Here is a 288,358-nt window from a genome sequence, read left to right on the forward strand (position 1 = left end):
AGACGGAGATAAAATGTAAAATACCTGAAGGTAATGATCCAGTATTTCCCAAGTTGTACTTTCACAGAAATTATGTTGAACGTTGCATTGTTTATGCAACAGACTTGCTTAGAGGAGCTACATTTGCTATCACACATACATGCTAATAATGCAAAATTAGAGAAAAAAAGAAATCCAGCTCTAATGTGGACTCACCAATGTGAGTAATGGCAGGTGTGCATCTGTCCTCTGCTAGGGTGCCTGATTCGGAAAGCCTTTACCTCTGGAGTTAATCACAGCATGCTACATTACAGGAGAATTCAGCCCAATGTATATGCAGCAGTCTTATTCCATTGAACAGTCAACTCGATCCTATTCAGTTAAAAATCACACAACACCAGGTTATGGTCCAACAGGTTTAATTGGAAGCACACTAGCTTTCGGAGCGACACTCCTTCATCAGGTGATTGTGGAGGGCTCGATCGTAACACAGAATTTATAGCAATAATTTGCAGTGTGATGTAACTGAAATTATACATTGAAAAATTGATTGTCTGTTAAGCCTTTCATCTGTTAGAATACAGTGTTAGAATACAGAATACAGTTTCACTTCTTTCATGTGTAAAACACAAAACCCTTCTTTTTAAAGTTGCATTCTCGGGTTAGCTGCTAACAATGGTGATAGCTAGACAATATGTTGAAGGTGTTGGCCCCCCTGTGTTCTCTGTCTATGACCTGATATTTAGATTGATTCTAATCTAATAAGCGAGGTAACAGTGTTTTACATAAATTCATGCAGTTTTTGAGCTCAGAGTTCTACATGAATGTATGCAGTTTTTGAGCAAAGTGCAATGTAGCTCTGCAATAAAAATTCACCCCACAAAATATATGTGTGCATGTGGGTCTTTGTCTGTCTGGGGTGGGGGTTGTGAGTGTGAGAAAGTATGTGTGTGTATAGTGGGTGCAGAGTGTCTCAAGTCTGCGAGGGGGTGCATGTGTGATATAAGGGTGTGTGTGGGTGTCTGTGTATACCTGTGTCCGTGTGTATGTGAGAGTGTGTGTGTGTAGGAATATCTGTGTGTATGTGTAGTGCAATGGTGATCACCTGTAATAGGTTGAGGCCGTCCCTATGGGTACCGGGACCTTGGGTTCATGTCATGTCTTTTCAATGTATAATTTCAGTTACATCACACTGCAAATTTTTGCTATAAATTCTGTGTTACGATCAAACCCTCCATAATCACCTGATGAAGGAGCGTCGCTCCGAAAGCTAGTGTGCTTCCAATTAAACCTGTTGGACTATAACCTGGCGTTGTGTGATTTTTAACTGTGTACACCCAGTCCAACACCGGCATCTACAAAGCGATCGTATTCCACCTTTCGTTCTCCATAGCCTTGCATTTCTTTCTTTCAAGTATGTTTTTAAATCCCTTTGAACAAAGCTATTGAAACTTTATCCATCACATTATCAAGCAGTACATTCAAAATTCTAAATATTCATAAAAAGCTTCTTTCCTCATGTACGCTCTTGCTTCATAAAACACTTTACATTTGTGTCCTCCAGTATATCAGCCTTAAGCCACTGGAAACAGTTTCTCTTTATATACCTTATTTAAACTCTGCAAATCTCCATTTTTCCTGTTCTATAAGATCATTAGTTTATTCACTGTAATCCCTGAAACAATTCTGATAAATCTACATTTAATTGAATTGTCTCTTACAATCTAATAAGGTAAAACAATTTTAAACCAGCTGTATTTCAATGAATTGTTTTTTCTTTTCATTTTAGTACAGAACAAGCCAACACAACTTTTTTTGCTTTTGAAAACGTGATGGGTTAGGTGAGTGAAGGTCTGAAGTGTTTTGAGTACACCAAGACTGACAGGCCATTGGATAAGAATAAGTATAACGCAGGTCTCAGCTTAAAAACAAAACAAAATGAATAAAAATAAACCTATCAAACCCTAAGTACACCAATATCAGCTCACCTCAGAAGCAAGTAGAGAATACTGGAGAAACCAACAAGTCTGGTAGCATCTGTTGAGAAAGAAACAGTTAACGTTTTGAATCTCGTACGACTCAAAACATTAACTCGGTTTCTCTTTCCATGGATGCAGTCAGAGCTGCCGAGTTTCTCTGGCATTCTCTGGTTGTTTCAGATTTCCAAGATCCACAGTATATTGCTTTCAGTTCACTTCAGGTTGTGCTGCATCTAAACTTTTGTGCATAAATTTGAATGACTGCATCACTGGTATAAAGTAAGGAAATTTGCATAAGGTTAGCTTTTGAATGGAGTGTGAACCATTGTGAATGAGCAGCAAAAAAAGTTTTTTTAGATTAGATTATCTACGGTGTGGAAACAGGCCCTTTGGCCCAACCAGTCCACACTGACCCTCCGAAGAGTAACCCACCCAGACCCATTTCGCTCTGACTAATGCACCTAACATTAAGGGTAATTTAGCATGACCAACTCACCTGACCTCACATCTTTGGACTGTGAGAGGAAACCAGAACACCCAGAGGAAACCCACACAGACAGGGGGAAGAATATGCAAACTCCGCACAGCCAATTGCCCGAGGCTAGAATCAAACCTGGGTCCCTGGTGCTGTGAGTCAGCAGTGCTAACCATTGAGCCACTGCATGCCCTATCACAAATGTAAAGTAGTTTGTGAAGCAAGAGGGGACATGAAGAAAGAACCTTTTTATGAGTATTTAGAATTTTGAATGCAAAGCTTGATAATGTGATGGATACAGTTTCAATAACTGTGTTCAAAAGGGAGTTAAAAAGTTCCAGGAGATTTGTGCAAAATGTCACAAATGATAAAGAAATTTTGAGTGTCTCTTCTTCTGAGACCATCCTTCAGGACAGAGGATGACTTTCTTTTGCTGTAGAGTTGTGGGTCCTGACGTATTAAACAGTCCAACACTGGATCTACATACCTGGCTGTATTGTGGCTTGTGATGTTTGATGAGGTGGATGGGTGAGATGCTCAGGCTTCTGCACATTGTTTGCACTTAACCTGGATCTGGACTTGTCAAAGACACTCAAAGTGGTTGGCATCTTTTGCACAGGCTTCTTCTCTGGTTTGGGAGCCCATGGGCAAGAGATTCCCGTCAGTCAGTGATGATATTGTAATTTTCAGGGACACTTTGAGGAAATTCTCTATATGTTCCTTCTTCTCTCCTGGTAAATGCTTGCTGTGACAAAGCTTGGAGCAGACAACTTGTTCTATGAGTCTTGTATCTTGCAAAAGATGTGGCCCACACAATGCAGCTGATTAACCATAAGTATTGCCTCAAACCTGGGGACATCATCCTAAATGAGGTCACTGATATTGGAGCATCTACCCTGCCATTGAATTTGCAGAAGCATCAGTGATGAAATTTCTGCAAGGATTTGAAGTGTCTATTGGACATTATCCATGTCTACGATGCATTCAGACAGTTCCTCAAAGTGTGTGATAGTAGACAATGGATCGGTTGAAAGGAGTAACCTTTTGTTCTTTGTCATAAATTGGATTTAGTTGAAAGCCTTCACGATGATATGTGCTCTTTTGGTCAAGTTCATCATTTTGTTTGGTTTCATCAGTCAGTGGCATTGCAGCTGTGCAGTATTGCCAATCTCTGTTCTAAATAGTTATACTGTCTGGACTAATTGTATTAGAGAGTATACCAATGGTTTCAGATGTTGGTTCAATCATAGTGTTCTGAAAGTCTTGAAGATTTTTCCATTAGTAAGATCAAGTAAACATGTTTTTAAGAAGAGTGAAAATTGGTAGTTTCTTATATATTAGTATTTTTTGTGACACTAAAGGTGTCTTCTTTAACTTTTTGTCTGTCAGTAAAATTGTGTGCTAATAGTTTTATAGAATAAAAGAGTGTGTAATTTGTTCTGCTTGTGATTTGTTGTGAAGACCTGAAACAAATCAGGACCCTGAATAGTAATATATGTAGCTTCCAGTGTGTCACGCTAAAAGCCTGAATAACGTTGTAAATTGATTATCAGCATAATTCATAGCACACTTTGGACTGCATTTGATAAATAATCCTGTCATGTTAACACATATCATATTGGACTCTGCTTTTTGAGTTTTGCAAATGTAGGTGTGTTGGATACAGTCAGTACATGGCCTATTGCAAACAACTGTTTGATGCAATTCATCAGACTTGGGACTTATGGCCTAAATGTCTAGAATCACACTGGCATGGAAATTCAAATATCTCATTACTCATATGTGTGAAAGGCAGAACATCTTTTTGGTTTGATGACTGCATCCTGGTATAAGCAATTCTTTAAAAAATTTATTCATTTGGTAGGATGTGAGCATCACTGGTTGGCCAGCATTTGTTGCCTATCCATAGTTACCATTGACAAGGTAATGGTGAGCTGCCTTCTTGAACGGCTGCAGTCCACGTGCTGTGGGTTGACCCAGAATGCCATTAGGGAGGGAATTCAACCAGTCAAGCGATACTGAAGAAACAGCGATATATTTCCAAGTCAGGATGGTTGTTGGCTTGGAGGGAACTTGAAGGTAGTGGTGTTCCTGTTTATCTGCTGCCCTTGTCCTTCCAGATGGAAGTGGTTGTGGGATTGGAAGATACTGTCTGAGGATCTTTGCTGAATTTCTGCAGTGCATTTTGTGGATAGGACACACTGCTGCTACTGAGCGTTGGTGGTAGAAGGAGTGAATGCTTGCGGATGTAATGCCAATCAAGTAGGCTATTTTGTCCTGGATGATGTCAAGCTCCTTGAGTGTAATTGAGGCTGCACTCATCCAGGCAAGTGGGGAATATTCCATCACACTCCTGACTTGTGCCTTGTAGATGGTGGACAGGCTTTGGGAAATCAAGATGTGAGTTACTTACTGCAGTATTTCTAGCCTCTGTCCAGCTTTTGTAGCAACTGTGTTTATATGGTGAGTCCAATTGAGTTTCTGATCAGTGATAACGCCCAGGATGTTGATAGTGAGGATTCAGTGATGGTAACACCATTGAATGTCAAGGGCCAGTGGTTAGATTGCCTCATTGGTAATGGTCATAGCCTGGCATTTGTGTGGTGTGAATGTTACTTGCCTCTTGTCAGCCCATGCCTGGATATTGTCCAGAAATTATATTCATGTTGTTAATGCACAGGAGCAGCATGAAGCAACAATCATTCCCTGGTGCTCAGACTTTTGAGATACCTTATCCTTTCAGGGTTATCTGAAGTAAATTGAGATATCTTACAAGACCAAAAGATTATTCATGAGTTTGCACAATGTATGATTAGGTCAAGGTAACCATTATCTAGCAGGATGGCTTAATGTGCCTTATTTCAGCATCAAGCTTTCATGATGAACAAATGGTGCATACCCATTTACCAGGTTGTTTATAAAATGTCATGTAGAACTGTAGGAATCCCAGCACACACATTAACCAGTGAAGGTAGGCTCACATAGTCAGAGGTAAAGAGACCCAGCTAATTTCTCAAGTAGGATGTCCAGGAAAGGGAGTTCATTTGACTGCATTATTTCAAAGCTTTTTAACTACCGAATCAAGCTTTTAATGATGATTTCTAATGATAAAACATGTACATATTCAGAAGTATATTGATTTGATTTGTGTTTCAGTTTTTCACCCAAGAACTTTGCCTGAATGCACTTTCATCTTTCCTTTATGGCAATGAACTTATTTTTTGTAAAGATCTTCCACATCTTTACAAGCGTTTTAATATTTCTTTTCTTCTCATTCTGATTTAAAATTTAAATATTGACTGTCTTTAAAGCTAGTCCAGTTGAGTGTTGCTGTTAGCTGATACTGTTGCATGAGCTGACTGGATCTGTGCTCCTATTTTTAAGCTGCGAAATTCTTAGAGGTGCCTACTTGTTTCTCTAATTATTTTGTTCTCGCTGGATGTCTAGTTAATGGTTTCTAGAACTGCTAGAGGTAGAGCACACCACATAATAGATGCCTGCAAGCTGGTAACTGGTTCTACCTTCCTCGACTCGATTTGTTGCAGCCAACTTTTGTTCTAATAATAGTCTGTGGGATTTAAGAGTATTAATTGGTGATGGAATAACCACAATCAGTCTTTGGCAGAAAAGTCACGTCCTTGAGTTACATATTAAATAAATAGTGAGATAACAAGTTACATCAACTCAAAATTGTTTAACTACATTAACTCTAAGTAGGAGAAATTGTTCTATTCTCAGACATTGTAGTTACAACTATGGTAATTGACTCTAGTCTGTAGAATTAACCACTGAAAAACCTAGAACCAACTACTTATAAGTAACTAGATCCTCCCAGAGACAGTGACTTATATATCAGTGTGTGGAGCTATTCCAAAACAACCAAGTTAACCCTTTCAGTCCAAATGTGTTAAGACCATAAGACAATAAGATATAGGAGTGGCAGTAAGGCCATTCGGCTCATCGAGTCCACTCCACCATTCAATCATGGCTGATGGGCATTTCAACTCCACTTACCAGCATTCTCCCCATAGCCCTTAATTCCTTGTGACATCAGGAATTCATCAATCTCTGCCTTGAAGACATTTAGCGTCCCGGCCTCCACTGCACTCTACGGCAATGAATTCCACAGGCCCACCACTCTCTGGCTGAAGAAATGTCTCCGCATTTCTGTTCTGAATTGACCCCCTCTAATTTTAAGGCTGTGTCCACGTGTCCTAGTCTCCTCACCTAATGGAAACAATTTCCTAGCGTCCACTATTTCCAAGCCATGTATTATCTTGTAAGTTTCTATTAAATCCCCCCTTAATCTTCTAAACTCCAATGAATACAATCCCAGGATCCTCAGCCGTTCTTATACAGCTGCAATTCCTAAGCTTGCTGCATGTTCCAGTGAAGCTTAAGGAATAGCATGAGTTTAGCTTCTTTACTTCTGATTAGTTACGTTAAGGTCATCTGGAGTCAACTTGAAGTTCACAAATTTCTGACCATGAACTCTGTTTCCCAGTTTGATTCTGTCTGTTTGTCAGTCTGAATCTTGTTAATATGTTTGATTTTTCAGCAAACAATAACTGATTATCCCAACACTTAATCTGATCAACCTGCCTGCATAAAAATAGAAGAAAGCCTTTAAACCCTCCAGTTTTAAATATCACATGAGGCTAGAATTCTTTTTATTAAGATGGTGTGATGAAGCTGTATCCACTTTGCACTGAAAGACCTCATTGTGTATGGGCTGTGGTAAACTTAGTAACATGAAATCATAAATATAATGTAGAGGTCAACTAACATCCAAACTATCTTCAGTATTAACTGTTATACATTCCAGAATATGCAGTAGAAGTGAAAAGGTTAACTAACTGTGGGCTATCCTCAGCCAACACCCCAAAATGAAGCAGCAGTGGTATGTACATTCTGCAACAGACACTTGTTTTTTGCTTTTATGGCAGCTTTTACATGTGTATTAGTGGAAAGTGAGCAACACGAAGAAATGAAGAACCATAACAGGAGTAGATGATTTACTCGTATGCAGGGAGTTGGCAGCAGAACACAATAGAAATCCAAGTAAAGATCTCCCCGTCAGGGAATTGAACTCCGGTCTCCCACGTGACAGGCAGGAATACTAACCACGAAACTAACAAGGGAAAGGCTGTGCTTTTCCAGCACCACTCTAAACCAGCAGAACACAATACAGCAAACTGGACAAGGCTGAAAAAAAGAGGAGAAACTGAGCACTGCAGGTGCTGGAGATCAGAGTCAAGAATGTACTGGCGGTAAAGCACAGCAGGTCAGGCAGCATCCAAGGAGTATGAGAATCGACATTTCGGGCATAAGCCCTTCGTCAGGCTGAAAAGAGGCGACGATAACAGCAAGTGAGAATTGCTCATTTGTGTAGAACAGGTTTGATTTCTTTATGTATAGGAAATCGACTTGTTGTGATCATTTGAGTCTCAATTTTTGTATAAATGACATGTTTCAACATTTAGGACATTAATCTAACCTCCTTCCACAATGCTAGAAATCCGCAGGATAGAATATATGTCTTCAATAGAATACTTGAGTCTTTAAAGTTTTGAAAGGCTGTGATTGGATGTTCTATTGTCGTGTAGTTTTTTAATGCCCACATTCGAGAATGAGAGTTCAGGACAGAGCAGTCAAGTAGAAGCCAAGATCAAGAACAATCTTCAGGCTTCGGCTTCTTTAACACAACACATTATGACAATAGATTGTAATCAGAAACATATCAGGCTTACATTGTTGAAAGACTATTCCATAAACTCTCAAATAAAAGCAAACTACTGTGGAAGTGGAGATTTGAAATAAAAATAAAGTTCTGGAGAAACTCAGCAGGTCTGTCTACATCTGTAAGGATAGAAAAGGATTAACATTTTGAGTCCAATAGGACTCTTCTTCCGAACTCTCTTCTGTAGAATCATTTGAGTAAAAAATGAGGTCTGCAGATGCTGGAGATCACAGCTGCAAATGTGTTGCTGGTCAAAGCACAGCAGGTTAGGCAGCATCTCAGGAATAGAGAATTCGACGTTTCGAGCATAAGCCCTTCATCAGGAATGACGAAACGTCGAATTCTCTATTCTGTAGAATCATTTGACTTGAAACATTAACTCTGTTTCTCTCATCAGTTTTGCTACCAAGCCTGCTGAGTTTCTCTTGCACTTTGCTTTATACATAATGCCAGTTGGTCTATTCTACATCCTTCTCTGCTTACTCTTTTATTTCCAGTCACCCCACTCTCATGGTGCTAGTAAGGAACAACTCCAGAACATTATCACATGATTGCTCCAGGATTCTAAAGTGCTTACACAACAAATGCTATTGAGATTACTGTGTGAACTTCACACCATTACAATTCAAAACACATGGAAAGAAAATAAAGGCAAATTTAAAGGAATAAAGCATGCACAAAGTTTTGAAAAACTTTCTAGTTCAACCACTGTGGTCGAAAAGAATTGCTTGAAGTATACAAAACACTAAACAGCAATTGGATTATCTGTTTAAAGGGATTATATGAGATGCTATATAATATCGCACGGACAGAGAAGGGCACTCTTCTTTGACACCTTTATGACACCCAACACAGCTCCTGGAAAGGAAACTGAAGGAACTGCATGTACTGGAAATCAGAAATAAAACCAGAAAATGCTGGGAAACATTCAGAAGATCTGGCAGCATCTGTAGACAGAAATCAGAGTTAATGTTTTGGAACCAGTGACAAATTCTTAAGAAGGGGCACTTGATCCAAAATGTTAATTGTGGTGATTTCTCTCCACAGATGCTGCCAGACCTGCTGAGTTTCTCCAGAAATTTCTGTTTTTGTTTCTGGAAAAGCTGGCTGTGTCTTAAGATGTTACTACCTTTCTGAATCAGTGTATTACAACAGACATTTTTCAACTGGATTTACAGAAGACATTTGCTAAAATATATTACAATGGCTTACTCCAAGAGCTAGAATCCCAGTCTGATCTGATCAGTGGGAAGATACTGCAGTGGATTAAGAACTGGCTTCGTATTCATTGACAGAAATTTATTGACAGCTGTGAATTTCACAGAATGTATCATTGCTGTTTCTGAAGGATTGCTGTTTCCGAATGATTGCTCTTACTGACTTTATTCTACTCTTTATATTAATTACCTGCACTGAGATGTGAATGGCATGATCTGCAGTACTACAGATGAGACGAAGATTTGAGCAAGTGTTTTGTACAACCACATGCAGATCTTGGGTGTATTGTGCAAATGGTATTTAACTTGGTGGAGTTCAAAGTAGGCACGTAGACAGAACCAATATTTAGCACCTGTACACTTTTGAAGGAATAGAACTGGAGTCCACAGGAAAAGAAAAAGATCTTGGGTATCGTACTTTATAATTCACTAAAGGACTTGATAAACTCAGGAAAACTTTGGTAAAACAAATAGGCTACTGTTTACTTTCATATTTCATGTACAAGGACAAAATGCAACAGGCCAAGATTTTGATTGTCATCATGGAGGAGCAGTGAGTCTAGGTTTGGTTCCTGTGTTGATTATAATGAGGCTTGAGTAATTATCTATTGTTTAAAACATCACTGAGAGGATTAGGGGGCTGGATTTTACATACTTTAGAGAAGGAAATGTTGGAACTTTGTGAAGGCAAGGACAGACTTTGACTGGAAAACCTATAGGAGACTTCCTATAACCTCTTTTTAAGAAGGCCCAACAGCATATTTTGCCACTCAGACACTTGATAGCCCACTGAATCTATCTCCCAGTATCAAGAACTCGTATTCCTCAACATTCTATCTGCTGAGAGTTACAAGCTCTTTAATACCCAGTAACACCATTCAGGAGGCTGCAGCTTCTGCCAGTATGATACCCATCCAAAGTCTCAGATGGAGATAGGGTCCAGGAAAAGGCAAATGATCATGGTTAGGAAGTCAGCATCAAGTGGCACACCCCATCCCTTGATGCTAGGACCCTTGCTATGATGAGACATCCCCTCACTCAGAGGCCACAAGTAAAAACGTGACAAGCTTTGCTTGTTTTGCATCTTGCTAAAGATGAACTGCTCAGATGGGCATTCAGGGTCATGAATTAATCAGATTAGAGACAGATGTCCCCACCCACCACTTTCATGCCCAATTCAATGCCCCTTGATACCAAACTAGCCATGTGGGATGTTACAAAGGTCTGCCCATGGACTAGGTGTGATATGTTTGAGGTTGTAAGGTAGATATGGCACTAGGCTTTGTGTACACTGACAAATTATTTCAATTAGATTGGGAGGAATGAGGTGTTATGTTCATAAATTATGCAAAGAAAGAAGTTAGCTCCTAATCAGTTCTTTTCTCAAGATACTATACATAGATCCAAGTTGTCATTTATCCGATGAATGCTGCTTTTTACCTTAAAGACAGCTGGACTAGAATTACATCACATGAGAGATCAAAATATATAGTGTATGTTATCATCAATTTGCCCTTCTGGAATATGAGCACAGGAGTTAGCAACAAGAGTAGGCCATTAGGCCCATGAAACTTGCCCTGCTGGTTAATGAGATCATGACAGATCTGATTATCTGATTTGAACTTGACATTCCAAACTACCCCCAAAACCATCTCATCCCCTTGCTTACTGAGAATCTATCCAGTTCTATCATAAAAATATTCAAAGAATAATTTCAATCTCAGAAGAGAATCAGAGAGAAATTTACTCAATTTATTTTCCCTAATTAAGCAATATTTCTGAACTGATTTCATTCTCTTTCTCAGGCTTTGTGGAATCAAGTAAGCAAAGAACCTCTTGACTTTATGGAACAGGTTAGATGGACAATCTTGTCTTTTCCTGTACCATACTTGTATACATTCATATTTAAGGGCGTTCACGATGGAGCTGGATGCTAGATTGTACCGAGTTGAAGTGCTGGAGAGGGACATTTAACAGGCTGAACAAACCTTTATCATCTTTGGCTTTCTCTAATTTTTAAAACCACTACAGGGAAATCAGAATCATGTTTACAGAAAGAATGGGTATGTGGCACAGCAGATAACCAGCCTGATTTTGATTTCCCTGATAAAAATGATCATTCTGTAAATGGTGTAAACACTAAATGGAACTGGAGAAAACATACATAATTCAGCATCACTAGAAACATGTTTGCATTCATGGACAACAGTTTGGGAAGAACTAAGTGAAATGATTGCATTTACTATGTTTCCAAGAAAGTGGATGGAGACCATCAGCCAGAGCGATGGGTAAAATTAATGTGGTGTCATACTAGGTAGTTGTCCTCCCAGGAAACCAACAAGATAGTGGTGGTTAATGGAGAAATAGTTAAAAATTAATTTTTCAGATGCAAAGGCTAGTGAATGAAAGGCAAGAACAAGCATCATTTATCTAAGTGGAAACAAAGAGACAAGAAAAAGGGCCAATTTGTTGAACAAATTGATGATCAGATAAGAGAGATATGCTTGGCAAAGTATTAAAAAGGTCAATCCACAGGTGATTTGAGCAGTCAAGGTTCCTGCCTTCAGGCACGGGCTACATCAGTATTCTAATACAGGGTAAGGCTGTCAATACTTTACTCTCATTTGTTTAAAAAGCATCCCCTTTAATCTGCTATTATATCTGTACTCCTTGGGACTACATGTTGTCTATGTTTAAAGATTTGCATTTAACCTGTATTTCCAATATCTTACTATACTGTATACTTTTCAGCCATATTAAATCCAGTAGAAACATATACACATTTTAAAAATACCCGAACTCTAACCTTTAAGACAAACGAGGCTGCTCTAAACAGAATTACAAAATGGCTATAGCACAGGAGACCATTTTGCATTTTGGATCTCTGCATTATCTCTGAGAGAACAATTTATCTAATCTCACTTTTTCCTCATAATCTCCACCCCCCCCCCCCCTCCCCTCCCAACCATCATCATCGAGTGAGATGCTTATCCAATCCTCTTTAAAAAGCCAGGAATGAATCTCTGTGTCACTCTTTCAGCCAATGCATTTCAAATTTTCCAATTTGTCTCAGCTGATTCTTGACCTTTCTGTCAATGCTGACATTTAAATTATCCTTTCCCCCAATAAGAACATTGAATTATTTCAGATCAACAGATCCAATTGGGATTTTTCCAAAGGGGAAATCAACCCTCTCTAGACCTCTCAGGACTTTGAAAACTTCAATTAAACCTCATTTCATCCTTCTCCTCCCTAAGGAGAGCAACCCAGCTTCTCCAATCCAAAGATGGAACTGAAGTCCCTCATCACCAGAACAAATATGATTTTTTTCATTGTCTCTAAAGCCTTCACTCCCTTTCTCATGTATAAGATAAGAATACAGTTGAAATTGAGCCAATGCTTTATAAAGGTTCATTATAAACATGCTTGCTTTTGTAGTCTGACTACTTACAAATCTTTGGATTGCGTGTGCCTCTTTCATACTTTTTCAACCTGTCTCGCCAGCTTCAATGATTTACACTTTATATAATGATGTGGATGAAGGGGCAGAAGGTATCATTTCTAAATTTACTGATGAGAAAAAGAAAGATAGGAAAGTAAGTTGTGGAAAGGACATAAGCAGGTCACAAAAGGGATATCGAGAGGTTAAGTGAATGGGCAAATTGAGAAAAATATGAAATTGTCCATTTTGTCAGGGACAACAAATACGCATTCTATAAATTATGAGTGATTGCAAAACACTGAGAAGTAATTAATAATGTTCAGAATTGTTATTGTTTATTGTGAGGGAAATCAAAAATGAAAAGAGGGCTGTTATGCCTCATTGTGTATAGGAGCACATATGAAGTACTCTGAACAGTACTGATTCTCTTTCTTTAAGCAAGGTACAAATATTTTGGAAGCTGTTCAAAGAAGGTTTACTAGACTAATACAGGAATGAGGTGGATATCTTGAGGAAAGATTGGATAGGCTAGGCTTGGATCTGCTGGATTTGAAAAGGGAAAGTGGTAACTTGATTGAAATATATGAGATAATGAGGGGTCTTGACAGTGTGGATGTGGAGAGGATGTTTCTTTTTGTAGGAGAATCTACAACTGGAGACACAGTTTAAAAATAAGTGATTCCCTATTTAAGGCAAAGCAGAAAAGAAGGAGGTGCACAATGGGTCAGGAGTCAGTCTTGGTGACCTGGAAAGAGGTTGCCCAATTCCTGAGGCAGACTGACCAGAAATTTGCCTGGGGACTCTGAAACTTTTCAAAGTTTAAAAACAAAGATTAAAACAGTAAACTTCCCTTCTGCTCTCACTCCTTCACTCTTTATGCCCCATCTGAGCCAAACCATATCCAACCCCAGGCCCCGTGACCCCACACCAAACAATCCATGTACCAGTTTGCCCTCTGCTATCCAATGCCAATCAACCCATTTTACTGTCCCTTCCACCCTAATTGTCTCAAATCATATCCACGACCCTTCATAACCTTTAAACCATGCCAATTAAGATTCCACCACCCCCATCACTCTTTCCCCTTTTCTGTATATGCCAACTCACCCATTCTCCAACATGAGCATTAACCAGGAAGCATCCTGGCAACGTTTCTGTTGATGAAGTCACTAAGAAAAAAAAAGGAAACTCTCATTAACACAAAAAATTCAATATATCAAACAAATCCTTTATAAATAAAATATAACTTTCAGTCAACTAACATTTCCATTCAATAAGCAGATGCAGCTGTCCAGCAATACTCAATAGGAGCCCTGTTGTTAAAATGATTGGGAAAACGGTCATGCAGCACAAATTCTTTAATGATTTTAAAGAAATAGGTACTCTCAAATACATACCATTACTTTTTAAAGTAAAAAAATCAATCTTTTTTGAATAGTTTCTTGCCAATTTTTCACGTTTTGATGAGGTTATTCACTTTTTAGGAACAAGCCTGTTTTTGCAATCTCAGAATGTGTCTTTGGACCAGATTCAAAAGGGTACATTATATCTCTTAAAGGAAGTTTATAAAACTTTCTTCCAACATTCTCCCAATGCCTAAACAATGCTGCCCACCCTTTATCCATCCCTCATAGCCTTTCACACCCTAATGCAAACTTGGTGCCTAAGTGCATCCAAATATTCACCAGTTTTGAAGAGATCATACCAGACTCAAAATGTTACCTTTGTTTCTTGCTCCACATATGCTGCCAGACCTGGTGAGTTTCTCCAGCATTCTCTGTGTTTGTTTCAGATTTCCAGAATCTGCAGTATTTTGCTTTTATTCACCAAGGCTCTTTGGATAGCAGCCTGTGACCTCTGCCATCTAGAAGAACAAAGGCAGCAGATACATGGTAATACTATGGCAATACTTAATAAAAATCTGCAAATTCTCCTCTAAACCACCCACTATCTTGAATTGGAACTGTGTTGTTTCTTCTTTTACTGTTATTGGGTCAAAATCTTGGAACACCGTTTGTGTTGTATGACTCTATAAGCACCTTGGGTGTCCCTATATCCTAAGTACAACAGCCATTCAAGGCATATCACTACCAGTTTCTCAGGGACAATAAATGCTAGCCGAGCCACCCATGAATGAATTGAAAATAAAACTTCTCAAATACCAAGGTGGTTGTGAGAAAAGAAAAGGTTCTATTAATTAAATTAGTACATTGAAGAATACACTACATTTGAGAAAAGCACTCTGGTTCATAAATTAATTTTGAGGTTTTTAGACACTTCCACAGATCTCAACAGGTTGGATAGCTCAGAGAACTTTTATTCACATTAAAACATGTTTAAATACTTGGTTTGTAGACAATCTTCCCCACAGCTAACAGATAAGTCTTCACCTCTGATAGGATCCATGCCTCCCACCCTAAGGTAGGCTGGGACTGTATCCACAGGGTTACCCTATCTACTCAAATGCACAGAGAAAAATTACATTCTTACCTGGTCTAATCGACTAATCCAGATTTCAGACACTGGAGACGCTAAAATCCAGCTTCAGAGGAGGCAGCTGGTCATTTAAAAACGGCCCTAAACCTTGTCCCTGTGAAAATTAGATGCATGTTTGACAGCACATTTTCCGCAATTAAGATGTTCTCCATCCTGGCAAAAATCAGGCGCCAAATCATGAGTTACAAAACTGATTGCAAATACTGTGTGTGAAGTTACTCTTAGAAGGTTGGATTGAGGTATTGCTACCCTTGCCCTGAAGGCACTTATCTGTTCCAGTGAAATGTCTAAATCAGTTGATGACAGGTGACTATCCAAGGTGGTTTCCTCCCCAAGTATTGGGAACTAGATTGCAAGCTGTGACTCTGGCTTTCAGATTGCCTTTGTAAGTAAATTTGGGATGGCCAGTGCTGTGGATTCCTATGCTCAGCTGGCTATGGAGCACTGTCTTTGGAGTCCATGAATCTTCAATGTGAACAACATGACTGACCACATTCTTTCATTGCCAGATACATAACACTTCGCAAGAATCTCAGTGTTAACATTCTATCCAGCCGATTTGATGTTGAAAATAGACACAGTATGAGAATGGCATGCTTCTATTTAGTTGCTTTGTTGAAATGCTGATAGATTGTCCAAGTCATGTATCCATAAAAACATGATACAAGAACCACTGTCTGGTGGACTTTAGGTGATAGTTGATTTATTCAACCAGTGCAGTGCTATTAGAGTCATAGAGATGTACAGCATGGAAACAGACCCTTCGGTCCAACCCGTCCATGCCGACCAGATATCCCAATCCAATCTAGTCCCACCTGCTAGCACCCGGCCACTATTGATGTGGATACTCTAAGGATTGCATAATGTTTATACTGAATGGAGAGGTGCATTGTTTATAGTGACTGATATAAGCTATTACCTTCTTAAGACTTCTGAGGGTAGGACAAAGTGGTCAACAAGCAAATTTACACTGTCCAGACTATATGCTATAAAAAAAGTCATCCATGAACACGAGTTTACTCACTATCTGTTCATTAATCTTCTAGCCAGCTTTGAGCCTACAGAAGTTTAAATGTTTCCTGTATGTTCTGATGATACTGCAGGAATTGCAATTATATGTAATCAGCTAAATAGTAAATTCTAAAAGTACCATCTGCATCCAACAGGAAGCTTGGGATTGCAGAGTTTAACAATATGGTGGATTTCATAGAACATATGGTTACTTTGAGTGCTCATTCTCCAGGAATGATTTGAAGAATTGTTACAGTCTCATGATTTCCTAAGCTTATGCATTTTCTTTTCTTACAAAGTCAAGCTTGAAGTTTTGGAGGTGGCTATTTGTGAATGTATCTAATTAAACCTAAAATGCATTATAACTGTTTATAAAGGACACCAGTTAGTTATACATGTGCACCACATATTACCATGCCCCAACTTTCCCTGGGTCTGATTTGGAAAATAATGAGCACCATCCTGGGTTATTTTCCTCCAGGTTTTCTGCAGCCAATTCATTATGAAAGCTGATGACACAATTCTGCACATAAAGAAACTAGAAAATTATGGAAATACACTTCAGGTGAGCGAATACCAGTATAGAGGCAAAGAAACAATTTATGGTCTGACAAAGGGCTTACACACAAAGCTGTTATAATATTTTCTTCCCCCTTTACAGATGCTGACACAGACTTTGAACATGCTTTTCCTTATAATTTACTTCAAACTTCTAACATTTATAGATTTGTTTCCTTATCTTCAGAACAGTAAACAAAAATTGTGGATGGTTTTTAACCATTAAGTGCAAAGCAAGTTGTGAGTACACTCATTCTAATTTCTGAAATCATTTAAATATTGGCAAACATATTTTCATAAAACAACTAGAAAAACTCCCATAAATGGAATAGTTATGCACATTATACAGGTTGAACCATAACAAATACTGTATACGCCCATTTAACAATGTCTGAGCCATCAATGCTAGGATATCCTTTGAAACCCAAGTACTTAAATACACCTTGTTGGCATAAATGGTTTTTGTAAGCTGAACATTCAGAACATGCAGCCCATTTGCTCACAGTCCTGTTACTCTGGTCCCTGACATGTCCATTGGTTGTGAGAATTTCAGCCCCAGTTGTCAGTCAGAACAAAACCACATGTTTATGTGTATAAATATATTTGTCATTTCAAAATCAGCACTATGCTATTGTTTAGCCATAACTTCAAAGCCATCAAGGATTAAATAAAAGTGCTCAACAAGGATGCCAAAATGAAAGAGAAGTGCTTTAATTCAGCATTATAGACCTACATTAGTGTAAATAAATTCAGCACTTACATATCTACAAAATAGGAGCAGAAGTAGTCCATTTGGCCCTTCAAGTTTATTGTGGTATTTAATATAATTTTTATCTACACAATAACTCTTGACATCCCAGCCCAATAAAATCTACCCACTTCCTCATTAAAAATTATCAATGAATGCATACCTTTACTGCCTATTAAAGCAGAGAGTACTCCTCATCAGTATCTTAAGAGTGACACCAAATTTTAAAGTTAAAAAATCACAGAACACCAGGTTTTTGATGAAGGGCTTATGCCCGAAATGTCAATTCTCCTGCTCCTCAGATGCTGCCTGACCTGTTCTTTTCCAGATTCTAGACTAGAGCAGTTCTAGAAAAACACAGCAGTTCAGGCAGCATCCGAGGAGCAGGAAAATCTATGTTTCGGGCAAAAGCCCTTCATCAGGAATAGAGCTCTATTTTCTAGCACTCTAGACTAGAATCCGGTTTCCAGCTTCTTCAGCCCTTGATTTTATCTTGCTGTCCTTTTCCAGCGCCACACTCTCAACACCAGATTACAGTCCAACAGGCTTATTTGGAAGCACCGGCTTTCGAAGTGCTGCTTCTTTATCAGGTACTGATGCTTCCAAAAACACCTGTTGGACTAGAACCTGGTGTTGTGTGATTTTTAACCTTGTCCACCCCAATCCAACACCAGCTCCCCCAAATCATGACCAAATTTTAAAGCAGTGTCCTCTAGTTCTGGGCTCACTACAAAAGGAAAATTCCTGTCCACATCCACTTGTCAAGAGTATTCAGGATCTTATACACTTCAATCAGTTCATCCTTTAGTATCCAAAACTGGAATGGAGCCCAGCCTGTCCAACCATCTAATAAGCAGCCCCCTCGTTCCATGACCAACTTCCAATAAAGTTATATCCTTCCTTGGGTAAAGAGACTAAAACTGCTCATGTTGCAAGATGTGGTCTCATCAAAACCCTGTATAAACTAAAACATATAAAAAGGCAGGAATTTTTTTTATTCATAGCACATTACTCAACTGACACTAATAAAACAGTCCGGCAAGCAGAAATCCATAATTTAACTTTTATATATTAACCAATGCCAGGTGAAAATATAAAGTTGTAAAATTGTGGGCCATAAAAGTTAGAAAAAAGTGGCTATGAACTTCAGCATGAAATGATGATTTACAGTGTCCTTGGAAATTGTTGTTTGAGAATGGACAGATAGCTTTGCACAATGTGTAATTACCCATTTTGGCTTATTTTATGTACACAACAAAATCCAAATGACATTTTGCTTGTATTGTTTTAGTTTAGACCAACAAAAGATTTGTAAGCCAGACTGTCTCACACGGACAGAACTTTTTCACAAGGCAGGATTTCCCACCATGCCATTCTATACATCAGCAGGGAATGCATCTCCACCAATAAAAGACGGTCTTGCAGACATTTGGCTGAAAACAGGGCTTCTGCCTCTCAGTCAAGTGTAAGCCTTGCCTCAGAGACCTGCTGGTTAATCTGATTGGCCAACACTCTAGTTCTGATATGGAAAGGAGATGCCTAAAAAGGGTAACTTGGTGGCCTTCACCACTCCTCCTAAACTCCATCCAGCCTCAAAACTGAGAACAGTAGTTAGTCATTAAGGACCTCAGTTGTGGCAAGGTCAGCTGAGCTAGCCTGTATCTTGCCCATTCTATCGTAATAGTGTGGATAGGTTGGAGTGAGAGATATCTGGAACTTTTCCTGGAAATGTTGACATGAAATACAAATAAAGTAAAACCCGATGAAGGGCTTATGCTCGAAACGTCGAATTCTCTATTCCTGAGATGCTGCCTGGCCTGCTGTGCTTTGACCAGCAACACATTTTCAGATGAAATACAAATATATAAGCAAAAAGGTTGGCACATAATTTTCACTTTATTTTTAAAACTACCATTGTAGCATTCTTAAGAGTATTACCAAAGGCTTCATCATTAAATAGTTTAGAATAAATATGGAACAATGTTCATGTATTTTATTTAAGAGATGAAACTGACAGTACAATACTAGTAATATATTGTGTAATACAGTCTTTTTCTACAAATTTTGTCTATTCTTTTACTTTAACTAGTTATGACAAAAATTTCCAGACTGTAGAAGTGCAATACACACCACTTATGAATGAAAAGCTGCTAAATGGGGCATTTCATCAGTGCAGAACTGTGCATCTACAAAGCTTCAAAATCATGTCCATTTGGATGAATATTTTCAGGGTGCATGACTCTGCCCATAAAGAGGATAGTACCTAGAACGGAAGAGGGATAGGTCAGGCGTAGGTTATAAGGTAGTTACAGTTATCCAGTTAATTTAATTTTTTCTAATAATGCATAGCTCTGGATTAATTTTATGATAGTACGTTAATTCCTAGACTGACAAACTAACAATTTGCTTGTTTTCACAATTTTTGGCAGTTTATATTTAGGACTGTGCATTATTCATAATACAGAAAGATATATTTATTATGTAATATTAGCAGTACAAAATGTGCCATTGATTTTTGGTAGCGATTTTAAAGAAGATTTGTAGCTCAGGTTGAGGACAAGTATGTAAGTTAGCGCACTGAGCTGCAAGTTATTTTTCAGACATTTTGTCACCATACTAGGTAACATCATCAGTGAGAGTCTCCAGTGAAGTGCTGGTGGTATGTCCCACCTCTTTATGTATAGGTCTTGGTTTCTTCAGGTGGGTGACGTAATTTCCAGTTTTTTTTCCAAGGAAAAGTAGATGGGATCTAAGTCAATGTGTTCATTGATGGAGTTCTGGTTAGAATGCCATGCCCCTAAGAATTCTCATGCGTATCTTTGTTTCGCTTGTCCTAGGATGTGTGTGTTGTCCCAGTCAAAGTGGTGTCCTTCCATGTCTGCATGTATTGAAACTAGTGATCATGGGTCATGTTTTTTGGTGGCTAGTTGATGTTCATGTATCCTGGTGGCAAGTTTCCTGTTTATTGTCTGATGTAGTGCTTTTTTTTTTAAACAGTTCTTGCATGTTATTTTGTAAATTAAGTTAGTTTTGCTGGTAGTATTTAATGGATCCTTTAGGTTCATTAGTCGTTGTTTAAGTGTGTTGGTAGGTTTGTAGGATACCATGATGCCAAGGGGTCTGAGTAGTCTGAAAGTCATTGATCTTTGCTGTTAGTGCGGATACATTGGTATTAGGAAATTACCTGTCCTTTGATTTCTGATCAGAAAGAAAAATGGATGATCAGCAATGATCTGAGGAGTAAGGACCATCATTCTGCTAACAGCGATCATTTCTGCAAAGAACAAGTACAAGCTAATTAGTTCCAGTGGAAATTAGCTGGTTTTGCATTCCTATTTTGGATTTGCCAATCCAAAGATGGGTTAGTAAATGAGGTGGAAAATGTTTAATCCAAATGTATGAAACTACCACAGCAACATTCGATCTAGTTCTTTTTAGAATAAATGACTGCATCTGAACAAATAACCATCAGTATATTTGTGACAGCTGTTAACTGCATGTCATGGGCCAAAAGATAAGTCACACAAGTACAGATTCCACCACAGAACACCGTAGTATATCAAAGGCAACAAAATAACTTGCATAATGATAAATTAGTCAGCATATTCATTACCAGTTCAATTCTTGATAATCAATAAAATAAACTACAACTAGATTAATCTTCATTTGAAACTGCTTCAAGAATAGTGTTTCAAGATGCCTAGGAAAATTGTGTATAAAAGGGAATAATTATCTCAGTTGTGGGAAGTAACCAAAGATATGGAGTAGAATCTTTGGTCTCATGGGTTGTGAGCTTGGGGGTGGTAACAGCATGTAATTAGGTCAGATGGTTGCACACCCAAATCCCACTGGTTTCTCACCTCCGCCTTGTTTTGGGTAATAAGGTGCATGGCTAACCAACCCGTCCCATCATCATTCAAGGCCCTTAGGTGACCAACTAATAGTCTGCTGAGAACAAAATGCCAGCCCTTGCTTCCTACAATCCCCAGCTTGTGAAGTCCCACCCCACTACCCATTTATGGCCTAGATCTTCAATGATTATGGGGTTCTGTTTAGGGGGTGGGAGAGGGAGCCCCTGACTGGCTGGAAGCTCTCACTAGTTGGAAAATATGCCCTCAGAATCACAATTTCAGAGGAAGGCCCCTTGGTGGTTTGGCAACTCGGAAAAAAAGCAATGCAAGTCTCTCACATGTTGTAGAAGGGTGTAACTGGATAATTAATGGTGCATTAAGCTACCTCATTATGAGTGTAATAAGCTACGGACAAAGGAAGCAGAACAGCTTTAAATAAGACTTAATGTTGAGGTGTCCCTCATTGTCTCAGCAACAATATCTATCATAGCAATGTAATTTGTACTTCATCACTATCATGCAACAAACTAGATCTTGCTTCAGACAAGAGTCTCTTCTTGATACATTACCAAGTGGCTTTTGACCATCACATTAGACCAACTGGCCCTGTCGATCATCGCCAGGAAAAAAACAACAGTGGCAGCAAGTTTACTCAATGTTTCGGTTACCATGTTCAGCTATGGTGACGATCCACCTTGCAACATTTTGGTGCCTCAGCCAGCAGGCTAGACTCTTAATATAACAAGATTCTGCCCATGACAAAAAGATGCGCTTTAAGCCTAAAATATTTAGGAACAGAATACCAAATGTATCTGGCTAAGCTGAGTCCAATGTTCTGCTGGTGATGTTAGGAGAAAGTGGAAAGGAAGAGACTGGAGATGTACAGAGGGGATTGGAGGAAAAACTAGAAAAGCAAAGATTTGGTGCTGCAGTACACAAAGCGCTTAGTGTTTTGGATGAGTTAGTGTTCAATGTTTTGCCATTCTTATATTTCATTAATGTTTCAATATTACACATTTAGATACAAATATTTCAGGCAGGCTCGTACATGCATCTTAGTCAAGATTTCCTTCCTCTATCCCTTAGTTGATTATTGCTAAAAGCCATGCCACACTTTCTTACAAAGCAAAACATCAGAAGTTGGAAATATGAAATATGTTGAAATCCTCAAATACTGATGTAGAGTTACAACTGAAATGTTAATTCTTACTTTCTCACATTTGTTGCTTTGTTCAGTGTATCACAGAGTTAACGAATACTAGTCAATGGATTACTATTAATCTTTAGTTTAATTGTGGTTGGGGGACCAATTACCTTCTGGTTATTGTCCCAATATTTGTTGAAATAGGTTGCTGTTTCCTTGCTGATCTCATAGCTCTGACAGTTAAACTTCAGCCCAACATCTCAAAATCCTTTCATTTAACTTTGAAAACAATCCCAGTCATTGAGACATTAGCGACCTTTAAAAATGGCAAGCAGAGGATTGGATCTGCAGTTTGAGTGGAGGGCAGCGGGGGAAGGGACATTGGGGGTGGGATATTAGATTAGATTGCTTAGATTACAGTGTGGAAACAGGTCCTTTGGCCCAGCAAGTCTACACCGACCTGCCGAAGTGCAACCCACGCAGACCCATTTACCCCTTTACCTAACACTACGGGCGATTTAGCATGGCCAATTCACCTAACCTGCACATTTTTGGACTGTGGGAGGAAACCAGAGCACCCGGAGGAAACCCACACAGACACGGGGAGAATGTCTGTGTGGAGTTTGCACAGACAAACTGAGGTGGGAATTGAACCCGGGTCTCTGGCGCTGTGAGGCAGCAGTGCTAACCACTGTGCCACCGTGCCACCCATGTGCCACCGATATGAGTTCCCAAATGAGAAAATCCAAATTCAATGAGGACAATTCAACTCAAGTTTAAGTAATTTTGCTGAAACATCTTCCTCAACTTGTGGTACAGGAGTTGTGAATCTTTAGTGGTTGTTAATGTTCTTAAGGGCAAATAGAGCATGTAATATTGTAAGGCTGTCATTTTTTAAAAAAATTGGCTAACCACTTCAAAATTGAAAAATATTGTCTGCAAGTGTCTGTTAGAGTTGAAAAAATGTTCTAATAATTTTAGTTGTGGTTTATTGATAATAAATACAGTTCATTAAGGGATTAACAACTTCCACATTTTAATCATAACGTGCATTGCAAGATCAAAATTTGATTGATGGCACAAAAAGGTTATTAAAGGATTAGATGCCTTTGACGTAGGATTAAGAAAAGGTTTTTATAAGAGACTAAGGAGTATTCAAATGTATGGAACAGAATGAGTGTGTTTGCAGTTTATGGTGAAAGTTGTAATAAATATATAAATTTATTTCATTTCATCTCACAATGGCTCGAGAGACTAGATCAGTGGGCATGCAAGTACAAGGACAAAAGTGTGTAACAGGGGAAAGGGAAGGAAGTCAGAGAGAATGGGTGCGACGGTTACAGGAGGCATGAGTTGAACTGGAGGGTATAAGGCGCCACTGTGGAGTGGATGGCTGATGATGGGATGTTGATGAAATGAGGGGGTTACTGGACTTACTATTTATCAAAACAATTGGGACGGAGTTCCTGAGAACCAAAATGTCTTTAAAAAGAGCTTGTTCGGGAGATCCTGTGTCTGGAGCACTTGGCCTCTCCACAATTCCACATGAGCACCCAGCCCTCCCCTGGCCTGAAATCATATTAATTGGAGCACTGTTTCCTGAGGATGATATGCCAATCTAGTCATCTTGGGTGCAAATGTAGGCGGCACGGTGACACAGTGGTTAGCACTGCTGCCTCACAGCGCCTGAGACCCAGGTTCAATTCCCGACTCAGGCGACTGACTGTGTGGAGTTTGCACGTTCTCCCCGTGTCTGCGTGGGTTTCCTCCGGTTTCCTCCCACAGTCCAAAGATGTGCGGGTCAGGTGAATTGGCCATGCTAAATTGCCCGTAGTGTTAGGTAAGGGGTAAATGTAGGGGCATGGGTGGGTTGCGCTTCGGCGGGTCGGTGTGGACTTGTTGGGCCGAAGGGCCTGTTTCCACACTGTAAGTAATCTAATCTAATCTAATCTAATCTAATCTAAAAAAAAGAGTCTGGTCCTATATTATTATATTAGTTTGTAAGCTTGTGTTTACATGATGTAATTTCTTAATAAACTCTATCGTTACCCATTCTTATAGGATAGGTATTCCTAGGTCTACACTAATACACACGGATTACTTGGGCACAGCAAAGACCAGAAAATACGACAAAACAATGCACACTGTCAATGTCTGTAAATTAATCAACTCAATACTCCTTCCTTTCACCTCAGTATTGTTTTATAATTAAAATTTATACGTAATTAAGAAAACCAATGTGTTAATACGCTATTTTTCTTTAACATTTAAATAAAAATTTTAATGGTCAATTACCACAGTTTATGATGTCTCAGAAATATGGAATGGCAGTTCAAGTCATTTTAGATTTAAAAGTTTAATATATTCTGAATGTTTGAATGAATGTACAGTTACAATGATATCATTGCCATTCATTAGATAATAGGTGCATTGCAAGTGGAGGTGAGGTTTAGGTACAACAAAGTATACTAAGCTGCATATGTAGGACAGTTTTACTTTAAGCTAAATTAGGATTTTAAATATTGTTCAGAAACTATAATTTATAAACTTCAAGAGATAAAAATTAATCAAGGGCACTGGCGCAAGATGAGCAATATCATGCTTGCTGCCTATTATACCCAAAATCTGATAATCAGATCCATTAATGGCAATGGAACAGAACACAAGGTAATCCTAAATGCCCATTTTCCACCAATGCTGGAGACAAAATTCTGTTCCATAATATCTATAAATATAATGAATAAAGATATTACACACTGGCACAGGGGACACAGAAGTAAATCAAAATGTGACAAGAAACCAGAGTTTTGATTCAAAGAATGTTAAATATGTGAGACTCAATATTTATGAGCTTTACACAGCACAATACCTGAGGCTGCAGCTGCTTCGGAACCTTCTTCAGTCACTTCAATAAAAGATGTATGGATAGCTTTGGAAATATGCAAGTCCTTCTTTTCTGTAGTTTGGAAGAGAAAATGCTACATTTCACAAGCCAAGGAAACCACAAACATTGAAGTACATCTGTAAAATTGTACTACAACACTAAAGTAAAATACTGCAGATGTTGGGTGTCTGAAATAAAACACAAAAAAAAAATACTGCAAATGCTTAGGTCAGGTAGCATCAGTGGAGAGAAGGAAAGTTAACATTTCTGATCAAAAGCTACAGTAAAGGAAGAAAGATGGGCATGTAATAAATGCTGAGCCAGTGGACAAATGCCTACACAGATCACACAGCTTACTTGCTTTTCCTTATTCCATTCCACAGAGACATCCGCTGAATAATTCCAATTGTTCTACCCTCAATCAAAATGAATCCCGATAGCAAATTTAGTGAATTCACACTACTTTAATCATTATTGCACTTAGACCAATACAGAATGATGCTGGATTACAGAGTGACAGTGGAGAGCTCAGAATAAAGTAGATCAATCAGTGGACTGATTGCACTAAAGATGACTGTTTAGTACAACTTGATCCCATATGTGCATGCTAATCTTTATTTGACTGTAAAATAATTAATAAGTAAAGGGCAATTGATTTTATATTAATCGAAAGCTCCAAGTTACTGTGGATGCTGGAAATCTGAAATAAAAACAGATAATGCTGGAGAAACTCAGTAGATCAGGCAGCATCAGTGCAGAGAGAAACACAGTTAATATTTTGAGTCAAGTATGACTATTCTTCAGAGGCTGTCTGTGGTAATTCTTCAAGCTGCTTGACTGCTTTGTTTTCTTGATGATATCACCACTGCTGGACATCAGACATCCTCCTATGTTAATGTTGGAATGAAAGTGGGAAAAAAAAAAGTGGAATCCATATTGCAGAAATTGTTTTGCTTTTTGTGGGCAGCTTCCTTTGATGTCAACAGCAAAGTCATTTAATTCCTCATGGGCCAGGATTCACTTCTGTGATAGGGAAGTTGGAGGAAATTAATTCTGGTGATTAGAGGCAGAACACTAGAAATCAGACACAGCAATAAGTGTGAAGAGAGAAAACTCTATATACAGGGGGATGGGGGGGGGGGGGGGGGGGATGCAAAAGGATAGTGCATTGGGTTACTGTGGGGCACATAGTACTATCAATCAATACCCTGGCTTCAACAGAGGGACCGTGCAGCAAGATGGTTGGCAGTAACTAAGCCATAGGGTTGGGGCTCAGGGGTCAGACTGGCAGACAAAATCATTCAGAGGTGTGTCGGAATGTGTTGAAGTCCAGTACAGATGGGCTCGACAGGAAATGCAAGGGAGAAAGGAACTTAGGGACTCGGAGGTGAGGGATGCCTTAATTACCAAGTAGAACCAGCAATTCACTGTGCCAAGCATATCTTGTATTGCCTTCTATCCTCCTCTAAATTGAAATTAGGCAATGGAATTAGAAAGATGATGCAACCACACTCTGTACAGGTGGAATAAGTGGGTTTTCTTCCCGGTCCTCGCAGGTAGATTTTACTTATGAGCAACGTGTGGCCCTTCAAGCGGAAACAGTGTTAACCAGACACTGACAGTACTGACACAGAAATTGTCCTTGACCATTGGTGTAACCTTGCAGTGAATGCAGTGTCCAAGCGTGTAGAGTAAAAGTTCTGGTCACAAGCAATCTTGACCATGTCACTGCTCACTGCAGATTGAAGATGGTCATCTCTGCCAAGTAGAAGTAATTACAGGCGATTTTAAAAGTGACAACTGTTGCTGCAGAACACAATCCAAGATCTCACAGGCTGCACAAGGGCATCAAACTGATTTCCTCTCAACTTGAACTCTAAGTATTCACCAACATGCTCTTTAATGCAACTCTGCCGTTCTTAGGTGGTGTGAGCAGTCGGGTTGGAGGAACAGGAGATCGGGAATCCCACAGCTTTAACACTGTCCTACCGTATTTGCTGGGCTGCATCCATTAAAACAATGTCCCCATGTTAAAAGGTCCAAGTAGAAGCATTTCATGTTTTGCTGAACTGGGGACTATGCTAAACTGTCATTTGTGAGTGATGTAATTACTGACTGAGGATCTCATCTATTTCTGATAATTCCCACATTGGGTTATTGGAGTCATGACCAATGGATCCAGCCAGAACAGTTTTGTTGTTGCTATTACTGTGTTGCAATGAAGGCACAGTGAATTTGAAGAGTAACAAATGTGTGGGAGAGTCAGACGGCTCAGGCCTAGCAGTAACCTCTGGTAGCTGCCACACAGCCTTCATGTGAAGAAGTCACAACAGAAGGAATATGAAGGTCCCTGCAGAATGCACAGGAGACCCAGAGGCTATCAACATTAATGCCATTCCAGATGTGTGAGGCACTTTGTTTGCACATACTGCAGATGTCCTGGGATACTGTCACTATGATAACTGTTAGAGCAAGACCTGTATCCTGAAAGGATGAATGGCCATCTTATCCCAGTTCTATCAAGGTGAAAGCTGTGCTAATCTTTTATGCAACTGGCTGCTTCCAATGATCCACAAGGCACACCTGTGCGACCTCTCAACCCTTGACCAAACATATCAAGGTTGTTACAATGCAATTGGGTGCCAAATCACACCTTGACCCTGTGACAAGTTCAGTGCTGCAGCCCAGGGAGTAGGCTTTGCCAGCATAGTGCCCTATACCTGGGGAAAACCAGTTATAGACTGTGCACGCTGACTTTATCCACAGAAAATGGTTCCATTTCATCAATTAACAAGTCATTTATGATCATCAGTAACACATTTGAGAACACCATCCCAGGTATCCTGGGAGCCGCCACGCTGCCTATTTTTGAGAATTCCCATATTCGTGCTGAATGTCTTACAAGGATAGTTACTAGGAGATAAGGTCTACCCCCTGTAACTATGGCCGGTGAGTGTTACACGACTCCATAACGGAGGCTGAACATAGATACAATGAAGCTAATTCTTCCACCAGGGCTGTCAGGGAATAGACAATAGGATATTTGAAGAGGGGATTCTGATGCTCAGATAGGTCTGGGAGGGAGTCTTGCAAAATAGTCTAGACAGAGTGCACCACATAATCCTAGCATGCAGTACCGTATCAAACTAGAGTAGATAATGACGGGATGTGATGGATGCTGAAGACCTGCGAGAGTGACAGCAAAATGGAGGTCAATCATGACAGAGTGCTGCAAGGTGAGGTACAAGCCAGACAGGAGGTAACTGACACCTGGTTCTGATAAATGTGAGCTGGGTGCAGTGGTTGTTAATTTACTACTGTAAAAGGCAAGCAGCCAGTCTGTTCCCAGAAGCAAACATAGCTTATCCTTGCTCACTTTGTTTCTTTGATGTTAGTGAATGGAAAATAAATATTCTGAACCATATGAATGCTCTCCACTATGAACATTTGGACATTGAACGACGAGATGATGTTATGCCTCACTGGGAGACACTGAAAGAGTAGCCCTCTCAGTCAGGATTTAAGATGGGATAACCTATTAGCCTGGTTCTTATAGCTGCAGTGACTATTGATCAGACAGTGAATGATGAAAAAATAGTTTTACATTGACAGACGTGCACTTGTATTTGAAACATGTGTGTTCCTTTCTTATTGCTCTCTGTGAAGTGCAGCTCTTGGCTCAATACTTGACTTGGTGGGTGCCTCGGCTTTAAAAATGGTGCATGTACAGAGAATCTTAGAATGTGCCAGCAGTGATAAATAATCATATCAATAATAAGTGGAAGATAACAAGGCGGGGTGCCACAGAATCATGGTGTACGGCCAATGAGGTGAGCTGTAGAGAATAGCATGAGAAGACCTGCTAGTGTCCACAGAGCTAAACTTTTTCATGAAACTCAATGAAAAGGACACAACTAAGTCCTGGTCAAATTCAACCTTTAGCGTTCATATCAATATCATTAGTGTGCCAAAAAATATCTACACCACTGAGTATTTGATTATCTGCACATTAGAAAAATTTAATTACCAAATGTCACAATCCAATTTTGGTACTTTACTTGCAGAGATTTGTTCAAAAGGATGGCCTGAGACCAGAGTATTGTCATGTCTATCCAGTACAGTACTGATATCAAACTACTTAGAGAAAGAGTGGGCCTCTCCCATTTCAGGTTAGTCGACATGGAGTAAATAAATTCCATGTGTGCATTGAGGTGAAATAAGTCTTGATCACTTGGTGCTCGGATTTCTTTTGAAACTTGGCAAGTGCCATTTGTGTTTGTCTGAGTGAAGTGTGACAGTGCATATTTGCTGAAGAGCAGCAGAGTACAACTGACTGAATAGACAGCATCATCTAATAGCAACATGTCACTCACACAGAAAAATACGTATATCAGTTATCCTTAAAATTAAAATGCAGTGATCTGTAACGTGTAATTTTGTGCAGGAGTGCTAGACTTCCAGGTAACAGCACTTTGTAACTTTTTTTCTAACCCAAAATTCAAGAATAGACATGATTAAAAGTTGGAGAAAGTAGGATTTGAACAACCCTGGTTCTCTCTCTCTCTCTCTCTCTCGCCTCTTTTTGACCAAGTTGTAACCGACTGCCAAATTAGGTCATCTGCTCCTGTGTGTCTGGACCATGTTCATCCTTCATTTCAATATCCTCAGTGCACCCTGACAGCACCTGAAATATAAACCCTACACATTGGGATAAAATTAAGGTGGAGCTGAACAACCAGACAAGACAACCAGAGTTGAAAATGAGACTTGCTCTGATTGACTAGAAACAGGAAACAGTGTTCGAGCCATTAGGGGGTATAGATTTTAGAAGGATATTTGAAGGTCACCATGATAATGTTTAAATGCTGACTAATCCACATTTATCTTATAAACAGAAAAGTTAAAAACAAAAACATTTCTCAAAGACACCAGTCTTTATTTCCCAAGTGCCACAAACTTGATACCATTGCACTATTTACCTTCAGAAGGAGGGTCACTGGACCTGAAACGTTAACTCTACTCTCTCTCCACAAATGCTGTCAGACCTGTTGAGTTTTTCCAAGCAGTTTCTGATTTTTATTTCTTAAAAAAACTCATTCCTTAAATTTCATCAATTCACCCTAAAGACCAGTGCTGAAGGAAAGGGCGACCCATCTACAGCATTAGAAGAAGGTTTCAAAGACTTGTTACCTCAGCTAGATTTAAACAGAATTTTATATGCATTGTAACAAGCTAATAAGAAATCTTTAAATGAGAAGAACTTTACTTACCAGTCATTGCTGAGAGGTCAGCCTCAACACCAAACATTTCGGAGATCCCCAGGCCAGCAAGAACTTCCTTCAAATCAATATTCTGTGTCATTTTGAATCTAGCAACATAATTTTATTTGCATTGAAACAAGAATGAAAACAAGCAGGTTGGAATTACTTGGAAGTATTTCTTTTGCTTTAATTTTAAATGATATATCAATATTTATAAAAGGAGAAAAGGTTTCTTCTGTGGAGTTTCAAATGATTAATAATCTCATTTTTGTAAAGCAAAACCAATTGTTGCTGCTATATGCTGAATATGTTCCCCTTACACTAATTCCAAAATAATGATTTTAATAAAACTTGTTTAAAACACAAGAGTTAGCACAAGTGGCCTTCTCAACTGTACAAGAATATTTTCTTGTTTGATATGTGGTTGTATCTATTGCAGAGGGGAAAACTTTACCTTCTTTTGGGAAATAAGGCACAGTGAGTGACTGAGGTGTCAGTGGGGGAACACTTTGGGGCCAGTGACCATAATTCTGTTATTTTTAAAATATTTATGGAAAAGGATAGACCTGATCTAAATGTTAAAGTTCTATATTGTAATAAGGCTAATTTTGACATTATTAAAAGGAAGAACTTTCAAAACGTTGATTGGGAGAGGCTGTTTGCAGGTAAAGGGATGGTTGGAAAGTGGGAGGTTTTCAAAAATGAGATAACAAGGGTACAGAGGCAGTACGTTTCTGTTAGTGTGAAGGGCAAGGTTGGTTGGTGTAGAGAATGCTGGATGACTAGAGAAACTGAGGCTCTGGTCAAGAAAAAGGAGACATATGACAGGCTGGGATCGAGTGAAGCCCTCAAAGTATAAAGGCAGTAGGAGTGCGCTTAAAAGGGAAATCAGGAGTGCAAAAAGGGGACATGAGGTAGCTTTGGCAAATAAGGTTAAAGAGAATCTAAGGAGATTTTACAAATACATTAAGGACAAAACAGTAACTAGTGACAGAATAGGGCTCCATAAAAATCAACAAAACTGTCTATGTGTGGACATGCAGGAGATGGCTGAGATACTAAACAAGTATTTCCTGTCAGTATTTACGGTGGAAAATATATGGAATCTAAAGAACTTAGAGGAATGAATAGTAACATCTGGAGAAGTGCCCATATTACACAGAAGGTAGTGCTTAAAATGTATAAAAGGTGGATGAATCTCTGAGACCTTTTCAGCAAAATCCCAGAACTTTATGGGAAGCCAGGGAAGTGATTGCTGAGCCCCTTGCAGAGATTTTGTATCATCAATAGCCACAGTTGAGGTGTTGGAAGACTGGAGGGTGGCTAATGTGGTGCCACTGTTTAAGAGAGGTGGTAAGGAAAAGCCAGAGAACTTTACATCGGTGAACCTGATGTCAGTGATGAGCAAGTTATTAGAAGGGATTCTGAGGGCCAGGATTTACATGCATTTAGAAAGGCAAGAACCGATTAGGGATAGTCAATATGGTTTTGTGTGCGGGAAATTGTCTCTCATCTTTTGAAGAAGTAACCAAGAAGGTTGATAAGGGCGGAATGGTAGATGCTGCCTTACTGAAGTCCAAATAGACATTCGATAAGATTCAGCATGGTAGACTGGTTAGAAGGTTAGATCAAATGGAATCCAGGGAGAGCTAGTCATTTGGATACAGAATTGGCTCGAAGGTGGCGGAGGAGGATTGTCTTTATGTTTGGAAGCCTGTGACCAGTGGTGGATCGGTGCTGGGTCCTCTGCTTTTTGTTATTATATAAATGATTTGGATGCAAATATAGGAGAAATCATTATTAAGTTTGCATCTTACACCAAAATTAGTGGAGTAGTGGACAGTGAAGATCATCTCAGATTCCAAGGGACCTTGATCAGGTGCACTGATGAGTGGCAGATAGAGTTTAATTTAGATAAATGGAAGGTGCTGGATTTGCTAAGGTCAATCAGGGCAGGCTTTATACACTTAACTGTAAGGTCCTGGAGAGTGTTGCTGAACAAAGAGAGCTTGGGGTGTAGTTTCATAGTTCCTTTGAAAGTTGAGTTTCAGGTAGACAGAATAGTGAAGGAGTTGCTTGGTACGTTTGCCTTTCTTATCCTGTGCATTGAGGAGAGGAATTGGGATGTCATGTTGCAGCTGTACAGGATATGAGTTGAGTCACTTTTGGAATACTGTGTTCCATTCTGGTCTCCCTGCTTTAGTAAAGATGTTGTAAAACTTGAATGGGTTCAGGAAAGATTTTCAAGGATGTTACTAGGTTTGGAAGGTTTTAGCTATGGAGAGACGCTGAATAGGCCAGGGCTATTTTCCCTGGAACATAGGAGGCTGAGGGGTGATCTTGTTGAGGTTTATAAAATCAGGAGGGCCATGTATAGGGTGAATAACCGAAGTCTTTTTCCCAAGGTAGGGGAGCCCAAAACTAGAGGGCATAAATTTAAGGTGAGAGGGGTAAGATTTAAAAGAGACCTAAGGAACAATTTTTTTTTCAGACAGAGGGTGGTGCTTGTACGGAATAAGCTGCCAAATGAAGTGGTAGAGGGTGGTACAATTACAACATTTAAAAGGCATCCGAATGGGTTTATGAATAGGAATGCTTTCGAGGGATAGAGGCCAAAGGCTGGCAAGTGAGACTAGATTTATTTAGAATACCTGGTTAGCAAGGACAAGTTGGACAAAAGAGTCTGTTTTCATGTTGTAATTCTCTATGATTTTATGACTTTGCTATTCTGCTTAAGAACGTTCATAGAGGTGTGCAAAATCCATACTGACTGGAGTTACAAAGATGCTTTATTCTGAATATTGTTTTGAAGTTTTAAGTTTTGAAGATCGTGCAGAATACATTTATTTCAAGTTTGGTGCAAATATCTGGAGTTGTTTCTTGAAAAGAGAGGTCAGCAAACTCCACATCGCAATTTTAAAAAAAAAACTTCTGAGAATTCACATGCCTGCGTTGTACAGCTTGCTAGCGCTGGTCTGAACAGTGATTGGAGTGGACCTTGTTTTACATGGTTCAGTTGGAGGCAAGCCTGTTAAGAACCAGCTAATTTGGAAGAGAGCTTGCTTAGAACAAGGTTCCTAGCTAATATCTCTCACGTCTGCAAAGAAAACCTTCCTGTTGAGTTCATAAGTACTCAGTAGAAACTGAGATTCTCAAAGTGAAGAATATAACATTATGTGTTATGTATATGCTGCAAAAAAAAACCCAAATGGACTTTTCAAATTAAATATTGTTATCTACAATCACTGAATTTTCCCCAAATGCATATGTTACTTTCTAATATCAAAATTACTTATCATATTGTAGAAATGAAAATAGGCATCATTCCCCAAACAAGAAAATTCCTCCAACCTTGGCAAATATACTTCAACCTTCTGCTTCTTTACTGAGCTTGCCCATTCATTAATTAGTTGGGTTTTGATAAATGGTTCCAAGGTAGCCAGCTGTACTTCTTGTCTTGGAAGAACAATCATCATACTCATCTCGTCACCAATGTAAGGCATTTCTAAAACTTGATACACTCCTCCTGCCTCATTTGAGCCATCACTGAATTCACCTTAAAAAAAAAGTTGTATTTATAAAGATAGTACAACCTTGGGATGTCACAAAATGCTTTACAGCCAAAGAAGTATTTTTTGATGTGTAGTCTCCGTTGCAATGTTGGGTACACAGCAGCCAACACTGACACAGCAAACCTCCACAAACCACACCGAGATGATGACCAGTTAATTGGCTTTCATGTCATTGGTTGAAGTACAAGTACAAGGGATACCTTCAAATTCTTTATGGAAATAATGAAATGGGAACGTGCATTCAAATAAGGACAGAGGTGAAGTTTTTTTTTAAATAGCAGCTATTTGAACAATGTTTCTTCTAATAAATCAGCATTCCCAAGCTTTACAGGGCAGGTCTAATATTCATGGTCAAATCTTTGGAGTTGGCATTGAATTCATTAGCTTCTGATTTAGAAGTGAACTCGCTGTGCCCCAGCTGACACTACACATTGGAGTAGAATTATAAATGATGATATATCAAGTGAGTATATTGGCTTTCAGCATGTCTCTGTGCACTGCTGAATGCTTTAGTTAAAATATCTCGGCTATTGTGTAGTTATAACAGAGAATATCAACTGATTGTTTCCTTAGCCTTTTTGAGCACAAAGGAATACTGTTCTGGAACAAGTTTAACCTTTATTTCAAATGCCACGTCAAATGAATGAAAAGGTCAATTTTAATTAACTGTGTAAAGAAGCGAAATATTTGCAAACCATAATTGAAATCTCCTTGTTGGTACATCATAGCTATCTGGATTTCGCTTTCATCATCTTTGGTAAACTGAAATGTGCGTGTATTCTCTCCTCTGAATTCAGACTTCCAGTTTCCTTTAAAGTAAATTGCATTAACAAGAACTAGACGAGTTAAAGCATCCAAGTCCTTTGGCGATAAAAGGTTTGGTATCTTATCTGAGCAACAAGAAAAGAAAATATGCAAGTACGTTATTTCACAGAGATACAAATCACACAGGGATTTATATAATCAGCAAAATTCACTACATACTAAGCAGAATTATTCATGAGCAGGTTGTGAATGTAGCTACTGTCAGCATTCAATAGCAAACATACACACCTCTCTCCTTCGTGCATGGGATTATAATTAATAGAGATTGATAATAAGGATCTAAAAGGAGGAAATTACTTACAGTCTGGAGCAGATAGATTACTGAATTGAGCAAACATATATCTGTTGAACTGTGAGGTGATTCATTTTGGGAAGGCAGATGGGAATAATGCACTAAACAGTAAATAAGTAAAACAAGAGAATGCCTTTTGAGTCAGTCACACAAATCTTGAAATGATTGGGTGAAGATAAACTGCAACAAAGAGTGTCTTTTTTTTTAATAATGGAAATGCTCATGATAATGCCTATATCCATAAGCAGTATCAAAATGTTTGGAATGTTGTACTGGATTGGGAGCACTACATTAGGTAAGCATGCAGAAAAGATTTATTTAATATTGACTAAAGAAACTGGCATTTTATCCAAGAAGAAGGAACAATGTTTGAGGTGTAATTTCATCGAATGGATCAAAATTATGTAAATTATGTTATACTTTTAAGAGATAAAAAGAAAAGAATTATTTTCATTGGTCAATGCTGCAGAGAGCATAATGTCATAAGTGCCACTAAAAAAAGATATTAGAAGATCTATATCAAGCAATGGGATCCTAGGATATAAAATGCTTTCCTAGAAACAGTAGTACTTGCAGCATCTAAAAATCTTTCATAAGGAAAAATGAACTCTCAATAGAAAAAAATTATAAAAATGAAGATTTCAAAAGGAAGAATTGGAAAGAGACAGGAAGGCAGCAATAGCTAATTTTTGTGCACCATATATTGTGTAACATTCCCCAAAGAGCTTCATAGGTTTTTGAGAAACAAAATGTGTCATTTACCAAAGTAAAGAGATTTTATGGCAGATGATGAAAAGTTTGATGTAATCTTTACAAAAAAAATTATTCACGAGATGCAAGCTTTGCTGGCCCAGCAGATATTTATTGCCCATCCTTAGATACATTTGAGAATACAAGTGAGCTGCCTACTTAAACCGTTGCAGTCCATTTGCTATAGGTATATCCACAGAGCTGTCAGCAAGGGAGTTCCAGGATTTTCACCCAGCGACACTGAAGGATGAGCGATATATTTCCAAGCCTGGATGGCAAGTGTCTTGGATGGAAACTTGTCGGTTCTGGTGTTCTAGATAGTGGCGGTTGCAAATTTTGAGTCATCGTGAATTTTTGTAGTGTATCTGATAGGTAGTAACAGCAGTGTGTACCGAGTGCTGGTTGAGGGAGTGAATGCTTGTGGCTGTGGTGCTAAAACAGCAGGCTTTATCCCACATGGTGGCAAGCTTCTTGAATATTATCAGAGCTGCACAACTAAACAAGTAGGGAATATTCCATCAAACATCTGAGTTGTACATTGCAGATGGTAGACAGGCATGGGGAGTCAAGAGGCAAGTTGCTAACTTCAGGATTCCAAGCTTTTGATCTGCTCTTGTAATCACAGTATTTATATCACTAGTCCAGTTCAATTTCTGGTCAATGGTAATCCCCAAGATGTTGATCGTAGAGTATTCAGTGATGTTCAAGGGGAAATTGTTAAATTCTCTGTCACTGTATGGCATGAATGTGACTTGCTATTTCTCAGGAGAAAGTGACGACTGCAGATGCTGGAGGTCAGAGTTGAAGAGTGTGGTGCTGGAAAAGCACAGCCAGTCAGGCAGCATCTAAAAAGCAGGGAAGTTGATGTTTTGGGCATAAGCCCTTCATCAGGAATCTGACGACGGGCTTATGCCCGAAACGTCGACTCTCCTGCTTCTTGGATGCTGCCTGACCGGCTGTGCTTTTCCAGCACCACACTCTTACTATTTCTCAGCCCAAACCTAGATTTTATTCAGAAGTTTCTGCATATGGATAAGAACTGTTTCATTGTCTAAAGAGTCACAAATGGTGCTGAACATTCTGCAACTATCAGCTAACATCCCCATTCTGACCTTATGACAATGCATTGCTGAAGCAGCTGAAGGTGGTTGGGCAGAGGATACTAGCCTCAGGAAATCCTGCAGAGGTATTCTGGAGCAGAGGTGACTGACCCCGAGCAACAACAATCATTTCTTTATGCTAGGTATGATTGTATGCAGCAAAGACATTTTCTCCAGATTCCCATTGACACATTTTTCTTGGGCTCATTCTGATGTCACACTCAGTCAAATGAAGCCTCAATGTCAAGGGTACTTGATCTTGTCTAACCTCTGGAATTCAGCTCTTTTGTTTGTGTTTAAACCAAGGTTGTAATGAGGTCAGCAGCAGACTACCTTGGATAACACAAACTGAGCATCCGTGAGCATGTTGTTATTGCACTGTAACTGCTGCTTGCTAGCACTGTTGATTACCCCTTCTATGACTTTACTGATGATCAAGAATAGACTGATGGGGTGGAAATTGGCTGGATTGGATTTGTACAAGGAGCATGGAGAGGTGAAGGGAAGGAATTCCAAAGCATATGGCGTCGGTAACTGAAGGCATGGTCATCAAAGCTGCAGCAATTAAAATTATGGATGCTCAAACCTCTTGGATATACTGTGTCCTCTTGAGCAACCCTAATTTTAATTGCTGCAGCTTTGATGACCATGCCTTCAGTTACCAATACCAAACAGCATGGAAACAGACCCTTCCACTTAGCTCATCCATGCCAACCTGGTATCCTAAACTGAACTAGTTTGATTTGCATGCATTTGGCCCATATTCTTCTAAACCTTTCCTATTTATGCACCTGTCCAAACATCTTTTAAAATGTTGTAATTGTACCTGCCTCATTCACTTCATCATTCCATACACTTGGGTCCCTTTTAAATCTTTCCCCTCTCACTTTAAACTTATGCCCTCTAGTTTTGGACTCCCCTACCCTGGGAAAAAGATCTTGGCTCTATAAGGCCTTGAGTTGAAAAATGTGGTGCTGGAAAAACACAGCAGACCAGGCAGCATTCGAGGAGCAGGAGAATCGACGTTTCGGGCATAATCCCTTCTTCAGGAATGAGACTGGTGTGCCAAGCAGGCAGAGATAAAAGGTACGGGGGGAGGGGCGCTGGGAATACAATAGGTGGAAGGAGGTGAGGGTGAGGGTGATAGGCCGGAGAGGGGGTGAGGGCAAAGATTGCAGGTGAAGAGGGCGGTGTTGAATCCGAGGGCTGGGACTGAGATAAGGGGGGGGGGGGGGGGGGAAAGAGAGGAATGAGGAAGCTGGAGAAATCTACATTCATCCCATGTGGTTGGAGGGTTCCTAGGCGGACGATGAGGCACTCTTCCTCCAGGCATCGTGTGGCCAGGGTCTGGTGATGGAGGAGGCCAAGGAGCTGCATGTCATTGGTGGAGTGGGAGGGGAGCTAAAGTGTTCAGCCATGGGGCAGTTGGGTTGGTTGGTGCGGATGTCCCAGAGGTGTTCTCTGAAATGTTCTGCAAGTAGGCGGCCTGTCTCCCCAATGTAGAGGAGACCACACCGGGTGCAGCAGATACAGTAAATAATGTGTGTGGAGGTGCAGATGAACTTGCGACGGATATGGAAGGATCCATTGGGGCCTTGGAGGAAGGTGAGGGGGGTGGGGGGTGGGGAGAAGGTATGGGCGCAGGTTTTGCACTTTTTGCGGTTGCAGGGGAAGGTGCCGGGAGTGGAGGTTGGGTTGGTGGGGGGTATGGACCTGACGAGGGAGTCGTGGAGGGAGTGGTCTATCCTGAATGCTGATAGGGGTGGAGAGGAAAATATATCCCTGCTGGTGGGGTCTGTCTGGAGGTGGCGGAAATGACGGACAGACATTACAACAAACCGGTGTTTTTCCAGCACCACATTTTTCAACTCTGGTACTCCAGCATCTGCAGTCCTCACTTTCCCCTCCTCTATAAGGCCTTGGCATAGCCTCCAATACTCCAGGGGAATAAATGTCCAGCCTCTCCCTATAACTCTGTCCTCCAGTCTGAACATTAACCTTGTAAATATTTTCTGTACCCTTTCTAGTTTAACAACATCTTTACTATAGCACAACAAACAGAATTGTATGCCTCGTCAATGTCTCCTACAGCTGCAACATGACATCCCAACTGCTATACTCAACGCTCTATCCAATGAAGGCAAGCATGCCAACCGACCACTTCATCATCCTGTCTACATGCAATTCCACTTTCGAGGAATTACGAATCTGCACCCCTAAGTTCCTGTGTTCAAGAACACTCCCCAGGGCTCTACCATCAACTGCATAAGTCCTACCCTGATTTGCTCATATCAAAATGCAACACCTCACATTTACCCAAATTAAACTCCATCTGCCTTTTCGCCATCTATGGGATCAAAATCTCGCTGTGCTCTTAAATAACCTTCTTCACAGCCCACTATACCAGTAAAACCCCACAATATGGCAAGGTCAAAAAGAGTGACTGTAAATATTGGTTAAAAAAAAAGTCAAGGAAAGAACAAGAGGAAAGTATTTTTCTAGAAGAGAAAGTGTGATAAGTTGAGATGGAAGGTGAAATTTTAAAGGAGGAGAAGTTGCTTGATGCACAGCCTGATGGAAGAAAGCAGTCAAGGTATCTCAATGAAAAAAACTTGGTACTGTGGATGGTGGGGAAAAATGAGTAGTGAGAGTAGAACATGGTGAGAAGTTGTCACAGGAATAAGAGGATAAACCGGGATGTCATTTAGTCATAAAAGCCACTCCATTAACAAAATGGTCTTGGAAAAATAAATAATGTATTGACAGGTGGCCAGGCTTCAAATTAGGGGGAAAGTGTCATCACTTCCTCTATTAGGTTTCCGTTAAAGCCATGATGCTGATGTCATTACCCACAAGTAGTAACTGGTTGGCAAGAGCATTGTTCACAAACAAAATGGGCATTCTCGATCAAGATGAGGAGAGGGATTTTTAAAATTAATTTATGGAATATAGACAATGTTGTCTAAGCCAACATTTATTGCCAATTCCTAACTGCTCAGGAGAAAATGATGGTGAGCTGCCTTCTTGAATCACTGCAGTACTTGGGTATAGGGACATCTACTAACGCTGTTAGAGAGTTCTGGGATTTTGACCTAGTGGTGAAAGATGATTAATTCCCAAATGTAAAAAGCCCTATGGACCAGACGCAACAGTAGGAAGGGGAGGGTGGACAAGAAAGATATTGTCAAGATTTGTGCCTGGGAGAATGCCAGACATGAATTTCAGTCAAAAAGTAGAGATGGGACAGTCGCAGTTGTTGTACATAACAAAGCTGCACTGAATGCCTTGGTGAACCTTTAAAAGAACACCAAAAGAAACACAAAAGGAAAGTTGTAAAAATATCTAAAACAAATGCAGGCCTGGGACAACAGAATAGAATGAAGTGGATAATTCTTCAACAGAATCATTGCAAGCACAATAGGCTGAATATGTTTCCTCTTTGTGGCACATTCTAATTCTGTGCAATAGTACAGTTCAAAAACATAGGCATTTCTACTAATATTGTCCAAATTGACAATACTTACTATTGGTTTGATTCTGCACCCACTCATTGATGTGATCAGCCACAAAAGAAGGTTGGCTGAAGTCAGCACTTTCAACACTGGCACCGAAATATTTTTTAAGCTTTTGAAGGAACTTGTCACTCAGTTGGAATCCTTTCTCCACAAACAACGAGTTGACAAGCTTCATTACATACTGCTGGCTGTCTGCTTTCATGGACTGAGATAGATCCCGCAACAAGTCAAATTCCTCGCCTGATTAAAACAGAAATCAGCAATGTTACAAAATACATACTCCTGAATAATGCTCTGCAATGTTGCCTTCATTGTATGAATAATGAAAATTAAATATTTAATGTCCTATAACCTAAAAGGGCAAGATACATCAGAATACTTCAGATATTGTCCATATGTACAATATTTGTACCAGCGGTAACTAAGTTAGACTTATCATGTTATGGCTTCTTTGGAAGGTTCAAGATCTACCATTTGGCTGATGAAAACTTGATCTCCGATTAAATGAATATTTTTGAATACAGATCCAGGTGTTTTACCTTAAGGAGTACTTTCCAAAAGGCAGACATTGGGTGATGCTTCAAGACCACGAAGTCAAAGTGAACTAATATGGATTACAGGATTTGTTAAAACTAGGAACTTAAATCAACCAAAAACATTCGTTGTATAATTCAAATTTAAGAATATACCACAGACTTACTGAACAAAATTAGTTTACTAAATAAAGACAATATATACCTTTTTGCAAGTAATGGTAGCCCATGACGTGTTGAATTTGCTCAAGAGTAGTACTCCCAGCACCAAGTTCAACCATTCCTAAGGCATTAGCAATGCTAAACGGGGAGTAAAAAATGTTGCCATCTTTTTCCAGTGACCGCAAATAATGGTACATTTTCACAGAAAAGTCAGCAGTGATACCATCCCTGACGCCTGCATCGACCATAACATACTTCACAATCGACATGGTCAGGAATCCCAGCAAAGATGCCATTTTTGAATTAATTTACAAATCTATGGGAATAGGAATTGCAAATTAGTACTGCAAAATGCTCATGAAAATATTGTACTACAAGAATTTTAAAAAAAGATGCAATATTGCCTATAAAGTTGAAACATTAGAATTAGAATGAATAACATTTCAATATAATCTCCTTTATAAGTAAGAAATTATTAGAATATTGTATTCTATGCAACCAAAGATACTGGAGAAGCACAAAGGTACCAGCATTAGACATCAGGTCCAAAGCACAGTTAAAGAAAACAAGAACAGCTCTGGATACTATTCAGCTATGGCTATCAGAATTATGCTAGGGAATGGCAGAGAAAATAAATTGTTGCATTGTCTTATATCTCAGAAATATCCCAAAGTACATCAGTGCAACAAATTAATTTGGAGTGCTGTTATGGAGATACAAAAGAGAACAAACAATTTTGCAGCAATGTCTGCCAATTTGACTGGACATTAGCAGGCCTTCTATGTTGGAAGCTGTTGGTCTAATTTAAAACTTTAAAATTTACTTTTATGCTTATTTCCAGCTACACCTAGCTACCATTTGAAAATCACTGCAGTTTCGATAAATGCAACCCAAAGGATTGTTTGTGTTTAATTATCACCACTGTTTGTCATTTGATTCTGGCCCCTCACTGTCCTTTCTTTCCTTTTTCAACTCACCACCCTTTTCACACCAACGCTAAAGTCTTAAGTCAAACATCTTGCATTTATCAATAACATGGTACTCTGTATCAAACAATGATTCATTTCAGTCACCTTCTGCACCTTCATGGCATCAGTTTGCAATTTTGCTGTGCAAATCATCCATCTAACAAAATTAAACACCCTTGTCTTGGTTTGCAAACTCCCTCCCCATTTTCAGGTAATTTACTTTTGTAACCTTCCCCAATCTCAACATGTACACATGGATCCAATCCCACTATCAGAAAAGCTATCAGTCATCATTCCTCTATTTTCAAGATGTTTTCCCCAAAACCTTGCTACTTCTCTAAGAACCTCTGTAAGGTCACAGTTTGACCATCTTGCATGATTTTTACTACCTGCAGGCAAATCCTCTTCCCTCCAGTAAAGGTGTTCTATAAATGTTAGCTGTTTCAACTTACATTTGTCTCTGGAGACAAGAAAACCCTGAAACGTAGGTTGTACAGATGCATTTTTTGTGTTTTATTTATCACTTGACCATCAAATTTAAAACCAATTACTTGGTTAATTAACTCGTTGCATGTTGTGGAATCTTCCAAAGTATAAATTGGCTGTCATGCTTCAATATTTGAACAGTTTAAATGATGATTTAACACTATAATGCTGACTACATTTCAAGAAGTACACTTAATTGACAGTAATAAGTTCTCATACCCCATTATTTATTGATAACTATTGCTTTCATTAATCCTCCAATCAATCAGTTAAATGGATGAATGTAAGCTATCTCCTGTTCAAGCCACATTTAATGCTATCTATTTCTTAATTTTTTTTAATGCAAAACATCATTAGAACCCATTTTACAAGCTAACTGAAAACTACATTGGGTGGTAACACTGCAACACATCAGAAAATAGGGTAATTTAATTTCAAAGCCAAATAAACTCAATAATATTCTAGCTTCTTGTCAATATGACTCTCTGGTTTTACTTTATAAAAAGGATGCACGCTATTGCTTTTGCATTCAAGTACCACAAAATAAATTCAAAAAGATTTTATTAGAGTAAAAGAAAGTTACATTAATACAAGTCCTAAATTTGAACAGTGTCTAATCACACATTCAAAGTCTGACTTTTTGCATCATTTTTATTCAAAAGTATAAATTAGCTATACTGATGCTGTAAAATTCCAAGGAAACCAAAGCTTTATATGGTATATACATATTGTATTCCAAGTTGTGATGAAAAACTATCTGCTATAGCATGGATCAAACATACAGGTTTCTATGTCGCATCCATGAAGCAGAATTCACAACTGAGAGATGAAAGGAAACACTTTAACAAAGACATTGGTGTTGTTTGCATAAATATAACTTGTTACTTATTGAACAGGGACAGAAACAATTTATCAAATTAGTCATTTATCCCCTGTTTCATTGCATCGATTTAGAATTAGACCTGTACGGGGTCCCCGATTATTTGAACCTGATGTGGAGGTGCTGGTGTTGAAACAAAGTTAAAAATCACACAACACCAGGTTGTAGTCTAACAGGTCTATTTGGAAACACTAGTTTTCAGAGTGCTGCTCCTTCATCAGGTAACTAGTGCAGCAGTATCATAAGACAGAATTTATAGCAAAAGATTATAATGTCATGCAATTGAAATGATATATTGAACAAATCTAGATTGCTGTTAAGTCTTTCATCTTTTAGAATGGGTTGCAGATTTTGGTTCATTAATATTTAAGTCCCAGAATTTCTTTTAAGTCACATTCTCGAAATAACTTAAGGTTATATATAAATAAATGTGACATCTCAGCTCAGACAATGTGTTAAAAGGTGTGAGAGTAGAGTCTGTCTGTAGCCCAATCTTGAGCCAATCTGGTTCTGGTTCCAAACTAGGAATTTATAAAATGATACATGGATTGACTACCTGCATTGAGCAAAAATAGAATCTCTCTCCAATTACAATGCTGCAAATGCAAATTCACCCAAAGATGTAGATGTAGATGTGTGTGTGTGTTTGTGTGTGCGCGTGCAAGGGGGAGAGAGAGAGAGAGCGCAAGCATTTGAGTGCGCAAGAAAGAGAGTGTGCATTAGTGTGTGCATGCTTGGTAGAGTGTGTGCATGAGTGTGATGGAGTAGAAGCCTATGAGAGGGTGTATGCGTAGGTAAGAGTGTGGGGGGTGTATGTGTGTGAGTACGAGAGAGAATGTGTGTATGAAAAAGGGTCTGCATGGGTGCGCGAGTATGTAAGAGTGCATGTGAGTGTATAGTGTAGTGGGGATATGAGCCCAAGTTCCCAGTTGAGGCCATCCTCATGGGTATTGAACTTGGCTATCAGCCTCTGCTCAACCACTCTGCGTTGTTGCCTGTCCCAAAGTCTGCCTTGAAGGATGGCCACCCAAAGATCTGAGGCTGAATGAATCTGACCGCTGAAGTGTTCCCCGATTGTTGTGTGGTGTCATAGCATCTGCTCAGTCTCGCCAATATACCATGCCTCAGGTATCCTTGCCTGCAGAGTATGAGATAGGCAATGTTGACCATTTTCAAAGATAATGTTTTGCAGGCTGCGAAGAACATGGTGTAGTTTCTCCACTCCAAGAAGTACTGAACAACAAAGGGTACCCTATTGATTACATCCCATGTCGGTCTCCTGAGGAGGTCATTATGGTTTCTCGTTGTGGCACATCAGAACTAGCGTTTGATGAGTTGAGCATTCTACCGTGTTCTTATGAGGCCATCCTTCAGCTTGACGTTGAGTGTGTGTGTGTATGTGAAGGAAACACAATGCTGCAACTAGACTTTGAATGACAAGACAAGAATGTCCTTAATAACTGGAAATTTACATCTCATTCATAACCAAACTTACCTCATTTACATGCAGTTTTCCAATATCTTACATTCATTGCGACGGAGCCATCACTTGCCTTGCCTATTGCACTTTGCTGCCCTCTTGATGGGATGACACTGCAGACAAGCCAAGGTTGCTTGTCTTCCATGTAATGGCATGCAGGGGAGAAGGCAGTGGCGCTGTACTCTGCCCAGAGAGGGAGAACTGAATGCCACATCATGTTGTTCAGTGTTTCTGCAATAGGTCTTGACATCAGTAACTTCTGCACTCTGGTTAACAGCAGCAAGACTTGTTTTAAGAGATAAAACTACAGATCTATGGGCCAAAGTACATTTATGCAAATATAATAATGAATTTCTAAGGTGTCCTGCAGGCAGGAGTTTATGTCGAAATTTCTATGGAGTTTATTTGCTCATGTCAAAACATTAGAAACTGAGATAAAACTGAAAACACAGTACAACTGATTAATACTGAATAGCCTGTGGATTTCTGCATTTTCCCCAGAAATACTTGCTCTTACTTTGTCTGATAAAAGGAAAGAGCAGAGACATAGTCATTGAGAAAACTAATTCGTCATTTCGAACAATCCACTGTCACATTTTCTAATGTGAATTAGGACATTTGGAAAATCTGCAGTTCTGCTCCTTCCCTAAAATTTGGCACCTCACCAAATCACTCTGCTCTTTAAAGCTTCTTACAACCCACATCTTCAATGACACTTTGGGTCATCCCTCCTCCCAACCCGTCTGTCTCAGGATATGATTTTTCTAATTACATTTCAATGTGCATCTTGAGACACTTTCTGCCTTAAAATGAATCATAATGCTGTAATTTTATATTTAGTTCATCTTGAAGAGATATTTTTTGAAAACCTTTGATCAGTATGACCAGGTATATTATCCACTAAAAGTGCTCAGCTTTCCAGATATCATGTCTTTGCCCTGACTGACACTGGTCAATTGATTCTTTTGGCTGTTGCCTGTCAGCCATTAGCGCTGAACAGGGAATGCTGAAATTTACTTTACTTAAGGTGGATCCTTAGCATATTCTCTAATTACCAGGGTCTGTTTGATCTTCCTGAAACATGCCCAGTGTTGATTCTGTGCAAACCCTCATTTCCAATGCCTACCTTTGTTTTCAGTGTTTTCTTATCCAGATCTAAAAACCATAGCTACATTCAGTTTTGATAAAGCCTAAATTCAGATGGGACATCAGTGGTCTTCTAATTCATGCCAAGGGATTTGATGGTCATCTTTCTGATGCTCCCTGGCTTTTACAAATGCTGTCAATGTATGTGGAATTTTTAGCCTTTTTCTTCATTGGGAAATTCAATGACGCAGCCACTTTTCTTTCCTTCCCTGTTCTGGTTTTGACTATGGCCCAGACGTTCCTGAATAAGTGTTTTTCTGTCGTATTGAAATAGCCCGTGGGGACAGCTCTGCAGTTTTCACAGCCAATTTGAAACTGACCTGATGCTCTCATGAACCACTATCAGCCAGTTCGCAAATCCTGTCTTCACTGTACAGCCAGTGCTATTGTATTGTGATTTTATCTCTTGGGATTTCAAAGTAAATGCAGCTTTTATAATGAACCAAATCCTGTCTGAAGCATTTCCAATGGTCTTCAAATATGCCTTGCTACTTTCACATAATCTAAGCAAAGCCATGGCAGAGATGTATGTTACGTTTTTGTGTTCACTTACAAACACATACCAGGCTTGGTAAATGGACTTAGTTCTGTTCATTTCAAAGTCAATTGCAGTCTTATTGAGACAGACAGACCAGTTCAACAAGTTCATAACTATTGTTACAGGAAAACAAAGCTTGACTCATTGACATTACATGCTGTAAGTTAGATTGAAATGGGTTAGATCAGGGTACTTTCTTGGTTCATGCAGTTAAATATAGTGGATGTCCAAGGAAACATGGGGGTTCAGATCCACAGATCATTAAAATCCCATAAACAGGTGCAGAAAATAATCAATAAAGTTAATCGAGTGCTGATCATTAGATCTAGAGGACTGAAGTTGTGCTGTCGGTATACAAACCCTTGTTAGCCCCACTTGGAGTACTGTAACCAGATCTGGACAACACCTCAGGAAACGTATACAGAGGAACCTTGGTTATCTGAAGGAGAAAGCGAGGACTGCAGATGCTGGAGATCAGAGTTGAAAATGTGTTGCTGGAAAAGCGCAGCAGGTCAGGCAGCATCCAAGGAACAGGAGAATTGACGTTTCGGGCATAAGCCCTTCTTCAGGAAGGACACAGGTAGGGAGTGTTTCGTTCGGTTAATCAAATGCAGGATAACATTGTTAGCCAAGATTGGAACCTTGCGACCTTGTTCAGATAATCCGAAATTCAGTTAATCAAATGCCAGATAATCGAGGTTCCTCTATATTGGCTTTGTACAGAGTCTGATGCAGGTTTACAAGAATAATATCTGGACTGCAAGAATTCAGTTAAAAACAGGGATCATACAAATTATGCCTTTTTTTCTAGAACTTAAGGTTTATTGGCTGATACGCTCAAATTCTTCAAAATAACAAACAGAAAAAGACACAGTAGATAGATAAACTATTTCCACTAGTTGTATATTCTATACCTGGGGGAGTTAAGGGTTAGGGTTGGGAGGTGGCATAGTCTGAGATTTAGGGCCAGACACTTCAGAAGAGATGTTACGATGCATTTTAAACACAGAGGGGCATAGAGGTTTGTAATTCTCTTCCAGAGATGGCAGTGGATGCTGGATCTGTTGTTGATTTTAAACTGAAGATAGATACATTTTGTTTAGCAAAGATATTAAGGAATTTGGGCCAAAGGCAGGTATATGGACTGAGGCTACAGATCAGCCATAATCTCAATGAATGGTAGAATAGGTGCAAGAGGCAGAATTACCTATTCCTGTTCTATGGTTGTTAATAGCCATTGTCAATGTACCAGTTATAGTACTTGCTCATTACTGTATATCCTCAGCATAATAAATGCAAATTGTTGCACTCAATAAAATTACTACCTGTTTATTACCAAGTATATCATTTTTATTGCTGGAGTACTCATTCTGACTCAACTCAAAAATTAAAAAAAGAATTTATTTTAAAAAATAAGTGTCACTTTAAATGCTCTCCCTGCTACACTGCATTAAAATAAAAAGATTCCTCATTCTGCAGTTAGTAAATTAGTTAGTTAGTAAGTTTGCAGATGACGCCAAAATTGGACGTGTAGTGGACAGCAAAGAAGGTTACTTCAGATTATAATGGGATCTGGACCAGATGGGCCAATGGGCTGAGAAGTGGCAGATGGAGTTTAATTCAGATAAATGTGAGGTACTGCATTTTGGAAAAGCAAATTTTAGCAGCACTTATACACTTAATGCTAAGGTCCTAGGGAGTGTTGCTGAACAAAGAGACCTCAGAGTGCAAGTTCATAGCTCCTTGAAAATGGAGTTGCAAGTAGATAGGATAGTGAAGAAGGTGTTTGGTATGCATTCATTTATTGGTCAGAATATTGAGTACAGGAGTTGGAAGGCCATGTTGCTGCTGTACGGGACATTGGTTAGGCCACTGTTGGAATATTGCATGCAATTTTGGTCTCGTTCCTATCGGAAAGATGTTGTGAAACTTGAAAGGGTTCAGCAAAGATTTACAAGGATGTTGCCAGGGTTGGAGGATTTGATCTATAGGGAGAGGCTGAATAGGCTGGGGCTGTTTTCCCTGGACGTCAGGGGATGAGGGGTGACTTTATAGAGGTTTACAAAATTATGAGTGGCATGGATAGGATAAATAGACAAAATCTTTTTCCTAGGACGGGGGAGGGCATTGATTTAGGGTAAGAGGGGAAAGATATCAAGAGGCCTAAGGGGCAACTTTTTCACGCAGAGGGTGATACATATATAAATAAGCTGTCTGAGGAAGTGGTAGAGACTAGTACAAGGTGGGAACCAATACAATTGCGACATTTGAAAGGCATTTGGATGGGTATATGAATAGGAAGGGTTTGGAGGGATGTGGGCTGGGTGCTGGCAGGTGGGACTAGGTTGGGTTGGGATACCTGGTCGGCATGGACAGTTTGGACCAATGGGTCTGTTTCTGTGATGTACATCTCTATGACTCTATGATTCTATGCAGCTTTTCTCGCTTTGGATTTGGACAAACAACACAGACTGATCTACCCAACTTAATCGTTCTTAGGACTTCAAAATTCTGTAGCTACTTCATTGTCAGTTTTTGTTTCATGCTTCAATCATAAGTTTTAAAATTCATGCACAGGACCATTTAAACATTATGTTCTAACTTATCATATTTTCTATCCTTCATAATGGTTTTAACAATGCCAGAATAACACGCACTAAAATTGTACAATTAGGCAACCAACTAATAACATACATGCTAATAGCACAAAAATAGTAATTAAATTAGTCTTATGCAATTTAATTATTTAAAATAAATAAAGTATGAAAAACAATATTTTCTTGGCTAGAAAACAAGAAAAAAACGCGATGAATTGGACATTAACATCAGCTTCATTGCATTTTAATGGCTATTACACAATTACTTTCAGATAATGATTTGTCTGCTTTGGTCTTTCCACTCTGAGTCATAAACATTGAAGAGTTTTGTTATCTAAAGTTTTGGTTACAGGCAAATACACAATCAACAGATCGCTGCCCTTAGTAATCCACATGATTGCTTACAAAGTGGATAAGTATACAGTGTTTGTATTCAAATAATTGGTTGCTCACTCTCAAATCGATCAAAATATCAGACTACAGTGTGATCTAAGACCCTAATCAGCTATTCGTTTTCTTTACAAATAACTGCCTGAATAAAATTTGAATTTAGTTTAATTATTTATAAAATTAATTATATTACTTAAAGTGAAAAGATTGACAATGATAGAATTTCAGTGGTAAATTAAAGACTGCATTCTGTTAAAGATATACTTGACAGCAGATCATAAGAGCATGGTCAGAACCATATTTATGATTAGAGTGGTGTTGGATGCTGCCTGAACTGCTGCGCTAATCTAGAATCTGGTTTCCAGCATCTGCAGTCATTGTTTTTACCTAGAACCATATTTATGACTAATCAAGCTATACGAAAGATGGCAAATCTGCAGTGTGACGAGCATTCTAGATAATAAGGCAATTGTTTCCTTCTGAATGATACAATATTGCAGGATGTCAGATTCAATGTCTTAAACTTCTGGGATAGAAGAGAAGTATCAATCCAAGACAAGGTAGTTAAACTGTGAAATGGGAGCAACAAACAAAGCCAAATTGCTTAATGCTGAAAATGAATACAAAAGAACTGCACAAACAATAACTTAAAGATAAAATCATGATTTCTACCATACAGTGAATATAAAACTTGATTCATGTGGACAAAAAAAACAATTAATTCCAGATATTTAAAACAACTTCATCAAGTATTTCAAAATAACATTTTGAAGAGATGCAAAAAAAATAACCTAAGTACATTACCAGCAAAACCATTCAGTACCTTAACATAAAGAGAAAATGCTGGAAAAATCTCAGCAGGTCTGGCAGCATCTGTAAGGAGAGAAAAGACCTGATGTTTCGAGTCTAACTGACCCTTTGGCAAAGCTGTGACAAAGGGTCAGTTAGACTCGAAACATCAGCTCTTTTCTCTCCTTACAGATACTGCCAGACCTACAGAGATTTTGCAGCATTTTCTCTTTTGGTTTCAGATTCCAGCATCCGCAGTAATTTGCTTTTATCCAGTACCTTAACATACAACAATTATGGCAACGTGTGTCGATAGTTCTGCAAAATAAAAGATAAAATATTGCAACGTTTCGCTGGTATTCACATCTCACAATGCATTTTGCTGTTATATCAGACATTTTATCCAGCTCGCATTTTTTTTCGCCTAATTGGCTTATTACTTAGTTATACAATCTGTCTTTTGCGAATTAATTCACCAAAAATGATACAAATGGATTAAGCAGGGAACAAGCTGGAGCTTGCCTTGTGGGTAAGTCAGAGACAGTACATCGCGACCGATGGTATGACTATCCTAGAGCCGGGCGGTGCCGACACACGGGACTTGTCAATAACCTACAATAGTGAGACTAACGCTTCCAAGTCAGGCAGCTCCAGCTGCACTTACAAATAACTTTACAGAAGCATCGCCTTCACCTCTCACCCCTGAGGACGGGGTTAGATTTTCACTCCACTCAAACAAGACACGGAGCTGCCACTCTTGCTTTTTATGCGCTTAACAAAGTGTCAAAACCTCGCTTGTGACATTTTCTCTTATCACATCAAAAGTAGCTCGCAAGGACAATGCAGACCTGTATTTTTGAGTTTTCCAAAAAAATAATACCACAGAGGAAGTTGCATGAAACGAAACACTGGATGCAGATTCCCACAGACCACACTACTCTGCAGATTACAGCAGACCCTCTGCGCTCTGGAGGTGCTACATGAAGCCTCAAGCTGAAGTCCCTGCCCTCTACGGCACTGCCCCACCCCCTCGCGCCGTCCTGAGCAGTTATTGGCCGGTTGGACATCAATCAGGAGCATTTCGATGACGTTGCATCACAACGCTCCCTGGCTCTTGTAGTTCTTCGGACGTCCGGGCGCAGGCGCATTCACCGTGCAGGACTACAACCCCCGGCAGCCCCAGCGGTGACTGACCGAGGCGCAAGAGGGGTTTCCGGTGGAGCCGTTGCCGACGCTGCGCTTCCCCCTTGTCGGTGCCGGAGGTGAGAGGAGTCGGGAGGCAGTGCAGCGAGCGAGTCAGTCGCCGAGAGGCCGGACCTCGGGGAGGTGGTGGCTGTGGCCGTGGTGTGTTTAACCCTCCCCCGCCCCCCGATGCTTGTGGGTGAGTCCCTGTCACCGTCCGTGTTACTGGTTCCGAGGCCTGGTCCCTGGCGGCAGTGTCGTGACCACCCCCCCCTCCCCGGTGAGTGGGGAAGGTATCCGCCCAGCCCAGACTGGGCCACGGGCCTAGGGGCTGCCCGGTTACCCTCCCTCACCCCTTCCCCCTCAGGGCAGCCAACAATCCGCGGGGTACGGCTCGGTTTTATGTGCGAACCGATCAATCTGGGAGGGTTTGCATCGGCTTTAAATGGAGAGGCAACTTGCGGAAGTGTGTGCCTGCCCGGAATGTGTATGAGCAAACCTGGGTGTGTGCAGGATCTCGGTGAGCATTGACCAGCCCTTCATGCGTGTAAACTCACCGCTGCCCTTTAACGCGCGGGCAGGCAGGCGATCGAAGCCTTTAGTCTTCTGAGGTCTTACATTTTTAAGTAAGTTACGGGCGAATGTTACCCCCTGGAGTTCTTAAGTTTGCATTAGGCGCAGTACGCCGGCTCTAAAGGGATATGCGACAATTGGCGAATGTGACCCCTTCAAAATTTCAGATGCGTTCGTACGGTTTCTTTTCATTCTGGAAACCGAATGTAATTTTTGGGCAGCAACTCGATCTGCAGGTTTGCCGGCCAGTAGGATACTTTCTTGTCGGTTTTGGATAAAATCCTCGAAAAGTTTCTACTGCATTATAATGGTGGATATTGTGCTAAGGCTAAATAGATTTCTAGTCCATTTTTTGATCAGTGATTAGGCCTCTAAATTTGGAATAATTTCTTTTATATCCTTGTAATTAACACCCGCTGTAGTGTTATTTTCACAACTTTTATGATATTTTACTTGAAAAGCATCTTTGTACTTCACAGTTAAACTGAACATCTGGATATAAATGCTGATGTTGGAAGTCATGATCAAAACCTTAGTCAGTCATTTGGTTTAATGAAGAGAGAAAGTGGAGGTATTTAGGACTTTGATTTCATTGTGGTCTCCTGAAGATTGCTTGTATTCTTTTGTACAATATGAATGTGCAGAAAATCCATTGGGAAGGATTAGCTTCATACGGTATATTTTTTCTAATAACTGAAGAGGCTAATCTGTGAGGCTGTTTCTGTGACAGGCTGTCCTCATGAATGGGTGTAATATCTTATTGTGGGCTGCTGTGTTTTGGTGTTGATGCTTGCTGCCAAGCTGCTACAGCTGTCAATTGACATGATGGCACATGCCAGCCTATAGGTAGTGCTGCTCCAGTAGCTGCTTTCCTTATGTGTGTATTATATTAAGTTCTGTATTGACTGATAGATTGTCATCATGACAGGCTTGACACACAAACATACATACAAAATTTGAGCAGGAACAGTCATTCAGCCCTTTGACGCTCACAGAAGATGTTACCTAGTATGGTGATGAAACATCTGAAAATGAACCTTCCAGCTCAGCAAGCATACCTACATCTAGAACCTCAACCTGAGCTACAAATCTTCTCAAAACTCACTAGCCAATCTTGTATTCTTGAACTGTGATCCCTGATTCTGGACTTCCTGTTGTTGGACGCATTCTTCTTGCATTTACCCTGCCTAGTCTTGTCAGAATTTTCTAGGTTTCTAGATATCCTCCTTACCCTTTTAAATTCCAGTGAACATGGTCCTAACAATCCAGTTTTCCTCCTTATGTTAGTCCTGCTATCCAAGAAATCAGGGGAAAGTGAGGGCTGCAGATGCTGGAGATCAGAGTTGAAGAGTGTGGTGTTGGAAAAGCACAGCTAGTCAGGCAGCAGGAGAGCTGCAGGAGAATCGATGTTTTGGGCATAAGCCCTCATTCCAAGGAATCAGTCTTGTAAACCCACGTTTTGCTACCTCCATAGCCAAAACATCTTTCCTCAGCTAGAGACCAAAATTGCACATAGTACTCTAGTTGTGTCTCACCAGGGCCATGTTCAACTAGGCAAGATATTCCTGCTCCTGTACTCAAATCCCCTTGCTATGAGGGCCAACATACCAATTTGCCACTTTCACTGCCTGCTGGATCTGATACTTAATTTTAGCAGCTGATGTACAGGGACACCCTCTTTGCACCTGCTACTTTCTCAATCTAATGGCATTCGGATAATCTGAATTATCAAAGTGAATCACCACACATTAATCTATATTTGCTGTGCATTTGTCCACTCACTAAAATCTCACTGAAGCATCTCTGCAATCTCCTCACAGTTTACTCTTCCATCCAGCTTTTTTGTTTGTAAAACTTTAAGATATTACATTTTGTTCCCTCCATCTAAATCGTTAATGTATTTTGTGAAAAGCTGAGGAGCTAGCACTAATCTCTGCAGTACCCCCACTAGTCCCTGCCTGCATTTGGAAACCTTGATGTGGAGGTACCAGTGTTGGACTGGGGTGGACAAAGTAAGAAGTCACACGATATCTAGTTTAGTCCAACAGGTTTATTTGAAATCACAATTTCGGAGTGCTGCTCCTTCATCAGGTGAAGTGTGACTTCTGACTTTACATTCGGAAAAGAATCATTTATTGCGACACTTCGTTTCCTGTCTGCTAAACAGTTTTCTATCCACGTTAGTACACTACCTCTAATACTTTAAATTTACATGTTATCTGGGACCTTATTCAAAGCCTTCTGAGTGTCCAAGTATACCAACTGAATACCTTTTATCCGCTCTACGAGTTACATCCTCTCCAAATTCCAGTAGATTTGTGAAACGTGAATTCCCTTTCATAAATCTATGCTAATTCTATTCAATTTTGGCACTGTTTTCCAAGTGGTCTGCTGTTAAATCTTTTATAATGGATTCTAGTATTTTCCCCAGTACTAATGTCAGGCTAACTAGTGTATAGAATCATCGAGTTTTACAGCATAATTCCCTATGTTCTCTCTGCCTTTTTTAATCAATGTGGTTTCATTTGGCTATCTTCAAATCCACAAGAACTGCTGCACAATAATGGTTACCAATTAATCCAAAGTTTCTAGGGCCATGTTCTTAAGTACTGTGCAATGTAGATTAGAAGGCCCTGGGAATTTATCCACCTTTAGTCATTCAAATTTCCCCAACACTATTTCTGTGCTAATGCTGATTTTCTTCAGTTCCTGTTTTTCACCAGACCTCTGCATTCCCTAGCATTTTTAAACGTTATTTTAAAATAACGTCCTCCTCTGTATTCATTTTGTGTATAATTTTTGTTTCCCATTTTAACTTTCCCTGTTTCTGACTGTAAAAGCTTATATTTGTCTAAACTTACCTGCGTCAATAGAAACATTTATAATCAGTTTCTACATTCCTCGCAAGCCTACTCTCGTACTTTATTTTCCCTCTCTTTAGTGCTTACCATGGTGATATCTAGTGTGGTTAAGGATGAAAATATGACTTCCTGTCCTATAGCCACCTTTTTTTTTAAAAGGTTGTAATAAGGGCGTACCAGTTACATGAATGGGACAATTCCGGAGTCTCTCTCGCTCAAGTTTCTATCAGAGTGACTAATGCAGTATCATCAATTCAGAGGAGTTCACTCATCAAGTGGTGCCCTGGTTTTGTTTGTGTGTAGGTAACCTCAACCCATATCTCCAAGGAAGGCAAAGAAGGAACAGCTACCAATAGTGGGACACAGAGAACAGGGTGCACATAAACCAAAGTCAGAAGTCTTCATGAACAGCCTGCATTTATAGACTGATTTTAATGTGGTAAAACTTGCCTGGAGGACAATAGGAAAGGGGAGAGTTTCAAGGCTGCTGGTTAGGGAGAGGGACAGTGGGATGATAATATGAAGGGATGTGAAGATGAATACCTGAATTTATTTCAATACTCAGTTACTGGAGCAAAATTAAGATCAAGAATGTTCTGATAGCATGTGTGATGCAGGATAGAATATGGAATATGGAACCCTAATGAGCTCAACCATATAGAGAATGGAAAATGTCCTGGACTGCATTAAAACTGTTGAACTAAGAGACAGCAGAGTCATGGTTTGGCTGAGGTAGGAGTTATGGTGCATTATGTTGTGGAGCTGGATGCAGATGCTTTGTGTTCTAGAGAGAAAGGAGTACTGGGATCTATGCTTTGCTTTTAGTTGATTAGGGCATGAGGTGAGTGGTCCAATGGCCTGAGACATTGGTGGAGTGATGAAACTTATGACGAATATTGTGTGGTTTCAGATCTGATGTGTTCTGCTTATTGATGACTGCATCTGTCAGTGTACATTTCCCATAAAAATACAACCATATTAATGTTCTGTGAATAGTCCAGTATTTTCATAATATCCTTACAAAATCAAAATGTTACTGACCATTGACGTTTAACGGGATGGTTAGATTTTGCAGTTTTTCAGACCACTACGCTTTTGCTCTACTTTTTACCCACCACACAATCCATTTGTGTATGCAGTAACTTAAGTTTTTTTTAGTTAACATAATTATGCTAACTCCATACAAAGATCTGCTTCAATTCCATTTTGATTAATTGGAAAGAAACTGAAAGATAAAGTAATTTTTATTAATCCAAATGTTCAGCTATGGGTTAGTTTATAGTTTGCCTGGAGTTAAAGCAGGTTTTAATCTTCCGAATGTTTCTTGGGTAACTTTTCGGATCAGTAAATTGGAACTCTCCACAAACTCTAACTAAAAGTTAGAGAGATGTTTTTGTGGCGTTCCAAATCCTGCGTGATTGTCCATCGGAACTTGAATTCCTTGCAAGGTCTGATGTGCATTTGTCAAGAGCTTGTCCAATCTCCCACTATCTGAAGACTGAAAGATCTGTACCATTGACTACAGAGGAAACTTGATTATCTGAATATCAGATTATCTGAAGGAGATCCTGAGGTCCAGATAGAAACATTACATCAAAGATGTGTTTCCAGCAGTGATCATGTCAATTGTTTACAGTGGTTAAACAGGCACCGTCTCACCGTCTTCAAATGACTGACCTCCCGCCCTCTCTCTCCCCACACTTTTTCCCTGGAGTTCTACAGAGGGGTGTACCCTTCAACTCTTCTTCCCCCCCCCCCTCCCCCGGCCGAAATAATCTTTTCAACATTGTCCTATACAGGGAAAACATGGAACCTATCAAAAATTTGCAGTAAAAAAGTTGTATGTGAGGCTGTGGATGTGTGTCTGTGTGCGCTATTTGGAGACTTACCCCACAAAGACAGCTGCAGCAGCAGCAGTCTTGTTGGTGTGCAGTCCAGCTGACCCAGAGAAGGGCCGAGGGTGGGCGCGGGGGGGGCGGTAGGGGTGGGGCTATATTGAGGGCGGGGGCTCACGTGCTTTGTGGTGGGGGCGGGTTTGGATAAGGTTGGGGGCGGGGTTGGATAAGGTTGGGGATTAGGGGCAGGGGCTCACATGCTGTGTGCTGCTGCACTCTCCTGAATAGGGAGCAGACTCTAAAACTCCGAGACCCAGAGAAAAGGCATTTAATCGATTTTCCAAATAATCGATTATCCAAACGAAATAGTGCCCGGCCATCGCGTTCGGATAATCGAGTTTCCACTGTATATGGACTTTGTTTTGTTTTTGAGAGATTTGACTAATATAGGTGATGTGCGGGCCTGAGTTATGCATGTCCTTGAATTTTGACGTAAATTAAAAATGTCTATAAGCAGCAAACCCCGTTCCCTAGTCTGGCCAAAGATTGAGGGTGCAGCAGCCTATCATCAAACTTGGCATCCTGTTTAACTCTGAGATAAATTTTGATTTGTGTCTTCTCTATCACCACATCTAACATTAAATGACTTGTGTGTCTACCCAGTTTCAGATGACTTGCTGCTAAACCCCTGTTTGTAGACAATAGACAACAGGTGCAGGAGTAGGCCATTCTGCCCTTCGAGCCTGCACCACCATTCAATATGATCATGGCTGAGCATGGCTGATCCTCCTTAATCAGTATCCTGTTCCTGCCTTATCTCCATAACCCTTGATTCCACTATCCTTGAGAGCTCTATCCAACTCTTTCTTAAATGAATCCAGAGACTGGGCCTCCACTGCCCTCTGGGGCCGAGCATTCCACACAGCCACCTCTCTCTGGGTGAAGACGTTTCTACTCATCTGTCCTAAATGGTCTACCCCGTATTTTTTAAGCTGTGTCCTCTGGTTCGGCACTCAGCCATCAGCGGAAACATGTTTCCTGTCTCCAGAGTGTCCAATCCTTTAATAATCTTCTATGTCTCAATCAGATCCCCTCTCACTCTTCTAAATGCAAGGGTATATAAGCCCAGTCGCTCCAGTCTTTCAGCGTAAGGTATTCCCGCCATTCCAGGAATTGACCTCGTGAACCTACGCTGCACTTCCTCAATAGCCAAAATATCATTCCTCAAATTTGGAGACCAGAACTGCACACAATACTCCAGGTGTGGTCTCACCAGGGCCCTGTACAGCTCCAGAAGAGCCTCTTTGCTTCTACACTCAATCCCTCTTGTTATGAAGGCCAGCATGCTATTAGCCTTCTTCACTACCTGCTGTATCTGCATGCTTACCTTCATTGACTGGTGTACAAGAACACCCAGATCTCTTTGTACTGCCCCTTTACCGAAATTGATTCCATTTAGGTAGTAATCTGCCTTCCTGTTTTTGCCACCAAAGTGGATAACCATACATTTATCCGCATTAAACTGCATCTACCATGCATCTGACCACTTACCTAACCTGTCCAGGTCACCCTGTCATCTCCTAACATCCTCCTCACATTTCACCCTGCCACCCAGCTTAGTATCATCAGCAAATTTGCGAATGTTATTACTAATACCATCTTCTATATCATTAATATATATTGTAAAAAGCTGCAGTCCCAGCATTGATCCCTGCAGTACTCTGCTGGTCACTGCCTGCCATTCCGAAATGGAGCCGTTTATCACTACTCTTTGTTTCCTGTCAGCCAACCAACTTTCAATCCAAGTTAGTACTTTGCCCCCAATACCAAGTACCCTAAGTTTGCTCACTAACCTCCTATGTGGGATTTTATCAAAAGCTTTCTGAAAGTCCAGGTACACTACATCTACTGGATCTCCCTCGTCCATCTTCAGAGTTACATCCTCAAAAAAATTCCAGAAGATTAGTCAAGCATGATTTCCCCTTCATAAATCATGCTGACTCTGACCTAACCTGTTACTACTATCCAGATGTGTCAAAATTTCATCCTTTATAATAGACTCCAGCATATTTCCCACCACTGAGGTCAGACTAACTGGTCTATAATTTCCTGCTTTCTCTCTCCCACCTTTCTTAAAAAGTGGTACAACGTTAGCCACCCTCCAATCAGCAGGAACTGATCCCGAATCTATCGAATTCTGGAAAATAATCACCAACGCATCCACGATTTCTCGAGCCACCTCCTTCAGTACCCTGGGATGTAGACTATCAGGCCCCGGGGACTTATCAACCTTCAGACCTAACAGTCTCTCCAACACCAATTCCTGGCAAGTATAAATTCCCTTAAGTTCAGGTCCTTTAGCCACTGTTACCTCAGGGAGATTGCTTGTGTCTTCCCCAGTGAACACAGATCTGAAGTACCAATTCAATTCTTCTGCCATTTTTGTTCCCCGTAATATATTCCCCTGTTTCTGTCTTCAAGGGCCCAATTTTAGTCTTAACCATTTTTTTGCCTTTCACGTATCTAAAAAAGCTTTTACTATCCTCCTTTATATTTTTGGCCAGTTTACCTTCGCACCTCATTTTTTTCTCTGCGTATTTCCTTCTTCGTAATCCTCTTCTTTAAAAGCTTCCCAGTCTTCCGTTTTCCCACTTATCTTTGCTATGTTATACTTTTTCTCTTTTAACTTTATACGTTTCTTAATTTTCCTCGTCAGCCACGGCATCCCATGCATCCTCCTCGGATCGATCTTCCTTTTTGGAATGAACTGATCCTGCATCTTCTGCCTTATACACAGAAATATCTGCCATTGTTCCTCCACTGTCATCCCTGCTAAGGTATTGCACCATTGAACTTTGGCCAGCTCCTCCCTCATAGCTCCACAGTTCCCTTTATTCAACAGAAATATTGTCACTTCCGATTGTACCCTCTCAAATTGCAGATTGAAGCTTATTGTATTATGGTCACTACTTCCCAATGGCTCTTTCATTTTGAGGTCCCTGATCAATTCTGTTTGTTGCACAATACCAGATCCAGAATTGCCTTCTCCCTGGTAGGTTCCAGCACCAGCTGTTCTAAGAATCCATCTCAAAGGCACTCCATAAAGTCTCTTTCTTGAGGTCCAATACCATCCTGATTCTCCCAGTCTACCTGCATGTTGAAATCCCCCATAACAACTGTAGCAACATCTTTGCAACAGGCCAATTTCATCTCCTGATTCAACTTACATCCGACATCTAGACTACTGTTTGGGGGCCTGTAGATAACTCCCAAGAGGGTCTTTTTACCCTTAGAATTTCTCAGCTCTATCCACACTGACTCTACATCCCCCGATTCTAGGTCCCCCCTCGCAAGGGACTGAATATCATCCCTTACCAACATGGCCACCCCACCCCCTCTGCCCGTCAATCTGTCCTTACAATAGCACGTGTAGCCTTGAATATTCATTTCCCAAGCCCTGTCCACTTGAAGCCACGTCTCAGTTATCCCCACAATATCGTATCTGCCAATTTCCAAAAGAGCCTCAAGCTCATCCATCTTATTTCTAATGCTTCGTGTATTCATATATAGTATTTTTAATTTGTTAGTATCTCAGTTTGACATTGTAATTTAATGACTTGCTTCTCTCACTTTTCAAAAATTCTTATGGACGTTGCTGGTAGGCCAGCATTTATTGTCTATGTTTAAGAAAGTCAGTGTATGGGGATACTCCTTCTGTCCTCCTCCCCTGTGACCTTCAGAAGCTTCTCCAGCAATTTTATTTCAGATCCCCAGCATCTGCAGTTCTTTTAGTGATATGCTGCAGTCTGCCTGTCTTGGGCTGAGACATCTTGTGAATTTTGTGTGGTGCTGGAGAAACACAGCAACAGCATCCGAGAAGCAGGAGAATTGACGTTTTGGACATAAGCCCGATGAATGCGCGAAACGTCAATTCTGCTGCTTCTCAGATGCTGCCTGACTGGCTGTGCTTTTGCAGCACCACAGTCTTCGACTCTGACCTCCGGCATCTGCAGTCCTCACTTTCTCCTTCTTGTGAATATTGTCTTTAATGTTTTATCGCTTGTTACAGGTGATCTGCTTAGAGACTATGTGTGACTTTCTCAGGTATCCTTTTGATTTTTGTTGTATGCTGAGTTTTTTTTTAAAAAGATCCTTATGAATTATCCATTCATAAACTGGAATGTCAATCTTAGGCCAAGCTTTGGAAGAATATGCCAAGTGTTTCATGCTGCATTCTGAGATTTGTAATCGCGCTGCTTGGGTTTTATTGTTAATGGTAAAGGTATAGCACTTGCTATTCATTTATGCATAAGTTTATCTGCAATATCTATGGGCTTTTATGTTGTCAGAACAGTACTGCATTCTTTAGAGGAGCTCTATTTAAGCAAGGCAAGTAACAGTGTGCTTTTCTGCAACCAATCAGATTTAAGGTTCCTATCTGAGTCATAGGGAAGTACGAATTTAGAGCAATAACTCAATGCCAAGTCACCTTCATGAAATTGAAATAAAGGCCAAGTGAACTTAGAGATACAAGTAAAGAAAATTTGTTCAACCTATTTTTAAAATAAACTAAATTTGATAAAATGAAATCCAACACTTGACAGAATTAATCTTCTGTACCAGAAAAGTTATTTGGCATCCATTAAAATTGATCACATCATTAAAATTTCACTTGTACCTGAATTGAAAGAGCTGAAAATGTGTTGCTGGAAAAGCGCAACAAGTCAGGCAGCATCCAAGGAACAGAAGAGTAGACATTTCGGGCATAAGCCCTTCTTCAGGAATCCTGAAACGTCGAATCTCCTGTTTTTTGGATGCTGCCTGACCTGCTGCGCTTTTCCAGCAACACATTTTCAGCTCTGATCTCCAGCATCTGCAGACCTCACTTTCTCCCTGAATTGAAAGAGCCAAATTTTTTCTATTATGTCTATGTCGGGAGTGTATTTGAAAGCTGAGACTCTTGGTGATGCAGCAAATCCGGTGGAGAGCAGGTTAAATCATAAGTAAAGCTTATTGATTTTCTGCTTAAGATTGTGTGTGGGTACTAGAAATTTTTAATACCTTGAGCATCAGTTGTCTTGTTTGCAAAATCTAGGTGTTTTCTGCAAATGCAAATAGAAATTTTGTTCAGATAGTTTAAAGAAGATAGTTTATGTTGTCAAAAAGTTGCTCGATTAAATCACCACACAAAACTCATTGCTCAATAAGTGCTCAAATATTTGCTAATTTGTTGCTCATGGGGCACGTGTCACTTGATTTAGATTACTTACAGTGTGGAAACAGGCCCTTCGGCCCAACAAGTCCACACCGACCCGCCAAAGTGCAACCCACCCATACCCCTACATTTGCCCTTTACCTAACACTACGGGCAATTTAGCATGGCCAATTCACCTGACCCGCACATCTTTGGACTGTGGGAGGAAACCGGAGCACCCGGAGGAAACCCACGCAGACACTGGGAGAACGTGAACCCGCGTCTCTTTCTCTGTGAGGCAGCAGTGCTAACCACTGTGCCGCCCACAAATGTTGCAATGTTTTCTGAAACCTGGATTTGAATCCTGCTCAAAGTGACAATATTTATTTTATTTGGTTATAAGAGTTCTGTGCATTTAAAAAACATGCCACAATTTCTCCTTTATGCTTGTGGTGTGCCAAATAGAATTGCTCCTAATTTGGATAAACTGCTACCCAAGTTAAATATCCACTGGTGTTATGGAGATAAAGATTTCACAACTGCCTTAAATTTTCTAGAGGTTGAAACAACTGGGATATAAAATGCGTTTTGTATTGCAAATCATGTTGTATATGGCTTTTAATATCTGACTTAATTGGTTGTGACATGCTTTGGAATATTGAGCAGGTAAAATTTGCTAAAATCTTTCTTTACTAACAAGTTAATTTATTTTAACACCTATGGAGTAATCAATTTTGAATGACCAATTTAATAAAACATTTTTGTATTTTTTATTGCGGAATGCATACACTTTTCAGCAAGCCATTTAATTAGAATATTGATGGCTTCAATTAGCTATCCTTTGGCTTTGCAATGTTGTTATTGTTTAATATTGGGCCAACTGTTCCCAACTAGATTGAAACAGCCAATCAAATTAGACCGGAAGGAAGTCTGCAATTCACTATTGAGTTATATGCTCAGCTTCTGTATAAGCTTTTAAGGCTTGGCATCTTATTTGGGTGTTTTTGTATTAGACAGTTCCAAATTTATATAGTGCACTTTTATCCTTATCATTGCTTGTATCTATGTATATTGTAAAGAACCTGAAAATTTTGATTGATTCATAGCAAAATTGACTGTTTATATTTACCATCCTTAAATAGAAACTGGCTACGTGTTGCATGTTTTTCATATTACTGCTGGCATTTGCCATTCATTCTACATTTTAAAGAAAATTTGTAGTCAATTTCCATCCATTTTGATCAGAACAACTCAAATTGAGTATGCTGTTTCATGTTCTGAAATCCTCCTAAATCCTGATTTGTGGTTCTATACATGACTAGTTTTTTTTCCAACAATTTCAGTTCACACCATTTTACACTCGGTGAAAGTTTTGACATGAAGAAAAGCAAAAAGCTGGAAGTGCTTAACTTATTCTATGCAGTATTTTAATGTTTATTTCATTTTTTGTGCAATAGTGGCTCACCCTTTTACAAGGAGGACAGAAGAGGACTGACTTGGCACTGAATGCCTCTGCAGCACTTTTTCAGTAATAGAGTGTGATTAACCAAGGATGACAATGGAAGAGATGAGGAATGAAGCTGAGACGACCTCCATGGTTTCCATGCCACTCTATGCTGTGATGTACCCAGTGTTCAATGAGGTGAGTTTTCATTTTGCAAAATTTCACTGCAAGTGACTGTAAAATAGAAGTAGACTACAACAGAAAAGCAGAGTGAACCAAAGAAACAGAGAGGCAATGCTTAGGTAACGTATGATAGAGAAACAAGCTAAGAAAACTTGAAAAGTGTGTTGTTAAGACAAATATCTCTTCTGAAATTCAATAAATGTGTGGTTGAGTTTGCCAAATTTTTTTTCATTCAAAGTAACAGGATTCCCATACAATATTTGTGAATAAATATTTTCCAAACAATATACATACCCATCTTTGCAAATCTAGTTCTATATTTGAATCAGGTATTAACATTGCAAACTGCTAAACTTTAAATCTTTTTTCTCACAGCTGGAGCATGTTAATCTGTCAGCTGCACAGACACTTAGAGCTGCTTTCATTAAGGTAAGTTTAATTGCTGTTATAAATGAAAACTAAATTACTGTCAATTCAGCTGCCTGATTTGTACTTTAACCTTGCATTTTACTTAGCTGTTCAATGTTTAGGGTTTAGCATTTCAGATGCTAAACTTGATAACTAGCAGTATTTATAAATATTGGCAAATTTTGGCCAAAAAATGTTCATGATCCCTTTAAAGCAGACTTTATATTGAAGAATTTCAAATATTAGTAAAAATATGACTGTTTGCTACCCTCAATCACAAGGGACACATTCACTGTCAATGCAATCCCAGTACCTAAGACATTACTGCTAGCAATGCTACAGGCAGTTGTTTGTACTAAAGAATAGAAACATCTGTAACATTGAGCAATGCACAAATATTTTAACAAGTACAATACCAATAAAAGTGCTTTTCTTTCTCCAAAATGTTTTAGCTCAATTCACTTCAATTCCAGGGATTCAATGTCCCAATCGCAACATTTGACCACTCTGGCCATGCTGCTCTCTCACTCTTCCCCTGCCTGCTCTTTCACTGTACGTGAGGGAGCAGGGTAATGGTAATGAAGGGTTGAGAGCAGTGCAATGAGCAAGGGTAAAGAGTGCACGTTGTTGTGGTCAGTGACATTGAGTATGTGCCTATGACCTGTGAGCCTCTGGTTCCAATTGCATGTGGGTGATGTCAGTGACACCAACTTTCTGCTGTAGTGTAGTGGCATGAGATACAATGATAAAACATTTGACCAATAACCTATGTAGGATAAAGTGCTATCTACTCTTACTTGGTATGCTTTTAAAGAAACTTCTGAATATTGTTTTGGCTCCAGTACAGCTGCTATTTTCTCTCCTTGCAAGCCTTTTTTATTTACTAATTCACTGATTGATGCCTGATTTGCAGGCATTTCTGAAACTTTATTCCATGCCCAATATAAATGATAGTTTTGGCAAGAGTTTAACTTGAGTTAATTATGAAGTTAATCCGTTCAAGATAGGACACGCCTGTTTTCAAGTGTTTGTTTATGCTTTCTTTTTAAAAAAAGTCCTCAATCCCTCATGTCAATTTTAACATTGTCTTTATAAAGTTTTCTGTGCACTGTGCACTTCCGTAAACAGTGGTGTTATAACATGTAGAACAGTGTGTAATGATTCACTAAGCTGAGTAATAGTGAGCTTGCACTGTCCTGTCCTTTTGAGTTTGTTCAGATTTCACTCTGATTTGATGATCTGCTGGCTCCTTAATAAAATGGCTTTCTGGAATCTCCATTGGTGGCTGAGTCTGGCCTAAAATCTCTTAACTCCTTGCATCTTGGCATTATGTTGCTGGTCTTGAATAGTGTAACAATGATATGGGTTGGAAAATTCCATTGTACAGTCCTTTTCAATTGAAAACTATGTTAGTATATTTGACAGCCCAAAATTCAATGACATTTGAGGATATTCTTCACTTTTTAAAAAAAAGTCTTGAATGAGACATGCTGGAATGAATAATGTTGATACATCCTTTTGCAGTTATTCTCCAATTTGGAATCATGGAAACAGACTCTTCAGTCCATCCTGATCATAATCCCAAACTAAACTAATCCCACTTACCTGTGCTTGGCCCATATCCCACCAAGCATTTCTTATTCATGTATTTATCTAAATGTCTTTTAAACCATATAACTGTACCTACATCCACCACTTCCTCTGGAAGTGCATTCCACACATGAAACACTGTTTAAAAAAAAAAGAATATTGCCCTTCATGTCCTTTTTAAATCTTCCCCCTTTTAAAAATGTGCCCCCAGTCTTGAAATCCCTCACCTTATCTAAACTCATAATTTTATAGACCTCTATAAGGTCACTCATCAAACTCCTACGCTGCAGTGAAAAAAATCTCAGCCTGTCCTTATAACTCAATCCCTTCATTCCTGGCAACATCCTGGTAAATCTCTTCTCAACTTTCTGCAGCTTAACAATTTCCTTCCTATAACAGGGCAACCAGAACTGGACACAGTACTCCAGAAGAGACCTCACCAATGTCCTGTACAACTTCACATAACAATTTGTTGAACTTTTGCAACTGAAAATCAAGTAGCATTACTGAAGAGCATAGCTTGCTATTGAGATAGTGACTTCACTGCTGGGAACATGAGAAAACAGAACAATACAAATCTAAAGAGGGGTACAAATTTGAAAATCAGTCACTTCTACTGTAACACTGAGAGCAATCTTGTTTGTAAATTAATATTCTTTGCTGAGAACAACCAATTCTGTCCAAGAAAGAGAACACAATACAGGCAATCACTCCATGCTTGTTTAGCTGAAATGAGAAAATTCTGGAATGTTTTATTACATTAGGTCTTCATATATGAACTTCAATCAACATTACTACCTCTTTTAATCACACTCAAAATCCCCCTAATATTGTATAAGTTGTATTTTAGAAAAGGTTAGGTGAAGTAGCCATGCTAAATTGCCCGTAGTGTTAGGCGCAGGGGTAAATTTCGGGGAATGGGTCTGGGTGAGTGCGCTTCGGCGGTCGGTGTGGACTTGTTGGGCCAAGGGCCTGTTTCCATACTGTAAGTAATCTAATCTTAAAAAAAAGAATTTCAAAGTTGTTTATAAAGAAATTAGAAAAAATTAGGGAAGTGTTCTTTAAAACTCTCTGCTTGATCACTTTGTATGCAGAAACAAAATAATAAGACCATAAGATATAGCAGAAATTAGGCCATTCAGCCCATTGAGTTTGCTCTGCCATTCAATCATGGCTGATAAGTTTCTCAACTCCATTCTCCAACTTTCTCCCCATAATCCTTGATATGAAAGAATCTATCCATCTCAATCTTAAATATACTCCAACAATTCTGGATATAGGTTTGCTCACTGAGCTGAAAGGTTCGGTTTCAGACATTTTGTCACCATACTAGGTAACGTCATCAGTGAGCCTTCGGATGAAGCACTCGTTGTCTGGCCCACTTTTTATTTGTGATTAGGATTCTTTGGGTTGATGATGTCATTTCCTGTTCTTTTTCTCAGGGGGTGGTAAATAGGATCCAAGTTAATGTGTTTGTTGATAGAGTTCCGGTTGGAATGCCATGCTTCTAGGAATTCTCATGTGGGTCTCTGTTTGGCTTGACCTAGGATGGATGTGTTGTCCTAGTCAAAGTGGTGTCCTTCCTTATTTGTATGTGAAGATACGAGTGAGAGTGAGTCATATCCTTTTGTGGATAGTTGATGTTCGTGTATCCCGGTGGCTAGTTTTTCTGGCTGTTTATCCAAGGTAATGTTGTTACAGTTCTTGCAACATATTTTGTAAATGACATTATTTTTGCTTGTCGGTATAGGGTCCTTCAAGTTCGTTAGCTGCTGTTTTAGTGTGTTGGTGGATTCGTCGGCTACTGTGATGCCAAGAGGTCTGAGTAGTCTGGCAATCATTTCTGAGATGCCTTTAATGTAAGGGAGTGAGGCTAAGGTTTCTGGACATGTTTGTCTGCTTATTTGGGTCTGTTGCTGAGAAATCGGCGGTCCCTGTTCATTGGGTACTTGTTCTTTTTGAATACACTGTGTAGGTGGTTTTCCTCTGTTCTGGATATTTTCTGTGCTGCAGTGTGTGATGGCTCATTGAAATAATGTTCTAATGCAGTTTTTTTTGTGGATGTTGGGATGATTGCTTCTGTAGTTATGTATTTGGTCCATTGTATATGCTGGTTTGAAATTCCCCATTGACTGTTCGTTCTACTGCAACATCTAGGAGTGTCAGTTTGTTGTTTTCCTCCTGTAGTTAATTTTATGCCAGTAAGCGTACAATTGATGGTCTTGAAGGTTTCATTTAGTGATGACAAAGGTGTCATCCACGTAGCGGGCCCAAAGTTTGGGTTGGATGTTTGGCAGAGCTGTTTGTTAGAGTCTCTGCATTACTGCCTCTGCTAAGAACCCTGATATCGGAGAGTCCATGGGTGCTCCATTGGTTTGTCTGTAGGTTTTGTTTTGAAGGTAAAGTGGATGGTAAGGCATAGGTCCACTAGCTTGACTATGTTGTCCTTGCTGATGAAGTTGGTGGTATTTGGTGTACGTGTCTTTTGGTTCTTCAAATAGTGTAATCAGTGGCCAAGTTGATGTTGATTGATGTGAACAGGGCTGGTACGTCAAAGAGATTGTTATTTCATCCTCTTCTATCTTGGTGACTTTGATCTTCAGGAATTCTTGAGTAGAGTGGATAGGGTGACATGAGTCTTCTACTAAGTGTTTTGGTCTTTGGTGTAGCTCCTTGACTAATCTGTAAGTTGGTGTATCAGGTAGTGAGACGATGGCTCCTGAGAGGGCTCCCACTCTCACTAGTATCTTTACATACAGATGAGGAAGGACACCACTTCGACTGGGACAACACATCCATCCTAGGACAAGCCAAACAGAGACCCGCATGAGAATTCATAAAAGCATAGCATTCCAACAGGAACTCTATCAACAAACACATTGACTTGGATCCCACTTACCACCTCCTGAGAAAAAGAACAGGAAATGGCATCACCAATCCAAGAGAACCTACACACATATAAAAAGTGGGCCATACCACCAGTGCTTCATCTGGAAGTTCACTGATTGTTACCTGGTATGGTGACGAAATGTCTGAAACTGAACCTTCCAGCTCAGTGAGCAAACCTACATCCAAACTTCAACATGAGCTGCAAATCTTCTCACAACTTGTTAATACTCAATACTTGCTGATTTACAAATGCAGACTGCTGAGTACAATAAAATTTAACTGTTAAGCATCTTTCCATTATGGAAATAATGAGGCAAACATTAAATTTGTCACTTAGGTTGTTAATCGCCCTGTACTCATTATAAGAGTTGGTTTAGTGTTCTCATATTGCAAATGTTTTAAATTTAACCAAAATATTTGGGTTGTTTCACAAAATTATAGTGGGATACTACAATGCATTCATAGAGTAAAAGTTGATTTCAGAATGTTATCTGGTTAATTATTCTACACATGAATAAAATTTAGCCTAGAATGAATGTGAGAAACTCCCTTTTTACTCAATAACACTATTTTTTGCCTGAATGACACTCTCAAGCTCTGAACAATGGCTTTGTATTTGGTGGATCTAATAATGCAAATTACAGTCCTGGGCAGAGATCGGGTAAACCGTTCCTCATGGATCACTCAAACCTCCTCCTCTCTCTCTCTTTCTTTCTCTTTCTTTCTCCTCTTCCCCCCCATCCCCCAGTTTAAACTCATCAGTCTTTTGTAACTTTTACGCACTATGTCTTGTATTCTTTCACATTTATGCTTATTCCTTCTCATGTTTAGTGTCTCTCCCTCCCTCATTCTCTCTCTTTTATAGCTCCTTTTACAAGTACAGTATATTTTTATTTTAAAGTAATTGATTTCTGGCTAATACCTTTATTTTTAAAGCTTGATGTACAACTTTGCACATTCTCTATTTCATTTGTGTTGAAACAAAATGTTTGAAGTCCCATGAAAGTTTATAAGTTTTCACTCTCAGGATTGCCTTTGCTACAGTGGCGATCAAGTAGCACTATTCAACATTGTAGCTTAAACTCATAATATGAAATTAACAGGTAAGTGCATTTTTTTGATGGGGAAACCAGTATGACTGAAGAAAATAGTTGGCAATAACCACTCCCCTGAGTGCATAATGATGATGAACTCAATATTATATAATTATTCTATATGATCCCACAAATTTAAAAATCTGCCTACCATTTCTTTCACTTTGAGTTATAGTCATTCCAGACTTATTTTTGCATGCTCATATTTTCATTTTCCAATTAAAATTAGTTGCTTGATTCAGTCTTCCAATTTTTGTCAAAAGATTAAAATGTTTTATTTGAACAGATTTTGGTAGTGTCCTGAAACAATATCGTACATTGTATTTAAAAGTAATTGTGGCTTTAATACCAGACTCTCTATCATTGCTGTTGTATTCATTGTCCTGATTCAGCAAGTAGCTGAACTTATTTATACGTTAGGACTTTGAGACCAAAGAACTGGGGCCTACAGATCAGATTTTAAAAACTGGATTAACTTGGGCGTATTTAATTGAATGCCATTTGTTTTTGTAGCGATAATATATCCACATGGTATGTAGAGAAACAAAGCCTTATTCAGTTCCCATGGCAAGAACAATCCAAGTACAGTTGAGTTTTTTTGCTTGCTTTTCTATGCTAATTGTCTTGGGAATAGCATAGAGATCAATCCAATCTACTGTGACCTCTGATTATACTGCAACTTTCAAAATGCTTTTTATTAACACAAGGCACATGTTGATAATTTATACAGTGCTCTTTCACTTCTGTATTTGACAAGTATGTAAAACATAATGAAGTCTTTTTTTTGAAAAGGTAAAGACATTTTGGCTCTTGAAGCAAACTCTTTTGGGAAAAACTGGATAGATATATTCAAGCCTAGCCTGTAATTGCTGTCCTTGAGCTGTTATTTTGCAAAAGTCATAAAGTAAACTCCCATGTGATGCAGCTGTTCTTCTATTAGTTGTCATTAACTCAAAATTCATTATAACCCAAGTTATGTCAATTTAATGGAATGTTTGGACTTTGTGGCTAAATCTCATGTAAAGTTAAGTTCTCATGTAAATAATTCATCTGTTAATTCTGTATAAAGTATTTTATAAACAAAGACTGTATGTTAAACTGTTTAATTTTGGATTAATTTAACATAATTTAATATAACCAAATATTAAACTTTGTTGACTTTGCCTGTCCTTGTAAGATCTTATGTAATTTTACAGATCATCCATAGGCTATTTTAAAAACAATAATCATTTTGTGCTCCAAAACTGTAGCTCAAGTGTAATTGGATTGGATGGAATATAGTACATGTTCATAATCACTTGGTGCATTGATGATCTCTCTTTAATTTAGGCAGAAAAAGAGAACCCTGGTCTCACCCAGGACATCATAACCAAAATTCTGGAAAAGAAGAGTGTGGATGTTAATTTCACTGAATCATTACTGCGCATGGCCAGTGATGATGTTGAAGGTATGACTCCATATTTTCATGTCAACTAACAAAAGTTGTTAGTAACAAAAATACCCTTTACCAAACTTCACTGTCTTTAAATTGCTGTTTTTCACTTAGCACATGCCTACATCTTCTTGACAGTTCTCCTTTGAATTTGTTAGAACATTAAATTTAGTTTCTTCATTGAACCAATACATCTAAGGCTGTTCATTTAATCTCAAATACTGTACAGCTGCATCATGAAGTGCAAACAAAGGAAGATATAAAGTAATAGTCTGTATTTTGTCAAGTTTCATCTGCTCATGCCGCTGAATATGATTACAGGAGCCAGTTTAGAATGGGGCTGGTTATAAGGCTCTTGCATTCTTTTAAGAGCCGATATCTGAGATAAACATGCTACCCTCAAATTTACTTTGCATGGAAGAAACACTTATTCAAAACAAATTATCCTTGAGTACAGTAGAGTTTACAAATGACTAATCCTTGCGTGACCATAGCAAGTGTTACGTGACTGACAAGTACCGAGTTTGGAATTGAATTCTCCAGTTATGATTAAATATTTCAATTTTTTATTTGAACAATTCATCCACAAATTAAAATTCGACTTTAGGCTCAGGCTGACCATGGCCTTTTTCACCTCTGTGTGATGTTGGATTGTAAAGATGAAACTTCTAAGCCCATAACAGAAAACTCACAAATTCTATGTATATATTGACAACTAGCTAACAATCTAACAACTACTTTACTCTCCTCCTACCCGACAAGCCTTTCTGATCTCTGCTTAGTTCCACTTTCTAGTTTCTGATGCATGTCCTACTATCCTTGTTCCAACTACTGAAAGCAATGTCTTGTCCATCTAAGCCTTAAACTGTGAAATTCCAGCACTAAGTTTCATTATCTCTCTTCCTTTAAGACATTTCTTAAACTTGCAACTTGATCAAACTTTGTTTCCTGTGCTGATGTCCTTTCCTAGTACGAACAGCTAATTGCCTAGTATCTTGGGAACTTTATTTGTTAAAGATTTATAGAAATATTTATTGCATTATTGTCTGGAAAAGAGTCTCGAGAAATTTATTTTGCATTCAACTTTAATAACTGAGAATGGAAAGTACTTGAATGGAAAGTGTCGTGTTACCTGCTCTGCTATCATAGCACCTTGTTGAATTATTGTACTGAATATTTTAGTTAAATTATTTTAAACATGGTGGCATAGCAAAATGCCACAAAATGTTTTTTTTTCATTAGTTGTGCTGTAAGTTAAATATAATCAGTTAATCCACAATGTATTGAGTATTGGAAGTAAGGAGCAGATATATTCTGAACATGGCTAACAATTTAGTCAAAATCCATCTTGCAGCTCCATCAGATTTGTTATACGGTATCATGATGAGTATATTTCTGCACCTGGAAGTATAGCAGTGAATTGAACTTTACACCTTAAATGTTATTCATATCAAATTGTAAAACTTCTTTAATATTAAAGTTTTAAAAAGTTTAAACGGTGTCAGATAGTAGAGCAGATTAACAGGGTACTTTCCATTTGGGTACTTTGCATTCCCAGATCAATGCCACGTGCAAAGATAAAATGTTATGACTGCAGTGTGATCCTCATTGTACTGAGTCAGGTAATGAGTTTGCATTGGCAGTTCTTCTGTCTTCCTTGTAAGAACACCGAAGAGTTCAATTTGTTGATGTCTTGAGTTGTTGCAGAATTGTAGTATGATGCATATAATGCACTGATGATGCACTATACTTCAATATTCATTTTAATACTGTGAAGTAGATAAAGATGTCTCTCTGTCTACTACCTTTGCTTAATTAGGTTTAGCACAGTAGACTAATTTATTAAACTGAGACCTGGTTTCCCAACCTATTGGGGTTGGAGACAATAGATGATACAAAACTTGAATAATACTGTAATGCACTAAAGTTGATGTGGCGTCGCATCCCACACCCAACACGCACAATGCTGTTAAGAGCTCTTAAATCTGAAGAATTTATTATTTGAAGTATTTAAGAATTCTGATCTATATTAAATTAAAATGGACTTTCTATTTGGCATTGATTTGGGTATCTTCATTGTTTGACAGTTTTTGTATTTAATTGGATACAGCAATAATTTGAATATTTCATCTTTCGAGTTTGAGCTTGAATATGTTATTTCTTGTGCTTTTGAGAGAGGCGGAAACACCAGTTTGGAACTTTGGATGTAGCTTCAAATATACCATGCAAATGATTAAGACACTTTTATTATTGAATGTTGCCTTTTCTGTTTTTTTTAAAAACTACATTCACCAGTGTTGGTAATTTCCAGATTCACTTGATTCTTGCAGATTTTGTAAGTTTGTTTATAATTTCCTTTTTTAAATTTACCTGAAGCTAGCCTCTAGTATTCATTGTGTTTTTTAAATTCTTGCAGTAAAGTATAACTAATCCCAGTTCCTTCCTGCATAATTCCCTTTTTGAATAATTTATTTTACTTGTTCTCACCCCCTCCAAAAGCTTTACAATCTGTTGCCAAATAAGGATTATTTTGGCATCAAAGCCTCAATTGGAATTCCCTTGAACAGGTCCTGTCTTTAACCCTTAAAATACAAGTACAAGTTCAGAAGTTGCTTTGATAGTCTGATGTTGGCTTTTATATTTTAAGCAGATGTCACAATGTGACTTAATATTCATTGTCGCTGGCAATTAGTGCACAAACGTTTCTCATTGGGTATTCCCAGCTATCGACATGCTGAATGAAGGAAGTTTATTTTATATTATCATCAGTGATATTAAATTAGCTAACAAACCTGGCATGACACTAAACGAAACACAAGGGCAGCTTGAGGATGCTATGATTATACATAAGCATTATATAATTAAAGGCCTAATTTAAACTTTTGTACTGTGCTGAAGATGTCTCATTTCACTGAAGTGCCAGAGACATGTTCGGAAATATATAAATTAAAACTATTAATTCTATTAGGGTCATTTTTCTTGAAAGCTGATTTTCTTTCTCATTATTTTGTTTTCATAGAGTACATGATTGACAGACAGGAACCAGAATTCCGGGAGCTAAATGAAAAAGCACGAGCACTGAAACACATTCTCAGCAAAATTCCTGATGAGATCAATGATAGGGTCAGATTTCTTCAGACAATCAAGTAGGTATTGTGAATGTGTAACAAACCTGCCAAATTTGAAATCAAGCTTCCCTGCATGTATTATATTTTCATTTCCCATTCTAATTTATCTCACCAATCAACATATTCTCTGCAAATTTCTCCTTCGTGTACCTCTTTAGCTTCACCTTAAAGACATCTGTGAAATTTGCCTCATTGACTACTACCAGCAGTACTAAATCCCAAATCCAAACATTATAGCAAAGAAGTTCCTCTAATTCCTTGATTGGGTCGACTCATGACTGTTGCATTTGTGAATCCTAGTTTTAGATTTCCTCAAGAATGAAACTATCTTTTGTCTACTTTACCAACGCCTTTGTGATCTCTATCAGGCACTGCCCCCATTTGAAAGAGAAAAGCCTCAAACTGTTCAGTTATTTAAATGACGGTTATGATCTCTCAGTTCTGGCGTGAAGCTTTTAGTCTGTTTTTGCCCCTTCTCTGGTACCTACCTTTTTATTTACAATTTAGGGACCAGAATTGTGCAGAGTATTCCATGTAATAAAGTTCTCTTTCAATGTTGTTGTGAATTTAATAACTTCTGCTTTCCAGTTGTATTTCTGTGGAAATGTACCACAATAGCTTTCCATTTATAGTGGCCTTATTGAGTTGGTACATTTTAATAATCTATTTCCCCTGATTCCAATCCTTTCAGACTCTTACTTTTTGCAGAGTATCTGGTTTTTCCTTCCAGCTCCTAACTAAATGTACCACCTCAAAACTTTTTAAAGGAAGTACCCTTGTCATTTTACAGGTCTGGTCCACAAATGTGTTGACGTCTTGTATTTTGTTCAACTCTTTTTTTTTCTCTTCTATACCCCTCAAAGATGCTGTCATCCACAAATTTTGGAAAGGTACTTCCAAATATTGAATCCAACTCATTTCTGTGGAGGATGAAAAATCATCTTCTGAAGAAAGGTCACCAGACCTGAAATGTTAACTCTGCTTTATCCCCATAGATGCTACCAGACCTGCTGAGTTTTTCCAGCAATTTGGGGTTTTCTCTTGAAAAACCATGACCCCAGCACTAAACCGTGTGGAACTTGGTTCCCGTTTTCCACCAGTCTAAGTTAATAACTTTAAATCACTCCCCTGTACTATCCTTTACCCATCTCAGATATTAATTAAAAAGTAGTAGAGTCTAATTGAGGTGTACAAAATACTGTTGTATGTTTGGGTTTGGGTGAGCTAGAATAGTAGAAGAGAGCTTCATAAACTTTATTTTTTCACGGCTGCTTATGTTCCAGTCAAATTCTAAGAGTTCTGTGTGAGTGACATGCCTCCTTTTATACATGTCAGATGTCTGATGGAATATTCTGTATTTGCCTGGATAAGTGCAATTTCAGCAATACTCAAGCTTTACGCCATCCAGGACAAAGAAGCCCCCTTTCAACATCCACCACTTTCAGCACACTCCCTTCATTGACACAGATTGGCAATTTTGTGTACCAACTTAAGGTGCACTGTAATAACTCTCCCAAGCCTTCTAAACTGCAGCCTCTATCATCTTGAAGGATAAATATAACATATGCATGGGAACACTACTATGCACAAGTTCCCCTCCATGTCTGTCATCATACTGACTTGGAAGTATTATAACTGTTCTCTCATTGTTGGGACAAAACCTACAACTCCCTTCGTAACAACACTGGGTGTCCATTGTCCCTAAGAACCTACCCAAGTAGTTTAAGAAGGCAGCTCACCACTCACTTCAAGAGCACTTGAGAACTGGGCGGTGCATGCTGGTCTAGTCAGTGATGTCCACATCTCACGAATAATTTTCTTAAGATTCTCATTGCAACTCGACCTAAATTTATTTTTTAAATAGGTTGCTATAGATTATGACATGTAAACATACATTTATTTCTGTAGGCATGCTTCACACTAAGTGCTTGTAGAGATCAAGTAGTCAAATTTGTTTGCCCATTTAAGACCGATGAGGAATTTCTTATGAGGGTATTGATTCAGTGGAATTGTTTTACTGCAGAGGGTTGTAGAATGGGTCATTAAGTTTATTCAGAGACTGATAGTTTTTTTAAAATTAGTAAAGGAATCAATGGTTTGAGTAAAAAGGCAGGAAGGTGAAATTGAGGATCATCAAATCCGCCATGATCTTGTGGAATGGTGGAGCAAATTGGGTGGGCTTGAATGGCTGCTTCTGCTCCTACATCTTATGGTCTTATTCAAAATCATGAGGAGCTGCTCATTTGATATTCTGTTTGAAAGTAGCCAATATCTAATTTCAAAGTAGTAAGTTGCACTTTGAAGCTTGACAGTATGTGGTTTACCTAACTTAGCTTGGACTCGGGTCCACAGCACAGTAAAAAGCCCTCTTACTGCTCTGGTTAAAAACAACCACCTAATTGTTCTAATCCCATTTTCCAGCATCTGGTCCACAAAGATTCGTATGCCTAAGTATCGCTAGTATATTTAAATACTGTTTAAATGTTGTGAGGGTTTCTGCCCTTTACCAACCTTGCAGGTAGTGAGTTCTCGAGTTCCCACCACCTCTGGGTGAAAAAGCTTTCCTTTCATCCCCTCTAACCCTCCTACCCTTTTACCTTCAAATCTCCAGCTCTTGGTCATTGATCCCTCCACTAGGGGGAAAGGTTTATTCCTATCTACTCTGGCCATACCTCTCCCAATTTTATATATCTCAGTCATGTTCCCCCATCTGTATCTTCTGATCCATTGAAGCAAAGCCCAGTCTACCCAATTCACATCACAACTAAAATTCTCCATCTCAGATAGTATTCTGATAAATTTCCTCTATATCCCATCCAGCGCAGTCACCTCTAATCTATTCCAGAACTGCACATAATAATCTAGTTGAAGTTTAACCAGCTTTTTATAGCCTAACCTCCCTGCTATTAAGCTCATTTCAGAAAATAAAGGCAAGTATCTCATATGTCACCTTAGCTCCTTTATCGACCCCACCTTGATCCTTAAGGGAATGTTGGACTTGAACAACAAGGTCCCTCAAACCCTCGGTGCATCCCAGGGTCCTCCCATTCTCACCTTCGTTGTCCTGCCCAAGTGAAACATGGCAATTCGGTCTTCCCAGTGATTTCTGTTTTTGTTTCTAATTTACAGCATCCGCAGTTCTCTCCGTTTTTATGGCACTTGTTAAGTTTATTAATTTATCCAGCTTTTTTTTCTTTGTAGGGATATTGCCAGTGCAATAAAGGAGCTGCTTGACACTGTGAACAATGTTTTCAAAAAATACCAGTACCAGAACCGCAGAGTAAGTATTACATGAAAAATGCCCAGAGACCCCACAATATAAATGTTGTCAATTAAACCAGTTGATAAGGTTTATAGTGTGAGAACTGTTCAAGGACGACATACATTTCCAGTATATTATTCTGGTGAAATGTGCTTGAAGCTTCTTGGTTCAAGCTGTTCCTGAGACATCGAGCTATCAAGCTGGATTATCACTATTTCACTTGTCACTGTTTCTTTCAAGTCCTTGTTAATGCGAAATTTCTAACATCTCTGCTTGTGAAAATTATATTGAATCATCACAAAATGTTAATTGAATATGCAATACTTTTGATAAACTGCTGACTCATTATCATTTTTTAATGATGTACCTCGGGTTGATCTGTAACATTGCGCATTTCATGGATGTGTAGCATCCGCACATAATATTTTGAAGAAATGCATCCATTAATTCATAGCCAGTAACTGCTTATTTGGATGGCTAAACGGGCAAGACTTTTTTTTAAGCTTGTGTGTAAACCTTTAAAACTTGATTAAATTAAACTTTGTCACTTTTAGGCGCTTGATCACCAAAAGAAAGAATTTGTCAAATACTCCAAAAGCTTCAGTGACACTTTAAAAACCTACTTTAAAGATGGAAAGTAAGTATTACAGTAAGATGAGCATTTGTATTGCTTTTGCATTTGTACTATCAGCTTAAATTTAGTTTGCTGTTGCTGCAATAGTTTTAAATATTTAAGTAAAAATTTAAATAATAGTACAATTGAAAGGAAACATCAGGGAAGCATGGGAAGGATTTGGCTGCATTTAAAATAAGTGACATTTGTATTTCACAAGAAGGTTTGTTTCTGTTAATACAATCAACATTAATCGATATTATGTAACTATAACTTGGAGATAATTCATCGCATTCCAGGTTGGGTCATTTTGCCAGTTCTACATTGTTCCAGTTAAGAGTGTCTTTTAATTTTAAAAATTCAGATATAGGAGCAGAACTAGGCCGTTCGGCCCATCAGGTCTGCTCCGTCATTTGATCATGGCAGATATGTTTCTCGATCCCATTATCCTGCCTTCTCCCCATTACCTTTGATCCCTTTAGAAAACAAGAACCTGTATACCTCTGTCTTAAACACGCTTAATGTCCTGGCCTCCATGGCCCTCTGTGGCAATGAATTCCTTTGGCTGAAGAAATTCCACCCAATCTCAGTTCTAAACAGTTGTCTGTTCACTTTGAAACTGCTCAGTGTTCCAAGTGTGGGTCTGACCAGAGCCTGATACAGCCTTAGCAACACACGCCTACTGTTGTATTATCACCCTCTTGAAATCGAATGCTTATATTTGCCTTCCTAACTGTCAACTGAACCTGTATGTTCACCTTTAGAGAATCCTTAATTAAGACTCCCAAGTCCCTTTTGTGCTTCAGATTTCTGAAGCGTTTCCCTATTTGGAAAAGAGTTTACACCTCTAGTCTTCCTACTGCTCCAAGTTTGCCTGCAGCCCAAATAAGATATCCTGAATCTGTACACCAGGCAGGCAATGTAGCCTTCAAGACACTCAATCCTGGACACAGAGATCAGTGTCTATTCCCCAAACTATACTAACCTCGATTACAACTACAACTACATTTTTCTCCACACACTTGGCTTCCAATATCATGGTGCTTTGTCAGTTTAGTCATCCTCCCTATAGACTCCAATCTCATGCACACAGGCAGCAAGAATTGCAAATCTGTTAGACAAGTTGAAAGGCTGAGGCACCTTTCGCATTACCTCTTGGATCCCTCTACCTGCTTTGCTGGTAGTCACACCCTCCTGTTCCTGACCACTTACTGAATTTGAGGCAGCTTTTCTAAGGAATGTGACTATCTCCTGAAACCCAGCATTCATGTAATTCTCTCTGATGTCTGTGTTCGAAGCTCAAACTCCAGCTCATCAAATCTGAGTCAGAGATCTTCAAGCAACCAACACTTGCCACACGTGGTCACTAGAAACACAAGATGATCCTCCAGTTCCCACATCATGCACGTACACCACATTGCCTATTCTGCATCTTTATTTTACTTACTTAGTTCTTAATCTGATTTCTAAAAATTTCCTATTAGTCTTTTAGTTTGTAACCTGTAAATATTTCCCTTAATTGCCTTCAATCTGAAAATAAGTTACAATTGTCATATTAGTAACTGTCACCAAGCAATGAACCTGTAGCTTACCTGTGATGTCATTATTTTCTGCTGGGATCCTGATGCTGGGTTCCAGTTTTTCCTTTTTTCAAAAAAAACTGACAAACTATCAGCCAAAAAGGCATGTTTGAAAAGCACCTCTTCCTCTCTGCACTAAGCTCCCCCCAACGTTGCCTGTAAAGTCCCTGAACTATACACTCACTTAGGCTGGGTGTCACTCTGGATGTGATCTCTCCTTCCTAACTGTGTAAATTTTATTGATTAAAATAGTCTGTTCTTGCATTTCCCAATACCTTATTTTGAGCAATTTGAGTAGAAGGTTAAGTGTATATTTTGTATTTTTGTGTCTTGTACTTGGGTTAGGATGAGGACAAATCGTGGAGTGAAACAATTGTTTTTGTTTTTAAACAGGGCAATTAATGTGTTCATCAGCGCCAATCGGTTAATCCACCAAACTAACTTGATACTGCAGACCTTCAAAACTGTTGCTTAGAACCTCCATTTGTGAAGCTTTTTAATTTTCAATCTTAAAAGGTTGACCTTTATATGTAAATTTAAATAGTTACAACTGTGTAAATTAACACATCCATTTCAGAACTTGAAAATGTTGAATAAAATAATTGTCAACTTGCACCATATTTTTGTAAAACATTGTAGCTAATCATGATTTCTCATTTTAAAAAAATTGCATAACTTTTGCTATTACTATTGTATCCAAAACAAAGCCAAAAGAATTTGCGCCTTAACATATCTTAATGTAACATTCCTTTGTGTAAATATTGGTGTTATGTTTCTGAAGTTAACTTGCTGGCAAAAAAATACAAGTTATGTATTTAACATAATTAGTCGCAAATAAATAGTTCACAATTTGATTATGTTGTCTTCTATTAAGATGCATTCTTATAATAATACAACTGAGGAGGCTTGACTGCAATTCATTCGTATGAAGCTAATATTTAATATGATCACATTTTCAGATTGGATTAAATCTTTCAACTTGAATCTAGATCTTTGTGTTATGCTGACCTGTTATCTATTTAGATCTAATGTAATGTCTCCTTGAGTACTTGCACAACGTGTAATTTCCAGTTGCGTTTATACAGAGACCAGTCACCATAGAATAAAACTTCTGTATGAAGAAATAGTTGCGCTTTAATCAAGGCAATAAAGTATCTCAATTTTTATGGCTCTCCAACTTGAGCATTTTATGAAAACATGTTGTTTTTAAAAAGTCTTCCAAAGGTTTTTTGGCAGAAGTCATTATTGTGTAAATGTATTATGAGCCACCACCCCATTAAAAATAAAGGAGACATAAAATACTTGATTTTTTAAAAAATCCAGAATGTTCTAATGGTGAAGAACTCTTGCAATATAGGAAATTTTGTTTGTAAAACTTTGTGCACTCACAAAACAGAAGCTTGTTTCATGTAATAACTTCTTTGCCATTCAGATGCTGTATGAAGACTGTCTTTAAAGTTGCTACTGTGTTATAGTGATTTCAGGTAGAGGCCAGAAATTTGACTTATTTTCAAATATGCCAAGTTACGTGTAACCTTATCTACGAAGAAATTAGATGCTGAAGATAGACCCTTCAGTTCGACCAGTCCATGCCGACCATAAGCCTAAACTAAACTGGTCCCACCTCCCTGTGCTTGGCCCATATCCCTCCAAATGTCTCTTATTTATGTACTTATCCAAAATGTCTTTTAAACATTGTAACTGTGATCACATCCACAACTTCCTCTGGGAGTTCATTCCACACATGAACCACCGTGTTTAAAAAAAAACAAAAAAATTGTCCTTTGGTCTTTTTTAAATCTTTCTCCTCTCGCCTCAAAAATGCACCCTAGTTTTGAAGTTCTCCCCCCAGGGAAATAGAATAGCAATTTATTGTCACGTGTATTTAAAAAAAAAACTGAAAAGTTTTCTGAGTCACCATATAAGTCACGATAACAAAACTAAAGTAAAAGTGCGCCACTGTTAAATTGACGACTCCTGGGTTCAAGGTATGCTGGAAAATCAGGCCGAAACTGCCCTGCTGAGAACACCATGCTGGTCTCAGACCGCCTCACTATGCCGCGACTAGACCTCCATGCTGCATCATCGGAAGACATAGAAGCCGCCTCCATAGCAAAGATGAGACATTTGTGCCGAGAATAGATCGTCACGTCAATACCTGGAAGCCCCCAAATAAGACTTCCGTGATGAGACGAGCACGCAACTCCAAACGAATTTTGTCCCTCCTGGATGAGACTGTCCTTTTGGGTGTTAGGCCTATACCGCTGTTTTGGGCTGTTGGAAACCCACTCATTGCTGGGCTTGCGCCAGGAGAAGACATCTTCTGCCGAAGTTATTGAAAGATGGTAAGGCACCATAAAAAATGGAAACATTTTTGGAAACAAATGAAAAACATTTGCCATTCACCTTATCTATATTCCTAATGATTTTATAAACCTCTATTAGGCCACCGCTCAACCTCCTGTACTCCAGTGGAAAAAGACCCAACCTATCCGGCCTCCATATAAATCAACAATATTATTGGCAATATCCTGGTAAATCTTTTTTACACCTTATCCAACTTCAAGTTATCCTTCCTGTAACAGGGCAATCAGTACTTTTGGAGTACTGTAACACAGTACTCCAAAAGAGGCTTCTTTGACAACCTGCACAACTTCAACATGATGCCCTGACTTCTATAGTCAATGATCTGGGTGATGATGCTAAATGCCTTCGTAAACATCCTGTCTACATGTGATGCAAACATCAAAGGTTTATGCACCTGAACTTGTGGGTGTCTGTTCTACAACAGTACCCAAGGCCGCACCATTAATTGTATAAATCCTGCCCTTGTTTTACCAAAATGCAATACGTTGCATTTATCCAAATTAAACTCTATCTGCCACTCCTCAGCCGATTGATCCAATTGATCAAAATCTCTTTGTAATTTTAGATAACCTTTACTGTCTACTACATCACCAATTTTGGTGTCATCTGCAAAGTTACTAACTGCGCCTTCAATATTCTCATCTAAATCATTTATTTAAGTGGCAAACAAAAGTGGAGTCAGTTCCTGTCCCTGTGTAGCACTGCCTCCAATCCAAAAGACAACCCTCCACCATCACGCGGTCTCCTGCCATGAAGCCAATGATGTATCCAATTGGTAAGCTCACCCTGAATCCCATGTGATCTAACATTAATCGATCTACCATGCAGAATCTTGTCCAAAGCTTTAGTAAAGTCCAAGTAAACAATGTTTAACACTCTTCCCCTCATTAATCTTCTTGGTTACTTCCTCAACAAAAAACTCAATCAGTTTGTGAGACACAACATCCCTTGCACAAAACTATGCTGACTATCCCTATTTGTTCCTTGCCCTTCCAAATGCATATAAATCCTATTATGTAGAATTACCTGCAACAATTTACCAACCACTGAAGTTAGACTCAGGCTTACAGTTCCCAGGCTTCTCCTTACATCGTTTAAACGTAGGCACAATATTAGCCATTCTCCAGTCATCTGGCCCCTCACCTGTAGTTATAGATAATAAAACATTTCTGCAAGAGGCTCTGCTATTTCCTTCCTAGCTTTCCACAGCATCCAGGGATGCACTAGATCAGGTCCCAGAGATTTATCCACCTTTATATTTTCTAAGACCTCCAGTAGTTCCTCTTCTGTAATGTGAACTGTTTTCAAAACATCAATATTTTTATTATTTTAAATTTTATAAACCATCTTTAGCTTTCTCTGTTACATATATTAAAGCATGTGTTTTACTCTGAGGTGGAATGTATGACAGCTCACTTCTTTAACTGTCTACTGTGCGGTTCTAGATGTTGCAGTTATTGGAAGGATGTGATTGCGGAGGCAATTTACTAGGATAGTGCCTGCCCTGGAGAGTCCGAGCTTTAAGGAAATATTGAATAAGCTGGTGGTGTTTTCCTTAGAGCAACATTGGTTGAGGGGGGGGGACCTTATAAAAATGTATAAGATTGAAGAGCATAGGGCACATTGGTAGGAAATGTTTTCTTTAATAGAGGGGCTAATACAAGAGGGATAGATTTAAAGTAAATGGGAGAAGATTAAGAGGAGAGTTGAGGTGACTTTTTTTTAACCCAGAAGATATTGGGAATCTGGAGCTTACTGCTTGAAAGGGTAGTTGAGTCAAAAGTCATGTAATATTTATTCAGCATTTAGATATTCACTTGTTTCCTCCAAGATTATTGGCCAAGAGTTGGAATTAGTGAGTTTTGAGAAGATTTGTAGCTCAGGTTGAGTTTCTGGATGTAGGTTTGCTCACTGAGCTGGACGGTTCATTTTAGATGTTTCGGCACCATAACTAGGTAACATCTTCAGTGAACCTCCTGCCAAAGCACTGCAGATGTTTCCTGCTTTCTATTTATATGTTTGGGTTTCTTTGGGTTGGTGACGTCATTTCCTGTTTTCCTCTGGGGGTGGTAAATGGGGTCCAAGTCAATGTGTTTGTTGAGATCTGGTTGGAATGCCGTTCTTCCAAAAATTCTCATGCGTGTCTCTGTTTGGCTTGTCCTAGGATGGATGTGCTGTCCCAGTTGAAGTGGTGTCCTTCCTTATTTGTATGTAAGGATACTAGTGAGAGAGGGTCATGTTGTTTTGTGGCTAGTTCATGTTCATGTATCCTGGTGGCTAGTTTTCTGCCTGTTTGTCCAACGTAGTGTTTGTTACAATTCTTGCATGGTATTTTATAAATGACATTAGTTTTGCTTGTTGTCTGTATAGGGTCTTTCAAGTTCATTGGATACTGTTTTTTAGTGTTCTGGTGAGCTTGTGGGCTACCATGATGCCAAGGGGTCTGAGTAGTCTGGCAGTCATTTCCAAGATGTCTTTGATGTACGGGAGAGTGGCTAGAGTTTCTGGATGCTTGTTTTGATTTGTTGCTGAGAAATCGGCAGACTGTGTTCATTGGTACCTTTTTTTTAAATTACACTGTGTAGGTCGTTTTCCTCTGCTCTGCGTAGTTCCTCTGTGCTGCAGTGTATGGTGGCTCATTGAAATAATGTTCTGATGCAGCTTCACTTCTGGATTGTTCGTGGTGGGTGGTGTTGGGGCAGACGGGGACGTGCGGGGAGGTGGGGTGGTCATGGTGTTCAATAGGGTTTGTGGGTGGAGTGTGCGGGAGATTTGGAGTGGGGAGGTGGGCCGTGTTGGATGAGGTTGGGGGGTGGTGGGGGAGAGGTTGCGGGCATGGGACGGTGTTGGATGGGATTGGGGGCGGGTGGGGGCTCCGCATGCTGTGCTGCTGCCTTGTCTCCTGAGCTGGGAACAAACTTAATGTAAAACCTCCAAGCCCCAAGGAAAGGCATTGAATCCATGAAACAAGTAATCAATTATCCGAAGGAGATGGGCAGAAATTATTTCGTTGGGATAATCAAGGCTCCTCTGTATTGCCATTCCTTCACTGTGTCAAAGTCCTGGAAATTCCGCCATGGGGGCATTTTGAATCATTTACAGCAGGTAGACTGCAGCAGTTCAAACAACCTGCTCATGACCACTTTCTCAAGAATCACTAGGTCCAGGCAATAACTACCTCAGCAAGTGGCACACATCTCCCAGGAGTGATTTTTAAAATATCACTACTAAGTAGGCATAAGCGAACCATCTAAAATCTTTTTGAAATTTTGAATTCTCCATTCACAGTGATGCATGGACAGGATTTACCGGATTACACTATGGCTAATTTTATATTGAAAGTTGATATCCAATTGTAACCATTGGCTGTAGCAGAGCTTTGTATGTGTGACGTTGAATCGGCAAATAAATATTATTAGAGGTATTACCACTGCCGATGGAAATTATTTCATGCTTCAGAGCTAAAGCAAAGTCGCAATTAGCAGATAATTGTTTTAAATCTATGGTTCGCAGAATATGGAGACCATTTCAGTGCATTGTCTGTCCCGCCCTGTTGGATGATTGACTGAGTGTAGGGTCGGAGCTAAAGTGTGCGACTGGTTGCTCGGTAACTACATTCACCGAGTTTTGTGCAGAAAGTGAGGCCATTTCTGGAGCGTTTCGGTTTGCTGCAAGTTACCGGGTGAGTGAAATCTGCTCAATTCTAATGTGCAGAGAGCACCTGCAAATGTATGATCCCTTTGTGCTCTGAAGCCCTTTCCCCGCGTCTTTTTCGCTGAACCACTTTCCCACAGGTTAACGATATCTGTTACATACCATGTGAAATGGGAACTTTGTTTTTGTTTTTTTCATCAAAATGTGCAGCTACCCGGAATTTGCAAATTGGTTTGGATGCGGATTTGCCAGCTAGAGTTTTATATGATGACCGGGGTTGGGGGCAGGGTGAGTCCAGGGCCAAATACTTACAAATTCTTAACCGCGACTTCTTAGAATTGCAAAGGCACAATACTGCGAATGTTGGAAATCTGAAATAACAGAAAATGCTCGAGGAGATTGTGGTAACATCACTAAATAGTAAACCAGGGTCACAACTCATGCTGTGGGGACAGGGGGCCAAGTAGCTGGTGGAATTTAAGATCTATTAATACATCCGGGATGGGAAGCTAGTCCACAAAATCTTATGGATTGCCATAAAATCCCAACTGTCTCCGCAATGCACTTTGGGGAGGGAATCGACAATCCTTACCCTAATCTGGCATACGGATGACACCAGACAGCAATTTGGTTGAGTTTTAAATGCTGTCTGAAATAATTGAGCAGACCACTCAGTTTAGGGCGGCATGGTGGCACAGTGGTTAGCACTGCTGCCTCACAGCGCCAGGGACCTGGGTTCAATTCCCGACTCAGGCGACTGACTGTGTGGAGTTTGCACGTTCTCCCCGTGTCTGCGTGGGTTTCCTCCGGGTGCTCCGGTTTCCTCCCACAGTCCAAAGATGTGCGGGTCAGGTGAATTGGCCATGCTAAATTGCCTGTAGTGTTAGGTAAGGGGTAAATGTAGGGGTATGGGTGGGTTGCGGGTCAGTGTGGACTTGTTGGGCCGAAGGGCCTGTTTCCACACTGTAAGTAATCTAGTAATCTAATCTAATCTATGAAACTACTGTGAAGTTTCACAAAACCAAGGGAATGACGACTGCAAAATTCCACAAAGTGCCTACTTTATCACCCTTGTGCTAAAGTTGGGAAACTGTCATAAAAGAGTCTGATGTTGTCATAACCGTACACATACTGACCAGAGCGCAACCATCGCCATCCCTGGTGTGTCCTATCCCACTGGCAGGACACATGCCCTGGAGGTGGTAATTGGGAGGGAGTTGTTCAAGAATCCTCAACATGGAGTCCAGGTTCCATTCAGTGTCATGGCACCAGGGTTGGAAACCACCTGCTGATTACTACATACCACCTCTACCATACACCCCTCATTCCAGCTACAGCTGAGGAATCATTATTGCTCCATGTTGAACGCCAATGGGAGGAAGCAGGGAGGGTAGAAAGGGCACAGAATGCACTCTGTGAGGGACAACTTTGTTGCAACCTATTGATCAACTGTCATGGTTGCTAGACTGGTCTGCAGCAGGTGGTAAGGGAAAAACATATTTGATCTCATCTTCACCATTCTACCTGTCACAAATCCTTCTGTCCCTCCACATCGTCAGAAGAAGTAATAGCGCACAGTCCTTCTAGACACAAAGTCCCAATCTTCACATTGAGGATGCCTTTCTTTCTGTGCAGCAATATCATTATGCTAAAGGGGATAGATTTCAAATGCAGCTAGCAAATTAGAACTGACATCCCGGAGGAACTGTGGACAATAGGCAACAATGGAAGTGTGTTCATTAACAAACTGTAAACTCATGGTGTGTAATATCCATCACTTTATCATTGCCTTCACGATGAGGTGTCAACTCTGATTCAATGAAGGGGATCATGCCTCGAAGGAGGACCAGGCACACCCAGAAATGGAGTGTCATTGTGATGAAGCGACAGCAAAGGACTATCTGCATGTCAACCAGCAGCAACAGCACAGGAAAGACATAGCTAAACAATTCCTTAGTCAACAGGTCCGTTCTAAGCCCAGCAGTCTTGCACCACTAGTTGTGAATGATGATAGACAATTAAATAACTAAAAGGAAGCAGAGGCTGTACAAAAAATGGAGGAGCCAAACACTTCTGTGCATAAGATGAATTTTTTTTTATTTCAAAAATATACTTTATTCATAAGATATTCATAAAATAATTTGATGGACTGCACATTAGGTAATGCTATACATATGTCCACATTTACATACACAGCTCAGAATTTCCATTATTACATACAGGTCTGTGCATTTATCGCTCATACGCCCATATATTGAGCTGAGGTGTCAGCAGAGCCCAAATGACTGCATGGGCCTCCTGATCTTCTTTAGACAGGCAGATGTTAAACGGTGGTCTTTCCCCACCGCGCCTTGGCAGCAGCTGCTCCAAGCTTCAGCATCCCTCAACACGTAGTCCTGGACCTTGGAATGTGCCAGTCTGCAACACTCAGTCGGGGTCAACTCCTTCAGCTGGAAGATCAACAGGTTTCGGACCACCCAGAGAGCATCCTTCACTGAGTTGATGATCCTCCAGGCGCAGCTGATATTCATCTCGGTGTGCGTCCCGGGGAACAGGCCGTAGAGCACGGAGTCCCGCGTCACGGCGCTGCTCGGGACAAACCTCGACAAATACCACTGCATTCCTCTCCAGACTTCCTCTGCATAGGCACATTCCAGAAGGAAGTGTGTGACAGTCTCGTTCGAGAACAGCGTGCGGTGCGGCAGAGAGTCCGGGCATGCATAGATGATCTCACAGGTAGAGCCATTCTCACCAGCAGTAAGATCAAGTGTCTGTTCTTATCAAGACTTTTCGGATAATTCAATTCACTGCACACAATAGTGACCAATGTATGAAGATGCTGGATATGGGCCCTGAAATATCCTGGCAATAGCACTGAAGACTTGTGTTCCAGAATTAGCTGTGGTCGTTATCCTGTCACCAAGTCACCATTTATTTATGCGTGTAGAGTCCTTGGCATTGATCCCGCTCCCTCAGAGCCAGCTTACAGAGGGAACAGAACCCCTGAAATTTCTGTTTATATCTGTCAGCCAGAGTTCCCTAATTGGGACCAGATTAATAGTCCCAGTCGGAGAACTCAGATTCTGAGATCCACCTGGTTGACCTCACTACAATCACAACATCCTTCCCCCTCTGAGTCCAAGGACATGGGTTGGTTCTTTTTTTGGTAGATCCTTCTGGGGTGTTTAGCACCTGGTGAAGTTCCTCCCACTCTGTCTAGGATATGAGTGGTGTGTAAAGCTCGGTATCTCCCTTCTTGCGTCCAGAGCATCAGTGAAGATATTCATCCTCCTCTTCAAGTGGGAAAGGTGTCGAGGCAGCAACATCTGCCACGGCCATCTTAGATTCTGAGTTACTTTCAACACTTGATGGAGAGGGAGAACCCACAGGTTCTGACAGATTTTCTGACTGTTCGAAGGAGCAGAGCACATTTGCAAGTTTGCAGCTTCCATACAGTCCACGAGCTTATTCAGGACTGTTACACCTACTCAAACTTCATACATGGCTGGACCTGATCTCACGTTGACCATGTCTCTTACCCATGAAGGACTATTCCCTTGTTTTCTACACCAAACTTCATCCTCTGAAATAGATTGTCCCTCTTGCTTTGCAGAGTCTTATGTCCGACACATCCTTGATGCCGCTTAACCGTCCCCTCCCTAGGGTTCGGGACGATCCGATTTCACCAGGGATGGTATCTTCTCCCCATTAGCAACTTTACTGGAGCATGAGACCTGGTCAAATAATCAAATAGGAATCAGGACAGTTTGGTATCGACTGAAGCTGTTGGCTTGTTTCTTTAAGCCTGCCTTCCAAGCTTGGATTGCTCTTTCTGCCAGACCATTAAACTTTAGGAAATATTCAAATTCCCTGCTGGTGAACAACAGCCCGTTATCTGTGACTAATACTTTCAGGAGTTTATGTATTGCGAAAGATGTGCACAGTTTTTCTATCATCATCCCAGTGTTTGATGAATGAACTCTATGTACGTCCAGCCATTTGAGTGGGTGTCCACAATTGACTAAAAACATTGAGCCTATGAAAGGCCCAGCATAGTCGACATGTGATCGAGTCCAGGCAGTCCACCTGGCTGACCTTGTTACAATCACTACAATATGATCGTTGGTAATCTCTCTGTGCATGGCAGCAAGCCAACAACTCTCAGCACCATCCATACCAACTTTGCTGAAATCAAGGATTGCATCTAATAGGACCTCCATTCCTTGATTTCTGCTATGCCGAAGTTGGACAAGCTAATCATTCTTGGTGCTTTGTTACAACACAGGGTAAACCCCACCCCCCGCTTAATTTAAGCCAGCAACACAGAAAAGATTTATCCCCTGCAGTAGTCTGTGAAAATTCGAGAGGCCAAAAACTAGTTAAAGAAATAAAGTTGTTACTTTTTACTTTAAGTATAACACAGAATAATTAACTAACAACTATTTACAACTCCTTTCTCTAACCTATCTTTTACTTTCCCCTTCTATCGTACTAGTCTGATAAAACCCCCAATTAAGATTTACCAAATAATTCAAATTTCTAAACCAGCCAGCTGTCGAATCTTCTCTTTATATCTTCCTCTGTAGATTTGCTCTCCAATTCAATGTTGATGTATTTCTCTGTGCAAACTCCTTCCCTCGGCAGGTACCTCTCAGGGAGTTCTGATTAGCAGCCTACATCTGTTGGTATTTTGGCAGTTAGATTATTTACAGTGTGGAAAAAGGCCCTTCAGCTCAACAAGTCCACACCTACCGGCCGAAGCGCAACCCACCCATACCCTTACATTTACCCCTTACCTAACACTACGGGCAATTTAGCATGGCCAATTCAACTGACCTGCACATCTTCGGACTGTGGGAGGAAACCGGAGCACCCGGAGGAAACCCACGCAGACACGGGGAGAATGTGCAAACTCCACACAGTCAGTCGCCTGAGGCGGGAATTGAATCCGGGTCTCTGGTGCTGTGAGGCAGCAGTACTAATCACTCCCAATTATTCAATTTTCCCTGGTCTTCCACCCCCAAAGCATCGGATTGCGTCACTGGCTTTTAAAATTGTCAATATACTCAATTCAAACTTGATTGGAGGTTGGTATTTTGGGGTATAATTTAAACTAGTTGGCCAAATTCAAATTTGTTTTGTCATCTCCAGGCAACCCAGCTAATCTAGCTGTTCAACCAAATGTTACATTGTTAACATATTCAGAACACTCTGTGCTGTCAGGTAGTTCTGCTAGCTTTTAACTCTCTTAAAGGTACAGTACCCCTTACACCTACATAACAGCCTTCACTTTGTGTTACATCCATATGAGTTAGGAACAACATGAAACAACTTGCCCCTTTGAGCCTGCCCTGCACTTCAATGAGGGCACTGATCTGATTACTGCACATTTCAACCTGTCCCTGATATCCTTTTATCCCTTGCTTATCACCAATCTAACTATCTCTACCTTAAAAATATTCAAGGACCCTGTTTCCACTGCCCTTTTGCGAAAGGGAATTCCACAGACACATGACTCTCTGTGAGAGAAAAAAGTCCTTATCTCTGACTTAAATGAACCAGTCTGACTCAAGGTTGGAATACAGATAGACTCTAACCTCATTGTCTGAGCTGAGATGTCATTTTTTTTTAAAAACCTGAAGTGATCTTGGGAATGTGAATTGAAAGAAGGTCTTGAATTTACATAGTAATGAATCGAAACCTGCAACCCATTCTAAGTGATTAAAGACTTAACAGCAATCTAAGTTTGTTCAATACATTGCATCAATTGCATGATACTTTGATCTTTTACTCTAAATTCTGTGTCATATAATCCTGCCTCAGTAGCTACCTGATGAAGGAGCAGCGCTCTGAAAGCTAGTACTTCCAAACAAACCTGTTGGACTACAACCTGGCGTTGTGTACTTTTTAACTTTGTCCACCCCAGTCCAACGTTGGCACCTCCACATCATGAATTGAACAGGGTTGCATGCTAGTGACCAACACTCTTCAGCATATCTTTCTCCATCACGCTGTCTGATGTCTTTTGTGGTATTGATCCTGGCATCAAAACCAGATACAGGTGTATTGTGTGAATGGGGAGCTGCTCAATCTGAAACAACTCCAGGCTCACACCAAGATCTCCCAATAATGTGCTTTACGATTTCTTATTTGGAATGACTGTGCTGTAGCCACAGGTTCAGAGCTGGCGTGTTCATGTAGCACAGACCTTCTGGTGTATGCAGCAGCGTCAGCTTTATGATCAGCACAAAGAAAACTGTAGTGACACTCTCCCTCCTTTAGGAAAATCCTATCTCAAGCCCAATGACTGGTCCATGACCAGAAATTGCCAGCAGTGGATAACACTTGGCTACACATTCTTTTGATCTGTCTTTGTTGATACACAACACATTCAAGAATTGCGAAAGACGTGCAGTCTTTAGCAGTATTTAAACATCAATTTGAAAATGCAGAGGTGTAAGTCTGTCAAACTGAAAATCGATAAAGCAATAATCATGCTCAGTCTGCTTTACACATGCGGCACCTGGGCCAGAGTTATACCAAGAAACTCAAATGTCCTGAAGATCAGGTGGCAGGGTAAAATACCAGTCTTTGAAGGGCTCAGCTGAGGTACTGTGTCAACCAACTGAATCATATTGAGACAGTTATAATTGAACATAGGTGGGCATGTTGCCAGAATGTCTGACTTTCACTTCTATAGCATCTTGAGTCTAGAGTGCGTTCTCATGGTGTTTGCGCAGAGCTCCTCAAGAACACTCTGAGAACTTGTGTTTGGAGGTTTGATGATGACTTCAAATCCAAGGAGAAGCTTAGCCTGGATCTTTGCATCTGGTACAACTAAATAAAGGACAGTAAGCTCTCCTTTGAAAGAAAATATACATTAGAAGCAGAAATAAAACTTAAGCAGAGCAGGTCATAAGCTGGCAATCCTTCCATACCCAATTGTCTACAATATGTTGGCCTATTTGCAGAAGAGCCTTCCAAGCACATGCTGGTATTAGAAGTCACCTAGGTACCCAGGGGGACCCCCATCAAGCACCTCAGATGGTGACCAGCAACAAACTTTTGCATTTTATCCTGATTGGACTGCAGATTGTGCTGAATCTGCTGGCAAATTATGAGTAGACAGGCAGGTGGCTGGAAGAACACAGCAAGCCGGGCAGCATCAGGAGGTGGAGAAGTCGACGTTTCGGATGAACCCTTCTTCAGGACTCAGAGTACCAGGAATTCTGGTGCCTTCTCCCAAAAAGACATCAATGGGGGCACAAGCCCATTGAATTTAGATAATCCTAGAAACGTAATAAACAAACCTGTACAGTAAACAGACTAAATATTCATACTCTTAATTAAAAACTTCAGAAGGATTTAAAAGATGTAATGTGAATACTAAAACCATGATCAGTGAAAATCAGGTATGCATTTCATGAACGTAACATGATGTCTATTTTTCTGTTAAAAGCCGACTGCAGTGAATCTCGATATCTTGAAGAATGTCAGCTCAGTTGCGGGCTAGGTCTACGACCACTGAAGATGAGCTGGAATTTGGAACACTTGATTCAAGTTCTGATAAAATGGAAACATTTAAAAAAGTTCCGGATCAGCTAGAAAACCGACTCAGCGTCAAAGATATAATGAAAATACAGAAGGCTTTCATGGTAGGTTTATACAGTTATGGTGCATATTGGCCCTGAAGTTAATAATCAATCTTATAATCAACTGGATTATGTGCATGTCCAGAGTAACTCATTAGAGCTATGTGCAAAGTGTATCTAATTTTTGTATCATGTATGTTTTTGCATGGAGGCAAATACGTTGATTGATGGAATCATGATGTAGATAACAATGTTGTGCTTCTGTATATAAAAAAAAACCCCAGAATTTCAAGATGTTTCACACAATCTGGTCTCCGCATAGTCAGAGATGGTACATACCCTGGAGAATGCACGGAGGGTTCAAGTTGATAACAGTAATTGCCTGAGAACATGAAAATGTAGACAATTACCTGGCATCTGAAACCTTCTGAAAAAATCCACAGCCCTGTATTAAAGTTGAAGACCTCAGAGGTCTGATTTATAATTATAGTCATTAGCTAAGACCTCCTGACTCCCCAAAGCTACAAGGCACAAGTCAGAAGTGTGATGGACTACATTCGACCAGCACTCAAGAAGTTTGACACCATCCAGGACAAAGCAGCCCGCTTGATTGGCACTATATACACCAGCATCCGCTCCTTCCATCACCGACGCTCAGTAGCAGCAGTGTGTCCTATTCATAAGATACACTGCGGAAATCCTCAGATAACACCTTCCAAACCTGCAAAGCCTTCCATTTAGAAGTACAAGGCAGAAGAAAAATGGGAACACCCCTATTTTCAAGTTCCCCTCTAAGCCACTCACCAGCCTGACTTGGAAATATATGGCAACTCCTTCACTGTTGCTGGGTCAAAATGTTTCGCTCCCACCTCACCTCGGATTTGGACCTGACTTGATGCTATTGCACACTCCTTGGTTCATCCTCCCCACTCATTTGCTCTGGACCTGACTTGATTCCATTCTATTCCTCCATCCCAAAACCACAGACCCAACTGGACTTGACCTAATAGCTCACAGCTCCTATCTATTTCAACCTACCCTAAGCACTTGTCAATCTACTGCCACTATACCTGGCACCTCATCCCTCACTCAATGGGCACCCTAACTCCCACCCACCTGTCATTCTACACCCTCTCCCACTTATGTTGCACATTGAATTTCTCTCAGCATCTGTTAAAATGACTTAGGCCTTTTAAAACTTGGAACATGGCAGCTCATGATGATAAAATGGGGCTTAGTTTCAATGCCAATCCACTCTACTGCTGGCTGCGTTGATTCCCAGCCTGGACAATTACTTTACCTGGGATGGCTGCTAGTGTGGACATCACATGAATACTCCCCAAAAGATGAGAATGTATACTTTTGTCTGATCAGATTTGAGAATAGAGTTTTTGACCCAGATCAGAAGATTATGGAATCCCTACAGTGTGGAAGTAGGCTACTTGGCCCATTGAGTCCCGATTGACCCTCTGAAGATCAACCCACCCAGATACACCTCCTACCCAATCCCAGTAATCCTGCATTCCCAATGGCCAATACACCTAACCTGCACATTTTTGGCCTGTGGGAGGAAACTGGAGCACTCAGAGGAAATCCACACAGACATGGGCAGAATGTGCAAAGTGTACACAGACAGTTGCCCAAGGGTGGAATCGAACCCGGGTTCTTGGCGCTGTGAGGTAGCAATGCTAACCACTGAGCCACTGTATTTCCCCATCTGATCCAATAAGCTATGTCAGGGAGAAGGCAGGAAAATGGGATTGAGGAACATATCAGTCATGATTGAGTAGTGGAGGAGACTTAATAGGCCAAATGCTCTAATTCTGCTCCTATATCTTACAGCCTTGTGGTGTTATCGTCATAACTCTAATGGGAGGAGTGAACTCGGATCTACCGTATATACCCATGTATAGGTTGAATTTGAAGACAGCTTTTAAATTGAAATTGGGGGTTGACTTTTCCATGAAATATTGTTTTTGAGGGACAGAAATTCACGCTGTAGTTCGAAATACTGTATTATTAGCAGAAATCGATTTGACCACACATCTAATCCTATTAAAAGAAGAATCCTAAATAGTTACTGAATCCTAATCTTCTACTATCTTCCTGCTAGGTCTGAGTCAGGAACACAAACATTCCTCAATTTGCTACATTCTCTGATACAGTACACGGAGTTCCATAGTCCATTAATGTTCATGTGTATTTCTGTTAGTTATTTATGGAAAATTAACACTGAATCTGGAAAGGACAAATTAAGGAAATGGAATTTTTAAAAAAGTTTTGGAGGAGGAGACAATGGTATGCAGATACTTGAAAGACGTTGCCCTTAGATGCTGCCCCTAGTGCGAACATGGAAGGGGAAAATGCAAAGATAACTAGAGACAAAGGAATATAATATTAGAAACATATAAGTGGAGAAGACTGATCTGTAGAGGGGAAGTGAAAGTGACTGCCCTTGGCATCAAAACTGCATTTGAGGGCATCTATTTAAATCCACACAAATAGGAAGATAAGATTTAGGGTTCACAGTTTATCTGTGGAGTGACGCATCTAATTATAAAATGTTCTTGAGAGCCTGCTTGGATAATATGCTTAATGGCAATATGACACTCAAAACTACTCTAACTCCAATTCATTTCTGTAAATTTATTAAAGTCAAGTCTTGTTAAGATTGAATTGTGCTGAAACAGTGATTTTTTAATACTGTTTTATCCCTTTGGTCATTCGAGACCAAATTCTATTTTTCTATTTATGATAATGCTTATCGTCTCACTGTGTGGAAAATATAGATTGTACTTCAAACAAAAACTTAGTTGCAGTGTTCATAGATTTGTTAATATTGGTATTTATAAAATGCTAAAGACATAATGACTGATTTTCAATTCCCAGTCCACACAACATTGCAATTGCTTTAATGTTTGCGTACTGCTCGTAAAGTAGTACTTTGAAATGCAATGTAAATAGTGTATAATTATCATTGACTTAAAATGATTGCATCCCGGTCTAATTGTAAAGACTTTACTTCATTTTATATCATTTCCACTTATAGACACCAAATTTTGAAGGATTTGTTGCACTTAATAGGAAGAGCTTTATTGACACTATGTTCATAGCTCTTGGATATGGCATTGAAGAAGAGTATGGAGATCTGTTTGACAGAATTGACGTAGCGCGAGATGGCTTTGTTGACTGGAACAAAGTGACAACATTCATGCTGTTAGAACTTTACGAAAACGACGAGAGAACAAAATCATCACTTGTGCCTCAGTGGAAAGAAATCAAATTTCTTCCAGCCCACCATAAGGAACCTATTCAAAGTATAGTCTACCTGAAGAATTCACATCGCTACCTGAGTTTGAGTAAGGAAGGTTGGATGAATGTTTGGGGTGAGAATTTGAAGCTACAGCAAACTGTACGAGTTGCCACAGATTCCGTAAGATTGCGGGATCTCTGGGTTACAAGTATGGTCTCCATGACAAATGTAAATAAGGTAGGATTTCACTTCTGGAATTCTAAGCTATTTTTCAATCAGTTCAGTAGGCAGGTAAGTCAGCCACACCCAGGAAATTGGATCGAAGCTTCAAGCAGTCCCCACTAGTATTATCAGTAATAGTAGGCTCCAACACGAGTGAGTCTGACTGTCTCCATGGACAGAATGGTGGAACCAGCAGAATGCTCAATGGCTACCAAAATGCTTCTTAAATATATGTTTGTATAAGATTTTACTTTAATCTAACTGCTTCTGATTTAGATACCTCTGATTTAACATTCAGTTTAAACAACATTAATTTCAGCAGTATTTATTCATCCTTAAACAGGTACTAAATCATGACACAGTGTGAGCAGGGTCCACTATCCCTCCTTCACATTCTTGACGTTTCTCCTACAGCTCAGTGGGATTGTTGCAAATCATTTCGTTCTCACCTGTCATCAAGGAATTTCTTGCTATAGCTTCCCAATTTGCTGTTATTTTTTGAGTCACCCAATTATTTGTTCTTTTCCTGTTTGTTGTTATATACTAGCCCTAGGAGATATTGTTCGTAGACACAGGGATGAATCTTGTATATTTTGGCAATGTGTCAATTTTGGGGAGTTTCATGTAGGTTTCCTAATGTGAGCCCTGGTGATTTAGCTCATGCAAATCTCCACTGCTCACTTATTGGTTATCTATCCTGTCTCCACAGTACCACTCTTGTGCATGTTTGTGGCTAACAGGGACAAGGATGCTTATTTATGTCATGCATACCATATTTAAATCTGAACTGCATCATTTTAAACACTGCAAGCCAGGAACTGCACTTACAGAGTGGGTGTACAATTAGAAAGGAATGGCTGAGGCAAGGATGGTGGAACTCCACTTGTTCAACAGGGACCTGTGGGTCAGATAGTGGAAAAGAGGGCCCCAGGTCTGACAAAGGAGACCATGGCATACTGTCGGCCTGGTCTGAAGTAACCAACCAGGTCAGTGCAATGTCAGTGGACGAACATATAACAATGCTGCAAAGTGATGAATGACCTTCTGCAACTTGCAAGAATAAGTGCCACCATCTTGTTTCTGCTACCTCACACTTACTTTAACTGCTACTGTACCCACCTCAGCCAAGGAAAATGCTCAAGCAGATTCAGCTCTCCCACTCTCACAGCTCCACACAATGTCTTCCCTCAATGGCTCTAACTCACCCATCCCAGCTTAAACTACCAAGCCTTTCGACCTTCTGCCCTTCCTAATCAGTCATCTCACCATGTTTGCCCCATTTACATGCGCACTAACAGCTCTTTCAGCCACTTTCATCTCACTGCCTCCCTTCCTTCATCTCATTGTAGGAGAGAACAACTCACAACAGAGCTAACACGACCAAGAATGGGTGACATGGTGTCTGACATTCATCTCGTCACCTCGCCTGGCAACCAAGGGCTACACTGCACTTCTCTCCCATTACCAGCATGTGGAATAGAATCTTAATGTGCTTGAATTTCTGTCCTCATTACATATCCCATTCTCTTTCATCAGAAACCAATGGCACCCACTCGGCTCAGAGACTAGAACCTCCTCTGGACATCAACTCCTCCCCCCATTCTGGGGAAGAAGCCACAGATCCCATATCAAGTCTTTCTCCTTCCCCCTGCCCCTGCTCAGAGACTTTCACCTCAGTGCACTCGCTTTCTCAGTTAGACTCAGAAGCACAATCTGGTGATCACATCACTGGCACTATCTCTGCATCTGGTTGAGTAAGAAATCCTCCAGGTCATTGGGCTCTCAGAGACTGGCAGATACTAGGCGCCTGCTCACTCCCAGACAGGAGAGGATTCCATGGCGTCAGCCATTAATAACTTTGTGAACACATGCTAGCAGGCACAGGAGCAGTAGGCAGGTCGGCCACTCACACTCAGGATATTGGATTGAAGCTTCACCAGTATTCTCAGTAGTATTTGGCTCCAGCATGAGTGGGTCTGACTGTCTCCATAGACAGGATGGTGGATCCAGCAGAATGCTCAATGGCTTCCAGAAACGTACACGCCTCAACCACATCCCAGGTAGCTCTTCCTCTCAGGGATATGGAGTGGTATCAGTCACATACATGGCGAAAGTGAATACTGCAGATGCTGGAGATCAGAGTCAAGAGTGTGGTGCTGGAAAAGCACAGCATGTCAGGCAGCATTCGTGGAGCAGGAAAAATCCTTCCTGATGAAGGGGTCTTGCCCGAAACGTCGATTTTCCTACTCCACAGATGCTGCCTGTTCCGCTGTGCTTTTCCAGCACCACACTTTTGACCCCAGTCACATACATGCCCTGCAATGTCTCCTCACAGTACACTCCAGTGTTGCCCATCCTCTGCACCTCCATCTTGCCATTTGACAACCCCCAACCCTTGGATGTTGTATCAAATGTATGGCATGCCTGCAGCTGTCAGTATGTCTGGATCCTCCAGCTACAAACACCTCTGGGGACTTCTGCTTGAGTTTTTAAGACTAACCAGCTCCACTCTCAGGCTCCATCCCAGCTGAAGAACTCAGGACTGCACCTAGATGTAGTGGGAGAATAAGGGAAAATCAAACCTTCTGATGGCACTTAGGTGATGTGGGTGACAATTCATTATAAATAGGATATCACATCTGTAGATTTATACTTTAAATCGTGACCTTGCTAATCAACTGTCATTTTAGCAGTAGGACTAAACTCAAATGACTGAAGCTAATCTTCATTAATAACATCCTATGTTAAAACCCTGTCTGAAGGAATGCTACGCTGTCTTAGACTTAGACTTACAGTGTGGAAACAGGCCCTTCGGCCCAACAAGTCCACACCGACCCGCCGAAGCGCAACCCACCCATACCCCTACATTTACCCCTTACCTAACACTACAGACAATTTAGCATGGCCAATTCACCTGACCCGCACATCTTTGGACAGTGGGAGGAAACCGGAGCACCCGGAGGAAACCCACGCAGACACGGGGAGAATGTGCAAACTCCACACAGTCAGTCGCCTGAGTCGGGAATTGAACCCGGGTCTCTGGTGCTGTGAGACAGCAGTGCTAACCACTGTGCCACCGTGCCGCCCGTGTCCTTAACACCCATTGAGTATGTTATCATTCTTGAATGTGGAAACATCAGATGTTGTGAAGTCTTCAAATGGCTGTTCACTTTAATTATGCAACAGGAAAAGTGAAAGGAAAAAAACAACTAAAATGGCTGCATGTGTTTTTGGGTCTAAACAGGGGTTGCTTGTGTTTGGAGTTTTTGATGCAAAACTAATTGTGCCTGCAATGGCTCTTCAAATGAGTATTGAGCAACTTGCTAAAGTTTCCTTGAAAGAGCCTTTTAAACCTGAGATTACTCCCTGCTGGTGGGACAAAGACAGTAGACATATGGAAAGCCATCTTCACTTGAAATAGTGCTATTTCTTCACCATTTTTGTGTCAAAAGTCTGGAACTTCATAATAAGACTACGGTGTACCGACAACGTCAGTTCAAGATGGTGGCTAACCACCTCCACCTCTGGAAAATTTTGCAATAGGTAATAACTCTTTGGCTTTGCCAGTGATGCTTACACCTTAATAAAGATCGGAATGGCCAAAGCAATTGCCCTGAATACGTGATTAGCTCCTGAGAAACCTTCGTCAGTTCTGATCATTTGCTTGTGCTTTATTTCTCTCTGTCCCATTAGTTTGCACTGAAGAACCTAGAAGAACCTTTCCTTTCAGGTGAATATGAAGCCTGTATAATTTTTAAAAATGTTCTAGAATGCTGTTAAATGTCTTCTTTCTTGCTACCAATTCCATCTCCCCTCTCCAGCCACCGTCTGCAGCTCAACCAAGCATTTTACAACCCCAGTGCCCCATTTCAAGATGAGTTGTGCTTCTGACCTTGTAGCTCCTTCTTCACCAAAACCTCGGACTCCCATCTCCTCCGTTGTCTCATCTCATCCTTTGCTGGAGCCTGTGTTAATATCTTTAGTTGATCCATGGTCTCTTGCATCTCCCTATTGAATCTTTTCCGTACCTTCCCCACCGCCTTCCAATTTCTATAAAAATGTCATACACCCAAAACAATATTTTAAGCCTTTTTATGACTTTTAGTGCTTTTTGATTAACATCACCTATGTTTGCTTCCAGAGGATGCACATTTTAAGAATTTAGCAACCATTTTAACTAGTTTCATTAACTTGTTCCAATTTTAAATATTTATGTGTCAACCCGACATTACTTGGAGCATGAATGGCTGCGTGCAACAGGCTACTATGTTTGCTTAAAGACTAGAAGTAATTGCATGTCAAAAATACAGTTATTTGCATTAGTTCCAGATGTAACATAATTGTTCAACTCTGTATCAAGTTTTGAAACTCTGATTAAGTAGAGTCATAGAGTTACAGAGTCATATGGCATGGAAGCAGATTCTTTGGTCCAAGCAGTCCAGGGCGAATCCCAAACTAGTCCCTCCTGCCTGCACCTAGACCATATCCCAATAGGAATACATAAATTCCTATTCATGTATTTATTTAAGTGTCTTTAAAAGATTGTAACTGTGCCTGCACCCACCACTTCCTCAGGGAGTTCATTCCACACATGAATGACCCTCTGTGTAAAAATTGAGCTTCTCATGTCTTTCTGAAATCTGACTCCTCTGACCTTAATGCAGCAAAAAATAACAATTTTCTGTGTTCATTTTTTTTAAAGGTGGCAGTTGCATTTACAAGTAAGGAGATTTGCTTTTATGACCTTAATTCCAAAGATGAATTTTTCTGTCAATATAAACTTCATGGAATATGCAACACTCTGATTTCCATGCACTATTGGTTTAACCCAAAAGATGGAAATGAAGCAGTTCTCACCTTTGGTGACGTTTGTGGGGAGGTAATTTATGATAATCACAAAAATAAATTCTGGGAATTTTGCATTGTCTTAAGTGTAATGATCAATTAACTCAAGTCAATACAGTGTGAAAATTTCAAAGTGTCTGTTTGTTTATGATTGTCTTATCATGGGACCTTATTTACATCCATTTGAATTTCATTAATCTAAAATAAATGTTGCTGCGTAGAAACACAAAGACAAAATGTAGCAACAGTTCTGTCATATAAAGATTGGGACAAAAATCACACATCCTGGTGCTGTCCAGTGCCAGGGCACTGCTTGTACACCGCAGCAGTGTGTAGCATCACCCTCAACCTGAACATTGGTTATTAGGCCCCTTCGTCCTCTGAGCCCATCTTGGGCCCGACCACCAAGTAATGTCACACTTCAGGCTGTTATCATATTAACTCGATTGAAATTCCTGTCTTTATATATATAAAACCCATGAGTATAATCGATCTAGTAAATTTATTTTAAGCTGACTGCTGTTTATTAGTTTTGATTTCTTCAGCACTACAGGCCACTGTGCCCCAGCCACCATTTCTCCAGTTCACTCTGATTCCCTTTTCAACATAAATGCTGTTTTATTTTATCCAGTCAAGATTGTGAATGTTCACTTTATTCATCAGTTCAAAATCAAAATTTGAGGAAGAACTGAATTTGAGCAAACGGGACATTAGTTTGAGAAGAAGTACAGGTGGTTCTTCTGTAACACGATGGTTGTGTTCTTGTGCAGCCCCGCATTACAGAAAAATTGCTCTTTAGCAACAGTGTTTAAAGTGTTGGCGATGTAATCACCCTTACAGCCAACAGGTTCTAAAAGTTTATGCTTTCAAAACAGTGTCCCCAAATCATCAATTGTGCTACGGAGAATTTGCGTTAAGAAAGCGCGCGTTATAGCAGAATGAGCTGTAGTCTTAACAAGTCTGTGGTCTTTTCAACCACTCATTTTCAATATTGGGAAGCAGCAGGTCGCAACCATCTCAGTACTGGGATTAAGGATTCTAGCTGCAGTTTTATCGTGGTGTTTGAGTTTTCATATATATGGCTGAGTACAGAGTAATGCAAAACCAGCAGTAAATCTCAATGATGCCAGCCTGCATCACTTCAAAGATATACCAGTTTTAATGAAGTACCTATAGTGTAAAACAGACATTACTATCTTTGCTGTATATAATTAACATGAAAATGTAATTTTCTCTATTATCATGTTGTTTCTCAAGTTAGTTATCCTGTATTCAATTATGTTCAACATCTTGACGTTTGAATGACATTCAACTATTTACAAGCCATGCAAATATTTTAAAACATTTAAAATATTTTAAATTCTAGTTTACGTTTTTAAAATTCATATTGATGTGTCATGTATGGTATAACTCTGGGGAAATACAATTAGGCAAGGAATATGCACCTACCTTAAGTAGTTTGTTAGCTCAAAGTTCATTAGTTTTACAGCATCTGTCATTGTAGAATTGTGTAAAGGGTATTTTATAGAATCTTTAGGATATCCAACTAATGTTTCATCTTTGAAGTGTTCTTTAAAGAGCCAGTTGTCTTCTTATATTTATTAATGTCAGAAAATATCCAGTCTTTAGTTATCAGGGAGTAGAACTCTTTCTCTCAATCCATCTGTACACAAAGCTCCAATTAATTTGGCTACAAAAACAACAGTAAGTACGCTATATAAACTGGGACTGTGTTTTGGAAGGAGCCATGCATTACGTAACTGGGTTCAAATATAGTACACAATACAAAAGAGAATACTTTTAAAAAATGAAGCATCAACAATTCAATGAGATAGGTTATAGAAAATTGCATCATAAGTGAAAAGTGAAATTAGTTGATTTTCTAAACTGAGTAAATGATAATGGGCAATGTGATCTTCAATAAGAATCTGTTTTGTTTTTGTTATAGTAGTTTCAATGAGTTGTGTTACAGATTCAGGGAGATTTCTAATAATTCTTGTGTTATTGAACCTTTGTGGTCACCTTCCCAGTGATTCTTGTCTTCCTTACACCAAATGTTAAAACTTTGACCAGTACATTGTGAAAAATGTATAATGTCTTTTTCGCTCTTGCAGGTCAATGCTATTTGCTTTATCGCAGCATTAATTTCACTTTTCGAAAGACAAACCAATTCAACAGATGAGCAAGAGGCCACTGTAGCTATTACTTGGCAAGAGTTGGTTAAAGGAAGCCACAAATGCTGTTTCACTTTACAACACAAAGAACACAATAAAGAATGGATCAGACAAGGTATATAGACTTTGGCACATTTCCACAATCCAGGCTAAATTGTACTAGTTTTATGATGTGAAGATGTAGTTCATGTTTTCATTCAAACTATTTGCATCATTACAAACATAAAGTTGCCCATGAACCAACACCATCAAATGGACGTTTTGAACATAATTGTCCAATTTTCCCCTTGATTGAAGAATATCCCTTTATATCTTAAAAAGTGTCAAACTGTTGCAGTTTTATTAATGCAGCTGAGTGCATCATCATAGAATCATTTTTAGTAAGAGTGGCTGGTCCATTCAAACCAACCTGAAGTGAAATTCTAAAAGTGAGTTAAACAAAAATATATCAATCTATTTTGCACTTGCATTGATGTGGACTGGTCAGGTATTTAGTACATTATTGATGAGCATTGACTGTGTTCGAAAATCGTGGGTCTTTTGCAATAGTTTGGCTAATTGCAGGTGAATTCACTGGAAAAACCCAACCCATAATCTAGTGAGAACTCTGCTCAAAGTTGATGGTCACAAAATTATATTGCATAACATCTATATATTCAGCTCTGTCGTATCATTTTGTTCATATGTCCACAGTTCTAGAGTGGCATTTTTGGGCAGATTGTTAGAGTAGTCATTTGGCGTATGCTCACCACACATATGCAGAGTAGGCACTTTAACCTTACATCTGAGCATGGCCATAATATTCAAAGCTTCAAACAACTCAGGGTTGGTACCAGATGAGTTGAGAGTTGTAGTCAAAAAATGATAGTGAAGAATCATCTAACAACTACAGTTTACTCTCAGTGGTAGGGATGCTTTGAAAAATGATATTTTGGGACAAAGTATGTAGTCATTTGGAAAATGCTGCTAAACCTTGTTCAAATGCTTCATCAAAGTCATTTTATACTGACCTGGCAACAGTCATGATGTTATCATTCCACTCCAGACCTCTGCATCATCAGTATTTAAGCTCAGTTGTTGGGTACGAAGGATTACCCTCCTGTCATTGAACAGATCGTTGGAGTGCTTAAACAGCCCTTTCTTTGCCTCTACTGCAGTGGTGGTGCCCTGCACTGCTCTCTACAGCACAGCACAGAAATGATCATGGTATGCTGCCTCATATCAGCATCAGGAAGGCACAGTTTCCTGTTCAACAGTCTCATATCTTGCCTTGCCTTGGAGTCTATTGTTTTTTGTTGGATTAGGATTAGGATTAGGGTTGAGATTATAGGAATAGATGGTACAAGAAATGCAAACAAAGCAAATTATTATTTAATGGAGTGACTTTCTGAAGTTATTAAGTTAGAACACTTAAGTTGACTGGGAATTATTGTTTGGCTCATGATTTACTCACCTGGAAATGTCTAATGTTGATATTAGGTAAGAAAAAAGCATAAAATGTTCAATGTAAATGTAAAAGTATTGCCTGCATATAAAACTCTAGTTTTAAAAACCAAAGCGAATAATTCATCTCAACCACTGCCTGAAGTTGCAATTATTACCAATGACAGACCTCAGCCAATTTTATTAATGTCACATGTTATCAAGAAACAACTGAAGACTCTGGCCACATCAAAGCTATGAGTTCTGACTATATCCAGGTGTATTATTTGAAAACCTGTGCTTCAGAACTAATTGTGTTCCTGTGTGGGTGGGGTTGTGGTGGGACCTGTCCCCTGTTTAGAGTCTTTACTAGACAATAGAAGGTGGTTGTTGGAGGCCAATCATCAGATCCCTGGGACATAACAGAAGTTCCTCAAAATCTTTCACCCAGTCATTTTCAGTTGTGTCATCAATGACTTTTCTTTGAACATAAGGTTTGAAGTAGCATACTTGTTGATAAACATACAGCGTGTAAGAGTTTTGCAACTTCTCACATACTACAGCAGTCCATGCCAGAGTGCAGCAAAGCCTGAATATCATTCAGGCAATTGGCATGTAACTTCTGTGCCACACGAATACCAGTAATGAGAGCTCCAAAATGAGAGAATCTAGCCATATCTCCTTAGTGTTCAATGGTATTGCCATTACTCAATTCTACCACCAGCAGCATCCTGGGATTTGCAATTGAACAGAAACTTAACTGGATAAGTTTGGCAAAACAAATAGGTCAAAGACTGGGAATTCTGTGTGAGTAAGTCATTTCCACATTCCTCAACGCCTGTCTACCATCTATAAGGTAGAAGTTAACATTGTGATGGAATAATCTGTTCTTGTCTGGATAAGCACAGCTCCAACAATTCATAAGAAGCTCAATCATCTAAGGTAAGAAAGCCCCACATGATCAGTACTTTACCCACCACTCGAAACATTCACTGCCTTCATCTCCAATGCACAGTGTGTACAATCTGCAACAAAAACAGAAATTGCTGGAAAAGCTCAGCAGATCTGGCAACAACTGAGCAGAAATCAGAGTTAATGTTTCGGGTTCAGTGACCCCTCCTCAGAACTGTTGGCAGCTAGGAAAATGTTGTTTTTTGTGCAGAAGATAGGGTGGGGTGAGAGGGTAAGGAGTGAGCGATAGGTGGGGATAGAGCCCAAAGAGAGAGAGAACAGTTGGACAGAAAAAGGGATGGATAAAGATCAGGGTGAAGAGGGTGAATAGCTGTTAATGGAGACTGTTAGTGGCTAACAGGGTAGGTTATATGTAATAGCAGAGTAGTGTCGTAAGGTTTGGTGGGGTGGGGTGGGGACTGGAGCTGGGACATAGGAGAGTTCAAGCCTGAAGTCATTGAACTTGATTTGAGTCCTGAAGGCTGCAGGGACCCCAAGCAGAAAATGAAACGTTCTTCCAGCTTACACTGAGCTTCACTAGAGGACTGCAGCAAACCAGGGAAAAGGGTGGTGTGTTGAAGTACCAGACCTGCTGAGCTTTTCCAGCAGCTTCTGTTTTTGTTTCTGATTTACAGCATCCGCAGTTCTTTCGGTTTGTAAAATATACAAGATGCATTGCTGCAACTCACCAAGGTTCATTTGAGAGAGCCTTCCAAATCCATGACAGCCACCCAAAAGAGTATGTTACTACTGTCACAGACTTCATTAGTAGGTGTCTAGAAGGCTGTGTGCTGAAGAAGTTAATCTGAATGCTCCTCAACTGGAAATGATGGATGACCTGGGAGAGCCACTCCCTACTGAAGTCCAGGTCTGAGGCGTTCCAAGTTGGGCAACCCTGACCTATATAGGAAATTCAAGTCTGACCCCAGTAAGGCCACCAGTGATGCCAAGAGGCAATTTCAAAGTAAACTTGAGACCCAAACTAACCACACAGAAACCCATCATTTGTGGTAAGGCTTACCCAACCTAACAAGCTACAAAGCAAAATCAAACAGATCGTTAGGCAACAACACACCTTGAACTGAAAAGCTCAACAAATTCTATGCTTGCTTTGAACAGAAGGTCAGTGAAATGATGTCATCTATCCCAAAAGCCTCAGATGCACCTACATTCATGGTCACTGCTGCAGATGTTAGACCAGCCTTCTTGAACATTATCCCACAGAAAGCAACTGTCCTGGATGGAGTCCCTTGTTATGCACTCAGATCCTGCGCAGACCTGCTGATGGGAGTATTTGCAGACATCTTTAACCTCACCTCATCTGAAGTCCCCAATTGCTTCAAGAAGACCACCATAATCCCAATGCCAAAGAAAAACCATGCAGCATGCCTCAATAACTGCCACTTGATGGCTCTGACCTCCATCATTATGACAAACTTCAGGAGGTTAGTTGTGGCTCACATCAGCTTCAGCCTACCACATTGTCTTGTTCCTTTGCAATTCGTCTTCTGGCGCAAGAGACTCACCATCTCCCTGGCCCTTCACCCATCCCTGGAACATCTAGATAACAAAGATACTTACGTCAGGCTTCTAATTATTGACTACAATTCTGCCTTCAACACCATAGTTCACAACAAAGCCATCTCCAAACTCCAACACGTGGGTCTCAGCTCCCCCTCTGTAACTGGATCCTCAGTTTCCTGACTCATTGACCGCATTCAGTAAGAGTAGGCAACAACATCGTCACCACTATAAATTTTAACAACAGTGCCTTGCAAGGGTGTGTACTCAGCCTCCCAATATACTTGTTATAATGTCACGACTGTGTGCCCAAATTCCCCCCCAACACCATTTGCATGTTTGCAGACGGCACCACCATCGTAGTTAGATATCAAATAGCAAAGAGACAGAATACAGGAAAAAGATTATGTACATAGTGGCACGGTCTAAAGATAACAATCTCTCCATCAGCATCAGCAAAATGAAGGAACTGGTCAATGACTTCAGGAAGCAGATTGGAGGGCACACCCTTGCCCGCATCAATGGTGCTGAGGTGGAGATGGTCAAGGACATCAAGTTCCTGGGAGTGATGATCACCAACAATCTGTCTTTGTCCAGTCATGGCAATGCAATGGTCAAGGAAGCATGTCAACATCTTTACTTCCTCAGGAGGCTAAGGCAATTTAGCATGTCCACAAATATGATTACCAATTTTTTATAGATACACCATGGAAAGCATCCAATTTGGATGCATCATAGCATGCTATGGCATCTGCTGTTCCCACGAGCATAAGAAACTAAGAGAAATGTGAACAAAGCCCAGTTTACCATGCAAACCAGCCTTCCCTCCATTGACTCTATACTTCCTGCTGCCACGGGAAAACAGTGAACATAATCAAAAACCTCTCCCACTCCGGTTATACTCTATTCCACCCTCTTCCATAGGACATAAAATGTGAAAGTTTGAACACACATACAAACAGATTCAAGAACAGCTTCTTCCCCGCTGCTATCAAACTTGAATGGTCAGTCACCATTCTGACTTAGACCAATAGCATAATTTCTTCACTGTCACTGGGTGAAAAACCAGGAACTCTATTCATAACAGCAATCTGGGTGAAGAGCATGACATAGACTTTGACAGTTTCAGAAGGCAGCTCACCATCCACTCCCTAAGGGCAATTGAGAATCCGACATAAATATTGGCCTCATCAGTGGCACCCATATCCTATGGATGAATGAAAGGATGTTTCACACCTGATTTGGGTGGCATTATTGGTCTACTTTTTGGCAAGCAAAAGCTCCATTTAGTACAACATATATCCATCTTTCCAAAATGCTCATACTCTGGAGAGCTCTGACAGGGCATGATAAAAATGTTCTCCTCCCTTTGGTCCATATCCTGGGGAGAAAAGAAACAGGAATATTTTCTCTATTTCTCATGAGTGAATGATAAAACATGAGTTTTGACTTGTTTGGAGAAATAATTATTGAAAAATAACAATAATATATAACTCTAAGCATTGCAAGTTCTTTCCTGTTAATGAACGTGAATTTAATTCTCTCTGTTTTTTTCCAGTACAATACTGTTCTAATTTGGAAGCTTTCATTTCCTGTGCTACAACTAATCTGAATGCATTGGTCGTGGGCTGGAAAGAAAAAGGAACAAGCCCAATGAAAACCACATCTTTCCATGTTAATGAAGGTGTTAATGCATTTGATTACCATCCTGAACTCAACTTAATTGGTAAGGGAACTCAATTTGTCCTCAAGAGTGCTGCACAGAAATGTCAAGTATAGTGTAGTTCATATATGAGCAGTTGTACCAGTACAATTCAGACTTGCCTGACCCAAATATTAAGGTCCTATCCTGAGGCAGCCATGGAATAATACAAAGTTAAAATTTAGTTTTTAACTCATAGGGGATCTGAGCAAGAAATTGAAACTTCTGAGTATCATTTGATTGCTGTAACATATCTTACAATGTCCCAGTTTGGAGCGACATTGATAGAACCTTGGGAAGAAATTTGAACTGCTATTCTATGATATCTTCATATGTTGTAAATTATTTATTGAGTGGAGCTTTTAAAATAAACTTCATTTAAATATTTTAATGTTTATTTAGTTCTTCTGGGTTTTAGAGACCATCTTGACATAGTTTATAAAATATTCTGTTAACTCATTCTCCTCTGCACTGTATCATCATAGCATGGGAATGAAGGGCAGTAGGGTGCGTGCCAGGAATAAACTATTTGATAATTTTCTGATTTTTGTCAGGTCAATTTGTCAAGACATAGTTCACAATTCATGGGCAGGGAAAGATGTACAATTATTTATTAATGTGGGATTTTCTAGTTTATCCGACTTGTATAGGTGGATCCGAGTAGAATGTTTGAACTACATAAGTACTTGAAAGAGAAAGTGCTGGGTAAAAAAACGGTTGGAAATTGGTGGTTCCAGTTGCATTTCAGTCAATGGTAATCTCACCTACGACTGTAGTCAGGGTGCTACAAAGACCTTGACTTTTGTGGGGATGATGGAGGGAAGCAAATCCTCCAGGACTTCTGGCCCTGATAATTATTTGCTGATCTCTGTTCGAAGATACTTTTGAGGATAAGGTGAGGTTTAGCATAAATGTTCTCAACCAACAGTCCATTCACAACCACTCCTAGGTGCAAAATGGTTACTGGAGTTAGTTTTTGTATTTGAGGCTGGAGGCTTGAGCTGCTTCTATAGGTGGAAGGGTGAATTACTCATTTTTAATATTGAGTAGTAATAATTTCAGAAAGTAAATATTTTTGTTATGGAATTCTCCACCACAGAGGATGCTTCAGGCCAAAACATTGAATATTTTCAAGAAGGAGTCATATATAGTTCTTAGTTCTAAAAAGATCAAATGCTCTTTTGAGTTAAAGTGGAAGGAGGGTGCTGCATTAGATGATGAGCTATGATCATATTGAATGGCAGAGCAAGCGTAAAAGATCAAATGGCCTACTTCCGCTCCCATTTTCTATACTTCTACAGTTTGATATTTGACAAAGAATAGTCATGTCCAGATTAAGGCAGCCACTTACGTATTGTGATGCTGCCATTAGCGTTGTGACATAGTTCATGATTTACAAAATTGTGTTGAGTTTTTAAATAGATTAATCTGATTTATTGAGGACCACTTCATGAGAGTGTACATTAATTTAGTACAGCTACCTATTACAAGGAAATATTAATGTGAAATACTGTGATTTGGTCTGCATCATTTTTGATTGTACTGACCTGTACCTTATTTCCAATAGCTTCTGCAGCTGTAGATCATCAGATCTACCTTTGGAACCCTTACATGTCGAAACCCAGTGGAATTTTACAAGGTCATCTCGCTAGTGTAATAGGAATTCAGTTTAATATTGCACGAAGACAACTCTTCAGTTTTTCAAAGGACAAAGTAAATGCAAACTGTTTTTAATTTATCTTGTATGTACATTTGTATATAATTCTTAAAAGCAAACAAATATGTGGTGGCTGCTTTATAAACTTGCAGACAAAATGTTCAGAATTTTTTCTCTAATAGTTTTAACTATTAATGTAAAAGTCTACAAAGTGTTAAAACCAATAGTATAACTAAACTTCAATGATATGAACCAGAATGGGTGTCACTAGTTCATGTTCTTTGTTTATGTTCCCACTATTTTCAGTTCAAATATACGTTAAACATTGTCAGTTGTGAATTTTATTCATTAGTTGGAATAACAGTTTGAAACAATTTTAGGTTTTACGAATATGGGACATGCAGAATCAACTTTGTATCCAGAGGCTTGCTGGAATATTTCCAAAATGCCTGGAATTCCAAACTATTCTTTATTTTAATGAAACCACTGGCCAACTCTTTACCACTTTCAACAATCAACTGACGTTGTTGGAGATGAAGCAAGAGAATAGTCAATGCGTGAAAAGTCATGAAAAGTCTGTTACTTGCGTGCTTTTTAATTCTTTGTTCAAGCAGGTGAGTGAAAGTAGAGACAGAACAATGTTACCAAGAGTGCAAGATGTTAAGTTTTATGGAACCTTCAGCAGCAAGTGGTGATGGTGTGGGAAGGCACCACAGAGTAGTTAGACCTTCTCTGGAGGAAAAGGTGTCTTTGGGGGAAGGAGGCCTCATGAGGAAAAGAATCAGATAGAAAAACGATTTCCTCAAGTGGGTGGAAATCACAGGCTTGATGTTATGTACATATAGTACCATGTTTTCCTTATTTAACCTTCATTTCCCTTCATGTTTACTATGGTCTATTGAGAGTGGAATAGTGAGGCCCTGCGGCATTATCTTTAGACCATGTGTGTATTCAAATCTCATGCTATATTTCGGGTGCAATTTGCAGGATTTCCACAGCACAGACTTGGCAGGTGAAGTTGAAAAAGGCTTGAGATGGAGCCATTGTTGAAGGAATTGAAACTGATATCTATGAGGGATGCCAAAGCTGCAAACTTGCTCCAGTGCCATTGTCAGGCACAGTGGAGGAAACACATTGTTAGGCCAAACTCAGGCAAAGATTCTCCATGTATATTCCATTATTGCTATGGAGGAAGGAAGCAGTATTTCTAGTCAACTATTCTATTCCAATTTTGTTGGTGGGTAGGAAACTGGAAAGAGCCAGGGAAGAGCCAGAAATATCTAATAGTCTCGAACAAGTCATAGGACAAACAGTATGGAAAAGGTCAGGAATCTAACTTCAGGCACAGCAGATAAAGGGAACAGGCAATTCTGGATTTGATGATGTGCAGTGAGCAGACTTGATTAGGGAGCTTAATGTGAAGGGACACCTTTGGGACAATGACGATAATGTGATTGAATTCAGCCTGCAGCTTGAGAGGGAGAAGATTGAATCAGGTGTAGTAGTAGTAGTACAATTGAGTAAAGGTAACTCCAAAGACATGAAGGAGAGATTAGCCAAAGTTAATTGGAAGAGGAAGATGATGGAGCAGCAATGGCCGGAATTTCTGGAGGTAATTTTGGGAGGCATAGCAGAAATTCATCCAAGGAAGAAGAAACAATGTAAGGAAAGGATGAGGCAGCCATGGCTAAAAAGAGATGTTGTTCAAGCTAATTTAAAATCTGACCAAGCCAAGACATGTTGTGACCTTTCCACTAAGCTGTGACCTGCAGTTTCCTGTGTTGACCAAATATGGGAGATTTTACGGTTGTCTGCTAGACACATTGGCACCATATTACTTATATGGAGCATCGTATGTGGCTGTTTACGACTTGTTATAAACATTTGGGAATTGTTGACCAGTAGACTCCATTGGCTGGGATTGGATCGTATGATCAGGTTTGGTCAATTTATTGACTGTATGCCAGTGAGGTTTCTGAAAGGATGATCACATTTTGGAATAAAAGCTACTAGCACAAAGGATTTTGCAGGAGTGAAACTTTGAGACCAACATTTGAGAAGTGCTTGTTGTGAAGTCATGTTCAGAGAAGAAAAAGAACTTACACCAACAGCAAAGTTGGCCACTTCATTTGAATCAGAGTAGTATTCGTTTTGAACCAAACTTATAGAGTTAAATTTAAAGTTTGGGTTAAATCAATGTAAGGTAAAGCGAAGATAAATGAAGTGAGTTGAAGTTTAAGTCAAGCTGGATAAACTAAGAAGTTGCTAGATGTGGTTTGAAACAGCAGAGAGCTTTCCTCCATTTTTCCATTGAAAAAGACAAAGAAGAATGCTCTAGACTTGTGATTCCAATCATTCACTAAATTATCTAAAATAATTGTTGAAGATTTTAAAATGGCACACATGAGAAAACATCTCTATAATTTAAAGTTACCATATTTCTGAGAAATATAACTCTTCCTCTCAACAGCATTTAATTCTCCATAAAGCTCCATTCTGTATTGTAACTCACATTTCTAGATGCTTCTCTGGAAGATCTGTTGCAGTTTTGAGTAGTATTCAGTTTAAAAAAACATCCATATGTAGCTGCTGTTTATCATCTAAATATTTTATTGTTCTCTCAAATAAACAATGATATGATGGTTGATAATTATTTAACACTTCCTCCTTGCTTCTTTGTATGATGCAACTATGCCTCAGACTGCCCATGCCACCTCTTAGGCTCCACCACTCTCCATAGTTCCACACACTTTGCCATATGCAATCTTTTGCCATTTATTCATTCCCCATGACCTTCATACCCCGATGCAAACCTATGCCCAACTACCTACTCTGCATGACATGTTATATCCCTAAGACAAATTGACATCAACACATGCCAATCTATGCTCCCATCCACCATCCACCTTCATGACAACAAACCCAATATCCATTATGGCCAGACTTCATGAATCATACTGAGGTGCCAGTTGCCAAATTAATTTTCAAAAAGTTCTCATTCATAAAACTAATTAAAAACCTTTAAATTCCTTCAGTTGTTTGATTTGTTTCAAAGTTAAAATTTCAGATGTGCAATCCCCTGTGAAAACAATCATATTCATCATTCCACATCAAAAACATTACATTCACTTGGAGTTTCCAAGCAAATTGTGAACTGATGGACACCCCACTGTGATAATGATAAGTCGTGCAATCAATCACACAGCATGAATCCTTAATGATAACCTTAAGTATTATGCTGACAGACAGGATAAATTAATAAGCTCTGTGTTCTTATTTTCAACTGTTGATCTTATTTTTTACATTTATGGAGTAGGAGATTTAAATGCCTTTAAATCTTGACAGTTTCACAGGACGTCTCCACTTTTATGTGCATTCATGTCCACCATTACTGCAGGGCACTTTGTCTCTCCCAAAGAGGTTCCTGGATATCTCTAAAGTGGTAACCTTCCTCTTTAAATTACTCCAGCAGTTACACACCATTTCCTCAAGGTCTGAAGCCCATGAATCATGTTTTGAACATCTTATGAATGAAAATTGGATGAGTTTGAATGTCACTGTAATTTTACACATGCAGCTACCTCTGTGAACCACAGATGTACAAACTACAACCCATTCCCATTCGAGAAAATGATAGATTCTGGATTGGGAATGGGAGATAGAACCTTGGGAGTGGGCCATAGGCACGATTTTGGCAATGTTGAAAACCTCTTCCAAACTCATTAAAATTTAGACAAATGTCCTTTATTTGCAGGTTATCAGTTCAGACACTGGATCTACTGTTACAGTCTGGATGATCGAAACTGGTCAAAAAGTAAAGCAATTTACTGGGTGCCATGGCAATTCTGAGATTACTACAATGGCACTAGATGCCTCTGAGACCAAATTTTTCACTGCAAGTGTTGATGGAACAGTGAAAGTAAGATTTACTATGTATTATCTTCTAAATTACTATGAGGTTAAGTTAATTAGTTATGTAAATAACTTGTAATTTTACAAGCTCCATTTAACGTGAGGTAGCCTGTGACCTCATGGTTAAATAGCAGGACACTCAATGAAATGGTGACTGTAAAACCACATGTCCACTTAACCTTTGGATTAGAAAATATAAACAAAGTACAATGGTTTATTGAATAATGTCTTCCTTCCTGAATACTCTAATTCCTAACATTCTTGTCATGCCCTTATCCTGACTGCGTTGCTGTTGAAGTTTACTAAATCGCTCACCTTTCTCCATTTTGTATGCAACTCTTACTTCAGTCTCATCATAATTTCTCTTTAGTGATTTGTTCTCTACTTTTTCATTCCTCTGTAAGGCACATTGTGATGCCATGCATATTTAGAATTATATGAATGTAAGCTGTCATTTATATTTTTCAGCAAAAACTAAGTGTGTTTTGTGCATTTTTGCTGTGCTTTTTGCACCAGAATGATGAGTTCTAATAAGGGGTGTAAACTTTGAAATATAACTTACTGTTTCTTTTTACAGCTGCTACGTGGGTTTGCTGTGTTCCTGATTTTCTGGTTTTATTTCAGATGTCTAGCTTTTTATTTTAACTAAAATATCAGTGTGTGATAGTAAATTCAATTAACCTTAAATAATATCAGTATGGTTTTTAAAAAAAAATGTCCTTCTATTTCAAAAAATCGGTATTAACTCATAATATATAAAATACCTCATTTGTGAAACTATAATCCCTGAAGTTGTACTTTGTGTTGACAGATTTGGGATTTTAATGGCCATTGCCATCATAAGCTGAATGCAGGAAGGGATCAAGCAGCTGATATCTCCCAGATCCTGATATTAAAAAGAAGTATTCTGGCATTAGGCTGGGAAAGGTATGTCACGGTCAAAAGATGAAAATCAGAAATGTGTACCTTCTGGAACTAATCCATTTTGTCTGCTCCTTTAAGACTTTTTCACATAGCTATTGAGGTAATAATGTTTTAGAAAATGATATAGTATTTTTGTTGCTTCACGCTTTTACAATGCAGGCCAAAATATTACCTACTCCAAAGAGTCTCTCTTCAGGCTTTACTTCAATTTTTGTGTTCTAACTTTTGGGTTTCGGGCTCCTTTTTCAGTTTTGCAAGCATCTTATTTGGTAATGCAGCCACATAGTAACAATGCCTTCTATATTGCCAAGGACATCTTGAAGACTTGGACTGTCATAGAAGGGGATTCAGAATAATTCATTAGTGTCCTCAATAATCATCACAACGCCATTAAACATAAAGCTACAGTATACAAGAAAAAAAATTAGTTTCCTAGACACCACAGTACTTAAATAGGCACAGGACAGCAGGCATAAGTGAGCAACAATATTTCTTTGAAAAAGAAACTTATGCACTTCTATAGATAAAAGACCATCAACCTAAGAATGCTTACTGTGGGCTGGTGAGGTCACAGCTAAAAGTGTGCACCTGTTTATAATTCAGTCACAGCATGACAAGTAATTTACAACATTTAAGGCATAATATGTAAATACTTGGAGGATCCATGCATGCTGATCAGCATGTGGATACTGTGACTTCTGGTTTTGCAAGTTGCTGCCATGTATAGGTCTCAAAGATCCACACAGCAGCAGAAGAATTAGAATGTATGCCTTCAATATATTTTCTTCCATTTAGTGGCTCCTAAACCCTTGCAGCTTCAAACCAGAGACACTATATTAATTTGCAAGGAATTCGTTAGTTCAGTTGGGTGAATATCCCTTTGTTGAAATATCTGAAACTCTTCTTTTACCTTTCAGACCTTTTGCACCATTTTCAGGCCCTCACTCCTCTTTCCAGCCTAACTATATCTCTACCCTATTCTAGCCCCCTTGCATCTCTCCAGCTCCTACTCCTTGCAGTTCCTCTTTCTCCACTTTGCGGCATCACTGTTACTCCCCAGACACTTGGCCTCACTCCCTGGACCCTACCCTTATTCCCCATCCCTCGATCACACTCGGCCATTTAGGACTCTGCTGATCGTCCCTCCCCAACTTCATTGGCCATGATCATTGGTCTTGCTCATCTATCCGGCACTGCTTGTCATTCCTGCCTCCACTTCCTCTAGCCTTGCTGCCTTCTGCCATTTACCTTCTGCCTTACTCGACTAACCACAGGCTAATTTGCTCCTGTATTTGTTATTGATGCTCTTGCATTTATTATTGGGATGGCTTTTCAATGTTTGTTCCCTGAGAGTGGATTTTCCCGGGTGATTTGAGGAATTTTGCAGTGGATCGACTTTGTACCATCATGTATATTAAGTGCTGCAGCTCAATCCATCATTATCATTATTATTTTCAAATATACCACACTCCCTATGACCAAATATACTCTGCATGTTGGCTACAGTAAATGCAGATGCACAAACCTGTCCTAGACACTTACCAACATTCACTTATGATTATTGCCATAAAAGTTCAGAATTGTAACCCTTTCACCTTTCTACATTTGGGTTGTGCAATAAAGTCAGCATTGAGAACTTAAGAATCTGGGAAATAACTTGTGCGTTTCTATACAACTCACTCTGTGATATGGAAAGTTGAAGTGTCCAAGATTATATTATCTCACAGCAACCCATTTCTTGTGGAATTAACTAGCAGATATATAGCCATTCTATTGTCGTTGGAGACATCTCCAACTTAGAGAACTCAAAGTCTTAATCTGTAAGTTTGTAGGTTTGTTTCATTGTGCAAATATTTCAATTATTTCTTCCAGAATAATAACTGTCTTCAGAACAGATACACTTACTGAATTTTTCGTTCAGCCTTCAGAATGGAAGGGGAAAGCCCAGCATCAAAATGATATCCTTTGTGCAGCATTCTTGCCACCTCAAACCCTTGTAACAGGTTTAATGTTTTATTGCATTTTATGTATAGAAATAAGTTTGACGTGGTATTTCATGGACTACAAATTAGAAATAAATAACTACTTGTACAAATCATATATGGTAAACTATTTGGATTAAATAATTCCTTTCATTACTTTCTAAACACTTTGATCATAGGATGCAGATGTCGCTGGTGAGACCAGCACTTAAGCCTATCCCTAATTGCCCTGGATAAGGTAGCAGAGAGATGCCTTTTTAAATCCTTGCAATCCTTGGGGTGTAGGGACATGCTGTTAAGAAATGAATTCTGGAATTTTCACGTGGTGATACTGAAGGAACAGCGATGTATTTACAAATCAGGCCGGTGTGAGACATGGATGGGATATTGCAGGTGGTGGTGTTCCAATGCATCTGCTGCCCTTGCCCTGCCAGCTGGTAAGAAGTTGTATGTTTGCAAGGTGCTGTCTAAGGACCTTGGAGATTGCCTGCAGTGCATCATGTAGACAGTACACCAGTGTCACTATTTGCCAGAGATGAATGCAGTGAATTCTGAAGATGCAAAGGCTGCTTTGCTTTTTTGATAGTGTCAGGTTTCTTGAATATTGTTTGAGCTGCTCTCATCCTGGCAAATGGGCAGGCATCCATCAAATTCCAGACATGAAACTTGTAGATGGTGGACAGACTTCATGGAGAAGAGAGATGAGTTACTGACCTCAAAATTTCTAGCTTCAGACCTGCTCTTGTAGCCGTGGTATTTATATGGCTTTTATTTTAGCTCATACTGTTTGTAGTTCTATCTCTTCAGCTTTTGTTCCTATCTCCTTTTAAGTCAGCTGTCATCAGTACTCTCAAAAAGAAATGTTTTGATTCCACTGTTCCTTGCAAACTGCGATACATCTCCAACTTGCCTTTCTGTCCAAAATCCTTGAGTATGATGTTGCCTTCCAAATCTGTGCCCACCTTATCTGGAGCTCCATGTCTGTATAGCTCCATTTGAGTTTCCACCATGTAGCAATGGTCAAATAGCACTTAGCGATACCCTCTATTCCAGTGACAAAAGTAATCCCATGCACCGAGTATACTGCACAAATAAGCAATAATTGTACATTTGGTTACAATATTCATATCTAATAATGTCTACATAATTATCTTTTCTGTCATCTAATAAAAGTTAAATTTGTATTTAGTTCATGTCACTTTTCCACTGAAAGCAGAACACAGTGTATGATTGACACAGTATTTTGTGAAGGACTCGCTATTTAGTTAACTATGAATAACATGTCAATGTGGTTTCAATAGGCAGTTATGATGGTGAGATTGTAGTATGGAATAATAATTCTGAAAAAGCATCATCTAGATTTCACCCAAGCTTGAAGATAGCTTTGAAATCTCAATCAGGTAAATGTATACTTTCTATCTAATTTTGTCTTTGCTTTAACTTCTATTCCTAGTGATTCTATGGATTGGATTTAATGGGTGAATGGATGTGATGGCAGTTTTGCCCATTGGCTGGAGAACTGGAGGGAGCTCTGCTTCACCTCTTTCGTGAAGGCCTGCTGAATTAAATATCATTTAACTGTGCAGTACTGAGGCTTTCCTGGGATTAAGAACCCCAAACAGCACTCTGAGTACTACCAAGCAATTAGAGGCTGGCTAATCCACTGAATAGCGATATCAGTGGGGAAGTACGACTGCATCAATTCTACACCCACTGATCCTTAATATTGTGACTGGATCCCAGGCCACAAGTCATTGATGGCTGAAGAGATTTCATGGGGTTTGGGTAATGAGGGACAGTTGTCAGGAGTCAGGGTAGCAGCTGGCTCTGAGCAGACTGCCCCATCTCAATGCCATGGTCATTCAATCAGGCAAGCCCTGTCTAATTTAATAGGGCCAGCTGCACCCCTTGCCCCAACTCACTGTCCATGGCACCAGGTACTCAAAGACTGCAGCAATTAATTCTCATCCATCTGACAATGGCTCTGTTATCCAGTATTTCTGATCTACATTATTCATTAGTCAAACAAGCTGCGAGGTATCACTTCAAGGAATATTCCTTTTGCTTTTCCAAACGAAACCTCAGAAACGTATTCTGTGTTGGCTTTCCTCCAGTGGCAACATGGGCTTTCTGTGCAGCTGATTTGTATTGACACTGGTAAATTTTACATGGTAGGCCGCATTGGTATTTTCCATGATGTGGAAGTGCTGGTATTGGACTCGGGAGGGCAAAGTTAAAAATCACACTTCAGATGATGCTCCTGATCACAATACAAAGCCAGTATCAGTGGGTGGGATATTAATTGCTGCAGTCTTTGAGTACCTGGTGCTATTGGAGTTATACAATCAATAGATACAAAATTAGTTTCATCCTTGGGATGGGTGGGAATGATTTGTGTATATCACAAAAAGCTTCAACAAAATTGGATAACAGACTTGCATTAAATTTTCATGTGTGTCGATGGCAATAATGATAGATGACTCCCTCTCATAGAGTCATTCTGTATGACTCACATCCTTTATATATGTTTTGAATATACATTCCTTTAGGCTGATTTGGTTCTGCTATTCAAATGCTGTCTTCACCTCCAACACAAAATCTCACCACATCTTGCTCCCTGACTCGTACCTTGTTCCCATGAGATGGCAGCAATGTATAGAATCCTTCAAACATGCCTTGTTGTAGAATTCTTCATACTTTAAAACTAAACAAGGCTTGAAATTTAATACAGAATAATTAATTCATAAAACTGTGCAATAAATATAACTGCAAATAATCAAATTAAACATATCAATTCATCAAAAAACATGGCCATTTCTACTGTTATTTTTCTGAAATGTTAACTTCTACAGTGTATTCATTAAAAAACATAGTTGTACTTCTTTTACCATAAATAAATATATGCTCTGCTTTCCTGACTCATCTATTTTTAAAAAATCATTGCAGACAATAAACTCCATCAGCAGGAAGAACCTCAAGTTATTGATGATTGTTCTGCAGTTACGACCAGACATTCATTATTCAATGCTGACAGTGAGGATGATGAATTCAACTACGTTGTTTCAAGACTCTTCTTTCTCGAAGGGAGGAAGAATGTTTCTAGTACGGGTGAGAAAGCCCAGTGACTTTCATGTGTGCATTATTGCTGCATTTATACATAGTGTATTTTCCTTTGTGTTTTAATTGCTCCGAGTTTCAATTATTTGTAAATAGTACAGCAGTTTAACTTGTTTGGAAAAACAAAATTATTATATTCTATATCAACTTATTTAAACCAATATTCCTTCCTGTTCTTAAATAAATAGGCGGTAATAAATATTATATGATACAAATTACAGATTAGCCACTTTGTCATTCAGTGGGTAGAAAGGAATCAAACTGAACTTGAAACATTCATTCGGTTACTTTCTCCACAGGTGCTCCCAGACCCCCTGAGTTTCTCCAGCATTTTCTGTTTTCATTTCAGACTTCATGTATCCACAGTATTTTACTTTTATTATTTTTTAAAAATTAACCATGTCGCAAAGAAAGAATGGGGTGGGTAAATAAAAAAGAGGAGCAATTTCATCTCTCTTCACCTGGAAACTTAACAGTTTAGTGGACCTCATCTGGAAACCTATTGCATCGGGCAGCCTAACCCAGGGTCACAATGAGATTCAAAGTCATTAAACAGGGTGGATATAATCCTTAGATAAATCTCTGTTGGCAGTGTTTATTCGAACTGGCCAAAAGAGTAGGACGGTTCACCACTAAATCCTACGAAAGTACTTTTGGCCTGATTTGTCACAAAAGCATTTTGAAACAAGGAAGAGGAATGTTTGAACTGTTGCCTTCACTATTCTGGGATAAGAAGGTCATGGCTACTAATTTTATCTAGTTGTTGAAGCTAAGTGCTGACAGATGCTTTTAGGTGTTACTTGAGAATCCGGCGCTTTCATGCTTGCATTTATGTGTGTCCTGTTCTGTGATTTCTGACCTTATTTGTAGCAAATGCTTATGAACAACATTATTAAACGAGATACAAAATTTGCTTCCAAATTGTTGTAATAGTAGTTGCCAGGTAGTCAATAAATGATGGTTCCCCCTTCAAATAAAATATTACTTTTGACCTAATTGATGAATCTATGCATTTTTGAGATGTTTTATAATCATTATAAATAGCACATAGAAAAACAGTGTTGAAATTTAAAGTTAAAGATCACACAACACCAGGTTTTAATCCAACAGGTTTATTTGGAAATACTAGCTTTCAGAGCCCTGCTCCTTCATTAGGTAGCTGTGGAGCAGGACCATAAGACCCAAAGATTACAGAGTCATGCAAATGAAATGATATGTTGAACCATCCTAGATTGCTGTTAAGTCTTTCAGCTTTTAGAATGGGTTGCAGGTTTTGGTTCATTAATATGTAAATCCCAGAACTTCTTTAAAGTCACATTCTTGAGACAACTTAAGGTTTTATTTAAAAAAGGTGACATCTCAGCTTAGATAATGCATTAAAGGTGTGAGGTTAGAATCTGTATTCCAATCTTGAGTTAGACTGGTTCTATTTCCAAGATAGGAATTTATAAAATATTGCATGGATTGATCGCCTGCATTGACTGCCTGCAGATTGTATGCTTTTTGTACAAAATAGAGTGCATCTGCAAATACAATTCTGCAAATGTAAATTCACCCCATAGACTTATATGTGTGTGTGCGTGCATGAGAGAGAGAATGTATGAATGTGTGCATGTGAGGGTGAATGCATGTGAGAGAGTGCGTGTTTGCTTGCATGAGTACTTGGTAAAGTGTGTGAGTGAGTGTGACAGAGTGTAAACCTGTGAGAGGGTGTGAGTGTGTGAGAGTGTATCGTGCAGTGTGACCTGAGCCCAGGGTCCTGGCTGAGGCCATCCTTTTGGGTACCGAACGTGGCTATCAGCCTCTGCTCAGCCATTCTGCATTGTTGCATATCACGAAGTCCACCTGGGAGGATGGTTACCTGAAGATCCGAGACCGAATGTCCCTGACCGCTGAAATGTTCCCCAAATGCGAGGGAACACCCTTGTCTGGCGATTGTTGCGCAATGTCCGTTCATCCAATGTCATAGCGTCTCCTCCACACTGGCACCTCCACATCATTGAAAGTTAAAAATTAATTCTAGATTTGAAAATTGTAGTTTGCATTTAATACTGTTTTTGATTAGCATTTTATTATTCATAAAATGAAAAATAAGCAAGTGACCATTATATACTAGTCGTTTGGTGAGTTAAAAACTTCAAAATAGTCTTCACCTAATCTGTTTAATTGTGGAGAAGTGTTTTGGACATATCATTCCAAGGGATTCAGAAACACCAGTATGGTAACTTTTTTAAACAAAATATATTTTAGATGGTATTTTGTTTGTAATAATTTATAAATGACACATCAAATGTGATGGCCCGTGTTGTGTATTTATTTAGATTTACAACTAAGTGTGGATTCCTTACAAGCAGTTGATATTTTTGAACTTTTTTAAAAAAAACTTTCAGGTGGTGCAAACCTTGTAGCCTGTGGTGGTTGTGGAATTGTTCGCTTTTGGAATACCTTTAAAAGCCTTCTACTGGCTGAGTTTGAGGCCCATTCCAATGTAGCGTCCATTATTATGACAGTTGATAAAAAAAGTGATTATCTTATCACTGGAGATGTGAATGGCCTTATTAAAGTTTGGAACATACAGGTAAAGAACCAATGTTTGCTTAATGTGCATTAATTTACTTCTGTGAACATCAATTTCGAAACAATGAATTAAGGGCTTTGAAAATTAGTCTCAGTTGCTGCATGCACGTTGGTTAGATGCTCATTGAATCCGCATACATGTGCCAGCATACTTATTTATCCGTACCACCAAGTTCTGCATTCTCTCACCATTTAAGGACTGTGCTATTTTTAATTTCTTCCTGCCAACTTGGACAAAATTCATTTTGTTCATGCTATATCCCATCTCCCAAATTTCTGTTTACTCACTTCAGCCATCTACACTCCTGTACAAATTACTTTTCTACCTATCTTGGTGTCATTGGTTAATTTTGCTTTGGCTCCCTTGTCCAAGTTGTTAATGGAAATTATAAAATGTTGAGGTCCAATCACTGATCCTTATGACAATCCACCATTTTATAGCTTGTCAACCAAAAAATAGCTCATTTATCCCACTTTGTTTCCTGATTGCCAATAAATCCTTTATCCATGTACAATCATGCAGCACCTTCTCAAATGACTTTTGGAAATCTGAGTACATCGCATCTCCAGGTTTCCTCAAATCTACCTTGTTTATTATTTCCCCAAAGAGCTACAATATATTAAACACAGTTTCCCTTCCAAGAACCATATTGACTCTGCCTGATCCCATTATGATTTGTTAAATATTGTGTAATAACTTGCTTAATAATGACATTTGGCATTTTCTGTATGACAATGTGAGACAACTGGTCTAGTTTCCTGCTTTCTGTCTCCTTTTCTAAATTATAGGTATTATATTAGCTAATTTACCAATCATTGGGACCCTTCAGAATCTAAGAAAATTTAAAAGTTCACATTTGCTATCACCATAGCAACTTTATTTAAGATTCCAGGATACAACCTTTGACCTGAATTTTGTTTCTAAATCAGCTGAGGTGCTGTCTTCCCCTTTTAAAGATACAGGAACTAACATTGCAGTTGTCCAAATTGAACATTCACAAGCACAATCTAACCAAACCAAATTGTTCATAAATTTGTGAACTTCAATGTTAAACTTGACACAAACCAAAAAATTTCCAGCTGTTTTGCTAGCTGCTTATAAACATGATTTATTCTTCAGTATATAATTTCAATCTTAACTCATCTGTGTCCAATTAGTTTTTCTTAACAGCATTCCATCCCAGAATGCAAAATATTCTTACAGTATTACTGTTTCTTTCCTTTGTCTGGGCAGACGAGTGAGGTTTTGCTAATATATTAACATTAATTTCAACTAGAGCTCTTCTGAAGAAGTAGACTACTATTTGTACCTCTGTTTGTTTCTGATTAGGAATACTGCTTGTGTTCCAGTGACACTGTAATTAGTGAAGTTCCACTAATGGTGGCAGCAATACAACCTCATAATGATTGCATCAGTCACCTTGAAACCTGTGTACAGGATAACCATTTGCTAATTCTTTCAGCATCTGCTGACTGCAGTATTGTTTTGAGTGACATTACTGGATCAGTGATCGGTGTATTTGGACAGGTACACATTATTGTTTCTTTTAGCTTACTGGTGTGGACTGGTTGGGCTAAAGCGTCTGTTTCCACACTGTAGGGAATTTAATATAATCAATTCATAATATTTCCTAATCTACTTATGTGTAATAATATTTAATAATTGAAAAAAAGGAATATTTCGCATCTAATATTTCAAACACTTCTAACTGTTTTGATTATTTTAATATGTATATCTATGAGGAAAACAATAGATGCTTGTGTTAACTTTTTCAGATATATACATTAGAATATAGGAACTATTTGTTCACTTCATACCTAGCAAATACTTTAATCATTTTAAACACCTCAATTGAATCACTACTTATGTCTGTTTCTGTGAACTTTGTTGTCATCCACATAGCTTAAAATTTATCGTGTTTCAATTACATTTTATCAAAGATAGTAGGTTTTTATTTACCATAAATTTTTCTTCAGTGCTCGTTTTATTTTTTCCAAGTCATTTGAGCAAGTGCTAAATAGCAAAATGTTTTGACAAAAGAGCACATGGATTTGAAGTGTTGGTGGCAACTTGATACATATTTTATTGGCTAGAGAGGAGTATGTGTTAATGTCAAACAACTGGTATTCAGATCATTGCTTACCTTATTTCATATATAATAACCTGGACTTGAGTATAAGTGGAACAGATTTGAAGTTTGATTTGAAGGAAGAATGACTTCCTTCTGTGCTGATAGGTCCCACAAAATCAATCTTTATTGTGCTTAGTTACTTCATATACATATATACCATATAGTGATAAACGTATTGGTCACTATCTCCAGATATTTTCTTGGAGACAACTGAAGAAGGTATCTCCACAATAGACACAGTTGAAACTAATAAATTATACTTTCAAGTAACCGCTTTCACAAAGGAAAAAATAATACATTTCATGTAAGTTACAGAAGAAAGGAGGAAATTAGATGTTATTTCATGAGCAATTAAAGGTAGATTTGTTATCTGCCAAATCTCTTCAATGTTAAAAGAATTAATGAGTCATTTTAAAAACATAATTAATTTGAACTATTGAATTTAGGATGAACATTGGCGAATTGGTGAATGTTCACCTCCGTCTGTTACAAAGATACCACTCAAAACCCTCAAAGATGAGAAGACCGTGGGTCAGAAGCAAGTGAGAAGAGAAGAATATCTGGCAGTTTCAAAACACAGCATCCCCATTGCTGAGGAGAAAATTGACCACGAGGACAGGTAGATTCACTATAGCAAAAGAAAACTGGTTGGAGTAGGCAAGTCAGCTTCAAAAGATGCAATCAATTTGAATAATGCTAATTTGTGTCATAACTCCCATTACCCGTTTCTCTCCATATCTGCTAAGGCATTTGCCAATTACAAAACGTCTACTATTTTTGATTTTGTCATTTGCACTTGACCAAGCATCAACAGAAATTGATGGGGGAGAAAGACATCGAGATTTTCACTACCTTTTGTGTGAAGGAAGTCCTTCCTGATATTGCGTCAAGTGATTAACTTCTACTTTTAAAGTTACACCAATGCTCTGGACTTGCCCATTGCAGGAAATATTTATTCTCTTCATACCTAACAAGTACTTTAATTATTTTAAACACCTCAGTTGAATCATTATTTTTTTTTGTGCACAACAAGCTACAAAATCTAATCTTTGCAATCTGTTCTGTAAATTAAATATTCCTGGTGAAGCTCCTCTGCAGATCATTAAAACTTTCCTGAAATTCAATTTCTAGAACTGAATACAGTCCCTGAAATGGTCTCTAACCGTAGCTTTAAAAACTGGAAAGTAGCTTCCAACCCTTTGTATTTCCCTGAGATAAAGGCCACCATCCTATTAACCTGTTTATTTTCATTTGCATCTGCCCACTGGCTTTTAGTGATTTCTGTACTTGGGGCCCTCAACCTGTATCTTTCACAACTCCTGTTCTTCATTTACAAAATCAATACTTGACCATCCATATTAAAAGTTATTCTACGTTTTAATCATTTTTATAATGAAATACCAAGGTCATTCTTAATCTGCCATTGACATAATGTTTATTTTAAACAGGAGAAATGTTTCTTCACTGAAAGTATAACTTCTTAAATTGATAACTATTTTAAAATGAGTTACAGAAACATTGGACAATGCTAGTATCTAATATAAAACTTAATATTTTATGTAGCCCTTGAGTATTACCAACAATTTCCTTTTAGATCAAACGTATGGAAAAGTACAGTCACTGAAAGTATAACTTCTTAAATTGATAACTGTTTTAAAATGAGTTACAGAAACATTGGACAATGCGTAGTATCTAATATAAAACTTAATATTTTATGTAGCCCTTGAGTATTACCAACAATTTCCTTTTAGATCAAACGTATGGAAAAGTACAGTTTTAGGCAAAGTATTTCGAGAAAACAGAATCCAAAAGAAACCTAGACCACGGTTGTCTGCTTGGGGCAAATTGCGGAGCCCTATTGGTAAGCATAATCTCTGTATACTTCTGTACATAGTATTTCTATGGGATAATCCATTTTGATTTCTTACAAGTGAAGGAAAATAGCAAGTTACAACTAAATCAATACCAAGGAAAGAGATTGATATCCCACAACGTAAATTTGTGGCAGGATCTTATGAGAAAGTTTGGATTATATATAACATTTAAGAACTTATTGCCTTTCAAAATATAAATAGCTATTTCAAATGAGCGTTTTGCAATAATACATAGTATTACTCATGCATAATATAACTTGCAGTTTTTTTTTGCGAGAGAAAACACTTTTAATTGAAAGTATTTCACCAGCGTACACAGTCTGTAACTTTGGAAGTTGCAGCAATGATCATATTTAAATTTATAGTTGCAAATGTGTTGCTGGTCAAAGCACAGCAGGCCAGGCAGCATCTCAGGAATAGAGAATTCGACGTTTCGAGCATAAGCCCTTCATCAGGAATAAGAGAGAGAGCCAAGCAGGCTAAGATAAAAGGTAGGGAGGAGGGACTAGGGGGAGGGGCGATGGAGGTGGGATAGGTGGAAGGAGGTCAAGGTGAGGGTGATAGGCCGGAGTGGGGTGGGGGCGGAGAGGTCAGGAAGAGGATTGCAGGTTAGGAGGGCGGTGCTGAGTTGAGGGAACCGACTGAGACAAGGTGGGGGGAGGGGAAATGAGGAAACTGGAGAAATCTGAATTCATACCTTGTGGTTGGAGGGTTCCCAGGCGGAAGATGAGGCGCTCCTCCTCCAGCCGTCGTGTTGTTGTGTTCTGCCGGTGGAGGAGTCCAAGGACCTGCATGTCCTCGGTGGAGTGGGAGGGAGAGTTAAAGTGTTGAGCCACGGGGTGATTGGGTTGGTTGGTTCGGGCGGCCCGGAGGTGTTCTCTGAAGCGTTCCGCAAGTAAGCGGCCTGTCTCACCAATATAGAGGAGGCCACATCGGGTGCAGCGGATGCAATAGATGATGTGTGTGGAGGTACAGGTGAACTTGTGGCGGATATGGAAGGATCCCTTGGGGCCTTGGAGAGAAGTGAGTGTGGAGGTGTGGGCGCACCTGTACCTCCACACACATCATCTATTGCATCCGCTGCACCCGATGTGGCCTCCTCTATATTGGTGAGACAGGCCGCTTACTTGCGGAACGCTTCAGAGAACACCTCCGGGCCGCCCGAACCAACCAACCCAATCACCCCGTGGCTCAACACTTTAACTCTCCCTCCCACTCCACCGAGGACATGCAGGTCCTTGGACTCCTCCACCGGCAGAACACAACAACACGACGGCTGGAGGAGGAGCGCCTCATCTTCCGCCTGGGAACCCTCCAACCACAAGGTATGAATTCAGATTTCTCCAGTTTCCTCATTTCCCCTCCCCCCACCTTGTCTCAGTCGGTTCCCTCAACTCAGCACCGCCCTCCTAACCTGCAATCCTCTTCCTGACCTCTCCGCCCCCACCCCACTCCGGCCTATCACCCTCACCTTGACCTCCTTCCACCTATCCCACCTCCATCGCCCCTCCCCCTAGTCCCTCCTCCCTACCTTTTATCTTAGCCTGCTTGGCTCTCTCTCTTATTCCTGATGAAGGGCTTATGCTCGAAACGTCGAATTCTCTATTCCTGAGATGCTGCCTGGCCTGCTGTGCTTTGACCAGCAACACATTTGCAGCTGTGATCTCCAGCATCTGCAGACCTCATTTTTTACTTTAAATTTATAGTGACATGTTCATCAATTGAATAAAGTAATAAACAAAGATCCAAGTTAATTATTTAAAAATCGATCACTGGCTAGTTCAGATTTCAGTGGGTCTTTAAAAATCTTAATGGATAAATGATTAAGATTACAGTCATTTACAGAATATTAATTAGAGTATTACATAACCAAATCCTACCATTATGTAACCTTGTAAAATATTAACAAGGCAAATTTGGAAGACTGGATAAAATTTTGAATGCTACTTTGATGTTATCTGCACAAGTTACCATTTTGAATCTCCAAATTCATAGCTTGCTCTTGCATGCAATGAGGTATATTATTGCTATAAAATTAGATTTGGCAATTTCATGGAACACGTAAAAATTCTTATGTCAAAAATGTTTCCTCTTATGTTCACAGTTGTATCAGCCTGTGAAAATTCATGTATTCATCAAAATACTTACTGCAGTACAGCAATATTACGAAGGAGATGGGGAAAGATGCGTTATTGAAACATTGCAACTTGCAAAATTTTAACTTTTAACTTTTACGTGGGCTTATATCCAAAACTGCCAATAAAACATATGTTCATGCAAATAAGCAAATAATCTTAATTAGATGACACTATTTTCCACTGTATGCAACTCAGTTGAATTGTTGTTTTATACTGTATCACTGCAGTTTCTCCTTTAAATCGAATCTAACCTATTATTAATTCTAATTGTGACTGTAGTTAGAGATCAACAAACGTGCAGTCTTAGGTTTCCTATTTTTCTTTCAATATTCTTATTGTTTTTCTAACAGAATGATAATATTTAAAGAAGTGTCTGCTTAAAATTATTTTCCATATTAATGAATGAACATAAAACTGAAATTAATTTGCTTTATTGTAGCATCTTAATATTGTACAATAATATATTACAGGAACATTTAGTTGCCTACAAATGGAAGACTTGGAGAAGATCACTGATGTGCCAAAACCTAACTTTCTGCAGAATCCCCACAACTACTTTGATATAAATTTTGAGGAGTCTGATAATGAAACGTTGATGTTTCCTACATTTTCTGAAAGTAAGCAATTAATTCCTTTCAAGCATGTATAAATCAGTTTCAAAATGTGGCAGAAATACAAGTTTCAAATTGGTAAGTTCACCATGAAGCTCCTAAATGAGATAATTTGTACTTGAGGTTAGAGGAAAAAAGAATCAGGAAATGTGACTATTCATGAAAACAATAACAGGAGTTAGTGGTGAATAATTAATTGTTTTTATTTAAATGTTGAATTCATTCATATATCTATCCATATAAGTTAACATTTTGCATTTGGTTATTGTAACACCTGAAATGTTTGCTACAAACAATTAATCATCTACAATATGTAAAATTAATGGGTTGATTTTTGCCAAACATTGGCTGTTTCAATTTCTGGGAGTTTCATGGAAGATTTCTTTTTGACTCTGCTAGTTTTCTCTTGCAGTTTTATGCTGCTCACCTCATTATGTTAGCGCCAATCTTCTATGAAGCCCTATACATACTATTCTCTGCTCACCAGCATTCTGGGATTTCAGACACTGTGCCATATTTAAACACCAGCTGTGTACCAAGTCAATTCCTGCCAGCCATGAATAACCCTTCACAGTACACGCCATGGGAGAAAGAAAAAAGAACTTCTGAGGGCACATGGGTCCTATGGTTGATACTTCATTGCAAAGACAAGCCGACATTTGTAATTGTTGTGCTCATTTACATCATCACCAGTCTGATTGACTGCAATTGTAACAATAGCTGTGGCACACTCTGTCTGGAATGTACTCAAGATATCTCCTCTAAGCTATGCATTGGAACCTCATCTTCAGGAGGTTTGTCTGCCTCAACAGGGGCCTGATGAAGAATGGGCTGCATTGTTTCTCTGCACTGCTTTGGTCAGGAGGTTGCATAACAGAGTCATCAGCCGTGGCTGCAGAGGATAGCCCTTGTCCCCTAGTAACTATCTTTGAAAGTCATTCAGCCCTTGAAACAAGCCAGAAACATGATAGTTCTTGAGGATATAGGCAGCTTCCTGGTATACGCCTGTAAGGTATGATACTGATGATCACATATGACTTGTACATTGACCAGATAGGACCCTTTTCAGTGGATGAAGCCTGCTGCATTATGATATGGTGCTCTCAATGTGATGTGTGTACAGTCTGTAGTGCCCTGCACTTGGGGGGAGCCAGCTACATTGCCAAAGCCTGAGCTGTAGCATTGACCTCATCATGGGGAAATGAGATGGGAGCAGTGTGATCTGGCACAAGTTGCATCAATAACAGACTTGATACATTTGTCAAGGGTTGTGAGTTCCCACACAGGTATCCAGTGGGTCCTTTGAAGTAGCCAGTTGCATAGAAGTTTTGTACAGCTGTCACCTTGATGGCTCAGTCGATGGAGTGTACCCTGAGATTTTGGGGACTTTTGTCCTAGAAGGAGGCCTGGAGGAGCAAGCAGTGAACTGGAGCCACCAGGTACCTGGTCTAACTTTTATGTCAGGAATTGTCATCATTCAGTTTCTCTCTGGCCCATGGGAGAAAAGCAAATGGTATATAAACGAGATGAGATTCCCTTCTCAGTCTTAAAGACTTGGGTAGAAATCAAATTTTCTCAATGTGAAGAATCACACTTTTATAATCACACCATATTTTCCCAATTGACTTGCCATTTCCCAACTTGTTCAGGGACTGAGAAATTTCAGTTCAATGTAACTGTTAAAAATATGTAGTACAATGTAAAAGCAATATTTGGTGTTGACCTGATTAGCGTAAGTTATCATTTTTCTGAAAATGTTAACCATGTTGATTTGATCAAATATTGAAACAAGCAGAAAAACTAGTACCAAACTAGTTAGTCATCTTTTTCACATCTATCATTTGGAAACTAGCAATTACCACAAAATCAGTCAAATCAACCAATAAAGAAATCAAGGGTTGGATTTTCTGAAGAGTGTCAGATCATCACTGTGGCCCTTTTTGACATTGCTGAGAGGAGATTCAACTCTTAGTTCCCTCAGGAATGAGAAGCCTTACCTCCATATGACAGTTTTTTCATAATACAGAACTATCAGAGGAATGTAAACCATGGCCCATTTTCACAGCAGTCTGCTGTTATATTCTGAAATGTAAAGGAACGCTCAGCCACTTTAACATCTGCTGTTGAACATTAACTATGAAAGTTAAGCATAATGTTCAATTGACAGTTGCTAGGAGCCAGTGGGTGCGGGTTTAGCGTGTCAGATGGGTACAGGTGTAGTGTGCCGTCTCAGTGCGAGTGTAGGGTGCCATAAGTATACAGGTTTAAGCTGCAATATGAGTGTGGGTGTAGGGTGTCAGGTGTGTACAGGTGTAGGGTATCATTTGGGCAGCATGTAGGATGTAAAGTAAGTAGGATGTCAGGGTAGTGTACCATTTGGGAAGGGCATAGGTTGTCAGGGTAAAATGCCAGATATATAGTGGGTAAGTGTGAGGTAAATAGGGTGCCAGCTGGGTTAGGAGTAGGGCGCCAGTTCGTTACATGTCAGCTGGCTCAGGTCTGACACTGAGTCAGGGATTGGGTTGGTTTCATTGGTGGAACAGGAGGCACCTGGCCACTCCAGCCAGATGAGGAGTGGGCAGTCATATTCAGCCATAGGGGGTCAGGTTGGCTTCTGTAGCAGGACGGTGAAGGGTCTGGTCCAGGTCAGTCAGTTGGGGGAGCAGGGTCCAGGCTCATGGTAGAAACTGGCGGAGGGGAAAGGTCTGGGGTGTTTTTCAGGAGCCTGGATGTATTGTAGCTGGGCATGTGAGGTGATGGGGTGATTAAGCTATGTATTTGATAGTCTAACTTTTCATGAGTAGCTATTTATTTGATTTCAGTGAAACCCTCTGAATTCTCTGATTTAGAGGGAGAGTTCTGGCATGTTCTAGGAGTTGAGTAATTGCTCGGCAGAATATTCAATTTCCTGGGCGGTTTGTTCAGAGTGTGTTACATTGGGGATTGCACAGGGTCACCGTACACAACTCTCATCTGTGTTGGAATAGTTATTATCCTACCATCGGAAAATCTGGGTCCAAATTTTCTCTTTGTCACATTGATATCTATTATGTTGTAAATCTCAAATTGCTATGTTTAAACTTATTAAAATATTAGAATAACCATACATCAAAATAATAGCACTAAAGCTCACTCTTAAATGATATAGCTGGGTGTAACAGCCAAGTGGTCGATGAGACTTTCAGTCATGGAATGGAATCCCCACAGCCCATCAAGTTCCACTGACCTCTGAAGAGCATCCTATCCAGATTCACCTCCCGACCCTATCCCTATAACCCTCCATTACTCATGGCTAATCCACCTAACCTGCACATCCCTGGACAGTACGGGCAATTTAGCATGGCCAATCCATCCAGGTTGCACATCTTTGGACTGAGAGAGGGAACTGGAGCATCTGGAGGAAACCCACAGGGAGAATGTACAATCTTAACCCAGACAATTGCCTGAGAGAAGAATCAAACCCAGGTTCCTGGCACTGTGAGGCAGTAACACTAACCGCTGAGCCGCCATGCCACCCTCTTCCCCTAAAATGTAGTCAGTAATTTGCTTTTTTATTTACTGTAAAACTTCACCTCTTGAGTACTACTGGACCCGGCCAATGTTTCCCATCAAAGTATTAGACTGCAGTCCCATGGGCCAGTCCAAGGAATATAGAAGACAGAGGGTGGTGGTGGAGGTTGCTTTTCAGATTGGAGGCCTGTGATCAGCAGTGTGCCACAAGGATTGGTGCTGGATCCACTGCTTTTAGTCATTCATATAAATGAGTTGGATGTGAATATCGGAGGTATAGTTACTAAGTTTGCAGATGACACCGAAATCGGAGATGTAGTAGACAGCAAAGAAGGTTAACTCAGCATACAACGGAATCTTGATCAGATGGGCCACTGGGCCAAGGAGGGGCAGATAGAATTTAATTTAGATAAATGTGAGAGACTGCATTTTGGAAAGACAAATCATACACTTAATGGTGAGATCCTGGGGAGTGTTGATGAACAAAGAGACCTTGGAGTGCAGGCCCATAGTTCTTTGAAAGTGGACTCTCAGATAGATAAGATAGTGAAGAAGGCATTTGGTATGCTTTCCTTTATTGGTCAGAGTATTGAGTATAGGAATTGGAAGGTCATGTTGCAGCTGTATAGGACATTGGTTAGGCCACTTTAGAATATTGTGTGCAATTCTGGTCTCCCTCCTATTGGAAGGATGTTGTGAAACGAGAAATGATTTGTAAGAACGTTACCAAGGTTGAAGCATTTGGGTTATAGAGAGATACTGAATAGGCTATTTTCCCTGGAGTGTCAGAGGCTGAGGGGTGGCCTGATAGAGATTTATAAAATCATGAGGGGCATGCATAGGGTAAATAGACAAGGTCTTTTCCCTGGGGTGGGGGAGTGCAGAACTAGAGGGCATTGGTTTAGGGTGAGAGGGAAAAGATTTAAAAGGGACTTAAGGGGCAACCTTTTCACACAGAGGGTGGTGCATGTATGGAATGGGCAGCCAGAGGAAATGGTTGAGGCTAGAACAATTGCAGCATTTAAAAGACATTTGGATGGGTATATGAATAGGAAAGGTTTGGAGGGATATGGACCAAGTGCTGGCAAATGGGATTAGGTGAATTTAAGTTATCTGGTTGGTATGGATGAGTTGGACTGAAGGGTCTGTTTCTGTGCTGTATATCCACCCTGAGAGCTGCCAGCCTATCAGAGGTCAGCAAAAGAGGCCAGTGAGACAATGGCTGTTGCAGGTATGACTCATTTAATGCCTGGGCTTGTTACAGGATCCAAGGACATGGGCGAATGATCATGTGTGAGATATTGCAGAGTATGAGTTACATGTTTAAGGGACTCTTAGCAGGTTTCCCTTTCCCAATGCTTTGTTTCTGAATCAGATACTGAGTGTTTCTGCTCTCCCTCCATCCTCCCACACTGGGGGCCTGCAAGCAATACCACATATCCTTTCCATCCGGAAAGGCTTCTCCCATTCATTTATCCATCCCTTGGTTGGCTCTACTGGCCACTGGCATTAGTTGGCCATTTCATGGTGGGACAGAATGCTCTCCTTGTCGAGCTCCCCGCCTGAGACCCTCCCATTGATTAAAACTACCCTCCACTACCTATCCCATCACAGAGAAAGACAAAGGATCCAAATGCAGTTCTGCAATAGATTAGGATGCCTACAATGTTTAGCTCTCTTGTGGTGGGAATAATGTAATAGTTCTTCAAGTATCTGTAATGTATAGGAGTACAAATACAGGGCTACTTCTATTTAGCACAAAGCCATACATTAGTGTCAGCTAATATATTGATATTATAAAACTTTAAATTGTTTTGTGGCATGAAAGAAGTAGCTAAAAATTCCTATTGCAAATATCCCGTGCTGCTGACTACTTTTTCAGTTTTTCGCTGCTCTGTAACAATGAATAAAAACAGTTTGTTGTAGATTATGAAAACTGTGTTTTGTGCTGAACAGGAAATTTAAAATGTTAGTTTTTAATCTTTTTTGGCACTTAGGTTGGTGAACAATTTTCATGCATAATAATGGAAAACGTCCTATTCAGATATCCTGTACTTAATCCATCCGGTGAGAGCAGGATATGTTCCAGTCAGATGCCTGCTTTATTGCTCATTCAATTTTACCCTCCATTGATTTCAAAGTATAAAATCAGACAGGATGTAAAATGAACAACATGCACACTCATTCCTCTCCTAACTCCAGCTTGGTGGTCAGGTTAAAACCTGGGCCTTAGTACTTAAATCTTTTATATTTACCTAAATCATTTATTGTTGATTATAGCCTTATGACTAAATGTGCTGAAGAATGGAATAGTGAGAGGCAGTTATATTCTACCACAAAACTCTAGGAAGGTTATAAAAAGTGGCAATTGCTCATATCTTTAACTAAGAACTGTTAAAATATTTTATACTTTAAACATTATCTGATAGCCAATCATTTAAATAAATGTGTCATCATGATTTGAAATTGAGAAGTGTAAGTTGTAATCCTTATTTATGTCAACATAAAGCAATGTCATTGCATTAAGCATTCTATATTTCTTTGACATTAACAGCACTAAAAGTAGCTTTTGATGAGAAAAATCTATTTCCTAAAGAAATACTGGATCGTGAGCACAAAGTGAAGCATTTGGATAAACAGAATTTAAGTGGAAGTAAAGCTGCAGTAAAACAAAATATTTCAAATGTAAAGTCTAGGTAAGTAATGTTTGTGCTATAATGCACTTTAAGTTCATTAAGATTTAATAGGTGAAGAACTAATTCACAGTTACAGAACTAAAATTCTAAAAATATAGTGAACGATAAAGAAGTATTGTACGTCAGGTTTGCAGCGATATGGGCCAAGTGCAGGCTGGTGGAACTACTTTAGTTTGGGAACATGGTTGGCCTGGACTGGTTGGACCGAAGTTTCTGTTTCTATACTTTGTGACTCTATAAGAACAGAACTTAACTATGCAAAAGACAAAAGCATAAAATAGATAGCAGAACAAAATTTGAATCTTTTTCTTGATTGTATGAACAGCAGACTCAAATCTGGAGAAGTTATTATTTTATATTAAACCTTTTAACTGTACTACACTGATTCTTCCCAGTTTCTGTTCTGAGAACTATGGAGTTGTCTTACATGAATACTCACAAGACTAAGAGTTTAAATTTCCTCAGCTTTTAATAACTTGCAGATCCCTAACCAAACACTCATGATTTAGAACTTGCACAAACTAAATGTTTCTACTGAGGTAACATACTCCTTTAACTCCTCTCAGAAACTTCTTTCTCAAAGAGAAACTATACTTGCTTCTGAATGTAATCAGGTTTCCTCTGAACTGCCCTAAAAGAACATCAATCCTTGATTATTCTGAAATGAAAGCAGGTAAGTGGCCTTCAATATTTACTCCTACAGGTCATAACTACCACAGAATAAACAATCTCCCATTGACACTCCAGGCTCTCAGATACATACTGGATTAGGTCACTGTTCAGGAAGAAATGTGACCTAGTTTTGATTAGGATGCCCATTACAAATGTAACAAACATCAATATTCTGCTGTTTTGAAGTCCAAACTCTCTCTCTCTATATATAATGTATAATGGAAAATGGGCAGGGTAGTTAGCAAAACAAGATAAAGGAATAGAGGAAAAGTTGCTGAAAAAGGATTGGAAAAAGAAATGAAGAGAAGAGAATGAAAGAGGAGGGGAACTGACAGTGAATAAGTTGGACACATGAATCTAGAGCTAGGGTTAAAGAAGATAGAGTCAAGAAAACTAGCTGAGGAACAGAGAAGGTTGGGTAGAAGAGTTTGTGAAATATAATGGGGGTGGTAGCAGTGTGAGTCCCTATAAAACAGATTGCAGAGGTCGTTGATATATTTTGAAAAAGTTGCAGCAACACAATCTAAGCTGTCATAAAAAAGCATGTATTACAGCAATCTGGGACATTGGCATGAAAAGGGTCCAAGGCCCACACTCTTGGAATGGTTTAGTGTTTATCTGGGGAAAGTGAGTGTGATGGTGTCCAGAAGGCAGGACGTTACACCTAGAATGGAGAAACACAGGAATATGAGGATGAAAATGAGAAGCTATATATGGAAAATAAAGTTTTGCAGATAGCTTTGCAGAGACACTCTGTGGCCAGAATCTGCAACTGTAAGCAACTCTATATTTTTATGGGTTCTTATACCAGTAGATCTACTTGAGGGAGATGAAAATTATAGGGGAAAGAAGAAGCACCCATTTAAATTCCACCCTAACTTTTACTGGAGATGAAAGACCATCACGATTTAATAAACATAGATGTCGTGGATATTCAATATTTCATCAAGTCTATATTAATAATTAAGATTACTTTACAGCTTTACAGTTTGATGCTGGAATCAAAAAAGTGATTTTTTTTATTGTGAGGATTGCTAGAGATTGTTTTACATTGGGCTTTTGTCAAAGTATTAATAGTGTTAATTTTGAAGGGTCCTATTGAGACAGTTTTTTTGGTTTAATGTTTTTTTAAAACACTGCAATTTGGATTTTCAGTGTTAGATCCTTTCATTGACCTGTATGTGTTGGAGAAGAAAAAACAGCAGAGAATACAGGAGGCCAGGCTCATCCAGCAGTGCATGTAGTGGGTTTGTAGATCCAATGGAATCTTATTTGAAGCTCTGTGCAAAATGTCACCCCAAAAGCTCTGAAAAGCTCTGTACCATTTAACAAGTAGATCTGAAAACTTCAATAAATAAACTAGTGCCTACTGTGACTTTAAAAAAGCCCTTCTCCACCTCACTGTTTATTCATGAGCTAAGTCCAAGGACAATAAGTAATATCAGGTGGGCTCAGTCACTTTGTTTTCCAAGCCTTTGCCTATAATGGTCTATTACGTTCTGTGTAATTTCAGTTTTCAGAAATGCCCAGAGACTGAAGAAGAGTTCTTCAGAAGTGACATTCCTGGAATTAGAGAAACTTAGATATGAGGAGTTGCAAGGGAATCAGAAACACTAACTGCAAAAGTAACATCAGTTTATCGGGCCTGACACATTGTCGAGCATATCTGTATGCATGGCAACCAGCCTTTTTCTATCTGTCAGCTCACTGAAATTCCCGTTGGTGCCTTCTGCAACAGAATACATAAGCGACTGTGCCATCCATAGAACTGACATTCACACTACCCTCTCCCTTGGCCTGTTGTGGGTCTTGTACCTGGTGGCTTACTTTCTGCATATTTCCCTCTAAGCTACAGTCTATCATTCACACAATTCAGCTTCAGCTGGCTGAGAGTGTCAGGTTGCAAGATAATGTTTTTTTCCTCATGAACGTATTGTTCCTTGAGGAAAGTAATCTCCCTCAGCACTTTTGTTAGGCAGTTCTTGGACATCTGAAAACACAAATCCACAAGTTCAGCTGATGGAAGATATTTAGCGTTGGGGAAAGATGGTGTATTACTACACTAAATGTAACTTTTACATCATATGTGTTTATCGATTGAAGGGAGTATGATATATGATATGGTGGATTAGGTCAGAAAACAGGCCATGGACTCTATTAAATCTGTAACAATGATATTTCCTCCATTGGGGTCATAGATGAAGCCAGGTCTATTCTTCACCAATTATATGGTGCTGCCTCTGACCAGGGTGATCTAATTCTGGCAAAATGGAGAAGTGTATCAGTGTGTATAGTGCAATTCATTTGGAAGATCTGCTGATCCCATAGTTGAATAGCTGACTTTGTGGAAGCTTGCTACAGTGGTCAAGGGTAAAGTGAGGCTATGTATATGAGAAATGAGTTGTGGATAATTGAGATTGTTGGTAGAAAAGTAAAGGAATTGTGATAAATGGGGTAGTGAGAGAGACTTGGTAGGATATTGTGTGCGAAGATGCTTTCACTGTGAGGTCATCAATGCTACATTCAGGCCCTTACAGTAAGACTGGTAGCAGTGACTATCTACTCTCACTAAACTCCTATTGTCTATTTGGAGAGGATCCTTAACTCCAGAAAAATAAATCACTCACTTCCTATGGGCACATATGTATCAAGGCCTCCAGCAATGCTCATTTAACTGTTGGTTATTTCAAGGTTACTCCTTGTCTTTATCTTTGCTTTCACAATTTCTAGCCATATCTGTAGCCAAAATATACATGCCTGAATAAAATGGTGGTTGCTTTTAAGTATCATATGCCAGATTGACATGGTGCTAGCCTTGCACATACTATGGCCCAATGCAACCACGCAACAGTGTGTTCGCAACCAGGTTTACACACACAATCATTACAACTAGCAGGCAGTATAAAGTTGATGAACTGTCTGTGTTACATTCAATGGGTGTGGCTCAATCGCACTTTCTGATCTCTATGTTCTAACTAGTTCTGCTCCCAGAGATTTGAATTGCTGTCACATACATGTGGATAAGAGAAACAGAGACTGAAGTATGGAAAGGTAGGAGGCTGACAAAGAGAATATTGAAATTAATGAAAGAACTAACTTGGATGATATGATAGAGATGGAAATGGACAGGTTTGATGATGGAGTAGATCTGCAGCAGGAAACGTTTCTCATAATGCATTTGAAGTTCCACCAGTGTAATCATCCTGCATTTCAAAGCACCACACTTGATACAGATCTTGAATAATAAAGTGAGATTGTGCTGATCTAGTGACTGAAATTGCCAGCTGGTGAGTACCATACCGTTGGTCTCAGAAATTTGCATTGATACTTCTGCCTGCTCTCCACATACGTTGTTTTATGAGACATTTCAGAGAACACACTGTACATTAAACACAGCAACCTTTCAACATCTGAGAACCACAACTTCATGTTTCTGCTCTCTTGCACCTTTTGGGGTTCATATTTCCAATATTGTGTTACATCTAGCAGAACAGATTACAGAACTTAAGAAGCAAACACTGTTGAAAAAATACTGAGGTGGGAACAAGCCAGGCCCAAAAAGCTGGCCAGACCCCCAGGATAGTTAATCACCATTGGAAGTTTCCAACTCATTGCAAATGTTTGGAGACCTTTCAGAATTTAAAAGTACTCCTAAACTAAGCTATGAGCACTCTTGGAGGTCTGTGGAGATTTTAAAAGACTCTGCAGAATGATCTCTCCCATGAGTGATGAGAGTGACAGAGGCACAGATAGAGAGAAATACTAAAAAGGAAGCAGGTGTTAGAAAACAAAAGACAAGCCGTCCACTTCATATTAATGAATAATGGTGTTAGTAGAAGTAGCTGGAAAATTGTTACAAATTCAAATACTAATGATATTCAAATTCCATCATAATACCTGAGACCTTCATGAAATAAAGTGGTTTTTCAAGTGGGCAAATACTGACCTAAAATGTCTGCTGTGATCACCTGACCGCATATTGAGGCAAGTCTAAGGAACCCATGCAGAATACACTAAAATGGCTGGACTGAAATTACTCTTTTATTCAAAGAACAGAGTCCAGACTACTAAAATAACATTTAAAAAAAATTGCACATCCTTTTGAATTCATACTTGCACAATAAGCTCACATATTGAGAGATGAAAAGTTATCTGCGGGGTATTGAACTTAGCAAGATATTGGAGATCGATTTGAGAATATCTGAATAAACCATATTTTAGTAGCTTGCTTCGTATAGCGGGAGAAGACAACAGAACCTTGAAGGCTTGCCCTCTATTCTCTCCCATTCACTAAAGTTGTGAAGAAGAGCCCAATGAAAAAGCAACTTGGGAAAACAACTTTAGTGAGGACTCCAGTTTCACTACTGATTAAGAAATAAGACAACAGCTAAACAGCCATGGATTCGCATTTCACTCTTGCAACTCCAAGACTCTAAGGACATTAAATGGCATCTGCTTTAATTTTCCTGCTTGCATTGGTCACCCTCCCTAGTTTTAAACTTTGATCTGTGCTTGTGTGTGTTCTTGTTGTTATAGAATTGTTGCAGTGCAGAGGAAGAACATTCAGCTCATCTGTCTGCACATGCTCTCTAAATGAGTCTTATGTTTTAGTGCCTCTCCTGCTTTTTCCTTGTATCCCTGCATATTGTTTCTCTTTAGATAATCACCAACTGTCTTCTTGAGTGCTGTGATTGAGCCTGTGATCCTGCACGACTCCAGGCAGTGTATTCCTGAACCAACTATTTGCTGTGAAAAGGATTTTTTTCACACATGGCTTTCCTACTTTTCCTACTCCAAGTCTGTACCCTCTCATTCTCAATCAGTTTACAAGTGTTGGGATTTTAAAGTGCATTGAATTTCGACTCACACATTGAACATTTGCCAATCTAATGCTGGCTAACTGGCTGTATAATTGCTGAACAGAGCTGTGGTAAGAATGGCAGCTGTAAGGCTCCTTGCTGTTCCTGGAACAAATACAGTTCGGGTAATACACGCCAAGCAAACTTACATTTTTCAAGTTTATCCTGAATGAGTCTATGAATAGGAATATAGGTATTTGGGCAGGAGTAGGGGAAGGCATTGTTTGCTCTTGTTGCCTTATTAGTAACTGCAAGAGGGTAATGAGATGTTGAGAGAAATGTACTGATTTTATCACTTTGCGTATTAAATGCTTGCTAAGGAAGTAGGGCTTGAGTGGTGTAAATGTGGTTTTCCCTTGCGAAATGTCCTCATGAGTGTAAAACAAAATTTTCAACAAGATACATCTTTTTTTCAGCAGTACTCAAGTTCTGTTCTACCAAATGGATATTACAGAATGTCTGTATGTGTGTCCTAAGCTCACACAGTGGAGCCTGGTGTCAAGCATTCTTGCCACTGGACCAAGGCCTTACTCTACCAAGATCATGTGATAACTAGTGTGCCACAGCTACCTCACATTTAAAGAATTCATCCACAGACATGTCCCACCCCTCAAAGTGAAGTTCAGAATCTGGAAGGTCAGAGCCCTCCTGGGCAACCTCAACAGCAGCAGACTTGAATGGCATACTGCTGTCATTGCCTGACCTCAGACATTTCAACATTGATGTTACTACCCTAAGTGACTTGGCTATCTCAGAGACTCCTCTTGTGGGATAAATAAATGCCTTGTGTCCCTTTGGCTCACTTTGCTCAGAACCATTGCACTATTGTCCTCAGCATACACCCTAACAGTGGGTGCTACAAACAAGTTACACCAACCTAGAATTATTCTTGGCCTGAGTCCTTGAGGGCAACAAACTGATCCTCCTTGGCAACTTCAGTGCTGCAGGAACAAAGGTGACGACCTCAGAGGAGATCGAACAGTAATAGAAATTTGCCCCTGACATAATGCCGAGAACACAGCATCAATATAACATCAGCCTCGTTCCTTCTGAGAAATAAATATAAGGCCACATCTCACTGCCACCTGTTTGACTATGTGATATGCAAGTGAGTCTGGGCATATGGGGTCGGTTTGGGTAGGGAATGAGAGCATTTCTTAAAATGGATGCTATCGTATTGGAATTGTCGCTTGTGTTGAAAATGGAGTTTAGGAGATCATCTATCATATGACTAAAGAATATATCAAATGTGTTTAGTCATTGTGGAGTGTAAAGCTTTACTATGTTAAGAAAACTAATTATTGTAAAAAATTCATAGCACTGGTGCAGTCATTAGAAAACTACATTGCAAACTGTTTCTTCTCAACAGATCACCTCAGAGAACCATTACAGGAATGAAGCTGAGAACAGAGCTTGATAGTTCTATCCAGAAATAAGCAGTTTGATTTAAAAGGAAGAAGAATTCATGGAAAACAATTTCTTAAATTTTAGCAGTGTAGAGTGAAACAAAGGTTGCCAACCAATGACTTGAGTGAATTGAAATGTGCTTCAGCAAAGCCATAATAGTTTAAATTATGCAAAAACAGCCTGTTATTTTCTGTTTTATTATTGTGCAGCATGAACAAATTATTCTGATTTTGTGACTCAAACATTGCTCACTTTAATCTAATATTGGGCGTGAAAGGAAAAATGATTTATTTTTAAAGATTTTGTGCTATTCACACTTGCGCAACATATTTACTTGAATATATTACCGGCAAAGGTCAATCAGTAGTAAACAGATACATGATTTTCCTCATTGATTCCCGTTGCCATGGAAACATTTTTTTGCACTTCAAGATTTCCAGTTACTATTCCTTTCCATATGTTAAATGGCTTTGAGCTCTATCATCGGTTGTTGCAAGCAAAGGTCTCTCGATAGGATTTCTGTGAGGGCTCAAATGAAGCTGTAGAATTTAGATAATGAGGATAACTTCATAAAGGTTAGAAGAAACACGGTATGATTATCCACTGAACAAGATGGTATTATTAAAGCAGCACAAAAGTATGTTTCTAATAATGCCACAACAGTTTGATAGATTTAGCTCATCATAATCATCGACCAACATACTTTTGAAAACAGTTAAAGTACTAATTTGACTGTATGATGAACAACATTACAGGTTTTCATTATGTGTAGGTGTGGTAGCAAAATGTATGTGTATTAACATTCTACAACCAATTACTTTGGTACATTCAAGTTTATTAAATAACTGTCCTGATTTTATCACAGTTACTGTTTGCAGCTTATCTGCTTTCAACAAATGGGATTCAGGTTTTTCATTATACATGCCCTTGAAATCATACAAACATGTTACTTGGTTTAATATTTTACCAACATTACCATCAACTTTACTGCCAATTGCACACTTGGTTGATTATAGTGCCTTTAGTATTGTGGAATGTTTTCTGGACACTTTGGACAGAATAATTTTACAGAATTCAACAATTATGCATTTTGACTCACGTATGTATAAAATATTTTTGTATGTGAAAATTTTGAAATCTGTATCTAATATGCGAAGCACTTAATGGCTAAGTATTTTGTTTCAATAAAGTTTGTGTTTATTACTGTGAATCTAGTGTGTAACAAATTTCTAAGTCAAGCTCTGTAAAGTGGATCTATGTCTAGCTGAAATTAAAACAATATGCCATGTAGTCAACCACTGTACAAAGAAAATACAGTTTATGTCACTTCTGGTGTCTTCTATCCTTCATCAGGATTTGCATAGTACTACTCAAGTTTTCTTTTCTCTCTGAGATAAACTTCTTATTAAAAAATATAACTTGATGTTATTTTTAAGTTCATAGAACAAGAAGTCATCTGGCCTAATAACTGTAAATCATATAGTGACAAAACATTATTCTCTGCCGATAGGTCACACCTTAACCATGTTTCAAATGTGTATTTCTATTTTCTTCACAGCAATGAGAATACTGTTTTGTATTTTACTGTTGCTCTGCGAAAAGCTGCTGATTTGCAGCTTGGATACTCTTTCTAGTGATATGCTTACAGGATTTGCCGTTGACCTCTACCGCGCCATTCAGTCAATGCAGAAGAGTCAGAATCTTATTTGTTCTCCAATGTCTGTCAGCCTAGGCCTCGGGATGATAGAGCTGGGTGCAAGAGGGACCACTTTGCAACAGTTAAGAAAAGCTCTGCAATTTGATCAAATGCAGGAAGGTATGTAAAATTCTGTCTGTAAACCAGCTGGTTAAAGTGATCTACATAAAAAAAAGTTTGCAATTGCAAAAAAAATTGCTTTTCTTTTCACCTGTACATGGCGTATTAATAGCAATGGATAGCATTTTTAATCTCTGCCTGCCGAATTCTAAAGCATTATGATTCTAATTTTTAGGGATGGAGTTTTCTTTGTTGAAAGAGCAATCCAAAATCCTCTCCAGTAGTAGCAGGCAATACTCGCTAAAACTTGCCAATGCAATTTACATACAGGATGAATTCCGATTGACTGAACAATATCTCCACAGCTGCCAAGAATTCTTTCATAGTGCTGTAAGAAAAGTGAACTTTCAAGATTCTGTATCTACTGCCAATATTATCAATAAATGGATAGCTAATCAGACCAATGGTAAGTGTTAATACACTTGTTTGCTGCTAATAACATTATTTTCTGAATTGTTGGCAAGCCGTTCCAAGAATTCATTTCATGTTTTGAATAAGTCATTCAGCATTAAACAGAATTTGAAAATTAAACCTACAATAACATTAGGAAGGAAATGTCTGAAAATAGTCAAAAGAAAGTGGGAAATCTAAAGTTTAACTCTGACTGAATGTGGACCTGACAGAACAAGCCTCAAACATGTTTGTTTCAAAAATGTTGGTTTTGGAACATTGCCAGAGAGTTTCCAAGACCTAATTGGTCTTGTGATAAAACTGACAATAGGAATAAAAACAAACTACTACAGATTCTGGAAATGTGAATCCAACACAGAAATTGCTGGAAAATCTCAGCTGGTCTGGCATCACCTGTTCAGAAGAAACAGTGTTCACGTTTCAATTCCAATATGACTTCTTCATAACAAAATGAAGAAGTCATATCAGATTTGAAACATTAACTTTGTTTCTTTCTCTACAGATGCTGCTAGACCTGCTGAGTTTCTCTGATCAATGAGAACCTGCACCAACATTAGTGGACTGCACATTGTGGACCTGAATATTGCTGCTTCTCTGGAGAATGACATTGATCCTACTTCCTTGAAGTTCTGTCCAGTAATTTTCCATTAGTGAGCTTCAGACCAGCAATTGCCCTGCTCCTGTCCCTTGCTATTAAAGCTGGCTGCCTAAAGCACCCACTCTGAGGTGAAGGTAATCTGGGGTCTCCAAAGTTACAGGAAAGCAACAACTGATCAAGTTATACAGGCCTTGCTTTGACAGGTGGGTGTTGCCATTTTTATTTCACATCCACCTCATGAAGAATGACTGCCTACGTAAGACCAGTACACAAAAATCAAAACTATCAACTGATGAGCTCACAATGGGCTGAGAACCATCGTGTAATTGAAAGGAATTTACCAATGATTGCAATTTGACAGCAACTAGCAATATACAACCTCCTGGTCAGCGAGGAAGCAGGTCTTGATGATGCTTGCAACCCCCTGCAGCAAAATGGAAATGTGAGTCATGGGTGTTCAGGCATGTTGAGAGAACTGATCCAATGTCTGTAAACTCTGCTCCAGTCACATGTTACAGGCTTGTGTTTGAGATTTACTACTGCTACCAATCCTCATTCCTAAACTGAGTTTAAGGTCCTATGTAATTACCAGTCATAGAGAAGTAAGCCACTATTGAAATTAATCAAAAAGCACACTTGTCTTACAACAAATTACTGCACAATTAATAGATCTGGTATTATAGTTAGTTGCAGTAATGGTGACCATCGATGTTTGTAAAAATCCATCTGTCTCACTGATGCCCTTTCATAAACAAATCTGCTGTCCTTACCTGGTCTGAACTGTGTGTGACTCCCAGCCACCATCCAAAATGAACAACAACTGCTAATTATATCATATGCTATGATAGAATATAAAAATGTTAGTGGTGGTGATGTGGAATTCTAGTAGATGTTTTTGAGAAGGGAATGGAGATACAATGTTTTTATGCAATATTCAGAATGATGAAAACATGGTATTTGGTTTATTGTCTGAAAGCCAGTGGACATTCAGGGAGCGATCCAAATCAGTATTCCAAAGCACAGATTGGTGCAGTTGAATTTTGTGAAGGTTAGGGTATAAATTAACTTGGACTGGAATTCTGTTGGGCCAATGGACAGTTTGCTCTCCAATTGACAAACCAGCAGGAGTTCCTGTTACTTTATGGGGAGACCGTGCAGAATCATGTGCACATCACACACAAAAGTGGGCAACATCCAGCCTTCACTGTGACAGAGTTCCTTCACGATGGAGGTCCTTTCCTCATGCCACCACGGCCAATGCATCCACCAAGATTTGTAATGGAGCCTAGGGGTAGAATGGCAATTACGGGTTGGCAGATTTATTTTATTAGGTAATATTTATTTCATTCACTCATGGGACATGGGCTTTGGTGGGGTCAGCTTTTATTGTCCATGGCAGGGGGTGTGAAGGCAATGGCAAATGGATGGCTTTCAGCAGTAACCTCCGCTGTAACCCTTCCCTTCATTCCACAATGACAGAACCCTTCATCCGATTAACTTTTCCTCACCTGGTTTGACTGAGGGGCTTCTCCAGCAATATGTGGTCTCACCTCTCCAGTTCAGTGAAGACAACCTGCAATACATCCAATTCTGTCTTGTTTTTGTAAAATGTTTATTTTAACATTTCTTTTGAGTTTACCATTTATGCTTGCTTTAGTAAAATAGACCCTAATCCTTTTCAACTGTACCTGCATATATTTGTAAACCTGTTTATCCCTGCATGGAAAAATAACTGACGAAAAAGAAAATGGAAACTTCAAGACCCAGGGACATCTGTATGTTTCCCACAGGTTAGGTGTAATCATTAATTGTGCAAATAAAATTATCTTACGATGGAAAGAACAGTTATTCTACCCTGAAATTCCACAACATGTTTCGTAACAAACTGCAGCAATTGCAAAGTCACAATGTGTTTTGAAAAGTGCTTTAAAAATAATGGGTGTCAAATTGCACCTAGAATAGAAAAAATAAAATGTTATTGCCTGGAAGCTATAATGAGTCATCCAGTCAAGAATAATCATTTCAGAACTTTTCTTTAAAATAGTAGATGTTTTGCATTCAGCTATTCTGCAACCAATAAATATTGAATCCTTGCTTTTACATCAAATACCCTTTTAAAAACAGTGGTATTTTACTGGCATATATAATTTTTTATAAGTCTACCTTGGTTTTTTTTAAAAAAAGAATAATACTGTCAATGCTGGAAATCTTAAATGGAGAAATTTCTGGAAATCTTAGTGTATCAAAGAGCATCTGATACATGAAATAACAGAAAGGTCTTTTAGAGTCATAGAGATAAACAGCATGGAAACAGACCCTTTGGTTCAACCTGTCCATGCTGACCAGATATCCCAACCCAATCTAGTCCCACCTGCCAACACCTGGCCCATATCCCTCCAAACCCTTCCTTTTCATATACCCATCCAAATGCCTCTTAAAAGTTGCAATTGTACCAGCCTCCACCACTTCCTCTGGTAGCATTTTCCATACATCTACTACCCTCTGTGTAAAAATGTTGCCCCTTAGGTCTCTTTTATATCTTTCCCCTCTCACCCTAGTTCTAGACTCCCTGACATCAGAGGAAAATACTTTGTCTATTTCCTCTATCCATGCCCCTCATAATTTTGTAAACCTCTATAAGGTTACCCCTCAGCCTCTGACACTCTAGGGAAAACAACCCCAGCCTGTTCAGCCTCTCCCTACAGCTAAAATCCTCTAACCCTGGCAACATCCTTGTAAATCTTTTCTGAACCCTTTCAAGTTTCACAACATCTTTCCGATAGGAAGGAGACCAGAATTGCATGCAATATTCCAAACAGTGGCCTAACCAATGTTCTGTACAGCCGCAATATGACCTTCCAACTCCTGTACTCAATCCTCTGATCAATAAAAGAAAGCCTACCAAATGCTTTATTCACTATCCTAACCACCTGCAACTCTACTTTCTAACAGCAGTGAACCTGCCCTCCAAGGTCTCTTTGTTTAGCAACACTTCCTAGGACCTTATCATTAAGTGCATATGTCCAGCTAAGATTTGCTTTTCCAAAATGCAGCACCTCGCATTTATCTGAATTAAACTCCATCTGCCACTTCTCAGCCCATTGGCCCATCTGGTCAAGATCCTGTTTTAATCTGAGGTAAGCTTCTTCGCTGTCCACTACACCTCCAGTTTTGGCGTCATCTGCAAACTTACTAACTGTACCACTAATGCTCACATCCAGATCATTTATGTAAATGACAATAAGTAGAGGACCAAGCACCGATCCTTGTGGCACTCCACTGGTAACAGGCCTCCAGTCTGAAAAACAACCCTCCAACACCACCCTCTGTCTTCTACCTTTGAGCCAGTTTTGTTTCACATTTCAGAACCAAATCAGTTTCACAGTTAACTTACATTGTACATGAGAACTTGTTTTTATAGATCAAGTTGCAGAATGGTTAGGTTCAACCAGTCACAATTATGCAGTCTTAACACTCAAAACATGGGGATGGAGAAGTTGGGATAATAATTTTTCATAATGAAATTTCTCAGCTTTGGAGCTAATCGGTTAATTTGTGTTCACGTTAATAAACCATACTGGGAGCAGAATTATTCTTGTTATATAAACTAATTATGGGGTGGAATTTTCTCATTTGCAGTTGAAATGCTTTGTTAAGTGGGATTTGTGACTTCTCACACAAATATTCTGCTCTTCAACTCATTAATTGTACAACCAGGTTCATTGCTGCCCTTCCTGAGGAATCGTGTGCAGGGGATACAGTAGTGTTCATCTCTGCCGGGTTCTTCGGGCATTCAGGCCACTGGTGCCATATTCTAAGCCCAGCTGTACACCGCTTCAGGTGCTGCAAGCCAAGGACTGCCTTCATACTGTGATGTTCAACTATTATGACACTGTTGAAACAGGCTTTAAGTATACCACTTTGTGAACAAGGAACTGGAGGTGCTGGTAGTCAGGGTGGTGAAGAGGAGAGCCATTCTTTATCCTGTGTATAATCACAGGAGACCACTTAGCCAACTTGGACCTAAATAGCAGCCATGGTCAATGGTCTGTCTGGGTTGAGGTGGGATGTCCAGCGGTGCCCCACCTCTTCTCTGCTACCTCAAGGTCACAAGGACCATCACTCACTCTAACACCGCCACTGGACCTGCCTCTCAGCAAACTTCATTATTGCAGGCATCATGTCCACTGAATGGCTCACAGCCACCTTATCCTTCTTGCCCATGTGTTTCACTAGAGACATGTCATCACCTCCTTTGCTTATTCATGACCACAAACAACTCTTCATCATCATCTACTGTACTCAACGCCTTTGTTGTATTATGAGAAACATGAACCTACAAGTGCATTAAGTGGTACAAAACTGGAGGGAGCTGAGAGGTGGTTTGGAGGCTGAGCAGTGGTGATAGCATACATCAGACTTTTCACTTATGAACAGAAGATTCTGGCATTAGCCAGAAAAGGGCACAACTTGTGGTGATGGGAGACCTTGATGGCCAACTAAACTCAGCAAGCTTTGGTGTCCTGTGCTGCATTGCTGTACCATTACCACCAGTGCTAATTCTTAAACTGCACAGTGTCTTTTCCCCTCTTATAGAACTAATTTGCCACTCTTCTGTTATGCTGGCATTAGCAAACCTCCAGTAAGAGGAAGCTGAAAATGTGTTGCTGGAAAAGCGCAGCAGGTCAGGCAGCATCCAAGGAGCAGGAGAGTCAACGCTTCGGGCATGAGCCCTCATGTCCGAAACGTCGACTCTCCTGCTCCTTGGATGCTGCCTGACCTGCTGTGCTTTTCCAGCAACACATTTTCAGCTCTGATCTCCAGCATCTGCAGTCCTCACTTTCTCCAGTAAGAGGAAGTCAACTTCTCATACCCTGAAATCCAACTTCACCTTTAAGTAGGAAGCCACTGAACCCCAGGAGGATGAATTGTCAAGACTTTTACCTGTATCCTGTAATAGCTCAGAATTTCATCTCTTGTGTTCACTAGCTGGACATGGGGGCACCATCTGAGGTGTATGTCACTGACACATCTCCATAACTGGCTGGGGAAGGAACATCCCACATCTTTGGTATTCAGAGATTTTCAGAGAGTATGCACTGCTCAGCCCCAGACAGAAGATGATCAAGTGGTTTTGCCCATTAATGACTTCATCACAATATGCAAATAGGCACAAAACATTAGGCAGGTTTATCAAAAGGATGCAGCAAATTGAATTGAACAATAAAAGGAGTCTACAATGTTTTCCATAGCATGCTGACTCTGGTTAATATGCACCTGGCTGTTTCCATGGGGAAGCTGGCTATAGCTAAGGAGAGCCAAATCTAGCATTGAGTCTCTGCAATAACAATAGAAATAAATGCAGTTTGATATTACAGGGATATTGAAAGTTATACACACTACAAATTAACAATACAACAGCAATAAATTTGTATTTGGTTAGCTGAGACAAACATAGACCATCGAATTCTTCTTTTATGTTCTGAACAGTTGCCGGACAATAATAATGGAAGTTTTAGTTAATAATAGCAATGAATCAACTACAATTAACATAGAAATGACAAGTGTAACGTTCCATTGATGAAATGTTTTGGAAAGCTTTCTAAAGTCTCCCAAGTGTCTACACAGGTCCAGTTTTGACTCCATTTGTTTTTGCATTAAAAAAATCTGAATTTCGTTTAAATTAATCAAAGATAATTGCTTGCACCAGATAAATCCAGATTGAATATATCGTTCATTGATTGTTTACTTGCTAACAGATAAGTTTTGAATTTACTCTTCCCCAAGTGCAATGTGCCAGTGAAATAATTTGTTGTAATGTCAATAACACAATGTAATCACAAAGTGCTTCACAGAGATATAATCATAAAAGTAGATGCCAAACTAAAGAATGGAAATCAACAGTTTTGGTCAATAGATAATAGACAATAGGTGCAGGAGTAGGCCATTCTGCCCTTCGAGCCTGCACCACCATTCAATGTGATCATGGCTGATCATCCTTAAAGGTCAGGCTTAAAGGAGGAGTGGAAGGTGATGAGAGGAAAAGGTTCGGAGCAGAAATTATGGAACATGGGGTTTGGGTGGCTGGGGCACAACTACCAATCAAAGGATGGGAGAATTCATAACAGGAGTTACTGTAGGTACAGAGAGCAGGTGAGACGTGGGATTGGAGAAAATTATAGAGATAGGGAACGACATGATTATGGAAGATATTTGTTTTAAACTTTCATGGGATATAGGAAAAGCCAGTTTTTTCTGCCCATTTGTTAAAAAAAAAATGAGTGAGGATTGTAAACTTGAAGCACTGGGAGCCAGTGTAGGTTAAGGAGAACAGGGCCGATAACGGAAGATAACTAAGCTTGGGTTTGAAATTGTCGATGGAATTTGGATGAGTTGAGAATTATGACGGATTGATAATGGGAGGGATGGAATGGTCAATTCAGAGGGTGTCAGAGGCATAGAATCATAGAATCCCTACAGTGTGGAAACAGGCCACTTGGCCCAATAAGTTCACATCAACCCACCCAGACCCATTCCCTCACCCTATGACTCTACATTTAACCCTGACTAATGCACCTAGCCATCACATTCCGGAACACTGTGGGGCAGTTTAGCATGGCCAGTTCACCTAATCTGCATATCTTTCAGAAGCAGTTAAGCTAAGACACAAATGTATAGTATAGGTGGCTAAAAATAGATAGTCTGTGATTGAGTGATTATAAGTTCAGAAAGTCAGCTCAACACCAGTTAGAACATGAAGGTTGCAAATTATTTGGTTCAGGAACTAGGAAGGAGGATGGAACCTGTGACAAGACTGGGAGGGCTGATGCTGATGGCTTTGATTTTCCCAATTTTTTTTAGAGAAATTCATAACATGTATTGTCATCATAACATGCAATTAAAATCTTAATTGTTATTTTAAAATGTGTTGCCTAAATAAATTGTTTATTTTCAGATAAAATCAAAAACTTGGTGACAAATCAATCTTTCAACTCTTTGACAAAGATGGTTTTTGTGAATGCCATTTATTTCAAGGGGACATGGAAACATAAATTCAGTTCAGCAAATACCAGACTGGTGAAATTTTTCAAGCAAGATGGCTCTGTTTCTGATGTACCAATGATGTACCAACAAGTAATGAGCAAGTTTGGTAAGTGCTTTAAAAAAATATACATTTTATCGAAGGTCAGTTATCTGGAATAAGAGACAAGACTTTGTGATGAAAGTTTACTTCTTTGTTTCAATATTACCTATGACTATACAAGGAAAAAGGGATGGAAAAAGATCAATTGTTAGACATGTTGCATCAGGCATTGCAATCCTCATTTATCAGCAGCTGTATAATCTCCCAGGAAAGACAAAAAATTGTCACAAACCGTGTTCACAAAGAAGTGCAGAAGAAATTTACCAGAATATTGCCAGGACTTAACAGTCTGAGTTATAGGGAGAGGTTAGACAAGCTAGGACTTTTTTCTTTCGAGTGTCGGAGACTGAGGGGGAATCATTTGGAAGTGTATAAGAACGTGACAGGCGTGGATAGGGTGAATGCACTCGGTCTTTTCCCCAGGGTTGGGGAATCAAGGACTAGAGGACATTACTTTAAGGTTGAAGGGAAAAGAATGAAAGGGAACCTGAGGGGCAACGTTTTAACAAAGAGGGTGTTATGCATATGGAATAAGCTGCTACCAGAAGTGGTTAAGATGGGTACATTAACAACATTTAAAAGGCATTTGGACAAATACATGGGTAGGAAAAGTTTAGAAGCATATGGACCAAGTGCATAGAAAGGGGGTTAGAGTAGATGGACATTTTGGTCGGCATGGACCAGGTTGGGCCAAAGAGCCTGTCTCCATGCTGTAGGACTCTATGACTCTCTAAAAAGTACCAATTCTGAGGAATTTTCTCTGATTCCTAATGGTAATGATAAATGGATTTCAGGAGATAACAATAAACACATGTGCAATCCACATCATTCCACCTACTTTTTTACATGCAGAGGTATCAATCTCCCTTTGGCACTCACTCAGTTATTTTTGAAAATCTGAAGTGAATCTGCACTCACTCTGCAGGCAAGAAATTTATTTAAAAGCTTTATAATTGCAAAAAGAAAATCTCCTGACATCTATTTTATATTAATCTCATTAATCTACCCACACAGTCGTAGTCTGTCCCTCCATTATTAAATACTCCAAACAAATCATCAGCTCTACCAACATGTATAACATTGCATTTATCTAAATAAATGCCAGGCACATGAAACTCCCCCATCACACCTGGTCTCAATTGTTGTTCCTCCTGAGACATTTCCTGGCACTGGTACAGAGCTTTGTCAACTTGTAGATCATATTGTTATTACTTTCTCTTATTGAAAAAGTAATGAACTAAACAAGACTTATGTAATGTTCCAGTAGGAATGATATATGTCTTTATGTCTAAATAATTTTAAAAGTTTTAGTTGTGTTTTCAATTTGTGTCTCAGCATTTGAATTACGTGATTTAGCAACAATATTAATATTATATGCTTAAGAACTATTCCTCTACTATTATAGATGTGATTTGTCATAGATCAAAGATTTATCCCAGTATATCTTTTTTCCTTTGGGAAATAATTCGTTTATCACCTTTTAACCAGCTTTTGAAATGGGAACTTATCATGTTTGGACTTGCTGGTTTTAAAAATAGTTACTATTTTATTTCTGTTGGTAAATCTTTTGCAAATTGACAATCTGAAAAGATTGCATTATGGAAAAATTTATTTTATTATTGTTGCTGACTGTTAACATGTTAAAGCAGTACAATATTGAAATTTAATATTGGAATTCTGGATCATTAACTTATTCCCTTCACTTGTTTTAACTCACTCCAGCTTCTTTATAAACTAATGTTGAGAACACACTTTAAATTTGATCAGTGATTAACAGATATTGGTCTTTTGCTATTCAGAAACTAAAAAGCAAAATAGGAAAGACAATGATGGTTTTAACTACTGTTTAGCAGCAAGTTTTCTCACAGTAAAAGCAAAATTGTTACAGGTATATCTTGAGTAGGTGATAAAGGATGATTTGTAACAATGACAATATTTAAAGCAAAACAGAATCACCATTTTGTTTGTAAAGTAGAGCTGGAGAAAAATTGCACATTGAATTCTTTATCTGACAAAATGTCACTGAAACATACAGTACTAAAGGACATCATTTTACCCATTCTCCTGTGGTGGCAGTGGTAAAAAAATGGGGCAGAATCTTTGAGGACCATGAGCAATGTGGGTTATGGCAAGAAATTTTAGAGAATTGTGTGAGAAGTCCAGCACCATTGGTGACTCCTCAGATACTCCTCAGTCCATGTTCAAATGTAACAAGATCTGGACAATATCCAGGTCGGAAGTCACATGACACCAGGTTATAATCCAACAGGTTTATTTGAAATCACAAACTTTTGGTGTGTTCCTCCTTCGTCAGATGAGGCTTAGACTGACAAGTGGCAAGTAACATTTGCACCCCACAAATACCAAACAATGGACATGTCGGTGCCCACGCTATCCAGACAGCCCTGAAGGTGACAGCTACATTGAACTGCTATGTGACTAGCTCTTTTCAAGGAGCTACAAGAGATCTGTGAAGCATCTCCGAATTTTGCACCCACAATGCATCAAGACAGTGAGCAATGCCGTTGGTGTGAGATCATACTGGTTCACTTGTTTACCCATGGTGAAATTAATGCTGTTGCCCACATGGTATGATTCAGTAACAAAACCAGCTTCGTCCACTTGCAGTGCACCATTGACTGATCACCTATAACACTGAGACAGTACTATCGTGATGCAGTGAGTTCATTAACAGGAAGGGGTTTGATTCAGCTATTGTGTAAGTCATCTGTGATTACTGGTTCCTCTTAAAGGTTTCCACCTAGTACCATGATAGTTACTTTGACTCTTACATCCTTGAGAAGTCTTGTTCCTGCTGCTTTCTGAGGGTCTGGACTGATCACTGAGGTACAAGGGCTATCCAAAGCAACTATGGCTGATGACACCATTAAATAACTCGTAATTATGGCAAAGTGCAGGTGTAATGCTCCCCATGCTTGGACAAGATAGAGCAGACAATAGGCCAGATAGGATGTGTTTTGACTGTTTGTAATGCTCTGATGATACTTTGCAGTATATTCTGAAAAGAGTCAAAGCATGCTGATTGTGCACACGTGGAGCAGGCAGTGAGGAGGTGTGATGTTAAGGGCGGCACGGTGGCTCAGTGGTTAGCACTACTGCCTCACAACACCAGGTACTCTGGTTTAATTTCAGCCTCACGACTGTCTGTGTGGGGTTCGTACATTTTCCCCATGTCTGCGTAGGTTTCCTCTCACAATCCAAAGATGTGCAGGTTAGATGAATTGGCCCATGCTAAATTACCCATAGTTTTCATGGATGTGTAGGTTAAGTGCATTAGTCAGGGATACATGTAGAGTAGTAGGGTCAGGGGAATGGATCTGGATGGGTTGCTCTTTGAAGGGTCAGTGTGGAAAGAGATGTGGTGAGAGAGTAATAAAATGGGACGTGGCTAAGGATCAACAAGCTGTGTGGCCTGGTGGTTAAACAATGGGTGCAAGTGAGAACTGCAGATGCTGGAGATTAGAGTCAAGGGTATGGTGTGGAAAAGCACAGCAGGTCAGGCAGCATCTAGCACCACACTCTCTCATGGTTAAACAATGACTAGGATAAGAAGGTGGAGTTGTATTTGCAAAGTAGTGTCAGCCTTGTCACTTATATGGCATGACAAGCATGTGTTTGTGTCAGGAATGTGAGTCTATTCTGGGATATCTGGGCAGGGTGAATTCTTCCATTAATGGTGATTGGTAGAACCCAGCTAGAATCAGATGACAGGGTGCCATAGGGGTGCAGTAGAAAGTTATGGATAATAATGCAATACTAGTTATTAGGACTTGTGGACTCAAAGCCCCATGAAACTCAACAACGTTGACACATAACCAAACGACAATCATAAGATTCAGCCAATTTTCATTGAGACTACCAATCAAAAGTAAGAACATGAACTCAACAGATTTACATGACTGAACTATACAGAATTCCTCTTTTTACAAATATCTTGATTAATCACTGGTTAATGAAACAAATAAAAAAATTCCTATTATAATACCTTTCTAGAATTTGAAATCTGATTTCAGTAATATTCCTGTTACTAGTAATTATACAGTTGATTGTTTTATTACAGGTTATTTTACAGCTGGAAACATCAGTTATCAGGTTGTAGAAGTTCCTTATGTTGGAGACGAAGCCAGCATATTCCTCGCACTACCAGCAGAAAGAACTGATTTAATAGAATTGGAGAAACTTATTACACCACAAACTATCCATAACTGGCTTTCCACAATGGCAGAAGAAGACATTGAGATTAATCTTCCAAGGTTGGTGAGCAAAACTTGGAATTCTTGATTTATGTTGGCATTATTGGAGCAGTATTAGATTATTATTAACAGTTAATTTCAATGGAACTTCTCTATGTTGGCAGAAATGAAGGAGATTTTAAGAGGTACATTGGTTGTTTTAAATATACGTATGAATGTATTTTGCAGCTATTTGCTTGTTGCCATGAAAGTCCAATTAGCAATGTTTGCGTGGACAATACAACTATTCTAATGAGCCTGCAACTGGAGCTGCTACCTTTACATAGAAGCGACTTACATATTTGTTCTCAATTGCTTTTAAGTATGTTGATGAGATTCAGTCTTTCACTGATTATCTAAACTGCAATAAAATTTAAAAACAGGTATTATTAAACATCTAAATAAATTTGTTTCTTTTTCTCAGAAGTGATGAAAATCTTATGAATATTTCTCAATATAATCCTCCAAAATATTCATCAAGTTAATGCTCAGGTTTGATTGAATGATCTGTGCTGTGCACAGTTTAATCCAAGGCAGTAATTGATCACAGTGTCTGTGAGATAATGAAGCAAACAGCAGTCAGGGGTCGTGCACTTTATTTCAATCTGACAAATGCTCATCAAAGTGCCTGTGTGAAAATGTCTCCTAAGAACTGCTGAATGCTACCTGTCTCATTAAATAATTTATCAACTTACCATGGCACGGTGGCTCAGTGGTTAGCACTGCTGCCTCACAGCGCCAGGGACCCGGGTTCAATTCCTGACACCGGCAACTGTCTGTGTGGAGTTTTCACATACTCCCCATGTCTGTGTGGGTTTATTCCGGTTTCCTCCCACAGTCCAAAGATGTGCAGGTTATGTGAATTGGCTATGCTAAATTGCCCACAGTGTTAGGTGCATTAGTCAGGGGTAAATGTAGGGGAATGGTTTGGGTGGGTTGCTCTTCGGAGGGTCACTCTGGGCTTGTTGAGCCGAAGGGCCTGTTTCCACACTGTAGGGTATCTAATCAAATTTTCAGGAATGACATTATTTGGAAGTAAAAAACTACTTTTAAGTATAAGTTGAGAATGAAACTCAAAAACATTTACACACATTTCTAAATAAAAATGCAAAGCAGATTTTGGTTTTCTGTATTAATTAAAAAGTCTATTTTAGTGTATGGGACCAAACGTGTAATTCATTTACATAAAGGTACTCGTTTAATTTATGTGTTTCTACAATGCTACGAACATTTTCCAATTGCTTTTCTTAATCACCACAGCAATAATTAAAAATATATTCATTAAAGATATATTGTTTATATATTTCTTTAGAGATAATATATTTGTACTTTCTATAATGTTGTAAACAAAAGTAGAAAAAGCTGGAAGTACAATCAAAGATTGGAAATCTTGCAAATTTTTTCTTTCAGTTGCTTATTGATATGATGGGTACTTCATCATGCCTTGAACATCTTTACAGTTTGAGTTAGTTTGTTCACTTTTAATGCATAATCATGTCTACTTTAAATAATCGCAAAGGCTGCTTGATCTCTCCGAAAAGACTCCATATCTGTTCCAAAGGGATCCCTGGACCTATCCAAAAAGTCTCTTAACTTTCCAAAAGGATATCCTACTACTCAAGCATAATTTCTGATATATTTAAGGCTTCTTTTGAAAATATAAAGCCAACTAGTTGTGCTTTTGACACCTCAAAAACCAAATTTACATCAATTTGAAGAGAGTTGCACTTCTACACAGTTCTTTCCATGAACCATGGATATGCAAATGAAAACCATGCTTCATCCTACATGACAACTACATTCAATAGAACTGAATTAGCTGAAGTTATCATTCGTTCACTGTAAATGTATTGATGCAGAGGCCAGAATTTACATATTTGTCCTTTCTTCACGACAAAGTTTCATGCTAATGTAAGTACTAATGAAAGGATAGCAATTGTTAAGAAAGGTTACACTACCGTGTGGTACAAAGAATGGCTACCCTCATTTTAGCTATCGCTATCGCTAAAATGATTACCCAGTTGATAATGGAAAATGAATATAAATTCACAAATGTGTTATATTTATAATGAAGTTTCATCCATCAATGTGTCATTAGAGGGTTTTGCCTTTTTCTTTCTCTCTAACTATATCCAGGTGCACCCTGAGGTTTGCATCTGGGGTGGGGGGAGCCATTTCAATAGTGTACCTGTTGGCTTTGAAGATTTGTTTGATGACCCCAGGGCAGATTGTGGCTTGAGGCCAGACATGCTGAGTGTAGCCTGGCTGGAAGGAGGCTCTCCTTTATTGGCTTGAACTTTCAAGGGTTGAGTTTCAGGGGAGAATGGAGGAATAGGGCTGGGGGTGGCTACTGAATGAGGGACACAGGCAGAGTGGATGTGACAGCCCCTTACGTGGTTCCACTTCGGGCTTGCTTACTATGGGCACTATACTGCCTCCATGTGAGGAAGGGAACCTGTACTGTGGTCAAGCCTCCTCCTTCACCTTGTGGTCTTGCTGCTCCTGCTAAGCACCAATGGCTTAAGGAATGGAGAGCAAGTATGTGCACGTTACTGATGGTCACTAAGTGGGCTGGCCCTGGCTCTCCATTGCAGCTACACATATGTCCATGGAGACAACTGTGTGCATGTATGCCAGGGCCAGCATGGTAAAACTGGCATTAATAGCCTCCTTGAACCTTTGATCAAGAATCTCTGACAAAAGTGGCTGCTGCTCCTTTGTCAGTTTGTGCATTTCAATGACATTATTAAAGCTATGGGTTGCATAGGTGCTTGTCACTGGCAGTCCAGTGAGTGTCACCGACTTGAGGTGTTCTTTCCTTGGACAGCTTTGAAGATGTGACAGTGGTGCGCTCACCAAAATGTGCTCCTGACTCTTATCGAATCTAGGTTACAGCATCTGAGTTGATCGAGGTGCAGGAGACAGCCTTGTTGATACTTCCTCTGTGGTATGTGTCTTCTTCAGAAGTGAAGGAGGGACTGTTGGCTGGAAGAATTGCCTTGTTCATGACAGAGACAGCTTAAAGCCGATGCTGCTTTCAGAAAATAGAGGATAAGAGAGGGAATGAGTTGTGAAATAGAGGCAGAGACTTGGGCATGTTAAAAATGTACTCACAATGCTGGTGATGGGAGAGCATAGCAGGACTTGACAATGACTCTTATTTGATTACTGAAGCTGTCTATATCCTCTCTTACAAGCTAAAGGATTGTCTCTTCATAGGGAGTGAGGAGATCAATGTTGGACAGACCACCACCTAACCTGACTCTCTCTGCATGATTATGGCAGGAATTGTTAATAGTTTGGGGGACAGTATAAGTGAGAGCCACTGAGGGAAGATGATGCATGCTATAATGAAAGTTAAAAATCACACAATACCAGATTATAGTCCAATAGGTTTATTTGCAAGTACCAGCTTTCAGAGAGTTGCTCCTTCTAGTTACCTGATGAAGGAGCAGTGTTCTGAAAGCTAGTGCTTCCAAATAAACCTGTTGGACTATAACCTGGTGTTGTGTGGAGTTTTAACTTTATCCCCACCAGTCCAACAGGTCTGATACCATGCTTCCCTCTAGTCTTCCTGAGGAAAGAGGATGGTCCTCCTGTCCATCACCCCATCCACCAGCATCTCCAGGGCCCTGTCAAATCGAAGTGCCAACTTGACCATTTCAGGAGCAATTCTTCCCACACCGCAATTCTGAAAGGCAGTTGCTGGCTTGAAGTGGTGCATTATTTCAATTGTTCCACTGCTCTGATATGTTGTGTAATTTGCTAAACATTGTATTTTTTTCACTGTTATTTGTAGATTTACAATCCATCAGACGGTAGATTTGAAAGAGGCATTTGGAGTCCTCAATGTCACAGAAATATTTGGAAATGAATGTGACCTTTCTGGAATCACAGGTATAACTATTAGGGTTTCACTAATTCCTAGCTCAGATTACCAAGACTGAATTCTAACACATATTGACAATTTGTGCATATCATTTATAAATCTCACTGTGTCACTTGTAACTTATGGAAGAGGTATGTTCAAAAAAAAAGGTTGGGCTTAATATTAAAATGACACAGCCTTTTAACTGGGAATTTATTTCAATTAAAACTTTGGTGGCTTTTCAAAGGATCCATGCCCACCAGGAATGCATCTTTGAAAGTTATGTTGGAGATCGTGAGGACTGCAGATGCTGGAGAAGTGAGAGTCAATAAAGTGTGGTGCTGGAAAAGGCACAGCAGGTGAAGCACCATCTGAGGAGCAGGAGAGTTGGCATTTCAACAGTCCCACTTGTTCCAGCGCCACACAAAATTGACTTAGAAATTATGTGCATGGTTGTACTATTTTCCATCTGTTAAAAAGAATTGATTGAATTCTATAAAGGATATGCGTGCAGTTTCCTCATGATGTGAGTGAGGTTCTGAAAAGGCAACTTGATATTATTTAAAAAAATGGTGCTATGCACAAATGCTAATACCATAGGGGCTGCATTGCCAGGGCGTGGCAATCTCACGCAGATTCCCACACTGGCCTTCTATTTTAAGAAAGCAGGAAGCTCTGCACTTCAGAGAGGATATTCCATGTGGGGCTTTCACAGCAGTGTGGAGCCATACTTCCATGCTGACAGTTCTATCCAAGTACAGAAAGCGTACTAGGATGTCAGATCGGGTCCAGCGATAGGGGTTGGAAGAGGCTAGAGAAAGTGAGGACTGCAGATGCTGGAGATCAGAGTCAAAAAGTGTGGTACTGGAAAAACACAGCGGGTCAGGTAGCATCCAAGGAGCAGGAAAGTTGACATTTCAGGCATAAGCCCTTCATCAGTAATGTGGTAGGGGAAGAGGACTGGGAGATAATTGAAGGGGGTGGGTGGGGCTGGGGGGAAGGTGATAGGTAGACGCTGGTGAGGAGTGATGGAGATAGGTTGAAGCGGATATGTGTGGTGAAAGATGGACAGGTGAGACAGTTCAAGAGGGCGGTGCTGAGTTGAAAGGTTAGATCTGGGATGAGGTGGGGGGGAGGGGAGATGAGGATACTGGTGAAATCATTGATACCTTGTGGTTGGAAGATCCCAAGGCAAAAGATGAGGTGTTCTTCCTCCAGGTGTCAGGTGGCTTGGATTTGGTGGTGGAAGAGGCCCAGGGCTTGCATGTCCTTGGCAGAGTGGGAGGGGGAGTTGAAATCAACCAGGTAAAAGCAAGGACTGCAGATGCTGGAAACCAGAGTTTAGATTAGAGTGGTGCTCGAAAAGCACAGCATCAGGCAGCATCCGAGGAGCAGGAAAATCGACGTTTCGGGCAAAAGGCAGGAATAGAGGCAGGGTGCCTGCAGAGTGGAGAGATAAATGAAAGGGGAGTGGGGGTGGGGAGAAAGTAGCATAGAGTACAATAGGTGAATGGGGGTGGGGATGGAGGTGATAGGTCAGAGAGGAAGGTGGGGGAAGGTAGCAAAGAGTACAGTGGGTGAATGGGAGTGGGGATGAAGATGATAGGTCAGAGAGGAGGGTGGAGTGGATAGGTGGGAAAGAAGATAGGCAGATAGGACAGGTCATGGGGACGGTGCTGAGCTGGAAGGTTGGAACTGGGGTGAGGTGGGGGAAGGGGAAATGAGGAAACTCGTGAAAGCCACAGTGATGCATGGAGTTGAAGTGTTCCGAGACGGAAGATGAGGCGTTCTTCCTCCAAGCGTCAGGTGGTGAGGGAACGTTGGTGAACGAGGCCCAGGAGATGCGGTTTGGTGATGGGGGTGGGGTCATGGTTGAGGGGGCGATAGGAGAAGGTGTCCTTGAGTTGGCATCTGGCTTCAGCGGTGTAGAGGTCAGTGCGCCAGACTACTACTGCACCCCCTTTATCTGCTGATTTGATGGTAAGATTGGGATTGGAGCAGAGGGAGTGGAGGGCTGCATGTTGTGAGGGTGAGAGGTTGGAGTGGGGGAGGGGGCTGATGTCTTGGTGGCATTTGGAAATTAAGACGTCGGGGGCAGGTAATATGCCAGCCCGGGGTGTCCAGGTGGATGCAGTGTGTTGGAGGCGGGCAAAGGGGTCCTCAGAAGGTGGGCGGGAATCTTGATTGTGAAAGTAAGCTCGGAGGCGGCGGAAGAAGTGTTCGACGTCACAGCATGTATTAAATTCTTTGATGCGTGGGCAAAGGGGGATAAAGGCAAGGCCTTTGCTGAGGACTGATCGTTCATCCTCAATGAGGGGGAGATCAGGGCGAATGGTGAAAACTCGGCAGGGCTGGGAGCTAGGGCCTGGTGTAGGTGTGGAGCTGGAAGTGGGGGCGGAGCAAGGTGGTGGGGGTTGTTGGTTGCGTGTGTCCCGGAGATGTTCTCTGAAATGTCCTGCAAGTTGGCATCCTGTCTCCCTAATGTAAAGGAGACCACATCAAGAACAATGGACACAGTAGATGAGGTGTTTGAATGTGCAGTAAAATCTCGGCCAGATGTGGAAGGATCCTTTGGGGCCTTGGATGGAGGTGAGGCAGAGGTGTGGGTGCCGTTTTACACTACTTGCGGTGATAAAGGAAGGTTGCTGGGAGTGGAGGGTGGGTTGGTGGGGGGAGTGGACCTAACGAGGGAGTCGTGGAGGGAATGGTCTCTGTGGAGTGCTCTGTGGGGTAGGGAGGGACATATATCTGTGGTGGTGGGATCTGTTTTGTAGGTTGCGGAAGTGGCAGGGAATGATGCATTGAATCCAGAGATTAGTGGGATGGAAGGTGAGGACCGGGGGGTTCTATCCGTGTTCCGGTTAGAGGGGTGGGCTTCAAGGGCGGAGGGAAGTGCAGGAGATATGCTGGAGGCCATTGTTGACCATATGAGAGGGAAAATTGTGGTCCTTAAAGTAGGAGACCGTCTGGGATGGTCTGGAGTGAAATTACTCCTCCTGGTACCAGATATGGAGAGACAGAGGAATCAGGAGTAAGGGATAGCATTTTTATAGTTGGGGATACGATGAGGTGTAGTCCAGGATGCATGTACCTTACAACCGTGCACATAATTTTCTAAGTCAATTATGTGTGGCACTGGAAAAAGCAGAGCAGGTGAAGCAGCATCTGAGGAGCCGGAGAGTTGACATTTCAACAGTCCCATTTTTTCCAGCACCACACATAATTGACTTAGACACATTGACACATAATTTCACAGCAGTGTGGAGCCGTACTTCCATGCCGGCAGTTCTATCCAAGTACAGAAAGGGTGCTAGGATGTCAGATCGGGTCCAGCAACAGGGGTTGGAAGAGGCTAGAGAAAGTGAGGACTGCAGATGCTGAAGATCAGAGTCAAAACATGTGGTGCTGGAAAAGCACAACGGGTCAGGTAGCATCCAAGGAGCAGGACAGTTGGCATTTCAGGCATAAGCCCTTTATCAGTAATGTGGTAGAGGAAGAGGGCTGGGAGATAATTGGACGGGGGTGAGGTTGGGGGGAAGGTGATAGGTAGACGCAGGTGAGGAGGTTGAAGCGATTATGTGTGATGAAAGATGGACAGGTGTGATAGTTCAAGAGGGCGGTGCTGAGTTGAAAGGTTGGATCTGGGATGAGGTGCAGGGAGGGGAGATGAGGATACTGGTGAAATCAACATTGATACCTTGCAGTTGGAGGATCCCAAGGCAGAAGATGAAGTGTTCTTCCTCCAGGCGTTGGGTGGTTTGGATTTGGTGGTGGAAGAGGCCCATTATTGCCTTATTGAGAACACTTGGTGCTGTGTCAGGCAGTTCTGCTGCTTTTAGCTCAAAAATGCACCCACATCTTTATAACAATATGTTAATGAATAGGGATTTAGGCAGAAGGACTTTGTTTTGTTCTCATTGTTGGATTCATGTACCCATGTTAATAGGTAGGGGAAGCATAATAATGGGAACACGAGGCAATTAATAAGGTTAAGGCCAAGGCTATCAGTCTTGATGAGTGAGGACAAACACGTTTGCCTGAGGCTGGACATGAAATCCACATGTATGTCTCCAGAGAATCAGTCAGCCCCCTTGCTGTGATGTCCCGTTTCATTGTGTAAGAGGATTCCACAGGGCTCCCAGGTGTAACTCCCACATTCTCTGGAATAAGAACTGTCTGCCAGCTGTAAATCAAAGCCCCTTCGTCCGTGCAAAAGTCAGTTTCATTTAAGTTGTGCTATGATGTTGTCTTGGCACAAAACAGCAAGTGCTGGAGAAACATAAAAGATCTGGCACCATCTGCAGACAAAATAGTGTTAGCATTTCAAAATGTTAACTTTATTTTCTCTCTATTAATGCTGCCAGGCCTGCTGTGTTTCTTCCCCACTCTGCTTTTGCTTTAGATTTCCAGCATGTGCAATTCTTTGAGTTTATTTTAGCTGCCTTTAGATTAGATTCCCTACAGTGTGGAAGCAGGCCCTTAGGCCCAACAAGTCCACAATGACACTCCGAAGAGTAACCCACCCACCCCCCTCTGATTAATGCTCCTAACAACTATGAGCAATTTAGCATGGCCAATTCACCTGACCTGCACATCTTTGATATGTGGGAGGAAACTGGAGTACTCGGAGAAAACCCACGCAGACACGGGGAGAACGTGCAAACTCCACACAGACATTCGCCCAAGGCTGGAATCGAACCTGGGACCGTGGCGCTGTGAGGCATCAGTGCTAACCACTGTGCCTCCATGCTGCCCTTGGCAACTCCCCTATTTGTTCCACCTGGGACCCCTTCATTTACTTCCCAAAAATGTGTAGATTTGAAAGACTCGACCCTGGTTCCCTGCACTAGTTGGATGTTACTTCATTCTGGTTTTCTCAATGGAAGGTCAGGCAGGGCCTGGCAAGTTGACCACTTGGAAAGAAGTATGTGGTTTTCCTGGAGTCTCTGTGCCAGGCTGATGTGCAACCACAAGGCAGTGCCTACAATAGCTCACACTTTCACCTGAAATTATCCCAGAAGGAATCCCACTCTCCATTCTGAAGTTGTTGCTAGGAGGCTACTCAGTACTAAGGCCTGGCAGCAAAAATGACATTTCACCATTTTCCCTTATTCTTTCAGAGTTTGTATAATGGTATAGTATGTGGAGAGGATGCCATTTCCAATAAACCATTGTAAATTACTATTGTCTCTTTTAAACGTGTGAAGTATTTTATCAAGTTGTTGATAATAGCATTTCATGTGAAATGAAAACAAAGTTTTTACACATACTATATCAAGAAAAACACAGAATGCAAATACTCATTTCAGTGTCATTTGGGCACACAGTTCCAATGGTACAAGCCAGAAAAACATTTCTATCAAATTGAGATAAAGGATTAATTGGGATTGCTTCCCATTGTAGGAGTGAGATGGTTCTGATATTGTTCTGTGTAAAGCAAACTATGTCAATACAAATGTCAACCCTTCAAATACATTACCAGAGTAAAAATCAACTTTTTACATGTTTGTATAAATTTTAGTCACAGATTTGATATTGATATGAGTATTTGCATTTGTGTGTTTGTCTTAATTTGTTATGTGTAAAGATTTTGTTCACTTTATGTGAAGTCCTATTATCAACAACTTGATAATGGACTGAGTACCTGTCTTCCAGGCAGACAACAACAGTTAGACAATAGACAATAGGTGCAGGAGTAGGCCATTCAGCCCTTCGAGCCTGCACCGCCATTCAATATGATCATGGCTGATCATTCCTAATCAGTATCCGCTTCCTGCCTTATCTCCATAACCCTTGATTCCACGATCTTTGAGAGCTCTATCCAACTCTTTCTTAAATGAATCCAGAGACTGAGCCTCCACTGCCCTCTGGGGCAAAGCATTCCACACAGCCACCACTCTCTGGGTGAAGAAGTTTCTCCTCATTTCTGTCCTAAATGGTCTACCCCGTATTTTTAAGCTGTGTCCTCTGGTTCGGCACTCACCCATCAGCGGAAACATGTTTCCTGCTGCCAGAGTGTCCAATCCTTTCATAATCTTATATGTCTCAATCATATCCCCTCTCAGTCTTCTAAACTCAAGGGTATACAAGCCCAGTCGCTTCAGTCTTTCAGTGTAAGGTAATCCCTCCATTCCAGGAATTGACGTCATGAACCTACGCTGCACTCCCTCAATAGCCAGAATGTCTTTCCTCAAATTTGGCGACCAGAACTGCACACAGTACTCCAGGTGTGGTCTCACCAGGGCCCTGTACAGCTGCAGAAGAACCTCTTTGCTTCTATACTCAATCCCTCTTGTTATGAAGGCCAGCATGCTATTAGCCTTCTTCACTACCTGCTGTACTTGCATGCTTGCCTTCATTGACTGGTGTACAAGAACACCCAGATCTCTCTGTACTGCCCCTTTACCTAAATTAATTCCATTGAGGTAGTAATCTGAGGTAGTTGCTGGTTTCTGACTGGGAAACAAGAATGGCTTGCCTTCCGAGTTGTGGGGAGAGTGGAGATGCCTCCATCTGCCTCAGCTGGCAGGAAATCAACGGCAATGAGGGTCAAAGAGGGTGATCATGAAGAACTCTCCTTTGTCTTTGAAGTCTTTCTTGTCTTTGAACTCCACTCCATGTGATCTAGATTCACAAGTCTGATAGCAAAGGTCTTACTTTCTTGCTGTAGATTCCCTTGAAGTGTAGATCTCCCGTGACAATTCCTATGACCCAGAAACTGCCAGCCTTTGACTGGATGACACTTTTTGGTGAGGGAAAAATACAACGTCAAAATCTTGCCTTTGCTGTGAAGTTTGCTGGTCATCGCTTAACGAGCTAATTTGAGCTGAATTCAGGAAGCTCATTCATTGGTGAGGGTAACAAGTCAGTTGCCACTATACACATCCAGCCACATACTTGGTGACTGGAGAATTAACCTTGGGTCAGACTCTACAAATTTGTGTCACAGAACAGTAGCACACGAACAGCCATGCTATTTTCCACATTTGGCAGGTGTCATCTTTTTAAACAACAATTCATTCAAGCATGTGATGATGTTATGGTAATTGAGGTGTATTTTGTCCTTTTTTTTTGAAGAGAGGTTTTAAGCCATAGGTAGCCAATAGGTTCAAAACTAATAAAGTAAACATGCATCTTTTTAAAAAATTAGAACAATAGAAGCAGCATGAATGGGTAGAGTTAGGCTCCCATAGAGCTGGGGTTTTAGTTTAGCTTCAGTAATTGTTGGGGTTTTAAAGTTCATTATAGAAGCTGCCATACCTCTTTTCCGACTTGGGTTTTCTCTTGCTGTTCTTTTCTCCTGCAGTGGAGAAACATTGCATATGAGACAAACTATTTTACTGAATTCACCATGCCAAGAGTGTGTTTATGGCATGTTACTATATCGGGTGAGTTGCTGTTCAGTCGTTAAACAATATATTATTCTGTTAAGTTTTCCAATAAGGTTAAAGTTAAACCAATTCTTCTTCTTTCGCTTGTACTTCAACTATAGGGTAAGAATAAATTATATTTTCTCAAAGTTGAGTAGGGTAACCAATTGAATTACAGCAACTTACGCTTGCCTTTAAATAAGGTAATAGTTAGGGTTGAGGCTATTCTTTGAAGGGAGTTTGGTCTGGTCCATAACAGGCGCAAATAAATCTTAACTAATTAAGATGTTATGATTATCAGAAAAGCAGTAATAGCTAAGTCCAAACATGAACAGTGGAATGATCCCTTAAAATAATCAAGAATAATTAGAATTCTGTTGGAATTAATTATGAAGTTTTGTAATTGCTCTTTTCAATAGATTCGCCTGACTTGTACATTTCTCAAGCAGTCCATCAAGCATTTATTGAAGTAAATGAAGAAGGAAGTGAAGGAGCAGCTTCAACAGGTTTGTCATTGTTTGATTGAATCTATATCAATTTTATTTTTAATGCATGTACCTTAGTTGGTTTTCTTCTCTGCTTTTTAATAAAATGAATATTTGTCTATAGACAACGATTTAATAACTAGAAGTGAAAAATACTTGAAATTATCTCACCTCCAGTTGTAGTCTCTTTTATACAACGAGATACAACATTCTTTCTTCTGAAGCGTATTGGCCAAGAAAGTTCTCTTGTGCATATTTTTTTTTAAAAAAACTTCCTTTACTTCCCTAGTATCCTACTACTTTCCCAGTTTATAGTAAGATAATTGAAGTCACCAACACCAGTAACTGCATCTTTCAAGTTGCTTAAAGATGTTATCCTCTATTTCCTTTGCAAAAGCTAAAATTATGTCACTAAGACAAGGCTGATCCCTACACTTGTTATTAATAAGAAGGGAAGAAACATAATTATTGCAGTTTTGGTATTCACAATATATACCTATTTTAGATATTTCTGTTCTATATTTTCCAAATGTGCAAAATATGGTTTTGACGTAATTCTTTTGATATTGGATCTTTCTGTGCAGGCATGACAGCAGCAATCATGAGTCTTCCTCGACATCAATTTATAGCAAATCGCCCATTCGTTTTTGTTATACATAGCAAACTGACAGGTAAAGTTCTTTTGCTTTACTTTGTTTCTACATATCATTGTTAGATAATTTTTGAGAATTTATTTTTTCAGTTACTAAGCCATGTAAATTCATTCTGCTTGTACTGAAATCAAGAAGTCGTTAGAAGCAAATGTTAACTTTGTTTTTCTGACCACAGATACTACCAAACTTGCTGGGTTTCTCCAGTACTTTCTGTTTTTTAATGTAAAATTGAGAATCTAGTTTTTGATAACAATCGGGAAAAAAAAATAAGTTATTCCAAAACAGACATGGTGCATAATGGTGTAACTATTTTGTTTTGTTCAGAGAATGTAAATATTTATTGAAATACCTTGGGTTTTGACAAACAGATCTGTATTTCAAGTTTGATCATAAGTCAAGCCATTAAGATTACATCCTGCTTTCTCTGATGCATCTTGGAAGATATCAAAAGAAGTTTAAAGACATGTTACAGAATAACAGATGTCATTCAATAGTGTTCAGCTTAATATAGTAGTATGAATTCTGTGCAATCAGCCAGTTGTCATTGCTAATAGATATTCCACCATTTTCTTTGCTTTAACTTAAATATTTTTGATTTTCAGGTGCAATATTATTCATGGGAAGAGTAATGGATCCTGAGGTGGTGAATTCCTATGGGAGAGATAAGGATGCTCTGTAAAATAAAAGCATGCAGTGTAAACTAATACCATTGAATTTTCTGTCCACTTATTTGTTGAATAGTCAAACAAAAGAAAATATGGTTACACCCTAAGTATAAACAAAATGGAACTAATTGAAAATGGACTAACTCCCTCATGAACATTCCAGAAATCCAAGCCACATAAAAGAACATTGTCAAAAAATCAGAGAATGTAATTTTCAACTGCAGGGATCCTTCTTAGTAGACCAAAGAAAATGCACCACTCTTGCACATATTGTCTGTAAGCCCACAAGTTTCTCATCTTTTCCAAATTGAAATTTAAATAATCCATTGTAATGGTTTACAATGACTTCCTGTGATGCTGGGCTTTTTGGCCTGCAGTTTCCAAGTCTGTCTCTTACTCCGTTAAATACATATGAGCTGTTAAATACAGGTATTGAGAGGGTTGGAATATAAAAGCACCATTGTGCTACTGAGACTTTATAAAGCTCTGGTTAGGCCCCATTTGGTCCAGTTTTGGTCCCCACACCTCAGGAAGGACATACTGGCACTGGAGCATGTCCAGTGGAGATTCGCACGGATGATCCCTGGAATGGTAGGTCTAACATACGAGGAACGGCTGAGGATCCTGGGATTGTATTCATTGGAGTTTAGAAGATTAAGGGGAGATCTAATATAAACTTACAAGATAATACATGGCTTGGAAAGGGTGGACGCTAGGAAATTGTTTCCGTTAGGCGAGGAGACTAGGACTCGTGGACACAGCCTTAGAATTAGAGAGGGTAAATTCAGAACAGAAATGCGGAGACATTTCTTCAGCTAGAGAGTGGTGGGCTTGTGGAATTCATTGCCGCGGAGTGCAGTGGAGGCCGGGACGCTAAATGTCTTCAAGGCAGAGATTGATAAATTCTTGATGTCACAAGGATTTAAGGGCTACAGGGAGAATGCTGATAAGTGGAGTTGAAATGCCCATCAGCCATGATTTAATGGCAGAGTGGACTCAATGGGCCGAATGGCCTTACTTCCACTCCTATGTCTTATGGTCTTATGGCCTAGGAGGTTCAACATTGGATCACTGCACCAGCTCAGTATTCTCCAAACTAAGGCAGTGAGTGTTTCCCAACAAAGACGTTGACACGTAAACAAAAGTGTTAGTGTACAAAACAGTTGTTGTTACCATACTACACTGAGACTTGGGCTATATATCAGCAACACATGCTTCAGAGAAATAATAAAAAAAACAGTCAATAATTTTAAAACTGGATGCCAGCAAGATAGATGTTACAAATCAAGTTTTTTTTACATTTGTGTGATAGGGCACCATGTCCCAAGCCAATACATAATTAAATATGCCATTTGCAACCGTCTGGGAAATTCACACATCTCTTTAAGGATCGGTCAAGACCAAAGGGCAGTGAAATTTCTAGACAGTCACTAGGGTTTAGGGTGAATAAAAGTAGAGATCAAAATTCAATTAGTGGCAGATGTAAGTGCATGGTCCTTTCACCATCTTACTCCATCAAGGTAATTTGAGGTGTTAAATCAAAACATAGGATGTTGTCATCAAGATATAGACCACTCCATTATTTGGAAAAGGGCTTGCACATTGTACAAAGTCCTATAATTAAGGGTCATATTGCTGTCTGCTTTAATGATCAGCCAGAAGCTGTTTTCAGACAGTTCTACCAGAACGCCATGAACCAAAAACTCAGTGTTCAGAAAGCCAGACTATCAATCAGCTGCAAGTTATCAAGTAGCCAAGGCATCTAAGAGCAATGCCTTAACAGTCAGAGATTCCAACACAGAGCAGTGCTCTTGCAACCTGTTGCAATTCCAAGGACAACTGAGAACGAACCTAATAATTTGACTATGAGAGACTTCAGAACCTGCTGAGAAATCTTCATTTTACAAAACTTTTGTTTCAATTTTAAAGCATCCACTTTATTCAAGAAATCAAACCTACCTTATGGGCAATGGATATCATAGGAGAAAGTGAGGTCTGCAGATGCTGGAGATCAGAGCTGAAAATTTATTGCTGGAAAAGCGCAGCAGGTCAGGCAGCATCCAAGGAACAGGAAATTCGACGTTTCGGTCTTAAGCCTGATTCCTGATGAGGGCTTATGCCCGAAACGTCAAATTTCCTGGTCCTTGGATGCTGCCTGACCTGCTGCGCTTTTCCAGCAACACATTTTCAGCAATGAGATATCATAAACCGGATATTGAGCTAATTATAGTTTGTAAAATTGTTCTATCTCTACTTGTAACTAATTTCTTTGTGTGCATGAGAGACTGAATTTGCGTTATTTTCAAGGTAACTGAGTGAGAATAATGAACCTTTTATAACTCACAAAAGCTTACTGCTGAGAATATTTAATGAGAATACAAACACCAAAGGTAAGAAAACAACCACCTGTTACATGCAAAAGACATTGATCAAGGATTGCAAAGTGAATATATATTTTCTGCCCTGACAGTTGGCCAGAAAAATTTCATGGTCATTTCCTCTGGTACATTGTTTAGATTTAATTGGAGGACTATCAAAGAATTGGTAGTGTCTAGCTTGTAATCAGCCCTATAAATAACAGGCAAAATTCCTACAAAATCATCCATAATTGGATATAGAGTCATAGAGATGTACAGCATGGAAACAGACCCTTCGGTCCAACCCGTCCATGCCTACCAGAAAGCCCAACCCAATCTGGTCCCACCTGCCAGCACCCGGCCAATATCCCTGCAAACTCTTCCTATTCATATAGCCATCCGAATGCCTTTTAAATGTCTCAATTATATCAGCCTCCACTACTTCCTCTGCAGCTCATTCCATACATGTACCATCCTTTGTGTGAAAACATTGCCCCTTAGGTCTCTTTTATATCTTTCCCCTCTCACCCTAAACCTATGTCCTCGAGTTCTAGACTCCCCGACACCAGGGAAAAGATTTTGTCTATTTATCCTATCCATGCCCCTCATGATTTTGTAAGCCTCTATAAGGTCACCCCTCAACCTCTGATGCTCCAGGAAAAATACCCTCAACTATAGCTCAAATTCTCCAACCCTGGCAACATTCTTGTAAATCTTTTCTGAACCCTTTCAAGTTTCACAAAATCTTTCCGATAGGGAGGAGACCAGAATTGCATGTAATATTCCAACAGTGGCCTAACCAATGTCCTGTGCAGCCGCAACATGACCTCCCAACTCCTGTACTCAATACCCTGATCAATAAAAGAAAGCATACCAAACATCTTCTTCACTATTCTAACTACCTGCGACTCTACTTTCTTGAACATTGTTTTGGAATGGCTGAAAATATCTTCCCACCAGGTACAATTTTCTAAACTATCAAATGCCTAGCATTATTACTTATTCAATTTACTTTTATTTCAAGAACTATAATCTTTCCCACAGTCTGTGGAATGTAATCAACGTTTGGGGATCCATGCGCAACACAACAGCAACAGCAATATTCTTATCGACTCTGTTATGTCATTAAAAACTCAAATAAGTTTGGTAAACATGCTTTCCCGTTAACAAATAAATATGTTACTTAGTTAATAGTAAGCCCTACAAGGCCTTTGAAAACCCATCTTTGAGCAGTCCCTTTGTGTCCTTTCTAAGGATCTCTCCTTTTTTTTGCATTACACCTCTGTGAAGTACTAATACTTAAATACACAAGATTTTTTTCTTGGCTAGCAGGCTTGGGTTCATATCCCATCTGCTTCAGGTGTATATAAACCTCTAAACAGTTTGATTAGAAAATTCTGTGCAAGACTTTTTTTTGTTATTTTTCTTGTTGAACAGGCAGGACTGCAAGTATTCCCAAAATGCTGATAACTGGCTGCCCTGCACAACTCTCTAAGGGAAAGTGGAAAAGTTAAGTAGTGTTTGGAGCCAAGGTGTTTCAGGTTTTTTGGTAAGTTCTTGTTGAAAAGCTCAAGTTGTTGTCATGAGACAAGGAGTGAAATGCAGCTCTGACAATGTGTTGAATTTCAACAAGTAATGTGCCAACAATATTTGAGCTATTTGGCTTTGACAGCCTAAGACTTTGTTCTGCAAAGTTTTACAGATGCGCTCGTAAATGCATTGTCTTTTTTTTAAAAAAAACTTATTGCTGGGTAGGATGCCACTTCTTTCTGTTTTGTGCTGATTCCTAATTACCATTGAGAGAGTGGCGATGAACAGCCTTTTTGATCCTTCGTAGTCCCTGGGGGCAGGGGCTCGACGTTTCTTACAGATTTTTCAAAAATCTCTTAAAGCAGGAGAATTAAGAAGTTTTGCATGCATTTATCTAGAATTGGTCACCAGTAATGTTACAATAAAACCAAAATGACTTTGTAAACTAGAAATCAGAAAGTATTACATGAACACATTCACGGCTAGTAAGAGCTGTGGAGACAGAAACTGAGTTAAGATTTCGTGTCGAACATTGGTTCTTTAGAACGGAAGATGCTCTTTCAGAACTGCTGACTGTCAACTCTGTAGTGCCATGTTAGTTTGCAATAAGATACTCAGTTTCACCAGGAATGACAGAATGAATGACACGCTGAGGCACGAGCCAATCAGCAAACTGCGATCGGTCTGATTGACAGCTCCCTCCGGGACTGGGTCAACACCAAACCTCGCGAGAAGCGGTTTCCAGGGAAACGAGAACAGCTACAGACCAGCTGGAGCTGAGCTGAGAGCCCGTAGGAGGAAAGGGTGAGAGAGAGAGAATGAGAGAATGGTTGGGCTTGGGCTTGGGCTTGGGCTTGGGCGAGAGGGAGAGGGATTTTGCAATCAACCTGTTCAGAGGTGTTCTTACACACATCCAGAGCAACTTGAATCCTGGTTGAGAAAGGGAGAAGGAACTGGGAGAGGGGTGGGCTGAGAGTGAGGGAGGGAGAGGGAATGGCTTGAGGGGGAGGCTTGAGGGGGTTAAGGAAGGGGCGTGGGTTGAGGAGGCTGAGGGAGAGGGGGTGTTTTGAAGGGACGGTGAGGGAGAGAAGGTGGGTGGAGGGGAGAGAAGGTGGGTGGAGGGGCCAGAGGGAGGGGGGTGGATTGAGGGGACTGTGAGAGAGGGGGTGGTTTGAGGGGGCTGAGGGAGAGGGGGTGCATTTAGGGGGCTGAGGGAGAGGGGATGGATTGAGGGGACGGTGAGGGAGAGGGGCTGGATTGAGGAGAGGGTGAGGGAGAGGGGGTGGATTGAGGAGAGGGTGAGGGAGAGGGGCTGGATTGAGGAGAGGGTGAGGGAGAGGGGCTGGATTGAGGAGAGGGTGAGGGAGAGGGGGTGGATTGAGGGGACGGTGAGGGAGAGGGGATGGATTGAGGTGGCTGAGGGAGGAGGGTGGTTTGAGGGAACGGTGAGAGAGAGGGGATGGATTGAGGGGATGGTGAGAGAGAGAGGATGGTTTGAGGGAGCTGAGGGAGAGGGGGAGGATTGAGTGGTCTGAGGGAGGGGGTGTGGATTGGTTGGGCTGAGGGGGAGTGGATTGAGTGAGCTGGGGGGGAGTGAGGTGGCTGAGGGAGGGGTAATGGATTGAGGGGGCTGAGCGAAGGGGATGGATTGAGGGGCTGAGGGAGAAGGGCTGGATTGAGGGGAAGAGGGAGGGGGATAGATTAAAGGGGCTGAGGGAGGGAGGTGGATTGAGGGGCTGAGGGAGGGAGGTGGATTGAGGGGCTGAGGGAGGGAGGTGGATTGAGGGGCTGAGGGAGGGAGGTGGATTGAGGGGCTGAGGGAGGGAGGTGGATTGAGGGACTGAGGGAGGGAGGTGGATTGAGGGGCTGAGGGAGGGAGGTGGATTAAGGGGGCTGAGGGAGAGAGGTGGGTTGAGGGGGCTGAGGGAGGAGGGTGGATTGAGGGGGCTCGGGGAGTGGGGGTGGACTGAGGGGAGTGAGGGAGGAGAGAGGTGAAGGAGAGGGAGGGAGGGTTGCTGAGAGAGTGGGAGGGAGAGATAGTGGGTGGAAGAGAGGATGAGTGCGAAGAAACAAGAAAAGAGAGGGAGTGAGGGTGAAAGGGAGTGTGTCTGTGAGTGAAGGTGAGAGTGGGAGAGGATGGGAAAGGGAGAGGTGAAGGAATTAGCGAGGAAGGCTGAGGTAAGGCAATGGAGGTGGTGAAGGAACATGGGTAGTGCTGGAGATAGAAATGGAGGGGGAGGAGTTGGAGATTGGGGGAAAGAGAGAGGAAGAAAATGAGGGAGATGTCCTGGAATATGGGAAAAGGACAAGATTTCAGAGAAAAGGAACAAGAGGGATCAAGGAAGTTGGTTGGAGAGGGTGAAGTGATATGATGATGAAAGATTGTGGTGAAGGATTTGATACTGCATTGGGTGAGAATGAGGGAGAAGGGATCTGTGGGGAAAGAAAGTCAGGGATCAGTTGCAGTGGGGTTGCTGCAGGGCAAGTTTGACAGTGACTTCAAAGCATTTGATGAGAAATGTCTTAAGTAGGTGAGATATCAGACAGTTTGTCCCTGGAAGACACAGTAAAGGAAATATAAGTGGTGTATGGGATTGCTGTAGAGCTGTAAAAGGAGATTGGAATATTGAGATGACCTTGGGTTTCTTTAAGAGGAGGGAGCTTTGTTGGGACATCTTGGAAGTCCAGATATATCGAGATTTCTTGGGAAGTTTACAATTTGCATGGATCGTTCCCCAGGACACCAACCGACTCGTTGCTGAGTCTACCTGACCTGACCGTCTCAATCCCCCCGGTGAGTAATCCGCTCACTGACCTGGTGCTTCTTTGTACTTCTGAGACCCCCCAGATATCCTGACCTGAAATCTGAATGCACCCCCATCCAGATTTGACGTTCCAAGTCCTTCTCATTTGATTCAACCCTGTGAAACCCCCCAATACCCTACACCCCACCTTAATTGACTGTCTGAATTGCCCCACATCTTGAACAGGTTCACCAAGTCCGCCTCGGCTCCCGATCTGATGACTGAGTCCTCACGCCCAGACCTGACCTTGCAAAACCTCACGCTGACCCTGCCCTACAAATCCACTGGTCGAGTCAACCTCACAATCCTCCTATATTCGACCGAGTCTGAAACCAACACCTTACCCCGCCCCCCCCAACCCTGAACATCCAACAAACCTAGCCCTCAGCCTGAACTGACTTGACTCTCCAAGTCCCCACGCCACCAACTCCCTCCAGTCAGACATCCCTCTAAATCTGCCCCCACCCTCATGCAGATTGCGATCCTTTTCTCTCTGGACACTTGTCTTGCTGTCATCATGTACTTTCTTTTGGAAGACCTGGGACATTTAAACTCTTACTCTCAATCACCAGAATACAGCAGCTGCTGCTGAATCTTCTGAGGCTTTCTGTGCTGTGATGGAGTTTTGCAGGCATCACCATTAGGAGATTGGCCAGAAAATGTTGGAGCGAGCCATGTTCATAATTTTGTTTTTGTCTGATCTCTCAGAAAGAGGGAGTTGGATGCTGACTGGCAGATTTGGGCCATGTACTTATTTCACTATCAAAGCATTGTTTGGGCTTGCTGTGCCCTCTTATGGGTTGTATTACCCTGTAATGAGAGAATGGGAGGAATTGAGAGACATGAAACTCAGTGGCATGGCTGTTAGTGCTGGTCAAAAAGTGATACGATGTTCCGAGGGTGTGAAGATGCAGTGCAGAGGCCATTCGGTTTTAGAAGTGTGGGGGTTTGGAGTTGGTGGGGAAAGTGAAAGCTGATTAGGGGAGATGATGCAGGAAGTAGTGAGTGTAACACAGCATGAGCCTTGATGGGAGGTTGGTACGGTAATAGAGAAAGAGTGAATGTGAACTAGCAAATAATCTTACACATACCCTGGTGCAACATAGAAGATCATTGACTTTCTTTTCACATTGTTGGCCATTCCTCCACATGTTGAGATGGCACTGACCTTGGAGATGACCTTAGACAAAGGTGCCAGGGTCTGGTGGTGTGGTCTTCTCTGCCGGTCCTCTTAAAAAGAGGACCTTTGCATCACAGTCTCAACCAAGATCTCCAGTTCTCTGTCACAGTGTCACGGTGTTATTTTTCCTTTCTCACAAATCTTCATAAAATGCCCTTGACTGAGAAAGGCAGCTTCAGAATGCTAATGCTTGTCTGGAACACAATGGTCTTTTAAAGATTGTTCCAGAAATAGCACACGGTAAGATGGAGAAAGAATGTGTTGGACTTAGTGTGGGTATGGTCAGGTATTAATATGGTGAGTTTAATAAGAAAGTACTAGCCAGATCACATGTGAGAAGCCCTCAAAAGTCTACAGAACCCCTTAACCAGATGAAGTAAGATTGTATAAGGTGGTACAATTGGTGTGCTAGAGAGACAAACTAAGGATAGCTATAATATCCCACATCCAAGTATCCATGAAGGTATCAGTTACAGACTTGTAAACTTTGATAATCTGTAATTTCAGGGCCTGGTACATCCCTCATTCCATCATCACTATCAAATTGGAAAATCAACCCTTGATCAATAGGGAGCATAAAAAACATAGCAGAAATAGCAAAGCTAATGAGAATAAAGTGCCAATATTATAAAACTGTCTCTGTTCTGAACAGGAAAATTCACAGTTATGTGTCCAGCAGCCAATAGATGAGAGACGGATATTCTATTTCCTCCACATCCAGCCGAGTGAGAAAACCAGGTAACTAATGGGAGGGGATATTAAAAAAATGAGTGTAAGTTTCAGGAACTTCCCCATTACAGAAGAACTTCGATTATTCAGCATTTGCTTAACTGAATTTCAAATTATCCGAACAAAATTGCAAGGTCCTGATGATTGGCTAATTAAGTTATCTGGCATCAATTATCCAGCATTTGATTAACCGAACAAAATACACCCCGCCCGTGTCCTTTAAATAATTGAGGTTCCTTTGTATAATGTTTGTCAACAATGTCAGCCAGGTGGACATGATAGAAAATGAGTTTCCTGATTGGATCAGATTAACGGCTCCAATCAGGGAATCCGAGCTGAATAAACAGGAGTACCAGAGGTTCTGTTCACTCTGAGAAAGCAGGACCAGTGTCAAATATCATACACATGTAAATAAAGGGTGATGGGATACCTGCCTCTGTGGAATTATTTTGATGGTGATGAGAGTGGGATTAATGATATAACCATGCAAAAGTGCCTTCTGGCTAAAGCCCAACTAGACTCAGAGACACTACAACTGGCTGAGTCAATGGAAAATACAATAAGTTGAACACAAGAGTTACAGGGTACACCTATGGAAGTGAACACCCTAGCCAGGCTGACTGAATTTGGGGGGGGCACCACTTGTGTTAAGGCTGTTATCTGGCTTCACTCAGAACATATACTGAATAGAGGGACTCTAGGGTAGTCCACAGCAAAACCCCAAAACACAGTCAAACAATAAGTATTTTCTTCACGATCCAGGCCAGCAAGCCATTGTAGTTGTTGTGAACTTGAGATAGCAAGAGTCCAACTCGGCTGGAATTGAGTAGAAGAACTCATAGGTCAATATCCAGGCAAGTGCACACTGTGGAAAGCCTACCTACATCTTATTGGAACAGATAAATTGCTAAGCAACATCCAAATCAGAATCAATCAAAATAAACTTGTAGTTAAATGGTCACCCAGTTCTGATGGAGCTTGATACTGGCATGGCTGTATCAGTAATTGCAGGCCCAGTGTTTAACAAACTTTGTTCTGGTCTCCAGCCCTTAAACTTATGCAAGACTTCAGCTCGACTGAGACCCTGTAGTGGGGAACATTTACAAATTAAGGGTACAACTTCAGTTCTGGTCTGGCATGAGAAACAGCTGGTTCAGTTACCAATGATTGTAGTAAATAGCTTCACCCTAAAACTGATGGGACAAAATTGGTTGAACAAGATTCACTTAGATTGGCTCAATATTTTTCAGTTAGAAAATTGCTGCCTGAATTAAATCCTGATTAAATACTCAAACGTTTTTCAGGAAGGTCTAGGGACTATCAAAGGAGCCAATGCCATCTTGCTGGTACAATTGCAACACTTAAAAAAGCACGTGGATGGGTATATGAATAGGAAGGGTGTGGAGGGATATGGGCTAGGTGCTGGCAGGTGGGACTAGATTGGGTTAGGATATCTGGTTGGCATGGATGAGTTGGACCAAAGGGTCTGTTTCAGTGCTGTACATCTCTATGATTTGGGCCAGAAGCAATTCCAAGATTTTGCAAGGGCCACGCAGTGCCATTGCCTTACATGCAAATGCTAAACCACTTTACACAGTTAGATAATAAGCAATCCCTAACATAGAGGATTTGTATGCAAAGCTGGCAGGGTGTGATGACCTTCATGAAGCTGGACATGAGCTGTGGCTAAGAGGCATGGTCGATGCAAGGTCAGATCCCGTGATATATAGTGTTCAGGTGGTGGGGTGGTCCTGAACAAGCCTGGGGAGAACATGAAAGCTGCAGACTGGCAAATGGGGCAGAAGCAAAACATACCCAGCCCCTCAGAATAGCTGGCGGACCCATGGGTTCTCCCTCCTCTGTCTAACATCGAAGAAACTTCTGAGTCTGAGATAGACACAGTGGATGTTGCAACTTTGATGCCTTTACCATTTGAAGAAGAGAATGTATTTGTTCTGAGATGCTCTGGGCACATGAGACAGACTACAGTCTGGTACACACCACCTGTAAATAAGGCTGAGTTAGAGCAACCGAACCTGGTGTGAAGATGCCCCAAGAGAAGCTACAAGAAAAAGAACAGGCCTACGTTCCTGGACTTAGATGGGGAGGAATGTAGTGATTTTTCAAGGTCAACCGGGTAGTCCTCAGCCCCAATCAAGGAGCCCTGGCTGATAGATATAAACAGGAATGCCACAGGTTCTGTTTGCTCTGAGAGTTGGCTCTGAGGAAGCTGGATGAATGTCAAGTGCTATATATTATGTGAATAAAGGGTGACTTGGTGATGAAATACCAGCGTCTTTGGAGTTATTTCACCCACCCTTAAGATATATTGGGCAACAAAATTCAGGACTAGATTGAGAAACTACAGAGTTTGTAAGTATCTTAACCAAAAAGTGATGAGTGGATGATCTGACTCTGAGTGCTTTTGAGGTGTCCAAAGGTGCCATCATGTTTGCAGGTATCCAGATAATTGGATTTCTTCCTCCGTTGCATGAGAATATGGAATGCACTGAACACAGTAAAAATCATGACCTCTGAAACTGTCAAGATTGAAGTTCTGTATACTAAATGTAACTGCCCTACTAGTTAAACTGTAATGGTTTGGATACAATGTTTCCATGTATTGGATAATGAAGAATTAATTTTCAGCTACTAGAATGTTGCTATCCGTTGACTATTTCTAATCAATTTGACAATCAACTGTCTACATTAGCCCACAATAAGATCCCCACAGGGCATTGCAAGTGATATTCACACTAAAGAAGTGCCAAAAAATGATTTTATTCAAGAATGTATTACAAATCTGTCTCCTTTACCACCATTAACTTGAAGGTAGTTAGTAATATAATTCTACCAACCACATCAATAGCATGGCTGAAGCGCAAGTGTGAGACTGGGTAGTGATCTGACTGGTGGATCACCTCTTCCATTAGTATCAACAAATGCACCCTGCTTGTCTGGGTTGCAACAGTGCTCAAGACTTAACTGTATTCACTAGTTGATTAGTACTCTTATTAAAAGTTTTGTTCATCCCCATCATTGGTGCAATGTAGATGCAGAATGTATGATATATAACATGCAATTTTACAAGAGTACTGTGGTAGCATTTGCCACCTTCTGTGGCTTTAAAAGAAAAATAAGAGCAGTGGTATCCTGATTTTTGTCTGCCTGATGAAATGTTTTCTTATATAATATAAGTTGTTGATCCTTTTGAAATTTGATGTTATTATTTGTCCTGATCAGTGCAAGCTGGAAGCCTTCAACAGAAAGCTCTTTCAACAAGTTAATTTTCTTAAGTTCTCCAAATTCTAAAAGAGTTTTCTTAAATCTCTTCTTACTTCCTTTTGTTCTGGTGCACCAGCCCCAGTTTTCCTTCGTGACTGGCATAATTCTAGTAAAATCTTTTCTATCCTCTCCATAGTTTATTTATCCCTCAGAAACTAGAACACCTTAAAGTTGGATATTTTCTTAGTTTTCGTTATTTCTCAACGTCTTCTTCAACTTTAAAATGTGTAGATCTAAGCTCTCAATTTTCTGCTTTTGAACTCAAATGATTCCTTTACTGTAGCGAACAATTTGAGCCATAATTAGCCAAAAAATGTTCTGGCGGTCTTTGAATTACATTTGATGAAAATGTAGTTTTCTATGTTGATAAACTATTGCTAAACATTACAGTTAAGTGTTAAATATTTAATAATTAGCCCATCATTGTTTGTTTGCCATCAACTTCTGTAAGTTTTCATCAATCTCCATAACACTGAATTGGTGAATTAGCAAATAGTCTGGTTGAGACCAAGATTTACTTGTGGGGAATTCTTGATACTAAACCATTAGTCCTTACTTCAGATCTGAGAAAGTCAGTTAATACCACAATACCACAATCCATAATGTTGCAATTAGCTCTTTTCTGTCATGTACTATTGCAATGAATGTAATTTAGCTATTATCTAGTGGAGAACGAGAAGTATTTTTAAAATTTTACAGATGTAATAAATTGAACCTTTCTTTTTCAGAATCTCCATTTTAACATTGTTGTTGGATGTAACAACAGTTATTCCTTGACTTTGAATTGTCACAATCAGTGAAGATGAATCCCAATGATTTTGTCGTGATTCCGGGCAACAAATCTGGCACATCTGTTAAACTAAAAGCAAGGTAAGGAAATAACAGCATATTGCACAAACTTCAGTTTTGTTAAAGTGTAAAATTTTAGTGGATATGAAGATCTGAAGTAGAAGTTTTAATGGAAAGATAAAACTTTGGGTAAACAGATTCTAATCTTCTTGAATTTTTATCCAATACCATATTTCTCAGATTTAGTCCATGATTTGAATGAAATGCATTCAGCAATTTAACTTCCGAACATAAATCTATTTGCAAATCTAGTTGATGTGGTGCTTTCAATCAATTAAGCCAGGTCCAGATGCGTGATAGGCAGCTAATTTTTAAATGTGGCATTCCGAAGTGATAGGTTTAATCCAAATTAATGGCACATTAAATGATCAGTGTAATTTACTTTTTATTGCACATCAACTGGAAATTCACAAAGTTGGATTTTACAACATATAGAATAAAATATTTTTGTGTATAGCCAATCTCAGGCTTCCACTAAAGCTTTGTATTCTTTGGCTTTAAAAAGATTAGATGTGTGTCAATTTTGTTTTGCATCCACATAAATAAATTGTTAAGATTAATAAAATCATGTTCAAGTATCCTCAAGATGAAAAGTAAACCTGTTAAACTTGGATTAATTTGGACATGCTGCTCACTCGTTTGTTAAGAATTTATTTAAGAATACATATCTACAGATCTTTATGACCATTTCAGATGCAGTTAAGAATCCAGCATATTCCTATGAAGTCACATGTAGGCCTGACCAGGTAAAAGCTAAAGATTTCATTCTCTAAAGGAAATTTTAAAAACCCACCTGGTTCACTACAACAATTAACAGTGGTTACACAGCAACCATTAGATTAACTTTAAATTCCAGTTTTTATTGAATTCAGATTTCAACATCTGATGAAATGGCTTATGAATGCAATTTCCACAAAAAACTCACCCGGGTCTCTGGTTTACAAGACCAGTGAGAATGCCACTACATCTCCATGAAGGAGTAACTGAATGGGCCAGTCTGGCAAATTTTCTTCATGGCGAGGAGCTAAGAAATGTAGATGTTCATATATGCAAATCACATTGGACAATTAGAAACATTTAACTGTTCAGAATCAATTTACTTGATGCAATATCCTTTACTTAATAATTTACCAATTTTTGCAAAAAAATTTTTGAGCATGAAATTTTTTCGCAGTGCTACTCACTCAACCATTTATGAGTAACAGCAAAAAGCAAGCATAATGTTATGACTGTGACACGAGATGTATGCTGATAATTGACCCTAGAGTAAAAAGTGAGGTCTGCAGATGCTGGAGATCAGAGCTGAAAATGTGTTGCTGGTTAAAGCGCAGCAGGTCAGGCAGCATCCAAGGAACAGGAAATACGACGTTTCAGGCAAAAGCCCTTCATCAGGAATGAGGAAAGTGTGTCCAGCAGGCTAAGATAAAAGGTAGGGAGGAGGGACTTGGGGGAGGGGCGATGGAGATGTGATAGGTGGAAGGAGGTCAAGGTGAGGATGATAGGCCGGAGTGGGGTGGGGGCGGAGAGGTCAGGAAGAAAATTGCAGGTTAGGAGGGCGATGCTGAGTTCGAGGGAACACTGGCACCACCTCCCACCTTTTCCTCCGCTACATCGATGACTGTATCGGCGCTGCCTTGTGCTCCCACGAGGAGGTTGAACAGTTCATCAACTTTACCAACACCTTCCATCCCAACCTCAAATTCACCTGTACCGTCTCAGACTCCTCCCTCCCCTTCCTAGACCTTTCCATTTCTATCTCGGGCGACCGAATCAACACAGACATCTACTATAAACCGACTGACTCCCACAGCTACCTGGACTACACCTCCTCCCACCCTGCCCCCTGTAAAAACGCCATCCCATCTTCCCAATACCTTTGTCTCCGCCGCATCTGCTCCCAGGAGGACCAGTTCCAATACCGTACAGCCCAGATGGCCTCCTTCTTCAAAGACCGCAGAATACCTCCCAGACGTGATCGATGATGCCCTCCACCGCATCTCCTCCACTTCCCGCTCCTCTGCCCTTGAGCCCCGCCCCCCCAACCGCCACCAGGACAGAACCCCACTGGTTCTCACCTACCACCCCACCAACCTCCGTATACAGCGTATCATCCGCCGTCATTTCCGCCACCTCCAAACGGACCCCACCACCAGGGATATATTTCCCTCCCCTCCCCTATCAGCGATCCGCAAAGACCACTCCCTTCGTGACTCCCTCGTCAGGTCCACACCCCCCACCAACCCAACCTCCACTCCCGGCACCTTCCCCTGCAACCGCAGGAAATGCAAAACTTGCGCCCACACCTCCTCCCTTACCTCTCTCCAAGGCCCCAAGGGATCCTTCCATATCCGCCACAAATTCACCTGCACCTCCACACACATCATCTTTTGCATCCGCTGCACCCGATGTGGCCTCCTCTATATTGGGGAGACGGGCCGCCTACTTGCAGAACATTTCAGGGAACACCTCTGGGACGCCCGGACCAACCAACCCAACCACCCCATGGCTCAACACTTTAACTCTCCCTCCCACTCCACCAAGGACATGCAGGTCCTTGGACTCCTCCATCGCCAGAACATAACAACACGACAGTTGGAGGAAGAGCGCCTCATCTTCCGCCTGGAACCCTCCAACCACAAGGGCTGAACTCAGATTTCTCCAGTTTCCTCATTTCCCCTCCCCCCACCTTGTCTCAGTCAATTCCCTCGAACTCAGCACCACCTTCCTAACCTGCAATCTTCTTCCTGACCTCTCCGCCACCACCCCACTCCGGCCTATCACCCTCACCTTGACCTCCTTCCACCTATCACATCTCCATCGCCCCTGCCCCAAGTCCCTCCTCCCTACCTTTTATCTTAGCCTGCTAGACACACTTTCCTCATTCCTGATGAAGGAGTTTTGCCCGAAATGTCGAATTTCCTGTCCTTGGATGCTGCCTGACCTGCTGCGCTTTAACCAGCAACACATTTTCAGCTCTGATAATTGACCCTCTCAACTTCACCAGTCACATCATAAGTTTCAATGTGTTGATTCAATCATCAAACAGAACAATTGCTTCTCTTTTGTATCATTATTAAAAATAAATGAGACATCTATCAAGTTTCTTTTTTTAAAAAATGAAGTTAGTCAGTTTATTAAAAGCAAAATTAATTCTGAAATCAAAAGGCAGCTCCTAAACTATGATCTGCAGACATAGGACATAATGTAATTGCCACTAAATTTTCTCTCAATGAAACTGATTTGTTGACAGCTATAGATGGTTGACCAGTGTCTACTTCTGAATTCAACCAGCTTGGATTAAAATTGTGGAGAATTGGTCACAGTGCACTATTTTCAGCTTTTACCAGGCAGAGACACAGACAGCTATTTGGATAATCTATCAGGTTCCCGGGACAACTTAAAAGAAACAGGATTTCAGGGAAGAGACTGCAGCTTCTGAGGTTGCTTCTTTACTCTCTGACACTTAGATCCATACAACAGAGACCTAATTCCAGAGAGCATTGCCAGGTAACCGTGAGGGGCCTTTTGACCCCTCAAAGTTAGATTTTTCCAGTAATAAACTCCAACTTGTTTTTTCTTGAAAGCTTGGCTTTGCAGCTGCTCCTGTAAAAACATCTGGGTGACTTAAAGTACACATCAAACCATTGGCTTTATTTCCAAGAGGTTGCATGATCCAACTTCTCTCAATCTAGAGAATATGCAAATAGTCAAATCTCATAGTATTTCCCACAAAAATTTAAAGACTATATTCCCAACAACAAACATTGATAATATTGTAAATTGGGCACTGATTATAAAAAAACAAAATTGTTGTTTACTGATGGAGGTGAAAGAAACATGAAAAAATACTATAATTGTATAGTAGGCTTGCATATATATATTGTTATGAGTGTGCAATGAACAATAGCATAGTGGAGGTTCTATTTCTGGTGATTCGAATAGGAAGTTCAGATAAGTAGATTGAAGGTTACATTTGTCAGTAAAGCATTAGAATATATTGAAATAAAATCCTCATTTAGAATAATCTTCAGTTAGCCTAACCTCCATTATTGAGTAAATGTTAGATTTGTCATAAAGGATATAATAAAAGCATTTAGAAATGCATAACACGGTGAAGTAGATCCAAAATGAGAGATTGCATATTTCAGTAGTGTTGAGGAAGAATTTCATCTTTCAATATTATGAATTTCTCAAGGTCTTTACCCCTGGTGACTGGTGAGGCTGGGTTATTAACTATATTTAAGACCGATAGATTTTCAAATTAGTAAAGAAATCTAGGATTATGGGGGAAAGATGGGAAAGTGGAGTTGTGGATTATTGGATCAGCCGCTGCACCCGATGTGGCCTCCTCTATATTGGTGAGACAGGCCGCTTACTTGCGGAACGCTTCAGAGAACACCTCTGGGCCGCCCGAACCAACCAACCCAATCACCCCGTGGCTCAACACTTTAACTCCCCCTCCCACTCCACCGAGGACATGCAGGTCCTTGGACTCCTCCACCGGCAGAACACAACTACACGACAGCTGGAGGAGGAGCGCCTCATCTTCCGCCTGGGAACCCTCCAACCACAAGGTATGAATTCAGATTTCTCCAGCTTCCTCATTTCCCCTCCCCCCACCTTGTCTCAGTCGGTTCCCTCAACTCAGCACCGCCCTCCTAACCTGCAATCCTCTTCCTGACCTCTCCGGCCTATCACCCTCACCTTGACCTCCTTCCACCTATCCCACCTCCATCGCCTCTCCCCCTAGTCCCTCCTCCCTACCTTTTATCTCAGCCTGCTTGGCTCTCTCTCTCTTATTCCTGATGAAGGGCTTATGCTCGAAACGTCGAATTCTCTATTCCTGAGATGCTGCCTAACCTGCTGTGCTTTGACCAGCAACACATTTGCAGCAGAGATTATTGGATCAGCCCATTGTCCCAGACTTGAGATGCTCTTCCACTGAAACTTTGACCACCTGATCGGGCTCATTCCCCAAAACCAGGTACAGCATGGTCCCTTCCCTAGTTGGACTACTTACATATTGTTTCAAAACACCATCTGGACACGCCTAACAATTTCTGCTTCATCCAAACCCCTGGCACTAAGCGAGTCACAGTCAATCCAGGGGCAGTTAAAATAACCTACTACAATCCTGTTGTTTTCACATTTTTCCATAATCTGTCTAAATGTCTGTTCCTATATGACTTGCTAGCTATTGGAAGGCCTGTAATACAATCCCACCAAAGCTTCTGCACCCTTCCTATTTCTGAGCTCTACCCATATGGCCTCGATGGGTGAGCCCTCCAAGGTGAGATCCCTCAATACAGCTGTGATATTCCCCCTAATCAGTAATCCAACTCACTCCACCTCTTTTGCATCTATTTCTATCAAATTTGAAACATCTAAATCCTGGAAGATTAAGGTGCTAGAAAGTCTCTCCCTCAGCCCGGTATATGTAGTAGCTACAATATTATAATTATACGCATTAATCCAAGTTCTAAGTTCATCTGCCTTATCCATCATACTTCTTGTATTAAAACAAATACACTTCATACTCCCAAGCCTACTGTACTCAATAACCTCCTTGTCTATTGTTCCTTTTAGCCTTACCAGCCTTAGTCTCAGACTCCTTGTCATTTTATTCGATTACCCACTACTATGGTCTCCAGCTAAGAACAGCAGATTTCTTTCCCTAAAGGAAGGAAGATTTCTTTCCAATAAAGGACATTAGTGAGCCAGAGAATTTTTTTTTACAATAATTGAGTAATTACCATTAGACTGTTAATCAAATTCAACAGTGGAATTTAAACCCACATCCTCAGAACATTAACCTGAAATTCTGGATTACTTGTCCAGTGAGATTATCACTATGCCACCATCTCCACATATCTGGAGACACTGGTGACATGGTGGCTAGTGGTTAACACTGTTGCCTCACAGCACCAGGGACCACTGTTCAGTTCCAGTGTCGGGTAACTGTCTATGTTGAATTTGTACATTCTCCCCATGTCTGCATGGGTTTCCTCGGGGTGCTCCGGTTTCCTCCCACAATACAAAAATGTGCAGGTTAGGTGGATTGATCATGCTAAATTGCCCATATTATTCAAGGATGTGTAGGCTAGGAGCATTAATTAGAGGTAAATATAGGATAATAGGTAGGGGAATAAGTTAGGTGCATTAGTAAGGGGGAAATGTAGAATAATAGGGTAGGGGAATAGGTGTGAGTCGGTTATTCCTCGGAGGGTTGGTGTGGATTTGTTGGGACAAATTATCTGTTTCCATACTGTAGGGATTCTGTGACTTGATCGCTTGAATGGCCTATTTCTGTTCCATGTCTCATGGTCTCATTGCAACTGTGGATAGGTGGAGACAGACAGTGTTTGGAACTCTAAATTTCTGAAATGAATGGTTCAGTATTTGAAAGTTTGATATTTGTCACTTGATGTTCCCTTGTGTTCATTATTGAACAGATTCTAAAAATACAGTTTGAAGTGGGAGTGAAGACATATTAATCATTATTTGGTTATCTTTATTAGTTTAGCATAGATTAAGTTTCCCACCATGTATAGCTTTGAATTCTTGATTCTATTTTCTCTAGAAATCTTCGGGAGCTACGATTAGAAACTCTGCAGCTAGAACTAGACAGTGATGTAATGGAACAGAGGTTGCAGCAACTTCGACAAACCATGCGTAAGGAAAAGGAGGAACGGGAGTAAGTGTAGGGAGTTACTGCTGTGCTTATTTTTGTTTAAATTTGTGAATGAGACGGACAGATTTTCAATGATAACTGTGCTTTTATGTAACATGTTCAATGTTTTTTTAAAAAAATTCCCAATAGGTTTTATTTGAGCATTTAGCAAACAAAATCTTATCTGGGTCGCCAAATAATATTAGGTTGGTTGATCAAATCATCATCAGAGATTGATGTTTCTGGAAGCATTTTAAGAGAAGGAGACTTTTAAAGATACAAGATAGGAGCAGGAATAGGCCATTCAAAGTCTCAATTCTGCTCCATCATTCAATATGATCATGGCTCATAATAAAGCTCAATATCCTAATTGCCCAACCGTGAGCAATATCTGCCTTATTTTTGAAAGAACACAACGTTTTGGCCTCAGTCACTTTCCATAATAATGAATTCCACAGGCTCACTGCTGTCTGAGTGAAGATTTTTTTTTCCTGATCTCAGTCTTAAAGGGTTTATCCCTTATCCTTACTGTGACCCCTAGTTCTGGACTCCTCCATATCCTTCTTACATCTAAGCTGTGTAGTTCTTTTAGAATTTAGCAGGTTTCTATGAAATCCCCCCGCAGTCTTCAAAATTCCAGCGAATATGAGACCATCTGACTTAATCTCTGCTCATATGTCAGACTTGCCATCTCAGAAATCAGTTTGGTAAATCTTCACTGCACTCTCTCTATAACAAGAGCAGATAAGGAGACCAGAACCAGTATTCCAAATGTGGCCTCACAAATTCACTGTGTATTTTCAACAAGACATCCTTGTTCCTGTAGTCAAATGCTCTCATTATGAAGGCCAACATACAGTTTGCCTTCATTATTATCTGCTGCAAGGACAAGCTTACTTTCAGCAACTGTTGCACAAGGACATCCAGGTATTGCTGAACAATTTATAGCCATTCAAATAATAATCCGCCTTCCTATTTTTGCTTACATTTATCCACATTATACTGCATCTGCCAAGCATTTGCCCATTCACTCAGCCTGTCAAATCACATTGTATAATGTTTGCATCCTGCTCACAGCTCACCCTGCCACCCAGCTTTTTGTCATCTACAAATTTGAGATACAGGTAAACAACCCTTTGTCCGAAATCCGCAAGGCCCCAAAGTCTGAAGAGTTTTTTAAAAGGTTTTTTTCTCATTAACAAGGTTGCTTTGCGTGCAAGCAGTTAACCCAAATCGTTACCCACTCGATGCGAGTCAGAGATGTACAGCATGGAAACAGACCTTTGGTCCAACTCATCATGCTGACCAGATATCCCAATCCAATCTACTCCCACCTGCTAGCATCCGGCCCATATCCCTCCAAACCCTTCCTATTCGTATACCCATGCAAATGCCTTTTAAATGTTGCAATCGTACTAGCCTCCACCACTTCCTCTGGCAGTACATTCCATACACATACTATCCTCTGCGTTGCCCCTTAGGTCCCTTTTATATCTTTTCCCCCTCACCCTAAACCTGTGCCCTCTAGTTCTGGACTCCCCCACCCCAGGAAAAAGACCTTGTCTATTTATCCTATCCATGCCCCTCATGATTTTATAAACTTCTATAAGGACACCCCTCTGACTCTGATGCTGCAGGGAAAATAGCCCAAGCTTATTAAACCTCTACCTATAGCTCAACTCCTCCAACCCTGGCAACATTCTTGTAAATCTTTTCTGAACCCTTTCAAGTTTCACAACATCCTTCCCATAGGAAGGAGAGCAGATTTGCACGCAATATTCCAACAGTGGCCTAACCAATGTCTTGTACAGCGCAACATGTGTCACTCAGATGTGACATGTGAGGGCATGGTCCAGCACCAGCAGGCCCCAATTCTCTCTCAAGGCCTGTTTTACTCACTGAGTCTGCTCCTCTGGTAAGATTTTCAAAAATGCCACCATCTAACTGTCATTTATTTTGAAATTTGAAGTAAGCTGAATTCTGAAAACCAGCTTGTCCCGAGGATTTGTGTACCTGTATTATGATTAATTCCCTCATCTAAATCATTAATAAACATTGTGAAGTGCTGGGGTCTTAGTACCAATCCTTGCAGTTGTCCCTCTAGTCTCTCACTGCCTGCCATTCAGAAAAAGACCTATTTATTCCTACCCTGTTTCCTGCCTGCTAACCAATTTTAGTTACTAAATACATTAGTCCCGTGCACAATTACCTCATGTGTGGAAGTTTGTCAAAACTCTTCTGAAAGTTCAGATAAACCATACCCACTGGCTCCCTCTGACCAACTCTACTAGTTATCTCCTCAAAAAGGTCCAATGGATTTGTTAAGCATGATTTCCCTTTTGTAAATAATGTCCTGATGCAGCTCTGTTTGTGGATGTTCATCAGGAACTACATAAGGACATTATTTAAATGAGCCACAACACACTGCAGCACCCAGGATCTATGAGCAGCAGAAGAAAAAATACCTATGCAGCATGTTCAAGAACAACCTGATAAACACAGTTCGCTGATTTGTAAACAACAAACCCAAGCAGGTAGGCATAGCACGCCCAGAAACTCTAGCCACACTACCATACATCAAAGTCATCTCGGACATGATTACTAGACTACTCCAACCCCTTGGCATCATGGTAGCCCACAAGCCTACCAACACACTGAAACAGCTACTGATGACCCTAAAGGACCCTGTACCAACAACCAGCAAAACAAATGTTATTTACAAAATACAATTCAAGGACTGTTACAAACACCAAGTTGGACAGACAGGCAGAAAACTAGTCACAAGGACAGACGAGTACCAACTAGCCACCAAAAGACATGACCAGTTATCACCAGTATCCTTATATACAAATGAAGAAGGACACCACTTTGACTGGGACAACAAATTCATCTGAGGACAGGCTAAACCAACATGCCTGGGAATCTTAGAGGCCTGGCATTCAAACTGGAACTCCATCAATAAACCCGTCAATTTGGACCCCATTTACCAACCTCTGAGAAAAAGGAAACTCAAATGGCATCACCTACCTTAAGAGACCAAGACACACAAATAGAAAATGGGACCGAACACCAGTGCTTCACCAAAGGCTCACTGCTGATGTTACCTAGCATGGTGATGAAACACCTGAGAACAAACCTATCAGTTCAGCAAGCAAACTTACAACCTGAACGAGAACCTGAGCTACAAATCTTCTCAAATATCAGCCAAATATATATCACACACTGTGTCAGGTTTCAGTATTAAGAACAAGTTAGGCAGGTTTCTTTTGTTAACAACAAATAATCATTCTACCACCAAAAACAAAATGAGTCAAACAAAGTTGCAAGATCATTGACAAATAGTGTGAATTATGCAAATATATACATTAATCTTCTTCAAAGGAAACTAAGGCAGATATCTGAGGAGAAACAAGAAAATGAAAAGTCTGCAGAGAGCTAACTGTATGTTATGACCCAGACCAGACCCCCTCAAAATATTTTAAGAAGATAGCCTAGATCCTAATTTTTTTTATTTTAAAGGCAGACGCGTAGTATCTGTTCCAGATGTAATGTGACTGACCAAATTACTCGACGTTAAGCAAAACACAATTTATTTAAACACTGCAGTTAAAATTCAACCAAAGAAAGAGGAATTTGACATAATTTTATTTAAAAAAACGAACAGAACAATAGACACAGTACTATTACTAGTTAACTGTTCCAATGTAGTACCATTTCATAAACACTCCCCTTGACAAAAAATGAAAATTCAGACACAGATTCTTACATGCAGTCCTCCAATCGGGAGGAAAAAGAATCAAAAGAAAATTGAGAGAATAGCAGCCAGGAGACAACTCCTGAAGCTTCCAACTCTTTTAATACCCCAATAGCTTATGATATTAGCAAGCTTTGAGAAGATTTGTACCTCATGTTGAGGTTCTGGTTGTAGGTGTGCTCGCTGAGCTGGAAGATTCAGTTTCGGATATTTCATCACCATACGATGTAACATCATTAGTGAGCTTCTGGATGAAGCACTGATGGGTTGGTCCCACTTTTTATTTATGTGTTTAGGTTTCCTTGGGTTGATGATGTCATTTCCTGTGGCGATGTTATTTCATGCAGTGATGTCATTTCCAGTTCTTTTTGTCAGGGGATGGTGAATGGGATCCAAATCAATGTATTTGTTGATAACATTCCAGTTGAAATGCCATGATTCTAGGAATTCTTGCGCATGCCTCTGTTTGGCTTGATCTAGCATGGATGTGTTGTCCCAGTCAAAGTTGTGTCCTCTCTCATCTGTATATAAAGATACCAGTGAGACTGGGTCATGCCTTTTTGTGGCTAGTTGATGTTCATGTATCCTGGGGAAGTTTGTCCAATATAGTGTTTGTTACAGTTCTTGCAAGGTATTTTGTAAATGACATTAGTTTTGTTTGTTGTCGGTCTCGGGGCCTTCAAGTTAATTAGCTGCAGTTTTAGTGTGTTGGTGGGTTTGTGAGCTACCATGAGGTCTGAGTAGTCTGGTAGTCATTTCCGAGATGTCTTTGGTGTAGGGGAGAGTGGCTAGGGTTTCTGGACATGTTTTGTCTGCCTGTTAGGGTTTGTTGCTGAGAAATCGGCAGACTGTGTTCGTTGAGTACCCATTCTTTTTAAAATACCATTTAGGTGATTTTCCTCTCCTCTTTGTAGTTCCTGTGTGCTGCAGTGTGTGGTGGCTCATTGAAATAATGTTCTAACAGCAAGCAGATAGATTTCTGTTAGGTAATGGAGTTAAAGATTATCAAGAGTATATGGGAATCTGGAATTCAAACTACAAACAGGTCAGCAATAATCGTACTCCACGTCAGAGCAGACTGGAGGTGCCAAATGGTCTACTTCTAATTCCACAGTGACTGTGTTGACTCTTAATCAATTGAATCTTAACATGTTTCAAGTACATGCTTTTCCAAAGTATGATGGCCACACTTGTGGAAGTAAAACATACTATTGAATCCAACAGAAATGTTATCTCCTCTGTTTCTGAAATAAATCTGCAAACTGAGCAAGTTCTTACTGCTTCACCATTTGAAACCCTTCGAGATGATTTTACAAATTATGAAATTTAACTTCAGAAAAAGCTCACTGAGTCAAAAAATACATTTTTCATTGGGATTATCCATTCAATTTGGGGACTGTCTGTAAGTAATTTTAATTAATTTCCATGCTTGCTAAATTTGTGGGTATATCTTGTATTTGCATTTGGCAACTACCCATAAAATGTTTATTGGTTCAGGAGTAAATTGTATTGTCAACTTGCTCTAAAGCAATTTTAAATTGATTGTGATTTTCTGTATTTTCTGTTTGACTTCTTGCAATAAACAAAAAAAGATTTTTAAAATATTCATTTCTGTGTAGTGTGAAATCTGGCCATAATAAATCTTTATAGATATCTGTAAAATGGTTGCTTGCTCCAGATGTCTCCATTGAACGACTTAATACTTATGGTTTTATTTCTTCTTAATATCACCTCGTAATCTGAATTGGTTGCCTCACTGTAGTGTTCAATGGTAAGTGAAAAGTTTTACCGTAGTTTTTAACCATAGTGGCGGCATGGTGGCATAGTGGTTAGCACTGCTGCCTCACAGGGCCAGAGATCCGAGTTCAATTCCCACCTCAGGCAACTCCTGTGTGGAGTTTGCACATTCTTCCCGTATCTGCGGGTTTCCTTCGGGTGCTCCGGTTTCCTCCCACAGTCCAGAAATGTGCAGAGATTAGGTGAATTGGCCACGTTAAATTGTCCGTAGTGTTAGGTGAAGGGGTAAATGTAGGTGAATGGGTCTGGGCGGGTTGCTCTTCGGAGAGTTGGTGTAGACTTGTTGGGCCAAAGGACCTGTTCCCACAATGTAGGGAATCTAATCTTAAAATTCACATAAGAGAAGAACATGGGAATCTAATCTAATTTCACCAGACCATAGTGCTGTCTCTCTCATTAGAGACTGACAACTGATGGCGGTTTAACCTGAGGCTCACCATGTCTCAGGGAAGTGGAGTCCTTCATAGTAACTTTTACTGGTGCAGTAATTTAACCTATGCAGTTTGCATGTAAAGCAAGCATCCGGCTAACTTCACTATCTCCAATCCCACCACCCCCCCCCCTCCCACCCACCCTGCCAGCTGTTCAATCATCACCTGATAATATGCAAGATAAAATAGTTACTGGTATTGAATCATTATAATTTTTAATGGGAGTGCTGCAATTTTGACCTTCATTTTGGGTATTTTAGGCGATCGGGACCATATCATTGGAAGTCTGGACAGATGGGGAGTCTTGTTAATCATGCGCAGGTAGTGCTGAGAAATAAAGAAAATTTTAATCAGAAGGTAAGGAAAGACATCAAATTAAAAGAGATATCATCCTTTGACAGACAGTTTTTTATATGCATTAATTGCTGCATTTGGTTTTGTAACATTTGATGCAATGTTTGAGAAATTCAACTGAGGAATTGTAATAACTGTTATAGAGATAGCCTTATTGGGAATAACTATGGAAATCAAGGAGCCCTTTTAACCGAATGTTTCTATCTTAATGCTAGCTCACTTTTTTGTCCAATCCAATTCTGCCCAAATCTGCTTTATTTATTCCCATGATAGAAATGTAGCTGCACCTCGATGATAGTTGTTGGCACTGGGTGGTAAAGCAATTGAACTGTATTTTATAGTTGTGTCAGTTATTTCACCATCATTATTATCACTCATATGCTGCACCACTTTCAGCTCGAATACATTGCTTCTTCCATCCATCTCTGCACCCCTCACCTTATCCCACTTCCATTCTGATTGCCCAAAATATCCAGTTTCTGGATCACTGGAGGCCAGACATAAATGGAAGAAGTGTGTGAGGATCATGTGGCAGTCTTATTGCATGGACACATGTGGACTTGCCCAGGATGTTTAGATATCTACTGGAAGCAGAATAACTGGTTGTTGGAATAACATGAGCATTGAATGTCATGGCTACAATTGGATGAGGCTGGGGAATGAAAAACTGCTGCAAAATTAGTGACTGGAGATTAATGGGAGCATTGTAACTCAAAGGTTTGCATCAATCTACTCAAAGAGTAGGTCTGCTAATTTTATGTAAGGGATTCTGAGCAGATTTGAGAAGATCTTTGAGAGATTTCCATTTATTTGTTTAAACAGCTTGCAATTAGAATTTTGTCATTGCTAACTTTTTCTTCCAGGTTTGATGGTTACACTTTAAAAAAATATTGATATAACCAGATGCAGTAGTTGTGTGTAAATGGTTGTGCATACACATAATCACTTTTACTGCTCTTCTGCAAAGCAATCCTTTGAAATTTATGTTTATTCTGTCACAGATAACTTCTGGAAAGACAAAAATCAGAATATTGAAGGATCATCCTGAAGGTACAGATATTATATTGATTTGATTTGTGTTAATGCAGGTTATTAGCATATGAATTGCTTTCTCATTCTGCTTATTACAGAGCCTCGGAAACGTGCAATCATCGATGCAGCAGTTAGTGAAACTGAAAATCTAAAAGTTAAGGGGAAATTATGTGGACAGTGTGAGATCAGAAGTCCTGTGCTGGTATGTAAGACAAGCGATATATTGTCAAATAAAATCTGTATTTCGCTTTGTTCGAAATAATAGCTAAGTCAGTGGAAATGTGAAAACTGATGACCTGGTTGTGATGCTTCATTTTAATGATGAGAAGAGCAGATAAAATGCATGTGCGAATTTTGATGTTTATAAAGGATGATTGATTGAGCTTATAAAGCTTATTGATCAAAATAAGTCTGAAATCTAAGCAAACTAAATCACGCACTTTTAACAATTTTACTTTAGAAATGTAATTATTGTCTCTGGTAGTTTGTCTCCGTATATTACACGTGATTAATATCATCGAGTGGTAACATAATATTTCAAATATAGTTTTAAGCAATGTATGTGACAAAAATAAATTCATTCTAACTAGTTTATAGTCCTAATAAGATTATCAGGAAATTAAATAAAAAATAAATTATGAACTGATTTATGAGATGTCTAACTAATAAGATATGTGTACCAGAAATTGTCTGTGAAATTGACCAAATTGAATCCTGGCAAACTATTTGAGAACACAGAGACCCTAGCATAATGTTTTTTATGCGGAGCTGGCAATAGTATTATCCTTCTTAATGATACCAAAGAGTTAACCAAGCCAGTCATTTTTTTGTTCTAACATTCTAATGTAACTAGTTTATCATAAAATCATAAGAAATAGGACCAGTAATCACCCATTCAGATTCTTGAACTTGTTTTGTTATTCAATAAAATAGTACTTGATTTGGTTGTGGCTGAAACTCCATTTACCTACCTGAGCACCAATAACCCTTGACTCTCTTGTAGATCAAAAATCTTTTAACTCAACCTTGAAAATGTTCAGTTATCCAGCCTTCATAGCTGTCTGCAGTAGAGAACAATTCCCAAGAGGTTTCTCCTCATCTTTAATTCGTATAGCAGATCACTTATTTTTGAGATTGTATCCGCTAGTTCTAGATTCATTCACCAGGAGAAACATCATTTAAGCATCTGTCCTGTGAAGTCCTCCAAAGGTTATATGTTTCAATTAGATTATTGTAATGCTGAAAAATGGTATGTTTTGACACAGTTTTTTTTGTCTTGCACTATCAAGACTTTGGCAAGAAATACCACTACAGAGAAAACAGCATTATACTGTATGAGAGGAGAGTGCTAATTGGTTGGAAATGGAATTTTGATAGAGGCACTGTCATGGCGAATGAACAAATTGCATAATGACTGACAGTTAACTACCAAGCTTTCTTTAAGGTTGGAAGTTTTCTTGCTGAGCTGGTACGTTTATTTTCAGACGTTTCATCATGCTAGGTAACATCATCAATGAGCCTCTGGTGAAGTGCTGGTGTTCTGTCCCACTTTCTATTTATATGTCTTGGTCTCTTAAGGTGGGTGATATCATTTCTGGTTCTTTTTCTCAAATGGGGTCCAAGTCAGTGTGTTTATTGATGGAATTCCGATTTGAATGCCAGACTTCAAGGAATTCAAGGAATTCCTGTGTAAGTCTCTGTTTAGCCTGTCCTAGGATGGTTGTGCTGTCCCAGTCGAAGTGGTGTCCTTCTTCGACTGTATGTAAGTGATAATGAGTCATGGTTTTTGGTGGATAGTCAGTCTCTGTGCATCATGGAGGCTAGTTGTCAACCTGTCTGTCTGAATGTAAATGACATTCGTTTTGTTGGTTGTTGGTCCTTTTGTGGCTGTTTCAGTATGTTGGTAGGTTTGTGGGCTAATGGGTCAGAATAGTCTGGTAGTCACCTCCAAGATGTCTTTGATGTACGGTCGTGTGGCTAGAGTTTCTGAGCGTGTTGTGTCTACTTGTTTGGGTTTGTTGTTTAAGAATCAGTGGACTGTGTTTATTGGGTACTCGTTCTTCTTGAATATGCTGTATAGGTATTTTTCTTCTGCTGCTTGTAGTTCCTGGGTGCTGCAGTGTGTTGTGGCCCATTTCAATAATGTCCTGTTAGCTTGAACTGGGCCCAGTTGGGATCCCATGGCGACAACATCTAATTGAGCATACATGGTGCCATTAGATTAGATTAGATTACCTCCATTGAAATTGAACTTAACTGTATGATTTGTTAAGTTCAAAAGTTCAATAGATACTGATTAAAATAATGTTGGTGTATTTATATTGCCATGATACAATGCTGTATGATATGGTTTCCATGAGTGGTACATTCTAGATTGCCTTAAATGTGCATACAGCTATGAAAGGAGGAACTAACAAGTTTATAAAGTGTAGGGTGAGGCTATGCTATCCTATCCTGTTCTATCCCTTCTCACCCCACCCTACCCCATCATATCCTGTCCCATATACAAATCATTTAGTCTAGTGAAATGAGCAAATTTAAACAAAAAAATAAATGTCACATCACAGACAAGCAGATTAGTGATGGGTTGCTGAACAGTTTGCTTTTTTGTCTTTCAACATCTTGTAAAACCTTTGTAACTGGAAGGCTTTATGACTGGTAAATGTTAATAGTATTGATTGTTGTGCTAGTGCATGTTATAAATTAGTTAAGAAAAGAAAATTGTTAGAACATAAATTGGCAGGATGGATTGCAAATTCAGGATGTGGAATCTTCTGGATGCTAGTGTGATCCAGGCAAAGCACATCTGCACTGTCTACAGCATAAGGAGCTTGACATCAGAGTCATTGAGGTGGAGGCCAAACTGCAGACATCGAACAAATCAGGAAGAGGAGAGTTACCTGGATGCTTTCTCCCAGATGGCAGTCAAACTACTTAAGTTCAGTTCTTCTGATTTTGCCAGGGACACACGAACCTGAGTGAAAGTAAGATGGGTGTGAAGACCCAGAAATTGTAATGGAGGAGCCTTAGCCTTTGTAATTGTCCAACGGTTCAAATTTTTGCCGACTGTATGGACGAAACTGATGGTTTTGTGATAAATGAGCAAGTTAACCATAGCATCATGTAGAAGAAGCCAGCTTGGGGTGTGGTGAGTTTGTTGGAATTTAGTGGTATTAAGAGCCAGTTTATCAGGAGATGTACTCTGTCCTTCTTGACTTCAGAGAACTATCTAGTTGACTATGTTGCCTGTGCCAGGATTTGAAATATCTGCTGTGGATTGATGTAGTGTCCGCAGTGAGAGGGTAGGATCCATGTTGTGGTCCATATAAGTAGAGTGAGGAAAGATATGGTGGTGCTAATACAAGCAGTTTTAAAAAACAGAATGCCAAATATGGTAATTTCTGGTTACAACCTGAATTATGAGCAAATTGGTAGAGGGTAAATGTAAAAAATGTTAAAACAGCTAAATGTGTGGGTCCATATTGCTGTGAGAGAAATTATGATTTGTGGGGTACTGACACTAATACTGTGGAAGCTATACCATTAAGATGGCCTTCTACTAAACCATACTGAACTAATGTTGTGATGAATCATAGAACTTGAGTTGTAGAGATGACTTTAAATTCAATAATGGGGTTTGGTGATCAAGTTAAGGAAGATTTGAAAAATTAAATATAGAAGAGAGTAAAGTAGCATTAAGGGATATTACACCCTTGTGTGTGGCAGAAAGGACAGGATGAACAAATATAAAACTACGTCACCAGATAATGTTAGAGGTTACAAAAATAACAAAAAAAAACACAACTAAAGGTTCCATGTCTGCATATTAGCATTTGTGACAAAACTGATGAATCAACAACCCAAATTAAAATGAGTATCGATGCTATGATTGCCATTACAGACCCGTGGCTCCACAGTGACAAATGACTGAATATTCATTGGTACATGATATTTTGGAAGGACAAGTAGTTGGCAGAAAATAGGCAGGTACTTCAGTTAATTAAGGATAATATTGCTTCAAGAATGAAAAATGGTCTTAGTGTAGAATCGGCATGGGTAGAAAAGAGAACTCGTCTATTAAGAGTCACGTGTGGGAGCTGTTTATAGGCCCCCTGCAGGCTGTAGGATGTGATATTCAGTAAGAGATAATGGGTGCTTGTGAGAAAGGTAGAAGAATAATCAAAATCAATTTTAATTTTCAAATAGATTAGATAAATCAGATTGACAAGGTAGCCTGGAGGATGAGTTTGTGGAGGTTTAAGAAATGTTTAAGAGAGCAGGCCACTAGATTTGGTAGAATGCAATGAGACAGGATTAATTAACAACTTTATTGTGAATGTAACCAGACGTGGCAATGATCATACTATGATTGAGTTTCACATCAATTGAGAGAAATAAGAGTAGATTTAAGACTAGGATTTTAAACTTGAATTCAAGGCAATTATGAGAGCATGATGACAACTGGCTGAATGACCTGGGAAATTAGGGATAAGCTAGGAAATGAAGAATGTGTAGTAATGAGTAATTATCAGGTTGCAACATCTAATGAATGAAGTGTTGTGTCTGTGATTGACAGTTTATCTCAATGACTTGGATGACGGGGCCGAATATGTGGTTGCTAAAAATGTTAATGACTCACAGATTGAAAAGTTTGTAAAGTTACGTAGATGGATTACATGAGTGTTAAAAAATTTGGCAGATGGAGTATAATATAGGAAATGTGAACTACTCCACTTTGGCAGGAAGAATAGAAAATTATATTATTTAAATAGAGATTGCAATAATCTGAGATACAAAGGGATCTGAATGCACTAGTATAGAAATCACAAAAATTTAGGTTGCAGGTATAATAAGGTTTTAAGAACGAAAGTGAAATTTGGTGAATTAAAACAATGGCAATTGAACATAGGGTAAGGAATTCTTGCTGGAGTTGTATGGGGTTTTGGTGAGATTACATTTGGAATACCAAAAACAGATTTGGTCTCCTTATTTAAGAAAGAATATAAGGGTTTTAGAAGCTGTACAGAGAAGGGTCACTTGACTGATAGCTGGGATGGATGTAAGGGAGAAGGGCAGGTTATCTGGGTAAGATCGATTAGGCCAGTATCCATTGCAGTTTAGAAGAATGCAGGGTGACGTTATTGAAACCCACAAGGCCTTGAAGAGACCTGATAGACATTGAAAGCATGTTTCTTCTTGCCAAAGTTCTAAAATCAAGGGATATGCTTTAAAAACAATGTGTCATCTGTTTACATGGTGTTAAGGATTTTTTTTCTCTGAAGTTAGAGAGTCTTTGGATCTTTTGCCCCAAACAAAAATAAAATGATTGCACAATTCTGAATTTCAGCATACAATTGATAGCAATATAGTTGAAAATACAGGTCTTCTCAATTTACAGAACAGAATTTACATTGCACTCTAAATTATGTAAAGATTTAAAATCCTCTTTGTTATGTAGCTAATGGCTTGTGGTTGAAGAATGTAAATTATATGGTTTGATTACATGAAGCTGACCTTTCAAAAAAAAGGAATAGCAAGTAAATTTGCAACATTCCTTGGGTTATAATTCCATTTGTTTTACACTCAATTTTATGCTTCAGCGCATGTTAATAGTGTTCTTGGGGAATGTTGCTGTAACTCATGGGGAGAATTGGAGGGAGGTGGTGGGGAGAAGTGGCAGAGAGGTGGGGAGAAATTTTAGTGCAACTCATCTATTATGTTGTTTCGGAATTTTGATATCTGCCTGACTGTAGATGTGATGTATTTATGGATGGATGAATTAATTAGTATTGTTTAATTTATTATGGTTCACGTATTGTTTTGAACATTTTTAAAAATAGTGATTGTTATAAACGTCTTTTAACAATTGTTTCCTCACTTGTTAGATTTTACAAATATTCTAATACTTCAGTAAGAGTACTAATATTCTTTATAGAATTCTAATGAATGCTTGGGAATGTTAATATTCTTATAGTGCTTTTATATTTATTTTTTCTCTCTGTTGTTTTCAAAAATAAATGTGTACTAAGGGTTGATTTAATGAAAATGCTGACAGGATGGACCCTTGCCTACTGCAAGTGTATATCATGAAATCATAGCCGTTTCCCACAATTTCTATCCATTTTTTGTAATAGATAAAACATGTTGAGCATTGTCATAATTCCTGATGTGTGCTCTTAGTGATTTAAGGTTGTCTACTAGAACTTGATTTTGTAAAACAAGCCTAAAGCAGTTCAGTTCCTATTTTGATTCTTGACTACATCTGACCTCAAGAGACAATTGTACATGTATTCTCAGAGAGAGAGATGTAATTTTTAATCATTCGGCACTTCAGCTAGCCTCAACTTTTAAAATGTTTTTTTCACTTTTTAAAGGTTTGTGTGGAGTGTGGAGAGGATTACTGTTCTAGCTGCTTTGCTAAATTCCATCAAAAGGGGGCACTGAAGCTTCACAGATTTTCTCCCTTTCAGGTACCACCAAACTCTTTTATTACATTTTCATAGCATTGTAGCTTAGAGTCTTTAAAACAGTCTTAAATTCTTTTCCATTGTAAATTTTACCTGATTTTAAGATATAGCTAGCCATTCTGAAGTTGATAATGTTTTTTAAAGGTACTGTTTTTGACATTCTACCTTCCAAAGGGAATTCACAAACTGGGATTATCATTCAACAATTTTGTGTTGGCTATAAACAAATGAAATGCCAGCAGTCAAACTTCTGGTGAAGCTTATCTTTGAGGTTATATTAAAGTTTCTACTTTAATTCAGAGACATACCAACACACGTTGGCTGGACTTAAACATTTTAAAAAAAGAAATAATGATTCTTATAAAGCTCTTTTAACAGAATCAATCATTTCTTTTGAAAGGCCTGATGAATTAGTTGAACTTTACATTGCAGTCAATAGAACAGGAAATCAGACAGGTATGTGATGGATAGCATATCTAATATCAATAGTTTAATGCTACTACTGAAAGTTAAAATTAGCCTTAGTGAGTCAAGGTCAAGTATGGTCTTTAGTTTAACTGTTGTTAAGAGGCTGATTGGATGAGGGCATGCAGTGTATCTCTGAGACTAAGTAAAATCATAACACCATAAGATGTAGGAACTGAAGAAGGCCATTCAGCCCATCAAGTCTGTTCTGCCTTTCATGGCTGACCTGATAATCATAGACTCCACTTTCCTGTTTCTTCCCCATAACTTTTTATTCCCTGACTGATTAAAAATCTGGCTATCTCAGCCTTGAGTATACTTAGTAATCCTGTTTCAACAACCCTCTGCGGTAAAGAATTCCATAGGTTCAGTACCCTCTGAGAACAGCAATTTCTCTTCAACTCTGTCTTAAGTGTGCAACCCATTACTCTGAGATTATGCCCTCTGGTCCTAGACTGTCCCACAAGGAAAAACAAATTTTTACAAAGAAATCATGTGTTTCTTTAAATTCACCTCTCATTCTTCTATATTCTAATGAATACGTGCCCAATCTACTCAACCCTTCCTCTTGAGACAGACCCTCCATACTTGCTGTAAGCCTTTGAACTTGACTCCAATGCCAATATATCTTTCCTTGGATAAGGAGCCCACAACTGTTCATAGTATTTCAGCTGTGGTCTGATTAGTATGTTGCCTAGTTTTAGCAAAACCTACCTTTTTTATATTGCATTCCCTTTGAAATGAAGGCCAAATTCAATGTACCTTCCCTAGTGTTTTTGTGATTCATAGATGAAGATTCCAAAATCCCTCTGTTCCATATCTTTCTCCATTTCGATAATATTCAGCTCCACTATTTATCTTGCCAAAACGCATAACCTCACATTTCCACACATTATATTCCATCTGCCAAGTGTTTTTGCCCATTTGCTTAACCTATATGCTTTATGTCCCTATATACCTCTGCAGACTCTGTATCATCTTCACCATTTGCCTTCCGACCTATTTTTGTGTCATTACAAACCTGGCCATAATGCATTCACCTTCCTCTTCTAGGTTATTAACTTATATTGTAAATAGTCATGATTCCTGCACTGATCTCTGTACTAGTAGGTAAAAATATCCCTTCATCCCAACTTGCTTTATTCTATTAATTAGCTAATCCTGTATCCAGGCTGAAAATGTGTTGCTGGAAAAGCGCAGCAGGTCAGGCAGCATCCAAGGAGCAGGAGAATCGACATTTCGGGCATGAGCCCTTCTTCCTGAAGAAGGGCTCATGCCTGAGACGTCGATTCTCCTGCTCCTTGGATGTTGCCTGACCTGCTGCGCTTTTACAGCAACACATTTTCAGCTCTGATCTCCAGCATCTGCAGTCCTCACTTTCTCCTAATCCTGTATCCATGCTAATATAGTGCCTGCAGTAGCATGGACTCTTAAGTGGTCTAAAATGTACCTTATCAAATGCCTTCTGAAAATTCAAATTATATTACGTGCACTGCTTCTTCCCCTTTATCATCCTTCTTGTTACCACTGCAAAGAATTCCATTAAGTTTGTAAGTGTAAATGCAATGTTGAAAAAGTGGAACATATATATTAAATATATTGATCTGATTGACAACTGGGTTTTGGATGACTTCGGGATTTATGGATGCAAAGGTGTGAAGACGAGCCTGGAGTGTGTGTGAAGACACATATGAGGGGCTGTGATAGGGTCAAAATCAGGTAATCTTTCGAAGGTGGAAATAGTGCGGTTGGCAGCACATCTTAGGATCAAGTATGACACTAAGATTGCAAACAGACCGGCTTAATTTCAGACTGATGCCAGAGATGCCAGCATATTAGCAAAGGAATTGAGTTTATAGCATTACAAGTAAAGCATAATTTATATATCAAATCTGTTTTTCTTTAAAATTTCACATGTTGAAATGCATTACAGAAGATATTAAGAAATGTCAATATTTTCTCTCAGCTTGCTCTCCTGCCTCTATAAAGGCAGCAGTAAAGTTAGCTTTAGATTTGTCTTAGTTTTTTGGAGCTGTTTTTGAGGCAGTTTAGAAATAAGGCATAATGCTGCAACTGCTGAGAATCCTAAATAAAACAAAGCAACTTCAGATGGATTTATACCTGACGTGTTAACTGATTAGCATTTTATTGACAGATACTACCTGGCCCTCAGGCTGTCCCCAGCACTCTTTTTATGCAACTATGGCTTTTCTCTGCTGCACCTTTTTCCTTGCATTCTGCCTTTGTCAAGAGAAAAATCTGTCCCACTTTGCTGGAGATATAATAATTGTCAGTAAATGAATCAACCATCAATATTTTTGCTCTGAGCAAAGTCAGACTGAATTCACATTTCTAAATATTCACTCCCTCCAATTTTATTTTGTAACTATTCAATTCAGAAAGCTTTGATTAAAGAATTTAGGAAGATAGAAATTTTCTTTGTAACACTCATTGTGGTTAACTAGCTACTGATTACCTGGAAACATTGAGATTAAGCCAATCTGTTTGCTGCATTAGTGTCATGTTTGATCTCAAAATGAGCTTCCACCCTCATGTTTGTGTCATTGCTTAGACCATCTATTCCCACCTCAATAAGATTACCCTGTTTTAGCTCCTCATTTATACCTTCATCTCTGTGCCACTCGGTGCAAGTTGCAATGCAATTCTGAATTCAACTATTCCAAAGCACTCCAGGCATGATTCTCCGATTCTGCCCTCTGTAAACCTTGAGTCATCTCAAACTCGGTTGCCTGTTTCTTGCTTCCAAGTAAGTATTTTCCCTATCATGTTGGCTCATTGACTTACATTGGTCCAGGTCAAGCAATGTCTTGACTTTAAACTTCTCATCCTTGTTTTCAAATCCTCAACAGTCTTTCGCATCTTTCATTAGTAAGTTCCTGCAACCTCACAACCTTCTGAGATGGATCTCTCCCTCTAATTCCAGCCACTTGAGCAATCTTAATTTTAATTGCTCTACCATTGTTGACTGCCTCTTTGGTTACTGAGGACTCAATCTCTGAAGCTGCCTTCTTACACTTGCCACCTCAGTTAACTTAGTTCCCTCCTGAAAACACTCCTTAAAGCATATTGCTTTGAGTAATATTTTGAGAATTTGATATAATATGCTCATGATAAATTTTGCACCTCTGTTGTACATTGGGGCATTTCACTATGGTGAAGGTGCTATACAAATATAAGTTGTTGTATGCATTGCTGTTCTTTTGTGTGTTTCTGTAATTTCTTCCCTTAAATCTTGTTTCTCTTTATGTCTTTTCTTTGTTGGTCATATGTTATTACTCAAATTTTTATGGCAAACTGTGTTGTGTGAACACAGAAGGACCTTCGAGGGACATTTGACTTTTATTCTCATGCTAAGAAGGGCGCAGTGGATGGCAATATGCTGATGTGTGACTTGAAGGAGGGGAGAGAAACACTTTTTTATAGAGCTGGTAGACATGAGGGCTATTAATGCCTTGGATTGTGTTGTAGTTCTGTTTTGTGGTTGGGTCCGAAGGGTGACTTTGAGGTAGAACTGATGAAATATAGGAAAAGGCCAACCTTTTTGAAGTTTAATGAAATTGAAGTGTATGATATAAGCTATTTAACAGTCCAACAAACTTTACTTCTTTAAGAAGGATCAGTACTCCCAAATATGATAAGTTTCACGTACTTTTGTCAAAAGAGTGTCACATCAAAAATGTTACAACACACATACCAATATTCATTTTGGAAATGAAATGCTGTTCAAACAATATTTAGGGAACTTCAGGACCACATTTGGCTAATTGGGAAGCATAATTAGGTGTGACATTTCCAAATACTTAAAGTACTGTTCGTGGATTTACAGTTGTTAGAGTGATTTAATTTAAAATTGATTTTAATCTAGTAATGATTTAGAAGATACTTAAGCAGGTTTTATTCTTGTATAGGTGGTCTCAGACTGCATGTCGTGCTCTAATCAGCTGACACCTGGAGAGATTAGTTAGATGATCATTTTAGGGGAAATTCAGTGCTTTTTTTTCTCTTAAACCACTGCTGTTCATACTACTTATGACTCATTTCTGTCATTAATAGAAAACATCTGTACCAGCATAAAATGTGGGCATATTTTGTTGTCTATGACAAAATGCATGAAGTTTCTTTTTAACAGTGGAGACAGTGGGTGATGATGGAGGGGTGTTTTTCAGATTGGAGGTCTGTGGAGTGGTGTGCCACAAGGATTGGTGCTGGGTCCACTGTTTTTTGTCATTTATATAAATAATTTGGATGTGAACATAGGAGATACGGTTAGTAAATTTGCAGATGACACCAAAATTGGAGGTGTAGTGGACTGCGAAGAAGTTTACAAAGGGATCTTGATCAGATGGGTCAGTGGGCCAAGGAGTGGCAGATGGAGTTTAATAACGATAAATGTGAGGTGTTGCATTTTAGAAAGGCAAGTCAAGGCAGGACCTGTACATTAATGGTAAGGTCTTGGGGAGTTTTATTAAACAAAGAGACCTTGGAGTACAGGCTCATAGTTCCTTGAAAGTAAAGTCGCAGGTAGATAGGATAGTGAAGAAGGCGTTTGGTAGTCTTTCCTTTATTGGTCACAGCAATGAGTACAGGAGTTGGGAGGTCAGGTTGCAGCTTACAAGGCATTGGTTAGGCCACTTTGGGAATACGGTGTGCAATACTGGGCTCCCTGGTTTGGAATGATGTTGTGAAACTTAAAAAGGTTCAAAAAAGATTTTACAAAAGATGTTGCAAGGGTTGGAGGATTTGAACTATACGGGAAGGCTGAAAGGCTGTGGTTATTTTCCCTGGAGTGTCAGAGGCTGACCTTATAGAGGTTTGAAAAATCAAGAGGGGCATGGATAGGCTAAATACACAAGGTATTTTCCCTTGGGTGGGGTAGTCCAGAACTAGAGGGCATAGGTTTAAGTTGAGAGGGGAAAGTTTTAAAAGATACCTGAGGGGCAACATTTTCACACGGAGGGTGGTGCATGTGTGGAATAAGTTGCCACAGGAAATGGTGGATGTCGATATAATTACAACATTTAAAAGGCATCTGGAGGGATATGTGAAGAGGAAGGTTTTAGAGAGATGGCATGGATGAATTGGACCGATGGACCTGTTTCCATGCTGTACATCTCTGACTCTATGGTTTTCATGCATAAAATGTTAGTGAATAAGTTGCTACTTGCTTCCATCATGCAAAAGCAAAAGCATCATGTATTTTCAAATCAAGAAAGCTTATGTAAGCAGATGGCTGCTAATAATGGTATTTTCTGCATTTGTTGTAACTAAAATGTAGTAATTATTATACATATACAGATTCAAATCTTGTATCAGCGACTTATAAACATAGCATGCATTGTATAATTTGTGGTTACATAACTTAATTAATATTTTATTTTTCATGCAAACACACCTCTTATCGGGGCATTGGTGAACATCAGAGAAACCTCAATCTTAAATCTTCTCTGAAGTTTTCTCCTGTTCTGTATTTCACTCAGTTTTTTTTACTTATGTGTTGATTACAAATAAAACTGTTCAACTAATTTTCATTTGGGTTCTGGAAAACACACCACCATACATTTCCATTGTTCTCAAACTGTACACTCAATGCATTTCTGACATGGCACTTTTGTCTTTACACACCAGGGTCAGGTTCATAGTGCAGTTTATGAACCAGGCCGGAGCTGTGTAGGAACAGACGTAGGTCAGTTAGAAGGATTGCTTCAGTTTTTCAACAAAATATCTAAGCTCTTACCTGCATTTAAAAGAATCCTAAACGTCACTTGGCACCCTTTCCTTAGGCTATGCCTCCCTTGCCACCTCTATGCTCCCCATGTATCCTCATGTTGATGGAGGATGACATATGTATTTTCCTCTGATTCCATGCAATATTAATGAGAAAAAATACATTGCTTGAGAGGATAAAGTAAACTGTTCACTATCTCAGGAAATTTTTCACATTATAGTTTTTGTGAAAAGAAATGCGTTCTGTCATGTGAAAACATTTTGCAATACCTTGTTATTCTTTCCAAATTAATTGAATACTCCTTTTTCTGAAACCCATTAAACATGAAACCTGATGTATTTCCTCATCAAACTACTCAGAGATGATATTACAAGTGTCTGGAGCAGGTGTTTCTTGAACTTGGGCCTCCTGACCATGGGATGGGGACACTATCACTCCGTCACAAGAGTCGTCTAGTACATGAAATTAGAAAAGCGTTCAGAATTACCATAACTGAGTAAACAAATACTGGTATTTTGGACTTTAAGAAACTGCAGGTACCAATTTCACTTTCAAATCATAGTTTTTGTTAATCAATGTAAGGAAGCAGGTTATGTCAAAAACAGATATTTGTTTTACCAAAGTTTTGAAATCACAGCAAAAAGGTCTGACAGGGCATTTTGTAACATTTTCCACTGCATCATCCATTTCCACACTGGAAAAGCACTTTTACCAAAATGAACAATTGTAAAAGGCTGGCTAATTTAAGGGTCAATTAACTTTTATAGGATGTTTCCCAATAATGAATAGCTGTATTAATGCAGATCTATATTGCAATGCATCATTTAACAGTAACATTTCAAAGTTGGAAAATGCTAACTTTTTTGCATGGTCCAGAATTATGTCTTTTCATTTCCTTCACATATTCTCAGACCTGAGGTGCTTTTAATAGGTTCCCAATACCCAGTACCACCAGACGAAATCATGTGCAGGCAGAAATTTTTGTTGCCCATTTAAGGTGGGAAAGCTGATCTTGTTGATAGGATTCAAAACATGCACCTGCCTATGTAATCCTCATCCACGAAATGCCAAAGGGAAATTGATGCAGAGACAGGAATGTGAAGAAAAAATGGATTTACTCCATAAAAAGTAAGTATGGCCATTCATGCATTAAAATATACTCTTATACCTAGGTGAAAATTCAGTCCATTAATTCAATTGAAAATCCAATATTGCTGCCAAAGACCATTAATTTTTACTACTAGGCACAACATATATATCTAGCCCTAAATTCAACATTGTAATTTTTTTTTGAAAGAATGCTCCAAAAAGACCCTGAGCATGCTATCAGCATTCAAGTATAGTCCCAAATTAATGGTGCAAAAGATGCCCATGGCCACCTGATTTCTATATTGATTCAACAACTTTGTAACTCAAACAAATTCTGTTCATACTCACCAGGGAAATAAGAAAAATAAATTGAGTAATTGTATCTTTCTGTTTTTTCATTTAGAAAGGGAAAGAAATGGAGCAGCATGCATAAGTGCTCCTCTTGAGTTTGGAATATGCATAGGTAGCTCATGTGGAGAAGAACATCACTGGTATTTTATGTCCTGTTTCATTTTGTATACTCTGTACTTCAGTGTTATATGGGCATATTAACAAAATAATTCACAGAATCAGAGTTGTAACGATGCAGAAGAAGGCTATTTCATCCATCATGTTTAGCTTGGCTGTCTGAGCATTGTGACTTGGTGCATTTTTCCTCTCTTTTCTCTCTAACCCTGTACATTTTTTAATTCAATTAAACATCCGATACCCTCTTGAATGCCTGAATTGAACCTGCCTCCACCACACTTCAAGTAGCATATTCCAGAGCCTGTCAGATTTTCTTGCATTTGCCTTTTATAAACTATTTTAAATCTGTGCTTCTCATTGTTAATCTTTTAAGAGTGGATCACCTTCTTCCTATCAACTCTGTACAGAACCCTCATTATTTTGGAAATTTTGCTTAATTCTCCTGTTAGTAGTTTTTCCTCTATCGAAATATTGTTACATCAATTTCCCTAAGATTACTATATTTTATAACCAAATGAATCTTGTCTGGTGACTATCTATTCATAATGAACTTAAATTTTCATTCCGTTATTGACTTTTCTTGATAAAGAAAGTCCAAATATTTTATTTTAATGCTGTTTTCTCTGGTGTACATGGAGGAAGTCTTGTGGCACAGTGGATAGTGTCTATCTCTGAGCAAGTAGTTCCAATTGCAGGACTTGCCTGCCATGGAAGGTATGTCCATAACATAGCCATATTTTGGTTGAGCATCAATTCTGTCTAAAATACCCAGCGACAGGGAGTAAGTATGGGCGAGTCTCTGATCACCCATGTTATGTAAAGAAACTGGATTGTTTAATATCGGTATCCATAACTGCAGGCTACAATATGTAAAACTATATATTGCCACAGGAGCTAGTTGGCACAGCTAGCTGGATGGCTGAAGTGGATCTGATTTGTGCAAACAGCATGGTATTTGATCACCATTTCTGCTGGGATAGCTTTGGTACTTGCCTCCTTTCCCTATGCATGGTAAAGGCAATGGTATTGTGGGTTAGACTTGTCTTTGTGGCAGAGAACTGAAGAAGTGATGAGCATGTGGAATGAAGCAAATGTTGCAGGGTACAGTGTAGCTGCTTATGTTATACTACCTGAAGTTATCTTTGGCCAGAGTCACATTAACTTTCATGTAGATATTTTCAGTCACAAGATCTATTGTGTTGTTAGTTTTAGGTCATTTTGTTCTATTATGTTTGAAGATGTTTTTTGGAGAAGGTTTGGAATATTTATGAGGAATAACTGAATAACAAATGACTTAAAAACCCAGGAGGGAATGATGATCTAACATAGCCCTTATTAAGCTGCCTCTTTTTAAACATTTCTTTTATTCAATAATGTCATTCATTTTTATAATATTGACAGGCAGAGGAACATGCATCAAGCAATTCATTGCATTTAGTCAGCCAATTTAAAAAACAAATTGAATTGGACCCACCTGTGAATACTAAGCAGTTTCTGAAGAAACATTTTTCACTAAGGAAGTCTTCATCTCAAATGGCCGCTCCACAACATGTTGAAGTAAGTTTTTTGAATTCAAGACTTTATGAAGGAAGGGCCTCATTTTGATGCATACTTGCATGCCCTTTTACTTTGAGATTAGTTTTATATTGGAAGTGTGGTAGGATTCTGAAACGTGTCCTCTGCAAACCCTCCAGAAAGGCAGCATTGAATTTAAAAGCATTTTGTCAAATACTGAGGGCAAAAGTATCTTTATGAATTGTAGCCCATAGGTGACACCACTTGAAGTTCACCTGTGATTAGTTCTGCTTCACAGAGATGGTTATGATGAGTTGCGTGATCAAGGTTGCTTGTGGAAAGGTTTTGTATTCAAATAGTTGAATATCTTTTGCATGCTGGGTACTGTGATTACAGATATGTCAAGTCATACTATGCAATTGTCTGATTAATGTAATTATCCCTCAAGGGCTTTTCATTTTTTCACAAGTGGATCCCATGTATTCTGAAAAAAATCCATCCACTCTGTGTATGGTGGCAGCCATTTTGTATTTCCATTGCACATTTGCAATTTGGATGAGGATCGAAGCCATCATAAGTAACTGTTTACAAAATGTGTCAAATGCTCAGCCAAAAATATCTTAATGTTCCTTTCCTCCTTGCATGATTGGTTGATCCCATTAGTTCTCAGCTTCAGTTATTTTAAATCTCTCAACATTACCCCCAGAGCTTAGGGCCTACAGGTTAGTTATGCCAACTATTGTGATGCATTGTCCTTCAGTTGAAGCCAGATTGGTAAGATGACACCCTTAATTTCCCAAGTAATCTGTACTTCGATTACACACCATCATCTCCCACCTTTGTATTGTTTTGTTTCCTTTGCATCTCAACATGCTGCCTCCACACTCAACAGTTGACTTCCCCAACCTGGCTGATGCTGCAATGGATCCTGATAACCTCCCTGGACATTAACTAAACAGATCTCCCGGAGTGACCACGTGTGTGCCCTGACTGAATTGGAAACCAAGCCTGATTTGGTGAGCTACCAAATCCCTGACTGATCTCTGCACATTTCAATGTCTTTCTATGAATTCTCAGACTGATTATAGTGGACCTGAAGGTCTGACCTTGGTCTAATCCCCAGACTGTAATGATGTAGGATCTATGACCCTGACCACCTCAAGCACCTGATTGATCATGTCAAAGCCCTGGACTGGAATTTGGGTATGGCATGACTGCCAAACTGATAATTAGTCCACCAAAACTTTTAGACATGGCTGTTTGATTTACGCTTGTGCAGTATGTTTCCTGCATAAGGAGCTGGCACATAGTACAAGCTTGACATTAACAGGGCATGGTACTATGCCGAAATCTTAACAGCCCCTTAAATGATCACTGCTGATCACCATGAGCAGTCTGGCTTTGTATGTGTGCTATAAGGCAAAGCAAGAAAGATGGACTCTGAGCCTGTAAATTCTCACTGAGGCTACAATGTGCAAAGGCAGGCAAGGCAGACATGTAGTGAGTGTCCATGTAAGTGCAAAATGGGTGACAGCAAGCTAAAAGCCCTGAGATTTACCTTGTTTCCACAATGAAATAGGTGCACATTGTAAGGGAGGAGAAAGTTTAAAAATATAGTAATACTTAGAAATGAATGTTCTGGTCAAACTGGAGCTTCATTTTGAAGTATACAAGATAGTTCAGACCAGTATTTGTCATTCACAAGTTTTACTGTTTCTTTTCCTCCCCCTTCTGGGATGGCAGAAGCATTCCAATAATTTGTGTTGGTGTGCTCAGAAATGCAATCTTTAAGTAGTGGGTAGACTGATGATGGGGTGAAGGTAGTTGCGAGTGTGAAGTCAACATCTTTGAATGAAAGATGCAGGTGGTTGCTGCTCATGAAGTGTGTTCTGAGATATTGGGGAATGTTGCCCAAGGTGGAGGCCTAGAAAAGCAGACAACAAGCTGGGCCCATTGGGTATCTGCTCACACGTTCATGTCAGGAATTATCACTGTCTAGTCTCTATACACTGTCTATGAAAATAACAAATTATGTATAAATGTGGTGAGATTAGACAATAATGAGGTATTGATAGATGCAAATAGGTAATTTAAAATAGTAGGAATTAGTTTACAACTTCTCCCTACAAGTCACCTGAAAGGTTGAAAAATTTGTTACATTTTCAAAAGAAATCTGATGATGTTTTGCATATTATAAAAAACTTTGAAGACTTCAATCAAATTCACTATCAATAAATTGTTTGAGTCTTCCCACATTTGGAGAATAAATTGCACATGAATCAGAATTGTTCCTGACACTCTTATGACTTGATTAAAATTTAGATGAATCATTTCAAAATATAAATCACATCATGTACTCTCTACGATTGACCTGTATGATGGGTGCAACATTAAGTTGTAAAACTCAGTCCCTGCACTTACGGGATTTTAAAAGAAATAGTTTTCTTAGTAATTATTAATAATACAATATTTAATATAATATACTATATCAATAAGATTTACTTATATATTTTCAATATCATAGGGTGCCCAGTTGGAGTAGTATCTTAAAATAGGAAAGTGAGGGAGAAGTATTTTAGGAACAACCAGTGTAGTGCAATTAAAAATGTGATTTCTTGAGTGACCAGAATGAGAGGAGCATAAATATGGTTCAGTGTTGGAAAGCTAAAGGTTGATGTGAAAACAAGGATTTCTCTTTTGACATTGAAGTATTGTGTAACTGGAAGTTAGTGTAAATTAAAAAATGCAGGATAATGGTTGAATAGAACTATGTGCAAGTTAGGTGAGGCAGATATTTGGATGACCTTGCGATTATGGCAAACAGATTGTGGGAAGTCGATCAGGAGTATATTGGAATGATCAGGCCTAAAGGTAATAAAAGGATGGATAAATGTTCTAACAAAAAATTATGTGAGGCAGGTATGAAGTCATGGATTTGAAAATAGCCAGTCATGATGATGATTTGAACATGTTTTTGAAAACTTGCAACAGTCAAGTATGACAACAAGTTTGCTTTTCAGTCTGTATCCCTGTTTCTTTACTGTCTGCGTCAAAATTCTAGAACTCCCTTCCTCAGAATACGGCAACTATACCTAGTCCACATAACTGCAACAGTTCATGAAAGTTCACCACCCCCCTCTCAAGGGCTATTAGAAATGGGCATTGCCTTCATTCCATGAAATAATAATAGCAATACTTGAATTGCCAACAGTTTAGATTAGCATCAGACAGGAGGAGGAGTGGCATGGTTGCTTCTAATGGTGGGGATCATCTCTTATTGCCCTTGAACTGAATGATTTGATAGGTCGTTTCAGAGCACAGTTAAGAATCAATCACATTATTGTACAGGCCAGAGCAGATAAGGATGACAGATGTCTTTCCCAAAAGGATATTAATGAACTAGATGGGTATTTATGATAATTAGCAATGGTTTCATGATTGTCATTACGCTAGTTTTTTAATTCCTTTTTTTATTATCGAATTGGAATTTCACTACTTGCCGCAGTGAACATTATGGCTTTCGGATTTTGCATTACTAGCCCAGTGACATTACTTCTACACATTACTCTCCATTGCAGGTGATTCACTTGTTACAATTAGATAGGTCAGAATACTGGAGAGACAAAATTAGGAGTACATTTTCTGATGCTCTATTAAGTGGTGCAGCAATGTACAAATCACAAAGTCAGACCTTCAGCTTCTTGCCTGACTGCTATTTTGTTATTGCTGTCAAATAGTACAATTATTATCTTAATATTAAAGTATACTAAGAATTCCCATGACAGATTTTTAAAAGTTGTAGATCCATTTATATTTTTTTTTGGAAAGCAGACCTTTTTATCAAGTCTCGGTATGAATTTCAGTCTGAACATTTTTTGTTTAGCTATATTGGACATTATTAATGAAGGTTTCATTTTATTAAAGGGGCAACTTGGGCTTTGCCATCTGCAAGCTGAGCTTCAGACATACTCCAGGACAATTTATAGCTGTGAAGATATTGGTAGTCTTAATCTTTTATGCCATTGAGCTCTTCTAGGAAATTGTAGATGCCATCAATCACTTCACTTTCCATAACTGCTTAAAATTTAACAAATAATATCATGTTTGCCCTTCGTAACATCATCATAAATTCCAAATAAACAGCTTCCAGCAACTTGCAAAGGTGTTATGATCCCAATTGATCGTAATATTTGACAAGTCAGATCTCAGAGTGAAGTTTGATTTAATGTATAATTTTTATTATTGAAACTATGCATCACTAATAAAACACAAACCTCCATTATAATCCCCATTAAAGAGATGCATAATTCATCTATTTTTAGATTAGATTAGATTCCCTAACCGAAGAGTAACTCACCCAGACCCAGTTTTCTCCATCTAACTTGTCTTTTATTCTCCCTTCCAAAATGAACTACACATTTTCCCACATTATACTCCTCTCACCAACTTCTTTTCCCGCTGACTTAACCTCTCCCCATAAAGTGTTTGTATCCCTCTCAACGTGTCTTTCTACATATTTTTGGTTCATTGGCAAATTTGGTTACAGTACATTTGCTTCCTTCCTCCAAGTCATTCCCATATATTGTAAACAGTTGTGATCCCTGTGGAAGAGGTTGCCAACCTGAAAAAGAACCCATTACTTCCATGTGCTGCTTCCTACCAATAGCCATTCTCAATCCATGCCAATATACTCTCTCCAACATAGGTTTTATCTTATGGTAACCTTATGGTACCTTGTTGAATGACTTCAACCCATATTTGATGTAAATCATCCAGATTCTGATATAATTGATTCAAAAAATTTTAACTACCCTACCTGTTTGGATTTTCATGTAATTATGAAATGTTCCAAGTCTCAAGTGATAGACCATCATAAGCTAAAAGTAGGAAATTGAAGCTGACAAAGCTTTAACATCTAAGTTTGCATTTGTTTTTTCTAAATTGCAAATGTTTATGTAATACTACATGCCTGCTGCATAAATATTAGGAGGCTCCTGTGTTACAGTGGGAATTTCTGAGCGAAGAATCATAACAGCTCTGAACAGGTCGATTAAAAATATCTATAAGTTTGACAGTTTGGAATAAGTTCAGTACTAAAACATTTAATATTTTATAATTTCTCATATTCTTTAGGTTCTTAACATAGAGCAAGAAGATGGTGAGTCAACGGTTTGTGAGCAAAGCATCAGAGCAGACCATTTGAACAGTAACTCATTACTAAATGGCACCTTTGATGAAGAACAGTCTTTGCAATCTTTCCAAGAAGCACTAAAAGAATGGAAGGAGAGAAAACCTAGTGAAGCACATTGGTCACCCAAAATGTTTTCAGGTAGAAATTATCATGGCACTTCTATTTTAAGAACTCTACCAGTTTACAGAAAACAACTTTAAATGTGATTTATCGATTAAGTAAATCACAATTTTCTGTCAATTATTGAAAGGTGAAAGCATTGTTAAATTTGTCAAATTGTCATGATATTAACCTGAAATATGGACAAGAAAATAACTTGAAATGAATGAAGTTGCGAATTTTATTATGCCACTGTCAACAAAAGATTTGCATTCATACCTCTTGTATGCAGTGAATTATATACTTTTCTTCCTCTGTTTTTCTCTCTCCCTCTCACTTGCTTTCTCTCTCACCTCAGTCCTATCATATCAGTGTGGCTGTTTCTCCCCTGTAAGTGTGTTAACTGAAATTTGACTGGCTCAATAGGTCTTGCATGAACATTCAAAACTGGGTGGAGAGGGCTTTTTCAGAATCAATTCAGTGGTGATCAAGAAACACTGTTCTGCTGATCCAGCAGAATCTAGACTGATTTTGTGCAAGTAAACTGTTTATTCATTGGGCACGTTGGCTTTATTTTCAAGTATGACTCTGGTTAAAACAAGGTTACCAACTCTGATATTCAACTGATCTCAGGCCTTGAAAGTCAGCAGATGCAAACATTGTCCCAGAAGACATGATTCCTGTCGTAAAGCCGAGGTTGCAGATAGCAACACTGCCAGACGCAGTACGAGGCATCCCACAAGGGAGCTGCCAATCTGGTGAAGCTGTAGAACAAGGATCTGTGCATGCTAAACATCAGAAGCAGTATAAAATCAACAAAGAAAAGCAATCCCATAACTAATTATTCAGATCAAGGTTCTCCCACTTCCAGTTGTGAATGATGGTGATCAATAAACATTTAACCAAAGGGGGAGGAGTAGGCTTCAAACGCATTTACATCCCAAATGTTGGGGATGCGTGAAGCATAAATATGCTTGAATTGGTTGAGCAGTTGTTTCTGAGTTGTTTATCTTATATAATTCAAAATAAAAACAATATAAATTATAATTACAAGATTGTGAGCACTAAATACCATACATCTTTGCATGTAAGTCACTTTTTTAGAAGAATGTTTTGGACCAAAAATCAGCTGGGGGTCCACTTTTACTTGGGTGATGTTTTTGAGAGGTTGCCCAAATGAAATTCGAAGATTACTGCAATGGGCTAAAGTTGCAAAGCAATAACACTAAAGAATTACTTTTAACTCATTCATAAAGTAATGCCTTAAAAATATTGAATAAATAAAAACGAAACTTAAATGCATAACTGTTGCAAGCATTTAGGTACCAGTATAAGTCTACACAGTATTGTTTGTTGTGGTTTATTATTGCCTGGGGTTATATTTTACTCAGGAAACATAAGAATTGTTCAAGACTCCATAAACATTTAATTTTTGAAAAACTATAAGTAACCTGGATTTAATAATACTATCTTGATCTTATCCTCTCTACGTCATGTCTCTGTTTTATGTGCAGAACTGTGCCTTCTCCTCCATGCTTAATGCCATTATAGAACAGATGCTAAGTATAATGTTAGGTGCTCCCTTAGGATAAGTTATGGCTCATTTGGTTCACCCCAAATAAAACTAGAACCTAGCAAATACATAATTTGAGGAGCAGTGTTAGCAAAATCATGCCATTGGAAAAGCTGTATCTTGATGACACTGCCTTTACTTATATAGGCCTCTAACTATAAACAGTTATGAACATTTTCTTTCTGCAAGACTATAAACATTGCTTTTGGAGCATATATTATCAGTTGTTGATTGGTAATAGAACCTTCACTGATTATCATGGCAGGTCAGTGACTTTGTCATACGATTAATTGCAAAACAGTTCTTTGCAGCAGAAACAGTGCAGATAGACCAGTACATTATATTTAGTAAGCCACCATATAGCTGTTCACTCCTTTTAGTACTTGAACTTAATAATGTTATGTAACACCATGTGCATTCTAAATTTTAAACGTGAATGCCAGATTTGAGAAGCCAAACAAAGCCATGGAGATTATTGTAAATTGTTGAGGTGGTGATACTTAAAGGAAGATTTTTAGGTATTGGCTTAAATGTGCGAATAGAATGACAACAGAATTTATAGTAAAATGGAAGACTCACTTCTTTCACAGTGACAAATCTGTCAGTAGTTTGTTGATACTTTAGAACGCCCTGTACAGAACCTGGCAGAAATCATTCTCTATGAAATACCAATAATTTGAAATAATCCATATCGCAGAAGCATACTTTCGTCCTTGAAGTGACAGATGTTATCATGAAATGCCCAGGAGCAGGGATTATGGAAATGTTACATGATTAAAGCTGCGCACTACCTCTCTGAGCTGATGGTGGTATTTGGAAGCTGTCAGTTGTCATAGACGTTGATGCTGTTGTCTAAACTGTGTAAAAGTAAGGAAAAATCTCTGTTTCTGCCCTTTTTATTTAGACTAAACAGCGTTTACTATTAGAAATTAAAATGGTGTAAATTTGTCTGATCTTATTAATAACTTATGATAACAATAGATTTTTAACATCATAATCTGATTCAACCCAGTAAACAACCATTCAACCTATTGTGTGCTATTTGTTGACTAAGAAATTCAATTACTCCCACAAACCAAGATGAAAAACACAAGAATTTGAAATTTGCATCTTTATAAATTACTGTCTTCAAATTTTCGTAGAAGTGCAACAAACACATAATGGGTGAGACTTTGCTTGAGCAGATTTTCTCCTGGTATAATCAAGAGTGTGTTGCTGGAAAAGCACAGCAGGTCAGGCAGCATCTGAGGAGCAGGAAAATCGACATTTCAGACAAGAGCCTTTTATCAGGAATACTCTTAATAATGAAACTTCTTTCTGCACCCTTCAGCTCAAAAATGTTTTTTGCCAGCAGTGTGAACTGGTAATGTGTTGAGGGAACTAAGACATCTGGGATCAATGGGGTACCTTCTCAGCTGAAGAGATTTAACAGTTGAAAAGGAATCAGGGAAAAGTGAGGAGGGTGAATGTGGTTGATACAAAGGATACAAATCAAAAACAAAAAGGAAGGAATGGAAAGAAAGATTGGCAAAAAAAAGTAAAAGAAAGGTGGGAAAAAAAACAACAAATTCTGCAACAACAATTCATTATCTAACTTGACCAGCTTGATCAGCTGTGTTAGGACATCTCTGTAGCGAGTGGGACTTGAACCTGGGCTTTCTGGCTCAGAGGTGGGGAAGCTACCACTGTGTCAGAAGAGCCCCACTCAACATTTTTAATGAGAGATTTATTGGTAGTAATTAACAATTATCACATTGAAGAATTTTGTAGTTAGCTATTGGACATAACATTCTTTAGCAAATTTTCATGGACAATTATTATGTGAAATTGCAAAAACTTTATAAAAAAATACAGTTTAAGTGAGAGATCCAATTGTAGTGAAACTAATGTGCAGTTACGCTGATTCACAACTTACTCGGTGTTGTTTCCTTCCCACATCAGTTTAATGAATTATCTCTTTAGTTTAAATTACTTGATTATTACTTTAAAAAAATCAGAGTACTGTTATCATTAATTTGACCTGCTATGAAGAAAATGTTCACAGAAATTGTCTTATTTAGCAAACAACTGGGTTCAGGTGATACTGGTAAATTGCATGTTGTCAATTTATGACAGCTAATGCACTGCTGCATGTAGATGGTGACATTCCATCTTCACATGCTGCAGTGATAGCTTTACGTTGAGACTCCTCCCAGTTAGTGTCACCTGATGATCCATTTCTTCCACTGGGTGTGCAACTTCAATTATGACACGCAGCACCTGTTTACAGACTGTGGGAGTCTTCAGGTATCCCTCAGGATATCTCTTTCTTTCACCAGGACTTGATCAATATCTGGAATGTGCATCAAGAGTAGTGGCAGTTACAGAGAGCTCCTCCATCTTCAACGTAGATTCAAGTTGCTGCCAGAAGGGTCGCCTATGGCCATAGGGGTGACCAGAGTCTGAGACAAGCTGAGAGGCTAAGGCCTGGCTTGGATGTTGCCACAGAAATTGGTGAGCAGATTAACCAGATTGTAGCCAAAGCTATCTGTTGCCTGCAAAAAGCTCCTACCCCCACAAACTGCACCGGTTAGAGAGTGCTGAATTATGCAGTTGTCTGCTGTCTGCATGTAGCCCTGAAAGAACTTCTGTCAGGAGTTTAAACCACCTCGTGCAAATGTAAAAACCTCCTCTTATCCATCTGCTTTGTTAACCTTTTGTCATACAGTATGGTGGAGTCTGTGGACAGTGTGCATGTTTGTGATGAGTGGATACATTTTTAGTTATTTAAAAAAAACTCTTGTTTATTTTTGTTGTGCTTCAGCCCGACACTCCTTATATTGGGGTTCCCGGTGTGGTGGGAGGCGGACATGTTGGAGGGATTCCTCATGGATGGAGGGGGGAGGCCTTATTTCTCTATCCAATTTAATTTTTGTTCAGTGCCGTTCCCCTCCTTATTTTTTCCTCACTTATTTGTTGTTGCACTGCCTGTGATGGACTGTGCTTGTAAACTTTTCTTTTAATTAGAAACATTGGTAATTTAGTGGCAGGGGTGAAAACATATTCAGAGCTGTGTAATAGTGTTTTTGGATAATAAAATGAGCTTGAGCGGGCTGTTGTGACACAATAGTGATATCCCTACTTCTGAGCCAGAAAGCTGGGTTCAAATCCTAACTGTTCCACAGGTGTATAACCCCATCTCCTGAATGGGTTCATTAGAGGGTGTAGACATGCATTCAGCATCTTATGCAACTCACTGGTCAAGGTCTGATTTCAGTTCTTCCTGGCTCCTAATCTCATTCAAGTGATTTTGATTCATGTGCTTTCATGAAGGTTTTATATTCAATAATTTGTGTGGAGTTACATTTGAAGGATTCTGAATACCTGCATTATCTTAAGAGGTGCAATGAATGATATTTGAACATTTTTTAGGGAGGCATTTTTTGGCAGTCACAAGTCTTGTGATAATGGCTTGCTTGCTAGAGATTATCTGTCTGGGAATATGACTCGATATGTGTGTCTCTGGACAAGCACAGCACTTCAGGCAGCATCTAAGGAGCAGGAGAGTTGACATTTCTGGCATAAGCCCCTCATCAGGAATATGGCGGTGGGGGGGCGGGGCGGGGGGGGGGGGGAGGGGAGTAGGCTAGGTGGAGCGGGTTGCAAGGGGTCTGAAAAATTAATAGGAGGGTGGGGTGGGGCTGGGGGGAAGGTAGCTAGGAAGGCAGGTGAATGCAAGTGGGGGGTGATTGTGATTGGTCGGTGGGGAACGTGGAGCGGATAGGTAGGAAGGAAGATGGACATGTTGGACAGGTCAAGAAGGTAATACAGAGTTGGAGGGTTGGATCTGGGATGAGGTATGGGGAGGGGAGATTTGGAAACTAGTGAAGTCAACATTGATGTCATGTGGTTGAAGAGTCCCAAGACTGAAGATGAGGCATTCTTTCTCCAGTTGTTGGGTGGTTTGGATTTGGCAGTGGAGGAGGCCCAGGGCTTGCATAACCTTGGTAGAGTGGGAGGGGGAGTTGAAATAGTTGACCACAGGTTGGTGGGGTTGTTTGGTGCGTGTCCCAGAGATGTTCCCTGAAACGTTCCATGGGTTGGCGTGCTGTCTCCCTGATGTAGAGAAAACTACATCGAGAGCAACAGACACAGTAGATGAGGTGGGTGGATATGCAGGAAAATCTCTGCGGAAGGATCCTTTGGGGCCTTGGACGGAGGTGAGGGGGATGGTCTGGGTGCAGGTTTTACAGCTCTTGCGGTGGCAAGGGAAGGTGCTGGGTGTGGAGTGTGTGTTAGTGGGGAGCATGGGCCTAACAAGGGAGTCGCAGAGGGAAAGGTCTCTGTGGTATACTGATGGGGGTGAGGAAGGAAATATATTTCTGGTGGTAGGGTCTGATTGGAGGTGGCGGAGAAGATGGAGGATAATACACTGTATCTGGAGATTAGTGGGGTGGAAGGTGAGAGCCAGGGGTTCTATCCTTATTGCAGTTGGAGGGATGGGGTTCAAGGGCAGAGGTGTGAGAAGTGGAGGAAATGCGCTGGAGGACATTGTTGATCACGTGGAAGGGAAATTTCAGTCCTTGAAGTAGGAGGGCACCTGGGATGTCCTGGAGTGGAATTGCTCCTCCTGGGGGCAGAGGAATTGGGAGTAAGGGTTTGTGTTTTTACAGGAGTGTGGGTGGGATTAGGTGTAGTCCAGGTAGCTGTGGGAATTGGTGGGTTTGAAGCAGATGTCCATGTTGGATTGGTTGCTGAAAATGGAGACAAAAAGGCCCAGAAAGTGGAGGGAGATGTCTGAGATGGTCAGGTGAACTTGAGGTCAGGGTGGAAGGTATTCATGAAGTTGATGAACTGTTCAACCTCTGACTGGTGCTGATACAATCATTAATGCAGCTGAGAAAGTGGTGGGGGTTGGAGGTGGTGTAACTGCAGAAGATGGACTGTTCCACATATCCTATGAAGAAGTAGGCATAGCTGGTGCCCATGTGGGTGCCCTTTGGTTTGAAATAAATCGAAGGATTCAAAGCAAAATTGTTGAGGGTGAGGACCAGTTCCGCAATTGAATGAGTGTGTCGGTGGAGGGGTACTGGCTGGGTTGGCGGGATAGAAAGAAACTGAGGGCTTGGAGACCTTCACCACATCAGATGGAATGTATAGGAAAGATAAGATGGTGAAGGCAAGCAAAATGAAAATCATGAAAGAGGTGGATGGCATGGATTTTTCCTGAATGTCTGCGGGGAGTTCCTGGACCAAGGGGACAGGACAGTGTCGAGATATAAGGAGATAAATTCAGTGGGGCAAGAGCAGGCAGACATAATACATCAACCGGGGCAGTCAGGTTTGTGGATTTGGGTAAGAGGTAGAAGTAGCTGGTGCGGCATTCTGGAACAATGAGGTTCGAGGCTGTGAATGGGAGATCTCCTGAGGTGATGAGGTTGTGGATGGACTGGGAGATGATGGTTTGGTTGATGGGAGGTGATGTCGTGGTTGGGGGGGGGGGGGGGGATCAGTAGGCGGAGCTGTCTGTGAGTTGGCACCTGGCTTCAGCGATGTTGAGGTTGCGGCAATCTACCACTGTGCATATTACTGTCAAGTTCCAATTTCTACAATGGTTATTATTTGGAATAATTGGGGAGAAGTCTTCTGACAGAAGGAAGCTTCTCAGCTCTTTGTTCCTGTTTCTGGGAAATAAACCTAGTCATGGATCCAGCGTGGTACCTGGAGTCCTGGTTCAGCCTTTGAAAGAGATTGTTAATGTTTCCTGAATGACTGCAAAGGTCATCAGTGACAACATGATGTGTTCAACATATATCTTTGTACACCAGAATATCAAACCGACAGCCATCAAGTCATCTTTAATCTTATCCATTTACCTTAAAGAACAATTGTAATTTTTATTTTATCTCTGCAGAAGAAAATTTGTTTCTTTTTCTCCCTTTCCATTTACCATTTGTTAATGTGCATTTTGGATTATTTAGAAAGGTAAATATTCATTTTTTCATCTGACAGACTGAGTGTTAAACAGTTTTGTAGCACGTGGAATAAGTTTTGTCTTGTAATAAATCAATAATTTTGTATCTGTTAAAATAAAAACTTGGTTAGATCTTTTTATTTCAAGTCTAATGCAGTCATATTTGAAACTCAGCATAACAATTACTTTTAATTTGGGACTTGTGAGATAAGAAAAATGTAGTGCACTCCTCCTATTATGGTCATAACAGTGAGAAGTTTGAGTTTCAGTAAGCTGAATAATTCCTGAGGAACATGACCTTTTTTTTGTTCGCTTTTGCTCGATAACACTCAAAATAGGGATTCCAGCTCATTTTAGCTCTTCCTTAATGAAAGGATACAGACTCTCTTCTGGTACCTGTACAAATTGAGCTGCAATCATGCTATATGCCAAATAGGCTGAAACCTGTAGCCATCATGGACTGTATAGCTCTATTACTTGCTGTGTAAATTTACTGAACCTGGGCATAGCTCATGTTGTCTATTCGTAAACATTCCCATAAACTGAATGATTACTTTGTGCCTATTTCTGTCAGTTTCCACAGGAACATCACATGTTCAAGACAATCTGCAAAGTCCAAAACCACCAGTTGAAATTCATTTTAAAGAACACAACATGAGCTACTTGGAGAAACTCCTGCTGAAAAAGTACAGAAGGTATCGTCAGTTTGTTCAGCTTGATTTTGCAGTTCTCTATCATTTGAAAAAAAAGAAAAAAAAGTAATTACCTAATTGTCAGATTGACTAAAAAGGTTAATAATGTCAAAAAAGTGATACTTTAGGATCAAGTGATCTGGAGCACTTGGTCCTAATTGATGTGTTGTGGTTTAAGTAAAAATAGAATGTTCAAACAAAGCACTTGACAAATATTCCATCAGAAATTTTAATTGATGAATATACATTAAGTTGAAATGTAATAAAATTAAACAGTTAATTTTAAACATTTCTTGCTTTTAAATTTTGTTCAGGTCAAAATGCAAAATTAGTTATTGTGTGAACACACTTATCTGGAAAATTTAAGTAAAAATATGGAAGAAAGGTATTTTAAATGCACTACCGAACAACCCAATGGCCGCCTCCTTCAAAGACCACAATTTCCCCTCCGACGTGGTCGATGATGCTCTCCACCGCATCTCCTCCACTTCCCGCCCCTCCAGTCGCCACCAGGACAGAACCCCACTGGTCCTCACCTACCATCCCACCAACCTCCATATACATCGTATCATCTGTCGTCATTTCCGCCACCTCCAAATAGACCCCACCACCAGGGATATTTCCCCTCCCCACCTCTATCAGCATTCTGGAGAGACCACTCCCTCCGCGGCTCCCTCGTCAGGTCCACACCCCAAACCAACCCAACCTCCACTCTTGGCACCTTCCCTTGCAACCGCAAGAAGTGCAAAACTTGCGCCCACATCTCCCCCCTCACCTCCCTCCGAGGCCCCAATGAATTGTTCCATATCTGTCGCAAATTCACCTGCACCTCCACACACATCATTTACTGTATCTGTTACATCCGATGTGGTCTCCTCTACATTGGGGAGACAGGCCGCCTACTTGCGGAATGTTTCAGGGAACACCTCTGGGACACCCGCACCAACCAACCCAAGCGTCCTGTGGCTGAACACTTTAACTCCCCCTCCCACTCTGCCAAGGACATGCAGGTCCTTGGCCTCCTCCATCGCCAGACCCTGACCGCACAACGCCTGGAGGAAAAGTGCCTCATCTTCCGCCTAGGAACCCTCCAACCACACAGGATGAATGTAGATTTCTCCAGCTTCCTTATTTCCCCTCCCCTCACCTTATCTCAGTTCCAAACCCTGGGATTCAGCACCATCCTCTTGACCTGCAATCTTCTTCCTGACCTCTCCACCCCCACCCCTTCTTTGGCCTATTACCCTCACCCTCACCTCCTTCCACCTATTGTATTCCCAGCACCCCTCCCCCAAATCCCCTCCCCCCCTACCTTTTATCTCAGCCCGCCTGGCACACCAGCATCATTCGTGAAGAAGGGCTTATGCCCAAAACGTCGATTCTCCTGCTCCTCAGATGCTGCCTAGCCTGCTGTGTTTTTGCAGCATCACATTTTTCAATTTTAAATTCAGTGTAGAATTGGAATATGGATTCATTTTTAAGAGTTATATTTCTGATTGAACTGGGTTTGTGAGATTCTGCTGAAGTTGTGGTGTTTGGTGTACTTGCTTTCTAATTGATCAGTTAAGAAACCCATGAATCATATTTAAACGATAACATCAAGCTTTTGACATTCTGGTGGTTTCCAGTTGATCTGATTACTGGGTTTGTCCCCTGAGCTTGAATATTTGTTTTGTAGATTTTGAAAAGAATAATAACTTGAAACAAAATGCTTTGTCTTTTAGAATTCCAGTGGAATCTTTTCAGATTTCCTGTAGGACTGACTTAAGTTCCTTGTCTTCATCTCGTGAAGAAGAGAATGACCAGAAAGATGAAGAGCTACTAATAACAGGTTAGTTTTATCAAAATGTTTCACAGCTGGTGGTGATCTAACACTTCAATTATCATAGAATCTACAGCAGACCTGCCATAAATTGTATTTACCAACATTGTAATTCACATCTTGTGAAATATGAAACCACTAGTTCTTTACTCAGTATTTTTAGGAGTTGTATAACTTTCTGTATGACATGATAAATTTAGTAATAATCAGTTTGGTATCTTCACCACTCTTTCCTTATGAGTTTGAACTACATACAAGTTCCAAAACACTGTCCTTGTCTAATCAGCACACATTTTTTTTGGTGGGGAGAATGCAGACAGTAGTGGTGATTTCAGAAAAGTAAAATTCTTTGCTTTTGTTGATGAGGATCTGAAATAAATCCAGTGCTGAAAATCTCAGCAAGTGTGGCAGCAAGTATGGAGAGAGAAACAGAGTTGATGTTTTGAGTCTAATTACTCTTCAGAGAACAGTGATTTCATTCCTGATGTTTAGTGCCACACTCTAGAATGGGTCTGGCCTGTTTTCTCCACTCCTCTAGCCTAATTTCCAGCTTCTCCAGGGTATTATTTTATACATTTATCTTTGCTTCCTTGTCAACCATCTAAGGTTTTAACAGAAGCTGCTATGGGAATGTTCGTTGGAATTTTCAAAGTCTCCTTGATTCTAGACCAGTCTCTGTACATTGGAAAGTAACAAATGTTTAGAAAGAAAGGAGGGTAAATAGGCAAGGTCTTTTCCCGGGGTGGGGGAATCCAACGCTGGAGAGCATAGGTTTAAGGTGAAAGGAAAAAGATCTGAAAAGATCCTAAGAGGCAACATTTTCATGCAGAAGGTAATGTGTGCATGGAATGAGCTGTCAGATGAAGTGGTGGAGGCTGGTACAATTACAACATTCAAAAAGCATCTGAATGGATGAATTAGACCAAAAGGTCTCTTTCTGTGAGACCTAAGAAGGTCGGTAAGGAAAAGCCAGGGAACTATAGACCAGTGAGCCTGACCTCAGTGGTGGGCACGTTGTTGGAGGGAATCCTGAGCAACAGGATGTACATGTATTTGGAAAAGCAAGGACTAATTAGGGATAGTCATCATGGCTTTGTGCAAGGGAAGTCATGTTTCACAAACTTGATTGAGATTTTTGAAGAAATAACAAAGAGGATTAATGAGGACACAACGGTAGATGTGATCTGTATGGACTTCAGTAAGGCATTCGACAAGGTTCCCCATGGGGGTCTGGTGAGCTAGGTTAGATCTCATGGAATACGGGGAGAACTCACCATTTGGATAGAGAACTGGCTCAAAGGTAGAAGACAGAGGGTGGTGGTGGAGGGTTGTTTTTCAGACTGGCGGCCTGTGACCAGTGGAGTGCCACAAGGATTGGTGCTGGGTCCACTACTTTTCATCATTTTTCTAAATGATTTGGATGTGAGCATAAGAGGTATAGTTAGTAAGTTTGCAGATGACACCAAAATTGGAGGTGTAGTGGACAGTGAAGAAAGTTATCTCAGATTACAATGGGATCTTGATCAGATGAGCCAATTGACTGAGGAGAGGCAGATGGAGTTTAATTTAGATAAATATGAGGTGCTGCATTTTTGGAAAGCAAATCTTAGCAGAACTTATACACTTAATGGCAAGGCCCTAGGGAGTGTTGCTGAACAAAGAGACCTTGGAGTGCCGGTTCATAGCTCCTTGAAAGTGGATAGATAGGATAGTGAAGAAGGCGTTTGTTATGCTTTCCTTTATTGATCAGAGTATTGAGTACAGGAATTGGGAGGTCATGTTGCGACTGTACAGGACATTGGTTAGGCCACTTTTGGAATATTGCATGCAAATCTGGTGTCCTTTCTATCAGAAAGATGTTGTGAAACTTGAAAGAATTCAGAAAAGATTTACAAGGATGTTGCCAGGGTTGGAGGGTGTGAGCTATAGGGAGAGGTTCAATAGGCTCTGGTTGTTTTCCCTAGAACATCAGACGCTGAGGGGTGACCTTATAGAGGGTCATAAAAATATGAGGGGTAATGATAGGATAAATAGACAAAGTATTTTCCCTTGGGTGGGGAAGTCCAGACTAGAGGGCATGGGTTTAGGGTAAGAGGGGGAAGATATAAGAGAGACCGAAGGGACAACTCTTTCACTCAGAGGGTGGTACGTGTATGGAATGAGCTGTCAGAGGAAGTGGTGGAAGCTAGTACAATTACAGCATTTTAAAGGCATCTGGATAGTAAATGAATAGGAAGGGTTTGGAGGGATATGGGCGAATGCTGGCAGGTGGGATTAGATTGGTTTGGGATATCTTGTCGACATGGTTGAATTGGACCGAAGGGTCTGTTTCTGTGCTGTACATCTCTATAACTATGACTCTGTGGGTGGGAGGTGGGGATCTTGAAGACAGAGAGAAGGGGCATATTGATTATGTCAACTTGGAAAAGATTAAAAACACTTGAAGTTTTTAAAAACAATTTCTGTGCCACCTTGGCTGATATCATCATATATATTTGTCTTTTCTTCATGGCAGCTGAAGAGATTGAAGAACATGAAAATTGTATTGCTCTTTTTAAAGTGGATGAGCCTTCTGAGGACACAGAGGAAATCCAGTCAGTTTTGAGAATTATCGAATTAGAAGAGGTAAGTATGTGTATAGCAAATAAATTAAATGCCTGAGATTGCAAAGATGGAAGCAACAAAACTCAGAATTTTCTGTTGTTAAGACCTCCAAATGTGATTTGTCAGATTTGTGTTTCTAAGCTGTCAAAATCTTGTGGAATTTACAGACTGGCTTTGGGAATCCAGTCTTAGCTATGCAGCAAAAATTGTAGAAATAGAACATCAAATTAAATCTTTCTAAATACAACATTTTAATAAATATTGCCTTTTTTAAAAGATTACAATAATATTGCAAGGTGTTGGTTACCATGCTAGATTTAAAACAATGCCTAATAGTATCTTAATTAGAAACTGTGAACTGTCTGTTACTTGTGTAAAAACTGAGAGGATTTAAGTTCTATTTACTCATCTTCTAGAAGCTCCAAAATAAGCTACCACCAGTATACTCATCTTTAAATTTTGTTATTTTTAGGTATGCTTTAGCGGACATAACTTACTTCTTCAAAATAAAAATTGAAAACTACTGGTTTACCATTTTGATCTTTGCGTTGATTGGCATCTAAAAACATTGCACACTTGGTTAGAGTTTCAGCAAGAGGCATGAGATTTTGTTGTTGCTTGGCAAATTGAATGGGGAGAAGGGACAGCCTGACTGCAGTCCTTGTGGCATGGAAATACCGTTTGACTGACAAGTGGGAAAGAGATGTCAAGTTATAAGATTTTACTTTTACGAGGATGTGTTATTTATCAGTTAGTGTTAATACAGTTGTTTCTGTTAAATTTCGAATTCAGTCTGCACCGGCTGCTTGAGACCTTGCTGTAGATTTCCCTTTTCAAATTTAGATGGCAGCCAGCTTGGGTGTGGGCCTCTGTCTCCTTTGAAGCACATGCTTAAATATTAATGACTTAATAATAAAGAATTATTCTGGAAGGAATAAGTGGATTTGAGAGGTGAACTCAGCAACATCCTGTCGTAAAACTACCAAGTGAAAACCTGCAAAAAGGTTTGCTGTTTTTAAAACAAAAACATTGTAATACATGTGTTTTCAAATTGGTGCTTTAAAGATCAGAAAAGCTTACTGATAGGTCCATAAGTCCTGATCTGTATTGCAAACTTTTAAAAAATATAACTAAGTAATATCTGCTTCTCTCAAAACCACAGCAGTCAAATCTTTTGTAGGAATATGACCCTTTGTGGATACTTTTTAGATTTCCCATATTCCTACATGTCAATGATAGTAATTGAAAAGTAAAGTTGTAAAATATTGTCATGTCATTCCAAGAATGTACCCAGTGATTGGGAGTCCAAAACTGTCAGGTGCAATGTAAGGCTACAAGGTGGGCCATGTAGGATTGAGATGAAGAGAAATTTCTTCACCCAGAGAGTAGTGAGCCTATGGAATTTTCTGAAACATGAAGTGACTGAGGCCAAAACATTGAATGTTTTCAAGAATGAGTGCAATATATTTCTTGAGGTGAAAGGGATCAAATCATAATTGGAGAAAATGGGGGTAAGGTTCTGAGTTGGATGATCAACTATGATTGTATGTAACGGCAGGCTAGGGTCAAAGAGCCAAATGGACAACCCCTGCTCCAGTTTTCTAAGTGCAATGTTTCTATGCTTAGTGAAGAAGAGCATTGTAGAACTTCATAACTGTATAGCATTTTTTTTTTAACAGATGATCCAAGTTATGTTTGTAATGAGACTTTAACAGAGTTTACATACTTGAAATAATGGCTTCTATCATGTAAAGTATGATGCATGCAATCTTTTCAGTGCATTTTTGTGACATAGTCTTTGTGTGACTGCTGACTGATCTTTCTTAGTTAGTTCTTCTGTTTGTTGGAGATCCATTCATTGCAAAAGTTTTTTCTTGTTTTATTTTCTGAATTTGAACCCTCCAGTTAGTGAACTAAATTCAATACATGAGTTGGTTTTCATAGAAAAACAAACTGAATTGTACAATTTTATCTCAAAGCAAGAAATTTAATGTAAAAAGAAAAGAACAAAACAATTTTAATTTCCTTTAAGTAATTAACTTTAATCATAGGACTTATCTTTCAACTGAAAAACAAGAATGAATAGGTTTATATTCTCATGCTCCAAAGGAGAGTTGGATTTTTTGAGTTATTGTCTGTCTACTCTTAAGGCTTCTGTGGAGAATAGAGTTGTTCTATTCGTTCAGGAGCAATTTCTAAGGTTAAGGTTGTGACAAGCTGAATAGACTGCAAAGAGATTTGCTTTTCTTTGGAATACAGTCTGTTCTGATATAATACGATATGGTCCCAATCCCATGTAATCCTGCGTTAAAAGAAAATTATGTAATAGCAGCACCGTTTAAACCAATGGGACCAGAATCATATTATAGCCATTACTGGTAAGGAAAGTTCGTGTTCTACAAATAATGGTCTAAATTCTTCATTCATGTTAAAGCCAATTTGTATTGAAGAAACGCACATTATAACCGAACCGACTGTATGCATTTCTCTTTATGGGAATGCTGATAATGCTCCCAGAAAAGGACAGTGTGCCATTGGTAAGCATACACATCCCTTCCCTGATCTCGTCCAGGGTTAAAATTTATGATGACTGTTTGGACATCTAAAGAAGTAGGCTAAACATTTAATACATATGGTCAATACAAATTTTGATTGCCTTTTAAGACAACAGAGGTATGTTTATGAATTGAGTGTGGAAAAACCTGGTAAACAATGCAATGAATCAAACTGTCTTTATAACTAGACTGACATTGGCATATATGAAGAAGCTTCCAGCTACCTGGTTGAAGAAGCTGATGGCAATGAACAAGAAAATAGACAAAGGTAATATATTGCAATAAATGAATGTCCTTAGTACAAAAATGCAGAAACTTGCAAATAACTTTTTTTTTGTAGTGGGAGGGAATAATTTAAATAATTAATGAACATCAAGGATTTGGGAGTTTGCATTTTTTCTGTTTGAAATCAGTGTGAAAGGATGGTTAGCTAATTCTGAGCAGTTATCTTGGTTTACTTCAGGAGCAAGAACTACATAAAGTATAAATTAATATATTATAAACATAATACTATTACTGTTTTGAATGCTCCCTACTATTATGGATTGTTATTGTATTGTCCACAGCTGAATGATTGTACAGTCACTGTAGCCCCAATATTTCATGATTCCCACTGTACAGGTTGGCAGACACAATTCTTCTTTCTTTCTTTGTTTCTCCCTTTCTCCAGTACTCAATCCTGCTTGATCTCTTCCTTCCCAATTGGGAATTCACCCGTCTATTGATTGTTTTAGCTTTGAGCCTCACCAGTACCTTCTTGCCTTGTAACCTTGCATTCTTATTATCTAACATCATTTGCCTTACTTTTTCTAATCACTGTATATTGAAATTAAATGTTCTCCTTGTTTGATGTTTGTATCTGTAGTTAAGGTACGTATGAAGGTTATCTACTTCTAATTTAATGATGATTCTTGAGATTGTCATTAGTATAATGAGCTGAAAATGTGTTGCTGGAAAAGCGCAGCAGGTCAGGCAGCATCCAAGGAACAGGAGATTCGACGTTTCGGGCATAAGCCCTTCTTCGTTAGTATAATGACTCAAGCTTAACACTGTTCTGAGAAAATATCTATTGTATGATTTTAAATAGCAAAAATAATGAGTCTTTTTAAAACATTGTTTTACTACCCACCGTTCTGACAATACCCTGCAATTTAATACTGGGAACAGCATTAATTATTTTAAAGCAAGACTTCAGTTCCTATCTTTGCAGGAAGATCTGCGTTAGGGATCTATTGATAACAGCTCTGTAGTCCCACTAACACCAGTTGGTGAGATGTCTTTGTAGCTTGGGGTTGAAGAGATCATTGGGGTGGTGAAAAGGTGGAAGGATGACCTATGGTGTGAAGCGGCGTGAGCCTTTCTACACCACAAGTAAAATAGCAGCACTGGAAAGATGAGGCCTTTAAGTAGCCATTTTTTTGCTCAACAATGAACAGGCTGCCTCACGCTGTCTCCACCTCCATAAAACTTTAGGCAATTCAGGGGCAAATAGCTGATTGGTGGGAAGGAACTACTGAATTATAAGCGTCACCTGCTTTCAGATCCATCGCTTGAGAAGTATAGCTTACAGTTAGAGCATTAGGCATAATTGCTTCCAAATGAACAGATAGAATGAAGTTACCATTTTAACATCATTAATTCTGTGCTCCTTTCTATATATCTATTGTAAAATCTTGTGCTCACATTTTATAATTGAAACTGTAATTAACGTAAACTTTGCTGTCTATAATTGCATCTTTCTGTCAATGTCAGTAGAAAAGGTTGATGAGAAGAACTTGCTGACATAGGACATTAAATGTAGTTGATAGGAATATATTTATCTTTTCTCTTCCAGAATTTATGCAAGTTTCTGTGACACAATTAACTCATCATTGAAACAGGAAAGCATCACAATATCAAGAAATATTGACACATCACCATTTCAAGCTTCAAACCAAATTGATTCTTCAGCTTTCAGTTGCACCTGTATAGTAGAAGAAAATCAACAGTTATCTCTCGATGACACGGATGGAAATTTAATGGCAGAGCAGCACACTCACAAAGGTATGGATTATCAAAAATTTTTTCATAGCCCATATGTAGAAAAGAAACCTTGATGGTAACTCCAATCTCCCACATGTATCAGAAATTTAAACATTACTGACACGTTCACCTCTTTCACTTTAATATGTTTCCCACTGCCACACCTGCTCACCAAGAGAAAGCTTATCATGACTGAAACCAAAGTTCTACCATCGCATGTGCAGTGAAGGCAGAGCAGGCATTCTGATAAATCTTGAATGAAAGCAATTATCACTTTTATTCCATCTTTTTTCCTTACCCTACAAGGCGAAAAAATCTTCCCCACTGAGGATAGACTGTATTTTCCTTAATTCCTTTCATCTTCAATTCTTCATCCAACCACTACACACTCCCTGCTCAACCCATAGCCCTGAAGTCCAGCACTGCATATACCTTCATTTTTTGTTTGCAATCTTCTATCTTTCAATTTATCATTGTATCTTCTTTTCCTTCACCTATTTACTACCACTACTTTCCCACTTCTAATCCAAATACCTCCCTATAACTTATTTGACCAGAATACTGGGCAGTATGATTTCCTGCTTATGGCTTTATAGGACCATACAAGTTATGAATTTGCACTTTTAATTCTAAACTTGTATGAATCACATTGCACATCTGGACAATCTCAGTACATTGTTCAGAGCAGAAGTTAGGCCTGTAATGTAAAAGTGTTATTGACAATGCTACCAAGCAGTGATTTCAAACCAACAACCTCACCAATGCTCAGTTTAGTTTTAAGAAGACCTTATCACCTTTGTGTAATGTGCAAAAAGGATGAATTCCAGAAGTAGAGTTAAGAATGCCCACCCTTGATGTTAAGGCAGCCTTTGATCAAGTGTGGCATTAGGGAGCCCTGGCAAATAGTGCAGGAGAAGCTCTATTTAAGAAAGAGGGGGAGCAGGAAATCATAGACTATTAGCTGGACCTTTGTTATAAGAAAAATATGGAATCTCTTATTTAGGAGGATATGATGGGGAATTTGGAATATCTCAGTTTAGTTAAGTAGATGTTTAGGCAATGTGGTTTTATGAAAGGGTGATCATGTTTAACTAACTTGGGAGTTTTTTGAGAAATTTACAAACAGTAGGGGTATAGGAGAACTTGTGGATGTGCTGTTCTTGGATTTCTAGAATGCTTTTAAGAAGGTGAACATCTAAGGTTGGTCATTTGAATGAAATGTAATTTGACTGGTAACACTTTCATACAGCTTTGCAATGTACACAATATCAGTAAATATTCTGTTAGAATTTAAAATGTCCTTTTGCTATGGAGAAAAGCTCAGTGAAATATTTTGAGTTACTTGTTCAACATTTGCAGGCGTGAATATTCTTTAACAATATTTTTAACAGTACTTGACACTTGCCCAAACTTGGACGAGGCTTTAAAAGGTTAGCTCATTGGAAAAAATTCAAACTGAGATTGATCAAAACAATAAATTGAACTTTGAAACTTTAGGTAGAACATTGGCTTAATATTGGTTAATGTCAAATTTAGAGAGGAATGTGTTCTATGATGATTGCTTTAACTGGGAACATTCTGAACAGTTTTGAAGCTGCAACATTGAAAAGTGTGGCATGTTGATATATTTTATTTTGAGTAAAAAATGAGGTCTGCAGATGCTGGAGATCACAGCTGCAAATGTGTTGCTGGTCAAAGCACAGCAGGTTAGGCAGCATCTCAGGAATAGACTAAGAATTAAATCCACAATTCAAACATCCAGACATGGCTCTGGAAAACAAACTCGATATTGATTCATGTTCATTGTTTCTTAGGTACAGTGAATTTAATATGACAGCCAAAACCTTTGGAAATAGCATAATCTGAATTTTATGTGATAGTTCTTACAGTATGTTCAATCTGTGAGAGATCCGTGTGCAGTTTTTAGTCATTTGTCTTGAGAATTGGTGGATGTCATTCACTACTGCTTTGTATTGGTTTCTGCTTCAGTCTTTTTCATAGGATGTGAGCTTTGCTGGCAAGGCCAGCATTTGTTGCCTGTTCCTAATTGCCTTTAAACTGAGTGGCTCTGTAAGCTTTTTCAGAGGACAGTTGAGATTCATTTGCTTTGATGTGGGTTTGGAGTCAAGTATTGACCAGACCAGGTAAGAATGATGGATTTCTGCCTATAAAGGACATTAGTGAATCAGATGGGCTTTTGGACATTCAAAGTTTAGTCTTCAGTTGGGGCACTTGTCAATACAATAAGTTAGATATACATGGGCTTGAATTAGCATGTTGCCCTTGTCCTTCTAGTTGGTAGAAATCATAGGGAAGAGGTATAGAAGTAAAGTAACCTTGCTAAGTTTCTTTGTGCATTGATTGAACATTTTTCAGGTATAAGATTCCTAGTAGTGGAAAAAAGGATAGTAAATCTTATGGCACAATAGTATAATTGTAGCAGCACTCCTCCAGGATAATATTCTAACACTTACCTCATTTAAACATTATAGATGGTGGGAGAAACATTGAGCAATCAAAAAGAGAAGGACTTGTTAAAGACTAACCTATTTGGAGTACTATGTACTTGTCACCATACTTAGGAAGAATGCTAATGCATTGGAGGCAGTTCCAAGAATGTTGACTAGACTGATATCTGAAATGAACAGATTGTCTTGTGAAGAAAATAGCTGAAAATGTGTTGCTGGTCAAAGCACAGCAGGCCAGGCAGCATCTCAGGAATAGAGAATTCGACGTTTCGAGCATAATATTGAGGAAGTTAAGCTGTCACAGAGGGGTTAGTTCCATGTTTATTTCTCTTTCAGGGCACATTGGGGACTGTAGGGTTAAAAATCCCACTACCAAAGGATTTAGTGCAATAGCAACTGAAAGCCTGTACTCTTTCAATCCACACAAGTGGATTTCCCCATTCCACACAAGTAAGCCTAGACAAGACCTTTGTCCTTTCCAGACAGGACTAATAATCATGGCCCAACCCAGTTAACTGCCTCCCTCTCCCATTGTCTTATTTCCTCTCCATATTAGCTTAGGTATGTAAATCCCAATTCACTTCCCCTCCATATTAACATAGGTATGTGAATCCTCCATTTACTTCTCTTCCATATTCACGTAGGTATGTGAGTTCCCCATTGATAGCAGGCAAAGCCTTTCTGTTTTAATTTCTTTCCATCAACACATAATCATAGAAGATACGATAATCGATTTCTACAGTCCATTCACACGTTGTTATAGGATATTGACATTCATCGGGTTTTGTAAGTTCATAATTATCTACTTTAAATTATGTGATGACAATCATCCATGTGACTGATAAGTCTTTGTTCAATTTCTACAAAATATACTGCCTCTGTGTGTAAGGCAGAGATTTGTGAAGAAGAGTCACTACAAGTAGGCACTCAGCTACTTTAGAGATGCTTTGAATTTCTCGTCGGCTGTCCGATAATAAAGCTACTGCTGTTGTACAGAAAACGCGTTATCTGGATTTGTGGAAAAAAGCAGGCATCAACAATATAATGTAGAGAAAGATGAGATTTTACACGTTGGCAGGAAGAATAGAGGAGCTGAATATTAATTAATTTCAACACTACCATTCAAGTTTAGCAGGTAATAGGAATGGCAACTGGAATTTTAGGTTTTATTTTGAAGGTGTTATACGTTTTGCTAAGAATATACAAGGCACATATAGTCAGTTCACATCTGGAATAATGTAAACAATTTTGGGCTCCTTCTCTGATGGTACATATATTGGAATGGTAGGTAATCCAGAGAGATGAGTAGATTTGGACTGCACTCATTGGAATATGGAAAAATGAATAATGAATGATCTCATTGAAAGATGCAGGATTCTTAGAAGACTTGATGGGGTGGATTTGCAATGTGTGTGGTGGTGGGGGGTGGGGGGGGGTGGGGGTTGGAGGTCTAGGACTAGAGGGCATCATTTCAGAATAAGGATTTGCACATTTAAGACCGATGAGGAGGAATTTCATCCCTGAGGATTTTGAAATTGTGGAATTCTTTACCACAGAGGGCTGTTGAGGCTGGGACATTGTGTATTTCAAGGCTGAGACAAACAGATTTTTAATCTGTAAGGGAATCAAAGCTTATGGGGTAAAGCCTAGAAAGTGGAGTTGAGAGTTATCAGATCAGCTATGATCTCATTGAATGGTGAAGCAGACTTGATTGGCTGAATGCCCTGCTTCTGCTACAATGAGTTGTGGTCATATGGTCACTGTAGGAATGTGCAGCATACCTTAGATATATTTCATTGTCATGCAGGTTACTTGTGGGTGGTCGGCAAACCATGCCCCTTTTCCTAGGGCAGTAGTTGTGGTATTTGATAATATGAATGTTTGTCAGCACAGTTAGCCACTTTGAAAGGTATGTGAGGTAAGTATCAGCTTTGAGTGAGATGCCAGGCATTAGATGGGTAGACTGGCAGCTAATTGATTGTTTAGATTAGGTCGAGGTAGTTGGGAAGTATATGCTACAGCAGGAGGGATTGTGTCAGATTCCTGGGGAGAAGGTGGTCTTGCATCCAACAGCAGAGAAGGAGGCTCTCAGTTCTGAAGGAGGACAAGAGTGTCTGCTCTGGAACAGGAGATGGAGGTATGATGGGATGCAGTCGATTGTGTATGTCAGGTCCAAGTTGTATTTGTACGGTGGTGGGAGGAGGCAGGATGGCAGTGTTAGGTTTCAGGAGGTGTAGCTGGATGTGTGTTCTACATTGGGCAGTCAGTTTAATAGTTTCCCCAGGAGTTAGATTAAGTGTTTAATTGGCTAACCTTTCCTGGATAGCTATTAATTGCAGTGGAGCTCTCTGAATTCCGTGATCTTAATGGATACTCTTGGAAGGTTGCAACACAGGGGAATTGCCCATTAACATCTTCAATTCCCTGGACAATTCCCTTGGAGTCTGCTATGACGGGGATTCTGCAGTATTCTGACGCGCAACTCCCATCTACACTGTAAAAATGACAATTTGGGCCATTATAGCTGTAATGTGCTGACCAATATAGAAAATTTCTAATCAACCTCTTCAGAACTATTATTATACATATCTGAAGCAGTTAGGTAGTGTTCCCTGGCCTCCTAGCTCAGGCCTAGGGACACCACTTCGGGCCACAAATCTTACCAATATATATTTACTGTTAACCATGAATATGATGGTGTTAACTCCTATAGATTAATTACAATATTTTCTATACAAAGGATTTGTGTATTTCAGGGCAGAATTGATTGTCAATGACTGACAACAGATTTTTCACATCCGGATACATAAATAGCAGTTAAAACATTTCTCCTGACTTGACGAGAAAAGAGAAAACATTAGTTTCAAATGGTCATGTACTTTTCTCATGTTGGTGAAGTTTTCAACTGTTGTAATTCTTAATATTTTGTTTTGCTCTTGAATTTTCCTTCCAGCTAATGACCTTTGGTCGTGGTCCTCCCTATTCCAGTAGCCAATTCCTCAACCGTGCAACCTTTCAACCTCTGTTAAAGCCAATGCCCACCTACATTTCTTTTCATATTTAACTTGTAAACCCTGATTATTGATGTTTTTTCTTAGTGTATAGTTTCAAGCGTGACTGAAGAAAATTATATTGTCATTCATACATCAGTTGTGCAGTGTCAAAATATTTAATATAATTTGATATTGGCAAAGTTGATGTTAATCTGATGCATAAGTATGTTTTCCTTTTTGACTAAAATACTGCAGACATTAGAAAATTGAAATAAGATATTTGAAATACTCAGAAACGCAAACAGTATCCATGGAGAGTGACACAACTTTTATATTTTAAACATCTTTCTTTGGAACCAAATTTTAAAAGTTACTTACTATACAATTTTTTGCAGAATTAATTTAGTTCTTTTTCATTATCTCAAAAGTTGAAATTTTGTCTTTATGGCACTTTGCATTGTCAATTTAATATATGTTTCTCATTTTTTCACCCAAATATTATACTTTTATGATGATCAAGGTTTTTCTCCTACCTCGACAGATTCTTCAATGGACCAGAAAGATTCAATTCCAAACAGTAAGACATCTTTGCCTCAGATTGGACTAACGAAAGAAAATCATTGTGCTGGAACAATAGACGCAGTCTCTTCTGATTGTGGTAGTAATTCATTCAGGAGTCACAAATTTGTCAGCCAAAGTTTTGATAGAACAAATGGTATCACTTCTATATTGCCAGCTCAAAAGATTTCATCAGTGTCAAATATTGCAGTTGAGGACTCTTTTGCTACATTGAATGTTGCTGAGGAATTTGACCATAACCTGCAGATTGACAATTTGGAAGAAAGCAAGAACATTGGCCTCACTGCAAAGCCATCTGATGTAAGAGTTTATCACTTCTTAAAACAAAATCTTGTACTATAATAGAGCAGGCCCTTAATCTGTAACACAAATTTTCTGTGTTTAAATGATAAACTAAACAGCTAAATATAATAGAGTTGGTCTCTTTATGGAATATTGCACAACTAAGTTGATCTTTTTTCCACACATGGTTTCAATCCACAATACTGCTCAGATATTAGGAATTTTGCTCCATTATTGCATACGTGAGGAATGACTCAGAGCAAATGATAAGTAAGATGCTTATAAATATTTAAACCAAGTGATATTAAAACAAGCCAAGTTACATAGAGATCTGGCAAGAAGACAAAGTAATAGCAAGTTTAAGTAGATGAACTTTTAATTGAGAGGATGTGAATTCTGTTCCCCGATAACTTTGCTAGACTCTATTTTCATTTTAGTTTATTTAAATCAACAAGGTATACATAGAAATGAAATAGTATCAAAGCTTGACATCAAATTGAGGAGTACAAAGAAGGATATAGATGCTTCAACTGAAGGTGCATCATTAGCAATTTGATGAAGGCAGATGTGTCATATATTTTAGAGAAAGGTGCGCAGCAATAAGAAGACAAGAATTCCAAGACTTCATATACATAGAAGCTGCGTTTATATAAAGAAAGACCATTAATAAGTAAAATGAGGTTTTGGGCTTTGTAGGTGTGCTGTGAATAATAAGGATAGGGCATGATTTTTGTATAAGGTATCAGTGATGCCAAAGTTAGAATAGTGCATGCATTTCTGCACATTCCATTGCACACGTTCTTAACTATGAAAATAATGCAAAACATTCATTAGAACAATGCCATCATAAGAGGCTTCATTCAGAAAGATGTAATGAAAGAAATAAGGTTTCCTCATTGAAGCAAAGAAGAAAAATCTTTACGATGAAGGTTTCAAATTTTTTTATAGGACAAGTAGTGAGAGATTGTTTCCTGTGCTGGTGAATTGGAGATGCAGATTCAACATTATTAATCAAGTGATTCTCGAATGAAAGGTTATTAGAACATGGATTTTATTGTGTATTTATTGAAATGAACTTAATAAATTTATTCAGCTTAATTGTAACATGAAAAAAACCACAAAACATCCAGTGGTAAAAGAAAATTGGTATTGAGCAAATAGCTCTATTTGAAGAACTAGTGCAAAAGCAATGGTCAAATGTAGTATAACATGTGTCTTGCTAACCTCTGTGTTTTAATCTAAAGATAAAACAATGTTTGTTCCATCTAACCTAACCTTTTCAGTGTGTTACATTTGACATGCTGTCATCTTCTTACCCTGACTTCATAAATTAGAAAAAAATATTGATTTTGTTTTGTAGCTATTATACAGGGATCTTTGTTTTATTTATTTTGTTCTATCTCCTGTGTACTCTAGTGGTCACAATTGATGACAGTATTAGTCCATAATAACTTTTACAAAACAGAAAAATATGCAATCTGTAGCGCATTGCTTAGAATCCTGCTCAAATAAATCTCCTGTGCTTATTCATCCAACGCCTGCTCTCATTCAATTGTAATATACCCCCCTCCCTAATAGTTTCAAAAATATGTTTAGTCAACAATGAACATTTCTAGATTTTTTTCAGATAGTTATAAGGCACCACAAGAAGTGGTCCTAAATTTGTAAAAGGCTTAAGAATGTTTGTGATTCGTTTTCTTTTTTAATTCCCTGTTAGGTAATTTTTTACAATTAGCTATTTTATCATTCTTTTTGAGTCATAGAGATGTATAGCACGGAAACAGACCTTTCGGTCCAACCTGTCCATGCCGACCAGATATCCCAACCCAATCTAGTCCCACCTACCAGTACCCGGCCCATATCCCTCCAAACCCTTCCTATTCATATGCCCATCCAAATGCCTTTTAAATGTTGTAATTGTGCAAGCCGCCATCACTTCCTCTGGCAGCTCATTCCATACCAATACTACCCTCTGCGTGAAGAAGTTGCCCCTTAGGTTTCTTTTATATCTTTCCCCTCTCACCCTAAACCTATGCCCTCTGTGCCCATCCCAGGGAAGAGACTTTGTTTATTTATCCTATCTATGCCCCTCATGATTTTATAAATCTCTGTAAGGTTACCCCTCAATCTCCGATGCTCCAGGGAAAACAGCCCCAGCTTATTCAACCTATCCCTTTAGCTCAAATCCTCCAACCCTGGCAACATCCTTGTGAATCTTTTCTGAACCCTTTCAAGTTTCACAACATCTTTCTGATAGGAAGGAGACCAGAATTGCACGCAGTATTCCAAAAGTAGCCTAACTAATGTCCTGGACAGCTGCAACATGACCTCCCAACTCCTGTACTCAGTATTCTGACCAATAAAGGAAAGCATACCAAGCGCTCCTTAACTATCCTATCTCCTTGCGACTCTACTTTCAAGGAGCTATGAACCTGCGCTCCTAGGTCTCTTTGTTCAGCAACACTCCCGAGGACGTTACCATTAAGTGTGTAAGTCCTGCTAAGATTTGCTTTCCCAAAATGCAGCACCTCGCATTTATCTAAACTACACTCCACATGCAGTATTCCAGGGTTTAAATTTTCCAAAGGAACTTTGACAAGCAAAGGGAGTAAGATGAAGGATAAGTAAGTGATTGAGAAGGTGGTAGGTCAGTGGTGTTGGGAGGGAATATTTTATGGGTCCCTAATCATTAGAGCAGGTTTTAATCTCATCTTTTCCTGAGTAAATATTTAGATGAGTTGAAATCTTTAGAAGTCTGCAATTCTAACTCAGTTTTAGACTTTTTTGGAGCATTCCAGGCATTGGGAAATTGTCCTTCGGACTTTTAAACTTGCTAGACAATCCCTGAGTAGTCAGTGTGTTAGGCTTGCTGAGCAATCCTGTATCTTTCAGGGAATATTGTTGTATCAACGATCTATCATTTGGGAGGTCTAAGTCATAGTCTTTCTGAAGGCAAAATCTATCAGCTCCAGATTTTCGGATGTGTATAATTATTTTACCTGATGTAGGTAAAATACATTTTTTCTTTAAAGATTGCTGATGATGATGATATCCATTGGATAAATAAAGATTAATACTGCTTTAATTATCTCTTGGCAGCTGGATAATGTTCAATTTAATGTAAGAGTTTCCAAAATACCATTGAGAGCATTTGCTGTCGATCTTTGGGGTGCATGGATCTGATGTCCACAGAATGCATAGAACAGTATTCAGGTGGAAATATTGCAAGTTTAATTTGTAGGATTGAGCAGAAATTTCTTTTACTTGGTAAATAATGGAAATTGGTGGTTCACAAGGAACTGTGCCAGGGCCACTGTTGTTCACTGCTTATGTAAACAATTTGAATTCTAGCCTCATTTTAAAAAGAAAATTGTAGATGCCATCAAATTGTGGGATGAGACAAGATATAGAAACACATTGATACATGAGCAGAGTGACTATAACTTCAGTAGATAGTGAGAGGTACCACTTTTTGTACTCAGTGAATTCAGGAAACATTTCTCCAGAGCGTTTTGAATGTGGAATTCATTTCCATGAGACCTAGTCAAAGCAAATGCATGAATTTAAAGGGAAGCTAAATCTGTACAGAAGGCAAAAAATAATAAAAGGATTTACTCAGGGTTAGATGAAGAGGGGAGGAAGAAATGTTTTCTTGAAGCTGTGTGGCCATATAGCTGCTGGAAGATTCTGCATATTCCAGTCAGCATTCTGATGCATTGGCTTCAGTTTGGATGCTGTCTCGCATGGACCTTGAAGATCTGTGGTGGAAAGAAATATTGCGGTGGTCTTTGGTGGCAGATTTATGTGGAGAATGCCCTGTCTTTTTATTGTCAGCATAACTCAGATTAGTATTGAAATGCAACTTTGGAATTTTCTTACTTTCTTTTGTGGAACAAATACCAAATTCAAGCCATGCCTCAGAATTTCAGCCATAAAGAGTTAAATTATGCAAATCATATAAGGTATTTTGGAAACATTAAACTCAATGAGCTGAGGGACTTAATTTCGCTTAATTTCTCCTTGGATCTCCACTTTGTAGTTTTTAAAAGAACGTTTGGAAGATTTCTTGTATGAGATGGTCGTTACCTAACATTTATGACCCAAACCAGAATTTTATCCAAGTTCTGCTGTAGGCTTGACTGTCAAAATATCATTACTAACTTAACTGAAGTTCTTCACTTCCTGGAACTAACTTGTGAATCTTATCTGCATCTTTCCTGAAGCCTTTAATCCTTCGTAAAACATGATTTTTGGAACTGGACACACTATACTAGTTCTAACCATTGCTTTGAACAAATAAAATTGAATGTAATTTCCTTGATTTTGTACACTCTGTCCTTCATTAACAAAGCCTAGGATACTAAATGATTTATTAGTCGTTTCCTCTTCTGTCCTATTCCCTTCAATGACTTGGACAATTTTCTTACTAATGCCCCTCCACATTCATCCTGCCAAAATGCATCACTTCACACTTTACTGAATTAATTTTCATTTGCCATATTTCTGTCCATTTCACCAAACTGTATGTGTTTTAAAATTTCATACAATCGTCTTCACTGTTCATAATACTTTCAAATTTTGGATTACCCACAAATTTTGAATTGTAATCTGCAGACCAAATGAGTCCTGACTAGTTGAGGCATTGCCGTGGAGAATACGTGCATTAATGTTAAATGAGTTAATTGGCCAGCTTTGTTTACATTTAATTTCTTCATTCTTTTTAACTGTTCAGCTGTATTTTAGCAAATTGTTCCAATGGATGCAAAACAAAAGCTTGAATATATCTATGCAACAGCATTTCTGTGCTACAATTTGTATATCTCAGATAAATATTTGACAATAGAAAACAACATTCACTTTTTATGACTTACACTTTAAAAATATTACTACCTACATGATGTACCATTATGAGTAAATGACCAGTGCTTACATAGATGGAATTGCAAAGTAATTGATGATTGCTGGTTACATTGCAGGTTAATGAGTTTAGAATAGATTCATGGCACTGACGTGATTGTTCTAAAACTTTTACATTTTTATAATGTAACATAAATGTTTTTGCAATATCCTAGGAATTGCTTAAGATTGCCCATTGCCAAGATATTGACGTTGGCCAGTACCTGGGACTGGAAGGTTTCTTCACCTTGCAGATGGATCCTGCTCAAATTGCTGCAGAGCCCTTTCCAAGACGAGTGATCAATGACAGTAAACAAATGTCAGAAACACTGATCAAAGGTACCGTCATTCCTTCCTATCTGTGAAGGTTCTGTCCCTGAGAACGCCTATGATGATGACATTCATTTTAACTTGTTAAAAATAGGTTAAAATCACTCACGTGGTTGTTGCCCATGAATGTTTAGTTTTGTGTTTTATTTTTGATGTAGATAGGCAAATTTGTGATTTCATGGGTACAGGAGATTTATTATGTGATATCCTGTACTTATGCAATCTCAGGCAGACATCAAATTAAGCTGTAAATACCAACTATTGCAATGAGTATATTAAAAAGTCAGTTATCACTATAAACTGAAGCAATTATTATTTGGAATACTGACATCATTCAGAAAATGTATTGTGATGTAATTGATGAGCGTATATGTTTCTAAACTAATTTTGAACTCAGTCAATTTGATTGAAAGAGTCTTTCTGAGGGTCCCAGCATCATAGATGCCAGTCGGTACACTGAATTAATTCAATACACTCTATTTGATATCAAGATGCAGCAAAGCTATGGGTCCTGACAAAATATCTATTGTGATACTGAGATTGTGTACTGTTCCACCCTCTACTGCAATACAGCAGCAATACTAGCATCTATCCAACAATGTTGAAAATTTCACAGGTATGTCCTATCTGGATAAAGAAAAATTCAATCCATCCAATTAACATCATATCGTTCTACTTTTAATCATCAGCAATTGCTGGAAGGTGTTATCAATAGTGCAATCTCACAAGACTGATGCCATAATAATTGCTGCTCTGTTTGGGTCAATAGTCCTTAAATTGTGTTGTGGTCTTGGTCAAAGATGAACAAAAGAGCTGAATTTCAAAGGTGAGGTAGGTCACTCTTGCTTTTCATATCAAGGCACTACTTCACTGACTATGGCATGATGGAGCTCCTGGAATCATTGGGAATTTGGGGGAAAGATCCAAAGAGTTATATGTTGAATTCATACCTAACATAAAAGAAGATGCTTGTGGTTTTTGGAGACCAATCACCTCAGCTCCAGGCCATTGCTGTAGGAATTCTTCAGGCTAGTGTTTTAACATTTTTTGGCTTCAGCAATTTCCTTCCCTCCACCATAAGATTAGAAATGGGGACAAGGAATGTGACCTCCATAGGATACAGTAACATTTTTCAAAACCATTCAAAAACATTTTTGACTTATGTTTCACATGGAATCTTCATAGAATCCCTACAGTGTGAAAATAGGCCATTTGGCCCAACAAGTCTACACCAACCCTCCGAAGAGCAACCCATGCCCCTACCCTATTATTCTATATTTACCGCTGACTAATGCAACTAACCTACATATCCCTGTTCACCTAACCTACACATCTTTGGACTGTGGCAGGAAATCCACAAAGACGTGGGGAGAATGTGCAAACCCCACGCAGACAGTGGCCCCAGGCTGGAATCGATCCTGGGTCCCTGGCGCTGTGAGGCAGCAGTGCTAACCACTGAGCCACCATGCTGCAGTCTTGTTACCTTCATTTCCACCCATTTTGTATATAACATAGTCTTAATGCAGTGTAAAGCTCATCACAACGTGAACAATATTATTTCATAATTTCAAAAGAGCAACCGTTTGTGGGATATTCACTTTCATAAACTCCATGCGTAGATATTTGCTAGTATTGCCAAGATTTTAGGCTTCAGTTGTTGGAGCTCAATCTAGTGATGGAAGGTTTGAGGCTGTTAACAGAACCCAGTATATTTTCCTTCCTTGACCATATACTGAAGGGAATTCTGGTGATTCTCTCAAGCCATCTTCACCATGATTTTTCTCTCTACACCCACTGGTTGCGTTGCAGTTAAGATGAAAATTTGCCTCTTAAATCCCTAAATTTGATTGAGAATTATTGCTGAATTGTTGTTAATTAAAAACCCATGCTTCATTTGGCACTAAATTTAGATAACTATAATTCATCCATGCAAGCATTCAACTATCTTCATAAATGGGAACTTTTCCATTTTGTTCAGTGGATGTCAGAGTTGTACCTGTACTTGTCTTAATAACACAGTCATGATTTTGTTGGGACTCCATAGCCTTTCCTGTATTCAGTACTTTCAGCTATTTCCGTAATGTCATGTAGAATTATATTGATTGAAGCTCTAACGTGGCACTTCTAGAAGTTACAGATGCTTCAACTTTATCTTTTGCACTGGCATGCTGGTTTCAGTCAGTTTGTGGAGCATCCCCCCCCCGGCAGTTATTTAATTATTCATCACCATTCAAAGCTACATGTGGTGGAAGAGCAGAGCTTTGATTGAATCTGTTGGTTGTAGGAATGTTTAACTCGGTGATAGAGTGCTACATTTATTGTTTTGCCTGTATATTTAGTTGTGTGTTTTAATTTTTATTTAGTTGGCAGTTGTTGAAAGGAGAATGTATGATCTTGAATAGACAGAGAAAGCAGATTGTGATGAATCCCCAGCACAGCTCATAATATTGTAAGATGCATCTGATAGATTTGCTGCCACCATCCTCTTTCTTGGTTGAGATCAACTGGGTGTGATTAGTCTAATATAATAGAGGAAAATCAGCTGGTAGTCTAACAAGATGAGACTTCTGTCTTAAACAAGATGTGATTTATTGCATGTTCGCAACTAGATAGAAGTTACGTTGGTATAATAAACATTTGTACTGAGACTATGAGGGAGACCTTGATCTTGGCTCTACTACTTCGAGTTCTCAAACTGTTCCTTGGTGGAGGAGTGCTTATTGCATTCCTCAACGATAACCCTTGCAGATACTTGTGCCCAATGGGAAATATGTGGGGAATAGACAATTTATCTCAATTATTTTGATGCTTCTTTAGTTACGTTTGTTTAATTACCTAGGGCTGCTAGCATTCCTTGAGTTCATGTATTTTGTGTTCATGTATTTAACATTAAGTTAAGTTTTGCTGTACAGGCCCCCCCCATAGTTAATTGATTAATGACTGGCTGATTCCTAAATTGAGAGACAGCATGACAAAATTCCTTATTTCGTTTTAAGGGAGCTCTTGAATAACACAACCAGGCGTAGTTTTGAAGTGCAATGGTGCTATTTAGTATTGAGTAGACTGTACAATATATTTAAGCTAAGTATGAGTAGATTTAGCTGAATTAAAGCGGGTAACTGTGTGGTACCGTTATGACAAGCGGCACTGAATACAGATTCAAATAGTTATGATGTTGCACTAATCTCCTGTCATCAATGCACACCCAGTTTTGTTGTCTCTGCTCGCCACCTCACCCAAGGCCCCATTGAAGTACCAACCGATTTGAGAGCAAGGTGGCAAAGTGGCAAAGGAAAAGCCAATGATCTTCAGACATTATTCTTTGATGCAATGTACCTCTCGCATCACTGGCAGTGAAGTAATAGGCACTGAATCTGAATATATAGTGACTTTTGTTGCTGATTATGACATCTGTACAGTTACAAAATTGGGTCCTGGCCTTTCGCATTACCAGGTCCCAGCTGCAGTCAAATTTGATCATTTAGTCAATAATATTTTTAAGAGTTGCTACAACTTGAGGAGTGTTAACAAATTTTGTCGAAAACCTGGAAAAGATTCAAAACATTCATCGCATTTGTTCACTAACCTGAAACCTGCATATTTCTTGATGATATTTCAATTTTCATGAAGCTTTCCTGAGTTTTATTCAGTTTAATTTTGAGTCAAATACACTTGTGTAATTGATGAAGAGTGTTCTTATGTGACTTTTCTCTGGTTTTGATTTGTGGTCTGTTTCAGACATTCCAGTTGTTGGGTTGTCGTGAAGGTTGCTTATTTTAAAGTTTGCATTAGTTCCTTAGGTAAAAGGCTGTGATGAAAGGCTGAGTAGATTAAGCCAATACTCTATGGAGATTAGAAGCATAAGAGATGAATGAGCTCACTGAGACATAATTTCTCTGATTGGGGAATCTAGAACATGGTACTCAGCTTCAATATAAGGGGTTAATCATTTATGACTTAGATTTAAAAAAAACTCCACTCAGAGTTATCAATCTTTATAACTCTTCATCCCAAAGAGTTGCTGGATAACATGGGGTGGCATGGTGGCTCAATGATTAACACTGTTGCCTCACAGCGTCAGAGACACTGTGTGGAGTTTGCACATTCTCCTTGTGTCTGTGTGGGTTCCTCTGTGTTCTGAATTCCTCTGATAGTCCAAGGATGTGCATGTTAGATGGATTGGCCATGCTAAATTGCCCATAGTGTCCAAAGATGTGAATTAGCTGCGGGGAATGCTGGGTTACAGTGATGGGGTAGGTCTGAGTGCGATGCTCTTCGGAGAGTCGTTGTCGGCTTGATAGGCCAAGCAGCCTGCTTCCGCACTGTAGGGATTCTACTTTTTTTAATAACCCATTACTGAGAATGTATTGGGAAAGCAGTTTCAGATGATCAGCCATGATCATACTGAATAGTGAATAATTCACATGTTCTTAGGCGACTCAGAAGCATCCAAGAAACATATGTATGAAACAGGGAACATGGTAGTGTGTTGAAGTGGCAGGTAACTGAGCAGATAACTGCTACTTCAACATGCCACCATGTCCCCTGGCCAACATCTCTTTCTCAGGCTTGCTGCAGTGCTCCAGTGAGGCTCAGCACAAGCTGGGAGAATAGCATCTCATTTTCCACTTGGAAATTCTACAGTCTTGTGGACTCAGTATTGAATTCAGCTTCTTTTGTTTCCAAACCATTATTCCTTGAACTATTCAATCAAGTCAGCGTTCCTTTAAAAGATAAAATTCATCTTCATTAAAAGCTACTTTGATATTATGGTGCTGCCATGTGATTTTTCTCTTTTGTTTTGAGAGGTTGATGAATGAAGTAGCTTTTTCAATTTAACAATGAACCAAATCAAAAGACTATTCCAGAGTGAGATTCTGGTCATTTATTTCCAACCGCTGACACTTTATAAGCAGTAATTCAAGGAAATTATTGTTGATTTTAGACATGGTATCAAACTGTAAGTGAATGAATGGAACCTCAGTTCTCTAAATTGTTGCTTTTCCAACACTCATTCTCAGGAAAACAATACGTTTAATGGCTAGATGCTGATTTTTATTTCCTAATGAAGGTATATGAGGTCTTCAAATTCCGTTCTACATCAACTTTATTCCTTTGCCCTCTAAAATCAGTTTAAATCTTTTGCAGAGAAAAGTGGGCATCAATCCCAGTTGACCTTCCACAATTGTAATTCAACATAATTGGATTATTACTATCATCCATTAATAATGAGCTGGGTGCCATCTGGTAATTTTGTACTGATATGAATGAATGTGGGAATAAGTGTAAATGTTAACATGCATGTGGAGCCAGGTTGCTTTAGCATTAATGTGTATGATATTTCATTTCAATATCTTTTGTAAATTTCCATCATTTCTTTCTCAGTCAAGCATCGCATATTTTTGTTTTGAGTTGCAATCATCTGACCTTGCCTATCTGTGGACAATAATGAGCAAAATTCAGACACCATCCTGACTTGGAATGAAATTGTCGCTCCTTCAACGTTGCTTAATCAAATCTATGCATACATGCATCTTCCAGCAACTTCTATCCTACATGCATTATAGAAGGCAACTTTCTACCATCTTGAGGACAATTATGAATGGGCAATAAATGCTAGCCTAGTTATTGACATTTACAACCTGAGAAAGGATTTAAAAGATCACGCTATAGTTAAGAATTGGAAAAGCCAAATTCACCAGAATGAAACTAGGTTTCAAGATTATATTATTAGGAAGGGATTCTTGTTTTAGAAGATTGGATGACGTACGTACAATGTTTAAAATGATTTAAGGGATATGTTAGATACTGACTCAGTGTTTCATCTGGAAAATCCAGAGCAATAGGTATTTGAGTCAAATCTGGAAAGATTATTTCATGCATAGATTAGTAAAAATCTGGAGCTCACTGTGTTAAAGGTTGAGGACAGTGCCACACATCCAGTTTCCAAGACTAAGATTGGTACATTTTTGTAAGAATAATAGGATCAGGAACAAAGATGTGTAAATAAAGTCATAGAAATGTACAGCATGGAAACAAACTCTTCGGTCCAACCTGCCCATGCCGACCAGATATCCCAACCAACCTAGTCCCACCTGCCAGCACCTGGCCCATTTCCCTCCAAATCCTTCCTCTTCATATACCCATTCATATTTGTTGAGAGATAAATATTCATTAGGACACTCTCTGCTCTGTTAATTGCGATATGATACAATTTATTTTGTATTTGGTGACCATCACAAAATTAGCAATCATTAAGACTTGAAGCTTGTGGGTCCTATGCCATGAAAATCTAAGGGTGGTTGCTCAGAGAATAAAGTATTGTTTCAGGTGAAAATGCATCATGGTAATTTTCAAACTATTATGTCTCCCATCTTAAATTTAGGGGGAAGCCCCAAAGTCTCTAAGCATATTTTCCTACCCTGTTCTCTTTGTGAGTGCTTGCTCTGTGCCTAGCTGTACAATCCAAGTCTTCAATATTCATTGCATCTGCTGTGGCTCAGTTGGTGTCACTTTCCCCTCTGCTTCAGAAGGTTTAGGTTTGAGTGCAAAAGAAGATCAAAACTGACATTCCAATGCAGTACTGAGGAAGTACTGTACTGTCAGAGCTACGGTCTTTCAGATGATACATTGAACAGAGGCTCTCTCTTCCTGCTTGGTAGATGTTGATGTTTTTGCAACATGGTTTCGTAGATGACCTATGGAGCTATCACTGAAGTCATGGCTAAAATGTAGCCATCAATTGGTATCATGAAAAACAGATGGCCTGGTCATTATTTAACTGCTGTTTGTGGAAGCTTATTATGTATCTCCTCGAGTTAATATGGAGGAATATTCAGACTATGATTCATTAGGCTGCATTTGTTTTCTATGCAGTGAGTCAAATGGAGATATAATCCACTCAAATGTAGATTTAATCATAATTGGTTTTAAACTCAATATAATCAATTCTTTTTATTGGTAAACTATTTCAAAATTGATTTGGAGATGCTGGTGTTGGACAGGGGTATACAAAGTTAAAAATCACACAACACCAGATTATAGTCCAACAGGTTTAATTGGAAGCACACTAGCTTTTGGAGCGCTGCTCCTTCATCAGGTGATAGTGGACCACCACCTGATGAAGGAGTGGCACTCTGAAAGCCAGTGTGCTTCCAATTAAACCTGTTGGACTATAATCTGGTGTTGTGTGATTTTTAACTTATTTCAAAATTGCAATTGTATCATATGTAATTTGATTCTGTTCCACCTAAATACGCTATGTGACTGGTTTTAGCTTTTAGTCTTGGGATAGAATATGTAGATATAGATCAGCTACTCATTATATACCTCAACCTTGTGGACATTTATATCCTACCTCTGATCCAAAAGGTCTGGGTTCAAGTCCCACCTGTACCAGAAGTGTCTGAACACATCCAAACAGTTTGATGTGAACATATCTACATCTCAAGTTCATGTGGGTTGTCCAACTGGAAGCTGATCCATATTACTCAATTTTTGCTTCCAAAAAAATGAAATCTGACTTGTCATGTTTTAAAACAAATAGTTATTTATTTTTGTCACCCAATTTTCTAGAAAATGGAGACTGGCAACCACACAGCAGCCTCTACAAATATGCAGATAACTCAATTGTTAATGATGTAATTGATGACATTCAGAATAGACCTTCAAGTAGATTTGGAAGGCATACATCCACAAAAGTGACACCACGGACGTCATTGTCAAAATCAAAAGAAGGTAGGCTGTCAGTATTCAAATAATCAGATTTCCATTATTTTAAAGGTAATTTTATCACCTTTGTGTTTGTTAAGTATCTTGTTCCTAAAATAATTCAATATGCTTCCAGGTTTGATGCCCCCCTTTGTTTAAATCCTGGCTTCCAACTTACAATGCTCAGCAATATAGCTTGTGTTGATGTCCTAGCTGTTGTTGAACTTATTTTCTCCATGAGATCTGTTACCTCATTAATTCCATTCTAATACAGGTGATAATCTTTCGGTTTTTTTATCGATCAGTGTTTGCTGACATTGTCAACCGTTCTCTTTACTTGAGTATTTTGTCCTTCCAAAGCCAACACTGTTGGATCCCTTTTATGAACAAACCTCACCTTAAACCCATATTCTCACTGTCTATCTAACAGTAAGTTATTGAAAAGTATTTTCAGCCAAACATTGGTTACCATGGCCCCTGCTGTGATCTGTATGGATCTCAGCAAGGCCTTTGACAAGGTTCCACATGGAAGACCCACAGGATCCGAAGTTGGCTTGCAATGAGGAGGCAAAGCATGGTGGTGGAGGCTTGTTCTTGTAATTGGAAGCCTGTGACCAGTGGTGTATCATAGATTCGCTGTTGGAGCACTTGCTGTTTGTTGTATACTTTAACAACTTGGATGAGAATGTAGAATTAGTGAGTTTGATAGTGAGGGGGATGATCTCGGTCTCAGGCTACAGTCTGATATCGATCAGTTGGAAAATTAGGCAGAAGAATGACAGATTGAATTTAATCCTAATATGTGCGAGGTGATGCATTTGAGAGGTCTAATAAGGGAAGGATATATACACTGAATGTAAGTCTATCAGTGGTACTGAGGAACGAAGGGGCACTGGTGTTCAAGTCCGTAGATCCTTGAAGATGTCAGAACCTGTAGAAGAAGGAATATTGGATGCTTGCCTTCATTAACTGTGGTACAGAATTTTAGATTGGATTAGATTACTTACAGTGTGAAAACAGGTCCTTCGGCCCAACAAATCCACACCGACCCTTTGAAGAGCAACCCATCCAGGCCCATTCCCCTACATTTACCCCTTCACCCAACACTACGGGCAATTTAGCACGGCCAATTCACCTAATCTGCACATTTTTGGACTGTGGGAGGAAACCCAGAGGAAACCCACACAGACACGGGGAGAATGTGCAAACTCTACACAGACAGTTGCCTGAGGCTGGAATTGAACCCGGGTGAGGCAGCAGTGCTAACCACTGCGCCACCGTGCCGCCCACTTTACGAGCAAGGAAGTTTTGTTACAAATTTATAAAACACTGGCTCGGCCAGAGATGCAGTCTGAGTAATTTAATTTAGTTGTTTTGAAAACTGACTAAATATATTGATATGAGTAGTGCAGTTGATGTGATTTGCATGGACCTCAGCAAGGCCTTTAACAAAGTTCCACATGGAAAACCCACAGGATCCGAAGTTGGCTTGCAATGAGGAGGCAAAAAGCATGATGGTGGAGGGTTGTTCTTGTAATTGGAAGCCTGTGACCAGTGGTGTATCATAGGATTCGCTGCAAATTACTCAGCCAGAAATGTATGCAGTTCTAATCACTACAATATCAGAAGGATGTGATTGCACTGGAGAGAGTACAGTGGGGGCTCACCAGGATGTTTCCTGGGATGGAAAGTCTCAGTTATGAAGACAGACAAAGGCTGCATTTGTTTTCCTTGGATCAGAGGAAGTGGGGGGTGAGGAGAGAATCTGTTTGAGATATACAAAATGGGATTAATGTATTTGAGTGCTTATTGGTCAAAATAGACATAATAGGCTGAAGGGCCTGTTTCTATGCAATATGACTCTATGACACTGAGTTGCATATGCTTTAGATAAATGAGAGCCTGTAGACATCCTGTACTTGGATTTCCAGAAGGTATTCACCAAATTGTCACATAAAAAGTTACTGTGCAAAGTAGAAGCATGTGCTAGAGGCGTTATCATAATGGCTTGAATAGGAGATTGGCTGGCTGACAGGCACAAGACAAGCATAAATGTGACTTTAATTGGCAGGATGTGCGTAGAACATCCTGCAGCTCTCTGTGCTGGAATTTAATATTTTACAATTTCTGGTAATGACTTGGATGAGAGGAATAAATTCATGGTGGCAAAATTTGCATTTAAGACAAAGAAAGTAGATTGTGAAGAAGACATAAAGGGTTTTGCAAACAAATCAGGAGAGTGAATGGACGAAAGTATGGCAGATTAAGTATATTGAGGGAAAATGTACAATGGTTCATTATGCCAGCATGGATCAGAAAAACAGAGTGTTACCTAAATGGAGAATGGCTGTACAATTCATAGGAATAGGGAGGCTCCCGTTATTCCAGTGCACAAATCACAAAAGATTAATATTGGAGGACAGCAAGTAATCAAGAAGGCAAACAGAATGTTAATCATTATAAGAGGATTTGAACATAAAAGTAAGGCATTGATGAATCAAGATGTGAATCCTGTAACTGAGAAGCTGATGGCATGTTTGTAAGTATTTTGAATTTACCTATTCAATGTAAAGACTGAGTTTTTTCTTATCTTACTTACTTTATTCAAGTAGTCACAGAATCTGCTTATAAATGGCCCAGCATCAAGGGGTCAATGCACAAAGCGAGATTCAGTCAGGAACAGGTTGTTGATTTGGTTTGTGGAGTTTTGACAATTCATCAATGTTAAAGACTGTCTGCCTGGCAACAGCTATCTGATTTGTTTCTGGGTAGCTGAACAGCTTGTCGGGGTGAATGATACTGCCAGACGCATTTAGATTGCTGAAAGGTCTGTTTTTCCAGTAATATGCATAAAACCTGAAGTCAGCCACTTTAATGTCTCTGTCCACTTGCAATAAGTTGTTGATTTTAACTAATATGTTGAAGACTTTATAATGCATAAAGGAGTTATTCTCTGCTTCCAGTGAAGAAAAGAGGGAACATAAAGGAAAAAGATCAGAGAACCAGAGAATTTGGGAAACAAAAGAAACATTTAATCAAATCTTGAGTACTGGAACTAATGAAGTGTATCCCTGGCAGTTTTGTTCTCCCTCCAGTTCCAACGTCAGTTTGTTTATCTGCCTGTGTCTGTCTTTCTGTTGAGGCAGAGGTCAGGGTTTAGAGGAAGTTGGAGTTTTAGCGAGTAGAATTATATGTCGATCCATCATAGTTTTTTTAACGCCTGGTTAAGAACAAGCAATTGATTTTATGAAGTACCAAACCTGATTCACGCTTTCCTGGGTCTGTCTGATGGATACATTGGGAACTATGCGTACTTCCATAAAAGTTTAAACTTTTGTGACGACTTTTGAAATCGTGAGGCTTCATTTCCAGTGCACTCCCCAGTGATGCATGATGTCAGAATTATTGTGTCATATTTCTGATGCAGATGGGACAAGAACCCAAGCCTTCTGACCCAGAGACAGGATCGATGCCTCTGTGTTACAGGAACTCAGTGGCGTGTCTGCAGGCATGCAAAGAGCATACAAATTTAGGGTGTAATTACAACAGACAGTTATGAAATTAAATGTCATGTTTACTGAAGGAACTGCAGTACAAGTACAAGAATGGCTGGGTGAGTGTGTGGTTAGGAGATATGTGTTGGTGAGTGAATGGCAAGAAATGACAAGAAAGTCGTGTTACTTTTTGATGGGGAATTTAGGGTTGCAGCTGCTCAACAATGAGCTCCACTTGCTGCTTTTTAACTACCTTTATGCCTCACAAAACTCATCTCTGCATACCTCGACACGGTCCTGTCCCCCTTAGTCCAAGAACTCCCCACCTACGTTCAGGACACCACTCATGCCCTCCACCTCCTCCATGATTTTCGCTTCCCCGGTTCCCAATGCCTTATCTTCACTGTGGACATCCAGTCCCTGTACACCTCCATCCCCCATCACAAAAGGACTCAAAGCCTTCCAGTTCTTCCTTTCCAGCCGTACCAACCAGTACCCTTCCACTGACACCCTCCTTCAACTGACTGAACTGGTCCTCACCCTGAACAACTTCTCTTTCCAATCCTCCCACTTCCTCCAAACCAAAGGAGTAGCCATGGGCATCCGCATAGGCCCAAGCTATGCCTGCCTCTTCGTAGGATATGTGGAACAGTCCATCTTCCGCAGCTATACTGGCACCACCCCCCACCTTTTCCTCCGCTACATTGATGACTGTATCGGCGCTGCCTTGTGCTCCCACGAGTAGGTTAAATAGTTCATCCAATTTACCAACACCTTCCACCCCGACCTCAAATTTACCTGGACCGTCTCAGACTCCTCCCTCCCCTTCCTAGACCTTTCCATTTCTATCTCGGGCGACCGAATCAACACAGGCATTTTGTATAAACCGACCAACTCCCACAGCTACCAAGAATACACCTCCTCCCACCCTGCCCCCTGTAAAAACGACATCTCATATTCCCAATTCCTTCGTCTCCGCCGCATCTGCTCCCAGGAGGACCAGTTCCAATACTGTACAACCCAGATGGCCTCCTTCTTCAAAAACCGCAATTTCCCTCCCAGATGTGATCGATGATGCCCTCCACCGCATCTCCTCCACTTCCCACTCCTTCCCCCTTGAGCCCCGCCCCTCCAACCGCCACCAGGACAGAACCCCACTGGTTCTCACCTACCACCCCACCAACCTCCATATACATCGTATCATCCGTCGTCATTTCCGCCACCTCCAAACAGATCCCACCACCAGGGATATATTTCCCTCCCCTCCTCTATCAGCGTTCCGAAAAGACCACTCCCTCCGTGACTCCCTTGTTAGGTCCACACCCCCCACCAACCCAACCTCCACTCCCAGCACTTTCCCCTGCAACCGCAAGAAATGCAAAACTTGCGCCCACACCTCCTCCCTTACTTCCCTCCAAGGCACCAAGGGATCCTTCCATATCCGCCACAAATTCACCTGCACCTCCACACTCATCGTTTACTGCATCTGCTGCACCCGATGTGGCCTCCTCTATATTGGGGAGACAGGCCGCCTACTTGCGGGACGTTTCAGAGAACACCTATGGGACACCCGGACCAACCAACCCAACCACCCCGTGGCTCAACACTTCAACTCCCCCTCCCACTCCACCAAGGACATGCAGGTCTTTGGACTCCTCCATCGCCAGACCCTAGCAACACGACGGCTGGAGGAAGAGCGCCTCATCTTCCGCCTAGGAACCCTCCAACCACAAGGGATGAACTCAGATTTCTCCAGTTTCTTCATTCCCCCATGTCAAATAAGTATTAAAAGGCACTTCTCTCAGTTTCTGTGGAAAATCCAAATTCATGACCAATTATGTGGCCCTCTCCAATTATTTTTGTATGTACCTCGTTCCCCAACCATAATGGCACAAATTTTCTGGATTCCTTAGGTTGCCATAGGATACTTCTCTTCAACCAGAGACTGGCTTTCCTCAGAGATCCACTTGGTGGCTCACAGAAAGGAAGCATACTTCTCTTTGCTAACTGCGCTGTTTGGAGTCTTGATTCTCTAAGGGCTCCCTTGCTTGTGCTCATTCTCTTGCTCTCTTACTCTCTCTCTCTCTGAGCCTGGTTTGCCATTATCAACCATATGCAGTATACTGAGATATATTGTTGAGCAGAATTCTGAATGAATCACATAACCTTTCATTAAATCCATTTTGTTGTGAAAAAGCAACAATCCCACATTATTATTATTATTTAAACTCTTACATTCATAACAACTATAAGTTTTACAATGTTCAGGCTTGAAAGTTTGGGAAATAACATTGGAATAATAGGTTGAAGTTATTTGTATGCTGGTTCATTTAGAAGACAATGGATGTGGAAATGTGATGGAAGATCATCTATCAAAAGATTAGTTAGATGGCAGAATGAATTTAACAGGATTAAGTTTATTATCTCAGTAAGGCTTTGTAGGTGCAGTGATATTTTAAGCATACTAACATGTACAGCCTTCTGCAACTTGTTCAATTCAGAACAGAATTGAAACGAAACATTTGAATTCAGTAGTAATAGCTTTCTAAATTTAAAAAATGAGTTTATGCAGTATGTTATCACATTCTGAGGATGTTCCAACGGATTCATGTTAAAATGTTATTACGTAAGCAGACAGGACAGACAATTTGTGCATAAAATTAAAGAAACAAGAAAATGAATGGCTGAAAATTAAATCAGCTTTTGCTAGTCTTGGCTGAAAGAGAAATATTGGCTTGGACACTAGGAGAGCTCACTTTCCTGGCATATGAGCTGATAATGAACTATGCTAACTTTTTTCAGTTCAAGCAAATGTTTTATAGAAATAACATTTCTGGTTTCTTTGCATTTATTTTAATATTTGCTGTGAGAAACCTGTAAAATGATGAAATCGATATCTTAATATGTATTTGTAAGTCAACTGTATCCAATATTTAATAGGATGCGAGATTAGGCTTAGTTGATCAAATAATAAAAACAAATATTTCACGATGAGCTCACATTATACAGCAAAACGTAATGACAAAAAGGAACAAAATTAACCCGAGAATTTGAGATGAGTGTTGGTGTTTATGCTTGTGCAGAGAGTACAAAGTTGGTATTTTACATATTTGTGTTCTTCAGACTTCTACTCAGTTACCTTAATTGTGGAGAACTGTGGGAAGTTACAGCTGTGGTAGCTGAGCAGTTATTCTTTTGGTGTTGTATATGTGAGATTATAATAGATGTAATGTTCTTCTTTGTGGGATAATATGAAGGAGATTTGCTGCCTCGGTTCTCACCTGCTAAATTATTGACCTTACTTGTTTCCCTTTGGGAAGGAATTCAGCAATAACAAGTTATTTTCCCAAAGGAAGAACATGTATTATCCCAAGGCTGCTTCTGAAGATGTACTTGCAGCAGACTTCAGAAATTTATTGATAAAAGTTTAAAAACAGATAAATGGTCTTCCACTTGATAAATGGCACAAGGAGATTCTAGAGAAAAAGAGGGATTCTCACTCTCAAATAGAGAAATAAAACTAGAATGGACAACAGAGTGTTACCTTATATGCATAAAAATGAATAAATGACTAATTAGATTATTTAGATCACAGGAGAAAACACAAGTAGTTTAATGCATCATCCTGTTGAATGCTAAGATTAGATGAGATTACTTAGTGTGGAAACAGGCCCTTTGGCCCAACAAATCCACACCGACTCTCCGAAGAGCAATCCACCCAGACCCATTCACCTACATTTACCCCTTCACCTAACACTACAGGCAAAGTAGCTTGGCCAATTCACCTAACCTGCACGTTTTTGGACTGTGGGGGGGAAACCAGAGCACCCAGAGGAAACCCATGCAGTCACGGGGAGAATATGCAAACTCCACCCAGACAGTTGCCTGAAGTGGGAATTGAACCTGGGTCTCTGCTGTGCCACTGTGCTGCCCCTAACATCAAGTTGTTCTGAGAGTTAGTAAATTAAGAAAAGGGATACTAATTAGAAGAGAGATTGATTGTATCCCTATCTCTGAGCCAGGAGGCGAGGTTTAAGTCTCACTTGTTCCAGAGGTGTGTAATAACACAGTCATAGAGGTCTACAGCACAGAATAAGCCCTTTGTTCCATTGAGTCTGCATCAGTGAAAAGCAACCATCTAAGTACTCTAATCCCATTTTCCAGCATTTGGCCCATAGTGTGGTATGCCTTGGCATCGTAAGTACATATCTAAATATTTCTTACATGTTATGAGGGTTTCTGCCTCTACCAACCTTACGGACAATGAGTTCCAGATTCCCACCTCCCTATGATTTTCCTCACATCCCCTCTAAATCTCCTAACCCATACCTTAAATCTATGCTTTTGGTCATTGATCCCTCTAAAAAGAGGAAAAGTTCCTTCCTGTCTCCCCTGTATTGACTGAAACATCTTTGAAGAAGTTAATTGTAAACATTTAGAAAGAGGAGTAGCTTAAAGGAAAGTAGGAAAGACAAGAAATAGAGAAAAGGAAATAACAATGTCTGTGGTCGGACTATTATAGAAAGTAGCATGTATAACTGGCTTATACTTCCAGTCTATGTGACTATTATGTTAAATAAAACTGTAGTGTTTGCGTGATGTAACTGAAATTACTATGTTTTATATTTCTATATTTTAGGAGCTCTGGGTTGCTCTGGGAAAGTAATGAATCCCTCTTCAGTAAAATCATTACATATTGCATCACAAATTGCAACAAAACCTTTGGATTCATGGAAAAGACATAATAGTCTTCATCTAAACTCTGCTGCTCCACACCCACTGACTAGAGCTGCAGTTGAAATTTCTGAAGTTGAAAGCATTGATCAAGGTGAACCCTGTTTTGAAGATGATGCTGATGAACAAACTTTAATTGAATTGGAGATGGAGCTGATGCAGACTCACAAAGGTATAAAATTCTTCAAAGAAAGAATGCCACACTGTAATTCTTTTCAAATTCCAGTTTGTGCTCTATAGTTTCATGAGCAGCTTGAAATGAAATTAAGTAGTTTACAATTATCTGAGAGCAGAATTTTCAGACTAATGAGATATAAAAAAAGATGGTCATCCCAGTAATGACATTGGTATGTCATCTTAAACATTGTGCTCAAGTTTCAAGCTTCATGTGTGACACAAAGCCACAACCTATTTATCTGAAGCAAACATGCTACCAACTGACATTGATCATTTTTATCCCTCATCTTTGCTTCTTTTTTGGGAAGTGATGTTGCAGTACTCCAGTCGTCTGGCAGCATCAGTGCATCTAAGGGCAAATGGAAGGTTGTGACCAGAGTCTCTTAATAGTTTTGCCTTTACTTCATGCAGTAACCTAGAGTACATCCTTTCATGATACTTTGTGGACTGCTTCATTTAAAGTGCCTGTTCATTTTTATCGTATTTATCACAGACAAGAAGAGGTGAATTAAATTATTTTTACTGTTTTGTTTTGTATGTAACAATGGTCATTTTTAATTGATTTTCTTATTTTCTTTTCCCTTTCAAAAATAAACAGTAGCATCTTTCCTGTTTGCACAGTCCAATTAAACAAGGACCCACAGCAAATTCCTGAGAGTAAAATCAATGCAGAATTTATTAACTCATTCAAAAACAGGGGAAATAGAATGCAACCCACATTCTCACACTCTCTCAAAGCTGCGTACATGGAAAAAGTTTGTTATAAATTAGCAATTAGTTAAAATCAAATGTTTTGGTCCTAGTTCATCTGAATTAAAATCCAGAATCCACTGTGTATTGGAGGTCCTTTCAGTTGGCTCTGCATAACTACCCTTTTCACAGGAGCTCCAATGTAGTCACAGTGTAGCTGAGAGTGCAGTCGTAAGGTTGCAAGTGTTCCCTTTGGTGAAATACAGTATTCATTCCAGAAGTCAGAGTTTTAAGAGAGTTTGAGATCAAAGGTAGGTGTTAGCTTAGTCTGGAGCTGTTTATGGTTTGTCGTCTTCTGATTTAGAAGCTGACTAATGAAAGTAGTCAAAGCAGTATTACTAAAAGCTGTTTAAAATCCACCAGTTTTAATGATGTGACTGAGACTTCAGGTTCAGACATTCAGCTAATGAAATGGATTTGATGTCAAAAACTATTATGTTTTGTAGCAGATAACTGTGCAGTAATTGGCACCAAGTCAAGCATAACAGGTTTTGTTGGCTTTCTGTCAAACTAAAAATGGCTGTAGTATTGTAATAACCAGAAATTTCTAGAAGTAGCTATTTTAACTATTCTGTATTCAATATCAGCCATTTTAAAATCCAGCATAAATCTTTTTTTCAAATTTAAAATAAGTGATCAAGTTTACTTTAAAAACAAACCCATAATTACAATCTCTCACTTCCTGCCCTCACAGCTGACTCCTTTTCTGCCTCATTGGCAGCTTTTTTCTTTCAAGTAAGAGAGCTGCGAAGTACTCACTTCGTACCTCATCCATGTCTTCTTCATCTTTAAGAAGCTGTTTCCACAAGAGAGAATATCATTTCCGCTTGCACCCTGTTAAGATGCTTCAGGATCTTAGATGTCAGCCTTATTTTTTAAAAACTCAATGGATAAGCCCCTGGCCTGTCTAACCTTTCAATCTTAGACAACCTACACATTCCAGTTAATAGTCAAGTGAACCTTCTCTGAACTGTTCTCAATGTGTTTACATCCTTCCTTAAATAAAGTGACCAGTATTATACACAGTACTCCAGACTTTACCTCACTATGCCCTGTACAACTGAAACACGGATTTTCTTTTATATTCAGTTTCCCTCATGATGAATAATAAAATTCTAATAGCTTTTGAAAGACCCTTTAATTGTTATAAATGTTTTGTCCTAAGTATCCGTTACACTGAATTTTCGATGTTATTTCACTAAATGTGGTATACCTTTATCAAGCAATAGTAGATACTCTCAATGTCACTAGTTGCTTGGAAGCCCTGAGAGTCAGGGTATGTCTCAAGTGGCTATTCCAACAACAGACCATCAACACATCTGCAGAACAGATGACCAAACTGCTCTATCCATTGAAATGGCAAGTTGTTTGTGCAGTCTTTCTTTATGTCACTTCCTTACTATGTCTGCTGTATAAGGTAGTACTTGTTTTTGGCCTCTTTACTTGATTTTTAATTATGTCAATATCCTGTTCACAACTGTTGCTAGATCTATGTTTGCTGGCCCCCAAAATACCAGGGATCCCTATGTATTTCAGAACTGTGCAATCCTCCACAGAAATATGCTGTCTTTTTGCTCTTCCTGCCAAAGTGGACAATTTCACCTTTTTACGTATTATATCTTTTTGCCAGATTGATGCCCCCTTACTGAACCTATCTACATCCCTTTTTCAGCCTTGTTTCATCTTTATCACTTTCTTTTCTACCTATTTGTGTGGCAACAGCACCCATACATTTGGGACCTGCATCCAAGACGATATAGATTGCAACAATTTGAGGCCCTTGCACTGATTCCTCTGGTGCACTATCACATTTTAGCAACCAGAAAAAGATCCATTTAAGCCTACTGCCTATTTCCTATTACCTACCTAATGCTCTATCCAGGCCTTTCTTAAATCCCCTAAACCATAACCTTATAGTTTCCGTATTACCGTTTGATATGGCACCTTGTCAAATGCCTTCTGGAAATGAAAGCTTAGTAGTACACTTGTTTCCCTTTATCCACTGCACATGCTACTTTTTAAAAAATACATTGATGGAATGACGGCATTGCTGACTAGGCCAGAATAAATTGCCTATCCCTAATTGCCCAGTGAGCAGATAAGAGGCAAACACTTTGCTGTAGGGTCTAGAGTCACATATAAGCCAGACCAAGTAAGGATGGCAGTTTTCTTCCCTAAAGGATATTAGTGAACCAGATGTTTTGTTTTCTGACAAATGACAATGGTTTCATGGTCATCATTTGAGTCTTAATTCCAGATTTTTATTGAATTCACATTCCACCATCTGCCATGGCAGGATTTGGATCCAGGTACCCAGAACATTACCTGGGTCCCTGAATTAATATTCCACTGATAATACCACCAGGTCACCATCTTACCGTCTTAGCTTAATCAGAGATCTCCAATAAATAGGTTGAACATAATTTCTGATGTACAAAACCAAGATGAATCTGCTTTGTTGCCTTGAAAATATCTAAGTGCCCTTGTATAATATGTTTAGTAATAGCTTCTAACATTTTCCCAATGACAGATGTTAAGATAAGTACCCTGTAATTGCCTGGTTTCTGTCTCCCTTTTTGTATAAAAGATTTGCATTCAATATTTTCCAGTCTAATGGAAACTTCCCTGAATCTCGGTGGTTTAATTTTCAAAAACTAACACATCGACTAATTCACTAATCACTCAATTTAAGACCCAAGGATGAAGTCCACCAGGTCTTGGACTTGTTTGTTTGTGATTCCAATGCTTTGCTCAGTACCACTTCCTTCATGATAGTAATTTTCATCAGTTCTTCCTTCTCTTCCCTTTTTTGATTCATTGCTAGTTCTGGGATGTTATTTCATTTCTCTGATGAAGACTGATGCAAAATATGAATTGAATTCTTCTGTGTTTACCTTAGTTTTCATTTTTATTTCCCCATCCTCATTTTCTGTAGGAACAATACTCTTACCTTTTTAATACCTATTGACACTTTTTTTGTAATTATAACTAATTTTTGTGCTTTATTCTTCCCTGCTTATTAACTTTTATTCTGAAAAGTGTAAAAATAATTAAGTCGACTGGGCCAGATAGGAAATATCCTAGGATTCTCTGGGAATCCAGGGAGGAGATTGCTAAGCCTTTGGCTTTTATCTTTATGTCATCATTGTCTACAAGAAAAGTGCCAGAAGACTGGAGGATAGCAAATGTTATTCCCTTGTTCAAAAAGGGAAAGAGACAACCTTGGTAATTATAGACCTGTGAGTCTTACTTCAGTTGTGGGTAAAGTGTTGGAAAAGGTTATAAGAGATAGGATTTATAATCACCTAGAGAAGAGTAAGTTGATTAGGGATAGTGAAGGGTAGGTTGTGCCTCACAAAGCTTATTGACTTCTTTGAGAAGGTGACCAAGCAAGTGGATGAGGGTAAAGTGGTTGATGTGGTGTATATGGATTTCAGTAGGTGCTTGATAATGTTCCCCATGGTAGGCTATCACACAAAATACAGAGGCATGGGATTGAGTGTGATTGAGTGGTTTGGATCAGAAATTGGCTCGCTGAAAGAAGACAGAGAGGGTGGTGGTTGATGGGAAATATTCATTCTGGAGTTCAGTTACTAATGGGGTAGTGCAAGGATCTGTTTTGGGTCTGCGGTTGTTTATCATATAAATGCTGGCATAGAAGGATGGTTTAGTAAATTTGCAGATGATACTAAGGTCAGTCAAGTTGTGGATAGTGAAGAAAGATGTTGTAGGTTACAGAGAGACACAGATAAGCTGCTGAGCTGGGCTGAGAGGTGGCAAACAGAATTTAATGCAGAAAAGTGTGACGTGATTCACTTTGGAAGGGGTAACAGGACTGCAGAATAATGGGCTAATGGTAAAAATCTTGGTAGTGTAGATGAGCAGAGAGATCTCGGTGGCCGGGTACATAGATCATTGAAAGTTGCCACCCAGGTTGATAGGGTTGTTAAGAAGGCATACAGTGTGTTAGCTATTATTGGTAGAGGGATTGAGTTTCAGAGCCAAGAGGTCATGTCGCAGCTGTACAAAACTCTGGTGTGGCCGCACTTGGAGTATTGCGTACAGTTCTGGTCATCGCATTATAGGAAAGATGTGGAAGCTTTAGAAAGGGTTTTACTAGGAGATTTTCTAGGATATTGCCTGGTATGGAGGGAAGGTCTTATGAGGAAAGGCTGAGGGACTTGAAGCTGTTAGAGAGAAGAAGGTTGAGAGGTGACTTAATTTAGACATATAAGATAATATAAGAGGGTGAGGTAGGGTGGACAGTGAGAGCCTTTTTCCTCAGATGGTGATGGCTAGCATGAAGAGACATAGCTTTAAATTGAGTGGTGATAGATATAGGACAGATGTCAGAGGTAGTTTCTTTACTCAGAGTAGTAGGGGTGTGGAACGCACTGCCTGCAACAGTAGTAGATGTGCCAACTTTAAGGGCATTTAAATGGTCATTAGATAGACATATGGATGACAATGGAGTTGTGTAGGTTAGATGAGCTTCAGATTGGTTCCACAGATTGACGCAATATCGAGGGCCGAAGGGCCTGTACTGCGCTGTAAATCTTCTATGTTTCCATGTTATAACTTTTCTTGCTTTTAATGTTTTAATCCTCCAATCGTCAATCACAAATATCTTTGTGCTGATTGCCGCCTCCTAACTTGTTTTATGCCACTGTTAAAGTTTGCCAATACAAAAAAATCCACTCAGAATGCTACTCTTTATATCTGTTATGAAGTTCTCAGTGACCAATTAGTGTAGACTTTTCCTTTTTTATTGAACTCCAGATTATACACTTCAAATTAATCTTATTCTTAAAAGTACTTTGTTTTTACTGCCCAGTCCAGGCTGAAGTAGGTTTAAAATAACATTTTCTCTAATTGTATCCACACTTATGATTCTGTTACTACTTTGGAGGAATGCAAATATATACATTCTAAAGAAGAAAAATATTCTAGTGGTTTGAAATTCTGATCAAATTTGGAAACTGAAGCAATAGTTAAATTTCATGGACAAACCCAATAGGTATGTCAGCAATCAAATTTGCTGAATGTTTTATTTTAAAAACTTGTTTTCAGCATTTTTCTTCTTGTTTGGTTTAAGGAGACAAAAGTAGAATTTAATTTCAGTTTTCCTGTTGACCTTGTACTAAATAGCAACTTAAAAACAATGCAGGACAGTTACCTGAAAAGTATACGAAGGGCACCTAAGAACAGATGAAAAATATCTGAAAGAAGATTCCTTAATTGTTTTTTTTATTGGTTTGCACACTCTGAGAAGTGAAATGCAGTAGGAAAAGTTCAGTGTAATGACCTCGTATGTAGTGTCAATGTCAGCGAATGCATCTGCAAATGAGATCTCCTACTTGTCAAGCTCTTTAGCTGCTAAGTGTACTACATGCCCACCACTCCCCCAACAGTGATCATGGCTCTTGCCTAAAATTCAGAGGCTCTACCTCAGACACTCAATAATGCTTCTAGTTTCACAACATGCTTTTGCATGTTAAACTACATACATCATCCAAACACATACCATTATAACACTAATATTCTTCCCTCTTCCTTGCAGGGTTAAGTGGCATATATCTCTGGAAGCAGTATATAAATATAAGTACACGAATAAGAAATGTTTGGAGAGATATGGGCCAAGCTCAGGCAGGTGGAACTAGTTTAATTTGGAATTATAGTCAGCATGCACTGGTTGGACTGAAGGGGGTCTGTTTCCATGCTGATGCTCTGTAAATGTTGTGTCTGTTGTGATTTCTTAATCAGTTGCCTTTTCTTGGCCACAGGTCACAAATACATGTGTGTCTGCATTCACAGGCTATCCTAATATCTCACAATAGATCCTAGCCCTCAATTATCTCAGAAACTGCCATTGGATGAAAATCTTGTTCTGATGAAAATGTGGGGTAGCCAGACTGTAACAGTCACCCATTTTAAAAACACTCATTATCATTAATGCTGAGACCCTGAAACACAGCCTTGTGAACAACCCCAGCCTAGCAATATAGTCCCATCTGAGTGCCACTCTGCTCTCACAGCTCACGAATTCCGGCACCTTGACATTGCCAACCTCTGTGAAATGCAACGTCAATGGGCAGGAGAGGCCAACTAGAAGTAGCAGAAAATTAGCAACAAATACCTCAAACATCCCATCAAGGTGGTGATTCTCTGGTTGTGCGTCACTGCCAACTTTTCCACCGCAGACATCAGGAGTCAAAGTGGAACCATAGTGACAGCTCCGCTCTAATGTCAATCACTACAAGAACCAGCAAAGAGGTCCTTGGCCTCTATACCAAGAAAGATCTAGACTGGCTTGACAAAAATGATCAAGAGTGTTATGATGTTGAAGGCATGCACTGTACCTTTAAGAGAGAATGAAAGCTGAAAAACTGGCAAGCATTAGTCATGTGACCAACTAGCAGGCACAAGGTGGACTGTACAATTTGAAGATGTAATATTTGGGCTGTAACCTAGATACACATGAGTTGTTTTCACAGCAGTTTGAATTCGACCAATCAGTTTAAATTATGCCCCAAGATACTAAAACCCAATCTAATTTGAATTTTATTATTTTGACAACATTGAACAATTGAGATGATCCAATGTTTGGGGTATAAAAAGCTGGCATTTTGGACAGTTAGGCAGAGAAAGAGCACCTTCTGCCATCGAAAGACTGCTATTCAAAAACACTCTCTATTAAAGGTGCCGTTTTGATATGAAACATCTTGGCAACAGAAGATTGAAGATGACCCAGGAAGATCTACAAACAGAGAAAAATCAGCCCCATTGTCTGGTTTTGAAAAAATTGAGTTGCTGTAAATTTAATCGGGGATTTTATTGGATCAGTATATTGTTATAGAGTTGGATCCAGATGACAAATCTTTAAGAGAAAGGAGGCTTAAAGTTGTAAATAGTTGTTGTTTAATGTTCACTTTTGTAGTTAAATAATAAAATTGTTTTTTTTTCTTTAAATAGAGGAATTTGGGTAGTTCTCTGTCTCTCGTACTTTAATAGATTATGAGGTAAGGTGAGCTTTTCTGGGTGTTGGTTTAATTAGTAGAAGGGTTCACCGCCATGTCGTAACAAGAGGTAAAAACCTGATCAAACTCCAGCATAAACCTTTCATTGACTAGAAACTGCACTAAGGCTCAAGAAAATAACAACAGTCCTACAAATAGCTGAAGTTATTAGTATTACATGAAATCTGTGAGGTAAAGAGCAAATCTGTGTGTAGAAAGTGCACAGGAGATCCACAGCTCACAGAAGATAGTAACATGTACAACTTCTTCAGTACTGTCAAGACATTCTATGATCCAAGTACTTGAGGCAGAACCTCACTGAGAACCATAGTTGCAAGGAGCTCATCAAGGATGGGAGACTCTGTTCGTGTATCTTGCCTTTTAAGAACATTTGCCATGTAGGAGTCTATGTTCTGTGTGTACACTATTGCAACTCTATCTAACAGTTACCAAGGGTTTGCAAGCATGCACCCAGATTGAAATCAGTTGGGGTATGCTGTTAAATTTGTTTCATTATTTATTATGTGTCTGATTGTTTTAAATAATCAAACCCACAATTTTATTCAGTCCCTGATGAGTAATTGATCATTAGAGCAAAATCATTATGATATGGTGAAGCAATGGAAAGTATCATGCTGATGAAGCCTATCATGACTGAACAGCTTGTGAATAAGTTAATCTACTGATGAAATACCTGGTTTATGCATTAAATTCCCCTAAAGTGCATGAGACAGCCTTCAATAGGTTTCTTATTGGCACATTTCAGACTCAGTAGGAGCAGCTACAGAAATATCAAAATGAGCTCAAAGCAATACTGAAGAACATATCAGACCAGCAAAAACAGGTGGAGATCACAGCACACACAAGAGCTGCATGAGGTAGCCTTGTCAGAAAGAAATGTCAGTTAGTGAAAGAACTTGAGCAACACGTAGGGGAAGACAAACATTTACCAAAGCAGCAAGTGAAAGATGTTCCGGCTTCAAAGAAAACAAAAAAAAATCACAGCTGATGGCTTTACAAACAGGTTATGATGGAGAAAATTGTCATTCTTTCCAGAAGTGATTACTGCTAGATTCCATCATTACATTGAACATCTCTAGGAGCTCCTGTGGTACAATGGTAATGGCCCTGTCTCTGATCCAGGAAACATGGATTCAAGTCCTACCTACTCCAGCTGTGTAAGATGGCATGTCTGAACAGGTTGATTAGAAAATACCTAAACAAAATTTGTGATAAAAAAATGGAGGGTAAAGAATTTGGGGAAATAAATATTGATGTTTTGAAAACAGTTCACATTACAGAAGAAGTAGTGCTGGAGGTTTTAGAAAACATGAAGGTGGTTAAATCCATGGCACCTGATCAAGTGTATCTCAGGACATTGTGGGAAGTTAGGGAGAAAATTGCACGGCGCCAGTGAAAACATTTGTATTAGCTATAACCACGGGTGAGGTCTTTATTTGAGAAAGGCTGCAAAGAGAAGTCTGGGGACTGTAGACCTGTGAGTTTGACATCGGTGGTAGGGAAGCTGTTGAAGGTGATTCTGGAAGATATAATTTACATGGATTTGGAGAGGCAAGGAATGATTAAGAATAGTCAGCATGGTTCTATGCAAAGGATATCATGTTCACAAACTTGATTGTGATTCTTGAGGAAGTAACCAAGAAGACTGATGAAGGCAGAATGGTAGGTGTTGTTTCTCTGGACTTCAGTAAAGCTTTTAATAAGGTTCTGCTTGATAGACCAATTGGTAAAGTTAGATCATGTGGGATTCAGGATGAGCTTTCCAATTGGATACAAAATTGGCTTCACTGTAGGAGTCAGAGTGGTAGTGGAGGGTTGTTAGTCAGCCTGTGACTAGTGGTGTTCCACAGGTGCTGGGTCCACTTTTGTTTGTCATTTATATAAATGATTTGGATGAAAATATAGGAAGCATAGTTAGTAAGTTTGCAGAAAATTGATGGTACAATAGGCAGTGAAGAAGATTACCTAAAGTTACAAAGAAATCTTGATCAATTGGATCAATCAGCTGATGAGTTCAGATAAGTTTAATTTGGATAAATGTTGGTTTTGCATTTTGGTAAAACAGCAAGGGCAGTACTTATACAATTAATGGTAGTGAACTGAATAGTGTAATAGAATAGAGACCTCAGGGTTCAGGTACATAATTCTTTGAAATTTGCATCACGGGTAGAGAAGTGGTTAAGAAGGTGCTTAGCATGCTTGCTTTTATACTCGGACCTTTAAGTATAGTAGTTGGGATATCATGTTGAATTTGTACAGAACATTGGAGATGCCTCTCTGTGTGCAGTTCTATTGCCCTGTTATTAAACTGGAGAGGGTTCAGAACAGATTTATAGGATGCTGCCAGGAGTGGAGGGTTTGAGTTATAAAAATAGGCTGGGAAATGTCTCACTGGGGCGTCGGTGGTTGGGAGATGACGTTTTAGAGGTTTACTGAATCATGAGGGACTGAGATAATGTGAATAGCAAAGGTCTTTCCCCTGGGGTGGGAGAGTTCAAAACTAGGGGCTATATTTTTATGGTAAAAAGGATGAGGGGCAACCATTTTACTCAGAGTAATTGGTATGTGGAGTGAACTGCCAGAAGAAGTGGTAGAACTCTCTAGTAATTATTAATATAACACTGCTGAAACTGAGCTTATGAAACTCCAGTTTGCTGTGAAGTTAAAGGAAAAAGTAGTTTAGTTTGCATTTTGTTTCAGGTGTCTTGGGGAGAGGAGATACCAACTGAAGAAAAGCATTTTGTGAATGTGGAAGAATTGGCTAGAAGAAATGTTTGGAGCTCAGCCAATTTGAGCAAGAAGCCTTAGTGTGGAGATGGTGGTGAATCTTTGCTGAAGTTTGGGTGTTTGTAAGGATATATTGAGAGTTTTAATCTTTTTGCTTGTGTTTGTTCTGAAATCATTCTAACTTCTTAGTCCAGTGAATTGGAGTTTATGTTTTTTTTTCCTTGTCTAATAAATGTTGTGTTTTCTTTGTTAAATGTGCATTTGCAGATTCTTGTGATTGTATCCAGTACGTGACCTCCAATAGTTTTAAAAACATAATGTTATGATCATAGAAACATAAAAATAATAAGCCATTCAGCCCTCCGAGCCTGTTGTTTCATTCAATATGATCATGGATGATCATCCAGCTTGTTCCTTTCTCTCCATATCCTTTGATCTTTTTAACCATAAGAACTATATCTGAATATATCTATCAAGCCAGGCTTCAATCATGGATCTATCTGATTTGTTCAAGACTAACTTAGATTGTAACAGTTTTGCAACTTAATCTTCTGGGCAATTTTGTACAGGAACCACATGTTAATAGGCCCTTGTTATTGTCCTACATCTCCTTTTCAAATGTGGGCCATACAATTACCTGTGTACACCCTGCACCATTGGAAATCTTGTTAGTTTGTCAGAGACACTGTTCCTGGCTAAAGTGGAAGCATAAAGAGTGTTTTCAATGGGACCTTCCACTTCTTTCCTCTGCATGGTTTCCCCTGTCTGCCACCTGTATACCATCTTCAGAATATGCTGCATCTCAAGAGGAGTTGCAATCATTCTTCCCAATATTGATGCAAGCTGTCTTATGACTGATATCCTCTTCAAAATCCTGCACCAATCCCTTGTAAATCCAAATGTTTTCCAATAAAACCCAACACATTTCCACTAAGGAGGGTGTGATGTTTGGTGAGGGAGATGAAATGATGTTCATTCCATTGTTGAATACATGTCCAAAATGGCAGATTCTGTATTAAATCAGTAGTAGAGGCTGTCTGGTGCCATGACATCCCCACTAGTATGTCTTCAGCATGCACACTGCTGTTCTAGATATTTATAAGCCAAGGCCCACTAATGATGAGGAATTTTTCAATATTTGGAAGGAAAGACCAAAAGGATTTTCAGAAATATGTGTAAAAGTCATGCAAGTGTTAAAACATTGCAAAAACATTTATCGAAGTCAGCTGTGATTAGAGCCCTTCAGTAGCTATTTGTAAATATTCTAGCAAAAAGCCAAATATTGAAATAATGTATGTTGTCATCACAAATGTTTTAATCTTTATGCATTTAAATCAATTTCAGAATTATTGTTTTCTATTGTAGGCAGAGAAGGAGGGAAGTGTGACACATCTGCTTGTGTGTTGTCAACCTCTGCAGGGCAAGCATTTGTAAAGGACCATCCATTTCTGCAAAGGTCAGAGAGTACTGAGTCATTCAATTTCTCAATGATTTTTTTTTGTTTCCAGTTTTCAAATCAATCATCAAATAACTTGAACAGAAGAAATATTGGCCTAGATTATCTGATAGCCACATAGTCATTCAGATGGAAGTTGTGAATAGGTCCCTCATGTAGAATCCTCATCATAACAAATAAGTGAAATGCCTGGGAAACTGAAGATTCCATTGGCCATACTCTGGATCCAATATCACCTATCCATCTGACCCCTCAACTGCTCCATCACTTACCTGACACCCTTCCACATTGATGCCCTTATTACCTGGCACCCTATTCCCCTACCCACCTGACACCATGCCTTCCTGCCCTTGTAACCTTATACTTACCTTTTTGACAGCAACAAAGTGGCTGTCTGTAATTCTGGACTTCTCCCTTTCAGAAAATCGCAGCTGACTGCTGTGATAAAGGAGATTTTTTTTCCCTTCCCCCCCCCCCCCCCCAATTCTGCCCAAAGAGGCAACTTCAGACTGGAAGCATGGTTCTGCATTTCTAAAGGACCCCGATCAGAACCTCCTATCAGAAATGTGGTAATTTGTGAGAGACTGACTGGAATATCTAGACCATGATTTCTGAAATTCAAATGAGAATTAAAAGTATTGATATTTCAGTTTGCATTGAGTTATCTAGAAAGGAAACAAAGTTCCATCTGTATAGTGTAGAGGGAGTGAATGTTCGAAGGTCATGGATAGGGTGCCAACCATGCATACTCAAGACCACTGAATATAAAACATGCTTCACCAAGGCAGTCTTTGAGTTCATGGGAAAAGAAATTAATTGAAATCTTGTTGAAAGTATCTGAAGCAGATATTCTGATTTTGTTTTATTTCTTAGTTGTGATAGGATCCTTCTTCATTGTATAAGAATTCTAATTGACTTCCATATACGTCAGTTTCATGTTCATTTTGATAAGCAATAGAGTCAACACATTGTCTTTCTTTTCGTGTATTGCATTAAGTAAAAGTCCTGTATTATGCAGTTAGTGTTTTATTGTGCTTTGAGGCTATAAATGTGATTTCATATGGAACTTCTCAGTAATTGTGCCTGCCAGTAAAAAAAGTGACTGGGGATGATTCATGTTTATTTCACGAGAACAGTTGTGTTTTACATGTCTGTCTCTTTCAATTTCTCCTAGGGATGCTGTTCATTCTCAGTTTGTGCTTGATTCTCTGGCAGGAGGATTTGATGAAGGTCAAATAGATGATGAGGGAGAGGACACCGAAGACAAACAAAATGTTTTGCTTTTATTCTGACAGTGTCGGAGATAAATATCAGATAACATTTTTAACTGTTTCTCACCAAACAACAAGTTCTGAAATAAGTTAGTCAAATTGGATGATGTGTTTAATTTGTAATACTTGATTTCAAATTTCAATATCATTTGAAAAGAGTGTAATTTGATAACGGTTCAAGTTATGCAATTTGCAGAGCACTTAATACTTTGTAAAATATAAATAAAAATGCAAGTTCATTTAATGTAGTTAATTAAAATGTTGAATTCTCTGTAGATTGCTGCTGAGCCATCTTGGACACATTTAAATTATGAAATTGTAATATAGATTGTTGATGTGAGTGAAATTGGCAAAGCCGACATTTATTGTCCATTCCTAGGTGATGAACTAGGTGATGATGAGCTGCCTTTCAAAATGCTGTAGTAAATGTAGTGCAGGTACACTTTTTTAAGAAAGCAGTTGTAAGAAGTTGAGCCATTGATGGTGGTGGTATCACTCCAAACTAGACAGGTGTGAGACATGGAGGAGAAATTACTTGCAGTGGCAACCCCAAGCATATGCTTCCTTGCTCTGTGTTGCAGTTGGCACACACAACCACCGTTAGTCATGGTAGTTTTTTTTTCAAATGATGGGCAGTATACAAAGCAAGCATGTTGCTTGTGTCCTTGATGGTGTTGAACTTCTTGAATGTTGTTCGACCTAGACTTAACTAGGTAAGTGGAGAATATTTTATCACACTCCTGACTTGTGCCTTATAGATGGTGAATGGACTTTGAGAATCTGCAGTGTTCCCTCTAATTTTCTTCCTGCTGTGTGAGCCTTCGAGCTCTGTCAAATATAAATCTATTCCTCCTTTCGGCACCAGAAGTCAATGTTACAATTGGCATGTGCACGTGCAGCTTTGATGGAATAGTGGTCAAGTGATGAATTTACACAAATTTCCTAGTTTTTGACCTGCTCTTGTTGCCACAGAGTTTATTTGGCTGACCCATCTACATTTTTGGTCAATAGTAACCCCGAGCATTTTGATGTTAGAGGATTTGGTGAGGTAATATTGTTGAATGTCAAGCACAAATAATTCAATGATTCAATTTTCTCTTATTAGAGGTTGCTACTGCCTAGCATTTGTGAGAAATGAATGTCGCTTTTACTTAACAGCTCAAGTCTGAAAGTTGCTGAGGTCTTGGAGCGTATTGTTATGAAATGTGACAGTATCTGAAAAGAATAAATAAATAAACAAAATAATAAATGCCATTGAACACAATGCAGTTCCCTGCAAAAATTCCCATTTCCGACCTGATGATGGAGCAAAAGTCATTGATGAAGCAACTGAAGATGATCAGGACTAGGGCATTACCCTGAGGAACTCCTGCAGTGATGTTCTGACACTGATATGACTGATCTCTAACAATCATGGCCATCTTCCCTTGTGCTATGCATCACTTGACCCAATAAACTATCTCCTCCACAATAATAATAAAACAAAAATACTACACATTCTGAAAACTAAAATTAAAAATGCTAGAAATATTCAGCAGGTCACGCAGCATTTGCAGAGAGAATCTGTTGACATTTCAACTCAAAGGTAATGAGTTATCAGTTTTGCTAATGTTTTATGCTAATTTCCATCAAATACTGACTTGATGTTAATAACTGTCAATCTCACCCCACTTCTGGAATGCAGCTTTTTTTTAAACCATGCTTACACCAAGGTTCCAATGAGCGACCCTGAATGCCCTAAGCTAAGTATTAATGAGCAGATTATTGTTGAGTAGGTACCACTTGATACGACTGTTGATGACACCTTCCAGCACTTTCTGATAATTGACAGTAAAATAATGAGGCTGTAATTGACCAGATTAGATTTGTGCTACTTTTATTTGAAAAGACATAACCAGGGAATTTTCCAGCTGGAGGCCAGTGTTGGAATAGATTAGCTAGAGAGGTGGCTAGCTCAAGAGCACAACGCATCAGTATTACAGCTGGGATGTTATCAGAGCCCATTGGCCCAAATGGTAAAGTAGTGTTCTTTTTAGATGGACTGAAGTTAAGTACAGTGGATATCCAAAGAAACATGTGCATAGATCTTTAAAATGCCATATGCGGGTGCAGAAAATAATCAGAGGATTGATTATAAAGACTCAGATGTTATGCTGCAGTTATACAGAACCCTGGCTGTACTCCACTTGGAGCAGACCTAAGTACCAGACCTTAAGAAGGATATATTGGTTTGGACGGAATACGATAGAAATTTACATGAATGACATCTGATTCAGGGGTAACATTATGGAAAGAGGTTATATAAGTTAAACATATTTTCTCCAGAAGTTAGAAGTTTAAGTGTGATCTAATTAAAGTTTTCAAGATATTAATAGGAAAAGATAGGGTAGATAAAGACAAACTATTTCCACTATTTGGGGATTCTAGAACTAGGGTGTATAAACTAAAAATTAGGGCCAGGCCATTCAGGAGAAATGTTAGGAAGCACTTCTGCATGCAAAGTGATGTTTGAAGTGCTCTTCGACAAAAGACTGTAGATGCAGATGAGTTGTTAGTTTCAGATCTGAGATTGATACCTTTTTGTTAAACAAACGTATGAAGGGATATCGGCCTAAGACAGGTTTATGGAGTTAGGCTGCAGATTAACCATGATCTCATTGAATGGCCCACTGTGTACATATGTCTTTGCTGGATTCATTTCTTGATATGAATTGAATTGTCTGATGACTGGCATTTGTGATGGTAATCTCAGATGGATTATTCACTTGGGATTTCTGAAGATCATTGAAAAAGGTTCAGCCTGGCTGTTGCACTAACTGTGCGGCTTCCCCCATCATTGGGGATAGAGATAATGTGGTGCTGGCTACTCCATTTAATTGCTTATTTCTCCATCACGTCACTAGGTGTGGTAGGGCAGATTGGTTTTCATCAGGTACGTGGGTTTTGAATCACTTTGCTCTGCTCTGTTTCGTTGTATGCAGCTTTCACTGTTCAGTGTGCATAAAATCCCATGTTGCAGCTTCACTAAATTGGTACCATAGTTTTGCATAGGCCTCATGTTGCTTCATTCTTTTCAACTTTGTTTATTGAATCAAGATTGACTCTCATGGTTTTGTGGCGGAGTCAGTTTTGGACTGGGATGGATAACATTTAAAAGTCACACAACACCAGATTATAATCCAACAGGATTATTTGGAAGCACTAGCTTTGAGTGCTGCTCCTTCATCAGGTGGTTGATGAAGGAGCAGCACTCTGAAAACTAGTGCTTCCAAATAATCCGTTGGACTATAACCTGGTGTTGTGTGATTTTTAACTTTGTAGTTAACAGTAGAGAGAGAGATACAGTAGACCATGGGGTTGCAGATTGTGGTGATTACAAATCTCCTGTTGATCAGTAAAGTGTTGTGAATGCCCTTTTTTTTATTGAACTGCTAGATTTGTTTTGTATCTATCCATTTAGCATGATGATAGTTCCACACTACATGATGCAGTATGTCCTTAGTGTGATGATGGGACATTCTGTCCAGGGGAACTATTCATTGGTAATTCCTACCTTTATTATCATGGACAGATGGATCAGTTGTTAGATAAGGATGAAATTGAATAGTTTTTTTTCCCCTCTTGTTAGTTTCCTATGTTTGCAAAATACAGTTTTGTTGCAAAAGTATGTTAAGTGCTTCTGAAGGATTTATATGCATTGATCAGCTATTAACATATAAAGGGAACTTTCAACCTAATGGCTATTTTAAATCTTTGGTTTTCTTTTGGCAGGAACTCAAATACAAGTGTATTGCGATTCTATCGCTTAAATATGATACCTGTAGCAATTTTATCGAAGTAAGACTCAGCAAGAAGCTCTAACAGCTAAGTAAATTTATTTTTGTTAGACTTCAGGATTGTTTGGACTGCTGTTGCCATGGTTCTACTGACTTGTCAACTGGGTGTTAGAGCTTCTTATTGATTTGAGGGCATGATGTTCCTTTCTAAGCAGAATTCAGTCTTGAATGGTTTAAAACTGGTGCACATTTAATTAGGCAGAAATGTTTTAATAGCACATGATTATCCCAATGTAAGTGAGACTGGGTCATGAAAATTCCTACCAAAATTTCACTTTGGAGATGGACGATCATTGACCACAAGTCAAAATTAATTGGAGTAAATTTACCCTATCAAGTGGTTAAGTGCAAAGATCTGACAGCAGTCAGTTTTTGTTTGTTTTGGCAAAACCTTTCTTTCTTGACCCATTTATTAGCTCGTAAGTTATGGCAAGCTTCTGAACATTGTTAGTTGTATTTGAGCTTATATTTGTAAATCTGATCCTGCTGTTTTACATGAAGATGTCTCTTACATTGCTACATTTACTTTGAATTCTTTGCAAAATAGAATACTGACTTTTAAAACTTGGAATTTGGAAGAGAAGAGATATTTACTTAACTGATCTAAGGTATGGCTCAAAATTTAGGGTCAATGTTGGAAACACACTGATGTTGATCAGACCGAGAAAAAGCTACTTAATTGCCTCCAATTTTTCTGATCAAACTTCTGATGGAGGGTTCTTCAAAACTCAGTCAATGGAGAAATCCTTGTAGTCAGGAGAAAAGAGAGAAGTTGTGCAGAAGCTGTGCCTGGTTTTGTAGCTCCAACATGCTGGATTCTGGTAATAGTTTAATCGTCCCAGGACTTCCCAATGTGTTAGTGTGTGTGGGTGAATGTGTAAGTGGGATGCCCAAAGGGTTGATTAGGGGAACAGTTAGGGGCTCCATTATGTAGTTATTCAGGAGTTAGACTATGCACTTCTTGCCTAACATTTTCTGGTAGCTATGTAGGTAAGTATGTTGGAACCATCTGAAGTCTCCAGCTCAAGTTAAGAGATTTTCTTGGAGGGGAGCTATGAAGTTACCAATTGAGTGCTCAAACTATCTGGGATTTTCAGGTGGAGTAATTGTGTCAGGGGTTCCATCGGTTCCCAATACACATCTTTAGGATATTTCTAGTCTTCATTTATCAAACTTTTGGCCAATGTATCTTTCCAACTGGTTCCCTTTAGCTCTAATTATAATGTTAAAATCTACAAATAACAATACCCTTTGTAAAATTAAAAAAACATGGAAATGTTTAAAAAGTGCTAGTCATGGATCAGTGCACTTATTTTCTACTTGTCCACATAAATCACTATTATAATAATATTTATTAAATGTGAACTTGTGCCTGGAATTGATTTTTCCAGTTAACATTAATGTCACTGGTGAAATTTAGTGTGTGCGCAGGAGTTCCTACATGAAGTTATAAATCTTGCAATTGCTCCACTGATTTCCACAGTCAGGTTCAGTTTATGTTTGGTTACCGCACAGAAGATATCCCACAGTATGGATTGAAAATGCTAATAGCAGGGGAACTGTGGAATACCAAGTTTATTTGTTACCTGACTATATTTGTTAATTGATATTTTAACTATGTTGTCTATAAATTGTAAAAGTTTAATAAATAAAAATGATGAATCTAAAAACTATCATCAATAATCAGATGTAAGATTTTGTTACCTCTTTTGAATTATAGTGCATTAGGGCAATTTAAAAGCTTCATTGTTCCTGTAATGCCAGTTTGTTATGCCATTCTATGGAGATGGTTACTTTTTCATGACTTTTACTGGGTGATGTATTTGTTACAGCAGATAAAATTATTTGTTTTGAGATACATGGATGAAATATTCCCACCATTTGGCAAAATTTCAACTTTTAAGAAAGCAAACTTCACCCTTGGTTTCTACCCACTGAGGAGAACTGTTCTTCAGCTCCTCTCTTTTGAACCTGTCATAAATCAATACAAATCAACCGATTGGACAGGAATGGAAAAGCTTCACCTGATTGGCACTTCATTTTTAGATTCTTTGTTTTGCTGCTGGCATGTTCTTTGCACACCTCATTGAACCATGGTTAAGCTCCTGGTTTGAACATAATGGTAGAATACAAGATATGCCAGGCATTTAAATTTCAGGTTCCAATGAAATGTACTTCTGCTGCTGTTGGTTCATAGCACCTCATGGATACCCAGATTTGAGATGCTCAATTCTGTTTTTCATGCTTACTATAGACTGGTAAGCCTGACATCAGTTGTGTGCAATTATTGGATGGGATTCTGAGGGACAGGATTCACATGTATTTGGAAAGGCAAGGACTGATTAGAGGCAGTGAACATGATTTTGTGCTTGGGAAATAGTGTCTGACTAACTTGATTGAGTTTTTTGAAGAAGTGACAAAGAGGATTGATGAAGCCAGAGCAGTGGACACTGTCTATATGTTCTTCAACAAAGTTAAAAATCACACAACACCAGGTTATGGTCCAACAGGTTTAATTGGAAGCACACTAGCTTTCGGAGCGACGCTCCTTCATCAGGTGATAGTGGAGGGCTCGATCGTAACACAGAATTTATAGCAAAAATTTGCAGTGTGATGTAACTGAAATTATACATTGAAAAAATGATTGTCTGTTAAGCCTTTCATCTGTTACAATACAGTGATAGTTCCACTTCTTTCATGTGTAAATCACAAAACCCTTTTTTTTAAGTTGCATTCTCAGATTAGCTGTTAACAATGGTGATAGCTAGACAATATGTTGAAGGGTTAGCCCCCTGTGTTCTCTGTCTATGACCTGATGTTTAGATTGATTCTAATCTAAAAAGTGAGATAACAGAGTTTTACATAAATTCATGCAGTTTTTGAGCTCAGAGTTCTACATGAATATATGCAGTTTTTGAGTAAAGTGCAATGTAACTCTACAAATACAAGTTCACCCCACAAAATATATGTGTGCATGTGGGTCTTTGTCTGTCTGAGTGTGTGTCTGTCTGGGGTGGGGGTTGAGAGTGTGAGAATGTGTGTGTGTGTGTGTGTGTGTGTGTGTGTGTGTAGTGAGTGCAGAGTGTCTTAAGTCTATGAGGGGGTGCATGTGGGAGTGTGTGTGTCTATAAGAGTGTGTGTGGGTGTCTGTGTGCACATCTGTGTGTACCTGTGTCCATGTTTATGTGAGAGTGTGTGTGTAGGAATATCTGTGTGTGAGTGTGTGTGTGTAGTGCAATGGTGATCACCTGTAATGTGACATGAACCCAAGGTCCCAGTTGAGGCCCTCCTTATGGGTACCGAACTTAGCTATCAGCCTCTGCTCGGCCACTTTCCTCTGCTGCCTGTCCTGAAGTCCACCTTGGAGGATGGTCACCCAAAAGTCCGAGGCTGAATGTCCTGGACCACTGAAGTGTTTCCCAACTGGGAGGGAACCCTCCTGTCTGTTGATTGTTGTGTGGTGCCCATTCATCCGTTGTCGTAGCCTTTGCTTGGTTTCCCCAATGTACCTTGCCTGCAACGTATAAGATAGACAACGTTGGCTGAGTCACATGAGTACCTGCCATGTACAAGGTGGGAGGTGTTCCCATGCATAATAGTATTATCTATGTCCACCATCTGACACGTCTTGCAGCATCCACCATGACAGGGTTGTATGGAGTTGTTCTGAGAGCCGGGCAGTTTGCTACGAACAATGATCTGTTTGAGGTTTGGCGGATGTTTAAAGGCAAGTAGTGGAGGTGTGGGGAAGGTCTTGGTGAGGTGCTCATCCTCATTGATAATGTGTTGAGGTCACGAAGAACATGGTCCAAAATCATTCTTCAATAAAGCGTTCAACAATGTTCCACATGGTTGACTGGTTAACAAGGTTAGTTCACATGGAATACAGGAGAACTAGCCATTTGGATACAAAATTGGCTACAAAGTAGGATACAGAGGGTAGTGATGGAGGCATGTTTTTCGGACTGGAGGTCTGTGACCAGCAGTGTGCCAGAGGGACCGGTGCTGGGTCTACTGCTTTTTCTCATCTATATAAAGGACTTGAATGTGAATATAGGAGGTATAATTAGTAAATTTACAGATGATACCAGAATTAGAGGTATAGTGGACAGCAATGAACAATGGCACCTTGATCAGATGGGCTGATGGGTTGAGGAGTGTCAGATAGAGTTTAATTTAGATAAACGTGAGGTGCTTCACTTTGGAAAGGCAAATCAGGGCAGGATTTATACACTTAATGTTAAGGTCCTGGGGAGGTATTGCTAAACAAAGAGATGTTTGAGTGCAGGTTCATAGTTTCTTGAAAGTGAAGTCACAGGTAATTAGCGTAGTAAAGAAGGCTTTTGGTACACCTGCCTTTATTGGTCAGTGCATTGAGTATAGGAGTTGAGAGGTCATGTTGCGGCTGTACAGGACATTGATTAGCCCACTTTTGGAATACTGTGTTCAATTCTTATCTCCTTGCTATGGAAAGAATGTTGTTAAACTTAAATGCATTCAGAAAAGATTTACAAGGATGTTGCCAGAGTTGGAGAGTTTGGGCTATAGGGAGAGGCTGAATAGGCTGGGACTATTTTCTTTGGAGCGTTGGAAGGTGAGGGGTGACCTTAGAGGTTTATAAAATCATGAGGGGCATCGATAGGGTGAATAGTCAAGGTCTTTTCCACAGGATAGGGCAGTCCAAAATCAGAAGACATAGGTTTAAGGTGAGAGGGAAAAGATTTAAAAGGGTCCTGAAGAAGGGTTCCATCCAAAAGGTTGATGTCTCCACCTCCTGGTGCTGCCTGGCTTGCTGTGTTGTTCCATGCTCCTGGGTGTCTACCTTGGATTCCAGTATCTGCATTTTTTTTGGTCTCTGAGGAAGTGGTGGAGGTTGGTACAATTACAACATGTAAAGGCATCTGGATGGATATATGAAGGGTTTAGAGGAATATTTGCCAAATGCTGGCAAATGGGACTGGGTTAATTTAGGTAATGGATGAGTTGGACTGAAGGGTCTGTTTCCTCGCTGTACATCTCTATTACTCTAAATAATTCTCGAATTAGGAAAGGAAGCATTAACAACATTAGCCTATGATCTAGAATGGACAAACTTTATCTTATGTTTGCATGATGCAAGGTTTTGATATGGATGATTAGATGCTTATGGTATAAAGGTATACATTTTTCTGACTGGAGTGAGAGTCTTCCTGCATTGCCTGAATAAATGATTGTAGACCTGTACTTAATGTCCAGTGGTCAAACTTTAGAGATTCATTTTCCAAACTTTGATAGATTTCATGGCCATCATTACTGATACTGTTTTTATATTCCAGATTTATTCATCAAACTTAAATTCCACCAGCTGCAATGGGAAATTTGAACCAAGGTCCTCGGAGCATTAAGTTCAGCTTCTGGATGAGTAATCCAGTGGCATTGGCACTAAATCACTACCTTCATCTATAGTTAAACAAAAGTGAAATGCATCAGTGACTATGACACAATGTATTTGGATGATGTGACTGTTATGATTGGAAATGGCAGTGGGTGTGAAATTTGCAGCAGTGTCAAATGTGTCAGGATGAAGTAGTTATGTGATGCTCTTGGTTCAGTTGAAACAATTTGGCATTTAAAAACTCATTCACTTGTCCTTAACTATTGTGTGAGATTAATGAACTTTGAACAATACTGCACCCTGTCCTTGGGGTCAGCAGCTGTTAGTGACTGGCAGTTTCTAGTCGCAATGTATTTATGTCACCTATCCAAAGGACCCCCTCATCGCTTATGATTAGAATAGATGTCTGTCATCTTGTATCCCTTGTACCAAGCCCCCCCCCCAGTGCTGGATCTGAAAATGTTGGTGCATTATTTCTGTCTTTGCCATTAGTGCCCGAAAGAAGGGTCACTGGACCCAAAACACTAACTCTGCTTTCTTTCCACACATGCTGCCTAACCTGCTGAGTTTTCTCAGCAATTTCTGTTTTAGTTTCTGATTTCCAGCATCCACAGTTTGTTTTTTGTTCAGTGTTATTCTTGCTTGGATTGTCTTTTTAAGGCATTTCTAACATCATCTCAGCCAGAATACACCTCCCTTTTAAGAAGTACAGATTAGTTTTAAACTGTGTAGGCTGACTTTGTGGTTATAGCCTTAAACTAATTTACGTCCCCTGCTGAGATTCAGCAACATATTTAGCTCTTGACTGCATGCAGTACAAAGTTTGAAGACTGCCTTTGTCAGAACAAATAGATATGCATTTGCTATGCATTCCTTTGCCCTTTTGCAAGCTCTGTCCAATTCTTTTCCCTAATTTATTAGGGGTCTAGATATACCTTGTAAACAATGGTTAAAAAGACAAAATAAAAATGCAGAGTTGGAATACTTTCAAACAAATAAGCAATTAGATGTCAGTCACTATCAATTTCTGATGACATTGTTTGAACATTTAGATTTCCTAGTAAGCTAAGAGCTCCAAATGAATATATAATCATCGTTTTAGAAAAATGAAATATAAAAACAAGATTAAATATATACAGAGCCCTGAAAGTGGTGTAGATCACCACAATAGTGCTATGTAGGTGCTTTGATATATTTTCATGCTACTGTATTACTCTAGATGTGATGGTACATCAAGGTCAGGGTTCAGTTAATAAATAATGAATATTGAAAGCCTGTGTAGAAGCTGGAACCTATCCTTGAACTAAGAAAAATGGCAAACTTCATGCTCGATTGCTGTAGGAAACCTGATGGGTGGTGTTATTTATATGTTGCAGGTAATGGTCTTGAAATATGATCTGCAATTATTATGGAAAGGTAAAATGTACCCGCTAGTTAGAAACCAAATTAGATTTGTAACCATCATGCTTTCATCAGAATTCAATGTATTAGTTTTGATCATGACCTACATGTAATGACGGTGAGGGATTAAAATAAGGCTAGGATTCTTAATTATGTTACACTTCTGTCCATCACTGTTTTAATTCCTGGGTTTCAGGAGGTTCTCGCTGCGGGGAGATGAAAGGCTCATGTGCAAAGATTTGGATTTTCTGGTGCAATTAGCCCTGCAGTGTTCTTCTCGCTCTCTGCTTTAATTCTATTGAGAGGCTATGCATTAAGGGTCTTCTATCTATAAGGTCCAAATAAATTGGTATGCCCAAGTCAACAAAAATTGAGGATGCTGTAAATTGGAATGAGAATCTGCGATCTCTTCTTATCTACCATGGGCCCCAGCTATGCCTGTCCCGTTGTCGGCTCCGTAGAACAGTCTATCTTCTAGAGTTACACTCCCCACCATTTCCTCCACTACATTGATGACTGCATCGGCGCCACCTCGTGCTCCTATGAGAAGGTCGAGCAGTTCATCAGCTTCATCAACACGTTCCACCCCGACCTTAAATTCACCTGAACCATTTTTGACACCTTCCTCTCCTTCCTGCACCTTTCCATCTCCATCAATGATGACTGATGCAACACTGACATTTTTTACAACCCACCAACT

The 288,358-nt window shown here is 39.4% G+C and overlaps 5 protein-coding genes across 8 annotated transcripts; 4 read left to right on the plus strand and 1 right to left on the minus strand.

The window, feature by feature from the left end:
• Window positions 1-19,538: 19,538 nt before the first annotated feature.
• On the minus strand, window positions 19,539-51,809 carry serpini1 (serpin peptidase inhibitor, clade I (neuroserpin), member 1). Of its 2 annotated transcripts, XM_060834174.1 has the most exons (10): window positions 51,656-51,809; window positions 51,088-51,128; window positions 41,578-41,850; window positions 40,849-41,079; window positions 35,053-35,247; window positions 34,137-34,341; window positions 30,795-30,892; window positions 25,510-25,596; window positions 20,830-20,919; window positions 19,539-19,908 (listed from the first exon to the last, which is right to left on the minus strand). In XM_060834174.1, exons 3-10 carry the CDS (start codon window positions 41,828-41,830, stop codon window positions 19,832-19,834), a joined length of 1,236 nt encoding a protein of 411 aa, XP_060690157.1. In that variant the 5' UTR covers window positions 41,831-41,850; window positions 51,088-51,128; window positions 51,656-51,809; the 3' UTR covers window positions 19,539-19,831. The 2 variants fall into 2 exon arrangements, with proteins under 2 accessions (XP_060690157.1, XP_060690158.1); XM_060834175.1 differs by lacking the exon at window positions 51,088-51,128 and having other exon boundaries at window positions 51,657-51,809.
• Window positions 51,810-51,991: 182 nt separating this feature from the next.
• pdcd10a (programmed cell death 10a) lies at window positions 51,992-81,200 on the plus strand. 3 transcript variants are annotated; one of them, XM_060834177.1, is made up of 8 exons: window positions 51,992-52,189; window positions 63,911-64,095; window positions 64,456-64,509; window positions 71,391-71,508; window positions 74,513-74,639; window positions 77,823-77,901; window positions 78,438-78,520; window positions 80,470-81,200. In XM_060834177.1, exons 2-8 carry the CDS (start codon window positions 64,006-64,008, stop codon window positions 80,549-80,551), a joined length of 633 nt encoding a protein of 210 aa, XP_060690160.1. In that variant the 5' UTR covers window positions 51,992-52,189; window positions 63,911-64,005; the 3' UTR covers window positions 80,552-81,200. The 3 variants fall into 3 exon arrangements, with proteins under 3 accessions (XP_060690160.1, XP_060690161.1, XP_060690162.1); XM_060834178.1 differs by lacking the exon at window positions 51,992-52,189 and adding an exon at window positions 52,291-52,510; XM_060834179.1 differs by lacking the exon at window positions 51,992-52,189 and adding an exon at window positions 52,596-52,616.
• A 12,405-nt stretch (window positions 81,201-93,605) lies between these two features.
• Window positions 93,606-144,008, plus strand: LOC132821547 (WD repeat-containing protein 49-like). The gene is made up of 19 exons (XM_060834180.1): window positions 93,606-93,752; window positions 96,739-97,179; window positions 101,867-102,043; window positions 104,124-104,298; window positions 109,636-109,803; window positions 111,347-111,492; window positions 111,817-112,050; window positions 115,191-115,355; window positions 116,160-116,275; window positions 118,145-118,275; window positions 119,556-119,654; window positions 121,201-121,362; window positions 123,762-123,949; window positions 125,279-125,476; window positions 126,527-126,699; window positions 127,832-127,941; window positions 130,563-130,709; window positions 136,768-136,909; window positions 143,810-144,008. The coding sequence occupies exons 1-19, from the start codon at window positions 93,669-93,671 to the stop codon at window positions 143,874-143,876; spliced, it is 3,123 nt and encodes a 1,040-aa protein (XP_060690163.1). The 5' UTR covers window positions 93,606-93,668; the 3' UTR covers window positions 143,877-144,008.
• Window positions 144,009-145,485: 1,477 nt separating this feature from the next.
• Window positions 145,486-171,135, plus strand: LOC132821337 (serpin I2-like). Its single transcript, XM_060833920.1, has 8 exons — window positions 145,486-145,663; window positions 145,839-146,069; window positions 153,628-153,822; window positions 157,898-158,090; window positions 161,869-161,966; window positions 169,727-169,813; window positions 170,377-170,463; window positions 171,048-171,135. Exons 1-8 carry the CDS (start codon window positions 145,486-145,488, stop codon window positions 171,122-171,124), a joined length of 1,146 nt encoding a protein of 381 aa, XP_060689903.1. The 3' UTR covers window positions 171,125-171,135.
• Window positions 171,136-183,797: 12,662 nt separating this feature from the next.
• Window positions 183,798-218,835, plus strand: zbbx (zinc finger, B-box domain containing). The gene is made up of 8 exons (XM_060833922.1): window positions 183,798-183,865; window positions 190,425-190,538; window positions 196,757-196,853; window positions 197,852-197,900; window positions 197,981-198,084; window positions 204,257-204,352; window positions 213,519-213,674; window positions 218,779-218,835. The coding sequence occupies exons 1-8, from the start codon at window positions 183,798-183,800 to the stop codon at window positions 218,833-218,835; spliced, it is 741 nt and encodes a 246-aa protein (XP_060689905.1).
• Window positions 218,836-288,358: the final 69,523 nt, after the last annotated feature.

Source organism: Hemiscyllium ocellatum, chromosome 13 (assembly GCF_020745735.1).
Source record: "Hemiscyllium ocellatum isolate sHemOce1 chromosome 13, sHemOce1.pat.X.cur, whole genome shotgun sequence".
Classification (NCBI taxonomy): Eukaryota; Metazoa; Chordata; class Chondrichthyes; order Orectolobiformes; family Hemiscylliidae; genus Hemiscyllium; species Hemiscyllium ocellatum.

What these genes read in the sequence shown, in the direction of transcription:
- serpini1 (XM_060834175.1), bottom strand. Translation starts at nt 41,830, where the DNA reads ATGGCATCTTTGCTGGGATTCCTGACCATGTCGATTGTGAAGTATGTT. An exon ending in GGTGCAGAATCAAACCAATA is followed by an intron (nt 35,248 to 40,848) that starts GTAAGTATTGTC and finishes CTTGTTGCTCAG; the next exon opens with ATAAGATACCAAACCTTTTA. An exon ending in GATCAGAAATCAAAGGACAG is followed by an intron (nt 19,909 to 20,829) that starts GTAATTTCCTAA and finishes CTTCCGTTCTAG; the next exon opens with GTACTATCCTCTTTATGGGC.
- pdcd10a (XM_060834177.1), top strand. Translation starts at nt 64,006, where the DNA reads ATGACAATGGAAGAGATGAGGAATGAAGCTGAGACGACCTCCATGGTT. An exon ending in ACCAGTACCAGAACCGCAGA is followed by an intron (nt 77,902 to 78,437) that starts GTAAGTATTACA and finishes TGTCACTTTTAG; the next exon opens with GCGCTTGATCACCAAAAGAA. An exon ending in ACCTACTTTAAAGATGGAAA is followed by an intron (nt 78,521 to 80,469) that starts GTAAGTATTACA and finishes GTTTTTAAACAG; the next exon opens with GGCAATTAATGTGTTCATCA.
- LOC132821547 (XM_060834180.1), top strand. Translation starts at nt 93,669, where the DNA reads ATGGAAACATTTAAAAAAGTTCCGGATCAGCTAGAAAACCGACTCAGC. An exon ending in AAATACAGAAGGCTTTCATG is followed by an intron (nt 93,753 to 96,738) that starts GTAGGTTTATAC and finishes TTCCACTTATAG; the next exon opens with ACACCAAATTTTGAAGGATT. An exon ending in CCATGACAAATGTAAATAAG is followed by an intron (nt 97,180 to 101,866) that starts GTAGGATTTCAC and finishes TTTTTTTTAAAG; the next exon opens with GTGGCAGTTGCATTTACAAG.
- LOC132821337 (XM_060833920.1), top strand. Translation starts at nt 145,486, where the DNA reads ATGCTTACAGGATTTGCCGTTGACCTCTACCGCGCCATTCAGTCAATG. An exon ending in GATAGCTAATCAGACCAATG is followed by an intron (nt 146,070 to 153,627) that starts GTAAGTGTTAAT and finishes GTTTATTTTCAG; the next exon opens with ATAAAATCAAAAACTTGGTG. An exon ending in ATTGAGATTAATCTTCCAAG is followed by an intron (nt 158,091 to 161,868) that starts GTTGGTGAGCAA and finishes TGTTATTTGTAG; the next exon opens with ATTTACAATCCATCAGACGG.
- zbbx (XM_060833922.1), top strand. Translation starts at nt 183,798, where the DNA reads ATGAATCCCAATGATTTTGTCGTGATTCCGGGCAACAAATCTGGCACA. An exon ending in AAGGAAAAGGAGGAACGGGA is followed by an intron (nt 190,539 to 196,756) that starts GTAAGTGTAGGG and finishes TGGGTATTTTAG; the next exon opens with GCGATCGGGACCATATCATT. An exon ending in AGATCAGAAGTCCTGTGCTG is followed by an intron (nt 198,085 to 204,256) that starts GTATGTAAGACA and finishes CACTTTTTAAAG; the next exon opens with GTTTGTGTGGAGTGTGGAGA.